The sequence below is a fragment of the Phyllostomus discolor genome, chromosome 5, assembly GCF_004126475.2.
Source record: "Phyllostomus discolor isolate MPI-MPIP mPhyDis1 chromosome 5, mPhyDis1.pri.v3, whole genome shotgun sequence".
NCBI lineage: Eukaryota > Metazoa > Chordata > Mammalia > Chiroptera > Phyllostomidae > Phyllostomus > Phyllostomus discolor.
The window spans coordinates 13961992-14200392 of record NC_040907.2 but is presented as its reverse complement, the minus strand read 5'-3'; the positions used below and the strand labels follow the sequence as shown (position 1 = coordinate 14200392).

General features: G+C 57.2%; 2 protein-coding genes and 1 long non-coding RNA gene across 6 annotated transcripts; 1 reads left to right on the top strand and 2 right to left on the bottom strand.

Annotated features, from left to right (window-relative positions):
- Nucleotides 1-8114: 8114 nt before the first annotated feature.
- On the top strand, nt 8115-27442 carry LACTBL1 (lactamase beta like 1). Of its 2 annotated transcripts, none has more exons than XM_036025509.1 (8): nt 8115-8274; nt 8581-8652; nt 13328-13463; nt 14681-14790; nt 16852-17009; nt 17899-18137; nt 21835-21940; nt 24141-27442. In XM_036025509.1, the coding sequence occupies exons 1-8, from the start codon at nt 8272-8274 to the stop codon at nt 25120-25122; spliced, it is 1806 nt and encodes a 601-aa protein (XP_035881402.1). In that variant the 5' UTR covers nt 8115-8271; the 3' UTR covers nt 25123-27442. The 2 variants fall into 2 exon arrangements, with proteins under 2 accessions (XP_035881402.1, XP_028369883.2); XM_028514082.2 differs by having other exon boundaries at nt 8522-8652.
- A 9126-nt stretch (nt 27443-36568) lies between these two features.
- Nucleotides 36569-210109, bottom strand: EPHB2 (EPH receptor B2). Of its 3 annotated transcripts, none has more exons than XM_028512179.2 (16): nt 209918-210109; nt 148030-148094; nt 144362-145046; nt 75503-75658; nt 74036-74371; nt 62140-62264; nt 54035-54197; nt 51851-51959; nt 50846-50913; nt 45322-45444; nt 44489-44736; nt 43325-43540; nt 42281-42430; nt 40700-40893; nt 38993-39148; nt 36569-38441 (listed from the first exon to the last, which is right to left on the bottom strand). In XM_028512179.2, the coding sequence occupies exons 1-16, from the start codon at nt 209976-209978 to the stop codon at nt 38333-38335; spliced, it is 2964 nt and encodes a 987-aa protein (XP_028367980.1). In that variant the 5' UTR covers nt 209979-210109; the 3' UTR covers nt 36569-38332. The 3 variants fall into 3 exon arrangements, with proteins under 3 accessions (XP_028367980.1, XP_035881400.1, XP_035881399.1); XM_036025507.1 differs by having other exon boundaries at nt 54035-54104; XM_036025506.1 differs by having other exon boundaries at nt 50846-50910; nt 209918-210108.
- A 17354-nt stretch (nt 210110-227463) lies between these two features.
- LOC118500427 lies at nt 227464-227886 on the bottom strand. The gene is made up of 2 exons (XR_004902985.1): nt 227836-227886; nt 227464-227716 (listed from the first exon to the last, which is right to left on the bottom strand). It is a non-coding gene; the product is annotated as an uncharacterized LOC118500427 (long non-coding RNA).
- Between the last annotated feature and the right edge of the window lie 10515 nt (nt 227887-238401).

Sequence of the window (238401 nt, the reverse complement as noted above, 5' to 3'; positions counted from 1 at the left end):
CTCTCCGTGGGTGGCAGAACAAAACCCACACTCCCTGCTCCGTGCTCAGGCCCTCCACAATCGAATGATCAGACCCCCTTTCCAGGCCTTTCCCTCCCACTTCTCTCCCTCACCTGCTTCATACTCTATGTTGGAGCACCCTGAACGTCAGGCATGAGGGTGTCACCTGTGTGATTTTTGCCGTGGTCGTGAACCACCTGCATGTTTAACTCAATGTTGTCCCTTTAAATCGACTCTTTCCCCCTAAATAAACTGCTGTGTAAAGGGCCATGATGATGAAACAAATAATTGATCTGTAAATTCAAAACAGCATCATTTGCCTGAAACAGAACTTAACTGTCAAACTAAAGATGACGGAAACAAAGCGATGTTATTACATCCCAACCAGAGCTGGGTTGTCCTCTGAAGGATCTGAGCTTGCGAATTTTGGGGTAAAAAAAAAGGAGATGAGCAAGTGTTAGCTCTTAAAAGACGTGCTAGCACCAAGCTGAGACTTTTCTCCATAAGAAGAATTGGAAAGAAAATCACTGCCTCACTGTGACTGCATGCCTTGTTGGTGTCCCACTTAAAGTCATCGCCTTCCAGCCCTGGCCGGGTAGCTCAGTTGGTTAAAGCATTGTCCTGATAGGCCAAGGTCTCGGGTTCGATCCTCAGTCAGGGCACATACGAGAATCAACCAATGAATGCACACATAGGTGGAACAACAATTCAATGTTTCTCGCTCTCCCTCCCTCCACATTTGTCTCTCTAAAATCAATAAGAAAAATTAAAAACAGTGTCAAAAAAAGCCATCTCTTTCCCCACAAGTCTCATGGACTCTAACCAAACAGGATGAGATGCATCCACCTCTCTGCTCACATGGTTTCTTCCCCTGGAATCCCTCTTCTCCCCCCTTTCCGTTGTTACAGTTCTCCACTTCTTCCAGAGCTGCCACCCCCAGAAAGCCTCCCTCAACCCGGCCGTAACGAATCTCTTTCCTTGGCACTCTCCCAGCATTTTATCTGCCATTCTACAGCGGAATGTGTCACCATCTGCTGACACTGAGTTTGTACATGTTTCTATATCCCCGCCCCCCAATTAGCGCATGGACTCCTGGGGACAAGCAGAGCATCTCGTTCAGCGGTGTGTCCCCGAGGGCCCCTAACGCAGCGGCTAGTGTGCCGCCCGCGCTCAGCAAATGACACCTGTGGTTGCAGAGCGCAGTCTTCTGTGCCCTGACGTTCCCTCCGCCCTCTCGTTCCCGGTGACTCTCCCGTGTCCTCGTTTGTTTGAGAGCAGGATCTCTGGAGCCTTAAGTCGGGCTTTAAATCCCGACTCTATCCACTCCCAGCTGTGTGATCTCGGACTGCTCGAAGTTGTTTGTTTTTGCTGTACCTCAGTTTTCTCAACCGCAAAACGGGGGGAGGGACACTACCGGCACCATTTATGACTGCGAGGACTAGGGGAGTCACTATACCCCTGCCCCTGCTGAGGTCTTCGCTCCAGTGGTCCCTTCTCGGCGAGGACTCCCGCGGTCACCCTCCTTCAACCTCCAGACCCCCTCCCCGTCCTTCTCCTGCCTTCTCTGCCAGACGCCCAACCTGCATGGTCTGCATCGTCCGATCCCTTCGCCCTGTGGCTTCCGGTTGAGTTTGGGGGACTGGGATCCCTGGCGGAAGATGAGAGGTGAGGGGGAGGCTGAAGCACCCATCCCTTCAGCTTCCTGCTCTGGCGTTCTCTCAGGCCTGCTCAGGGCCGGCCGGGTCCCTCGATAGAGGGTTGCTCCTCTTCTTAGGGATGCTCTCTCTACGAGACCTTCTTACAGGTTCCCTTTGGGCCCAGGGGCACTGCACCACGCTTGTCGGTCCCCCATAGCCTGCTCACGCTTTTGGAAGTACTCCCTTGTACATTGCTTCACGGGCCATTGCTGATGGTCTTGCCGCATGGCCAGGCCACTGGGCCATCAGAACCAGACCATCAGGAGAGAATCCATATGGTAACCCCATGCTGTGGAAACATGCAGCAATTCAGCCATGAACTCGACCTGTATGTGATATATAAACACAATAATGCCCTGTTTCTTGACAAGAACATCTGGAAGGAAAAGCTGCTGAAGACTCAGTGGCCCTGGCCGGGCGGCTCAGTTGGAGTGTCGTCCCGATGCACCAGGGTTCCAGGTTCAATTCCTGGTCAGGGCACATGCAGGAGTCGACCAGTGGGTGCGTGAATGGGTGGAACAACAAACCGATGTCTCTCTCTCTCTCTCTCCCCCTCCCTCTCTCTTTCTGAAATTAATAAATAAATAAAAGAAGGCTGTGTGGCCATCACATCCACTCTGGGGCCCTAGATCCACATCTAGACTCCCACGAGAGTGAAGCCACCATGGAGGTCTGACACAGCCTGATGGAGATCGTCTGACCTGTGGAGTCACTGGTGCTCTCGGGGTACGGATTGCCTGCCAGTGACGAAGGCCTGTGACTCAAGGCAACTCGAGGCGTGGCACAATGGCCTGTGGGTCTGACCAGTTCACAGCAGGCGCATTGGCCGCTGCGGCCAACAGACACTGCAGGCACATCTGACCCCCATGGACCTGGTTTAGGATTTGGGTGGCTATTCTCTGCCACCAGACGGTCACCTTGACTCTTGAGACTCTGCTGAGCCCCTCTGTCCTGTGCTGGAACGTCCCGATGTGACCCACTCTGATGACGGAATTGCCTTCACAGCACTGCCCCCAGCTGTGGGCCCCGTCCACATGGACTGTGCTTGCCCTTCCACACTTGCCTCTTGCGGGAGCCGGGTGCAGTCGAGCCTTGGTGGGGCTGGCCCAAGAAGCTGTTATAGTAGCTGCCTCCTCACGGTCCTCTGCGGGCACCTAGGAGGGGGAGGGGTGCATCAGACACGGCAGGTAGTGTGGTGACTGTTGGGTTTTTGTGGGGGTAGATGCTCTGGGCAAAGGACAGGTCATCTGGCTCCACCCGGGCACATGGTGGCCCCCAGCCGATCCAGCAAGAACATACACAGGCCATCTCGGAAAACAGACAAGGGCAGAGGGGTAAATAACTTCTCCCCTCCTCTTCCAGATCTGGACAGGCAATGCTGGACCACCTCAGGGGCTGCCCAGGCCAGGGCCTGTGGCATGAACCTATCAAAGTACCGCCCCCCCGACCCCCCCCACCATACCCAGCCACGGGCGACCGTGTTGGTGTCTCACGCTGACACTGGTGAGGACATTGCTCCTAGCTGGCCATAGCCACCAACTGCTGTGCCTTGCGCCTCCACGACCACACATCTGTCAGCTGAGTGGATGGTGTTACGGTCCACTGGCTGAATGTCGAGTAGCACCCTGTGCGTGTCCAGGACTGTTCTGTACTCTGGGTACAGGTCCTTCCTTGCTTTCCCCTTGGACGTGATGCCACCTGCAATACAGACCTCTGAGCTCCAGGTTCAAGTGTCCAGCTGCCCCCTCCCACACCTTCACTCGGACACCTCAAAATTAACGTGATGAATCTGAACTCTGTCCCTCTGCTCCAAACCCCCTCCTCATTGGGGAGGGTGCAGGCTTCCCCATCTCACTCACCGTAAAAGTCAGCCCCTGCCTTCCAGCTGCTCGGGCCAAAAGCACGGGCACTGTTCCCAACTCCTCCTTTCATCCGGCTACCAGGCCTCAGCGAGTCCTATCGGCCTGTGAGCACATCCTGAACCTGGGGCCATTCTTCCCGCCTCCAGCGCAGCTCCAAGCCACCACCTCCTCTCACCTGAGTGAGCCTGTGGCCTCCCGCCCCACCCTTGCCCTGTAGTCTGCTCTCAGCACAGAAGCCAAGGTGCTCCTTTAAAAACATGAGTCAGATCATGCCACTCCTCAGCTCCAAACCCTGCGAGGGCTTCTGACTCCCTAGCTCACTCAGAGAACCTAAGCCTCGTGGCCTGTGAGGCTCTCCGTGACCCGGCCCTCCCAGGCCTTTCCACCCTTTCCTACTCCCCTGGCGCTCACTCAGTCTGCTCCCGCTGCCGGCCTCATGGTGCTTTTCCTGTAATGCGCTGGGCACACTCTTACGCTAAGGCCTCTGCGTGGGTGTTCCCCCCACCGTGGACTCTCTTCCTCCGCTGTCTGTCCCTCTAACTCCCTTGTGTCCTTGAGTAGATTTGTTACATGCTCCTTTCTCGATGAGACCACCCTGACTGTCCAGTTTAATATTAGAATCTGCCCCTCTGACCTGGCTCTATTTATTTTCCCACAGCAGGTGGTCACTTCCTAATAGTTCGTTTAGCGTATTTGCTATGCTGACCCTGCTGGAATGTAAGCTCCCAGAGGTCAGGGAGCTCGGTCTGTGCTGTTGACTGAGATGTCTCAAGCACCCAGAACAGGGCTCAGCACTTAGTAGGTGCTCAGTAAATGTGTGTCGACAGTGACTATGTGTTGCTGGGTCTGCTTTGCCGTCATGTCCCCCTCTAGACCCCAGTGCAACCCCTGATGTATGGCAGCCCCCTAGAGTGTCCGGTGAATGACTCCATGGGTTCGGGAGCAAACATGTGAGTTGATAATCCATCAGGGCCTGACTGGGAAAAATCTAAGTATCTTCACAGAGCCTTTCGGAGGGAGAGACACTTGCCCTTTTAAAGTGTAGCTTGTCCTTGATATCTTTTCAGCCACATTCTTCTTTCTGAACCATCCTGGTGCTGGGAAGTGGTGGAGGGAAGTGTTTACTCTCTCTGGAAATGTTCTAGAATGAATTTGGAGACAAAGTGACCTCAACATCCTGTGGGAAGCAGGCCACCTTGAGGGGGTAGACCTTTGAAGAAAAAGTTTCGGGTGAGGGTGAAGAAAGGAACCAAAGAGGAACTTCTGAAGTCTAGCCCACTTGAACTTGGGACCCTTCTAACCCTCTGTGCCGCCGTTAGTGCCAAGGTTCTGCTCCTAGTTCTCAAAACCTGAACGTTTTCCCCAGGGAAGAGAAATCCAGAAACCCCACAGAGAAGGATTGGGGCTGCTGGCTCAAGTCCCGAAAGTGGAAGGAGAAAGGTGGAGATGAGAGAATAGAGTGGGAGTGAGAGGAGGAGGCGAGAGGAAAATGGGAAAGGTGGGGAGAAGGAGGGGAGAAAGGGTGAGGGAGAAGGCGAGATGGACAGAGGGGAGGAGGGGAGGAGATCTGTGGGGACCCTGGGAGGAAGGGGAAACGACACCAGCAGTGGTAACAGGGGCTAATGTTCATTGAGCACTTACTGAGTGCCAGCTGCGGCACGTGTGCTTTAGGGGCCTTGTCTCACGGAATCCTGGCTCCCGCCGCAAGCGGGTAGCTTCCACTTCATCCCCCTATTTTACAGACGAGCACACTGAGGCCCAAGTCAAGTCAGAAACCCCATCAAAGTCCTGTAAGCGGTACGTGGTGCAGCTGGGATCTGAACTCGGGCAGCCTGACTCAACCGTCCCCTGGGTGAGGTTTAGGCTATGCAGATACGGACTGATTTTTTCCGAAGAGCAGGGGGCAGCCACGGAAGGCTATTTAAGCAAAGGACTGATATGATTTCTCAGCTACAAAGAGGAGGAATAACTCCTCTTTCAAGGAAGGGGCTGTTGTGGAGATTATCTTGGTTCCTTGAGGACAGTCCGCAGACCAATGCCTGCAGGAGGGGAAGCACTCAAGGACAGGTGATTCATCAGAGGATTTCACACATGGGCATCTACTGCCACCATGTGGCCACTTCTCTGTATGACAGGCTATGGATTCCAGTTAGCTAAATTTGGGAGGGGTGGGGTTGTTGGAGCAGGCTTGGTCTGGGCGGTCAGAAAAAGCTTCACTGGGGCTTCTGGGGCAAGGGGCAAGGGGCAAAGGGCAAGCTCCCAGAGAGGAGCTGGTGTCCCGGGGGTGAGAGTCGTTGTTAGCAGAGATGCAGAACCCTGTAGCGTATGAACCGATTCAGACATTCAGCCTTAGTTTGGCCACACAAACCAGAATGAGACCTGGTCCTTGCCCCAGAGGACCCCCTCTCTGAAGGGGAGACCACATGGGAGATGCGGTTGTGTTTGGGAATCAGTGAGGATTCCTGGGCCCAAATCCCAGTCCAGCCGCTTCCTGGGGCCTCACTGCTCCGAGCACCTGTTCCCTCATATGTGAAATGGGGGCAGAACAGAGCCTTCCCCGGGGATTGTCGTGAAGACCAGAGGAAGTAACAGAAAGCACTAAGCACCTGTACCTGGCACATGGTCATTGCTCTGTGACCCAGAGGCAGGATGCTCAGCCTGCCCTGAGCCTCAGGACAGGTGAACCAAGCGGCCAGGTAAAACGGAGACAACCTGGACCCCAGCTCCACTGTGGCGCTAAACTAGCAACGAGACCTCCCCTCCCAGAGCCTGTTTCACCAGCCACACAGCGTGGGGTCTGGGTAAAACCACTCGGCTCTCTTCTCACTCTAATTTATCAATCCCTTCTTCTGGGCCAGCCCAGATCTTTGGTCCGGGGTGGGGATATAGAAGAAGAGCTAGAAGGCTTGCCTCCACCCATTCACATACCCAACCCTGGGCATCAGCAAAACAGAGATAATAATGCAAGCCCCGTTCAACCACCGGGTGCCTGGGAGGCGACTGAGATAAGGGGGTGAAAACTGGTGCAATCCTTGAATTGCAAAGCCTTGCTCCTCAAAGTGTGGTCCTCGGACCGGACCAGTGTCGACATCACCCGGGAACCTGTGAGAAACGTAGACTCTCCGGTCCTGCCTGGGCCACTGACTCAGAACCTGCAGTTTACCCCAGTCCTTGGCTATTCCTGCACATGAGTTAGAGACACACTGGTCTGCGCGATGGTTCTCAACGCTGACCACACGGGAGAATTACTGAGGAGTCTTCAAAAGTCACGATGGCCAGCTGGCACCCCGGGGGTCTCTGGGGGTCGGGCCCAGACAGCAGAGGTTTTTAAAAGCTCCCAGACTTATTTCAGGGTCCCTGGGCAGGGAGGTGGGACCCAGACGGCAGCGAGTTTTAAAAGCTCGCCAGTGTAAACAATATTATGAACGGAACCAGAGCTGACGTGCCAGAGGCGCTGCCTCGTACCTCGAACCTTGGAATGTTAAAAGCAGGGCCAGATAACCTTGGGGCGGGGCCTCAGCACCCTCATGCCTTGCAAAAGAGCCATTCTCAAAGACAACAAGAACGCAGGTATTATGACTACTGGATTGATGGCTGGTGGACTGAAAACTAAAAACAGTGTTTAGAGTTAATATCACCCCGTTATTATTTTATCCGCACCCACAGACATGCCTCCTTGTATCGATGAAGTCGTCCCCCTTCCCTTTCTCGCAGGCACCCATGGCCTTCGCCCCCTCATCAGACCGTTATTTGGGCTTCTGCCTGAACAAACGGCCCCCAAACGGCTGTCCTTCCTGATCCCAGCGAGTGCTTGTTTGCCTCTCGCTGTGGGTGGCTTTTTTATGTTTAAGTTGCCACCAGGTAATTCCACCGTGCACTCCTAACTAGTGCCAAGAAGGCAAACATCTTTCCTCCTTTGCGCCAGCGTAGACTCGGTGGGTGGTGACTTTCTAAATGTTCCCTGGGAAAGATCCGACGTCTGCCCGGGGGCTGGGTAGACGCTTTGGACTGCGGCACGCAACAAGAGGCTCGCCTGCAGAGTCTCACTAGACGCAGGTCCTGGGCCAGCTGCTCGGCAGGCGCGTTGCGATTTAATCCTTGCACTAATGGAGATACTATCGTCCTCATTTTACAGGGGAAGAAGCAAAGAGGGCGTGACTTACCCAAGCCTACACAGACAGTGACAGAGCTGGGATTTGAACCGAGTTATCTGAACGTTTAACAAGTAGGCTGGCCCCAGGGGTCTTCAAACTGTGTTCCTTGGAGCCCCAGGCTCCTCAGAGGCAGCGGAGGAGCTGGCGTGGGTGGTGGGTGAGGCTCGGGGGCCTGTGGGTGGGTTGCTCGCTGGCCGTCCCCCCAAGATCTCTTTATATTGGGCTTGGCAAAGACTCTTTTTGGGGAGACTGTTCCTTTGTTCACCAGCCTGGAGCCTCTTGGGTCACGCGGTGCTGTCCAGTCTCCCTGACAGATGTTCCTCCCTCCCCGCTGCCTGGGGACCCCAGGAACTAATCCCCATCCTGTGGTGGACGGCACAGAGGGCTTAGTGCTGGGGGAATCAGGCGCCACATCTGCCAGCCCCTGAGAGCCTGGGAGGAGCCTGCGCCTCAGAGCGCGGGAAGCCAGCCCTGCCCCCTGGAACTCAGGGGTCTGAGAGGCACAGGCCAGCCGCAGCCGGGCCTGCATTGCCCTGTCTCTCCTGAGCCTTCCAGTAGATGGTGAGTTGGGGGGCTAAGCACCCTGGGGGGCCGACAGCGTGACCAGCTCTCTCAGTTGGGAGGCAGAATTTGGGATGTTCAGTGCTTAAGGCAGGACAGACCTGGGCAGACCCAGACAGGTGGACACCCTTGCAGGTTTTCTGAGCCGGCTTCCCCCTGGGCTTCGAGGCGGAGCTCCACGAAGGGGAGGGGGTGCCTCGCCTCCCTCTCCTCCCAGCATTTCCCTGTCCCCTTCCTCTCTTTGCAGAGCGCTGCCCCTGAGATCTCTCTTTGCTTTCGCACCTGTACCTGAATTTCCCACCCCAGCGTCTCCTGGGCTGTGGACTTGGCCGTCAACGAGCTGGAATCCTGCGCACCTCGGAGAGAATGAGGAGCCAGGTGAGGCGCGGTCCCGCACAGTCTGGCTGTGAATGTTTAGCCTAGACCACCCCTTGGCACCCTGCCCCCATCCCATCCTTTCTGGAGTGCGTACCACTGGCCTGGACGGCTCGAGGGTTTTCTGTGCATTAACTCGCTGAACTCTCAGAACCAGCCAGAAACCGCTTCTCTCCCGTTTCACATCTCCAGGCCTCTGACTGGAGCGGCCACGACTCATCCCCAGCTCCCCGCCCTCCCAGCTCTGTGCCCGTGACCTGCTTACCTCTGTCTTCCAGAGAAATTAGTGTCGGCACTGGCTGCCCACTGGTGAGCAGCTTCCTAGGGGCTTCGCATGCGCCACCTCACTTGCCCTTACCTAAATTCTATGGGGTGTAGGGACAAAGGTCATTCGCACTATGCAGGTGAGGAAACCGGGACTCAAAGAAGCGAAGTCATTTGTCCAAAGCTAGTAAGGGCAGAACAAGGAACCGGTCTTGCTTCGCCTGGGACCGGAGACCTGCGTCGGACCGTTCCGCTGTCCTGCGGGCCCCATGGGAGACAGGTGTTGGCCACCGGCACGGAGCCTCAGGGCGTACGTAGCACTGTGCCCAGCACACAGCTTGCCCTTGGGGGTTGCTTCTGAATGTGTGCCTGGCCCAGGAGGGCTGTCCCAGGGTGAGCGGTGAGAAGGAGGGAGGAAGTGGGGGGGGTCTGTGGGCTGGAGAGCAACCCCTGGGAGGAGCTGGGGGAGCTGTGGTCAGGGTGGGCTTTGGGAGAGCCTGGCTCTTCCTGGGGCCCTCCCGCTGCCAGCGTTTTCTAGCTGGAAAGGTAGAGGGGAGAGACTCCTAGTGGCTGTGGTTAAGTCAAAATGTGAGCAGCTGGTGAGCAGCTTAGTGGTTACATACTGGCTGCGCCATAAGGGCTGTTGGAATAAATCCTGAGACTGGAGGTGGATGTGTGAGGTGAGCTGGGCCCCAGAGGGGAGCTAAAAGATGGGGGTGCAGAGACCCCCGCCACACGCAGAGGGCAGGGGGTGCACAGCACGGAGCTCGACCCCCAGCTCCGTCACCTGCTCTCCATGGCCTTGGCAAGTCATTTACTGCCTGCACTTCATTCTTCACCCAGGAAGGCTGTGCCGCAGGTGCCTGGTCAGGGAGATAGGCAGGCTGCGCGCCAGGGCGTCCCCCTGGCCCTGCCCCGGGCCCTGTGCTCACGCTCAAAGGGCAGCACGTTCACACTTCCCTTCTGCACAGACCTGCCGCCATGTGAGAGCCCCACTCACTGCTCCGACACCCAGGGAGAGACATCTGCAGGTTCTTGGGATCTTTAACGGCTTCATTAAAACAAAACAAAACAAAACAAAACAAAACAAAACTGGGGTATAGTTTACATGCAACAAAATCCATTCGTTTTGGTGTACAGCTCTACGCATTTTGACAACTACATACAGTCCTACAACCACCACCATATCAAGATACAGAGCATTGGCCCTGGCTGGTGTGGCTCAGTGGACTGAGTACCAGCCTGTGGACCAAAGGGTCGCCGGTTCGTTTCCCAGTCAGGGCACAGGCCTGGGTTGCAGGCCAGGTCCCCAGTGGGGGGCACGTGAGAAGCAACCACACATCGATGTTTCTCTCCCTCTCTTTCTCCCTTTCTCCCCCTCTTTCTAAAATATAGGTAGATAAATTCTTTAAAAAAGAAACATATAGAACATTTCCATCACCTCCCCACCCCCTTCTGCCTCTTGCAGTCTACCCCATCTCTACTCCGGGCAGCCACTGGGCTGTTTTCTGACCCCACGGTTTTGTCTTTTCCAGAGTGTTATGAAAGTGGAAGGATAACAGTCTGTAGCCTTTTGAGTCTGGCTATTTCACTTAGCACAATGTATCTGCAATCCAGCCACATCACTGCATATACTGGTGGTTTGTTCTTTTACTTTGCCGAGTAGTATTCCATCGTATGGATATACCATAGGTTGTCAATGCATTCACCAGTTGAAAGACATTTGGGTTGTTTCCAGTCTTTGAAAATTATAAATAAAGAATGGCTTCAGTGTAAACCCCAGACTCTACAGCTGGAAGATGCTTACGAGGTCGAATGAGATTTCCAGGTGTAAAAGTAAACTCTTTACAAACAGCCCCGCTCTCTCCAGCAGTTGAAGAAATGGAGTCCCCAAGAGGGGGTGGGGCTCGTCCAGAGGTACAACTGAATCAGGGAGTGGGGCTGAGATTTGAACCCAAGTCTTTCAACTTGCAGGGCAAGTTCAAAATGCACTTCCTGAGCACCTGCCAGTGTCAGGTGGGGTGTCAGGTTTTGTGGGCAGAGAAGCCAAGAAGGCATGACCCTGGCGTTAGGGACACTTGCCACCTGGTTGGGAGCCAGGCAAAGAAGCCAGGAGAAACCAGGGCAGGTTACTATTACAATGCAGTAATGGGGTGTGCACAGAGAGGAGAGGACCTCGGGTCTGCCTGGGGGAGAATGAGAAGTCTTCCCAGTTGCCCGTGGGTTTGGAGGGAGGAACAAGTTTGTTGAGGGGAAAGGCCAGCCAGGGGGAACGGCAGGTGCAGAGGCCCAGAGGAGAACAATGCAGGGCGTGGGAGCTCAGGGACGCAAGGGGGAGGAGCCGGGGCAGGAAGGGGTCCGTGGCACTCACTGGTCAGCATCAGGTCACAGACAGCCTCTCCGGTCAGACGGTTCCCTCTGGGGCGGCATTGGCATGTAGGACAGGAAGGACCCTCATCATGGAAGAGAGTGGAGGACGGGACGGAAACTCAGTGAGGCTGCAGGGAGCGGAGCCTGGGAAGCAGGCGTCAGTGCACGCAGACACTAGCACGTTTCAGAGACGGCCCAGGACCCGGAGGGGGCGGGCTGGGGCGTTTAACCAGTGGTGCCGAAACGACTGATTATCCGTGTGAAAAAAGTGAGATCCCTTCCTCACACCGCAACCAGAAATATTGTTGTGTGAAAGTATAGAAATCTATATTTAAGACCTCTGCAAAAAGGATTTCCGAGGCACACTCAGCAAACACACACACACACAGCAGACAAAAAAGACAGAGCGGATAAATGTGATTGGCAGCAACCAAAGCCCACACCGAAGCCCTCCATTCGACAGTAACGGCTGACAGGGCTCACCACGTGCCAGACGAGATGCCCTCTGTACACATTCACTCGATCCTTGCACATTTGTGAGGCAAACGCTGTTGGTATATCCATTTCACAGGTGAGGACTCAGGAGCAGAGAGGTTAAATCCCTTTCTTAAGGTCACACAGCCAGGAAGGGGCTGAGCTAAGATTCAAAATCAGGCAGCCTGGCCACAGGTTCTCCACGACACTGTTCTGCCTCTCTGTGGACAATGAACAGAAGTCACCACAAACGCACCATGACGAGGCCAGCCGTAAGCAAGGGCACCTAAAACTGACACAGAGCTCCAAGTGAGGAAAATGGAATAGAAAAAAAAACAGGCAATGGATAAAAACAATCCACTCACAGAAAGGCAAACACAAATATCTACAATAAACACATGAAAAGGGGTTTCCACCTTCTGAGCAATCCAGAAAAAGACAAGTTAAAAGTAGCGATGAGAACCACAGGCGGTGGGACTGTGGACTGGAGCACGCCTGGAGGGCACTGGGGAGAATCCGGTTAAGCTGAGGATGGCCACATGTTCCTGCCCAGAAACGCCGCTCCTGGGCACAGTGACGCAGCCTCGAATGAATAAAATACTCACGTTTTTAAGGCAGCCTGGCCCAGCTCCGTGCTCTGTTGCATAATGAAGTATATTCACACAACAGCATACTCCACAGAAACTGAAATGAATAACCCCGAACTACACATATCAAATTGGGCGGGGGGAGCAAGCTGCAGGAGGATAATACAGCAGGGTGTCACTTATATGAGTTTTAAGACGTGCGGAAGGGTACCACGTGCTCTCTGTGGATGCACAAACACAGCCCAGGAATGAAAGTGTGTGTGACGATAAAGCACCAAGATCAGCACGGGGGTTTCGTTTGGGGGGATGGGCAGGAGGGTGAAATCGCAAAGGGTGGCACAGAAGGTTTCAACTCTGCCGAGAATGTTTTATCTTCCTCCACCCACTCACTCAACAAATATTCGCTACGGCCTGTGATGTGCCAGGGAGCGCTCTAGGCGCTGGGAATGCCACCGGGAACAAAACCACCCAGGACAAACCACAGGCCACGGAGGAGAGAAGGACAGCGAGGAAGCAACCCCCCCCCCCACCCTTGGGGAGCGCAGCCTCGGTCAGGTAGACCGGTTGGCAGCCGCTGACCAAACTGTTCTACGACAGAGAGGTGGGATCTGCCCCACAATGGAGGCTTTTCCCGAGGGCCTTGCAGGGGACCTGAGTGAGGAGAGCGGCGGAAGGTTTCACGGAGGGGTGCGTTTCAGGTGGCTGAGACAGATCACCGAGCACGTAGAACAGAGAGAGCCGGCCCTGCAGAAGGAGCAGGCTCTGCGGGGGCCCGGAGGTGCACAGCTACACGCACGGCCCAGCTGTTGAACGGGTCACACTGGGAAGGACCTCGGTTTCGTGGGTGTGAAATCACTCCCAGCTGTGGACTTCCACGATGCCTGGGTGGACCTGAGGCACAGGAGGGCCGGGGTAGGAGTCCCTCTCTCTCTTCCCCCTGGCTGACCCCCGTGGGGCCGGGCCCTGTGTCGTCCTCCTTCCAGGCCCGTTGGCGGCTCGGCCAGCTGAAAGTGAGAAGGAAGTGGCTCCTCCCGGCCTCCTGCAGCTTCTTCTTCCTGCTCTCCGTGCTCATGACGGGCTGCTTCCTGTGGCAGTACCACCTCCCCAAGCTGAAGGCCGGTGAGTGCAGCGACACCCTTGGGTTCCTCCCACCCACGTGGCCCTTGTGGGCTTCGAGCTGCCACTCCTGATCCGGGGTTTAGGGGACTCCCATGATCTCCACCGAGACGGAAACTCTGTGCGTCTGTGGACCAGCCACGGGATCTCTCTCCCTTTATGTCCTTGTGCACAAAATGAGGATCCCAATGCCTCCTCCAGACAAAGTGATTTATTCTTTCCCAGGAGTCTGTGGGCTGGCTGGGAGTTCTGCTGCTGGTCTAACCTGAACTCTCTCCCATGCAGCCGGCAAGTCGGCTGGGAGAGCTGGGTCTGGCCTTCCCTGCGGACTCTGGTTCTCCAGGCTGCTCTTCCAGGCTTGTCCAGGAGAGGGCGATATTCTCAGGGAGCAAAGGACCATTAGGACCTAATTTTGGAAGGCCCAGGATCAATGGTCAATTCCGCCTCATTCTTTTGGCCAAAGCAAGTCACAGAGCCAGCCAGAGTCCAAGTTCGAGGAGCTGAAGGAATTCATGGCCACAGTGAATCTCCAGCCTTGTCTCAGCGCTGGGCAGTCTCAGGAAGGATCTGAAAAGGGTGCAGCCTCCTTAGAGGGTGGGGGGACGCCTGGGGGCCGTGGGGACCATCCCTCAGCCTGAATCCTGCCCTGCCAAGGCCCAAACCTCCTCCCCCAAGGTTCCGAGGCAGCCACACAGTCAGGTCATAGCAGAGTGAGACTCGAGTTCCCCACGCCCAGAGGCATGGCTCTGGTGATGGACTGAAATGCCCCTTGGAGTTCGTGCCTGGAGCCTACGTGGGGCCCCGAGTCCACTTGTCCACCCAAACGCACAGTCAGAACCGGACAAGGGGAGGCAGGCAGACACACGGGTGGAGCCTGCCCCGAGCAGCTGGGACTTGTCTGGGTCTGCTGATCTCGTGGGAGGAGGGAGCTGGTCGTGCCCGAGAGAAGGGCTGCCACTGGGAACTGCGGCCCAATTGGTGTCTCGAAGGTCAGGCAGCCGCTGGCACGTGTGGAGCCACCCCTTCTCTAGGCACGCTCTGCTCTTTGCCCCGTGACGCCCACGGCTGGTCTCTGTCCCCTGGCGTCTCCTGGTGAGGCTGTTGCCAGCTGGGAGGGTGTGGCTCTGGCCTTAGCTGCCACCTTCCCACCTCCACCAGGATGACCGCTGGGCTCCTGTCCTGATCTCTGTCCCCTTTTCACCATGTGATGCCCCTGGCAGGTTCCTTGGGACTAGAAGCGACCTCTGCCCCTGTGAGGATGTGTCCCCAGCACCCTGAGCCTGTGCGCCTGGCCCACCCACTCCCCGTGCTGAAGGAGGCCCTGGAAAAGGTCAGTGATCCTGACCCAGGGGGGTGTGCAAGGCCTGGGCGATAAAGCGGGGGCACCTGCTCTGTGCTGGGAGTGGCGTTCATTCACTCACTCATCATGTAATTTAAAAGAAATTTTTTTTAGATTTTAATTTATTTTTAGAGAGAAGAGAAGGGAAAGAGAAAGAAAGGGAGAGAAACATCATTGTGTGGTTGCCTCTCATGTGGTCCCCACTAGGAACCTGGCCTGCAACCCAGGCATGTACCCTGACTGGGAATCGAACTAGTGACCCTTTGGTTTGCAGCCACACTCAATCCACTGAGCTACACCAGCCAGGGCTCATAATGTAATTTTTGAGCACGCGCTGACTCTAGGCTAGACACCAGGGACGTGACAAGGAGATTCTATCCTGTTCTTAAGAAGAAGCTACCAGTCTGGGAGTGAGGGGACAGTCGAGACACTAAACATTCATAACACAGGGTAAGAGTGAGGACAGAGAAGGCTTGGGGGGCGGTGGGGCACAGAGGAGCTGCCCTTGGGGTCCGGGAAGGCTTCTGGAGGGAGTGGTGTGTAGGCTGAGGTGTGAACAGGAGACACCCAGGGGATGTGCATGTGGACAGTAAGCGAGCTCGGGGAGGGGGGGGGGGGAAGGGCGTGCTCCAGATACAGGGAACAGCACGTGCCCAGACCCAGAGAGGGCAGAGTCAGTACAAGGCACGTAGAGAGAACCACAAGGACATTCAGTCTGGGGGCGGGGCCGTAGGTGGAGTGGGGAGAAGGATGAGATTGGAGAGGATGACAGAGCCCATGTCACAGAGGCCACTGGAAAATAACTAATGCCCCCCTCCCCCGACACACGCACAACCTGACACGTACTGCTGAGGATGGCCCAACAGTAGAGGGCGCTGTCTGCTAGCTCCGGTCTGTGCCAGTCAGGCCCCAGCCACTTGGGGCACTCACCCAAGGAGATGATCCGAAGAGAATGAGCAGCAGTGGGGTGGGGGAACTTGAAACTGTCAACCAGGGAACAGCTGGAGGGAAGGAGGCTAGTGCCTCCACACAAGAGAAGGCGCAGGCCAAGGCAGAGAGACACCGTTGCCGTCTGCAGATGCGTGAACAGCTGTTGTGAAGGGAAGGGCACTGAAGGGTCCCTGGTGGTGGGGTGGTCACAATCAGGAAAGAAAAAGCAACGACAGTAACCGTGGCTGCCTTCTGGTGAGCACCTGGTATGTGCTCACCTGTGTGTGTGAACCCCTCGTGAGTCACTGTGTGTAGAGCCACAGACTGAGATTCAGAGGCACAGCTAGTGCAGGGGTGGAGGCTACGGGTGGGCAGAGCTCCACTCGGGACAGGGAGACCCCTCGGCCGGCCAGTCAGGCCGTCCATTCAGGACTGGGGCTGCAGTTAGCATGGGGCTCTAACTCTGACTCCACCAGCCATTAGTCTCTTGGGCAAGTCACTTCGTATACCTCACAGACTCGGTCTTCTCATCTGTCAAATGGGGAGAAATTAGCACGGACTTATGATGAGGACTGAGACATGAGAATCACTTTATACCGGGCCTGGAACCTTCTAAATGCCGGTACGTGTGAGCTGTTGTCACCACCGATGCACGCCATCGCTGGGAAGAAGGGGGTATTTTCAATCAGTGTTTGGGGAGCACTTAGGGGCCTTCTAGAAGCAGTGACTTCGCCAGCACTGGGGGGTCACACTAGGCCTGTTGGAGGTTTTCTAGGGCACCAGACAAGGAAGGATTTGACCAGATCGGTGCTTTTGTCTGCTCCTTTCTTTCATGTTCTGCCAAGGAAATGTTTCTTTGAACAAAAACCTCACGAGGAAGCCCCACATAGGAAACGCATTCTAGTCATGAAACCTCACGCCTGCAGCCAGGGCGCGGCCCACCGCAGGGGCATGGTTTGGGGACCCCAGGTCTGGAGGCTCACTGGGTGAGGGGAGCATGGAGGGGAGCCAGGCAGGGGTGCTGTGGGCAGGGTGTGGTGCGGGAACGGGCCGGGTGTGCAGACGACAGGCGGGGTGTGTCCCTGCACCCACACTCCGAGCCCCCTGCTCTTCTCCTGCAAGGTGGACGGGACCCTGCGTGGGGCGCTGTCTGCCCCAGGGCTGGCTGCCATGTCGGCAGTTGTCATCCACAGCGACACCGTGCTCTGGACTGGGAACTTTGGGAGGAAGAACGGCTCAGACCCGGCTTCCGGGCCCCCCAATGAGTCCACCATGTACCGGTCAGCTGGGCGACCTCCAGGGTCCTGGGGAGGGGGTGAGGGATGGGAGACCTAGGAGGTAGGGGGACTCAAGAGAGTCATGACTTGGGGGGGTGCCTCCAAGGTGTGGGGGCCCTTTATAAAGTCCTGACGATTTAATAGATGAGGAGACTGAGGTCCAGGGGGGACCCCAGGGACAGCAGGTCAGGAAGGAGTCCCTTCTGGAGAGCGCTGAGTCCCGAACCTCCCTAACTGCAAGGGGCTCCCTTGTGTCCCATCCCCCGCCTCACCTCCACGTGCCACAATGGAGTTGTAACCAGTCCTGGGCCCTTGATTGCACAGTGTTGTTCCATCCTTTCTACCACCTGTGAAGCGGACAAGGACACTGAGTCTCAGAAAGTCTGGTACTGGCCTAAGACCACTCAGCCGGTGAGAGGCGGTGGGAAGGCCTGGGCGAGGGCCTGCCCCAGGGCAGATGCCACAGGGGCGTCCCACCCACAGCCTGTGGGCTGCATGCGGCCCTGCATTGCTATGGATGTGGCCCAACACCAAATCATAAATTTACTTAAAACCTTTCTCTTGCTCATCAGTTTTCATTAATGTTCGTGCACTTAATGTGTGGCCCAAGACACGTATGGCTCTTCTTCCAGTGTGCCCAGAGATGCCAAAAGATTGGACAGTCTAGGCTGGAGTCTCCATCCAGCCTGGCCCAGCCCAGCCCCGCTGCCCCTGGTATATTCTGCAGCATGTCAAAGCCAGCTCTACAGGGGCTGATGAATTTCCAGCTGAGCTGCTGAATAAGGTGGACTCGGTGCTTTCCTAGAAGGCTAGAAAGTTAGGGGCTGGGGTGCAGGGGAGAGATGGGTTGTGGGGCCAACCGGATGTGCCCTGTGCCCCCAACACTGTCCAGGATCTCCAGTGTCTCCAAGATCTTTCCGGTCCTTATGCTGTACCGCCTGTGGGAGGAGGGCATTGTGGCCTCTCTCGATGACCCCCTGGAGCGATATGCCAGCGCCTTCACCATCAACAACCCTCTGGGCGCGGCCTCAGCCCCCCAACAAGGGAGACCGATGGATGGGCTGGAGGAGGGGGGCCCAGCCCCAAGGCCTTCGCCTGTCACCCTCCGAAGGATGGCCAGCCAGCTCTCAGGTGAGTGGTTCTGAACTCACCTTGCTTGGCCCCAAAGATTTCAGGTGGGGGAACTGATGAGCAGATTCTCATGCAGCCAGGCGAGGCCCACTCCCTGCTCTGCTTCCTGCACTGGCCAGAGCTCCCTCTCACCCTCCCTGGGCAGTGGGCTGGGGGTGGGAAGAGCCAGGGAGGCAAAAGCTGACGTGAAGCCTGGGACTTTAGACAAAGCGGACAAACCAAGATCAGTTGGTAGGTCAAAAGCAAGTTGACATGTCAAGATCTAGTTACTAGATCAAGGACAAGTCAACAAGTCAATATTTGTAGACGATTCTCTAATGAAGACCTAATTTCCCTTAATATATAAAGAACACCCACAAATCAATACAGAGACCAACAACCCAATAGAAAAATGGGTAAAGGATGGGAACAGAATAGACAGTTCAGAGAAAAGGGACCACAAACGGCCCTTAAGAATACTAAAAAAATATTAAAAGATGCTCAACCTCATTCATAACAAAATTAATGCACATGAAGACTGCTGAGCGACATCTTCCCCCTTTCAGACTGGCAAAGGCCCAAACGCTGGGCGGGTGGAGTTGGTGGGTTGCGACGAAATACAGTAGTGGTGGGCATTTCAGCTGGCGCAGCCTGTGGGGAGGGCGCTCGGTCACCTCTGTCACAGTTAGAGATGCACATGGCCTTCGACTCGGAAACCACGCTTCTAGGACATTTGCAGATGTGCTCACACATGCAGCGAGGAGGTGTGAGTGTCGCTATTCACTGCAGTGCTGTGACAGTGAAAGAGTGACACAACCTAAAGGTCTATAAACAGGGGAATGAATTAACAAGATATGCCACAGTTACATGCTACAATCAAATACTCTGTAGCTTTAAGAAAAGGTAACCATGCTCTTTATGTGTTGAGATAAGAGTAAGCTATAATGTTAAGTGGGGAAAAAAGCTCATAGCATATGTGGTAGACTATCATGTATATAAATAATATATACATGTATACATACACATGAATGCATATACATAGTGCATGTGTATGTGTGCATGCACACACACACACACACACACGTGTGTGTCTTTGGAAGTGAACTAAAGCAGTTGGTACAATGGGTTGCATCCAGGGAGGGGAGCTGGGTGGCTGGGGACAGGGTAGGAGAGAATTTCTTCATCGTGTATCCTTTGGTGTCTGTTGAAGTTTGGGTAATGTCAATGAATTACTTGTTAAAAGTAAATTCCATGGTGATCGTAATAATAGTGGTGATGCAATAAGCCAAGATGAAGTGATGTAAAAGGAGGGCAGGAGCTGGCCGGGGTACTGGGTAGCACTGGACCAAAACAGGCTAGATGCTGCGGCGTAGCTCCAGAAGCTTCCGAAGCGCCCTCCGCTGGCCCACGTGGCCATCTGCCACCTGTGACTGAGGAGGGTGGGCTTAAAGCAGGGGTGTATGGGGGTGGTCACAAGGCTGAGCTGCACAGTGGATGATCCAGCCAAGGGGGAGAAGGCGGGCACCATGCCCCCCCCAAATACCCCTTATTGCTCATATTCGCAGTCACCAATCTATCACCCCGAAGGGCAGGAGTTCTTCGAGAGTGCCCACCATCCGTCACTTTACAAAGTGAGCTCAGGCCTGCATCTCAGCCGGTGAACGTGGCTGGTGCTCAGTGGGGGGCGGGGGTCCCCTGAGGCAGCCCAGGCAGGACGGGATCAGCCCTTGGAGGAGGCTAGCCTGGTCGTGAAGGGCCCGAGTACTGGAGTTCCTCCTAGCTGTGTGTCCTCGAGCTGGTCACTTAAATTCCCTGAGCCCCGTTTTTGTCCGCTGGGAAATGACGGGAGTTCAGGCTACTCCGGGGGGTTAAATGAGCTAACGAGTGTAGAGCGTTTAGCAGCGTGCCTGGCACACAGCAGGCACTTGTCAATGTAGCTCTGGTTATTGTGGCCAGGGGTAGACCAAGGTTTAGTGGGCCCTGATGTGAATATAATTTTGGGGTCCCCTTTAAGAATACAGTGTTATAAATTCAGAACTAGAGACAGGTCTTGGAAGGGGCCCCACAGGTGAGGGACTCTTAGGTTTCAACTCAGTGAGCCTCCTATTATTAAATCCATCCTATTTTTAATCTGACTCCAGGGCTCCCTCTAGGGGCGTGTTGTGAATTGTTCTTCATATACCCAGGGAACCCAGCCCAGGGCTCCTAAATGTTTGGTCATGTCTCCTCTTAGCCCAAAGGGGCCAGATGAGCATATAGCAGCTGAAGTAACTCCGTTCTAGGCCCCCAGTGTCTTTTACGATTGACCCTTGTCCTAATCTAGAGCTTCTTTTCCATTTTTGGAGCTTTTTATCCATTCTCTGAATTAAGTCTTGCAACACCTCAGAGGAAAACCACTGCAGGTGCTTCAGTCCACTTAAAGATGAGCAAACAGAGGCTCAGAGAGGTAAAGCACATGGTCTGGGGTCACACAGCATGAAATGCCACAGTCAGAACTTAAATCCAGGACTTGGGACTCCACCCCTCAGTTACTCAGACCAAAAGCCTTGGAGTCATCCTGATAGCTCTTACCCCCACACCCCCACACCCTCTCGGGGGGCAAATTCCATTGGACCCACTCTCAGATATGTCCAGAATCCGCCCACTCCTCACCACCTCCACTGCTAGCACCCGAGTCTGAGCCACCACCATCTACACATGGACTTTTCCAATGTGTAGAAGGCTAACAGGTCTTCTGCTAACAGTGTGCTAACAGGCTTCCCTGCTTCTGCCACTGCTGGAGTGACCTTGACAACATATATGTCGGATTACATCATTCCTCTGCCCACACCCCCTGCAGTGGCCCCATCCCACCCAGGGAAGAAGCCAGGTCCTTCCGGTAGCCTGTAGCACCCTGTAGGATCGGGTGCCCACACCCTCAATCTCTCTCACTTCCAAAGTCTCCCCCATCTCACTCCTCTCCAGCCACACCGGCTGTTGCATGCTATTATTCCTCAAACGTGCCAGGACACCCCTGCCTCAGGACCTTTGCACTTGCTATTCTCTCTGCCTTCTCAAGGGTCACCTCTGCAAGGCCTTCCTCTGGGCAAATTATTTTTCTCCACAGCACAACTATTTATCAGTTTGTTGTCCATCCCCTTCACTAGAATGCAAACTCCACATGGGCAGAGACTTGGTTCACTACCAGATCCCGGGTACCCAGGACAGTCCCCGGCACAAAACGCAGGCTTGAAATCAATGTATTGCTGAGTGGATGGATGGAAAGAACCCCGATCCTGTGATCCTTCCAATATTTGTCACATCTAATACGCAGAAAAGCCCAAGTGGTTAGCAGAGCCAGTTCCACAAAGCTGTTTGGCCACTGATCTCAAGAATTGTATGGAATCAAACTTCTGTGGTTGCCGATAATTATTTTTTGAGCAATGACTATGACCGGGTACCATGCTAAGCATTTTATTTCACCTAATCCTCACATCATCCCTGTGTCAGAGAGATTATTTCACTCAAAGTACGGATGGGGGACTGGGGCTTGGGAGGTTCAGTGGCTTGCCCAGTGAACACAAACAGGGTTTGAGTCTGTCCTGGACTATTTTTGTTTTTTAGACGATTTTGTTGTTGTTACTTTTCAACCCATGGGAGGTTGGGGGGGGAGTGCACCCAAAGGCCCATCACCCCACCCTCAGCTGGCCCAGCAGGTCTGACCACTGCTCCTCCCCAGGGCTGCCCAGAAGGCTCCGGGGCACTTCGCTGCTGTGGAGGGGCAGCACCCAGGAGGCCCTGAGCCTGCTCAAGGACGACGTGCTGGTAGCAGACCCGGGAACCAGGTGAGCAGTGCGCCTTGGCACTCTGCAGATGTCAGGGACCTCCCACGGAGACACATCCCACCCATAGAGACTGATCCCCGCATCCTGGATGGTCAGAGCCAGAAGAGACCTCAGGGGTCACTGGATACAGCCCCCTGTGCCACAGCTGGAAAGACTGAGGCCCGGAGAGGGATGGTGCAGCAAGGCGGGCTCTGTTCGAACCTCAAGTTCTTTCCATTCATCAGCTCAACATTTATTTTTTAAATTTTATTTGAATCATTGTTCAAGTACACTTTTCTGTCCTTTACTCCCATCAAAGCCCACCAACCCATCCCTCCCCACCTCCCTCCCATTTCCACCCCCTCCCCCCCGCCTAGTTTTTGTGCATGTGTCCTTTATATTTGTTCCTGTTAATCCTTCCCATTGTCCCCTGAAATTCCCTCCTCTCTCCCCTCTGGTCACTGTCAGCCTGTCCTCTATTTCAGTGTCTTTGACTATATTTTGCTTGTTACTTTATTTTGTTGTTTAGGTTCCTGTTAAAGGTGAGATCATATGGTATTTATCTTTCACTGCCTGGCTTATTTCGCTTAGCATAATGCTTTCCAGCTCCATCCACGCTGTTGCAAAGGGCAGGAGCTCCTTCTTTCTTTCTGCTGCATAGAATTCCATTGTGTAAATGTACTACAATTTTTTGATTTATTCATTTACTGATGGGCACCTAGGTTGCTTCCAGCGCTTGGCTATCATTGTAAATTGTGCTGCTATGAACATTGGGGTGCAAAGGTTCTTTTGTATTGGTGTTTCAGGGTTCTTAGGTTATAGTCCCAGCAGTGGAATTGCTGGGTCAAAAGGCAGATCCATTTTTAGTTTCCTGAGGAAGTTTCACACTGTTTTCCATGGTGGTTGTACAGAGCTCAATATGTACTGAGCACCCACTCTGCCCAGAATGTGCTAAACTGAGACGCAGCAGAGAACCAATCCAACCAGGCCCTCCTCATGGAATTTGCATTCTTGGGAGTCAACAGTGAGCATTCCTATCAGTGAAGAGAGGAACAAGATAAATACAGATTTTGTCAAGTCCATCACGGAAATAAATGGAATATTGATGAGATAGGGAGTGGACAGCTGGGTGGCCACTGAACAGAGAAGCCCAGCTCTGGGCGCAGAGGGGCTGGACGGAGGGCAGCTGGCATGCCCCTGCCTCAGAGGCACCCTTCCAGGCCTGCTGGCCTTTTCTTGGGGAGGGGGTGACGCCCGTTTCCAGACTTGCCCCTCTGCTTCTCCAAATGCTACACCTCAGGCGCCACTTTCTGAGGAAGAAAGGACTCAGGTGTGATTAGACACCTGCAGGCCGGAGTCCGGCTTTTGGCCCTGCCACTGTGACCTTGGAGGAGGCACTTTGCCTCTTGGAAACTCACCTTCCTCGTCTGTTTTTTTGAAATATTTAAAAAAAATTTTTTTAAAGATTTTATTTATTTTTAGAGAGGGAAGGGAGGGAAAAAGAGAGAGAGAGAGAAACATCAATGTGTGGTTGCTGGGGGCCATGGCCTGCAACCCAGGTATGTGGCCTGACTGGGAACCGAACCTGTAACACTTTGGTTCACAGCCCGCACTCAATCCACTGAGCTACGCCAGCCAGGGCTCTCTTCTTAACAGAGAGGCCACATTAATAAGAGAGGTCACATTAGAGTTCGGGAATGTCTAAAGGGATGTGTGGATGCTGGAATTACTCCTTCCCCAGAAAAGAAGAGAGGCATCTTATTGATTATCAGTGTCTGCCATGGCTGGGGAGAAGGGAGGGGTGAATCCTGCCTCTGGTTTCTTATCCTTGAGCTACATGACGGCTAGAATTCTCCCTCTCCCCCAGAACAGTCGAAGACTCTAGTTTTGCATTGCTAATGTAAATCGTACTAAAGTGTAAAGAGCCAGCAAGATTTGTTTTACCAGGGGCATTGCCTAGCCAGGCTGTCCCTCCACCTGCAGTGAGACCCAGGGCAAGTCTCTGCTCGCCTCTGGGCCTTCCTCTTTTGGGTGTAGAATTAGTGACCTCTGTCTCTCTGCTGGGTCTGACCATCTGGGATGCAGTGAGGCAGGTTCCTGACCGATCCAGTCCAAGGACACTCTGGTGGCATTTCAGACTGTTTGAGCAGGTGGGAAGGGGCTAGTTAGGGTCTGGAGATGTTCATCCTGGGCTGCATCCATTCCACCCCTCCCATTCCAGGTGCCATTACAGTACCCTGGCCTTCTCGCTTCTGGCCCACGTCCTGGCAGCCCACACGCTCCAGGGTGACTACCAGCGCTGGGTCTTGGAGAATGTGCTGGAGCCGCTGGGGATGGCAGACACAGGCTTCGACCTCACTCCTCCTATCCGCGCCCGCTTGGCGGTGGGCTTCTACGGCAGCGGGAGGCCGGCACCGCTCTACGACCTGGGTTGGTATCGCCCCTCAGGCCAAATGTACTCCACCCCTGCCGACCTGGCCAAGCTGGCCATGGCGCTCCTGGGCAGCGGGCCCCGGCGGATTCTGGGGCCCGACGCGGCCAAGACACTGCTAGCACCGCTGCTGGCCTGCCCGGGCGCCTACTTCGCCAACGAGACCGGCACCCCTTGGGAGTTCCATATGCAAAGGGGCTACCGCGTGGTCCGCAAGGACGGCGACTTGGACGGCTACGCCGCTACCTTCTCCCTGGTGCCACCGCTGCGCCTGGGCCTGGTGCTGCTGCTGGCCGGCCCGCGGCCATCCGGACCCGATCTGGTGGCGCAGGCCTATGATGTGCTCCTGCCGGCCATGGAGAGGGTCCTCCGGGAGGCGGAGCGCAGCCCGGCCCCACCACCCAGCGCGCGCCCCTTCACCGGCTACTTCACTTTCGCCAACCTGACCTTTTATGAGGTGCGCACCGGGCCGGCGGGCGAGCTGCGCCTGCGCCAGTTCGGGCCCCGCGTCGAGGCCCTGGTGCCCCCAGCGTTCCGTACCTTGGCGCTGCGCCACCTGCGCGGCAGGGTCTTCCAGCTGCACGTGGCCCGCGAGTTCCCGTGCGCGTTGCCGCTTGGCGACACCTGGCTCTCCCTCGAGGCCCAACACGGGCAGCTCGTCCACTTCTACCCGCTGGACCGCCACGGGCTGTCCCCGGGCTTTGACGTGCCGGGCCTTAACACGTACCAGGTGCTGCGGCTGCTGCGCAAGCCCGTGTTCAAGACCCAGTGATTCCCCGGCTTTGTGTGGGGCCTTCCCTGCCTCACCTGCCAGCTTTCCAACCCAGGTTTGGAAAGTGAGGCGATGGGGATGTCTCACAGAGAAACCGGGTAGCTGACAAAGTGGGGCGAGGCAGAGCTACTGCAAGTGTGATCCCCGGACCACAGCTGGTTTGCCAACTGTTTGTTATGCATGGGGTCGCGGGTGAGATGAGTTTTTCTAGCGGTTTCCGACTATCCTTCAGCTATGTGATTTTGTTTCACAATCTACATTTGATCTTTAAGACAGTTGAAAGCAGACTGATTCTGGAGGAGGTGCCACCCTTGGCTCCTGTGGAAGAAGCTCCCCTGGGCACCTCCTTGGGACTCAGGGCGTGCGGAGCAGCGTTTGAAGAAGGCCCAGGGAGTGCTCCCTCCCAGGCTAAGGAGTCCAAGGCTCCTCTGCGTTTGTGTTTCCTCGGACTCGCACATGGCTCCTCCTTCTCATCCCGTAGCCCCCAGCTCCCGTTCCCCTCTCCAGAGAAGCCACCCCTGCCACTCTCTCGGAGCCTGCCGCCCTCCCTGAGGGCACCACGGAAACCCACTGGTTTCTTTCCCAGCGCTGAGGGCGATCTGCTGTTATTTCTTTTATTTGCTTAAATAAGCGCCGCAGAGTTCAAGAAAGCAGGGGCTTCATCTCTCCTGCTCCCAGGTGTAGCCCCAGGGCCTGGCACAGCGCCCGGCATGAGAATGCAGCCAAGAAGTGTCTGCTCGTGGGAGGGACGAGGCTCAGGGAGGGGAAGCAATGTGCCTCCACCACATAGGAGTATAGGGACGGAGCCAGGGTGAAGGTCACGTCCTCTGACAGTTCCACCAGCCAATCCCTGGCCTAGGGTTAGCGGTCACTGTGGGCAGCGGGGAGGGGGCTAGGACAGCTCAGGGACAGGCGCAGGGAGAGCTGTTGCAGTAAACCTCCAGCCTCCCAGAATGACCTAGAGGGCGCTGCAGCTAACGTGGGGAAGCAGGGTGCTGGGATTTCCCTTCCGGGGAGATCAAGACTCCACAAAGGGAAGACCCAGGCCAAGGCCTCCGGCTGTAGACCTCATGCCAGGGTGGTCGGGCCACAGCCCCTTCTGGCCTAGAGGCCGAAGAGAGGGAAGAGGGGACGAGCCCAGCTGGGCCTTGGTCAGGGAGGAAGCCCGCCAGCCTCACGCCTGAGAGCACTCGGGGTTTCTCAGCTATTTCTCCAGGAGTGATGGGATTGAAAACCCAACGTGAGACCCTTGGTGGCAGAATCCCAGGCATTGGGGGCAAGTGAGAGGCACCCCGGCATCCTCCGAATCCCACCATTTAAGGAAATCAGGAGAGAGGTCATGCAGTGTCCAGGCCGCTGTCAGAGTGATCCTGAGAGCAGGGATGACAGCCTCACTTTTCTCCGGCCTGCCCAAGGTCACAAGTTGGTCCGTGAGGTTCTGGCTTGGCCTTGCAGGATTCCGCGGCTCTTTCTACCACTCCTTGTTGCCTCGGGGGGTGGGGCCTACGATGGGCTTACCTGGTAGGTCACCCGGGTGTGTGCTGTGCTGGCGGGGCTGGGATCACTCACTGTCCCCACTACAAGGGGGCTCCTTCCTCAGCCTCAGAGGCTCACTCCAGGGCTCGGTGTCCCTGGAACAGTGCGAGGAAGGGTCCAGCCCCAGGGTTGGTTTTGAAGAAAGAGAGGGAAGAAGAAGGAACCTGTAGATGGTACTGAACTGCTCCAGTGTCACAGGAGAGACAGGGAGAGAAGGTGGCAGAGCTTTCTGAGGTGCAGTTCAAACATCCAGGAAAGAGCCAAAAGAGCTCAGTTTCAGAGTAGAATATACCTGGGCATTCCCCCAGCCAGGCCACATTCAGCTTGACCTTGGGCACTTAAGACACCCGGCCTCTGTGAGCCTCAGCCTCCACCTTTGTGAAATGGGGTAGCAGCCCCCCCTTGTGCTGCGGCCAGTTCACACGGGCTGGCAAGAGCTAGCTACAGTTCCAGGGATTTTGTGAACCAGTTGTTAAATGCCATCATTGAAAATTAAATCGTATACACTTATGAAAGCATACATTGTATTAAAAGCAGACTCAACCTTAGCCAGCCCCTGATTATTTAACTGTTTTGTTATTATCCATGTTTTAAGGTTATTTATCACTTACATCTATCGTATCTGAATTCTGGAAATACTTTGTAATGATGCATTACTGAGCAGCTCTTCCTGAGCTGGTGACTCATGTTGGTGACTCATGTTGGTGGTTTGAAACTGGCCTGGGTGGGAGCATTTACACCAAGGCAAGTGGCAGTGACGGCAAATAAAGGCTTGATTTATTTATCCTTTTGTCGGTTGTCTAGACCTAAGAGAGTGTTGGATAACATGTTAATGTAGATTAAATTTAAAAGTGTGATATGGAGAACAGCACCCAAAATCGAGGACATACTCTTCCAGTATTTGAAACTATTATCTGATTCAGGAAAGAAGTGACTCGTGTCACTGGGGAATGAGTGAAGTTCCAACATACACCTTCACTTCTTCACTTTGATCTCAGTCCTTAACCCAAACGACAATGTCAACCAGCATTCACGAACCACATCTGGGGAGTCGGCCGACAAAATCTCAGCAGCACTTGCACCCCTAGGAGTAACCATCTCTGGGTGACTGTGCTCATTCCGTGGCAAAATGTGTGCGGTGGTGGTGCCCCTTCCCCAGACCACCCCCAACAAACTCCCCCGCTGGTGTGTCATAGTGGACTGAGTGCCGGCCTGTGAACCAAGGGATCGCCTGTTCGATTCCCAGCCAGGGCACATGCCTGGTTTGCGGGCCAGGTCCCCAGCGGGGGGGGATGGGGGAGGCAACCACACACTGGCGTTTCTCTCCCTCTCTTTCCCTCTCCCTTACCCTCTCTAAAAAATAAAAAAAGTAAATAAAATCTTTAAAAAATAGCAAAGACAAGCGCACTGGTTAGGGAACTACAATCTTCAGAAAAATTCCCTAGTCCCTCATTTCAACCAGATCGGCTGTTCCTGAGTTCTCACTATGGGAACATTCTGGGACCAAATGCCTGGCCTGAGACACAGCATTTCCGTATTTCGCTGTGTATAGCACACACTTATTTGCCCAAATTTTTGAGGGAAAAATAAAGATGCACATTATACACAGGTACAATGATTACACACCATTGGTATGATAATCCCACGTGTAATGTGCACAAAAACGTGGGTGTGCAGTATACACAGCAAAATACGGTACTAATGTCAGGAGTGGGAGTTCTGAAGATGGGATAAGCTTTGGTGCAACCTTCTCTGCTTCCCACCCCATCACTGCATCTCTAGGTCCCCACGCTGGCCTGGACCCTGGCGGGGGTGGCGAGCAGGAGGCAGGGAGTCAAATCCTCACCACTCCCCACCAGCCCCCGGGGCACCCAGCTTCCTCCCTGGGGCTCAGCTCTGGCCTGTTACCAGCCCCTGCCTCCAGGGGGCAGAGTGGCTCCATGGATGGGAGCGTTGCTCAACCTTCATCCCTTGCTTCCCACCGGGACAGGGAGGATCCCAGAGCCCTTCTGGCTGCCTGGCTGTCCGCAGGCACTCGTGCCGGCCCCCCCCCCCCCCCCCCCCCCCCCCCGTTCTCTGTTTCACTCTCACGCAGGTCTTGCAGGGTAGGGTCTGTCATGCTCTCTATGCCTGAATCCCGGGCTTTTGGGGGGACCTCCCCCTGCCCTCCTTGTTGCGTCCTCTTCAGACCTCCTCCCTTTAACTCAGGGGCCCCTCCCCCTCTGCCATGACTGTTTTAGCTCCTGGCTTGTTGTCAGGGCCCCCGGCCGCTCCAGCAGGACTCTTGACCTCAGGGAACTACGTGGGGTGATGCCCCTGACACCCTGGCCCTTCTGTTCCTCGACTCCCTCTCTTGCCTGGATCTGGCTGGACGTGCAGAAGACTGGACATTAGAAGTAGCCCCCCTGCCCCAACACAGGCCTGGCCTTTCCCCACACAGAGCGCAGGAAGCTCCGTTTAAAGGATGAAGCAGGACACGGTGCACAGAGCACTCGGAACCACGTCTGACAGAAAGCGAGTGCTGGGCGAGTTATCTGTGGTTGAGATGTGACCCAGGGGTGTGTGTGTGCGTGTGTGTGTAGTTGGATCAGTGTGGGGTGAGCTTGAACATGAGCCTGCACCCACGTGTGCGTGTGTATGTGTGAATATGTGGGCATGTGGGATTTGACGGCTTTGTGCGTGCCTGTGTGTCTGTGTGTGGCCGATGGCACCAATGAGTGTGTGTGGGGTAAAGGGGGCTCTTTATGCACATGCGTGTGTGGACAGGGGTGGGAGCCCGGGGCAGGCACCGCTCATGTCTTGCCGCCTTGGAACCAGCAGCAGCAGCAGCTGTAGAATCTCCAGTTTTACCATTGTGCCATCCAGGGGCCGGAAGGGGAGGAGGTGTCAGCAGTGGGTGCGGGGCGGGGGGTGGCTGGTGGCCCCGGGACTCTGCATGCTGAGCCACCAGGGCGTCTGGGGCAGAGCTGGTCCGGCAGACACTTTGGTTTACAGACAGACAGGTGTTGACAGACAGGTGTTGAGATCCCCTGGTGGGCCCGGCATTGTCCTGCCGGTGGAGAACGCAGCCGAGTGCGTGGCAGACGTGGGCCCCGGCCCTTCCCAGCCAACCCCCAGGAGCCAGCGCTTGTGTGTGCTACGCACTCGATGGGCTTCATTTCCTTTAATCCTCGCCCACGTGCTAGGAGTTAGATGTTATTGCCCCATTTCACAGACACGAACATGAGACCAAGAGCAGTTATGTGACTTCTCCACGGAGACATGGCCAACAAGCGACAGAGTTGGTGTTCACGTCCCAGGACCCCTGACAGCAGAGCTCAGACTCAAACCATTCTGATCACCCTTGGGGCTCCCAAAATCCCTTGGGAGTTACTGCTCCAGCTCAACGCCCCCCCTCAGCCCAGGCCAAATCCCCACCCCAGCCTTACCCCCAACCCCAGTCCCAGCCCTGGCCCTGGCCCTGGCCTCATCCTCAGCCCTGGAACACTCCTGCTCATGCTTCACAGCCGCGCCGGGACCTCCTGGGACCCCATGCATTCCCTGGGGAGCCTCGGCAAAAACGCCAAACCAAACCAGAAAAATCCTTGTGAGTCCACGTGACAATTTTTACAATTCACATTTATTTTGGGAAAAAAAATGGTTCTGCTAAAAATACTCCTACAAAGGCATTGGAGTAACAGGGCCAGGGGCCCGTGGACACAGCTGGTGAGATTTCCTTGGTCACAGCAGTGGGGGTGCAGGTCTGACCCATGGCCAGCGGGACCACGGCTGCATCGCCTCCCCATCCTCCAGCGTTATCAGGAAAACCCATGATTGTGACCGGAGGAAACAGGGGTCTGTGAAACCTGCCAAACGCCACCCCCCCACCCCCCACCAGGTTGAGAGCTCTGGCCTGCATGGCCCAGGCTGGAGCCAACACCTTGGGCTGGGGGTGGGGGCAGCCTGGGACAGAGGCTCACACAGTGGCTCTAGGAGCTTAGGATGTCCAAACACCCCCAAAGAGAGTGCCCCCTGGGGGTCTGGGATTTGACTGGGAAAGTGTCTGACAGCAGAGCGGGGCTGAGTGGGGTCACTGGTAGCAGCTTAGCACAGTGACTGTGCAGGCAGGTGCTGGGGGCGCAGACCACCCGCCGGCTGTGTGGCTGGGAAAGCCCCGCGCCCGCCCCTGGGTTTCCTCGTCTGTGGAGCAGGCACACGAGCTACACCCGCCTCCCAGAGCTGTGCGAGGGTTGAGTGAGACACTGTGTACAGAAAGGTAAGCGTGGCTTCAGGCTTGTCATTGGCACTCAGGCAGGAGCAGCTATGGTTAGGGTTTGGGGCTGAGCCCGGCCAGCCAGTCATCACTCTTCTCTGCACTCCAGAAGACCAGCTGTGAGTGAGGCTCCTGCCCGGCCGACCCACCCTGGGCCGACCTCAGAGGCCCGGCCTCCTGTGCCCTGCCCACCGGAGTTCCTGCCCATGGGAGGGAGAGCAGACTGGCTGATTGGTGAGCCCGGAGCAATCCACAGGCACCTGCTCCGCTGGCCTCCCAGATCCCACAGGCAGCGGCCCGAACTAGGAAGGGTTAAAGTGTCCTTGGAACAGGGCAGTGACGGTACGGTGGGTCCTGACGCTGCACCCTGAGTGCCAGCAGGAAGGCACCTGGCTCTGGGGTTTGCAGCAAGACCCTGTGGTTGCTCGGTGTTAAAATAAAAAAAAAAAAAAAGAAAGAGAGAAAAGAAGACCAGCTCTGCCCTGGAAGGCGGTGCACCTGGGCAGGTTCTTCAGCAAGTCCCTGGCCCGAGGCCTCCTCTTTGGAGGGAGCAGGGGTGGGTCCCACTCCAGATGAGTTCCACCCCAGACCTAGCCAGTGGGGCCCCCACTTGGCTCCTGAGCTGAGCTATTTAGCCCAACAGCCAGTGGGCACCCTGGCCTGCGTGGGGCTTTGCTCCGCTGGGACAGCCAGGTGTGGGCAGTGCAGCTGCTCCATCAGGCAGAGAACTGCAGCACGGCGGGAGGGGGCCCCTGTCAGGGTCCGCCTCTGACTCCGGTTCAATGGGGCCGTTGTCAGTGTTTGTTTTCAGCTTTTTTTAAAAGTCTTTTTAAAAAAGATTTTATCTATTTATTTTTAGAGAGGGAAGGGAGGGAGAGAGAGAGAGAGAGAAACATCAATGTGCGGTTGCTGGGGGTTATGGCCTGCAACCCAGGCATGTGCCCTGACTGGGAATCGAACCTGTGATGCTTTGGTTGGCAGCCTGTGCTCAATCCACTGAGCTACGCCAGCCAGGGCTCTTTTCAGCTTTTGCCCTCACCATCTCTCTCTCCCTCTCTCTCCTCTCTCCCTCTCTCTCCTCTCTCCCTCTCTCTCTCATTCCTGCTCTTTCTTTGTGCCAGGGTCCTCAGGTTTGGGGGCCAACAATGAAGCATGGGACTTGGGGTCTGGAAGCATGGACTCATATGGGGATAGAATGTTAAAAACGCGGAATCCTGCCATAGGAATCTTAGAATTATGGGGTTTTGCAATCTTAGAACCTTGGGATCTTTCACCCAGGCGGCTGGAATTCTGGGACTCTTGCAGTCTCAGCAGGGTCCCCAGTGCATGTGGTGCTGGCCCTGACCTCCCCCCTCCCTGCTCCCGTGTCCCGCCTCTAACTGGGGCTGTTAGACCCGGTAGAGACAAGGACCTTTGTTCCCTCCCCTCCCCTAGGGAGAGCCCCGTGTCTTAGTCTGGGCTGGGGGAAGGGGTGGGTGGGTGGGGGGCATGTGAAGCTCCAGGTCCAGCTGGAAGCCCCAGGCTGCCTTTGCCCGGCCCACCTGGCCAGGTGTGGAGTGAGCAGACCCCGGTGCCCTGGGGTCTCTGTAGGGTGGCCCTGGGTGAGCGGCAGGGCTGCTCTGCAATGTTAGGTTCTTGCCTTTTCTCGCTGTATCAGCTTCCCTGAGGCAGCCTTCATGCTGGGAAGCTAAACTCAGACAGACTCGGGGGCCGGGGGTCTTTCCAATTTTCCTGAAAGCTCAGCTCAGTCTGAACACATTCCTGAGGGTCAGCCCCACCCCCCACTGCACGGGTCCTAATCCATGTCTGAGTTGGGGCGTCTTATCTGACGGAGTCCTGCTTTCTCCTAATCCCCGTCCACGCCAGCCCCTCTCTCTGCAGACGCCAGGGCACAGGTCACCGTGGGGAAAGTGAGGAGAGGATTTCAGTCTGGAGGGATCTCCTGCAAGAGCTTGTTAAGGACAGAGGCTGCGGGGCCTGACCCTGGGGACTCCGACTCAGGGGGTTGGGAAGCAGCCCGTGAGCCTGCAGGCTGGACAAGAACGAGAGATTCTGATACAGGTGGGCGACGGCCACAGCTTTGAGAAATCCCGGGAGGTGGGACTCTGCTCCTCACCCGTGGAGCGGGGAAGGCAGCCCCTGTGAGATCCCTACACTCAGGGCCTCACGCTTGGTACGTGTCCACCAATTAGTGTGATCCCCGCGGCCGCGACCTCCTGCGACTGGCCTCCAGAGAGATGTCCCTGAGCTTTCCTGTGCCACAGAGCAAGGCCAAGCCACTTCCTGGGGCCGACACTGACCTTGGTTTCCGTGAAGGGAAGACCGGCCGGCCAGCTTTGAGGCTACTGGCTGTGCTGTTTTATGGCAGGACCCATTTCCTGGGGGCCTGGGTCAAGGCCAGCAGGCGGTGTGTGTGCGTGCACAGAGTGGCCCCCTAACTTCCCTCTGGGTTTCCCCAGCATAACAGGCTGTCATAAAGGGTGGGACCCCAGACCCTTCCAACCTGGCCCTGGTGATCCCACCAGAGCCAGGGCAGCTGGGGCAGAGGCGGCGTTCTTAAGCCGTGTGTATGCCACCACCCGCCTGCAGCTCCTCCTTGCACCAGGGCTCCGCTCTGTCCCCGCGGGACTCTGCCGTGTCCGCTGCCTGCCCGCCCACCCAGCCCGTGCTGCCGCCCGCATCTACTCAGCTCTGGTCCGGGCCCCGAAGCTCCCAGAGAGGCCTGGAGGCGCGGGGTGGGGATCGGTCAAACGCAGCCGAGTTCGGGATCAGGGAACATGAACTCCAACCCTGCTGTTCTGAGCAGCTGAAATGACTCTTCGGATTATCTGCGTCAGTGAGTGAGGAGGGAGAGCCAAACAGCGGGGCCTGGGGTCTCCTGGAATACATGAGGGTTTCTCCGGGGGGGCTCCTCCTTCCCGGGCAGGGGGCAGCTGCGAGGCATGCTGGCCCCACCCGATGGCCGAGCTGCCTCCTAGGACTGGATACTCGCACTGCTATGCTCCTGCTCAAGCCCCTGCTGTGGCTGGACTGTGTGTGACGTCCCAACGGCCTCACCTCCCACTACTCTCTCTGGCCCGTGCAGGCACAACTCCCCACTTTGGGAGCACTCCAGCCTCTGCATCTTTGGTTTTACTTTGCCTCCCACCTGGGATGACCTTGCTCTCAACTGCTGGCATTTTCAGGACAGCCTCCCCCATGAAGCCCTCCCTGATAACCCCAGCCCTTTTGAGCCTTCCCTTCTCTTACCAGCCAGCATCAGACACCAAGTGCTCTACATCCCGACTGAGTGTGTGGAGTGGGCATTGGGAGCAGATGAACATGACCTCACTCTGGCTGGGTAATCCTGAGCAAGCTACTTCCCGTCTCTGAGCCTCAGTTTCTCTCCCCCCCCCCCAACCTATGGGAGGAAATGATCCCTTTCACAGGACTGTGCTGCATAAAGTATTTTGCATGCCCGGCTCACCCAGTCCAATCCTCTCATTTTGCAGACGGGAGACTGAGGATCAGCGAAGGGAAGTGGCTTGCCCAGATCCATGTCTTCAGTTAGTGACAACAGCAAGGCACCACTCTGGTGGCAGGATGCATTTTCCCTAGCAACATGTGGCATCCTGTCCTTTGAATGCATGTACATTACTTTCCCTGGCAGGAGTCTTCCATCCTGTGGTACCAACTTGGAACTACGGGTGCCCAGGAGAGAGCCGGGAGTGGCCAAGCCCAGCACAGTGGGGCGGGAGGGTTGGGGGGGCAGGGTGGCCTGGGTCCTGGGTCCTTTCTGTGCTTCAGCCAGGTGTGAGGAAGAGCCAGGCAGAGGAGGGAGCTCCCAGTCTTCCAGAGATAAGCCCCTGATTCCAGAGGGTGCAAGGCTAGGGACTGTACACCAGGAGGTGGCAGAGAGCTCCCTGAGCGGTGGCCATGTGGGGACCAACTAGGAAAGTGGGAAAAGTCCAGCTGATGCCATCTGAGCAGGAAGCACCACGGGGCAGTAAACAGCCACTGCCCCGAGTCCCTGAAGTGTCCCCTACGCTGCCATCATCTATTCTTATGGGTCCGCCTACGTCTCACCAGTTGGTAGATAATATCACTCCTCAAGGAGGAGGCTGCTGATTATCAACAGTAACTCATTCTGGGGGGCTTCCGGAGCAGTCAGAGCAGTCAGAGGGGATGGCGCGGCTCTCTGTCACCCAGCCTGGCCCTGTGAAGATCTGCTTGTCACACCCACTTTAGAGCAGCTGGTCCCATTTCCACGGTGCCCTGGCCCGAGTTCACAAGGCAGCTTTCTTTCCTCAAGTACCAACTGTGTGCGGAGCAGCCGGAAACTCCTCTCACACTGCTGGGCAGGTGGGGCTGGCACTTGGGACGGTGGAGCCAGGAAAGGATTAGTAACCAGGCAGCGGGCGGCAGCTCAGAGCCGCCTGGGTGAGCAGCAAGGCCGGCCACTCCCTGCCAGGAAGCAGCAAGAGCTGGTGGGGGAGCTGCTCCGGCGGCAAGAGGCAGACACCCACCTGCACCCCTAACGGCCCCAGTGACATCTGGCGCCCTGAAGGGGAGACGCACAGGGTCGGGGTAGCACCCTTACTGTTGAGAAGCAGGCACGTGGGGGCCCAGGACCACTGAGGCCTTGGGGCCCCGGAGGGTGGAGGGGCAGACATGCTGGCCAGCAGACACCAGCCTAGCGGCTTAGGACTGGAAGCCATCTGACAGGAAGCATTGAGTGCCAGCCCCCCCATGGGGCCCCCAGAACAGTTGTGGGGGGGTGGTGCAGGCTGGAGAGACAGAATTAATCTGAAGAGCATCAGGGCAGCTCCCTCCAGAAGGTGACCTTGTGGACTCGGACAGCTGCCACCCGTGCCAGGCATCTTTGGGGCACAAAGGGCGGCAGGCTGGGCCACGGCTGGCCAGTTCTGGGGAAACCGGCCAAGGCCTTCCCCGTGGCTTGCTCTGCTGCCCCACCCCCTTCCCGGGGAGGCACGCTCTCCTCTAATCCCTTCCCTTTGCATCTCGGGCTCTGGAGAACAAGTGTGTGATGGACGATAGGCTGGTCCATGCTGGCTGCTCTCAGGGACCACTAAGAGCCTGAATCTGTAGCTGGCTACCTGTGACCTGATCTTCCCCACTGGCCGGTCTCCCATGGGCAGAGGGAAAGTTCCTGAGATGAGGCATCCCTGTCCTCCCCTCTTCAGATCCCCTGCCTTCTCCTTCTTCATAGAGGACCCTGGCTGTGTATGGGTAGGAGCCCATGTGCATGGAGGTCAGTTGGCCAGGGTAAGGTAATCATTCCTGAGGCTTTGACTGGGGGTCCGTGAGTACTCCGGCACCCTCACACTCCCACTATCACAGCTCACCTAACACCAGACTCCTGTCCTCGGGCCCCAGTGAGCTGAGGGCACCTGTCAACGCCCGCCTCCTGATGCATCCTGCAGAGGCACCGAACGCCGAGTTCTGAGCCACTTGCAAATCACGTCTTTCGTTGCCTGTGCTTTTGGAGCCAGAGCCAGGAAGGCCACGTAGACTTTACTGTTTTCCATGTGTTTCCCTAGCCCTGGACCTTCTATGACCCTGAGGGTGGAAAGGAGTCCCTTAGAAGAGCATCATGGGTCACTCGACAAGTCCCAAGGGTGCCAGCGTCTCTCTCTTGGAACTTACAGAGAACAAGGGTCATTTTATAGCTAAAGTGTTTATTTCCATTCAACTCACTAACCGATTGGTCCACTCAGGTGCCTGTGTTCGCTCACAGGAGGGAGACTGTGGCCAGACCCCTTGGCGGGTGGGTTTCCCCACGGCCCAGACCTCTCCGATCTGGGCCGAGGTCTGGAGGAGGGGAGGGGCGGGAGAGCAAGCACACACTTTCTCCCAGGGGGGAAAGGAGCATGCCTGGACATCTCCGAGGGTGATGCTCTGGAGGCTGGGGTATCACAGTGAATGAGCTGGGCCGGGCCTCCGCTGCAGCCTGGATTAGGCACCCCGAGGTGAGACTGGGCTCTGGCCATTGGAGGGCACTCAGGAACCTCCGAGGGGCCTACTTGCCTGGAGAGGACTGGATACGCCGGGGCAGGAGGAGAGTGGACAAGTGGGCGGAGATTTCTGGCTCTGCAGCCTCAGAGTCTGTACTTCCTGCTCAATCTGTTGCTTTCAAAAACAGTCCTGGGGGGAGGGGAGGCTGCTCCACCTTGGCCCCCACCTCTGGCCAAATCTCAGTCTATGAATGGCCCAGATGGCCTTGTGGCAGTTGGCTTTGGTGAGGCCTGGCAGCAGGTGGGAACTCTATTCGGGGAGAGGAGGGAAGGGTGTCAATGAAAACCATATAAAAATCCAGAAATGTGCATATAAAATCTCGCCCTTGGTGTATTGCCTAAGTCAGTAAGCAGAAAGCACCTTCTTCCTGGAGAAGGATCAAGTCCTCAAAAGGTAGGAAATGTCAAAGTGTCACTTCATTGTCATTAAAAAAACAAAAACAAAAACAAAAACCCCAACAAACAAACCCCCCCCCCCCAAAACCAAATTTGCCCCTGACCAAACTATCCCCCGTCCACAGACCGCTGTAAACAAACCCAGGCGCAGGACCGACCCTCCTCGGTGGCAGTTGCGGCTGATGGCAGTCACTGCAGCGTCAGCCCTCTGGGCGGGGCTGTCGGGGGCAGCCGCCGGCGTGCCGCGGACCTGGACCTGCAGACCTGGACTGCAGACCCGGGGGGCAGCCAGCCAGCCTCGGGAGGGCCGACCCTTCTGGTGTCCCTGTGTTCTCCGTGACCCAGGAAGACAAGAGTCCCTTTTCAGCCCCGTGAGCCCACAGGAGAAACGAGTCTCTTTCATTGGAGTTTCTGAAATAGTCTCCAAAGACAGAAAGATTCTTCTGTTTGCCCAGCGGCAGCGGGGGTGGGTGTTCCCAGAGTGGCTCCTGGCGGCGGTCCGTCCGTCTGCCGGGCACGCGGCCATCGGGCGAGACCTGGAGGGGCAGCCCCGGGGGTGGGAGGGCCGGGGGGCCCTGGTCTCTTCCCTTCACATTTGTTTTCCTGAAAGTGTGTCTCGGCTCTGGCCAGGTCGCCTTCCCAGAGGGAGTGGGAGAGAAACGGCTTCCGGTCTCCGACTGGACACATCGCACGGATCTCCCAAGCCCTTTCGTTTGCCCCCAAGAACGATGATCCCTTTCCTTGTGAGAATCCTCTTTAAAAAATATTCCTTGTACTTCCCGCCCCCTCCCAGGATCTGTTTTCTTTTGCCCCCCTTTCCCATTTTTTTCCAGCATCTGAGTTGCCCGTGTTCTCGGTGACGCCTGGTGGCTGGTGCGCTGCTTGGTTCTTCCTGTTGCCGTGGCCTCCTGGCAGGCGGCTGGCCCGTCAGTGGACAGAGAACCGGGGGGGCCAGCGTGTGGGGTGCAGGGGGCAGGGCCTGGAGGAAGCGGCGAGCCCGGGTTGCTGAACGTCAAACCTCCACAGACTGGATCTGGTTCATCTGTGCCCGCATCACCTGGATACTGTTCAGGATTTTTTTCTGGTGGCCAGCCAAGGTCACTCCAACCCGGAGAATGTCCCTTTGGGAGAGAAGCACGTGTGTTAGGGAAACGTGGGGGCGGGGGGGGACTTCGGGCCAGGTGGAGAGCTGTCTGGGCTTCTCCCGGGGTTTCCTGCTAAAGAGAGCAAGAGAAGGGGTGAGGGGCGTAGGGGAGTGGGTGGGCGCTGGGCCGAAGGGGGGGCTACAGGAGGTGGAAGGAGCATGTGGCTAGGAGTCCGGGCACCGAGATGCGCTTGTCTCCTCCACCCCGGTGAAGGGGAAGGCGAAGGGGAAGGGGAAGGGGAAGGGAGCCTGCACTTCCTAGGCACCCATTGACTCCCTATACCCTTGGCTCTTCCCATGAAGCCCCAGGTTACAGATGGAAAACTGGGGCTGAGGGAGGCTCTGTGAGTGCCCAGGGTCACGCAGCCAGCAGGTGGGTGGAAGGCAGACCTGGGTGTTGATCGGAAGGTGACTCCAAAGCTGGCCGTCTCACCCCTTGGTCCCCACATGCCTGCCGGGACGGGGTCTGTGTTTCACCCTCCAGAACCTCCCACTTGGTCGGGTGGGTGGGGGCGGCTGGGCACTTACTCCATCATCATCTGAGACACAACATCGAAGGAGGTGAAGCCGGCGTTGGCGAAGCTCTCCTTGTACTGCCCCATCTTGATGGCCTCTAGCCACTCGTCCACCGTGTTAAAGCTGGTGTAGTCGGGGACCGTGCGGTCCAGCAGCGGCAGGTTGATTCTAGGGGCAGGGCGGGTGACAGAGATGGTTGGCCAGGGGCCAGGGCACGCGCTGGCCTGGGGATGAGGGTGAGGGTGAGGACGGGCTGCAGGTGTGCCCTCCCGTGTGCGTCTGTCAGCGTGAGCAGGGTGAGGGTGTGTGTGTGTATGCATGTATTTCTGTGTGGGCAGGCGTGAGTTTGAACCATGCACACGTGCACACATGTGTGTGTGTGAGGAAGATGGGGCAACCTGGAAAGTCTGGGGAAGCCTCCGCAGGGGCTGCTGGGAGGCTGGCCCTTGTGTGAGGCGGGGCACTCTTCCAGTTCCAGCAGGAGGGGTTCAGCTGCGCGAACTGCTGATGATCCCCTGTCTCCGCCCCCAGTGCCACCGTCTGACCTTGTCCACCCTGGTTATGCTGTAGGAAGCTGACCCTGTGAACTGCATCTCCAAAGTCCAGACAAAGCTGCTTCATTAATGGGAACGGCTTCCCGGCTGGCTCTGAGTGAAGCGACCCTCAGGAGGCTAAAAGCTCAGAGTATTTGTATCTGGAGAGTCAGGAGCTGCTGACTCAGGGTCAAGGTGAGAAGCCACAGGTAGAGGCAGACACGAAGATCTGTTGGCCACAAGAACTTGGCAGGTGAAGGGCTTGGGCCCCAAAAGTCTCTGGACACAGCCAGTCCTGGACCCCAAGGACACCTGCCCCTCAGTGTGACTGAAGGTCCCAGAAGGTGCAGGGTCACAAGTGGGGCCCGTGACGGCACCCAAGCAGGGCAGTGATGGCTACTGGCTGATGCATTCCGCTGTGGGGACTCACGTGTGTGTGGTGAGTGTGTACTGCTGAGTGTGTACATGTTTTGGTGCCTATGGATGTATGCAGGTGTGAATCTGAGAATGGGTGTGCATCCATGTGTGAGATTGTGTGTGTGTGTGTGAGAACACAAGCATGAGCATTTGTGCCTATGTTCATGCATATGATTAGAACTATGTTCTTGTGTGTGCATATGGGTAGGATCGTGGTCTCATGTGCACGTGGGTAGGACTGTTCTTGTGTGTACATGTGTGTGTGTAGGACTGTGTTATCATGTGTGCACATGGGCAGGACTGTGTTCTCGTGTGAACATGTGGGTAGGATAGTGGTCTCATGTGTGCATGTGTGTAGGGCTGTGTTCTCATGTGTGCATGTGGGTAGGACTGTATTCTCGTGTGTGCATGTGGGTAGGACTGTGTTCTTGTGTTGGGGGGATTGTGTCAAGGAGGATGCAGAGGCGAGTCCGAGCATACAGGTCTGAGTGTGCGGGTAGTCAGGGAGGAAACTCAGTGATGAGGAAATCTATTCACCAACCAAGCTAACTTTCCATCAATGTTGTCCTACCTGACCATGTTTTACAAGTGCGTCCTCTACCACCCAGCATGCATTGTGTCCTGCACGCCTCTGCACCCCAAGGCAGCGCAAACACCCCACAAGCTATCTTTCCCCATCCCTGTTTAGGCAGAGTGTCTGCCCCAAGCAGGGGGAGGGCATGTGGAGAGGGTAAGGGCCACACAGAGAGGGGGCAGGGCTGGGCCATACCCGGAGGAGAGGGGCGCCATGGCTTTGAGGCTGTTGGGGTTGCGGATCATCTTGTCCAGCGTGTTGACAATCTGACCAAACTTGGGCCGGTGGTTGCGGTCCTTCTGCCAGCAGTCCAGCATGAGCTGGTGCAGGGCGCTTGGGCAGTCCATGGGCGGTGGTAGCCGGTAGTCCTGCTCTATGGCATTGATCACCTGGGGACGACACGGGGGCTGAGCGGGGCTGGCTGGGTGGGTACGAGCACCTGCCCCCTGGCCTGGCCTATCTTGCCCCCAGTGCATCTCAGAACACTCCTCTTGGGTTGCTCGCCACCTCTTCCAGGCAGCCCCAGGGATGGACCTCACCTGGGTTCCCACCAGGTACAGCCTCAGTCAGTCTGACCTGGCAGCTGGGTACTTGCCTCCTCCTGCCCCAGTCTTGGGACAGCAGAACTCCATCCCTGACACAGCCTCTCAGGACCCACCCTCCCTCTCATCTCTGAGCCCCCTTCTGGCTTTGATGGCCCTGAGGGCTCCTCCTTCTGGCCCTTGACCCCCGAGTGGCTGCACTCTTGATTCCAGTGCCATTGATGCTCCACGTGAGACACCTTCCTTGTCAGGCCTCGCAGCACAGCCTTGGACCCCCTTCCCGCCACCCCTGCTGGCTCCTCTGTCGGGGAAGGGAGCGCAGACACCTCTCTCCAGCCTGTCCTGCCAGCAGGGCCAGACTCATCTGCCAGCTTGATGGCAGCAGCAAAGGGTAGGGGTGTCACCCTCCCTGCTCAAGAGGCTTCTTCAAGTCCTCCTTGTTCTGCATGGCTGCAGAGTGGAATCCCTCGAGTTGACTTTCCAACACCCCGTTATTGAACCCCACCGACCTTTCCGACTAGCTTTCCCCTCCACTGCTCCCCAGCACGGCCCCTCATCATCGCACTCTGGCCTCTGCTCACGCTGCTCTTTCCACGGAACCCCTCCCGTCCACAAGTCCCGCTGCTGTGTGCGTGCCCCTGCCCTGAGAACGCTTCCTGGCTGCCCCTGCCCACACTGCTCTTGCCTCTACCGCTGCCTTCTCCCATTTAGCATCCGATGGTAACAGTTCCTGATAACTTTATCTGGGTGAGGGGCAGACACAGTCTCATTCAGGGCTGGACACAAGCTGGATACATCCTAAAGATTTGCTGTTTTGTGCCCCTGGCTGGCATAGCTCAGTGGATTAAGCATGGGCTGGGAACCAAAGTGTCCCAGGTTCGATTCCCAGCCAGGGTACATGCCTGGGTTGCAGGCCATAACCCCCAGCAACCGCACATTGATGTTTCTCTCTCTCTCTCTATCTCCCTCACTTCCATCTCTAAAAATAAATAAATAAAATATAAAAAAAAAAGATTTGCTGCTTTGTAGATGGTGGGCCTTTCCTACTCCTGGCCCCCTGGAGCGTCCAGGGTCCTGGGCAGACATCTGAATCAGCCATTATTGGGCTGGGTGCTGCCCTCGCCTGGGATCTGAGCCCTTGCTCCCACTCTCCCGGAGACCAGCAAAAGGCCAGGATGCTGGATCTTCCCCTCCTTGATTGGCTGGTCAGAGAGGGGCTCTCTCAGAGACTTACGTCCTGGTTGGTCATGTCCCAGTAGGGCCGCTCCCCGTAGGACATCACCTCCCACATGACGATGCCGTAGCTCCACACGTCGCTGGCCGAGGTGAACTTCCGGTACTGGATGGCTTCTGGGGCCGTCCAGCGGATGGGGATCTTCCCCCCCTGGGCAACAGAACGAGGAGGGTTGAGGGGTGGGAGGCTGAGCGGGCTGGCCTCTGCTCTCGGCACGCCCCACCTACGCCCTTTGCGGCAGCAGTCGTGCGGGGCTTCCTACTGCTCCCCCAAGTCACGGCACTGCTGCAGACCGCCGGGGACTGGCACGGGCCGCTCCTCGGCACGAAGTAAGTGCCTTTTCCCACTCTGACACCTGGACGCCTCCTTCTCAACCTTTAAGTCCCTCTGACAGTCTTTTTCCTTCAGTCCCAAAGAGTGGCTCACTCTGTTTAATCCTACAACCGGACCCCACGTTTCTCCATCAAACTGGCACTTCTTACACAGCACAGTCCGTAGGCAGACCATCTGCTCCTCGCCTGGCTCCGACTGTACCACCTCCGAGCTCTCTGAGGGCAGGGACTGTATCCTGTTCCTTTCTGCCTAAAACCCTTCAACAACCCCAACTGCTTTCAGGAGAGACTCGTGAGCACGGGCATCAGGATCTCCAAGATCTGGCCACCCATTCTTGCCCGCCACCTCTCCCCTCACGGCCTGTCCTCCAGGGTCACTTGGCCATGAAAACATGGCGTCTGATGAACTTTTACTGGCCTTTCAGCTTTCAGTTCAGGCATCATCATCCCTTCCAGCAAGCCCTCCTCTGCCTCCCCAGGCTGGTGTCCTGGCCAATCCAGCCCTGTCACTCCACGTTGCTCTGTACATGTGTCCCCACCAGCCTGCGTGCTCCAAGACGGCAGGAACCTGGTGGTTCTGTCCCTGTATCTCCAGGGCCCGGCGCAGAGCCGGCACGAGCAGCTGTCTGTGAACACGCACTGCAGGGAGAGATGGAGGTGTACGCCCTCTCTCCTGACACCGTGTGTCCGGTGTCATCTGCCCCCAGCTTACCAGGGCGCTGGTGTAGGTGGGGTCTGATGTGTCGTCCTCCAGAAAGCGCGAGAGGCCGAAGTCAGACACCTTGCAGACCAGGTTGCTGTTGACGAGGATGTTGCGGGCGGCCAGGTCTCGGTGGACGTAGTTCATGTCCGCCAGGTACTTCATGCCGGCCGCGATGCCCCGCAGCATGCCCACCAGCTGGATGACTGTGAACTGCCCGTCGTTTTGCTTCAGGGGGAGGGGAGAAAATGCAGAGTAAATGGAAGGGTGTGAACTGGACTCTGGGTCATCTTCACAATCAGAAGCCAGGACCCTGCCACCCTGGCCTAGCTCCTTGTGAGAAGGGCTCAGGTGCTTGGGGACCTTAGGCCCAGGAGAGGCCAGTTTCGGGGTGGTGGAGAGAACAGACTGTGCAGCAGACACAGCTGGTTTGAATCTGGCGTTACCCCTCGCTGGCTGTGTGACCTTGGACAAGTGTCCTAACCTCTCTGAGTCTCAGTTTTTTCCTCTGTGTGTTGAATGGGGATGAGTGACATCCACCTCCCAGTGCTGCCTGTGCTAAACGAGAGGGTGCATGGAAGGGGCCTGGCACCCACTGGGTGCTTGAAAGTATCTGCTGGATGGCAGTTGGCCCAATGGCATGCTTCTGACTCCTCACCAGTGCTCTTTGTCTGCCTGGTTGACTGTGACCTTCTCGGGGGCCTGAAACGTTCCTGTTGGCCTTGTGCTCTGAACTCCTCCCCCTGGCCTGCAGTGCTTTGGAGGGATCCAAAATCTGGTGAAAATTCTGGAGAATTCAGGTCAAAAGCCCTAGCTTTCACCTTGACCCTCTGGATGACCCTGGTCAAACGCTACCTTTCTTTGAGCCTCAGTTTTCCCTTACGCATAATGAGAAGGCTGTCTAAGAGCACAGGCGGCAACAGATTTCACATTGTGTGCCAACTCTGATCAACTGGTTGTGGTTTCCTGGAGATTTGCTTTGAGCGTGGCTGGAAAGACTTCTGGGATTGATTAGTGATGCCTGCTGTGGGTAAGGGAATGGAAAGTGGCAACATGCCAGCCATTCCTGATCTAGATGTTTTCCCAGACCCTTCCAGGTTCTGACAGTAGGAAGCTATGTCCCCCACTCCTTTTCCTGCCCCGCTCATGGTCCCTGGCACTCTCGGCTTCCCCTACCCGGAGGAAGGAGTCCAGGGAGCCGTTCTCCATGAACTCGGTGATGATCATCACGGGCGTGCTCTTGGTGACGACACCCTCCAGGTGAATGACGTTGGGGTGGTCGAACTGGCCCATGATGGAGGCCTCGCTCAGGAAGTCCCGGCGCTGCTTCTCGGTGTAGCCCGACTTGAGCGTCTTGATGGCTACGAAGATCTCTCTCTTGCCTGGCAGTTTCAGGTGGCCACTGCACACCTCGCCGAACTCCCCTGGATAGACACACGGAGAGAGGCAAGGTGTCACCTGCCAGGAGGAAGTGCCACCTCCCTGTTCCCTGTAACCTCCACCCCTGTGGCCTCCTCAAAGGCCAACTACATCCTTTCGGGCACAGAAGCCCTTTGTGGTAGAATATGGGGGCCCAAGAAAGCCCCAGCCACCTTTGGGAGTGGGAGTAAAGTCTTCGTGGCTGCCCCGTGATGACTGCATGGGCGTGGGGTGAGGATGGAGGGGAACATGGAGAGAGGGGGGGAGGGACGTGGGATGGACGGTGGGAGGGCAAAGCGCTGGGGACTGAGTCCAGAGCACTGGCTCCAGACCCGGCTCAGCCTCTGATGTGAGGTGCCAGCTCCTCCCCAGACCCGTACCTCACTTCCCCTATATGTTGTGGGGGCACTTTTACTGGGTGACCTCTGAGGGCCTTTTCCACCCTGGGCATTCTCAGCCTTCAGGCCCTGGGGTGTTCTCTGAGGCTCCTGCCCTGCACCCTACCTTCTGTCCCAGCAGCACACACTGCGGTGGCCGCCCCACCTATATCTGAGGCCATAGTACCTTGAGGGGGGGCACCAGCCACCTACCTGCTCCGATCACCTGCTCGATTTTGACACAGGAGATGTCAATTTCCTTGGCAAACTCCCGCACGGCGTCATTGGGGTCCTCGTAGGTGAAAGGGTCGATGTAGATCTTCATGCCTGGGGTCACTGGGGGATAAGACCAGGCTTGGTCACATGCACAGACTCAAGATGGGGACAAGTGGAAAGGCGAGGGCCAGTCCATGCACGGAGGGAAATACACTCCCAGGGCCCCCTGAAGAACTGGGCAACCCCCTGTGGGTCACTTGACCTCTCTGGGCCTCAGTGAGCACATGAGCACTGAGTAGAAGGGGGAGGGGGACAGACTGCTCAGCAGGGGCAGGGAGAGCAAATGAGTTCTAGCTTCTGTTCCAGCTCTTACTGGTGAGGAATGAATTCCTGGAGCTGCTAGAAGACTATCAGGATTGATTAGCAATGTCTGTTACAGGTGTGGGCATAAAAGGAAAAGAAGAGTGGATACATTTGTCACTCTTGAGATAGAGAATCAGGGAGGCCAAAGGAAAGGAAAAGGAAGTCAAGAAGGAAGGGAGAGAATTACAACGAACGTGCAGAGAGAGCAGGCAACAGACCATGTTCTTGGGCTTCTGCCAAGGAGGTCTCCCTATATTTCAAGGCCTAACTCAAGCCTCCTCTCCGCTCAGCAGACTTTGGCTGCCTCAGCCCCCCCAGGCAGCCCCAGAGCCTGGAGGGCTGCCTCACCGGCGTCTGAGTACCCATGGCCCCTGGGACTACCTCCTGGATCCCCCACTAGCCAAGTCTTAAACCTTTCTGGATCTCAGATTCCCTGCTGATCAGCTTTAGGCAGGACATGGATATATTAATTACTGATCTGGTGTGCATTTTTATTTTTTGACACAGGAAGGGAGGAGGTGACCTGGATATGAAAGACCTAATTCTGACCCCAGTGTGGAGTCCACAAAAGCTTTGAAAGAAGGGAAAGATGGTCCATCCCTCATCGCTCCTCTCAGATAACTGGTCTTCTGCCGCCCAGATCACCTGGCCCTCTGCCGGCCCAGGCCCCCCTCTTGCTTCCCCAGCTCCTGGCCCACACTCTCCTGCCACTCCGGGAGCTTTTGGCAGCAGCTGTAGGAGTTGGGAGCTGGGGTCCCTGGACCATAGCCAGGCTTGGCAGGTTGGTAAGTGGGGCCATCCACCCTGCTCAGCTGCGTGACCTTGGACATGTTCGTTGATGACTCTCAGCCTCTGTTTCAGTCATTCCAGGAATGTAGGAGGCGGAACCTCTAAAGAGGGGTTGACAAACTGGCCCACTGTCTGTTTCGTAATCAGGTTTTATAAATAAAGTTTTATTGGAACACAACCACCCACATTCCTTTGCCTGTGGCTGCTTTTATACTACAGTGACTGAGTTAAGTAGTTAAAACAGAGACCATATGGCTCGGAAGCCTCAAGTATTTACTATCTGGCCCTTTATGGAAAAATTTCCCAACTGCTGCTCTTACACACACGAGCTTCACTTCGGATCGTTTGTCTGTCTAGCCCATCAGGTTGGGGTTTCTTCATTGGAGTCTGTGAACCACTGGGCAGTCCCGGGGGTGGTGGTGGGGGTTTGGGGGGACAGACAGGGGTGGAGTCCGGTAACCTCCTCGCATGGGATGCACTTATTATTATTGCCTTTTTGAATTAGAAAAGTACTGAATGTTCCTTTAGCCTGAACATTCTGGAACTATTGCTGAAAAGAAAAGTTTTCCAAAATCTATCCCCGAGAACGGATTTTTCTGGATTCTCCTATCTTGTAATTTTACATGCACACGTATCCAAACTTTTGTTTCTCTGGCCACAGGGTCCCAAACTGTTGGCAGTCTCAGTGAAGCCTAGGACACCCCCCTTCCAGGGAGGTTAACCACTGTCCTAGACTGTGGCAGCCTGCGGGCGGGGGTGGGCACGTGGGCTTTTCTCCTGCCTCCCTCCCCTGGCACGCCGCAGAGAGCTGTGCACACGACACTCGGTGTCGGTGGCGCTGGGCAGACTCCAGAGGACAGGGACAGAGGCACAGCAGCTGCCACCGACTGAGCCCTGTGTCCGTGCCCGATGCCGTGCCAGCCTCTGGATGTGCCTCCTCTCCTCTCCTCCGCCCGACAACTCTGGGAGGAAGGGGTCATTGTTCTCATTTCACACACAAGGAAACCGCAGCTCAGGGGCACGTCGTCCGTCTGCCCGAGGCCACACAGCTAGCAAACGGCACGGCCAGGATTTGAACCCAGTCTGTCAGGCTTGAGCCTAGGGCTTGCACTCTGAATCGGCATGCTCACTGCCTCCTGGACGAAATCCAGCCAGATCTGGCACGTGCGTCTTCCTCCCCCAAGTCAGCCCTCCTTGGAGCAGGGACATGGGCTCTCTGGAGATACTCCCTTTCGTTTGATCAAACTCAGTGACTGGCCTGTGGGTCTTGGGACCGACCTGCAGCCTCCTTCCTAACAGAACTGGGGGAAGCTCTTGCTGCCAGGGCAGCTTGGGCAGCTGAGCAGAAGCACAGGTAGGAGCTCAATCCTGCCTGGGGGCTGCCAACCGATCAGACGCCGCCCCCAGCCTTGGCCAGGAGCGATGACCAGGAGGGCTCTCCAGCGCTCAGGAGGGGCAAGTGCCTTCCCCTGGCGTTCCGAGCTCTCAGGGATGGCCCCACCGACAGCTCCTGGTCCTCTACGTGCCAGCGAAAAGGAAGCATTTACCCAGAGGTCGCGGACACGCCTCATGATTTCTCGTCTCCATGCTTTTGTTCAGGTGGTTCCCTCCACCTGGAATGCCCTTCTCTTCCTCTTTGTATCCAGACCAAATGCCACCTCCTCTGTGAAGTCTGCCCGGATCCCTCCAGTGGAGACCCATGCTTTCTCCTCAGGCCCCCTTAGCCCTGTCTCCACACCCACTCCTACAGCCCTGATGTCTGTGTGTGTATATATATGTATATATGTGTATGTATATATATATATATATATATATATGTTTTACGTCATATTGGGGCTTCCAGACATGCATGCCCAGAGCCCACACCACCCTTTTCTGTTCCAGCGCTTTGGAAAAAACAAAACAAAACAAAACAAAAAAACAGTCCTGCTCAGACCAGGGCGCGAGGCTGAGCTTCAGAACGCGCTGCTCTCTGAACAAATCCCGGAGTCTATTTTTAAAACAAGCCCCTGCTGCCATCTTTCTGCTGGTTACGTACGACTCAAGCTCCAAACAGTGTTGCTCCCAAATGGCTCCAGGTGACGGCTGTGCGCGCCTACCTGACGCTAGCGCCGTGGGTGCAGGCAGCCCCGTTTGGCGCAGCGTGAGCCAGACTCCCCGGGCTCGCACCCGGCTCCCGCCCTGAGCGGCTGTGGGCCCGCTCGGTGCCTGCGACTCCCGCGCACAGTGGGACGGGACGTTGCCGGGATGAAGTGAGGCGACGCCCGAAGAGCATTAAGATAGTTCTTGGCACACGGAACACGGTCCATATGTTTAGCCGCAGCTACGATCACGGTTTCATTGCTTGGGGAACGGGGGGCGCGATGTGATGGATGGCGTTTAAGGTGCAGGTGATTTTTGTAACTGTGTAGTTAACCGCATCTGCCTTTTTATCACGCTGCTCCCATTGCTTTTACGCTTAGAGAGTCCTTTTCCATCCACAATCGGCTTAAATAGTTATCTAAATTGTCTTCCGGAAATTTTAATGGTTTAATCATTTTTACATTTATGTCTACAGCGATAGGGAAGCCCACGAATTTATCTTTGAGCTGAGCTTTACCCAGAGGCTTAATACCTAGAATTCCTTGACTCTGCCCTCTCTTGTACACCCCACTTCCAACCCTGCAGCAAAGTTGGGGGCTCTGCCTTCAGAATAGCTCAGAATCCAACCACCTCCCACATCTCCACGCGGCCATGCTGGTCCAGCTGCCGTCGATCCCTCCCGGGGCCACACTAATGGCCACCTCATGGGTCCCCCGCTTCTGCCCTTGCCCAGTGCACCCCGGCCTCTCCCGAGCATTTTCTACATGGCAGCCAGGGCAGTCCTGTCAGAACTAACTCAGAGCACGGCAGTCTTTTGCTCAGACTCTTCTAGAAGCTCCTCATTTCACTCTGAAATGAAAAAAAAAAAAAACCCCAAAACCCCGAGGCCCTGCTATGAGTGATAAGAATCCGCCTGCTGTGGCCCCTCATACTCCCCCCCGCTGCCCCCTCACTCTGGCCCAGGGACACCGGCCCCTCGGCTGTTCCTGAAACCTTCCAGACACACTCCAGCCTCAGGGCCTTTGCACTGGCTGTTCCCTCTGCCCAGGATGCCCTTCCCTGAGGCGTCGCCGCACGGCTCACTGCCCCAGCTCCTCATGTAGCCCCACCCCACCACTTTCCCTCCGTTACCCTGTTCTACTTGCCCTTTTTTTCAACAGCATTTTCATCTTCTAACGAGTAAAGCGTATACCACATGCTTTACTATTACATACATGGTTTCTTTTAAATTTTCTGTCCCTTCACCAGGATGTAAGTTCCATGAGGGCGGGGCTGTTTGGTCTGCTGCGTGTCCCCAGCACCTATAACGGTGCCTGGCATGCAGAGCCGGCCACAGCACATACGTGACAAACGGATGGATGTGCTGATGGCCCTTCCTACCCCGTGGCCATCTGAGGAACCCTAGGGTCCCCACCGAGTACAGTCTGAGAACCTACATATTAGACCTACTGGAATTCCTGTTCTCTGAGCGAGGCGTTACAATATACCTTCTCCCCACCCCCACGCCACCCCCCACAGACAGTTGGTTCTGCCGGGGTCAAATGGGGAGGAGTCTGCACTCTGCCTGTCTCTCTGCTGGGCACCTTGGCGGGGGGGGGGGGGGGGGGGGGGAGGGGACATCGCTCTGGGAGTGTGTGGCCCATGTGCTCCCAGCCCTGACCTAAGGTGGGGTGGGTTAGGGTTAGGGTTGGGGGGGGGAATGTGAGGCCCTGGGTGGGGGTGAGGAGTCACCAGGAGTGTTACCAGGGAGGAATGAGAGGGGGCCTCCCACCTCCCTTCCCTTTTGTCTCCCGGGCCAGGGCCCAGGGTCCTCATCTTCTCATTCGGGTCACATGCCTGTTCCTCAAACGTGTGTCTGGCGGCTACTCTGTGTGGGAAGCGCGCTGGGGCCGGGGGCCGTGGTGAGTGTCAGACACAATCCCAGGTCCCCAGTGCTCCCATTGTAACGTTGGAGAGACCAGGGGATGGCCGTGACCGTGCAGCCAGGTCAGGGGCGCTGTGCAAACACAGACACTGGCCCCAAGGCCCGGGCGGGTGGGGGTCAGGGAAGCCTTCTCTGAGGGGTTTGCCTGCGATGCGGCCTGAGGGAGAGTAAGAGACGCTCAGGTGAAAAGAAGGGGGGAGAGCGCTCAGGCAGAGGAATAGCACGTGCAAAGGCCGAGAGGGGGCAGCGAGCTTGGCACATTCAGGGAACAGCCTGACGTCCGGTCTGACTGCGGCAAGGAGGAAGGCTGGAGACGCCGCCAGGGAAGGGCCGAGGGGGCCAGCCCTGCTGGGGCATACGTACTGTGGCCGCTGGTGTAGTGCTGCAGCTTGTCCGTGTACTCCGAGTCGGCACGCTCAAACCCCCGTCTTCTGGAACAAGAGCAAAGGGCTGGAGCCACCTGGAGGCGCCCGGGGAGCTGGGAGCCGCAGCAGGTGACAGGAGAGGGTGGGCAGCTCCTCGAAACCACATCCCAGTCAGAGGCCTCCCTGCCTGCCCCTCGCTTAGCAGCCCCCCCCCCCGCCCCCCCTTCCTGGCCCCACCCACCCATTTCTGCCTCTCCCAGCTCAAGTCCAGGTTCACTATTCCCCACCCCCCTTCTCCAGCCAAGCCCCTCTCAAAGCGCAAAGTCATCTCCCCTGGCTGTGGCCCCTGGCCCCGGAAACCCTGGGGCTTTTGTCCATCTGACCTCGTGACCCAGTCTATTCTAAAGTGGGGGGGGGACTCTTTAAGGAAGAAGAGAGTCTCTCTTTGCACATGCCCAGCAGAGGTCAGGGACCCGGGCCCACCTCCTGCCTTTGCATATGCTGTGCTAGCCACTTGGGGTGCCTTCCCTCACCTCCTCCTGTCTGCGTCCTCTCCACCTTTCCAGCCACCTCAGTCAGGGGGCCCCACCTGAGCTCCACAGCCTCCCATCTGACACTCTGCTTATGGCCCCATTCATGAAGGGGCCTCAACTGGTGCCAAAGGGGGGTGCCCTGCATTCCTTCTCCACCATCCCCTTAGCTCCTAGCTCCCTGCAGTCCTCTGGCCCAGTGCTCTGAGACCTTCCCCATGCTGCAGTATTCGTGCCTCAATGTGCCACCTCTTTGAATAGTGGACTTGTCAAGGGCGACGCCTAACCCGAAGGGATGGGCTGCTCCTGGTGGCTGTTTAGGGGGTGTGAGGCCCCTGGAGGGTGCCCAGGCCAGCCTGAGCTTCTCCCTGCCCCTGTGTGGATGGGGATGCCTCCCCCATTCACAAATGCTGTCCAGGAGTGGCTGAACGGACGCACGGCCAGGCCCGGAGGGCGGGGGGACGCCCACCCACCTGTTGCACACGATGGCGATGACAACCACGGCAATGAGGAAGACCAGGGCAGCCGCCGAGGAGCCGATGATGAGTGGCAGCTTCTCCTGGATGCTTGTCTGGTACTCGGCTGGGGAGAGAAAGCACAGCACGGTGTTCTCGCCTGGCTCCGGGAGTCCTGACGTCCCGTCGCCCTACAGGTCCTCCTGGGATCCCGGGCACAGGCTATTCCTGCTCCTCGGAGAGCCCGTCACATGCTCAGGTGGGGAACTGGCTGTCATTTGCTCACAGGTGACCTTGAACAAGCCTGTGGGCTGTTCCGGCCCTTAATTTCTCATCTATCAAATGAGCATACAACCCACATCTCAATGCTGGTATGGAAACCGACAACAACAAACGTGTGGAGAGGCAGCCATAAGCACAGACTCTGAGGCCAGACTCCCTGGGCTTGAGCCCCGACAGTGCCACTTACTATCTGTGATCGCTGGTGAAGGGACTCACTGGTACTCCTCTGTGGCTCAGTTTTCTCATCTGTAAACTGGGGAGAACCATGCTTTCCATTTCATAGGATTGTGGTGTAAAGTACTTCGGACAACATGTGGCGGAAGTAAGCAGTCAGCGCTAAATTATCATCGAGGGTTTTGAGGGTCAGTCACTGTGCTAAGTATGTTATGTATCTCGTTTGATTCTCGGAACAGCCCAGTGACGCACCGCCTGTTACCCCGTTTTATAGACGAGGAAACTGAGACTTCCTGAGGTCATGACTTGCCTGAGGTCACACAGAAAGGGGCCAAAGCCAACCGCTGAGCCCAGGGCTGTCTGACCCAAGGCTGTGGGGCTTAAGGGAGACACTGTGTGGAATGCACTTGGCCTTGGCCTGGCTCTGGGAGACCACTCGGTACATTCTCAGTGCCACCCACAGCATCGCTGTACTTCATTTTGTCGTTATTCTCACTTGTGTTTGTGACCAGACAGGGGACTGGCGACGTCAGGGACAAGGTTGGCTCTGGGTCCCCAGCGCCCGAGCACCCTTGTTGAGTTAATAGAGAAAGGGTGCTGGGACAGTGCCCACGTCACCAACACTCACCCAGCACGAGAGACGGCTTAGCGAGGTGAAAACGCTGGCTGTGGGGGAGGGGCCTTTACAGGGGCAGTGATGCTGGAAGTCGCGGTGGCCACGTGAGGGAGGGTTATGGCGGTCAGGCCCAGGCCTGTCCAACCAGGCCAAAGCCGAGTGCCCTCCCCCGCCCCCCAAGGACTGAAGCGGATGCTGAGAAGGGATGCTGGGGCCTGGTCATAAGCAAAGCTGTCCTGGAGCGTGGCTGGTTGGTGGCAGCGCCCCCAGACTCACAGAAACGACAACTGTAACCTTACCTACTCTTTGGTGAGCGTTATCTATGCGTGAGACCCACGGCCAACCTTGTGCTAGGTCCTATACATTGAGCCCTATCCTGATACTAGTTTGATGATGATGATGATGATGATGATGATGATATAGTTGTTATCATCCCCATTTACAGATGATACAACTGAGGCTCAGGGAGGTAAAGTAAGTTGTTCAGTGAGGGCTGAATCGCCACTGTAATTTCCATCTGCCAGGCATCATACCCTTTAACTACGTTGCCCCTCAAAGACTGTTAGAGCAGGAAGGGTACTTAGAGATCATGTGGCCCCAGACGGGGAGGCACACAACACGTGGGCTGCAACCTCCCCTTCTCCTGCCCAGGGTAGACAGGACTAACCCGCCCCAGCACCCCTAAATTCAGAGGTGCCTTCAGAATTATTCCCCATCCAACTGTAAGTCACTGAAGCGGGGTCTGGATAAAACAGTTGTGCACTCTCAGATTGACTGGGATGCTTTCATTGTATAGATGAGAAAAATCTGGACCAGGGAATGGGTGTGCTTTGCTCAGGTGACTCTGCAAGTTCGGGCTGAGCTCCCAGGAATCGTGGGAAAGGGAGTGGCCTGGCTGACACGATGGTAGTGGTGTACCCTCCCCAGACCCCGGAAACAGTGCCTCTGTACGTGACAGCGCAGTCTGTCCAGTGCACAGAGGGTCCCAGCCAGGGCCGGCAGGAGGGTTGGCATTAAGTAGCAGGGGTGCCTTTTCTAACTTGCACAGAGGCACCTTGTGGGAATGGTGGCCCTAGCGTTTGTGCTCTGTGGAAGCGGCGCCCCCCTTCTGCCCGCTGGGCGCCTCTTACCTTCTGTCATGGTCTGGAAGTACATCTTGCCGCTGTAGCGCCCGTAGCCCGCCACGGTGCGTGCCCGCACCTGGAAGACATAGATGGCGCCGGCTTTGAGGCCCTGCACCGTGACCGTGTTGGTGGGGCTTTTTATGGCTGTGGCGTTGTGCTCACTGAGCTCCTGCCGGGGAACAGAGAAGACAGTTAGCGAGGCTGTTGCCCGCAGTGGGTCCAGAGCCCACTGACCGCTCCTGCCACTTGGGGTGGGTCTGGCCACCCCGACCCTTCGCCCCCTCTCCCAGTGACAGAGTCACACAACCGCAGCTTTTGCGTGCGATTTCGCCACGCTGCCCACAAAAGAAGGCAGAGCGTATTTCTCCTCCTCGTGGGTGCTGAGTTTGTCCACATGACGTGCTTTGGCCTCTGGAATATTCTAGGAGAGATGAGGCAAGCAGGGGCTTTACATGTGCTTTTTGTTTGGCCTTGGTCTCTGGTTATTCTGCCGTCTGCCATGAGGTGGGGCTTAACCTGGGTGACAGCCGGTTCCAGAATGAGAAACGTGGAAAAGGCCTTGACCTAACTCCTAGGATGAAACAGAGCCACCTCAGCCGACCCACACACACAAACCAATGAGCAAGAAAGCCTCTTGTTGTAGGTCACTGGATTTGGGGGGTTGCATCACCTCCACGACAGTGAATACACGTGCACAGAGTGGTCACTGTGCACAGACCCCGGGGTCTAGACTGTAAGCTCTTGCTGGCAGCAGGGAGGAGGCCCCCATTGTTCACGTCCGTGCCCCTCTCCCTCCCGCACACCTTAACGGATTGAGTGGAAGGACCCCCTCCAGCCTTAGCACACTTGAGTCAGGAGAAAAAGCGAAAATTATGCTCAAGGTCAGCTGAGCTGCTTTAGGACTCAAAACCATGCAGGGGCTACCTCTCAGGTTCATGTGTTTGGGCACCCAGGACCTACTGTTCCCTCCTTTCAGAGGTGCAGAACACCATTTCTGGCTTCCTGGGCGCTTCTGGGGTGACCCGAAAAGCCTGGGACAGGACAAAGAGCCAGCTGCTGCAGCTGGGGCGGAGATGTGCTTGAATTGGATGCAAATGAGCACCAGCCTCGTTGATGCTCCTCCTTGCATCTGTCAGCTGCCCAGCTAACCTGCCCCAAATACCCTCTTTGCATTAGGCCCTGGGCTGGGCACCGGGGACCCACAGAGGTTAAGCACAGGCCCTGGCCTCGGAGAGCCCAGTTCAGAAAAGCAAACAGTGTGGAGATGTTAACCCTTTGAGGATCCAGAACCTGTCTGAGATGCTAATGAAACGCTATGAACCTTTAAGCGGAAACATACACATCTGATTGTACATGCCAATCATGTACGTGTCAGGGATGCACAGAGCCCTTGGACACTCTCCCGAAACAATGCAATTCAAGGTGAGTGGTGTGATTACAGACAGTAATTGTAACTACAGAGCTACTGTAGTGCCGAGGCTGAGATCAGGGACTGGAGCCAGACTTCCTGGGTTCAGAGCCTTATTCTACGGCTTATTACCTTTGTGGCCTTGGGTTAAGTTCCTTAATTTCTCTATGCCTCCTTTTCTTCAACTGTGAAATGGGGATAATACTAGCTACCTTAAGAGTTGTTTAGAGGATGCAATGAACTAATGTGTATAAAACGCTTACAGGGGTAGGGTAAGCGCAACGGGGTGTGGGCCGTGTGACCTGGCCTGGGTGTGGGATATCAAGTGAAGTCAGGAGTGTTCCCTGGAGAGTGGGGGCAAATGCAGCGGAATTTTAGGCAACAAACAGAAGGCACCCAGGCAAAGAAGGGGGTGGGCATTCTGGCCAAGGAGCAGCAGGTGCAAAGGTAAGGAGGTGAGAAAGAGCTTGGGATGTGAGGGCTATGGGGTGGGGGTCGGGGGGAAGGACCTCTGAGTGCCCCCTCCTCCCCATACCAGGAGGCAGTGGCAGACTGGGAGCCCCTTTTCCTTTGCCAGATCACCTCCCCCCTCCTCCAGGAAGCCTCCTTGACCCCCAAGCCGGATGTGTCCTCTCCTGTGAGCCCGGGAGCACTCGCCGTGGGTACCAGAGGAAGGGAGCGCTCTGCTACATCCCCTTGTTCCCTCGTCCTGGGCCCAGGCCTGTCTCACTTCCTTGACTGTCAGCTCCTGGGGGAAGGGGGTGCGTTTTGTCCCCCTGCCCCAAGCACGGGGTCTCGCGTGCAGAGGCCTTTCCTAGCACCCTAACTTCAGCCACAGGGTGAAGGCCGTCCCCCTCGGCCTGGCATTCCAGACCCCTCCCGACCCACCCCTTGTCCGTCTCTGCTGCCACGTCCCCCATGTCCTCCAGCTCTGGCCATGTGCAGCTCTTATGTCCCCTCTCCCTGGGTGGGGGGGGGGCCCGCCAGAGCTGGCAAACAAGAGGAGAGGATGCTCAGTTAGATTTGAGTTTCAGAGGAATCATTTTTAGTATAAGTATGCCCCATGCAATCTTTGATGTATATGGATACTGAAACTTATTTTAAAAAATTCAGCCCTGGCTGGTGTGGCTCAGTAGATTGAGCGTGGGCTGCAAACCAAAGGGTCACCGGTTTGATTCCCAGTCAGGGCACATGCCTGGGTTGTGGACCAGGTCCCCAGTAGGGGCCCACGTGAGAGGCAACACCACACTGATGTTTCTCTCCCTCTCTTTCTTCCTCCCTTCCCCTCTCTCTATAAATAAATAAATAAATAAAATCTTTAAAAAAATCAAATGTAACCCTGATGTATTTTATTTCACAGCCCTACCTTCCCTGGACGCTCTGAGCCTTTGCAAGTGCTGCTGCCCCATCTGAAACACCCTTTCCTCCTCCGCCTGGCAGCTCCCTCCTTGTTGGTCCAGGCCTGCCTCTGTTGGGGAGGCTTCCCAGCTACCCCAGCCAGAGGTTGTGGGCTCATCCTCTGCTCTCCTGCCTATTGTTCTGATATACATGCGTCTCTTCTAAGGACTGTGGGTTCCCTGAGGGTAGGGACCTTATCTCATTCCTCTCTGGGACCCCTGGGCCCTGCACACTGTAGGTCGTTGCTCATACAGGTGCTCACTAACTACTGACAGAACGAATGTTAGACCTATTCATAACCTACGAACCCAGGATGCACTACCAGGCTTGGCCACTAGGTGCCGCCGTCTAACATGGGATCTCTCTCCAGCTTGCAGAAAGGGATGGATTCTGCAGACTGGGTGGGTGCCCACTTAGGCTGCAAGTTTTAAGTTCCTTATCATGCGAGGGAGCTGGGAAATAGCCGCCAGCGGCATAGGTGGCTCGGGAGGACGAAGGACCAGTCTGAGTGGGTCCCCTCTCTAAGGTGGGGCCCGGCAGGGGATTGGCAGTCATTTCAAAGGCCAGTTCTTCCACTTGCTTGCGTGGTGACTTTGGGGGAGACCCTTCATTTCCTTGAGCCCTGTTTTCTATTCCAGAAAATGAAACCATAAATTCCAACCACCCAGGGTCGCTGTGAAAATAAAATTTGATCAGTTAGTCCCTGGCACGAAGGAGCTGATCAAGAGCTCCGACAGTTTCCCTCCCTCCCCACTCCCCTCTCCCACCAGGAGTGTCCTTAAGTGAATACGGATGAAACACCAAGGGGCTGGAGGAGGAAACTGAGCATGAAACCCACTAATCCGTAGTTTGAGTCCATACCTAGAGACTAATGGCCAAGGAGACGGTGGGTGCAATTGCTTAGGAGCTATGAGCCTCGGTTTCCACATCTCTAAAATGGGATGATGCCACTACATGCCACACACAGTGGTTGTAGAGACCCAACAGGAGATAACGGGGAAAGCCTTTAGCATAGTCTCTAGCACACAGAGGGACCTAATGAGTGGTGGCTATCCCCGTGGTTGTCGGCTGTCATCACCCATGTCCATCCCGTGGATGAGTGAATGCACAAGTGAACAAATGAGTGAACAAACCTCCCCATGCAGACACTGCTCCACGTACACTGGGCAATACCCGGAACGCAGCCTGGACTTTCACTCACCCCCTCCTGCCCCAGCCTTCGCTCCCTCTGCCTGGAATGTCCTTTCCCTTCACTTCTGCCAAGCAGCAATTTCTGTTGAATATATACATAAGTGGATGTGACCTACAAGGGCCTGTCCGCCATAGGTGGCCTCACAAATGACTCTTCTTCTTGAGCTCTTGGGGAGCCAAAGGGAACATGAATCCATGCTTCGGGGCAGCTGCCAAAAGAGGCCACCTCCTCCGGGGCCGGAACCGGTGGAAAAGGCCAGCCCTGGTCTAGCTGACACCTTTTGTCAGCTGCCTCCAGAAGACTTCCAGCAAAGCGGTTGTCAGCTCCGGGCTCCAGGCAGGCTGGGAAATCCCAGTGAAGCTGGGGAGAGGCCAAATGTCTCCATTTGGGGAGCCCGCTCCGAAAGAGCCCTTTCTAAAGAAGGAAAGGAAAAGCAGGGAAGGCGGTAGGAGTGGGGCCCATGTGGGGCCGCACGGCCAGCATCGAACCTCCCTACTTGGGAAGATCTAGAGCATTAATTAAAGAAATCAATTGTGGGCACCAGGAGGATTCTGAAGTGTTAGGTAAGAGCGGGCTGTGGACTTGTCAGAAATAAATCTCACCGAGTGCAGCCCGGCTGTCCGCCCCTGCAGGTGGGGTTGACCCTGGAAGGCGGAGGTGGTGGTGGCTGGGACGTCACAGCCTCCCTCCCCTGAGGGGCCAGGGACAGGAGCTGCGCCTGGCTCTCCTCCCACCCCTTTCCCGGCATCTCCTCTGACACTTTGACCAACTGCTTTTGCTTTCTCTCCTTAAATCTTGCCATTCTCTGGTCCTTCCACGCTGTCCTTCCTCCGCACACCCTCCTGTCTGTTCTTGGCTACACCTGCCCGCTCCTGGCAAGCATCACACCTCCCCCTGCAAGTCACGATCCCGTAGCTGCCCCAGGAAAAGCCTCACCGTCTACCGGGAGTTGACGATCACCCTTCCCTGATCCTCTGAGTTTCAAACAACTGTCTGGATCTGTTGGTTTCTCACTCTCTGCTGCCAACTCTCCAGCTCCACGCCGCCAGCATTTCTCACTTGGTGTCCCATGAGAGCCCTGTACAGGGTCTACCTGTGTTCCCGGGACCCCTTACAGTCTATTCTCCACAAAGCGAGCCACAGGAATCTTTAAAGTAATCTGAGTCAGAACGCATGATCTGAAACCTTTGATGGCTTCGTGTGGTGCTTTAAATTGAATCCAGCTCCAAAGGCCTAGGGGCCCACCACAGTCGGCCCGGGCTCCCTCTCCGAATCCCGCCCCTACCGATCTCCCCCTGGTTCACGTTGCTCTTGCCACACTTGCCTTCTCTGTTCCCTGAGTGCAGCCAGCTCATTCTTGCCCCAGGGTCTTTGCACATGCTGTTCTCGCCACTTGGAATGACCCTGCTCTCATCGCGTGTCTGTCTGGTGAGCTCCTGGCATTTTTCAAGGCTTAGCTCCAATGTCGTCTGAATGAAGACTCCCTCTCACCTCTGCCAGGATTATGGGCTCCTCCTGAGTGCCCCCACGGAAACTTTGCTGGCCTTTCTGGGGCTTGTATCACATCTTATCTAATGGTTACTTGTATCTGAACCTGACTTTTCCCCTGGACTGTGAAGAGAAGGCCCCCAGGCGTGTCTGTTTACTCCTGGTATTCCTGGCACCCAGTGCAAAGTCGGTGGTGACAGGGAATGTTGACCCAGCCAGTCTCTTCCTCCACCCAGCCCTGGGGGGAGGGGCTGACAGAAGAAAGGCCACACCTCTCATAGCCAGACCTCAGGCCTGTCATTTATGCTGCAACTCCCTCATCGGAGCCTGGTCCTGTCCACCTCTTAAAGGGTATCCAGAAGCATCCCTGGGAGAACACCGGGAGGCAGGAGAGCCAAATGAAGAGTGAGAGCCCAGGTCCAAGCCCCTGCTCTGCCACTGGGCAGGTGGGTGCTCTTGGGTGAGCCACACAACTGCTCTGGGCCTCAGTTCCCCTTCCTGCCCAGCGCGGTGAGTAGCAACGCTAAGAGAACGCATGAGGTGATGGGAGTGATGTGCTCAGCGAAGAGCGAGCGCTCATGAAAAGTGAGCAGGAGATCACTGTGGCTGCTGCAGGGCCCGCTGCTGCAGGGGCCGCTGCTCTTCCGCCTCTGGCGTGGGCCTGGGGATGCCCGGGCCGCGGTGGAAAGTGGGGCAGAGCTGCCTCCTGGTTCACACCTCCGCCAGCCTCCCCACTTCCGCCCGTCTCGGTAGGAAATGGGTCGTGGGCAGGACCTGTGCCGGTATTCCTCATTTCCGATCCTGTCTTTGGGGACAAACACTTTCGGTTTCATTTAATCATAAGGCTTCTTAATTAGGTTTTTTTTTCTTTTTGAATTCTGAGTTGCTAAGTTCTCCCTGCCAGAGGAAGTGGACATGACTGCCCCACAGGGCGTGGGGCGTCCTGGGCCTGGCAGAGGCCGGTTCTGCTGCCTTCGAGGCCCAGCTCCTTCAAGGCCCCGCAGGGCCCCGCAAGGGGTGGAGCTGCATCCCTCCCATCATCCCCTGGGGACACAGTAGAGAAAGGGCAAGGTCTCCACCCCCGAAGAACACGCCATGGAAGGGCCTCATCACTCACTCATTCAACCAACATCTATTAGGTGTCTCCTCGGTGCCGGGCCCAGAGCACCGAGGAGAACGTGGTGAAAGGGACAGATGTGGTCCCTGGCCTCTAGGAATGCATTGCCAAAAGGAGGGGAGGAGCAAGGAAACCATAATAAACCAGTTGTGTGAGGCTGGAGAGGTATGTGATGAACCCCTGAGACTCACCAGGGTTTGGGTGACCCAGCAGCTAGTAGAGGGGAAGGGCCTGGCTGGGTCTCAGGGAGGCAGAACTCCAGCAGGGCTGGCTGGACCTACCTTTACCTTATTTCCTCTTAGCCCTTAGGGAGAGCCTTTCCACCCTTTTCCAGTTCCTGGTAGGCGTGGCCTCAACTAAAGCACTTCCTGTAGTTAGTCATTTACACTGTAGTCTGAAAGGGAGCCCAGTGAAAGCTTTTCCAGGGGCTCCTACAGCCTCTGTGGCTGTTTGGCACCTTAGGGAACAGGTAAGAAAAGTCACGAGTCAGAAGACAGTGTTCTGGGCCTCTGATGTGCCGCTGCTCTGTCCTGGCCCCCGTATTGCACAGGTCTCACATCCAGGGGTGCTTAGCTCACCGGGCGGCCCATTGTGCAAGCCTTTGCCCAGTGTAACGCAGGCAGGGCAGAAGAGGGAGAGAGGGAAAGCACACTCCATTTTGCTGAGGCCCAGGCACCCTGCCGGCAGTACAGCTGCTTTTTCTCTTTGACCTGCACACCCCCCTGTAAGAGCGGTGGTCTCATTTGCCCTTGCCACAGGAGGAAACTGAGGCTCAGAGAGGAAAGATGCCTGCCCAAGGTCACACAGCTGGCTATGGACGGAGCTGGGATTTGAACCTACAGCTTCTCACTTCCAGTCCAGGGCTCCTTCTACTACACCAATGGCTTCCAACCTTGGGTCCCTGGCCCTTAGAGCTTCCCGAAGGGAGTCGCAAAGGTCTGATTTAAAAGCTCAAAGAGAAAGCACTCTGTCTCCATACAAAGGGCACGCAGGCAAACGAAAACAAGTGTTTTAGCCGGAATCAGGGCAACACAGGAGGAAGCTCCACTCTCTGTGCAGAAACTCTCCCGAGCAGTGCCAAACCTCTGCTTTGCAATGGGTGAGCGACCCATTTCATGGGTGAAATGTACCCACGGGTGGGTGCACTACTGCTTAGTAGATGCAGCCTTTTGGAAACGCGCTTCTTTCAGAACCTGAGGACGGCTGAAGTCAAGAGGCGGGGGTCCTGGTGGGGAAAGGGCTGTGAGCGCCGCATTTCACTGAGACGGCTGGCCTGATCCCCCAGTCTGGAAAGGCAAGGCTCAGAGAGGTCAAGGCACCTGCCTGAGGCCTCGCAGCCAGGGAGGAGTGACGCTGGAATTAGGGGGCCTAACTCTGAGGCCAGTGCTCTTTCTGCTTCACCGGTGTGTCTCGTCTTGCAGGACAGTAGGACCCCAGGCCCCGCCCCCCTTCACCTGGGAGGCACCTCAGGGAGCCGGGGGTGGGGAGGGTGCCAGGAGCTCAGGTACCTTCTCATAGTACTGCAGCTCATAGTCTAGGATGACGCCGTTGGGCTGGTCGGGCTGGGACCACGACAGGGTGATGCTGTCCACAGTGCGGCTCACCTGGTGCATGATGGACACAGCCGACGGAGCTGGAAGAGAGGTCAGAGGTCAGGGTTTGGGGTGGGCATGCTGGGGTGCCCAGGGAGAGCTGCGGGACCAGATAGAGGAAACATCTAGTCGGGGTCACACACCCTGAGGAGCTGACAGGGTGCAGGCGGACCCATGTGGGGCCCCAGGTGTCCCCACTGTGGGACTCGGCCAAGGGGATCCAGGCCCAAGAAGGGACACTGCTCCTCCCTTCGCCTCTTTCCCCTTGATTTCTCCTCCCAACGAGGAAGGAAAGCGGTAGACGGTGTCCCCACAGATGACTGCACTTTTCAGACTGAGGGGCACAAGCAGCTTTGTGAAAAGTCGCATTGCTGGGCGCCACCCCCCAGGGGTTCTGACTCTGCAGGTCTGGGGTGGGGCCCGAGAGTCTGCAGCTCCAACGAGCTCCAGGCGCTGCTCATGCTGCTGGCCCGTGGACCCCACTGGAATAGCAGATTCAGGGCTAGGGGAGGGAGGTGACCTGTCCAAGGTCACCTAGCAGGTAGCGATGGGGCGGGGACCGGAGCCCGGACCAGCTAGTCCAGTGTATTTTCTACCCACCGCACTGCGTCTCACAGCCTGGCTTCTGCCCAGGACCGCCCCTCTCACTGCTCAGCCTAGCCCGTCCCTGGGGCCCACAGGCTCAGGGAGTCTTGAAACAGAGGCACAAACAGTCCCAAGAGGCGCAGGGCCAAGGCTGCCAAGCAGGTGGGCCCGACCTCCCGGCCGAGGCGCTTGCCCCATTCAGAGGCGCTGGAGAGGCACAGGAGGATGACCTGCTCCCCCACCAAAACACAGCCTGCCATCAAGCTTGTCGTCCTGACAGTCCCTGTATGTCCAGTGACGCCCAGCACAAAAAAAGAAAAACAGAAGCCCCGCAGCTGACACCTAACACTTCCTGGTTCACTCTCCATTGGGTCCCTTTCCCAATGCTTTGTGTCAGTTAGCTCACTGAACCGTTACGTCAGCCCCACGAGGCTGTTATCATTATTATTATGATGATGCCCATTTTATGGACGAGGAAAGGGAGACACTGAGGTGTGAGGTACTTGGCCCAAAGCCACCCAGTTAGCAGGCAGTGGAGCTGGGGTGAGAGTCCAGGCTCCCCTGGGTCCAACGTCTCCTTTCCCCGCCTGTGGCTGGGGCTGATGCTCGCTGCCCGGGGCGGTCTGCGAAGCAGCGGACCCCAGAGGGCTCTGAGGACACGCTGCTCCAGGCCCCATCCCGTTGCTGCAAGGCTAACCTCACCCGGCTCCTGCTGACTCACCTCGCCCACCACCCACCCGGCCCACCCTGACTCCGGCTCAGCTGTTTGTGGGGGCAGGCCCCCCACGGCCACGGGGGTCTGGGCCTGGAGGGCTTAGCTGGCAGACTTGGGTTACAGGCAGCTAGCCCGGCTCTGATCCTGTAAGCCCCGTGTCCCTGGGTGTGGCAAGGAGGCGGCATTGCTGGGAAGATGATCAAGGCCGGCTAAGGGGGCCCCGGCCGGGCTGGTCTTTCTCCCGGAATCCAGGGGGATTAACGGCGGAGAAAAGGGAACAGCTGGATGTTCTCCCGTCCCTCCTGCCGCCCGCTGCCCACCCTGGGGTGTCGGGTTTCCCTGTAAGTTGGTCTTCGGGGAATTCTGGTATTTTCAATTACCAGCCGGGCATGCCGGCAGGGCAATGGGGTCAGTGATGTCCTGTGACCCCTGCAAGGAGATGGAGCCCCAGGGAGCAAGCACAAAAGAGGCTTGTGGCCGAGAGGGGAAGGGGGAGGCCAGCCAGGCGGGGCCTGCTTGGCTGGAGCAGGTGGTAAGGGGCCCTGCGGCCTCTAGCAAGCCCTGGGGGAGCATCCCATCCCTTCATTAGCTGAGACTTCTGTGTGTGGCTCCCTTTCCCCCTCAGGGCATGGAGGGGCTGGCGAGGTGGGCTCTAGGGCCTTCTGGGACCGGGGTCCTTTGACAGGCAGGAAGTCTGGAGGCCTGTGACCCTGGCCCTGCTCAGCTTTGCCTCTCCAGCCCTGAGCTCTGAGGAATGAAGGAGACCCCTACACTCAGCCTTTACTCTTCCTCCAGTCAGAGGACCCCGTGAGCTCAGAGGGAGTGGGAAGTTGCCACTGGAGACCCCCGCCCCAGACTCTCGGATCCCACAGCCTCTCTCACGTCTTCACTCCCACCGATAGCCCGCAGCGGCTTCCCACCGCCCCCGGATAAAACACAGATGCTCCTCACGGCCCTCAAGGCCCACCGGCCTGGCACCTGCCACCTCCTGCCGCTCACCCCCACGCTTCCCAGCGCTGTCCACACTGGCTGCCTTTCTGTTCCCAGTCGTACCAAGGTCATTCCTTGCCCAGGGTCTTGGCCTCACGGTGTTACTGCTTGGTATCCTTTTCCCTAAAGTCTTCCACGGCCAGCTCCTCCTCTTCATTCTGGTCTCAGCTAAGCTGCTGCCTCCTCCGAGAGGCCCTCCCTGACTTCCCCTCCACCTGCCTTCCCCAGTCGCTCACCACCTCACACCCTCTTTCTTTCCTTTATAGCGTTAACATTTCTGAGAGCAGGGGCCCGGTCTCTTTTATTCAATCCTTTCTTCCTAGTGCCTGGAACAGTGTGTGGCTCAGAGTAGGTACCTGGTTGGTCTTTGCGGAAGGAAGGAAGGAAGGAAGGAAGGAAGGAAGGAAGGAAGGAAGGAAGGGAAGGACAAGCAGGCTCTCACCACTTCTAGCCCCTTGAGGAATCTGGCTGAGTACACTGACCTTGGGGCCACACCCTGGATTCAGGTAGCAGCCAGGGCAAGATGGTGTGGCTGGTATGACAGTCGCTAACAGTTCGCTCTCCCTCAGACTCTCGTGTCCACCTGTGACCTGACCTGCTGCCGTGACACGGGGCTTCCTGCAGGAAAGCCGGCCTGCAACGCCACACCCCTTGTCCGTCCCCGTGCTCACGCCCTCTGGGGTCTGCGGCGGGAACTTGTGGCCCGAGATGGGACTCCGAGAGCTCCTGGCTGGTAGAGGACAGCAGTTCGCAGTGTCTGTCTCTTAGACCTGTAGCAATGCTGTTAACTCCCGGGACCCAGCTGCAGTTCTGGGTAACCCGACCGTAATTCTTACAACAGAATTCGCACAGATACAACTCTTCCCAAAATGGGCCCGGGTTTCTTTCTGGATTGGACCAATGATCCTGGCGAGGTGTGTGGGGCAGGGAAAAGGAAAGGTGAGGATGGGAGCTAGGGTGGCGCTTTTCTACGAAGAAAAGGTATTCTGTGGCCCGGACGCACGGAGCACTGGAGCCTAGCTTGTGAGAGATGCAACGCGTGCACTCCAGTGTACGGGCTCTGGAAGGCCTGCAGGGGGCGCCCCGTCTAACCTGGCAGTGTAAGTGTCATCGGGCTTCCCAGCCCTTTTCTCACGTCACAGTTATTCATGTCATTTGGAGCCTATGATCTGTGGAACGCATTTTGGGACAGAAAACAAACAACAACAACAAAGGGGCCCAGGAGATGTTATATTTTTTCCGGGCCCTGAGAAAAGCGCCTGTCTAGGGCGGCAGTTGGCTTTTCCTCTGCTCATTCCTTCTTCCCTTCACCCAGCATAGATTCACCGGCTGCCACCAGAGCAGGTGGAGGAGGGGCTCATTCCCTCCCTCTACAGAGGAGGCCAGTGAGAGTCAGGTCAAGTCTCTTGCCTGGAGTGCCTCAGCTCACAGGCGGCAGGGCTGGGGTCGGGTCAGGTGGGGACCAGGCTACTTCTTCCCTCCCCCTGATTGCCAGGCCCTGCCTGCAGGCGGGATTTGAGCAGGCGGAGGCCGGGCCCTGGCCTGGGTGCCGTGGGCACATCTCATCGCCCAGCGGGCTGCTGAATGGCCTCGGCCCCACCTGTGGCTGCCGCAGGAGCCCAGTCCTTCCCACCCAGCACCTGGATTGGCAAGATGGCAAGAGCCTGGGCCTCAAATCAGGTAGCCCAGACAACCTACCTCACCCCTTCGTGCCCCGGTTCCTCCTCTGCAGAATGAGGACAATGGCAGGGACGCTGGGAGGTCAAATGAAGACCTGAGTATAAAGGACTGGGCCCACAGTGAGGGGTCAGGGGCCGTCAGCCACGTGTAGCTGTCTGGGCCGCCAGACTCTCAAACAGCCGTGTGAATGCTCAGCAGAGGCTCATGAAAGCGGGTGGTGATGGCGGCTCAGGGGAGAGGACGCAGCGTTCAGGGCTCGGATCTCAGGTCTCTTAAGGACAGGCGACTGTGCGACCTCAGGCAAGTTACTTCTGTCCCTGAGCCCAAGTTCCTCAGCTATGAAATGGGGTGTGGCAGATGCCTACTCACCGCGTGCCAAATATCCTTTCTTTCTTTCTCAAATTAACTGAACTCTGGCTAGGCACCTTGTGCCCAGATAAAAGACTACATTTTCCCCCAAACTCTGGCAGCTAGAAGTGGCTGTATTACAAGCTAGAAGTGCTTGCCTATGATATAAGCAGAAGTGTGTGACTTCTAGAAGTCTCCTTCAAAGGGAGGAGTCTGACCCTTCTCACTCTCCTCTTTCCATCCTGCTGCCTGGGATGTGGAAGTGATAGCTGGAGCTCTTGCAGCCATTTTGGCCCACAAAGATAAAAAGAGCTGTGTGCCGAGAAGCGTGGATCCCTGATGACTCCGTGGAGCTGTCCTAACTCCTATCTTGTGACATCCTTTACATAAGAAAAACAAGCCTCCCTTTTGTCTAAGCCACGAGAGTGGACTGGTTGTGGTAATTGCCTCCCTATGTCTATACCCTTTGTGCTGTAACTCATATAGTCCCTACTGCCTCTGACTCTGGGCTTGGCCATGTGACTTGCTTTGGCCAATGGGATATAAGCAAATATGCTATAAGCAGAGGCTTATGAAACCCCTTGGCATGTATCTGCCCACTCTCTTGGTTCTCTGTGATTGCCCAAGACAGAACATGCCCAGGCTGACCTGCTGGAGGCCCAGACACACGGAGCAGAGTTGTTGTTCCAGTTGCCCCAGCCAGGGCCACTCCTAACCAGCTGACAGCAGTCAACCCCGAACATGCCATAAAGCCCTAACAGAATGCAAACATGTGAATGCTCCCCGCCAGGGCCCATCCAGCCCACCCGGAGACTCTTGAGCTAAATAAGTGCTTCTTGTTTTTCCACCATCGGTTTTATGGTTGATCGTTAAACAGCATTACCGTGGCCGCGGTTACCTGTTACTTTTCCTCCTGTTACATGCAGCCAAACTCAATCTTAACTGACACTCCAGGTCGGCACTGCCTTCCCTGCAGAACGCTTGGGAGGATCAAAGAGGACGATGCCGCCAGAGGGCTCGGCCCAGGGAGGGACGTGCTCTCTCCCTCTCTCTTCCTTTCCCCAGGCACGGGCCTCACCAGGGGCTTTTTTGGCCCCGTTCTCTCTGATCCCCACCACCCCCGGGGAGAGGGGTAAGTGAGTCCATGCTCATGCCAGTTCCAGAGACCAAGCCACGGTGTGCCCGCCCCCCGGGAGGGCGGGAGGATCAGAGGAGAGCGCGGTGGCAGACGGGGCTTTGCAAAGTTGAAAGCCTTTCAGCGAGAAAGCCACATGGAGTGGAGTTACCTGGCCGGGCTGCTGGAGGCCGGCTCTGTCGAGGAGCCGCTGTGTGATCTCGAGCGGCCACTTAGGAACCTCTCTGGGCGTCAGCTTTCCCCTCTATAAAAGGAGGTGTTTACACTGGCTGAGCTGCAAGGCCCCTGCCAGTGCTGATGGGGTAGGCAGAATAATGGCCCCCCGAAGACGCCCACGTCCTACTCCTGGGATCTGTGGACATGTTTGCCTTACATGGCAAAAGGGACTTCGCAGATGTGATTAAGGTGATGGCTCTTGAGACGGGAGATTATCCTGGATTACCCAGGTAGGCCCAATCTAATCACTTGAGCCTTTAAAAGAGGGGAAACTTTCCCAGCAAAGGGTCAGAGAGCAGAGAGCTGGAGTGTGAGGAGCATTCGATGCCCCTTTGCTAACAGGCAGGGGGCCACGGGCAAGGCCCACAGAGAGGTCAGCTTGCAGCCGCCAGCCAGCCAGGCAACGGAGCCCCTGCTCCTCCCACCCTGTGGCACTGAATTCTGCCACCACCCGAACAAGCCAGGAAAGGGGTCATCCCGTGGGGCCTCAGAAGGGAGCATGGCCTACTGCCGCCACCTTGCTTTTAGCCCGATGAGGTCTGGCCTGGACTCCAGACCTACGGAACTCTAAGGTGACAATGGTGTGTCATTCCAAGTTGCGGAGTTTGCAGGATTTTGGTATAGTAGCAACAACAAACAAACACACCATCTGATGTTGTTTTAAGCCTAGCCATCACGTAACTGTTCACCCACCAGGTCCTAGGTGCTCCACGGCATCCTCACTAATCTGAACACCATCTGACAAAGCTGGCATGAGAGAGACGTGCCCATTCTGAAGGCGGGGACACTGAGGCTCAGAGAAGTGAGGTCTCCCGGTAGAGCCTGGCCACACAGCTTGGGAAGGGCCGTGCTGGTTGATGGCCAAGTTTGTCAAGGCAGGAACTGATGCCTCTTCTCCCATGTGACCCACTGGCACGTGACAACAGGGGAGTGTCCTAACTGGTCAACGGTGCACTTGCTCAGTACCAGCAGCCCCAAAGGCTGCACCCACCCCGCCAGGCTGTGGTGGGGACGGGCCCATCCATGCAGCCCGCCTGACCTCCACAGGAGGCTTGCTCTGGCCATTACTGAGCCCTGAATATGCAGCGACATAATTATTTAGGCTCTGCCACTGACTGCCTGGCGACCACGGGCAAGTCCCTGAACTCTCCACGCCTTGCTTCCCTTGCCTAAACGACGGGATAATAATAGGACCTACCTCACAGTGTTGTGAAGATTCATCACTAAGGACTTGGAACGGCGTCTGGCACAGAGTGAGCCCTTGGTAAACGTGAGCTATTATTAAGACGCGAGTGACTGTAGAATGATCTCCGTTTTTTGAGAGCCTGCCTGTGCCCAGCAGCCTGTGAGGCACCTTGAGCACGGAGCTCAAAGCCTCGCAGCAGTGCTGCAAGGCGGGGTGATGAAACCCACGAGGAAGACGCGGGCTAAGTGACTCGTCCACAGCTACGTGCTGGTGGGCAGCCAGGCTTGATCCAAAGCCAGACAGGTTGGTGAGGCGCCAAAGCCCAGCCTCTCCCTGCCCCTTCCCACCTGCTCTGGAACCCGGGCAGAGGTGCGGCTGCTCACAGCTTGCTGGGGGGGAAATCGTGTCCTGTGCCGCCCTGGAGGGCAGCCAAGGACAGGATGCGGCCCTGAGGACGAGCCCCACGTGACTGGCACGGCGCACACAGCCAGGTCTGCACGGCTGTCTCTGCTTTCTCATTCGGCTCTCAGCTCACACGCAGCCTCCTCCTCCTCCTCCTCGGAGAGTCTCTCCCGACACCCACCCTGAGGCTTGGCCTCCCCTCCTTTCTGGTCTTATCTGTGTGTGTGGAGGGCCCGGGCCCCGGACAGCCAGGCTGAATTCCGGGGTCTGCTCCTTCCCAGCTGTGTGAGCCTGGGAGTCCGCTTGACCTCTCCGAGGGCCTGGGATACACAGCCCGGCCTCCTTGCTCGGGCGTGCCTGAGAGGATTCGCACATACGGGGCAGAACAGCGCTCTGGAACGGCAGAGTATGGTTCAGAGACGGTATGACGGCTTCACGGAGTCAGGAGACAGCTCTGACTTCAACCCCAGCTCGGACAGCTCTGGGACTGCAAGCAAGGCCCAGTCATTTGCCCCGAAGAAATACTTTCTCCTTTTAAGGCAACGAGCTAGATATTTATATACTGAAGTTTGGGGTCTGATTTAAAGCCTACCACTGAATGCATTTGTCGGGAAATCAAGTCCCCGGTCTTGCCTTCCAGCCTGGCCGTGCTCCTCCGCACCCCACCTCGCCCCACGCTTCTCGGAGCCCTGCTGCCAAGGGCCCCCGAGCACTCGCTGGGGTGCGCCCCTGTCTGGGTGGGTGCCCGGAAAACCACGGCGAGGAAAAGCAGCCCCACTGTGACCACCGAGTGGCCATGGTCGGGGAGACAGACAGGAAGGAGATGATCTAAGGCATGAGGCGAACACTCAGCCCCCGGAACTCCAGGGCCCTGGTGCTGGGGCATGTGATCAAGTCAGGGAGGTCGATGAAGGTGCGTGAAGGTCTGAAGGAAGGCTCGGGGTGAAGGAGGGGAGCACTCCAGGTGGAGGGTACGGCACGTGCAAAGGCCCTGTGGCACAGGAATCTGATGCTTAGGAGGCATAGGAAGAAAAAAAAAATTTTAAAAAAGGAGAACTCTCCCTCTGGCCTGCCTCCTGTACGTCCCTTTCCCGGGACACCTCCCTCCCTGGGAGGAGGGTGAAGGAAGAGGTTAGAAGCCTCTTCCTTCTTCAAAATCAAGCTCAAATGCCTCCTCTTCCCAGAAGTCTTCCATGGTGCGCCTTTCTCCCATTCCCCAGGAAGAAGGGACTTCTGCTGCCTGTGACCTCCTGCACCTCCCTGACCCCTCCCGGGGCTCTCACTCATGCCATCTTGTATGCAGACTGTCCACGGCTCATCTTCCCAACCAGGACACAGATCTGCAAGGACAGGAACCGTGTCCTCTCCAGTGTGGACTTGGAGTCCCATCACGCTGGGTTCAAATTCTCATTGAGACCACTCAGTGGTGGGACTAAGCTTAAAGGACTCAACTTCTCTGGGCTCCCATGTCCCCACCTGGCAAAGGGGGACCACGCGACGAAGGCATGGTGTGGCTGCACGGGCCCCAGCTGGGCCCTGGGCATCCATGGGAGTGCCACTTGTCCAGGAGCGTGAGGGGCTCACAGGGGCTTAGACTCCCTTAGACCTGGGTTTCCCAAATGTGTCTGAGGGTAAGAACCCCTTGAGCCACTTGATAAAAACCAGATTCTCAGCTTACTGCTGGGGTTCTGGTTCGGCAGGTCTGGGGCAGAGTCCAGAGCTTATATTCTGATGAGCTCTCCCATAGTTCTGATGCACAGTCTGGGGGGGAAGGCAAGGCCCAGGGGGAGGAAGTGATTTCCACGGGTGTGATAAGTCGAATTGGTTATCTGTTCTTCCTCTTGGTGCCGGGGTTACGCACCCACACCCTCTGCTGAGGAACTCCGCAGGGCCCACTCACTGTGGGCAAGACAGGTGTTTGGGTGGCATGGCCCAGCCTGGCCAGGTGTGTTCCCACCATGCACCACAAGAGTAGCACGCCTGGGAGTCTGCTGGTCCGACGAGAGCGAGGAGACACAGGGAACAGACTGAATCCAGTCCATGTCCTGGAGTCCTACCCAGCACAGCCTGTGCAGATTAGCTAAACCCTAGTTGACCCGCAGACGAGTGAGTGAAAAAAATTAACGTTTACTGCTGTAAACCACTGAGTTTGGGGGGCAGTTTTGTTACGCAGCGTTATGGCAGCAAGAACTGACTAATACACTAAAGTCACCCAGCAAATGAATGGCAAAGCTGGGGTTCAGAGTCAGGTCCTGTTCCTAACCCAGGGCTTGCCTGGGACACACTTGACTAGGCACAGCCTCTGTCCCTCAATCCTGAGGGCTCCGCCCCCTGTGCCTCCTCTCTGAAAGCCCCTCCCTTCCACTCAGCACCATTGCTTTTCTCCGGGAGCCTCCAGCTCTAGATGAGAGGGCTCCGTGCCACAGCCCAGGCTCCATCCTCACTGCTACTACTACGCTGAGGCTTCTGGAGCAGGCAGTCCTGCCCCAGGGCTCCCACACGGATGCTGGGAGGGCCCTCCCACCCCCAGCCAGGGAAAGAAATCCAAGGGCTCTGGGGAACTCCAGCGTCTCCCCGTTGAAAAGAGTTCCCACCTCTCCGCTCCCCCTGGGAGCCTGGCTCCCTTGCCTCGGGGCCTCGTCAAGCTGGAGAGGCGCACAGCTGCCGCGTCGCGGTCTGTTCGGTGCCTCTGCCAGCAGCTGCTGTCTTTGGAGGCTCCTCGGGTGGCCCACCTTGAGGCGGCTCCATCCGCACCCCAGGCCGAGGGGGACTTGAGTGCATCCGCGGCATCCTCAAGAATGGCAGGTGCACGCTCAGACGCTTGCCCTCTCGGCCACAGCAATGCTACAGACACTCACACACAGAACCACACTCCTCTCCAGACACAAACACACTGATGGGCAGACCACATTCAGACACACGAGCGCGTGCTCATGGATGCACAGTTTGGTACGAAGCCACACGCCAAGGTCACGTGCAGTCACACACACACAGTCACCCAGACAACAGGACAGGCGCACACGTTCCCCAAACACACTCACTCACACGCACAGTCAGACCCACAGCCGCACCCGAGGTTCCTTGGACGCACCCTGGGTTTAGCCCAAGCACTGGAGTCTGTTAGACCTGGTGAGTCCCTGCCTCTCGTCCTGCCTGCTTTGTGACTGCACTTGTCTGAGCACCGTCTGTAAAATGGGGACACAGATGCCTCCTACTCAAGGAGGCCAGGGGGAGGCAGCGAGGTCAAGCGTGGAAAGCCCCCCTCAACCAGGTTCCCCGGCTGCCCTCTCCCCTTCTGCGCCCTGTGCACGCCCTCCCGACCTCCTGAACTCCATTTCTTTCTATCACCCCCTTCAGATTTCTGCTGGGCCTGTGCACGTGCCTCCTCTAGCAGGCCTTCCCGGACCTGTGTGGGCTGGATAGCCCAGCCCCTGCTTTCCTGGAGCCTGGCCTCCCTCAGCTCCCCCCTCCACGGGCCAGGGCCCAGGTCGCACCCGCCGAGGGGGCTGGGCAAGGCTTGTTGCAGGACTAACTGAGGGGCGTATTCACAGTGCCAACCAGAAGGTTTTCTACCCACAGGCACCAGGCAGTCCTTCAAAACCTCACGTGGCCGTTGGTTGGGGGACGAGGCTGCAGTCGTCTCCTGGACCTGGCCACATGGGGGTCTCAGGTGCCCCTGAGGACAGTGGTCTTGGAGGAGAGAAGGGGCCGGACACCTAAGTGGAATGGACTTAAGAGGGACTCGGGGGAGGAGGTGAGACTCCTGGCCTGGCAGCTTTTGCTGCTGTGAAGGCAGGCAGGGGGGTCCGTGGAGGGCGGCGCGGGGTCACGGGAAGGGTGACTGAAGGTGAACGTGGGGGCGGGGAGTTCTGGTGCAGTTAGGCTGGAGCGGGCTGAACGTTCCAAGAAAGCACCTGTGGGAACCGCTAGACGCCCACTGGAGTCTGCCTGCCCACCGTCCACGGAGACGGAGTTAAGCCAGGCCGGGAGAGATTTCGCTTCCCAGCCTCCTCTGCGGTTCGGCAATGCCACAGCACCAAGCTCCTTCCAGTGGAAGGGGCACAGAAGTGGCAGGTGCCACCTCGGCTTTCCCGGCTTAAAACCTTGTCAATGCCCGGGGTCCTCTCTCTCCCGCCCTTCCTGCGGGCCAGGGCACAGACGCACCCGCCACCGGCTTTGACCACAGAAGGTGCGAGACAGCAAGGTGGAAGGAGCCCTCCTGGAGGGTGGGTCAGAGCCACCCTGCTGACCTGGACGGTGCACCCCTGGACTCCTGCATGGGGGAGCCAGGCACTTCTGTGTTCTCGAAGCCCCCCAGCACCGGGCCCTTTCGTTACAGCAGCTTCACCTTCCCCTTTGATAACACCCGCTCAACAAGGGGTGGCAATGACCATAAACGCCACCACAATGGAGCACGCTCCCCGGTGGCTGGATCACACACACGCACGGCCTTTGAAGAGAGGAAACCGCAGATGTGAGGGCGTCTTTAACGAGGGCTGGCAGGAGACCCATTTGGCACGGCGCTGCCCCTGGAGCCTGCCTGGGAAGCGCTCACCTGCCTGGTTGGTGGTGATGTTCACGGAGGCGAACTGCGGCGAGAAGGGGCTCTGGTCGGTGACGCCGTTCACGGCCTGGATCTCGAAGGTGTACTGGGTGTGGGCCAGCAGGTCGCTGATGTAGACGCGGGGCTCCGTGAGGCCCAGCTGGCGGGGCGCGTACTGCACGTTGTCCCCGCAGCGGGTGCAGGCGCCCCGGCCGGAGCCGCAGCTCTTGCAGATGATGTTGTACACGAGATCCTCGCGGCCCCCCGCGTCCCGGGGCGGGGTCCACTCCAGCATGAGCGAGGTCTCGTTGACGCTGGAGATCACGGCCTGGGGTGCAGAGGGGATGGCTGGGGAGGGGGAGGGGTGTCGATCAGTGGGGGCCGGGGAGCTGTTTCCACCCTGGTTCCAGCCCACGCCCCCCCCCCAAAAGCTTCCCGCACATACTGCCTCCCCTCCACCCACCAGAGAGACGTTTCTAGAAGATAACGCTCATCCTGCTGCACATCTGCTTAAACCTTTCTCCCTGGATGCCAGCCTCCTTGGTGTTTGGAACTAGGGACCGTCTCTTTGTGTTGGGGGTCACACCCACCCAAAAGCTATTTCCCCTCCTTCCTTAGAGCAGAACCCAGTTTTACTCAGGTGGCAATGTGTCCAACTAAAGAGACTCTATTTCCTAGCCCCCTGTGATGAAGTGCTGGCAACTGATGATAGTGGAAGTTACAGGTTAGGATTTTTTCTTAAAAGGAGACAGCTGTAGGACATCCCTTTATCCTTCTCTTTTCTGCTGCCTAGAACATGTGTGATGGCTGGAGCTTCAGCAGCGACGTTGGGCTATGAAGCAACCTGCCAGATGGAAACCACACACCACGATGGCAGAGCAGAGGGAAGCAGCCGGGTCCCAGAGAACTCCATGGATTCACCACACTACCCCTGGACTGCCAATCTGTGGGCTTCTAGTCCATGAGAGCATAAGTCCCTGCGTGCATGCCACTGGGCTCAGCTCTCTGCTACTTGCAGCTGAATGCCCCTCCTGTGTGACACAGTGGTTGTGACCCTGCCCTCGCAGTCACCCTGTCTTAGAGAACCTCAGCCTGGGACTCAGGCAGCCGCTGCCAGGTCAGGACACTGGGCAGCCTCTTCTGCCACCCCCTGCGCTGGTTCTTCCCCTGCCAACCCTGCCATTCTCCGTCCCTCTGTGCACCCAGGCCTTGACCTCATCCTCCATCCATGTGACTTAGCAGAAGGAGGTAAGGAGCCCAATGCCTGCTCCGTGGTACCTGCGCGTTGGCCACATAACCACCCCAGGACACCCCAGGATGGTCCTTTGGCCACCAGTGCTCCACTCCCCTCCCCCAGGTACTGGCCATTCCTCTCTTAGGAAGGACTGGCTATAGCGGGACAGCAGCCCAGCCCTCGCTCTGGGCATTTCTGCAGGTGACTGTGGACTTGGATGTTGCCCTCCAGGGCCCCAGACATACTTGTGCAGGGCATGTCCAGCGGGTCCAGGTCTGCTCGGTAGTAGCCATTGCGGCAGACGCAGTTGGTGGCCCCTTCTGAAGTGGTCCGGCTGTTGATGGGACAGTGGGTGCAGGCCTCGTCCCCTTGGTTAGCCTTGAAGGTTCCAGACGGGCAAGCTAGGAGAGAAGACAGAGGAAGTCACTGAGCAACCCGGGAGCCACAGAGAGGACCATGCAGCCTCACGGGGGCCCTGGAGCCCCAGGGAAGGCCACACCGTGTCATGGAGGGGCCCGCAGCGTCCCTGCTGAGAAACACTTCCTCCTGAGGTTGTCAGGGAGCCTCCACCCTGCAGTGTGGCAGTCCTGGCTGCGCCCAGGACGTCCCAGGCTGCCTGCTTTCTTGTCTCTACAGCGGTCCGTGCATCCGGTGGGGGCCCAGGGTGGGGGGGGGGGGCCTTCCTGACCTACTCCAGACTGGCTGTGCCGCAGCTCCCAGGACCAATCCCGACTCAGTCTGAAGGCGCTGAAGAGGCAGTACCTGTGGCCCAGCTTGCTCACCAACGGCTGGCTGGACCCTGATTCTGGAACAAGAGTGCTGGGTTCCAGACGATTGACATGATGACATTACAGTGGAAAAGTCCTAGCCCAGGGCAGGGCGGGCAGGGAGGCGATGTGGTAGAGCAGGCGAGAACTCTGCCTTTGCAAGCAGACAGACCCGGGCTGGAGCCCCAGCTTGGCTCTGTGCTAGTTGTGTGGCCCTGGACAAGTGGCTTAACCACACTGACACCGTTTCCTTATTTGTAAAATGATGATTCCAAAGCCCATTTCCACAGCCCCTGGTGAGCATGTGGCATAAGTGTGTAAAGCACATGACATGGGGCTTTGCACAATATGGGTGCCCAGTGAATAGTAGCTGTTACAATAGTAGGTGTTCGATCAATTTATTAAAATAAAGGGGTGTGCAGTACTAGGGACAGCCAGACGAGGGCAGTGTTTGTACTCGGTGGGCAGTCAGCCCTCCGGGATCTTGCAGGGTCTTTGCCCTTCTCTCCTCTGGGGGATGCTCAGGACTTGGGTCCAGGCCCCGCAGTTCAGGGCTTAGGCTCTACAAGAGCAGACCACTCCTGTGTGGGCCTGTGTGCCAACCCACCCTACACTTCCCCCTGGTCCCGGGCTGGGAATCAGGAGGCCTGGGCTCTAGGCCCTGCCCCTTTCCCGGCCTGTTTCTTCGTCCGCTCACTTCACCGGCATTCCCAGTCCCAGCTCTGCTGCAGTGCCTGGGGGGAGACCACACCAGGCACACGTGAGAATGTGGACAAGGGAAGAGCTTCGCCAGGGGCAAGTTCCTCTTTGGGACGGAGGGTGGCTCAGCTGCCCCCGGACCAGGGGCTCTCACCCGGATCACACTCCTGCTAGGACACCGTGTGGCCTTCGGTCAGCCGCTCCACCTCTCGGGGTGTCACCTTCCGCACGTACAAATGGCTCATCTAAATTTCCCAAATCAGTTTTCCAGCCCCAGTCTTGGCAAATCTCCTCTCCCCAACCCCTCAACCAGCTCCCGCCTCAGAGACCCCGATCTGCTCGGTGGTGCCAACGGGTTCTGAGGTCAGAGGGCTTTCCTCCCCGCCCCGCCGCAGTTACTCATCAGGTGGTCTTGGGCCATCCTCTCAGCTTCCCGAGGATGGGACCCACAGCCCCTTCCCCGGCGCCCGGCTCCGAACCCGGCCCTCCTCAGACACTCTGGGGGTCGCCTGCTGAAGCAGAAAGGGCTTGGGCCTCGGAGACCACGCAGGGAAGGGAGGTCGGCCCGCAGGCTGCCTGGCAGATGCCGGCGCCACCTGGGTCGGCAGGGTGGCCTTGGGGAAGCCTCTTAAACTGTTCCCTCACCTATAAAACGGGGACAATAATCTCTACCTCCTGAGTCACGGCGAGGATGACATTTGGCTAATTTAGGGAAAAATGCCTAGAACGATTCCTGGCATTATTCAACTATCGGGTTCAACCACCAAATCCGCTGTCGGTGTCCTGCAGCTTCCTCACTGGGGACACAGCATCTGCCCCTTCAAGTGGCCGCGAGAATCTCAACCGCTGAGCAGCCCTGGCCTGCGGTTGGGAGGGGCTGGGGGTCGCAGGTACAGCCGCAGGGCCTGTCACTAGAAAACGGCACCCCCCGCCCCTGGGGCAACCCACGTGGCGGGCCTTGGGAGGAAGCTTCCGGAAAGCGGACACCATCCCAATCGACAGCCACCCCCCAATGCCACGCTGAGCAGGCCAGAGCAACGACACCGGCAAGGACGGCGAGGGGAGCCTGTGGGGAGCTGCCAGGGCACCCACGCACGGATGGGGAGACGGGGAGACGGCACGCCGGAGCGCGCAGAGGAGCCGCCGACACTTCTCGAGGACTGAGGAAATGCCGGCACTGCCCCGAGGACTTAACTCCTCATAACTCACCCAGGGCCGCCCCAGGCCGGGGATGGGTGTGATGTTATCACCCCTGTTTTCAGGTGGGGCGGGGGGCGAAGGCACCGAGGTGAGGAGACTTTTTCCAAGGGTGTGGGCTTGGCAGGGGCAGAGCCAAGGGGATTCGATCCCAGGTGGTCCGACTCAGGGGCCCCTTCCCTAAGCTCCGCCGACATCACCTTTATTTTCGTTGTGTCAACGGCCTGTGAGTGCTGCCCGGGGGGTTGGCAGCTTCTGCTCTGGGCGCCTGTCCAGGGCTCGCTCCACTTTGCTGCGCTGGCTCTGGGGCCCCCGAGCCTCTCGCCCCCCTCCTAGGCACCAGCCTTTCCCTACAGGCTGGGTAAAGGGGCGGCCCCGGCTCCAGTTGAGCCGTTGACCTCCCTGAACCTCAGTTTTCTCTGCTGTAGAATGGGGCCCAGGGCTCGGGTGAGGGTCTAGGACCAGCATGATAGGTGCCAAAGGGTTTTGGCTCCAAGGCCAAGATCCTCCTGGCTCCCCCTCAGGTGAGAGCTCGCCCAGCTTAGCACGCCTCTTCCATCTGCTGGCGATTCCCGGGCCCGGCTGGTGGGTGGCTGCCCACTCCCCGCTCCGCATCGTGCCAGCCCCTCCATCTGGACTGCTTTCCCGGCTGTCCTCCTCCATCACCGTGTCCTGCCCCCTCGGAGACCCCCTGGGCTGCCTCCTAGCAGCCTTCCCTCCTTGGGTGTGCCGCCCTGCCGCCCCTTGGCCCTCCCCGGGCTTTCTGTGGTTTCCGTGTCTACTGGCACTGGGCTTCATGAAACCCTGTCCCCTGTCGTCCCTCCCCCTCCCTCCTGCAGCTAATCAATTACTGCGTCCTCCTCCCCAGCAGTGCCCTGCCCTGGCTCTTCTCTGCCACCCTCTTTACCCACCCACCCACGCCTCAGCTTCTCCTGGCCATCTGGCCTCCTCCTGCCCACCCCCCTGCCCCTGTCCCCGGCCAGCTTTCCAATGTGCAAACCTTTCTGTGTCACGTTAAAAATCCACAGTGGCTCACAGTGGAATATTATTTGGCCGTAAAAAGGAACTCGGAGGGGCTGGTCCCTGCTACAGCTCGACAAACTGGAGAACAGTGTGCTTTGTGAAAGCAGCCAGTCGCAAAAGGCCGCACCCGGACTTGCACGGACACGCCCAGAACAGGCACACTCACAGAGAGAGGGAGCAGACCGGCGGCTGCCAGGAGTGTGGGAGAGCAGAGGGTGGGCAGTGGGTGAGGCAGGGCTTCCTCTTGAGGTGCCCAGAGTGTTCTCAGGTTGACTGAGGCGATGGCTGCACAATTAGGAATACACCCAAAACCCCCGAACTGTACAATTTAAGTAGGGGAGTTGTATGGTATGTGAGTTATATCACAGTAAAACTGCTATTTAAAAAAATCCACAGTAGTCCCCCCGAACCCCTCAAGGCCCCCCAGGACCCCAGGGCTGGCACAGGCCTGTCTCAGCCTTGTGCCGGAGGGTCCACACTGTCACCGGCACACGGCGCCCGCCCCCGGGCCCCTCCACACCTCTGGCCCCTGTCAATGCTGCGCCCATTGCCTGGAGTGCCTCCCTTCACCAGAAGGCGGACCGAGACTCAGCACGGGTGTCGCCTCCTCTGGGAAGTCTTCCCCAAGACCCCGTGCAGGGTCAAGGTGGCTATTTAATTACTTACTTGTGAACCTGTAACTACCTGGTTGGACAGTCGCCTTCCAACACGATGCCAGGTGCTCAGGGGGTGATGGGTGGATGTAGTGAGGAGCTGGAAAAGCACCCAGTCCAACCACCTTGTTTGACCTTGGAGGGAACTAGGTCCCAGAGAGTGGCAGACACACTCGGCTCTTTTCTGGTCTCAGGTCCCATCAGCCACGCCCTCTGCCATGGACAGAGGTCTGGGGCAGCTGCCGTCCTCAGAGCCCAGTGGTCTAGGGGCCATGCTGCTCCCAGCTTCCCAGCTGGGGACGCGCCTGCCCTGCCAACCTGGGAGTCTTGCACAGAAGTGGGGAGAGAACCACGAGACCCGAAGACGCAGTCCTGGGTGGCTGCCCCTCTGCCAGGCGTGTGGGCTTAGGCAGGGCCCCTGCCGTCTCTGGGACGCAGTCTCCTGCAGGAAGGGGGCGGACAGCACCTGGGTGGCAGAGATGCAGTGAGGCCTCCGGTGGGTCTGGCCCTCCGTGGTCTGTCGAGGGCGAGTCAGCCCCACCGCACCCACTCAGCTCAGCAGCGGCTCCCCGAGGGGCAGTGGGATTAATCCACACGCCTTGCCCGGGCCCACGGGACCTGCCAGGCTGGCCCTGCTGTCTTCCTGTCACTTCCCGCCACCCCCTCCCTCACTGCGCTCTGGCCCCACTGGTCGTCAGGAGTGTCCTCACCCTGGGCCTCTGCTCACACCGCACCCTCTGCCGGGACCGCTGCCCCTGCTCCCCCCACGGCTGGTCCCTTCCACCCTCCAGGGCCCAGCTACATGTCAGCTCCGGGAGGGGCCCTCCCCGGCCACCCGGGCTACAGGGACTCTCTCACCACACCGTTTGTCTTTGTTTCCTTCATGGTCCCTCATCACGGTGTTGGTAACAAGAGGTGACTGCTGAGCAACGCGGGTTTGAATTGCGCAGGTCCACTTATGCGTGGGTTTGTGTTTCAGTAAATACGGCAGGCCCTTCATATCCCTGGGTTTCACTCAGATCTGTGAATCCAGCCAGCCACGGATGAAGAGCCGTTTTTCACATGCTCAACACGATCAAAAATACTGTTTTCCAGCCGACGCTGGTTGAATGCACAGATTCGAAGGGCTGACTGTTGGTCGGGTCAGACGGTATAGGAGATTACCCACTGCGCGATGGGCTGGTGCCCCTGGTCCTGCATTGTTCAAGGTCAACTGTGTATCAGGAACCAGCCCGGAAACGTGTGTGCTCCCTTTCCCCCGCACTGGAGGGCCTGGAGAGCGGCCCAGGAACCGGGTCAGTCTGGTCTCGTTGGGTCCCTGGCTTGTGACAGAGTGGTGGGAACACAGTAGGTGCTCATATGCATTTGTTGAGTGAACAAATGCACCCCTTACAGGGTGTTGTGGGCATCAGATGAGAACGTGGGTGCGGAAGTGCTCAGTCGAGTGGGTGCCAGGTTTGGGGCCACCGTTATCGTCGGGACTTCGTCCGGCCCTGTGGACACTCAGACCCCTCTCTCCCCACGGCCCATTTGCTGCCCCCGCCGATCCTCCCAGGGGTCTGCTCACCGGGGCGACCTGCTCATCCTGGTTTTCCTCATCCTGGTTTCCAAACTGCAAGCCCCGTATCCTGGAAACGCCCGAGTCTCAGGCAGCCGCCCTGTATGCTTCCCCAGCCCCATCTCTCCCCCTCTCATCTGCCTGCAGTTCCCTAGATGCTCCCGATGCACACGCACTGGTCCCTTTGCCTGAATGCCCTTCTGCCTGCCCGCCCTGTCCCCTGGGGCCGGTGGGTCTGACACGGGCACCTCTGGGCGGGTGGCCGGCCCCCCCACTGCCCACTCTCTACAGCAGACAGCCCAGACCTCTGCCACAGCACCCCAGACACATGCTCTGTAGCCGGTGGTGTGCTGGCAAATGGCCAACCAGGGGCACGGGGTGGGGGGAGCCCTGATTGGTTGTGTCTGCTGGTTTCTGGGCTATAGATGCTCCCAGCTACCCACCTGAGATAGCTTAGCTGGGAAGATGTGCCCACAGTTGGCTCTTGTACGCCAAGCTGGTGCACACCAGCTCCAGCCCACCCCGGACCTGACCTGGGTGACTTCTCTGTGTCCTGCCCAGTGGTCGGTGAGCCCCAGTTGGGGCCGGGGCTGGGTCTTTAATCTCCACGTGCCTATCACCGCATACAGGATCTGGCACGGAGCAGGTGCTCAGTCAACTCAGTTTTCTGAATGAAGGATGGCCTGTCTCCCCACCTGGACAGTGAGCAACCTGAGGCAGGGCTGTGGGTTGGACAGGTTCACGTACACAAAGCGCTCAGCACACCTAGCTAGCGCTCTATATGTGTTAGCTGAGATGACTCATCCGGCATGCAAGGGCAATAATAATTCCCACTTATCACGTGTTTTCCAGGTGCTGAGCCCAGTACAATTGATTTACATAGATTGTTCTCACTAAATTCACGTGACCGTCCACTGAAGTAGCATTATCACCCCCCGCCCCAGTTTACTGATGAGGAAACTAAGGCTCAGGGTGGGTGAGGGACCACCCCAAGGTCACACAGCTTCTAAAACGGCAGAGCCGAAGTTCGATTGCAAGTCATCGTTGTTCCAAAGACCCTGTGCCTAGGTGCCGCCAGACACAGAAATTATCAAGTGGCTGAGTGTCGGGGCTGGAGGCCACCTTGTCAGGCCTACCGAGAGGATGGGGCTTGAGGGGGCCGCTCACAAAGGGAGGGGCAAAGCCCGGGCCCCAAACAGAGGACTTGAGGCCAGAGCAGCCAGCCAGCACCCGCCTTCCGCTGCTGCTCGGAGCCCTTGGCCAGGCAACCCCAGGCGGGACGGATGGCAGCCGGCCGGGGAGGGGGAGGAGGATTACAGGGAAACAGATTTTCTCCAGCCTGCCCCCTGGGCTCCGGGGGTAGGTGATAATTGACCGAATGAGCCCTGAGTCAGGCCAAGGCAGGGCTCCATCTGGGCCTGGCACGGAGGGGCTGCTAATTGGCACGGGGTGATCCTTGGAGCCTCCCCGGTTGGTTTGCTGCTCGGCTCCCCCCATCCTCTCAGAGATTCTGGCTCGCTCCCCAAAGTGACTGAGGCCACAATGAAGTCAAAAGCTCGCTGGCCCGGAGGGGCAGGCCTCGGGGGCGGGGAAGAGCTTCTCTGTCTTCTGGGTGTCTGGTGGTTCTAGGCAGAGGAGGGCTCACCGCAGTTCAGCTCCAGCTACTGAGAACCTGAGCAGGAGGTCTGCTGGCATTGAACCTGGGCCTGAACTGTGGAGCCGGCTGCCGGGGCTAAGTCCCAGGCCTGTCTCTTGCTAACAGTGTGACCATGGACAAGTTACTTAACGCTGTGCCTCAGTTTCCTTGTCTGTGTAATGGGGATAAGGATAACACTGCCCTTGCATTTGTTGCAAAGATTACATGAAGTAACGTAGTGAACACACTTGTCCCGGTGCCCGACTGGTTCACATTAAACGCTACACACGTGTTTGCTGTTGCTGTCTTCATTCATCCTTGGCCCACCAATGGCGACAGGGACAAAGGTGTAGCCCTCAGGACTGTACGTCCGACTAGGGAGATGGTGAGTGATGAATTTATTCAATAGGCATTTATTAAGCGCCTACTGTGTGCCAGGCACTGGGACACTGTGACAAAAGGCCCAGGCTCTGCCTATAAGAGGGGCTGGAACACCCTCCTTCAACCAGCCTGAGTGCTGGCCGCTGTGGGCAGAGGGGCCAGGGACTGGGTCCTGGGCCCAGCAGTGCCAGGTACGAAGGGCAGATGATACACTTTCCTGCCTCTGGATCTCCTAGAAGTTCTGGGTTTGGGCCAGGGAGAGAAATCTGACCGAACGGCGGAAAGAGCCCTGGCCCTGGAGCAGGGAGGCCCGGGCTCAGTGGCCGCTGCGGCCCCTTGCTCCGTGAGCCCAGTCTGCGCTAGGGAGGACCACCTCTATGGCCCCCACCAGCAGCGGGACTGTGGCTGTGGGCAGGCTCAGAGACTCAGCCCTGGGCCCTGCGCTCTCCTGAACTGTGCAAAAAAAAACCCCAAAAAACTAATCTGTGTATTTTCTGGGGCTTGTGCTGTATGTACGTCAGGGCTGAGCTTGTGTTGTTCTTGTGGTCGAGTGGGCGGGGTTTGGGGTCTCCCTCATGCAAAGTGGGTTTTGCATTTTGCATGCTTCTTGTTTTTGCTGCTGGAGGTTAAGCCAGCGGAGTCAGCCCCCCTGGGCTGGGCTGGGCAGGGTGCCCGGTCCTCTGTGCCCCGGGCAAAGCTGCGCTGGAAGCAGGCGGTGAGCTCCTGGGCTAGAAGGAGCTGCTGATCCCTGGGGCCACCACGCGCCTGCCCCATGCTGGCCCTGGAGCTTCCGTAGCTCGTACCTTGTCCAAACTCACTCAGGGAGTTAGGGGTAGAGCCTGTGCCCCCACAGCCCACGTTCTTTCTAACACCCGCCTCCACAGCCTCTCCAGTGTTCTAGCCTGATGAAAGCACCCCTCCCTGCCACCCCCCACCTCCCCTGAAAAGAGGGGCCCTGCCTGGGCCAATTAAGTCCAGAGAGCACCTCAGGGTCATTCTCCTGGGGTGGTAGTGCCCACTGGGACCACCTAGGGCATGTCAGTCATCTCGCCCCCCCCACCACATGTCCAGGTCTCCCCTGCCTGCCCCAGCCGGGACCCTGGCTCTGTGGTCCCCTGCCAGCGGTTGGCAGGACTACAGAAGTCAGAAGGCAGTGGCGGAACTGTGTCAACATGCCTCCCCTTTGCCTGAAGGGGGAAATCCAGGGCCTCCCCAGACCAGGCTCTTCTACACAGGCTGTCTGCACCGTCCCTCTTCTGCTCAAGAACCTTCAGTGGCTCTCCATGCTGTTGGTGAGTGCAGCCTCAGCTCCTAGCACCCCACAGCCATGCCCTGAGAGCCTGTCACACGTAGGTGGTGTCTAGCTCCCCAGAAAACTGTGCTCCGCCTCACCTCTGGGCCTTTGCTTGGGCAGTGCCCTCTGCCTGACTCACTGCCCCAGCTCCAGCCTGGCTAACTCCTTTTTACCCTTCAGACCTCAGCTCCAGCCCACATCACCTTGCGGTCCGTCTCCTCCTCCTAGGACTCTCTCCTGGGCTCCTGTGGCCGCACAACTTTGCACCCACCACTGCACGATCACACGCCGGTGATTCTCTGCCTCCGGCACTGGGCTGTTGGCCCGGTGACAGCAGGAGCCCACAGTGGCCGAGAGAGGATGGACAGGAGGTCTCCAGGAGTGTTTGTTGACTGGCCGAGGCTCAGAGAGGTGGACTCTTGTGCTTGAGGTCACCCAGCCTGTGTGTGGACTGGAGATGTTGTTCTAGGTTTCTGGAGTCCCTCAGCCCATGTCAGAGCCCCCGGAGCTCCTCCCTGTGCCCCCGGGAATAGCTCTCCATGCATTCCACCCTTGTCCTTCTTGGCATTTGGTTAACACGGGTCTGCCCATGTCCCACCTTCCCACCCGCCCAACCGTGAGCTCCACAAGGACAGCCGCCACGCCTGCCCTGTTCACCGCCTGGCACAGAGAAGACCTCGCAACGCTTTGGCCCAAGACCGTAGTAACTAGAACTTTCACGACCACTGTGTCTCTTGATAGCACCTCCCCTGCTGTAGGCGGGTGTGAGGGGGTGGTAGAGCTTAGCCTCCTGGGGGAGTCAGACCCTGCACCCCACAACATGCAAAGGCAGGTGAGGGTGTTCCACGCCCGGCCCTTCCAGCCCCGGGATCCTATGTCAGGCCCCCGGCCCGGCTCCGGCCTGCCTCCCCTCCTGCTACCCCCACAGAGGGGCTGGGAGCTCCCGCCCGCCCGGCAGGCAGCCCCATTCCTCCAATTTCCTCCCAATTAATCAAGCTCTGAACTTTTTAATTATCTGCCTGCGGGGTGACTCCCCACTCTGGTGAAGCAATTAAGGACATTTCCAAGTGCTGTGTGGCTGCCGGCAGGCAGCTTTGACCAGGCCTTGATGGAAGAGGTGAGCGGAGGGAGGGGTGGGTGACAGGAGGGGTGGACAGGAATCCCCCCGGGCCACGGAACTGCTGGGAGGCTGTCCCCGGGTCCTCACCGGGGCCAGTCCAGTGAGCTGGGCCACGTTATTCACTCAAAGCCCCTTCTCTGCGGCTAGAATCTGGCTCCGAGGATCCCAGAGAGTTAGATACCCAGGCACTGGGTTAGGTGTTTTACAATCTGGCTGCATCCTCACCATGACCCTGGGAGCAGGAAACAATCATTAATCTCTATTTCACAGATGAGGAAACAGGGGCTCAAAAACACCTCCAGAGATGCTGCGGGGATTTGAAGCCAGCTCCGAGCCTCCACATCCGCTCCGTTCTGTTGTCTCTGAAAGGACCCTGGGGCCTGCCGATGCGCCCGGGAGCACTGTGGAGGAGCGTGGGTCGGGGGAAGCCTCCGGAGGAGATGCCACCCAGACCCGGGAAGAGCACCGGCTCTCCACGTGCAGGGCTACAGTTGGGTGAGGGCGTCGCAGGCTGGGGGCTGCCTGTGCAAAGGCGCAGAGGCGTGACACACCACGGCACGGTGTGCACCTGGGGAGCTACAGTGAGTTCAGGGTCACCGAAGCCTGAAGTTCGAGGCTGAAAGAGTAGGAGATGAGGCTAGAGAGGCAGGTGGGGTCTGGATCGTTGGAAGTCGAGAGATTTCATGACCTTCCCGTTCAAGCCTCCCTTTTTATGACTACAGAATAGATGAGCCGGACGTGGACGGAGACTTGCTTAAGGTCACACAGCCAACCAGTAGCTGCCGGAGCCGGGGCTGCAGCCCTGAGTCCCGATGCCCAGACTGGCAGGGAAGGCAGAGAGGAAGAGGGGTGTCAGGCCCTGTCAGGCCCGGCAGCAGCCTCGGGACTCGGGACTGCAGCGTCCGGGCTTTCGCCCTCCCACCTCCCTGCAGTCCTCTGGCGGCAGTCCGCTCTCGACCTACCAGTCACACGGTGCTGCAGGACAGGAGTCGGCTGTGGGCTGCTCCTCTGCTCAAAGCCCTCCGATAGCTCCCGTGTCCCTTGGAGTACAAACGCCCCCTTTACTGCTCTGTTCAATTCCTTGGTAGGTATTTTATTCCTTTTTTTTTTTTTTGTAATTGCATCCCCCTTGCCTCTCGGAACTTACCTGCTACTGCTACCTTCCCTTTTCTCTACTCCACTCCAGCCACACTGGCCTCCTGGCTGTCCTGGAGTGCAGAGGGCCACCTCCAGCCCCAGGGCCTTTGCACAGCAACTTCCTTTGCCTGGTTCAAGCCCCAGCTCAGCTACTTCTTCCCTGTGTCCCCCTCTGAGCCTCACACCTTTCTTCTATAATTGAGGTTAACCCTGCACACTCCAGCTCCCTCCCTGGGCTAACGTGAGATCCTAGCGAGAAAACGGAGAACAGACAGAGAGCTTCATGAAAGCCCTCCTTCCAGTTTGAGGTTATCGCTGCACCCGGGCTTGTAAAAGCCCTTGAGGGGGACCAGCCTCCCAGCCTGTGCTCCTCTGGCCTCACAGATGCTGGGAAAGCGAGTGTTAAATAATAATCACAATGTGCCTGAGGGGAAGCCGGATGTGTTGGGAAAGCTCCACACATCTGGCAGGGCCAGGCCAGGCCCCCAGCACATCTGGCTGCTGTATTGACAGGTGGCGAAGTGGGTCATTGAGGAAGGGCCTGGAGGGCCCAGTCCTGCTGCCACCAGGGGGTGATGGCCGGATGGGGCTGGGCAGCATCTCCCCGAGCTGCTATGGGGCATCGCCCTGCTGTGGGTCCTCCCTGCAGGCCATCCACTGGGCTTTGGTGGCTGTGCTCTAAGAGACCAACATAGGACCCAGAACCTGGGCCGCCAGATTCCCAAATTCCTGCCTTATTTTGTCAGCACCAGCCACCCCTGCTGGGGCGTGGGGAGCCTGGGAAAGTCCCTCCCCCCTCCAGCTGGGGGGGTACATTTTCGGGGTCACCTCATGTAGCACTTCCGCTTCTACGGGATCCAGAGATGTGGTCATCAGCTCCACCTGAGGGAGCCCCGTACGTAGGCTGAGACTGGCCTCCTCCCTCCTCCCACCTGCCCCGAGAAAGCCATGGTCATTAATAAAGGACACAATTAGCTGTCAGCAGAGAACATGTCTGGAATTTTTTACCTGCCCGTGAGCTCGGTTAAGGCAACAAACCCCTGGACCCCCCAGGGAAGCAGCTGCCACACACCTTTCAGGGGCCCCGACGGCCGCCCGGCCCGGGGCAGGCGGGGGCCTGTGACTTTTTCAGTGCGGGGTGTGCAGGCCCAGGCCTGCGCGGGGCAGTTTTTTCCAGCCCAGTGGAGAAAGTGACAGAGCAGGAGAGATTTCCTGGCAGAAGTTGTTTTTCTCAACCCAACAGGCAATACAAACTCAATACAATCTTCTCCCCCTCCCTGTGCCGGCTTGAGAGTCTTTTAGAGCTAGGAGGACTTTCGAGAAGAGTTTGCTCAATCGCTCACTTCACACCTCACTTTGCAGCTGGGAAGCCCGAGGGCCAGGGTGGGGAAGCGGCCTCATTTGTGGCAGACGGAACTCAACAGGCTTCTCCTTCTGCTTCTCTATGGGCCCCTCGCTCGCCTAACACAGACTTTGTAGCTGAAGCCCGAAGGAACTCTTCGGTCCCCACGGTCACTCGGCGCACACCGCTGAGCTCTGACTCTGCGCTGGGGCCGGGATGGGGGGTGGGAGGGGCCGTCGAGAACGAGGCGGCATGGTCCCGGCCTCATGGAGCTGCGGGTCCAGAGAGAGCGACAGAGGGAAAGAAGCGATGGACGGCATGGACACCTCCACACAGCCCGCGCCTGCCTTTAGGGAGTGTGGTCGGGACGGGGAAGGCCTTTCCGCCCGAAAAGGTGGCATTGAAAAGGCAGTCCCTGGAGGGAAGAATGTTCGGCTGCGCAGGAACCATATTTGCAAAGGTGGTACCGGCCTTTGTCCTAACAATGCCGCGAGGTTGGGATTTGCCGCCTCTATTCCGCAGACGAGAGACTGAGGCTCACGGCACTGAAGCGCCTTCCCCAGGGAACATGGACCCCGGGAGCCCGGGCCCCCAGCACCTGCCTGTCTCTCCTTGCCCTTCTGGGTCGTTTCCAGAAGCGCTGCTTCCCCCAGTAACCTGCAAGGTTGGTCTGCTTGAGCCCTGGTAACCTGTGACTTGAATGCTAATGAAAATCCCATTCGAGAGGCGCTGGCACTTGGTGCCTCAAAGAGAAGGGGCCGGGAAACACAAACAGCGAGAAGGGGAGCTTGCTCACATGCACACTGGGGCTTGGGGGCCTGCAATCACTCTTCTTCCTAGGGGCACAGAAACCGCTGCCCTCCTCCGGTCGGCTTCTGGGGAGCAGGCACAGGCCTCGGCGAACCCAAGCCATAAATCAAACGCACAAGATGTGGCTTTGGCAGACGTCCCAAAGAAAAAGATCTAGGGGTTTGAGTTGACCACAAGCCAAAAGCTGCTGAAAAAGCCAATGTGGCCTTAGAGTGTCAGCGTGGAGGGAGAGTGACAGCCCGGTGTCTTCCCTGCTGCTCGGGCAAGGTCAGGTGTGAGCTCCGCACTGACAGGAGGTCCGATGGGCGGGAGCGGACAGCGCGTCTCAGGCCTCCAGCGTGTTTCCCATCTGTGGCCAGCTCTGGGAGGGGCTGCAGGCGCTTGGGGTGCGGTCTCGGGGACGGAGGGTCCCGGGGAGCGTTTTGGGGGCGCACATAGGAGTTCCGGAGCCCCACTTGCCCTGGAGCAGCCTCTTGTCTTGGATGAGTTCTCTCCTTAAAATGTAGCTCAGCTTCTAGACTGGGGGGGGGGGTCTGAGACCATGTGTGTGGTCTCACTAGGACCTGCCTTTGACTCGAGGACAGACTTACTTAAAAACATAAAAGCCCCACGAGGTTTTCCTAAGTGATATGTTTCGCCCAGCTCTGTGCTGGGCACTGGGCACAGAGGAGGTGAGAGCACAGTCCCTGGCCCTGAGGGCTGCTGCAGAGGGGCCCTCAAAGAAGGCTTTCCCGAGCAGGAGCCCTTGGCACTGGGTGTTAAAGGACGAGTAGGAGTGAGTCAGGGCCAGAGGAGATGACGGACATTTCAGGCAGACGATCGGTGAGAGCGGAGGAGGGGGAAGGGCATGGGGCATGGGGCACGGAGCACGGGATATGGCGGGGAGAGCAGGACACGCAGTCAAGAAAGGTGGTCTCAGGCTCTGTCGCAATGGGCTCTGTGTGCTCGGCGATGGGGTCTGGGGTTTTACCCTCTAACAGCAGGGGGGCCAGGGGTGGGCTGATGCTGGTGCTCCAACAGCCACCCTGGTGCCCCCCCACCCCTCTGCTGAGCAGCCCACCCGGGACCTGGCCTTCTCACGCAGCAGACCCCCCTGCTCTGGCCTCTGCTGGCCCGTGAAGCGACCACGGCCAAGGGCTGCACAGGGTGGGGGGGGGGGGAGCGAGGGGCTGGGCCTGGACGCCCAGAGCAGAGACCTTAACATCGCTCTTTCTAGAGTGGGTGACACTTGAGCTGTCTTGACACACAAAGGAGGACCGGACCAAAGAATGAAAGGAGGGGTGTGCCGGGTAGAGGGAGCAGCCTGGGTCAAGGTGCGGCGACTGGAAGCTGCACGGCAAGGCCGAGGACCTGCATTGCAGCGGGGACCCCCACCCCGAGTGAGTGTGGGGGCACAGTACGTGCAGCTGGCCAGGCAGACGGGGGTGGGGGTGGGGGCGGACAGCAGCGAGGTCCCGCCCGGCACTGGACGGTGGGCCGCTGCCCGGGGCCCGCTGCCTGCAGGTCAGGCGGCTCTGCCCGCGGACGACAGCTTGTGAACCTGCAGAGAGCTGGCAGAAGCCTGCTCCGCCCCTGGACGGGGACATTCTTGGGTCGTAAAGAGCCCCGTGGCAGCGCGGGGACCTGAGGAGCCTCGCCTCCTCTGCAGGGCTCTTCTGAGCCTGATCCAGAACGTTCCCAGGGACAGACGGCTTCTTAAAAAGTTCCTTTAAAAATAACTGGATCCCAAAATCGTACAAAAATCCCACACCCTCTCAGTTTTGAAGAGCCGAAAGTTGAAAACAATGAGCTAACAGCAAGACTGGCGGAATGAGGGGTCTTCAGCCAGCAGCTGGGGCACCTCGTGACAAACTGCCCAGACACGGTCACTTTAGAGCGATCGCCTTTAAATGGCACTTCAACCTGGCCCTAAATGTCTCCTTTATTTGGACAGCGTGTTTATGGGGCCCAGGCCTCTGCCGTTCCCAGCTTGTGCACGGGCTCTATAAACAGAGGAGGGAGGTGAGAGAGAGGGAGACAGACTTCAAAGCTGAAGTTGATGACAAACCTCTAGTCTCGTAAACTCTTCTCTTATCTCGGTCTTTATAAAAACGGGGAGGCCTGGCTGTCGCTAAAAGCGGCTCTGAAAGCTCATAAACTTGACAAGCACTTAGCTGCAGCACCCACGGGGAAGGACGCCCCTCCTGGAGGAACACGAAGAAGTGGGGGGGCGGCCCCTGGTGAGGGGCGGCCGGCAGAGACCCTGTCACCCAGGGAGAGCTTGTGGGCACAGCGTCCTGGCTTCCGCTCTCTGACCTCATGGCATCCTTGTGTGTGAGAGAGTCCCTGGTGACGAGAGAGGCCAGAACTAATGTTTTAACACTGGTAATCTTCGGATAAATAACAGCTCACATTTAGAGCTTGCTCTGGGCCAGGTACTATGTTAAGGGCCTTATGTGGATTAATTACTGTAACCTCACATTATGCTGTAATTAATCTCATCGACACAGGATCCAGGCACACAGAGGTAAGTCACTGGCCCGCTGTTGCCAGTGCAGTGAGTGGCGGAGCAGGGATTAAAGCCGAGATGGGAGCCATGTGCTTTCTGTCACCGACTGCTCGCTCGTCCTGCCTGGGCTGGGGCTCCAGGCTCTGGGTTCCGGGCTGTGTGGGGCGTCACTCAGCTCCGACTCCGCCCCTCCTCTCCTCACCACCTCCTGGGGGACTCCTGGCCCTGTTTCAGGGGAGGACACTGAGGGCTCGGAGTGGCCGAGGGGCCTGGCCAAGAGCACGCTGTACGGGGTGGCAGAGCTGGGACCTGCCCCAGCTGCCTGGTGGCACCAGCCTCCAGACCTGACCGCACTGAGAGCCCCGGGGGCTGGGATCAGTTAGGGCCCTGAGGATCAGAGTCTGGTGGCCCCGGGGGGCAGGCTGTGTTTCCTCTGCTGGACTCAGGGTCCCCTCCCGAACCCGAGAGCTCTGGAGCCACGCCCACCGGTGGCCCCTCCGAGAGGCAGCACAGTGCAGTGGTCAGTGCTTGGGCTGCGTCCAGCTTCGCCACTTCCCAGCTGGGTGACCTTGCAGCAGTCACAGGAACTCTCTGTGCCTTAGTTTTGTCATCTGCACAGCTGGGGTAGTGATGCTATCTCCCTCCTGAGGGGGCTGAGAAGACGGTTCATACACATGCAGCACTTGGAACAGCGGTCCCCAGCCTTTTTGGCACCAGTGACAGGTTCCGTGGAAGGCAGTTTTTCCAGGAACAGGGTGGGGGCATGGTTTCGGGATGGCTCAAGCACACTACATTCAAGCTCAGCTCCTGCTGTGCGGCCTGGTTCCTAACAGGCACAGACCCATACCAGTCCTCGGCCTGGGGGTTGGGGGCCCCGGACTCAGAACACTGCCAAATGCGCAGCCACAAGCGTTAGGTGTTAGCATCACCGTGGTCTCCTGTCCTTGCGGGCCTGCCCTGCTCCCTGGACCCTGCTGCCAGACGGGATAGCCGCCTGACCAGCTCTACAGCCCCTCACAGTACGGACGGCGGCCTGGGCCTCTGCCTTCTCATAGACAAAGCAGCACTCTGGTTCAAATCCCAGCCCCAGCCCTTCCTGGCTGAGGCCTTTAGGCCCATGAACACCCCTCTTCAAGACTCTGTTCTCTTGTCTACAAAACAAGGGTGCTAACACCGGTGTTGTTAACACAGTGGTAAGAGTGGGGACTTAGGCTCAGACAGACTGGGTCTCTGCTTCTTGCCCTCTGCATGACCTTGGGACAGTTGCCTGAACCCCTGGGGCCTCAGTTTCCTCAGCTGTAAAATGGGGACACTCCCTTGCAGGGTTTTATGCTGCGAGGACCAGATGAAATTATAGCTCCAGGATGCCATGTCCCACCCTGCTGGGGCTCAGTAAGTGGCTGTTAGGATTACCCATTTCTCCTGGTAGAGATCATTCATTCAACAGACATGAAGCCCTACTATGTGCCAGGCACTGTTCTAGCCGCTGGGGACACAGTAGCAAAGAAGACAAGTGAGGAAGATGAGCAATAAACAGATAGCAAATAAATACAAAGTGATGTGCCAGAGGGGCCTGAGGGCGAGGGGGAGCTACTCTAAATGGGGTGGTTAGGGAGGGCTTCTCTGAGGAGGTGATGCGTGAGCTGAGGCCCGAAGGATGAGAAGGAGCTACCTGTGCGGAGAGCCCGGGAAAGAGGATTCCAGGTGGAGGGAACAGCCTGTGCCAAGTCCCTTCCTCGGGAGGGAGTAAACAAGCTCAGAGTGTCTGAGGAGCAGCAAAGGGGTCTCAGTGGCTGGGAAGGAGTGAACGGGGGCAGGAGAGTGGGGGGCGGGGCAGAACGGGAGGGGAGAGCCCGAGTCCGGCCTCAGCCAGGGTGCAGGGAGGAGCTGCAGACCGACTCTAAGTCTATGGAAACCACTGGAGGATTCTAGGCAGGGCTGAGGAGCGCCCTGGTGTTTGAATAAGTCCCCCTGTCTGCGGAGCGGGGCACGGACTAGTGGGGAGGCTGCGCGCTGCGGTCCAGACAGAGACGACAGCGGACGGATGGACATGGCGGTGACAGTGAGGGTGGAGAGATGCGATCGGATTTAATGAGGACCCACGAGCAGCTTCTTCTGCCCACAGCAGCCCCCCACTCGCATGTGAGGGGTGAGAGGTGAGATGCCATGTTCTGCCTGTGCAAAGGGATAAAAGCGTTTCCTTCGGAGTATTTCGTGACTTCAGCAGCGCCTTTTCCCCAAGGACTCTCAATCAGTGAGCTGACTGCCCACGGAGAGCCGGTAATTAGGCTTCTGGGACAGGTGCCCGGGGGCTGGCGGAGCTTCCCCTCGGGGCCTTGTGCAGTCTGTGGCCACACTGCTGCTCGTTGGCAGAAAGTTCAAAGGGAAGAAAGCTGCTCCAGGCAGCTCTCGGCTCCCTTCTTAGGGTCCTCCTGTTGCTCCTCACCCAATCCCAAGCCTGTAGCCTCCCACGCTGCCCTGAGGCCCCATGGGACCCCTGCTTGAGGTCTTGGCTCTTGCTCAGCTCCTGGTGTCTGCCCTCTGCCCCCAGCCGTGTCTCCTGCCCTCTGAACTGAGCTCATGCTGGGAGAAGCCAAGGACGTGTCTTTGCCAGAGACTCACATGTCACACTGTCTGTGGTTGGTGTGCATTAAAACAGGTTCCTGCCCAAGCCACCAAGCCTTCCTGCCAGGAGTTAATCAAATGGTGGACGTTTCAGGCATTGTGACAGGTAGGGGAGAAGTGACTTGGGGGCTGGCAGGGCACAGGGCTGCCTTTCATATTTCCTATGGCCTCCTGCTGGCCCCACCTTCACGACTGAGCCATCTGCTCCTGAAACCAGCCTGTAAATCGCAACTTTCCAGAAGAACCACACCTCTCGCTTCTGCTCCCTGAGCAGTACGTTTCCCGGCCACAGGTGCACCTCACAACAAGGAAGGTATTACTATTACTGCCCTCGTGCCGACGTGGAAGTGAGGCTCAATGAGGGAAGGGACGGCCCGAGGATGCATGGGCGTTGGTGGCAGGAGCGGGCCACCATCTCCACCTCCGGCTTTGAGTTGAACGCGGTCTCCTTGGCACCAGGTCCGCTTGCTGCCCAGTCCCCTCCTGCTGTCCAAGGACTGGAATGACAGCAGGAGGCTCTGCTTAAGATCAGGGGAATAGCCGACAAGGCCACGTATGGGTAGTGACAGCAGGAATGGGCAGCAAAGCGGGTGTCCTAAGAGAGCTTTCAAACTGATTGTAACCCTCACGGAGATACGACACAGTCATCGTTGATGATTTGGGCACGAGCCCCTGCCCTTTGTCTACTAAGACCATTATCGGAGCCTGTCGCACTGCTCAAAGGGCTGCTCGTGTGCAGGTTCCCTCATTCACGTGTTTGTTCATTCATTCATTCCGCAGATACTGACCGAGAGCCCGCTACGTGGCAGGTACCTCGCTGGGGACAGACAGATGTCAGGCACAACCCCTGCTCTTGGTAGTGCAGCTGTCTCTGGGAGCTTCTCACGTGGCTAAGAGGGTGGCCTTGGGAGTCAGGCCACATCCTGACTGTAAGACCTTGGGCCACTTATGTCACCCCTCTGTGCCTTGGTTTCCCCACGTGAGAAGTGGGGATAATAACAATGCACACCATATCAGGTCACTGCGGGGCCACATGAGCTAACACATGGCAAGTGCTCAGAAGGCCGTGTCTGCACAAAGGAGGTGTTTAGCTCTGTTCTTCCTTGTTCTAGAGGACTTACAGGGTTTCCCAACCAAGGGCTTACTGTCTTCACGGCCACTGCTGGGTTTTATTTCTGACAGCTGTGGCCTAGGCTCCCTCCTCTGCTAAGCATCCTGGCAGAGAGTACGCAAAACTCATTTGTCAGGAGCTATCTATCAAGAGTGTCTTTCCCCCTGTGCTTAAACAGTCATCATTTATCCTTCAGTAAATATTTCCTGAACGCTAGCCACATTCTAGGGGCATTAGCCACACCATTTCATTTCATCCTTACAATGCCCCTGGGAGGCTGTTACTGTTTTCCCCACTTTGCAGAGGAGGATGCGGGCTTAAAGAGGCCATGTAACTGTCCGTCCATCTGTCCATCCATCCATCTATCCATCCATCCAGGATTTACTAAGTACCTGTGTGAGCCAGGAGGCACTGTGCCAGGGCCAGGTTCAAGTCCCAGCTAGTAACCAGGAGACCCAGTACCTGCCTAATCAAGGCTTCCAGTCTAGCCAGGAAAGACCAGCCTACATTTAACGACAAGCGGGATGGCGAGGGCCACCAAGGAGGCGGACAAGATGGGTGATTTCAAGGGCAGTGATAGGTGCAGGGCAGTGTATATCACCAGGCTTCAGCCCGACCAGGAAAGCCAACCTGGAAACTTCCCTTCCACCCCCAAGCCACTACTCCTTTGAAATCCCATCTTTGCTCCTTGTCAACACCGAAAACTTCTGTTCACCAGGGCCGGCCGCCCCCTCCTGTGACATCTCCCATCCTCTCACAGGCTACAGATGTCATCCATCCCCAAAGAAGCCCAGTGTGCCTGCGTCCTGTACAACCCCTCACATCTGATGGTTGTTTGCTGGCTGAGGGCTGCCTGCGATGCTCCCCCGCTTTAGGAAGCCTTCCCTAACTGCCCCAGCCCCCGGCCCCGTGCGTGAACAGCCAGGCCTGAGCTCTCAGCTCCCACACGACCTTGGGTGTGTCTCCAACCAATGCCCGCATCGTGTTCCCTTTGACTTCCTTCCCCACCGACGTGAGCCTGTAAGCAGGTCTTACTCAGCTCTGAGCCTCATTCAAAGCTGAACACGTGGTAGGCGCTCACTACAAGTTAGTTTCAGGAGTAAGTGGAAAGGTAACTGGGAGAGGACACCCAGGTCTGAGGCCCATCATTGACAGTTCTGGCTTAGATGATCTTGGACAAGTCCAAGGTTAGGATTTTGGGTTGGTATGCGAATAGTTTCATCTTGGCAGCCACTTTTACTCCGTTGGCAGCCACCTGGAATGTTGTGTTGAGAAGAGTCCTGAAGTACCATTGGGTTTAGTGAGAAGAGGGTTGTGATTGATTAGTAATGTCTGCCTTGGATTCAGGAGGAGTGGCAACGGGTGCTCCTCATCTCTGATACCCCGAGAAAGTCATTTTCCTCTTTGTTTTTTTTCCCATCTGCAAAACGAGGAAACTAGCCTCAATGATATTGGATACTCTAGGATTCTGAGCCCCACGTGCCAGCCTAGCCCAGGGCCTGGTGTCCAGCAGGTGCTCAGAAGATGCTGGTTGGATGAATACCCTTCCTTGTTCTACAGATGAAACTCTGTAGAAAGAACAGATTTATTACCCCAGTGTAATATGGGGAAACTGGGGCTGAAGAGAAATGAAGATCCGTGCTCATGGGCACACAGAGCCTGCACCAGTCCCAGGTCTTCTGACTCCTCGGCCAGTGCTCCTGCCTTGGTTAGCTGCACGCACGTACCCATCTGAACAGCTGTCTCCTCTTACGTCAATCAAATAACAGTCCCCATCTCCAGCCGTCTGCATTTGACTTCACACAGCATTTTTACATTCATTATTGCACTTGAGTTTCACTAAGGCCAAGAGAGGGGCCATAGAGGGGTGAGCACTACCCTCAGTCAGCAGACTGGCACACCCAGTGCTCAGAGAGGGCAAGTGATTTGCTAGGGCCCCACAGAGCTGGGACTTCCGGTTCCAAACACCGTGCTCCATGCACCTACCTTACTAACAGGCTCCCATGTCCCGTGGCTCTTCCTCTTTCCTATGGCCACTTCTGCCTTTTCAGGGAAGATGAAAGACTGGAGACATAAAGGGGCTGTAACAGGAGCCAACCTCCCCTCTTCGGAGAGGTCAAGCCCCACCTTGGACCACCTCATCGAGGGAGGGGGCTCCGAGGGGAGAGAAGGGGTCATAAGACCTGAGCAGTGGGGCGCCAGCTGGACGACAGGCTTCTGAGGTTTTCCCTGTGACCCTGGCCCGGGCTCACAGCAGCTGGGTAAACAGGAGCCAGCCCCATCCAAGGGGGGGGGGCAGTGTGTGGTGGCATTCCTGCCCCTGTCAGACTCCCTGTCTGTTGCTAAGGATCCTGGGAAAGAGGTGGAAAAGGCAAGGTGAGCAGCTAACCTGAGCAGATCCGCAGAAGAACCGGTCTGGGACTGTGTTCGGGAAGACAAGGGTGACGGGAAACAGATGCACATGTGGCCGGGCCCGGTCTGGCATCCAGCCGTCGCCCTCTCCCCAGCTCCACATGAGCCTGGTTTCGTCTCATTTAAAACATGCTGCAGCCCCGGGCATGTTACTTGGTCACCTGTGTCTCAACTATATCACCCATACAATGAGCCTAGGGACAAATATTCAGGGCTAAAGAAACTCTTTCATCTCCCCTCTGGAGGGACCAGAGACCCTGCCCTCCACAAAGAGCAGCTCCTAAAACCGTGTGACTCAGCAAATGTCACAGCGTGCCCGTGCCACACCGCAGAGCAGGGAAAGCCGGTGTCTGCCTGTGCAGGGAATGGCACCGGCGAGGCTCTCGCCCAACTGCGGAAATGGACCTGGACAGGGATGTGGGGAGTGGGGGCCGCTGTGACAGTGGGAAACCCGCTTCCTCTCTCCGGGCCTTGGTTGCTTTCTTTGTAACACCTGGGAGTTGAGGATAATCCATCCCTTCTGGCGGGGACATCTTTGGAATGCTCCCTTCCCTACCACAGGTGGGGAGGTTCCCTACCTCTGTGCCTTTGCATACCCAATGTCCTCCGTGTCTGCACGTTCAAAGCTCAGAGGAGCGCTCCTTGGAATTCTTCCCTTGGTCTTGCCCCAGCCCTCCAGAACCACAAGGCCTTTCTTCCCGCCTCGTGTACCCCCCACGGGACTTTGTCTGCATCTTTCTGCCTTTCTCATCAGCACCCTGGGTGTCCACCTCCTGGGACTGCTGGCTCTTAAAGGCAGGACCCTGTCTTGTCCTTCTCAGACCCCTCAGTGGCCGGCACAGGGCCCAGAGCACAGCAGGCACCCAATATGGGTGTGTCCCACCCCTCCCTGGCCCTGGGTGCAGACCCCAGAAGGCCAGTGGGCCCTGCAGCTCTGGAACTCGCGCATTTGCTGGATGCACGCAGAAACGGTGAGACAAAGCATGAGCTCAGGCGGAGAGGGCTCAGATTTACGACCGCCCGGTGGGATCTGACGCTGCAGGGCGCACGGGGCCCCTAGAAGGTCATGCTGGATTAACAGCTGGCTACAAGACCCTGGCTGGTTGACCCCTGCCCAGCGGCAGCCATCACGCCTTCCTTCCTGTCCGCAAGGATGAAAACGTGCAGGGCAGAATATTCTATGGATGCATGCACCACGGAGGCACCTCTTGTAAAACCTCAATAGTGCCTTCCCTCCATGGTGTTTTCAAATAAGGGGAAAATGGGGGCGAGCAAGGTCCCCTTGTCAGGGTCATCTCTGCACCCTGAGTGCCGGCTGCCGCGCAGGGCTCGGCCGAGCGTGGGGGGTGAGCACTGACATCGCCCCGGCGTGCGAGCCGAGCTCTCGGCACACCTCCCCTTGGACGCACGTGCTCTGCGGAGTGTAGACATCAGAAGGCTTCGGGGAAATCAAAAGCAACCACTCAGGAAAGGCCGGGGCCCTGCTGCAGAGGCGGCTCCGCGGGGCTGCTGGGCCCCCGGGCCGGTGATTCATGTCTCGCTTGCTCGGGGTGGGAGCTCAGGCCGAGTATGAGCTGAATTCATAAGACCTTCTCTGTTTTATCTCACAGATGTTTCTGGGATGGATGTGTCAAGGGGAAAAAAAAAACGGCTGAAGTTGAAAAATTCCAACTCAACACATGTCCTCCAGCCCTAGCAGACGTGACAAGGGATTAAAACGCCTTTTCTTCTCATTTGCCCGCATCTCGGGGGAAAGCTAAATTGCATCCCTGTCAGGGCGATTCCGGGCACCTGCTGGCTGCGAAGATGACCTCCTCGTTAGCCCGGCTTTCGTGGGAAACACGCTCGCAAAGGTCGCACCGTGGGCCCATGCGTGAATGTGCATGGTGTCACAGACCCCTCGCTGTGTCTCTGGAACCTGTCCTCACCGGTAAGAAAAGCTAACTCCTGAGTGCCTACTGTGTGCCAGGCAGCGCCCCAAGCATCATCGCACTTTATCCTCAGCCCAGCGAGGCCCACGTTCTTCTTATCCCATCTCCTCGGTGATTTGTCTACACGGATGAACACGCACTCATACATGTGCATGCCTCCCTGTGTGCACATTTGCTCATGTGTACACTGCATCTTTCTCTATGCAAACATATGCAAACAGATCTCCATGTCTGGGCATCTCTGTACACACATGTACACACACATGTGTACATGCCCTTCTGCTATGTTCTTATTCACAGTAGGGACCATTTATCAAGCTAATTCTGGGTCACATGCTTTATTTATATTACTACTCTTTATGTTATCACTAATCCTGGCCAGGCAGATAGTACTGTCTACGTCACGGTCGACAAACTACGGTCAATGAGCCAAGTTCAGCCTGCCACCTGTTTCTGAAAACACAGTTTTGCTGGAACACAGCCATGACTGCTTGCTTATGTGTCGTCTATGGGTGCTTCTAGGCTGCGGTGGCAGATTCAGGGGTATAGTAATTCTTTGAATCATCACAGCCTGCTGATGGCGAATCCACATTTTTCTCATGTGGAAACTAAGACTTGGGCAGGGTATGTACCTGCCCAAGGTCGCGGCACACCGGGCGTGTTTAGCTGGCTAACTGATATCCCCGTCTACCCCCCAGACCATCTTGGCACGTTTAAATTCCAATCTGATTCTTCTGATTTTCCACTGTATGGCTATTTTTGTGTATTCTGCCTAGTATTTGAAAAAAAAATCCCCTAAATTAAAAAAGTCACATGCAAAAGAATGGAGCCAGACCACTGCCTTATAGCACACACAGAAATTCACTCAAAGTAGGCCAGATCTGGCCTGCCACCTGTTTCTGTAAGAGACTGTTTTATACAAAGACCCGAATGTCTTATGTAAAGCTGCTAGAAGACAACATTAGTGGTAAGCGCCTTGACATTGGTCTTGGCAATGATTTTTTGGATTTGACACCAAAAGCAAAAACAAACAAGTGGGATTACATCAAACTAGAAAGCTTCCGCACAGCAAAGAAAACCATCAGCAAAATGAAAGGGAAACCCACTGAATGGGAGAGTGTGTTTGCAATTCATATGCCTGGTAAGAGGTTAATGTCCAAAATATATAAAAAACTCATACAACTCAATACAAACAAACAAACAAATATCAGGAAAACATGGGCAGAGGACCTACAGGGATAATTCTCCAAGGAAGACACAAGGTTGTCTACCTTATGAAAACAGATACAGGAGAAGATGCTCAGCATCATTAGCTATAAGGGAAATGCAAACCCAAACCACGATAAGGTGCCACCTCACAGCTGTTGGGGTGGGTATGCCGGAAAGACCAGGAACAACTGTTGGTGGGAACGGACAAAAGGGAGCCCTTGTGCACGGCTGGCGGGGACGCAAATTGGTGCAGCCACGACAGAACGTAGGGCAGAGGCGTCTCAGAAAACTAAACTACCACCTAACCCAGCAATTCTACTTCTGGTACCGGTCCAGAGAAAATGAAAACGCTAACCTGAAAAGATATATGTACCCCCGTCTTCACTGCAGCATTATTTACAAATCCAAGATACGAAGACAATCTAGGTGTCCACCGATGGACGAAGGGATAAAGAAGATGTCTCACACACACACACACACACACACACACACACACACAATGGGATATTATTCAATCATAAAAAGAATAAAACCTTGCCACTTGTGACAACATGGGTGGACTTCAAGGGCATTATGCTACGGAGAGTAAGTCAGCGAAAGACAAATGCTGTGTGATCTCCCTTCTACGTGGAACCTGATAAAAAACAAAAGGCAAAACCCCAAAACCAAGCTCATGCACAGGGAGAGCAGATAGGCGGTTGCCAGAGGCAGGGGGCAGGGGTGGGAGATGGATGGGGGGAGTCCGAAGGCGCAAGCTTGCCGTCGTAAATAACTGAGCCGCGGGGATGCAGCACACAGCACAGCGGCCATAGTTAACAACGCTGCACTGCATTCTGAAAGTTGGCAAGAGAGTAGATTCTAAAATTTCTCATCCCAAGACACACAAAAAATCTTGGTAACCATGTAAGGTGATGGGTGTTAACCGGACCTATCGTGGTAGTCATTTCACACTGTACACAAATACCAGACCACATTGTACACCTGACACTAATATAATGATGTATGTCAAATATACTCCATAAAGAAAATGTCACCCAAAGATTTTCTTTTCTTCTAAGCTGTGTCAGTATCGTCTCCCGTGTGATTGTGTGTTTGTATGGGTGTGGGGGGGCAGGGGCACCCCCGTCAGCTCAGTCTACCCTGCTCCAGAACGCACACCCTCTTATCTGTGCATGTGTACCCACCCACCCACACGTGCATAACCGTGTACAGGCACGACTCACGCACACGGACTCCTACATGAGTGGGTGTGCACCTGCATGCCACCCTGCGTGGGAGCAGCTGCAGCAATGAACACAACATTTATTGTGCTCTCTCCCTTTCTATGGAAAGCATCGGCCGGGCCCTCAGAGTCTGGGGTGGGGATACCTAATAATTGTGACATAAATGCTCTGACCAAGGAAGTTTAGCAGGCTGTGGGACAACAGAGGAGGCCTCTTTTACCAGACCGTATGGTCAAGGAAGGCTTCCTGGAGGAAGGGCACCTGATCTGGCAGAGGAACAGGCTGAAGAGGAGTGGCCTGGCTGGGGCGGCCCACTGTAACAATTCCTGGGCTTGCATCCCAGCCAGAGGATTAGAAGCTGTGGGTTTCTGAGTAAATCCCTTCACCTCTCCAATAAGAACTCTCACACATCTTAAAGAAGTATTGTTGGACTCCAACAAGGAAATGGATGTGGCCCTGGCCAGTGTGACTCAGTTGGTTGTAGCATCATCTCGTGAACTGAAAGGTTGCGGGTTCAGTTCCTCGTCAGGGCACATGCTGGGTCGTGGGTTGGTTTGGTCCTCAGATCAGGGCATGTGCAAGGGGCAACTAGTTGATGCTTCTCTCTCACCTCAATGTTTGTCTCCCCCTCTCTCCTTCCCTTCTTCTCTCTCTCTAAAATCAATAAGTATATCCTTGGGTGAGGGAAGGAAGGAAGGAAGGGAGGGAGGGAGGGAGGGAGGGAGGGAGGGAGGAAGGAAGGAAGGAAGGAAAGAAGGGAGGGAGGGAGGGAGGGAAGGAGGGAGGGAGGGAGGGAGGGAAGGAGGGAGGGAGGAAGGAAGGAAGGAAGGAAAGAAGGGAGGGAGGAAATGCATGTGAACATGTCCAGCAAGCAGAGAAGGGTCGAGATTTTACGATCATGGCCATGGTAAGAGCCTCCAGGTCTTGAGCACCTACTGTGTGTCTGGCACAGTACTGCTAACCTGCCCAGCAACAGGAAGAGGCAGCACTGGTTTGCTCTTCCTCCCGAGGAGGACCCTAAACATCAAAGGTGCTGTGACTTGTCCAAGGTCACACAAGGGTGGGGACAGGCGCAGCGACTCAGGGCTCTGTGCTCTGACGGCTCCCGCCCCAGCACGGATCCTCTCGCTCCAGGCTTCTGGCTCTCCACCCCTCCCTCCACTCCCTGCTTGAGGAGCCAGGGGCCTTGCAAGGAAACTGCACCGCTGACTGCTCCATCTGGGGCCTGGGGAAGTCCAATTCTTCCCTCCCCAGTCCCCCTCCCTCCCGGGGCTCCCTCTGCAGGTTTATGTGGGGCAGATAATCAGGTTAATGGAATCCTGGCCGCCTCTGGCTAGGGGGGCGGGTAGCCCCCCTCTGGAACCCATCATGGTCAGCCTTCTGTCTCCAGTCCAGCCTAACGCGGCTCCTCCTGAGCCAGGGGGGCGGGGGGAGAGTCGGCATTCCTGCCTTCCTGAGGGAGCCCCGGGTCAGCCTCTCCCAGCAATAGCCACTGTGGGATTTGAGTTCAGTATTCATTTTGGACCTTCCCTTTTAAGTATCTCAGTCAGCAATTCCTGCCTGGTGTGGTGTGGGGTTTAGGTTCTGGATCTGGAGGGCCCTGGATTCCTGCCCTGCTGTGGGACCTGAGGCAAAACACTCCCCAAGCCTCAGTTTCATCTGTAAAATGGAAATAACAGTGGACTCGCTCATAAAGGTGGTTGGGTTTAAATGAGATGGTTTATGCAAAGGGTCTCTCGGGCTGCCTGGCACATAGTAGGAACACAGTAAACATTTGTTGAATGGATAAATGTTACTATAAATAGAGGGTGGCTAGTGCCTAGAGCAAAGTTTCTGTGCAAAACGCCATCTCTCTGTGGGAGTGGGTCAGGGGGATGGGTCCTTCCCATCCCGGTTTTGGGTTTGCCTCCAGCGCCCACTTACCCTGACCATAACCCTCTCCGGGCCGAACACCTACTATGTGCAAGACACTCTGCAAGGCACTTTACAGAGGCCTCTCTGAACATCCACTCCCAGCCCTGCAGCCAGTCCTCGCCCTTTCTCTGCCCCCTGACCACGTGGACAGGCTGCCAACGTGGACCTGCACAGTCAGCGCCTGCTGACCTTAACCAGGAGCCCCTGGGTCTGTGGCCTGTCCAGTCACTCCAGGGCCAGATGTGGGGCTTCACCCTCCGGAGTCAGCACTGGGCCCTACCGCTCTTCCCTCGTCCAGCCCCCAGCCTGCAGGCAACCCTGAGGTCGGCCGTCATTTCTCCGAGATGTCTGCTCTCGTTCTCAGGCCTCTGTTCGCCTAGCTCTGCGATGGGGAGGTTAGACCGAACGTTGCTTGTTCCCTCTCCCACTCTTCGCATGAAGGGGTCAAGAGCGACTTGCAAGCCCTCAGGGCCAGGCGTGCACTCCCTCCTGGCAGCCCTGAGAGGGAGGTTCTGCTGCTGGCCCCGTGTTACCGACAGAGAAACTGAGGCTTGGGGACGGAATAATGTCACTTGCTCGACTAACGCGGCAACGCCAGGCCAGTCTGGGGTTTGAGCGAGGGCCTGTCTGGCCCTGTTTCTGGTGTGGATGGCCTCCTGCTCTGGGCACACGACCGCAGAGACTGCGCAGAACTGGAAGGAACCCTGTGGTCTGCTGGGGGCCGGATTGGTGCCTGGGCAGCTCCCCGCCCCTCCCCTCAGAGCGTGGGGTCTGCTGCCAGCCTCCGGGACAAAGGCTAAGCGGCCAGCACCCTTGAGCCCGGCCCTGGAATTCCCGCTAAAGCCCTTTCTCTGAGTTTTTTGGAGCCCAGCCCAGGGTTGGCCCACCAGTCCTGGGAAGGAATTTGCAGTTTCTCGTTTCTGAAAGAAGAAGAAGCAAATTGTAAGCTCCAGTCCTCCCTCCCCACCAGTCACCCTGGGGCATTGTCATGCACTTGCACAGCCATTTACCATTTACAAACCCGGCCGCCTGAGCCTGGCACTCAAACCTACTTCTCCTGCCCCATTTCTATCACTTGGCACCTTTCACGCGGCCCCAGCAGAAGCTCTCTGATGGCTGCTGAACCATCCCACGCACAGCTGTCTCTGGGCCTTTGCTCCTGCTGCTTCCTTTGCCTGGAATGCCCTCACTGCCATCCCTATGTAATACATTCAAATTCTGCCTACTTCTAAGACCTACCCCCTCTTCCAGGAAGGCCTCCATAATGCCCGGGCCATTTCTAAACCCTCTGACCCCTTTCTCTATATCCCCAAATAGCTTCACTGTGTTATTGAGGGCAGGGGACTATCTGGATTTGTATCCATCTCCTCCGTGCCCAGAATAGGGCCTGGCCCTCAGCAGGCGATCTGAAAATGCAGACCGACTGGGTGGATGACTGGCTGATGGGGGAAGGGTGTTCAGGGAAAATCAGTGTGGTCCTTTGTGCACCAGACAGGCAGGTGAGGGTCAGGGCAGGTGGGGGAAGGCCTTCGGGAATCAATCACACACCCTTGGCCCCTCACACCCTGGCTCGGAATCTGGGTGGGACCAGACCCCGTGAGGCTGCAGGTTTCCAGCCCACACACGGGAAGCTGATCCAGCAGCGCACTCCAGCCACAAGTTCACAAGAAGAAAAACACTGCCCCGTGCTTCTCTCCTCTGGGGACGTGTTCGGGTGGGGCAGGGCCGAGGACAGGCCCAGACAACGGCTCCCACCTTCCCTGCCAGGACTTCAGGGCCTGGGGGGTCTTGCGTCCCTGCCCTCCCCAGCCCGCCCTGTGAAGAGCGCTGAGTTCGTCCGAGGACCTGGGATCTGGTACACTCCATGGAAGACGCTCTCCCGGCTCTCTCATTCTCCAATTCTTTTTTTTTTTAATTTTAAAAAGATTTTATTTATTTATTTTTAGAGAGAGAAGCGAGGGAGAAAGAGAGAGAGAGAGAGAGAGAGAGAGAGAGAGAGAGACATCAATATGCGGTTGCTGGGGGCCGTGGCCTGCAACCCAGGCATGTGCCCTGACTGGGAATCGAACCTGCGACACTTTGGCTCACAGCCCGTGCTCAATCCACTGAGCTACGCCAGCCAGGTCATTCTCCGATTCCTGAGGGGGGTGGAACACCTGAAGCCTGAAACACCCTGCTGTCCTTCATGGTGCCATGCCGCTACTAAAGCATTCCAGAGCCCCTACCCCCGAGTCCACCCGTGACTATTCCACGTGCACGTGTGGGTTCGCTGCAGCAAGCGGCTGCTCCACACTGTGACGTTCCCGAGTCCCCGCCGAGAAGGCTAAACTTTTAATATTCTACGGCTGTAGAAGTCTATAATTCTATGATTATGCCCCTTTCATGCCCGCGACATTCTAAAATTCTGTGTCTTAGTCTTCTGTGTGCTTAGCCTCCTTAGTGCTTCCGTGATTACATGATTGCAACATTCTGTAATGCCATGATTATAACCTTTCTGGGCCTGTAACAGTCCAGGGTTCTCGCTTGACTGCGATTTTAACACTGCCCCATCCCACGGCTGTAATGGGGGACAACCATAACCTCCTGGGCTGCCTGACCTCATGCCAGCCCCTGCTGCCAGCGCCTGGATGCTGGCCCTTCGGCAGGGACTCGCAGTTCCCTTGAGAGGTCTCTCCCACGGTCTGGACCCTCTGGCCTTCTCCTGCCAGGGTAAGGATTGGGTCAACTCCATGTCATCGGTGTAGATGCAGAAGGGGCCCCCAGAGCTCCTTGGGCAGGGGTGGGAGGGGCGAGGGGGGCTTCTGGAGGAGGCCTGGACCCCTCGCTGCTGCCCTGTCCCTATTGTTGGGAGGATCTCTCTGTGCCACCAGGGTCCCCGGAGAGACACGTGCACTCCCTCACGAGCCCCACATCAGAAATGGCCGAATCACCATGCAGTCCCTCAAATCTCTGGGCAGCCGAGACCCTGGGGTTCCTGGTGCTGACACAGACCTAAAACAGCCATAACCCCAGGGGGCTGGCTCGGCCCAGGTGGAACTGAGCAGGTGTGGGAACCCACCCGGGAAGGTGGACCGAGAGAAGCGGCAGCCTGGAGTTCTCTGCCCTCCCCGCTCCAGCTCAGAAAGGTCTGCCTTGGGCTGCCCACCACCCACAGTGGCCTCCTCTCCGTATCCTGAGTGCATGTGTGCGGGTACACGCACACACTCAAGTGTGACCATGAGTGCCTGTGTCTGCAGCTCTGGTCTGCCCCTGAGGGTGTAGGTCTCACCACCTTTGGCTGGTGGTTATCTTGCCATTGCCTGAGCCCTGGCCAGCTGTTTGCTGGCAGAGTGAGGAAGGTCAGTAGGTCTCACACGGAACCGGCCCCTCCCCTGAGGAGGAGGCCTCTTTTAAGTCCACTCTGGGTCTGCATGGACCCCCTGCCGCAAGATGTGGGGGTGCTAGGGCGCTGGCTTGGGGCTCTCGCACTTCATCGCCACCATCACTGTCACTGGCTCTTTTTACTGAGCATGTCCTATGCTCCAGGCGCTTTATATGGATTCCCTCCATCAGGTCCTTACAGGCACCCTCCAAGGTAAATGCTGTCATCACCCATTTTCCAGGTGAAAAAACTGGGACTTTAAGGGAGTCAGCCCAAAGTCACCAGCTGACTGGGGTGCAGCTGCAGTTGAGACCCAGGCTTGACACCTGGCAAAGACACTGCTGTGACTATCAGCCAGGCTGGCAGCCACGGGCCCCCACGCCGGGAATGCAGCTCGGAAAGGTGTCCGTCCACCAGCCTGAGGATGGGCGTCAGGCACTTCCACCTGCTTCCGCAGGCCCCTGCTGTGAGCCAGAGCGTGGAGGGGAGTAGGGGACACAGATGCCAGCAACCCCCTGTCGTGAACACAGGTCAAGTGGACTTGGGCCCAGGGAGGGGCTCCAGGGGCTCCAGCGTCCAACTGACACATTCACCTGGGGAAACCCAGGAAGGCTTTCTGGAGGTGGCACAGTCTGAACAGATTGCCATGAGGCATGGGGAGACAGGAAGAGTAGAAAAAGGTGAGGTTTTTTTTTTTCTCTTTTTGTATGAGCTCAGAGGCAGGAGCTCTGAATTCCACACTAATTTACTGAGAATTTCAGGAAAAACTGGTTTGACTCTGCTGGACCGAAAACAAAGATCAACTGGAGGTCAAAGGCAGGGGGAGGGGCCTGTGGGCATCCAGAGAGAGAATCCACCTCAATTCACAAACCCTCCCTGGGTTCAGGCTTGTGTCAGGCCATGGGGACACTGACACGCGCCAGAGATGGATTCAGCGTCAGAAGAGCTCGCCGTCCTGGGGGAAGGCGGGCCTGACAGCGTTTCTCAGCAAGGCTCAGGCCCTTTGGAAGAGGAAACGTCCTTTGGGGACCGCCTCTCCAGACCTCAGACGGCAGGCTGGGGAGCCGGCAGCAGGCCTTGCCGTTGTGAGAGACCACTGTGAAATTGGTGTTGCTTTAGAAGTGGTCAAAACAGCTTTGGGTTGTTGCTTTGGGTCAGCATTAGATCAAAACACTGAAACTTTAAATTCTCTTAGAATTCCCAGGCCCCCGAAAATACACGTAGGATTTCCCCATCTTGGTGTTTGCAGGCTCCGTTGGAAAGGGTGTGAGACACAGCCTGGGAGCCGTTGCCACAGAACAAACGAACGTGTTCATTAAGGCCAAGGCCGTGGGGGAGGGAGGTGCACCCCGTCTTTCTAAGGAGCACTCCCTTTACGAGCATCAGCTCACCGTCTGGAGTCTCCCCGCGCCTGCTCCACCTCCGCAAGGCTTCCCCGCCTTGAGTGAGGCCGCAGCCCTGTCACAGCCAGCCCTGTCTCCTGTCCCCTCCCTCCACCTCACTTGCCCCCTGCCAGTGGCCTATCACCCGACCATGCCACACGCCTGCTCTGAACCCTGCCATGGCTCCCCAGGGCCCTCAGTTCCAGAGAGGGCCTCCTCTGTCCACAAGCCGCAGTCCTTGTCCCCTGCCCTGAACGCCTAGCTCCTAGGCAAAACCAGGTGGACCAGGAGGGTCCTGCCAGGCTACCCTTCTCTGCCCCCCCCACCTTCCCTCACCTGTCAGCCTCCCCTCGGGCGATCCTCATTTGTCTAACTAACTCTCTTGGCAGGTGCGTCTCTGGCTCCTGCCGTGGGGCAAGCATGTAGATTTGTTTTCTACAAGGCCCTACAGCAGAGCCTGGTAATCGAGGCAGCTACCTCCTCCCAGGTGGCGCCTGCTTTGCCTTGCAAAACGCAGAGGCCTCACCTGATCCCCAGGGTGGCCCTGGGGCCCGGTTCCCACTGGACCTCCTGTTCCAGGTCTGGGGTTCCCTGAGGCAGCCACACACTCCTTCTCTAGCTCCAGCTGGAGCACGAAGGGGCATGAACAGCATCCTCCCCACCTCTTCCAGCATGCGGATGGCAGTGGGCAGGAGCCACGGAGGTTGAGAGACTTGGGGCAGTGGCAGAGCTGGACTGGGACCTGGGCAAACCGACTCCCCTGTCCAGGGCTCTTCTCACCCTGAGAGGGGCTCCATCTCAGTCCTCTCCACTCCTGGGAGAGAGGGTGTCCTGGGCTGTGCTCTGCCCGGGCTACGAAGGAGCTGGGTGTGCAGATCACTCCTGAGGAATTGCATCCCTGGTGAGAGCAGGTACCGCACCTCGATGATCCGCCCCTGTGTCACCCACAGGGGCCCAGAAGCCCAGTGCCTTTCCTAAGGACACATAGCTAGAAAGTGCCAGAACTGGGACATGAGTCCAGGTCTCTCAGAACCCAGAGCCCATGTCCAGGAAGTGTGGTCAGTTTATGGGGCCTGCTTGAGACTGAGGCGCGGTCACAGGCTGTGCTCCTGACTGATGGATGGACGTGCTGGGAGCTCCTGGCAACCTGGGAACCGTCCCTTGAGAGAAGGGGGAAAGCGTCCCATCCCAGGGGTTTCTGTCTCCAGGGCCAGGGAGGAGCCAGGTTAGGTTACAAGCTCAGCCCGACGCTGGGATGCCCGACAATACCCCGAGGGACCGTGCTGCGGCCAGCCCACCCTGCCCCGGCCGCCGGCGCCCTGGGACGGAATGCTCAGAGGGCTGCCATCCTGGGCTGGAGCTGAAAATTAAATTAAAACCACGACAGGGACAGTTAATTAAAGCAGATTAGCGCGAGACTAATTAGGGACACTGACACTGGAACCATCGCACTCCAAGATGTTAATTAGCTGTTCATTAATGTCAGCTCCCTGTTCAAGAGAGAAATATGAACAGTCCTTCTCCCGGGCTTCATCCCGGAGCTGGGTGAACAGGGGCGGCTGCCCCGTGGCAGCCCCAGCCCCCACCCACCTTCCCTCCCCCCCTCCCTCCGGCCCTAGTGTCTGCCCACTCCCTTTGTCTTCCTCCTGCATCCCCTTCTGAGTACCGCCACCGCCAGAGAGACCCCGCACTCAGGGGGAGCAAGGGCTCAGCTGGGGCCCAACACGCAGAGACTTTGGGAGAAATGTGCGGCGTCCCTGCCCCGCAGGCCAGCGTGACACACAGGGAGCCCCGCCCCTGCATCGTCAGTCTCCGGTCGGCCAGACGGAGGCCAGTTTTCTTCCCTCCGTTCCTTCCTTCTACTCATCGACCAGCAGATCGATCGACCTATGGATCCATCTTATCTGTCCATCGTATCCCATCCATCCATCCCTCCCTCCCTCCCTCCCTCTTTTAGTCCCTCCATGCAAACATTCTCCACCTCCCATATGCACACACACACACATTTTGTGCACAATTTCTACCTATCCATCCATTAGTCCATCCATCTTCAGTCTATCCATCCACCTGTCCATTGGTTGGTCCGTCCACATATTTCATAATCCCCTATGTGCACATATAAAAATTTGGTGTATAATTTTCATCCACCCGTCTACCCCCACCCCACCCTTCTTCCACCCATCCATCCATCCGTTTACCCAACCATTCACAAATCCATCTGTGGTTAATGGTCATATATCAGTCCTTTTTACCCATCTCCTCCATCTCTTATCAAAAACCTCCCTACTTCTGCACCGCCTCCCAAATACCTATCGTTTCCTTCGCTGATCCATTCATCTAGTCATCCATCCAGACACTCACCCATCTATTCACTCTATTAACCCATCCATCAGCCAGTCTCCCTGTCCACTAATTCATCTGTGTATTCATCACTGGGCACGTACCAGTGAACCCAGTGCCTCTGCTGAATCTTCACGTGCGGCAGCCACTCGCCCGTTCACTCACTCACCAACGCTCATTCATCTAAACACCGATTCTCCCTCCCACCCACCCTCCAAATCACCTGCCCATCCGCTCCTCTCATAAACATCTCCTGAACGTGTGCTGTGGGCCTGGCACTACGCGAGGTGCTAGAGCGGAGGAGGAACACGGAAATGAGGAGAAGCTTAGATGGTGGGGTCCCCCACTTGCCTCCACCTTACAAATGTGAAAACCACGCTCGAAAGAGGTGAGGTTACTTGCCTAAGGTCACCCATCACATGATTCACCCAACATTCATTCAATGAATATTTATTGTGCTGCCTGCCTGTGAGATGTCACTCGAGGGTACGGTGACTGACACGGTTACAACTGTCAGAGCATAGGAGTCTACCGCAGGGGTTCTCAGGAGGGTCTCATGACAGTCGTTGCTGCCGCCTCCCCACGACGCACGTGCGCACACACGGAAGCCACTGTGCAGAGAACTTCAGTGAGCTCACAGACCGCCTTCGAGCCCACCCACACTCCTCCGGTCGAGGTCCATGTGCTGGTTGGGAAGACATGCAAGGACAGAGACCACCAAACCCAGTGTTCTACACATCGTCATACAGAAGTAGGAGGGGTCAGTGAAGGCTTCCTGGTGGAGGTGACACCCAAGTTGAGTTGTGAAGGATGGGACAGATGAGCTGAATAAAGGCTGGCCGACCTCTGCCTGCATGTTCTGTTGTGTGCATAAGGCTTAGAGGAATGAGGCAGCCGAGGGTGCTTTCCGGGAACCGTGTGCGTGTGTGTGCGTCTGCGAGGGGTGGGCAGGGGATCTGCCTGGCTGGGGTGGGACTGGATCCTACTGTGTGCAGAGGATGCGGCAGGGTTAAGACTTGGACCCAGAACCCCTGCCCTGTGCTTCCTAGGAAACAGTGAGGACCTGCTTCTGGCCCCACATCTGCCCCTGCTCTGGGGCCGGCCGGGGCACTCATAGGTCTCCAAGGCTTGCAGCTTGGGACTGGGCCCTGGCCACTGCCAGACTGTCCCCTGGGGGCCTCCAGGCCTGCTGTCCTCTGCCAGGTAGGGGGAGCTCCCTTCCCGGCATGTGCTCAGCCACGGGGCTCACCCTAGCCTCCACCAGAGGGTGGGAACTGGGAGGAGGGGTAGAGGCCTCTGTGGATGCTGGACCCGGAGTTCTGCTGGAACCAGCTGGCCAGAGTGGGGCCCGGCAGGCACTCTGGGAGCCGGTCTGGGTGCTGGCCCAGAGGCTGGTGCATGCCCGGCCCAGTGCTGGTCCTAATGGGTCAGCTCAACCTTCTCTCCACTCTCACCCCCTCTGGCCCTGCTGTGTGATGGCATGCACCTGGCTGCAGATCAGTGCCCCCCTCCCCCCCCTCGCTCAAATCGAGGTTATGACACTGGTCAGCTTTACTGGAAGCAGCTAGGCATCCCCAGAGGAGCCTGAATTCAGGAGACAGGAAGACCTGGGTTCAAATCGCCCCTCTGCCCTGTGGGGGTGAAATGACCTCCAGTCAGTCACCTTGGTGTTCTGAGCCTCCGCTGTGAAACGGGGACAGTCATCACAGTGCCACTGCAGCTTCCTTTACCTGTCTTTATTTCTAAATTTCTTCTCAGCGCTGCTCAGCAGGCCTTGCTCCACCCCTTTACTTCGACTTTATTGTTTTGCTTTAAATGTGTTTTTTGAAAGAGCACATTGTTTTTGAAAGAGCAAAAAACTAGAGTAATTTTATCTTTAACCCTAAGAGCCCCTGTCATTAATGAGGAGGTATGACCTATTCCTATTTACTGTAGTGCTGTACCGGGCACATGGTCAACACCGAACAAAGGTCATTCTTCCCTCCCAGCATCATCCCAGGACCTTACCGTTACCCTCCCCACTAGCCCCAGCTCAGAACCTCGTACGCAGAGGAACACACAGCTCTGTGGGCACCAGGGTCACATTTGCTAAGAAAAAGCTACCCTTAGCTTCGGAGTATCTCGTAAAGAGACTGTCAGAGCAGGGAAGGCCTTCAAGATCCTCGGATGAGAACACCAAGGGCCAAGGTCAGACATCTGTGGATGTACAGACAGACGTACAGATGTCGGGACCAGAGCTGGGTCCTCCATTACTCAATCCAGGGGCTAAAAGAAGCCCCAAAGTGCCACCAGCCTAAGTCCCAGGCAGGGGAGAGGGAAAACGGGAAAGTGAGAGGACAACCCAAGAACCCGAAGGGAGGCCCCAGCGTGTTGGAGGGATAGAGGGTGTTGTGCCAATAGCGTGGGTTTTGTGACGAAGACAGGCTTTTGAACTTGGGTCTGCCCCCATTTTTTTTCAATTCTAGGTAAGTTACTTGCCCTCTCAGGGCCTTGGGTTACTCTTTTGGGGGTACGAGGAGGTTGGGTTTGATGAGTTACTAGGCTACATGGTAAAATTCAGTCTAAACATCGAGGGATGCTAATGGAAGTCACTGATGATTGTCCCAGTATCTGGCCTCCTCTTGTTCCTAAGAGCTGCTGAATTTTAGCTGGGTAGACGGACTCCTGGAATCCACTCCATAGTTTCTGCCTGTCTTGCAGATAGGTGGATAGCATCATGTGATTTAGTTCTGGCCAATGAGAGGCTAGCAAAAATGGCAGGTGTAATTTCCGGGAAGTGTGCTTACAGGAAATGAGCATGCCTGTCTCCATCCCTTTTCTCTTCTTTGCTGGCTGGAATGTGGACGTGATGCCTGGAGCTCCAGCAGCAAACTTTGATTGTGAGACCAGGAAAGGAGGATCCCAGCACCTCTGTGTGCACGGAGCGGCCACACCGGCCTTGAATACTTCTCTGGACTTTATTTAGTTGGGAGAGGAACGAACTCCTGTCTTGTTTAAGTTGATATTATTTGGCTTTCTGTCAGTCGCAATCCAAACGGGAAAAAGCTGGTTAAAAACACATGTGGTGGACTCAAACGTACCTCGTTTGAATCCTACTTCTACCCCTAACAATGAGAATGACCTGACGCCAGTCACTTGACCTCCGAGTCTCAGTCTCCCCGTCTGCAGAATGGTTCTAATAGTGCATACGACCCAGCGCGGTGCTAAGGAGGAAACGAAATATAGACTCTCGTTCACAACTAAAGGCTCAGCGAACACCAGCTGCTATTGTCATTGTTATTATCGTCGCCAGCTAACCCTCTCGCTGGGAGCTGCATGAAGAGTGGGGACTCCTGTAGCTCTCTGGCTCCTAGGGGAATCGTCACCACTTTACTTACACATGACACTTCGGGGAGGCCCCTGTGAGGATGGGAACAGCAAGGCCTGGATGCCAGGAAAATCCAGGTAACGGCAGCCAAGCCTTGCCACCTTTTTGAGCCTGCCTTGTGGTTTGTCTTTTCCTGGGGATGGCGACACAAATCCCACTGTGGTTGTGAGGTTGCAACCTGGCAACCTCGAGAAGCCCCGGGGTGGGGCTACTGCCAGCGAAATGGGAGCGGCGGCTGTGGCTTCGGGAGGCGTCTGCTGAATGGAGGGGACACGTGCGTGGTGTGGGTATGACCAACCTGGTCTCAGGGCTTCTGGAGAGCAAAGTCATGCTATCACTCATCTTTTGGCCTAACTGTCCCTGAGGGGGTAGTTAGGCTGCAAGGAGGAAAACCAAAGCTCCATTTAAAAAAAAAAAAAAACCTCAATCAATTTGCGGCAATCCAAATAAAAGCCATTAGATGTAGCTTCCCCACCGGAGACACCCAAGGGCCTCCTCCCCACCAGGATCCCAGGAAATTGATTGGCAATTACTGACACTAATGGGGGCCAGGGAGGCCTGGTGATTTACCCACCTCTCTCTGGGGACAGTGATGGCATGTCAAGATCTGTCAGGCTGAGTTCATCCTGGGGCAGTCGAGACCCCAGATCTGGCCGGAGACTGGCAGCCAGCTGGGGTCAAGCCCCCTCAGAGCCCTCACCCCTTTACTTATTTATAGCTTTGTTTGACTCCTGGGGAGTTAATGGCCCTACCGGGGCTGTGCAGATGGCGGGTCCCACGGTGGGAGGAAGGGCAGGGCGACCAAGGAGGCTTCCAGGCCTGCCCTTCGACCCGGATCTGGAGATGCATAAAAGAGGCCTCGGTCCTCACGGGAAGTCTGGGGCAGAAAAAGTGCGGCCAGAGAGGCCCACACGGAGGCAGTGAGAGGCGGCGGTTGCAGACGGAGTTTGGAGGTGGAGTGAAAAGGCGCAAAGCCCAGCAGAGAGTGGGACAGCGCTGTGACACCGAGCTGTGGGGCTGTGGAGCCGGTGGGGCCCCGAGAAGTCGTTCGGTTCAGCCTCACCTTCCTGCAGACCCTTGGCAGCTAAGGCAGAGAGGGGAAGGCACTGGCCCGGAGTCTCACAGCACGGCCCTGGGGGAGCTGGGACGAGCTGGCCAGTGAGCTGGGAGGTGAGCTTTACCTGGGACAGAGGGCCTGGGCTGGGCTGGGGGACCCCTTTCTAGTGGGCAGGGAGAGAATGCAAAGAGACACTGACAGTTCAGAGGGACAGCTGTTATGACAGGGGGTGTGAGAGCTCAGGGTGGCCCACTATCCCAGTCTTGGGTTCAGGCAGAGGCTCAGCAAGGATTCCTGGAGGAAGCGATGTCAAAACCACGACCGGACGGATTAACAGGTGTTAGACGAGCGGGGAGGGAGAGGGCAAAAGAAGGGAACCCTAGGCCAAGAGAGCAGCATGGGCAAAGGCTTCGGGTGGACCCAGCTCACCGAGCTACACAGCCTGTCTGGAGGCGGAGCCTGTCTGGAGGCGGAGCCTGTCTGGAGGCGGGGTGGTGGGAAGGGGTGGCTGGGGCCAGGCGGCCAAGGGCCTGCTTGTGGGATGGGAGCGGGCTGCAGACATCCTGTGTGCCATCGGGACGTGTGTCAGGGAGACACAGACCATGACCAGGTTTCTGCTTTAGAGAGATGGCTCTGGAGCTGCCAGAGGACAGTGAACGGATGGGGAAGGGGCAGGCGGGGAGCAGTTAGGAGGCTGCAGCACGAATCCAGGGAAAAGCCAGCAAGGCCTGGGCAGGGGTAGGGAAGAAGGGGAGGCGACCACTCAGAACTTCAGGGGGAAAACGGACAGAATTTGGTGTCTGACTGCAGGACAGACACAAAGGGGAGGGAGGGCTGGAGGGTGACTTGGGGGTGGCACTGAGGGAGGAGGCGGTGAGCGGGGGCTGGACAGGTACAGAGACGGAAAGGTAAGCACAGGGCCCTGAGTGTGGGCAGACAACCTGACTGAGGTAAGGTGAAAGAGAGGTGACAGGCTGAGGCTGAGAGAGGTTACGTGTCTCATCCAGGGTCACACTGCCAGGATAGGCCCAACTGAGTTGAACACCAAAGCCCACACTTTTCCCACCGCGTGAGCTGCCCTTCAGGGAGCAGATCAAAGGGCTGGGCCCTCGCCACTCAGCAGGTCCACGTCTCGGGCCCCGATTGTCCGTCCCACCTTCTGGCCTAACCCCAGGAAGCTTGAGGCTGGGTTTTCCCTGCCTCACCTATGAGGTGTGGGGGTGGCAGAACCTCAGGCCAGCCCCACCGTGGCTATGGGTACGCCGTGGCTTTGGCGGATGGGCAGTGAGACCAAGACCACTCCAGCCCAGGGCGTAGGCCCTTGAGAATCCATGCCAGCCAGGAGGAGTGGGGAGGTCTCCCACGCCCAGAGTGGCCGTGGGGACCAGGCCCCCCTTTGACCTGCCCGCTCTGAGCTGTAGCAGGATGAAGATGAGCAGGGGCATGTGCTGGGGAGGCACCTCCCCATCCTGTCAAGGGACACGTGGCCAAAGCATACTCTGTGCCCTGAAGATGCAGCTCAGGGGCCAAAGCCCGGAGACGCCGGGGATGAGGCCTGGAAGAGGCATTCTGAGCAGGAAGGGGCCCGTGGTTGTGTGTGGGGCGGGGGGGGGGCGCATGGCCACAGAGCTGCAGAATATTCTACAACAGCACCACCGCGGGCTCCGAGCCAGGCAGGCAGGTGTAGGTTCTGGTCCTAGCTGGGTTCTAGCTGTGCAACCCTGGGTGAGTCACTAAACCTCTCTGTGTGACGTTTCATCTGTCAGACGGGGGCTGTGTCAGCAACTGCCTCAAAGGGTGGTTGTGAGGATCCAAGGAGTTAGCACATGTTAGAGACAAGTGAACGGCCAACTGAGAACAGCGCGTGGCACAGCAACATTGCTCGGAACGATGATGATGATGATGACGGTGATGCTACAGGTGGCCACATCAAATCCACATCATTCCAGTCCGGCCCAGACTGACCCTGAGCGGGGGAAGCAGGCCCGCTTGTATTTATTCTTGGCTCATTTGCACCCGTGGGGGCTGGCTGTGCCATGGTATCGAGCGAAGCGGCGCATCCTCCACCGTATCGATCTTCCCGTCTCCTGGGACAGCCTGATGCCTTCAGCGCATCAGTCAGCTGCTCACAGGTCGCCCCAGCTGGGAGCCGGCCCGCCTGCCTGCAGCCCCGCAAGTGGGTCAGGGAGTTGCAGAAAGGTAAAACTTCTTAGAGGCCCCAGGATGCGCTGGGGCTCCACAGGCAGAAGCCTTCACCCATGCCCCGTGGCAGCCCTGGACGGAGGCCCTGATTTGGCACCAACTCCCCTGGACGACCGTAGGCAAACCACTCAGCCACCATCAGCGTCATCACGTCAGAGCTGATACAGCTTGTTCCTGTCCCTCCTCTCACTGGACCCACACAACGACCTGGGAGTTGGGCAGAGCATGACATCATCCCCACTTTGTGGGGGGAGGAACTGAGGCTGGGGGAGCTTCATCATGAGTCTGCTCAAGGTCACACAGCAGTTAAGAGGCCTGGCCAGGCCTTGGGTCTGTCTGACTCCATGCCCAGGCCCCGCCCAACAGCTGCTCTGGAAGTCACTGGGTAGGTAGCAGAGGTTTTACCCCAGCAGCGGGCAGCCCTGGAGAGTGGGCTGGACCTTCCCAGTCGGTGCCATGAGGGAGGCATGGGGGCCAGAGGCGGAGGGCACCCAGGAAGGCCACAGTGTGTGTGTGTGTGTGTGTGTGTGTGTGCGCATGCACACACGCAAGCGCCAGAGCGGGAACAGGCAGATGGAACGGCAAATTCAAGACACGAGGTGCCGGTGGGTGTGGATAGGGTAGTTGGGCCAAGGACACAGTCGGAGGGAGGAACACTGGGGAGGGCAGTGAGGTGCGGAGAGGGCCAAAGGCAGCTCTGGGGCTTGGACCAGAGAGAACCTTCCATGGGGGCAGGGGCAGGTATGGGCCTTCCCGATCCACCAGGGCCTTCGGCCCAGCCCACGGCTCCTCACCCACGACAGGACATGGCCGGGCTGGGCCTCAGGGTCAGGGGAGCCTGGTTTGAAGAGCACTGGTAGGCCAAATACCGCAGGTTGGCTCCCACCCTGGATAGAGACCCCAGAATTCACACCCAGGAGCAGCCGGAAAAGTGATAACCAGCCCTTGGGCTGGGGGGTGGTCTCTGTTTTCTGACTGAGATGAGGTGGGAGGGGGAGAGTCGGATCTGCAGAAAACATGGTATCACCCCACTTTACAGATGGGAGAAGGAGGCCCGAGGCGGTAAGTAACTGGCCTCGGGTCGCACAGCCTGTGAGTGGCGAAGCTGAGTTTTAAAGTCTGTCCTCCTGCTGCCAACGCCCACACGCCGTCTGCTGCGCCGAACAGCAGGTGCCCCGATGGACTCGGCGCTTCACAGGCTGAGCCCGAGCCTGGGAGAGAAAGCGAGAGCTCCCACCGCCAGGAGCGCCACCTCCAGCATTGCCCGGGGCTGTCAGCACACTCCGGCCCCAGAGCCCCACGCCTCCTGCGGGATCTTTGCCCAGGACCTCAGGCCACTCTGGAAGCCACGAACAACGAACAGCCTTTGCAAATGCAACAGATTCTGGGACATTTACATCGTTTTTGGAGCCTCCAAACAGCTTCCAGGACTGACAAATTGCTTCCAAAATGTTCAAATGCCTTTGGAATCTTTGAACAGGCCCTGAGACTTGGACCAAGACTGAGAGCCAAGGAGGGCCGGGGGCCAGCTCGGGGCTCAGGCCGCCTTCCCAGCCAGCAGGCCCTCCCCCATGTGTAGGCTGCTGCCCACGCCCGGCCACGGCCTGAAGCGGGGCCCGGCCACACCTGGGCCCTGACTGAGCAGCTTCAAGGTGACCAGAACAAGCCCCAGACTCAGGCTTTATCTGGCCTCCACCTTGATGGATGACCTTGGGCAAATCACTTCTCTCTCAACCTTGATTTCCCCATTTACAAAATGCAATTTCAGGGCAAGAGTTTTAGGATGGGTGGGTGTGCGGCCAACGTCTGGGATTCAAATCTAGCCCCCCTACCCCACCACGCAGCCTTAGCCTGTCCAGGTCCAAGGGCGGTGGGTGGGGAGGAGACACTGCTGCCGGGGAAGAGGACTCCACCTTTTCACTTTTCATGAAAGCTGGATTTAATCCCTCACCTCCTGGCCCTCAACAAGTGTCTCAGGAAAGGCCTCTATGGGTGCCCCACCCAGCGCGGCGCTGGCCCGGGCACCTGGCAGGCTTCACGCGTGGCCAGAGAGGGCGGTCGGTTTCAGCCACCCAGAGCCATCTCCATGGTGACGGGCATGGAGCCGAGCTAGGCTTTTGAAGAACACTCATAAAGGCGCAAACTCACCCCAGATGAGCCGGCGTGCATTTGTGAAGCAAAACATCTCAGGCCGGCCCCAGGCCTTGTAAACCACAGCTGCCAGCGGCTTCGGCTGGCCTGGCGAGGACTCGCTTTCTGCGCGCTGCTAGGCTTGGCGTGTCTGCCTCCTTCCGCTTTCCTTGGGCTCTACCTCTGCCCCCGCACCCCACCTTGGCCCGCCCACCCCACCTTGGTAGCTTCGAAAGTAGATGCACCTCAACTGGACTTGGTTTCTTGGCTGTGTGACTTTCAGCAAGTTCATTCACCTCTCTGGGACTCAGTGTCCACATCTGTAAAGTGGGCACGAGGCCACAATGACACATTGCAAGAAGAACTGCCCAACGGAGAAATGGACAGGAAGGATAGCATGGTACAAAGGAGGTGCTGGGTCCCCTCCATCCACCCCTCCTTTTCAGCAGCACCCCTGCAGAAGTGCACGGAGCCTCCACCTCCTGGCAGCGTTGGGGGCCCCTTCCTCCTGCTCCCACCGTGCCCTGGCTGTCTACCTGCATTAGAGCACTCAGCACATTGAACTGCAATAGGCTATTTACCTGCTTCCCAGGTTAGCTCGAGTAATCAGCACAGTGCCCAACTATGTTCACTACGCCAAGCTCAAGGTCAGCACTCCACAGGTCCTCAGGAACTAAACCAGAGCAAACACATAAATGTGATGGCTGTTGACGCTGAGCCTCAGATCTAGGGGGAGGGGCGGGCAGGGCCACTGGAACAGACATTGGTAACTGACCAGGAGCCCAGCCACGTGCCTTGAGTGTTTCTGTGCAAAGGGCTCTGGGGGGTGGGGGTGAAGGCTCCTGACTTGTCCTATTGCAGCTTCCATCTTGCAGAGGAAGAAACCGAGTTTCAGAGAGGAGTTGCTTGCTGGGTTCGCACGGCCAGTGGACAGTGAGGCCAGTACCCGTGTCCTTCATCCAGGAACATCTGGGCAGGCCCACCCATTTCCTGAGGCCTGTGGTGCCTGCCGCTGACCCTGCCTTCCAGCCAGCCCTCGCAGCACCAGCCCCCGCCTCAGACGCCAGTCTCGAGGTCAACCTCCTGTGACACAGGCTCCTCGTGCCCCCACAAGGAGCTGGACCGCACCCTTGGATAGGCATTGAGCTGTCCCCATCCTCAGTCTCTGACCCCTGATGCCCGTGTTCCTCGCTCCCACCCCCAATGTCTCCCTCCCTCCCTCTACATCTTCACGTCAGCCCCCACATTTCCTGAAATGTTCCACCCAGAAGGATCCACTCCAGCGGGCCACGCCCCACAAAGACAGGAGACTCAGAGTCTGAACTCTGGCCCTGCCACTCATGAGCTGTGTGACCCTTGACAAGTTGCTGAACCTCTCTGAGCCCGGATTGCCTCACCTGGAAAGTAGGAGGATGAGAGGACCTGCCCGACAAGTTGTGGTGAGGACGAGGCAGGTTGGTGGGTGCGGATAAGCCCCGGAAACAGACAAGTGCTGGGCGGGTGGTGGGCTTTAAAGAACTATTAACAGATACAATATTGAACCATAAGGTAAGTACCTAATAGAGGATAATATGCCTAATTATAATAAATCACAAATAATCAATTACAAAGGGTACTAGATGGCAGCTGCTGGCTTATGGGTAACGGAAGAGAAACGTACAATGCCCACTTAAGCATTTGCGCCCAGGAAGTGTGGTCGGCGGTCATTCATTCATCCCTTGGTCGGTCCCGTCTGTCCATCCGCCTGTGCGTCCATCCAGCAGTCCCTCCACCTGGCCATTCCACCCACACTCACCGACTCCCGCTGGTGCACGCCCGTTTCACCGACGAGGACACCAAGGCACAGAGAGGCTGCAGCCAGGATGCAGAGACCTGGAAGCCCCTTCCTAACGGGCCCCACGTCCCTCTCCCCCGCTGGCTGGTGGCCCCGGAGCCCCCCACTGCCTTGGCAGTCATCTCCCTCCCCACAGCCCCGCTCCCCATTTCCTTCATCCTGAAAGGCCCCCGCCCCCTCCTCCCACTCGATCAGGGGGGTCTGGCACCTCTGAGCACCAAGCCCACCCCGCACCCCCTCGGGTTTCCAAGGGCTCATAATTTCCATCTCAATCCGTTCCTTATTAATTTTCTAACAAAATGTGTTCCATGATTTCTCTGACATCACTGCTGCCCACTATAAATGGAAACCTAGTGGAAAATCCCCAGGTGGCCCCAAGAGGCTCTGGGCACCGCACCTTCCCCCCCCCCCCCCCACCGCCCCAGCAGGACTGCGGATTCCGCAGTCTTCTCTCCTGGGCCAGGCAGGACATCTGGGGCCAGGTGGTGCTGACTGGCGGTGCCTAAACTCCCTATTATTTCATATTCCTCCAATGTCCGGAGAGGTCGGTGCCACACCTGCATTTTATGACAAAGGTCCAGGGCCACTGAGAAGTGGACTGACTTGCCCAGGGCCCCACAGCCAAGCAGGGCTGAGGCTGAGGTTTTAGGTCCGGTTTGCTGAGTAGGCTCATCCCCCTGGACTCCTTCCTGTACATGCTTTGGACCCTCCACTCCCAGCGCCCAGGCAGGGTTGTTTTCAGCCCCTCGTCCCACCCAGGCCACCCACGAGGACAGACCGGCTCAGGGACAGCCACACTGAGAGTGGAAGTGGCAGGGGGAGGGTGGGGATGACATTTCAGTCTGGACATCCCGCGTGCGGCGGGCTGGCGGGGCTGATGCTGAAGGGCTCTGTGGTCCTGGTCATCGGGGCGTGAGGGGTCAAACCCGGGTCAAAGGAGAAGCGGAGTTCACAAGTGATGGAGCTGAACTTGGCCCTCGGGGGCTTCCTAGGTGAGCAGTGCTCGAGCACAGGATGGCCAGGCTTCCTATCAGACCAACAGCACGGGGGCCCGGGGCTTCTCATACACACTCGGAGCCAAGCACCATTCATTTATTCAACCCCCCTCGTTGGACAGATGAGACACATGGAGGCTCAGAGAGGGTAGGGAACTCACCCAGGGTCACACAGCAAGTTGGTTGTCAAGCTGAGACCAGACCCTATTTCTTCTGACAACCCTTCTCACCTCATCCCAAAAGCAGGGACCAGGGCATGTTAATAAGGGGCTGCTCTGAGGCTGCTAGTGGGATGGGGCTGAGGAGGGGGATTTGGGGGGTTCTCTGTACCTTAGCCTGTACAAACACGTGCCCTCTTTGGTGTATCAGGGTGTCTGAAAGTCCCCCATTGAGCTTTCCCAGCCATGGGGTAGGTGACAGGCACTAAGGGACACCTCAGGGGAGATTAGGTGGCAAGGAATACAATGAGGCCTGGACGGGGGTGGGACTAGGAGGCAGAGAGGTTGAAAAATAAACTTCCTGCCTCCACAGCTCTGCTGGAGTTGGCTGTCACGGGATGCCCCCCCTGCCTGGCTCCCCGCCCCCATCCCTGCCCACGGGGGAACTCCCAGGATGCAGAGCTTCCTCACTCATGTTCTCAGAGAACTCTGGGAGGCACAGGTTGGGGACCATCAGAGACCTCTGGCTTAGTTCCTTCCTTGACCTCTGGGGAGACTGAGGGTCAGAGAGAAGTGACTTGCCCCAGGCCACAGAGGGCGTTAGTCATGGCCCATTTGGTTGGGGGAAGACAGGGGGATCTAACACTCCTGGGAGGCAGCCAGGAGGAGGTGGCTCTGTGGCCAAGCAACCAGCTTGTCCCCCTCCTGTCCCTCCTCACTGTGACCAAGAGGCGCCGGGTACAGGAGAAAGGGCCAGAGGCTAGGGAAGCCCAGCTGTGTAACGCTGAGCCTGGGGGCTTCCTGCTGCTGGTGGCCTTGGCAGCACCTGGCGCCCTCTCCCGTCTCCTCCGCCTCTTCTCTCCGGCCAGTGCCCAGGTCTCTGGCATAGGAGCCGCCCGGTCCAACCTGCTTAGCCAGGCCTTCAAGGCCCTTTTCCGTCTGTCCCAACCGTCCGCTCTCTTCTCTCTGCTGCTCCCACCCCGACGATCTCACCAGACGCCACACTAAACGCTGGGCTACTTCCCCAGCCCACAGAGCACTGTAGTGTCCGTGCTGAATTTCCCCCCTGGGATGCTCTTTGGCCCACCTTCACCTGGCAGACTCCTATTCAGCCTTCAAAGCCCCAAACAAGGTTTGTTTCCTCAGCACAGTGTTGCTCCACCTTCAGGGCTAGCCAGACCTTCTTGGGGTCAAGGTATCACACAGCAGATACCTCTCATTCGGCACTTCCCAGGGCAGGGAAGAGGTCTCATTCTCTTACTCTTCTCTGCCTGGCGTAGCATAGGCACACCACCCACACCGGGTCTCCTCTTGCTACTGGCTCATCCTTGGTGCCTAACACAGTGCTCTGTACTCTCAGAGCCCAGGGAGGAAACTTGTTCTATGGCAACAAGCAGACGCTTGGAGTCAGAGAGACCTGCAATCACATCCCGGCTCCCCTGTGCAGTCTGGGAGACGTCTCCTAATCTTGCTGGGCCTCAGTGTCCTCATCTGTAAAGTGGGAACAACTATGTATACCTTGCAGAGAAAAGGTAAGGATTCAATGAGATAACTCGGGTAAGGAGCCTGGCACGTAGTAAATGCTAAATAAATGAATATACATCTGTGTCATGTGTATCAACATGTCATATATTAATAAGAATGAGTAAAGGCCACAGCTCCCTGGAAACTTGTTCGCAGGCCCTGATCCCTTGGAGAAACGTCTCAGGAGGGGCTCCGTCTGACCTGCAGCCGTGTCTGCACCCTAGCCTAAGCTCCGCTTAATTGTCTCGCTCCGAGGGTGCCGAGTAAATACTCCAGGCCAGCTGGTGCCTGGAAACCGCCAATTGCCAGGGAGCAGCTCGTTAATTTTCCCGTCTCTGCACACAGACCCTGCAGCTTCTGCAACTCATCTCGAGAAATTGAGTGGAGCGGGTCAGACCCCGGCCAGGGGTCGCAGGAAGTGGGGCTGGGAGTGCCAGGGGACTTGAAAGGGCCTGCGGAGGCACCACTGGGAAGCTGTCCAGGCTGAAGGAAGTGGGCCTGGAGCTGCCGAAAGGCAGATGGATCCCAGGCCCAGCCTGGCCCTGCTGGCTCTAACTCAGCTCTCGGGTCTTCACTGTGGGGAGGAAGCCCGGGGCCGCATAGCAAGGCTGGACACACGCCAGCCCTTAGGGTGGCCGGTTCTGGGGGCTGGGAGGTCCCACACCGATAGGGGAGAGCCGGTATGGCACCACGGTCAGCAGCATGACTCCGGAGCACGGCTCCTGGGGTTCGAACCCTGGCCCTGCAAGTTAGGGATGTGTGCGCCTCAGCGTACCCTCCTGTAAAACGAGAAGAAGGCACATGTCCCAGCAGTGACAGGGGAATTAAATATACTTAGACGTGTGCCTGGTGTATGGAAATGGCTCAGTCAATGTTCCGCTGTTACTGTAATCCCTTCCTCCTCATTTGGAAGCATCCTGCATGGAAGTCCCCGTCTGCACACTGTGACCCTGGACTCGACTCTGCAGACACACATTTCACCACATCCGCCAGCCCCGCGCAGTCTGCCTGTGGCCCTTATGGACCGGGCGGAAGAGCGTGGTGAAGGATCCTCGCGGTGTCTGTCCGGGCCCAGGAAGGGACAATGGCAGCTGGCAGGCCTATCGCGTGCCCTCACGGGGACACTTCATTCACTCAGCAGATCCTGACTCAGCCCCTGCTCCGTGCCGGAGCGGGGCTAGGCGCTGGGATATGAAGGTGAACCAAACCAGACGCGGTTTCCCTCTGGCGTTGAGAGTCCCGGGGGAAAGGCCCTCATCAACAAATCGCAGGGGATGCCGACCTCGAGCCGTGCTGAGGAGGCGTGGCAGGTGCAGTGTAGCCGACAGAGGGCGGCCCGGCTCCTGCTCCGGGACTGTTTGCTGTGTGACCTTGCACAGTCACCCCGCCCACCAAGCCTCTGTCCCCTCACCCACAGTGGGCACACGGACACCTTTCCTGCCCGAACCGCTCACCTTTCTTGGAATCCGCCTTCCTTTTATGTCCCTGGCCTTTGCCTGGAATGCTCTCTTGCCCTCTTCCTCCTTTTGGAGAGTACCTCATCATCCCTGAGCACTCGCTCAAATGTGCCCGCCTCTCCCTGCACGCACCACCCCTGCCTCTGTGCCACCAGAGAATTCTCCAGAGCACCCCGCTCCTACAGGGCACCCCGTTCCTACAGGGCACCGCCACTGTGCCTGGCTCTGTCCCTTCGGCTAGGAGCTCCTGGGGGGCATGGCTATACCCGTGCCCTGGTCAACACCCAAAGGTGCCAGGCACTGCCTGGCCCATGTCACAGACAGTCCACAGGGGCTGAGGCGGGCAAGGAGCTGGTGCAGATGACCTTCTGACCTCTAAGAGGTTGCGCTCCTACTATGTTTAGCTCCAACTACTAGGCCCGGTCTGAAGGCCTGGCTTTGCATGCCGTTTCTGCTCCTTCCTATGCGTGCTTGACCGAGTCATGAGCCATCCTGAGCCCTGGCGTCTCTGTCCGTGAAACGGGGATGCCTCAGACCCAAGCTGTGCAGAGCCAGGGTCCTAGCATTCAGCAGGTGCTCAATAAAGGCCATTTCTTTCCTCTCCTTCCTTCTTAAGGTGGCACTCGAGGCCAGCATCTGTGCCCTGCACTGCCCAGATCATGTAGAAGGTTCTTGAAGAAAACACATGGGCAGCTCGAACTCTGGGCAGCACCCAGATGATCAAGACTGAGGAGGAAAGGAAGGTGGCAGGTCTCCCTCCAAGCTACCCCAGCGGGACACAGTGCCCACAGGCTGTTCTGTTAAGAGGGGGACCCATGGCTCCCGTGTGTCAGGCCACCCAGGATCCCTAGCTCCTGGGGCTCCCCCGCCTCGCTGGGAAGCGCTCCATCCTCCCTTGAGCCCAGGCGCCCGCCTCTTGGTGCTGCAGCCTGAGCGCTGATAATAAAGGCACCTCTGTGTGTCTCTGGGGAAGCGGGGCTGGGGGCGGCGGTGAGGGGGGGCCCACAAAGCTCCCGCAGCTGTGTGTTTGCAAACAGGAGAGCTGAGCTGTGCAGAGGGGCTGAAAGCACTAATTGTCTTTAATTAAAGGAGGTTGGAGGCAGCGCAGGCTTTGACAAAAGAGATTTCCAGCCTGTTAGCAGCTTCAGCCTGCACTGGAGCTGGGCCGCCCAGGCGCGGCCCTGGCTTTGTCCCTGTGGGGCCTGGCCCCGTGGAGGGCACGGCCAACACCTGCCTGGTGGGGGTGGGGATGGGGGCCAAGCACTAGCGGTAGGACGGTGCTGGGAGAGCCAGACCCCTGGAGCCTGGGAAGACGTCCTCTGGCGAAGCCCCCCTCTCCCCCGTTCATTCCTATGCTCGCTCAGCAAGCACCGCTGAGCACTTGCTATGTGTCCGGCCAGTGCTCAGAACCAGAGGAGCAGAGATGCGGCAGCCCCTGAGTCTCGAGGACTTCTCACTCTGAGCGGCTGCGTGGTTCAGAGGCTGTGAGTGCAGACTAGCACCAGCTGGCCTGGGTTTGAACCCTGCCTCTGCCTCTTCCCAGCTGTGTAATCTTGAGTGAGTTTCTTCACCTCTCCGTGTCTCACTCTTCCCGCCCATACATGGGGGACGACAAAGAGGCACAGGCTTGCAGGCTGCGTGAGGATTACTGAGCTATCACAAAATGTTTGCCTCCAGCCCTTTACAAATATCAACCGGTCATTCCTCCCTTCCTTTACCCAACTCTCCACCTGGCTGGAGGCCCCAGAGGCACTTCAGCGCCGGGAAGGACCCGGGTCTGTGGGGCTGGCTGGGTTCCAGTGCCAGCTCCGCCGCTCACATGCCGGGGGGCTTCCCAGCCTCAGTTTCCCCGCCTGCACAAGTAGGGCTGGGCCGGGTGGTGTGAGGGAGGGCTCTGCAGGCGTGGGCGTCGAGGCGCTCCCTCCAGGGCCCTGGGAATGGAGACGCCTCTGAAGAGCCGCCTTGCTGGGCTCCTGCTCCTGCTGCATACAAATGGGCTCAGCCTCCCAGCCGGCAGCGGCAGCGTCTCCAGCTCCAGCTCGCCCCCGTCTTTTGTCTCTCTCACCAGGCGCACCCTCCCAGAGCCTCAGACACATCTGCAGCCCCCTCGGTGCAGGGACACATGCACCGACGATCTCTCTGTCCCCCTCACACACACGCCTGCCTCGCTCGCACCCACACACCCCCAACGGAATCTCGGTCTCTGTCCCCCTCCCACGCTGGGAGGCTTGCTGACCCCCGGGTCCCCGGTGGGCGGGAGGGAGGCTGCTGCTCACAGCTGGCTGGGCTGGGTGGTCGCAGGACGGCAGAGGGAGGGGGCAGAGGGAGAAAGCGTCCTGGGGCCAAACTTCTTGGGCCACAGGAGGGGAGGTCGGCTCCTGAAATGGAGGGCCCGAGCCGGGCTGCGAGGAGCGGGCAGGCCTGGGATCTCCACTGTGGGGGGCATCGTGGGATGTTTACCCAATGCCCACTCTGGGCTGCAGCCCCTCGGGTAATCTATTCAAAGGCCCTGACGAGGAAACCGAGGCTCGGAGACATGGGTGTGGCTCAAGGACCCTGAAACGGGTCATGCCAAACCAGGGTGCCACCGTGGCCCTTCAGAACCCATATTCTGAAGTCCCGTCAGAATGACAGGCTGGGCCCCCTGTGGCCAGCACAGGACAGAGAGGACAGACAGGTGGATGATGTGGACTCTGGGGTCGCTCCTCCTATACCTGCAGGGGGCGCTGATCCAAACCTGCGTGCTTCTAGCCTTGGCGGAAAGGAGCAGGGCGACCGTGAATGCTCGAGACCCCCTGCACTGACAAACTCTAAACCATAAACCTGCCAGGCCCTGGGCCTGATCCCCAGCTAGGGCTCCTGCTGAGGCCCAGCCCCAGCAGCGCTGGAGGACTGAGGCCCTCCAAAGCCCCCCTAGGCCAACCTCTTCCCCATGACCCCTGACCCTCAGCCCCTTCATCCGCCCTCACGCACAGACCTCAGTGGTAAAGGTGCTCTGATCGTGGCTCTGCCAGCTCCCCAGAGGCCAAGGGGGTGAGTCCCCCCCACTGATCTGCCTTCCACTGGGCTGTGGGTCCTCTGAGGGCAGGGCCCCGTCTCCCGTCTCCCACGGCCACCCACGGGCACCGCACCTACGGTGAGTCAGGCAGAACACCGGGTGCTCTTCCCGCTTTAGATCATCTGAGCCTCACTCAGCCCTTCCAAGCTAATGCTCCTGTCCCCAGGTCACCACTGAGGAAACGGAGACCCCGAGGTGGAGGCACCCGAGCAGGGCATGGCAGGAATCGAACCAGGGCTCTGGGAACCCGGAGCCGCTGCTGGCCTTGAGCCAGGCCTCCGCGGGCTGGGCGTGGGGGCGGGGCTGCTCAGTAAAGGGGACAGCTAAGGAAACCGCCTCAGCCCGGCGGATGATGCTGCCGGCTAGATGGCGAGGAGACCGAGGCAGCTGCCCCGGTATGCGTGCACCCCCACTCCCCACACCCCAAGGAGACGTGGGGGGGCTGCTTTCAAACTGGCCGAAACCTCTGCTGCAGTCTAGCTCTGGGCCCTGACCCTCCAAGCCTCCAATGGGGAACCCCTGGGTGTCTGGGTGGAGGGGCCCACAGCTCACCCAGGGCCGCTGATGTGTCCAGGCCCCAGACGGTTGCCCCTTAGGGCCTGAGGGAAGAAGGCGGTGGGGAAGGGGCAGGGAAGGGGTCAGAGGGGAGATAAACACAGAGGGGACTCAAGATGGAGAGACAGAGAGTCAGCCGGTGGGTGCGGCACAGAGGGCTGTAGAGCCCTCGCTGGAAGGGCCTAGAGCCAGACTGGAAGCCGATGGTGGCAGAGACACTGAGAGAACACAGGAGGGGGAGGGGAGGGAGAGACAAAAGGAAGGAGGAGGGAAGAGGAAGGCGGGAAGGTGAGGAGGAGTCAAGTTCAGGGGGAGTAGCGGGGCAGGAAGGGGTGTGCACGCAGTGGTGGGGGAGCTGGCAGGGCCAGGGCTGAGCCCAGAGAAGCCTCCACCTAAAGGAGCCCCGGCTGGGAGTGGGGCGCCAAGGTGGGGGGGTGGGAAGGTGGGGGTGAGGACCCCAGAGAGGGCCATCGTGTGAGCTCTGGCCGAGCTGGGGCACCAGCTGTGAGGGAGGGTGTGAGCGTGAGTGGGTCTGTGACTGTGTGTATGTGTGTGTGTGTCAGAGTGTGAGTACGCGTGTTCGGGCCCAGGCAGGTGTGGGAAGCAAACTGGGGTGTCTTTTCTTGCTCTCTCGGGTTCACACGCCCCTCCCACTTGTGCGTCTGAGGACTGAGCTGCAAGATTAATTCACATTTCACATGGCCTTCACTGGCAGGATGGGGGTTGGCGGTGACTTGTTTTCCTTTTTAAATATTTGTTTGTTTTTAGAGAGAGGGGAAGGAAGGGAGAAAGGAGGCAGAGACACCTCAACATGAGAGACAAACATCGATCGGCTGCCTCTTGTACGCACCCCGACCAGGGACAGAACCCACAGCCCAGGTGTGTGTCCTGACCAGGAATCGAACCAGTGACCCCTCGCTTATGTCCAACAAACTAGGCCACAGCGGTCAGAGCAGTTCTTTGTTTTCAAAGGCACCATGTAAGGAAGAATAAGTCAATTGGTTGGTTTTCTCCCTGCATCCACCCACCCACCCACCACTCACCCACTAAGCGCCTACTGTGTGCCAGGCAGCATGCTGGGATGGGAGGACCAAACACACACACGTCAGGCACTGGCTGTGGCAGCCTGGAGTGGTGGCAAAGGTCTCGGGGCTCCTGGGTTTGGATGCCGGCTCCACAAACGAACACGCTCTGTGGGTCTGGGCGAGCCCCTCTGCCCCTCTGAGCCATTTCTCACTTGTGAAGCCAGGGTGGCAGGGCCTGTTCCCCGGGCTTGATGTGGGATTGGAGGAGCCCGAGTAGGTGCTGGAGAGATGCTGGGTCTCTGAGGTGCATTCGCAGCCGCTGCGGCTTCCTCATCACTACGACGGGACAGGCACAGCCAGGGGACTCCCTGGGCTCTCCAATCCCAGCCCTGTGGTGCTTATTACTAAAGATGCCGAGCCTCTAATGGCTGTCAACTCCCCCAGGCTGGGGAGGCGGCCAGCCCAGGCAGCTGTGGAATGAGGATGGGAGGGGGGTGGGTAGGCACCCCACCCCTAGAAGCCCCACACTAACTACCCTGAATATCTGCGGCCTCCTCAAGTTATTTCTGCTTGTCCTCTGGGTCTCAACTTGGGTGCCCCTTCCCCCAGGAAGTCCTCCAGGACTCCCAGTCTGGGTGTGGTGCAGTCCCCATCTCCCAGTCCCTTTGTGGGCCCCCATAGTCAGTCCTCAGCTCCCCGATTCACACACTGCACCCTGCCCCAACGCATCAGGGTCTCCTTGTCTCTCTCACCGTGAGCTGCCAGACACAGAGGCCACTGCAGACCCCCTCTGTGCTCAGACCCAGCGAGGGGCTAGCCAGGGTCTAGCAGCAGGCTCCAGCTACTTCCCGAGGGGCTGGGGTATTTATTTGCTGGGCCGTGGGCTGAGAGTCAGACCCTGCTCTGCCCTGGGCTCCTGGGAACGGGAAGAGGCTGCTGCCTTTTCCCGAGGGTCCCAAATCCACTTCCTCACATGCTACACCCCATCTTGGGGAGGGGGCTTCGGGCACTCTCCTCAGTCGGGAGGTGGGGAGTGGGTGATCGGGGGGTAGGGCAAAGTGACAAATTATCCCCAGGTCTGCTGGAAACCAGCCTTACGTTTCTGGGAGCCTCAGTCTCCTTAGCTGTAAAGCAAGAGGGAGACTTTGCGGTGGTGAGTGAGGAAGGGCGTGGTCTCGGCCTTGGTCTGATGGCCATGCCAGGGAGTGGCTGGTTCTTCAGACACTATTTCTTGGGGGCTGCCCCCTCCCCATTCCTCAGTGTCCCCAGCCCATCATATGTAAAGCATTTTGCAAAAGAAGTTTCAACACAGCAGCCCAAGCCTGCAATCAGTTCGACCCCTCAGAACCCCTGCTGGGTGGACACTCTGGCACTCTCCCCGCAGTAGGCGGGCAGTAGTCTGGCTGTGACCTCTGCGGCAGTCTAGCTTTGGGCCTTGACCCTCCAAGCCTCCAATGGGGAACCAAACGATACGACTGGCCTGTCACTTCCCAAGCCCTCCTATACACCAGGGTGTGGCCCAGTATTTGCCAAGGCCAGCCTGCCTCCCTCCCCGCTTCCCGTGGCCCCAAGCTGGATTCTGCGGGGCACAGGGTTCTACTGTCCCCTGGGACGTGACATTCGCCAGCATCACTTCTGGTCCCATCTGCAGTGTGCCTCCCCACCCCCCGCTCCCAGGCGGCTAATCCCCATAAAGCCCAGCGCAGGGCCCGGCGTGACAAGCAGGCCCGCGCGGCCTGCAGCTCCACCAGGCGTGCTCCGAGGGGCCGGGGCGGGATTCGGAGCGGCTGTCATTCTCCCCGTCCGCTCCTCTAATTGGATTCCCAACACGCAGGGGTCAGCCAAAACGCTGGGGAGAGGAGAATCAAAGGGAAGGGCCATCCAGCAGATAAAGAGAGGCATTCTTCCTGGGCCACAAAGACAGCAACGTGAGGGGTGGGAGGGGACCCCGTCCAGGAGCTGCCCATCTGGAGGGGGAAGAGGCAGGGAGAGCCCAAGCGGGCGGCAGAGGCTGGAGGGCCCGCTTTCTTCCAGCCTGGTGCATCCCTACCTCTGCTCACACGGTGCCTTGGGCTTGGATGCCCTCCTGCCCCCTGTGGGGGGTCCGGGCACCCCTCACGGCCTGGCCTCTCATTCCTGCCTGCTCCAGGAAGCATTCCTGGAATGGAGCAGGAAGGCTCAGGACTCAGACGGACCTGGGTCTGGGTCCTGGCCTGCCCTCTGCCGCCCCTGCGAGGTTCGGGCAAGTCCCCCGCAGTACTCTGGCCTCAGTTTCCTCCTCCGCGGGCTGAGGATAATACCAGCCACCACAGAGGGCAGGGGCTGGGATGAAAAGAGGTAACATTAGCCAAGTGCTTAGAGGACAGGTCCAGGGCTCAGTAGGGTTGCCCAGTCCACGCATATCCCTCCCCCCCCCTCCCAGAAGCACCACCGCCCCTCTGGGGGCCTGACCACGCCCCCTGTGCTCTGGGGCACTAGGCGGACACAGCCTCTCTCCTGGGGAAGAAGGCAAAAGTGTTACGCTATGTAAGCGTAACACCTGGGCAGATGTGGGAGTTGGCCATCCCCAGCGTGGGCGGGGCTTCACCATCACACCTTCACCACCCCGTGCTCTTCGGCAGACAAGAAACAAGGGGTTGGGGAGTGAAGGGAAATGCCCAAAGCCACACGAAGAGAAAACAGTGGAGCCTGAATGAAGAACTTGACCAGAGCCCGGCGCCCCACCGCACCCCACTGGGGCCCCCCACGCGTTCCTGTGAAGGTTAATCAGATTCTGTGTGTTCTGCACACAACCAGCAGGGGAGGTGGGCGGGCCAGGGCCAGGCCTGGCAGTACACGGGGCCCGGTTTGCCTGAAGAGCAGTGGGCCCGCTGACTCTGGTTCATGAAAGAGACATGAAGCGGACCTCAAAAGGAATTTCTAAGAGACAGAAAATCAATGGCCCTGACATCCTGCCCCCCGGAAAGTGTGTGTGTGCATATATGTTTATCTCACACACATACACACTGCACAGTTGATCCAGGGCATGCACCTGCACACACACACACGCTTGTGAATACCCACTTTCAAGGGCATATAAGCACGGCTTGATACGATATACAAACGTACTAGTGAACGCATACACTCTGGCTTGATCTCCTTGTGGGTGGGTGTGCACGCAAGCACACACACACAGCCACGGGACCCAGCACACGTGCGTCCCAGGCAGGGAGCCCCACCCCCAGGGTAGAAGCGTTTGTTTGGTGTGGGGCACGTGCTCCTTTACAGGCGCGGGTTCGACCGATCCACCATCCACATTAGTTGCTCCTCCCTGTGCACGCGGCGCTGGGGCACGTCAGGGAAAGACAGGAGCACACAAATACAGGGACAGCACTGACTCGCAGCGGCTGCAGGGTGACCCCACGGGCGAGGGCACGTGCACGGCCAACCCTTGCAGTGCATACTCATGCTCACACATCTAGAGCTCTCTCAACTGCACTCTCAATGCGGGTCAGTGGGCAGCCTGTGCACACACAGGCACACAGACACACTCCCAGCAGGCCCAGTTCACACTCTCACACTCCTTATGGGGCCAGTGCACACGCACGCACATGCGTGCTGGGGATGCTCTGCATCGAACCGGCATACGCGTGCATGCACATCCCTCCCGGGCCCCCAGGGAGCTCCCACAGTCAGACAGCTCCGACAGCAGGGTGTGGGGGGAGGGCAGCCCAGGGCCCGGTTGCCAGGGATACGGATGTGGGGCTCCCAAAGCTGCACAGCCCGCCCAGGCAGCGCAAAAAGGCCAGCGACCACTCTTGGGTCTTTAAAATGTTGCTAATCAGATGGTGAAGCCTTGAAGGGAGGAAACTTGAGTCTGGTTTCCTGGAAAGAGCCAGGGTAATGTGAGGCCCTGGGCCCAGAATTTGCGGGGGACATAGGGACAGAGGAGGGAAACAGCTCTAACTGGCTTCCAAGCCCAAGCCAGCCCCTGCTCATGCTCTACCAGACGACAGGGGTTACGTGGCCCTACTTGCTGTGCAGCCTGGAGCAAGTCACTTGCTCTCTCTGAACCTCTGTTTCCTCACCTGCAAAAGGGGAAGGTAACAGCCCTGAGCCTCTAACCTCCACGGGGCTCTGTGGAAAGACTGGGGAGGCCTGGAGAAGGAGCAAAGGTCCTGAGATACCAGAGAGGGTGGGGGACCCGAGGCCAGCCCACTCCTCAGGGGAGCCCTGCCCCACCCCCACCCCCAGCCAGTTCATCCGTAGGGCTGTTAGGGGCTGGTTCACCTCCCACCAAACCCACCCACACATCATTGCTTCTCACACAAACCATTCATTCTCTGGGCCACGAAGAACTCTTCCTTGAGGGAGCCCACCCCTTCCCACCCAGGATGGAGACTCAAGGGGTCCCTGGAGTCTCAACCTTGCAGAGGTGGAAGCCAAGAGGGCGTGGGGAGCTGTCATCTTCAAGATGAGAAGCAGTTCCAGAGAAAACCCACGCCTCAGAGACCGGAGCACTGGGTTCCAGTCCCAGCTCTGTCCCCGAAGTCCATGTGACCCCAGGAAAACCAGGTCCTCTCTCAGCTTCAGTTTCCCTGGCCTCTCAAGTGGCGATAATAACCCCTGCCTCGCTTCTCCCGTGTGGGTATCCTTCAGATCAAAGTATCTCACGGGGTGCGCCCAAAGCTACATAAATGCAGCCTCTAAGCTCTTCTGGAACGAGGCAGGGTGTAAGTAAATAAATACTGTACATATGTAAGACATTATAATTACAAATGGCATTTCCACCCCGAGCTATGAAAACACACGGAACAAAACAGTTCGGGGTGGTGTGATGCATTCTCATGAGAACCTCGGGAGGCCTGAGGCCTCTGAGGTCGGCTCCGTACCTGACAAGGTGCGTGAAGCCGGGCACGTCGCCCCGCCCTGCCCTGCCCCACAGCCCTCGCAGGGATCAGAGGTTGGTTTTAGAGAGGCTTTGTACGTTCTGCCAGTGAAACATTAACAACGTAACGCCCTTCCTCCCTCCCCCCAAGGAAGGCAGCCTGGGTGGGAGACGCAGGCTTGGCCAGGCAGGCTCGGCACGATCCCCTTGCCTGCTGTGTGGCCACGGGCAAGTCCCTTCCCGCTCTAGGTCTCGGTTCCTCCTCTTCCTCCTCTTAGGTTAAAGTTCATACCTGGAGGTTTGAGTAGGGGGCAGGGAGAGAAGCAGCTGGATGGGGGCAGAGGACAAAGGGTCCCCGGGAAGGAGGCGCTCCAGCAGAGTGGGGGGGCATGGGGGGGCGTGGAGGCCAGAGTGGGGCCTGTGAGGACCGAGCCAGCTGCCGCGGAGCAATGAAAATCTCTTAACCACACAGAATTGTTAACGGCTCCCAAATCCTGTTGTACCACAGGCTTAGAAAGGCTTAAACTGTTAAATGCATAAACTTCCTCATTAAACGGGCCTCTCTGCCAGATCCCGAAGCCCAGCCAGATGAAAAGGCAGCAGCTGGAGGGAGGGGAACTTCCCCAGCTGTTTATGGTCCTGCCGGAGTGTTCTGGAGCCAACCTGCGACCCTCGGCCTGGTGCGTTCCGGGGTCTGAGGCCGGCCTGGCGCTGAGAGAGGACAGCGCAGGCGCTGCAAAGCTGATGGTCTCAGTTCAAATTCTGCCCTTCTTGTGTCGCCTTGGACAAAACTGCTTACCCTGTCCGAGCCTCAGTGTCCTCTTCTGTAAAACGGGGATGACACTGAACCCTGACCCGAGGCTGGCTGAGAGTCGCTGAGACCCGGGGACGAGAAGCTGCCCGTGAGAGCACGCACCGGCCTCTGACACCAACAAGGGGCGTCACCGTTGTCCCCAGCCTGTCTCCTAATCCGATGCGGGGGTCAGCAAGGTTACTCTGCAGAGAGGGAGCGTGAGCTGAGCACTCAGTAAACGCTGTGTGGGGGATGAGGGACCTCCCCTCTGGCCAGAGGTTAGCCGGGGTTGCTCGGGCCTCCTTCCCGGAGGCCTTATGTCCCCTCAGCACAAGCAGGGACTTCCCCACAGCTGGGCCTTTGCTCGGGGACCCTGCTCCATCCCGCCTAACCTCCCTCGATGTGAAAACAACTCTCTCCTCAAGGCTCAGCCCAGGCGGCTCTCCTCTCCCGGGAAACCCCTGTGGTTGTCCCACTGGGGCGGCCCCCTCCCGCTCCCCCACAGTCCTGCTGGTGAGCCCCTCGCTGGTGCTTTGTCGGACTCTCGCTGGCTCTGGGCTGCCTTGGCAGTCCAGGCAGTGGGCGGGGCAGAGTCCATGCAGGCTTTGGCCCACGCCTGCGTAGTCAGTTGTCTCAGCCAGCTGGAGAAAGCCAGGTTCACATTCTGCCTCGGCTGCTTACTAGCTGTGTGGCCTTGGGCAACTTGCTGACTGTCTCTGGACCTCGGTCTCATCACGTGTCAAATGCAGCTAATCCGATCAGCAGAAGACTCCACGAGCAAAGGAAGCAAACCTAGCAGAACACAGGGGTGGGCCCACGGGAGGCCCCTTCCCCCCAGCCCTGGCCCTCTCCAAGCCTCTCAGGATTCCTGCTGGCCTCGGCCTCACTCGGCCCCTGGCAGCACGGAACTGAACCCCAGCGGCCCCTCTGTCCTCCCCCCTCGGCCAAGAACTCCTCTCCTCCACCCACTGCTCCCATTTTGTCTGAGGGTCAGCGAGAGGCCAGAGTTAAAAAAAAAAAATCAGTATCATGTGTGACCATCCTTTGCTGAACTGATTCCTGCTCTCGGTTTCTCCCGTCCTCTGGAGTCCCGGGACCACGGCCCGAGGCTGTAGCTGTGGAGAGAGCTGCCTCCCGGCTCGGGCTGGGAGCTCCTTAAGGGCAAGAAGGGTCTTCCTGGACTCTGTGGACCCCGCACCAGGCCCGGGGACTGGTGTGCAGTAGTGCCCGGGAGTGTGGTTTGAGTGAAAAGTGCCTGGAGCCCAAATTACCCAGGCTCTCCTGCCCAGACCCCTGAGGGTGTGCGCAGACCAGAGAGGAAGAATCCGCCCACGTCCTAATATCCAGATCTTTCCGATCGGCTGACTCTGAGAAGAGAGAGGGGTAAAGCCATCCTCTCACCCTTCCCAGGAGCGCCCGCTCTGGCTGCTCTGGGCCTCTGCACCTTCTCCTCTCCTGGCTGACTCCCCACTCAGCCTCCACTCGAACAGCCCCTTTCCCTGGGAGCCTACAGGTGACCCCTGTGGCCCTGGCTGGCACGCCCCTGGAGGGACCGCGTGCCTTTGTCCACCTTCACTGTCTGCAGAGACATCTGTCAACATCTCTAGGCGGGGTCGTCCGCCCTTCAGGGCAGGGGCCGTGACTGACATTTCCAAGGACCTGATCGCTGGCAGAGGACAGGCACTCAATGTGTGTTAGCTTCCTAGTCCTCCTTGAAGACGTCACCAGCCACTCCAAGGAACCAAAAATGTCAGAAGCTGCTGTTCAGTGGATGTCTGACGGCTTGGATGGCGGGGTGGACAGACAGAATGCCCAATGGATGGAAGAACAGATAGATAGAGAGTTGTGAACAAGAACAGATTCTTTGAGAGAACGTAGGAAAAGGGGAAGAGGGGATGGGGTACTTCCAGTTTTTAAGAGCGAAGACTGGAATAGCCTGAGTGCACTGGCCAGGGCCCTCCTCCTCTAGCCCCCTTCCCCAAAGGCTGGCCTGGGTGGTCTCAGCCCTGGCCTGAGCCTGCTGGGGGTCTGGAGGGGGAGTCTATCACTCCTTCTCCCACCCCAGCCTGGACTGTCTACGCAGCCTTTGAAGAGAAGCTGCAGAACTTTCTATGGAGGGTGTGTGGGGCGGGCCTGGGCCTCTCCTCCCATCCAGCATTCCAATATTCACACCCTCCCCCCAGCCAGTACAGGCCCTGCCAGCTGGCGGGCTCCTTCCTCCTCACCCCCGAGGCTGGCCGCACCCCACCCCCGCAGACACATCTGGGCCCCTGGTCCAGCCTCCGTGGGAAGGGCTGAAAATGAGAACAGGGTGGGAAGAAGGCTGCCCGGGGGGCCCAGAGTGCACTCCTTACCCTTTCCTCCCTTGGCTGGGGAAGCACAGGATTCTGGGAGAAAACAAAGCCACCAGCATAACAACCTATGCTGGTGAGTGTACAGGGAGACAGGCACACTGGAAGTCTGCTGCGAGGGGGGTAACACAGCCGGCCTTTCTGGAGGCTGATGTGTGTCAAGAGCTCTAAAACAGGTGCCCTTTGACCCCATAGTTCCACACCTGGAGATGCGTCCTACGCAAACACCAGCAGCAGCACAAAGAGACAGAGGGACAATGACATCCATCCCAGAGAGTACAGGTGGAAAAAAATGCAAGCAACGTGTGTGTAGATCACAGAGGACGGGCGGATAAATTACGGCGCACTACGCTGTGGAATTTTAAGAGCCTCCCCAAACAATACTGTAGATGTAACATGACATGGAAAAATGTCCATAAAATATTAATAAGTCGAAAATCCTTGTGTATTTTTAGCAGGAACCCATTTTCCTTGTTACAAAGAGCTCAATATGTAGAAATGCACCTAGAAGGATCCATACCCGCCCATTAACAGTCGTTATCCAACTTTAATGTTAATGCCATTTTAACTTTCTCCTTTTTGCTTACCGGTAATTTCTAAAGATTCAACAAATAACCTGTATCACTTTTGCGATAAGGAAAAGTTCTTTTTTTCCTCAAAATAAAAAGCTCACCAGGAAAGAAAAAAAGCACTCACAGGCAAAAGACAGTGTCCATAAAAATCCTTATTCTTGCTTTTCTAACACCCCTCCAGGTATTTTCTCGTGTGCCCTGCTCCGCAGCCCCTGTTCACCCTGTTTAACAGATGAGAAAGCAAAGGCTGCCAGAGGGTCAGTGCTTGCCCCAGGTCACACAGCTGGTAAAAGGCAGAGCTGGGAGGGGGGGCTCTGAAACCAGGCCTGCAAGGCCAAGGTCAAGGAGAGGCCATGGGTGGGAGAGAGAGTAAGGCTGGGGGCTGCCAGGAAGGGCAGGGAGGAGGAGAGGGAGAGGCTGGGAGGAGAAGCCCAGCAGCTGGGAGCTGGGAAGCCCGAGCTGGAGCCAGAAGACGGGTATGTGCCTTCACCTTCCCCCCGCACCCCCCCCCCCCAGCTCTCAGCCCCTCTCCCAGCCCAGCTAACCATTACGAACCCCTCGCCCCCCACAGTGTCACAGCCGTCGTGCTCACAGTGGAACTGCTTCTAGATCCCTTATAGATGTGAGTCTGCCATGGGAGAGAGGAGGGCAGGGCCCCCAACAGTGGCTGGGCTGGGGCTCCCGACCGGCAGGGGTGAGGATACGGAGAGAAACTGGGAGGAACGGAGGCAGGGGCGCACTCACAACCAAACCTACAAGTATCTGGGAAGAGGGCAACAGGTTTGTGTGGGAGCAGGTGCTGCAGAGAGGAATTTGAGGGCTGCGCTCCCGCCACCCCCAGCACATCTACTGGTGGTGGCAAGCCCCATTGGGGACAGTGATCCTGAGGAGACTGGGAGCTGGAGTTGGGGCAGGGGGCGGAGTTCTTCGGAAGGAAGTCCCAGGACCCCCCACCTGGCAGGCAGCTGTACAGCCAGCGCAGGCCCAGACTGAACACTCACAGGCAGTGAACAGACGGATGAATAAGGGGGAGCCATGCCCTGGCCCCTGCACCCAGGAAGCCACCCGACACCCAGCAAAGGCGCTCTGTGCTCTCACACCGCAGGGCCTTCATCCACTCGGTTCCTCGACCAACAGTTCTCTCCCTCCACTCACCCATCCCACTCCTACTTACTCTTTCAGCTCCAATCCCAATGCCACCTCCTGATCCCCTGCCGGAAACGGCGCCTCCTTCCTCCTGTTCTCAAAGAGCCTGGGTGGATGGAGCTCACTTCTGGAAGGGCCCTGTGCTGCCTCGTGCCCCGTGCGCCTGAGTCCCCTGCCCGTCCAGCAGTCACTGGAGGCCGAACCCAGAGTCTCAGCTGCCCCGCTCCCGTTTCCCCGGGAAGGCCCGTCAGCTCAGTGACGTGACCCCCCAGAAGCCTTCCTGAACCACCTGGCTGAAGCAATCTTCCTTCGGATCTCCACTGCTGCACGCTACGTGTTCCCTGTCTCCTGCATCGCAGTCTGTAACTATTTTACTCGTTCATGAACATTTTCCCTCTCTATCTCCGCCCCCACCCAGACTGGAAACCCTGGGAGGGCAGCGGATGGGCCCGTCTGGGTCACGTCTGTGTTTGGCGGTGCTGGCACGCACCTGGCTCACAGGAGGTACACCTGTGAGAGGTGTACTCGGTACAAGCTTGTGGGACGGCTGACTGGCGCCTCCAGGCCCCTCTCCTTCCCTCCCACCGGGCCCTGAACGCGGCAGCCCCCGAGGAAGCTGGGCGACTGTCTCGGTCTGACCGATAGTTCTGTCAACCACTCGGTCCACCCACCGGGAACTCCCACCTGTCATTGGCCACCACTGCCCACCCCTGGGACGGTGGCTGCTCCCCAGGAGGACTCGTTCCCCCCCCCATCTTGCCAAGACTTCATTCACCCTGCCTTATTTTCTCTAATTCACATGAACAAAGCAATGCAGTTTTTCCTATCAAATTATGTTCCAATAGTAAATGGACCTTTCCAAACCACACCCTCCTGGAGATTCTGCTCATGTCCTTTCTCAGCCTTTAGGGTGGACACCCCCTGGGGTGGTTGGGGGGGGGCTGGGCCTGTGGTCATCATCTGGCCGAGGACGTGTTATCACATCGTGTGTCGGAGCTAATGGTCCTGTTCCAGAAGCAGCAGGGCTGCTTGTTTTAAAATGCTGGTTCTTGGCCCTACCTCGGGGCCACAGAACCAGACCTGGGGGAGAAGTTTGCACCAGACCCAGGCATCTGCATTTGAACAAGCTTCCTAACGAATTCTGAAGCAGAGTGAAGGCCAAGAATCCCTGAGCTAGAGGATGAGAAAGCTCTTTGCCAGCATCTCGGATGTGAGCCGTGACCACCATTCCTCCACGTCCCGGGCCGGCAGGGCGCACGCCTGTGGGACTGGGGCTGCAGCAGCCGCACATCTGGGTGGCTGCAGCGCAGGCCACGGCGGCAGCTGGTGTCCTTCTGGCTCCCGGAGCTCATTAATCATGCTCTGACTGGCCTCTGCTTGCACCCCGAGGTTGGCGGGGCCCGGGCCTTGGCCAGGCTGTAGGTCCAGAGGAAAGGGGCGGGTAAAGGGGAACCGGGGCCGGGTGCACATCCCGCCCCAGCGGGGTTACCTCGAACCCCTGCCACTTGCAAGAAGCCCGGGCTGTAACAGGCGGCCTGTAGGATGGCCCCGGCGAGTGGCCACACCTCCTGACACTCACGCCCAGTGTGATTCAGTTCCCTGGAGTGTGAGCTGAATTTGGTGACTCGCTTTGAACGAGGTTACGAAAGGACTGTCACTTCTGTCTTGGGCACTCTCACACTCTCTCGGACTCCTCATTCTGGGGTACGCCATTGCACATAACACCCAAGGACACGGGGTGGCCAACTGCGGCCGGTACACAACCACGTGCGTGAACACGGGAGCAGCCCCCCGACCCCATCCAGCCTTCAGATGAACCTGCAGCCCCAACCGTCAGCCTGGGCACAACCCCAGGAGCGGCTGAGCCAGAGGCAGCCACCTAAGTCTTGCGTGGATGCCTGACCTTAGAAACTGTGAAATGACACATATTTATTATTTTAAGCTGCCACATTTGGGGGGGGGGGACTTGCTATGTGCAATAGAGAACTCACACACCTTCCTCTGGGCACCCTTCCAGTGAGTAACAGTTCTTCCTGCCTCCTGGCTTGAATCCTCAGCCGCAGTCATACCAGCAAACAGTTTACCTGTCCCCCTCATGGCCCATGCTGATTCATGTCCCCAGGTCTTTTGTCATGCAGGTCCGTCCTGCAGAGGGCCTGGGACACCCAGTCAACATCTCTCTCTCCCCAGATTCCCAGCTCCAACGTCACCTCGTCTGTGAAGCCTTCCCTCTTTTTCATTCCCATTGCAGCCGGAGCAGTTCCTACTAAAGCGAGTCTAGCACGTCACCTGCCTTGTTCATTTACAGTCTGTCTCGACTGGGAGGTCCTGGAGGACAGGGCCACCGTCAGACTCTTCCCCGTCATGCCTGGTGCTTAGCGCACGGTCGGACACAGAGCAGGTGCAAGGGATCTTTGAGGAGGGAGTGAACAACAAGCAGTGAGTGACCAATCCCATCCACCCCCCACCCCGCCCCCCAGGTCTCGCTGTCTCCCGAGGCGGCGCAATTTCACACTCAGGTATAGAAACCCGCCCCGAGAAACCAGCCTTTCTCCCAACGTCCCCATTTCTTTTCTAGGACCACCACCTCCCTGCACGCTGGAACCCCCTGTTCCCTGTGATTCCTCCCCCTCCCTCTGTCCTGCCTGTGTCCGCCTGCCATCCTGATTCAGGGTTAAACATCCCTTGTCCTGACTTCTCCTCCTCCCCAGCACGGCAGATGCCCAGTCACTGTGGCGGCTTCCCCACAGGCCACTGCCTCTGCCTCCTGCACCTCCATTCACCCTCCCAGGGGCCTTCGAAATGCCCAGAGGGTGGGAGTGGGGGAACTGTGGGGAGGGTGGATGTGACAGTATTTTATAAAGACGAGAATCATTGCAACCAGCCCTGCCTACACTTTCACGGGCTCTTCAGGGCCCCCGGAATGGGGGTCCAGACTCGTAGGCTGACACCTGGCGCACTCTGGGGTCTGATTCCAACGGGCAGTCAGGCGGAAGAGGCACGAGTAGACTTCCGATCTGCGTCACCGGCATCACCATCACAGCCCACCCCGTGGAGCACCTGTGCCAGGCTGGGTTTTGTACACATCACCTCATTTATCTAACACTTACTAAGCCCTTTCTTCCAGTGAACTAGAGGCCATGATAAGTGCCTTACAGGGGTTAAGTTGTTGCATCCTCACCACCCTCCACCAAAAAGGCTTTCATGCTCAACCCAGGACAAACAGCTAGTGCCTGGCAGAGCCGGGCTTTGAACCCAAGGCTGCCTACCTTCACAGCCTTCTCATTACCACGCAGGACCTCTTACAAACTTCTTCTGTTTACAGCCTGCCTTTGTGATTCTTTGCCGTCATCAAACACCACCTGGGCTATTGTTTATTTAACGATTCTCCTTAAATTAATTGAAGCGGCACAGCAGGCCGGGGGAGGGGGGTTTGGAATCCCGCTACCTGGGTGCAAGACTCCTAGTCCCTCCGCTTCCATGAGAGTAAGGCTCTCTGAGCCTCAAGTTCTTTTTGGTTCTTTTTATATTTTTAAATTTTATTTATTTGATTTATCAATTTCTTAAAATGGCATTTTCCCTCCCAGGGTTCTTTGAGGACTGAGTTAGACGTGTCGGGGGTGCCCAGCACCCAGTAAAAGTGGTGCCCGGGAGGCCGGGTTCACAGCGGGATGGTCCTCGTCCATCTCTTTACGATGGAAGTAACCACGTGACTCGGTCTGCGGCCGTTGAAATGTGCGCGGAGTGATGTGGGGGCTGTTCCAGGCAGAAGCGTTCGAGCCAGTGCACAGCCTGCCGCACCCACTCCCTCCTTCTGCTTAGTGACCGTGACATTCCCGACACTGCCTCCTCTGTCCGGTCGGCTCCCAGAGGGAGCAGTCATCCCCAGCTGACCCCCGATGGACATGTGGCCATGAGAAATAAACTATCATTTTGTCATTTCAGCATAGCCTGGCCTATACTGACTGTTAGAAACAGCGAAATAAATGTCAACTTATCGGTGTGATGGCCTATACATTTTCTGAAGAAGGGAACTGTATCACTTTTGTACACAAAGAAACAGAGCACCACTTAGCATTGGATAATATTCATATAATAACGAAAACGAGAAACATTCATCCTCATACGACTAGAATCACCCTGCAGCCCCCTGCAGTACCTACAGGGACCACCCTTGCAGGACCATCCTACAGGGACCACCATCAAGAAGTGCTGTCCAAACGCCTCCCTCTGAGAAGCCGAACCACGTCCGTGGTTGGGGAAGTCTTGCCAGGGCACCTCATGGTCAGCCCCAGGCCACCACCCTTGCCAGCCTGGCCTCCCAGCTGCCAGGCCCAGTACCCACTCCAGGCATTCGCAGGGACGCCTGCCCCCCCGCCCCCGGCCCCCGAGGCCCTTACCTCGGCAGACGGTGCCGTTCTCCACAGCCTCGAAGCCCGCTTTGCACATGCAGCGCCCGATGGGTACCAGCCACTCGCCGTCCCCGTTACAGTACAGCTTGATGGGCACGTCCACCTCCTCGGCGTTGGCGATGCAGCTGCCCCGCGCGGCCACCAGCGACGTGCTCTCAGCCCCCGACAAGGTCTCCTGGAAGACGGCGCCGTTCTGGATGACGCGGGGGCACTTGCGGTAGAAGACGCGCACGGCGATGAGGGACATGCAGCCGCCGTAGTCCTGGAAGGCCAGGTAGAAGCCGCTGCGGGACACGGGCCCAAAGCTCCTCACCTCCGTGTTGATCTTCATGACCCGGCCACCCAGGTCCACCTGGGAGAAGCTCTCGTCCGCGGCGATGGTGTCCACCTTCACCCACGGGTTCTCCATCCAGTTGGGGAAGGTCTTGGTGGCCACGTCGGAGTCAGCCTCGTAGTAGTAGAGGTTGAAGGTCTCCTTGCAGGAGCCGGGCACGCTGGGGATGCTGCTGCAGTCGCGCACCGAGAACTTCATCTCCACGTGGATGCGGTGGGCGCCGCGGCGCCGGATGAACTTGGTCCGTAGCCAGTTGTTCTGGCTCGATTCAAACACATTGCATACCTGGTACGTGCGGATCGTGTTCATGTTCTCGTCGTAGCCACTCACCTCTTCCCACTGTGGGCGAAATGCTGGTCAGGTGGGGCAGGCAGGGGCTCGGCCCCGGGGGGCGCCCAACGAGGAAGGACAGGGACCCCACCTTGGGGAGTCCTCCAGGCTGACTGGGGGTGCACAGGACTCCTAGCATCTGGGGCCTCCCAGTCTGATGGAGGAGGCACAGACTCTACCTTAGGGACCATCCACTTTGACAATGGAGACACCATCCCCCCCATGACAGAGCTCCCCAGCGGAGGCGGAGATGTGGCCTTGGCCTTGAGGAATTCCTCTGTCTGCAAGGGAAACACGCCCATCTGACGGAAGGGCACATACTCTGCCCCTGGTATTCCCCTGGTCAGTGTGGCAAAGGCGATCCCTCCCCCCAGGGGTTCACGGAGAGCAGACAGAGCTTCGTGCTGGGGGACCCACCAGTCTGATGGGACAGACGGAACTTCTGCCTGATGGAATTCCCTGCCTGATGGGGACACACGGTCTGTGCCCTCGGGGACTCCCGTCTAATGGGAGAAGAGCCCTTGCACCACTGTGACTGGGAAGACAGGGCTGGGAAGACAGGACCCTTCCCCAAGACAGCAACCCTGCTCTGGGGCAGCGAACGGCTATGACGGTTGCCTGGAGGGAGGCCTCCCACCCTCCCCGCCCCTGCTGGAGCGTCGGCACCCCCTCCGGCCCCAGTGGGGCTCCCACACAGCCAGCCGAGAGTTCCCAAGCCTCATGGCTGGCGGGGGCCAAGCTGAACCATGGACAGTTGGGACCGGAAGGGCACAGGACCCTTATTCTCTCCTCACAGACCCTTGGAGGCCAAGTCCCCTTGCACCGCTGGGCCTTTATTCAGCTTCGCGCCCTCCTCAAGCACCCTCTCATCTTTGTCCGTCCTTCTGGAGCCTCTCGCAGCCGGCTCTCCCCCGGCTGCGCGTCTGCCTTCACCGGGACCATCTGCCTGGGTGAGCGCCCTCTGGGTCTGCTCCCCCCATGGAGCTGAGGGCTTGCTGAGGGTAGCTACTGTTCCCCTCCTTCTCTCGTGTCCCCTTTGGTGGTGGCTGGCTTCTCCCGGGAGCAGACAGACTCCGAGAGGGGGTAGGCCCGAAAGAATTCAACAGCAGAATCCACCACCCGTGTCGGCCCAGGGGCTGGGGGGCTGACAGGATGTCATTTATTGTATCATGTTTATCACACGTGGTGCTATGGTTATCCCCACTTTACAGGCAAGGGGGCAGAGACCAGAGAAGGAAGACGACCTGACCCAGGTCTCACAGACCCCAACCAGTTCCGGTGGCGGCCCGCACGGCCTCAAAACACGAGGACCCAACAGCGCCCCCGGAGGCCTTCCTGGGTTTTGTCCTGGCTCTGCAAATCGATGTGTGGCCTTGGGCAAGTCACGTTCCCTCTCCGGGCTCTATTTCCCCAGCTGCCCCATCTGACTAAGGTGGGCGGGGGAGAAGTGTCACCCTCAAGTGGGCATTCTTTGTCCCTCCATCTCCCTCCAATTCTCTGGGCCAAGTCTGCGCTGGGCGGAGCGGTAGCAGCTGGGAAGGGTGAGTGTGCGTGGGGAAAGCCGAGCCGGAGCCTGCTGGCCCAGTCTCTACTTCAATGGCGGCTCTGAAGCGCCTTACATTGCATTTAATTTTTTTATGGTACCATGTGACAAAGTCAGCCCCTTGTTACAACCACTGCTCTTCTTCAGAACTTAATTAGAGCACTTAATTAGAGCACTCTGCCTTTCTCCCCTCTCTCTAATTAACATGCGGAGGCCCTGCAGCCTAAACACCCCAAATAATTGCGTCCGGGGGCCCTGCAGCCCAGCCTGGCCTCATTACTGGCAGGGTGGGGCTGTGGGCCCTGCCGCCTTCACAGATGGAAAATTGGTGACAAGAAAGAGCTACAGAAAGAAGCCTGACCCTGGGCCCTGCCTATTGAGAGCGCAGGCCTTGGGGGGTGGGGGGGGGTTATGCAGCTCCATGGGGCAGCAGCTGAGTCCTAGCACAGATGCTGGGATGGGGGGAGGGGAAGGGACAGGCTGTGGGAGCCCCGTACCCTCCCCAGAGACCAGGGGGATGAGGAGGGAATGATATGAAAATGGATGACGGGGACAGTGACGATGGTGACAGTTATTGCAGCTCCTCGTTACTGGGAGCCCGCTCCACGCCAGCCGCCGTGCTGGGTGCTCTGCAGGAAAACCTCACAAGAGTCCTGTGAGGAGGCGTCATCCACACTGTGTTATAAATGAGGCAGCCGAAGCTCGGAGGGGTTAGAGAACTGGCCCCAAATCGCACAACTGGCGAGCGGCTGAACTTGGAGAGGGTTTCAGGAGTCTGACCCCACAGCCTGGGTGCAAGTGCTGGGCTTGCTGGGGCAGGGAGAAAGAGGGACCTGAGACTTGGCCTGACGTTGCCCTTGGGGAGCCCACAGACTGCATGGGCTCAGAACTCTGCATGCACGGAGGTGTGAAGAGCTCAGGGAGGGGGAGCCTTGTGTCACAGGGACCCAGAAAGGGGGCCCGGAGGACACAGTCACAGCCCTGCGTACAAACCTGAGCCCTGTCCCTTGCTGGCTGCAGGGCCCCTGGTGAGTGGCTACAACTCTCTGAGCCTCAGTTTCCTCACCTGTACCATGGAGGTGATTCCTCCTCTTGGGAGTGGAGGTGATGATCGGAAGGGTGCTTGATGTGGTCTCAGACATACCCTGGGTACTCAGGAAATGACAGCCCACTTTCCTCATGTCTAAAAGCGGACAGTGCAAGTACCTACTTCTGAGCCTCACCCTGAGGATTCCATGGGACAGCTGAATGCATCCAGCATGTTGTCACGGTAACTGGCACTCCACCAATGGCAGGGGGCCAGATGGGTGGGGCAATGAGAGGCTCAGCCCTGGGCTCTGAAGGAGAGAAAGGGGCTGGAATGTGAGGGGGCATCCAGGCCCTGCAGCAGAATCCAAGGTCCCCGAGGAACCCTGGGAACCAGGCAGGGTTTGGGGACCACTGACTCACCCCTGATGGAGGATGCACGGTCCAGCCGAGCTCTGCTGTTGCTGTGGTTGAGTCCATCAGTGTTTCTGTGGGGAGAGCAAAGAGTCACCACCCAATGCACTGAGCAGATTTAAACAGGCCCCTTTCAAGCACTCACTCAACAAATATTGATATATCCTGATGCCTAGTCTGTACCCGGTCCCTGTGCTGCGTGTCCTGAAGAGAAAACAATGAATAGGAAGACCCTACTGTGAAACAGATCAGCCCGATAGTGCAGAGGAGGTGTGAATGCAGCTAGCTATGAGAGAGTAAGTGGAGAGACCTAGACGGTCACAGCAGGCCCTTCCACGCCCCCTAGCTCCGTGACAGTGGGCGAGAGGCATGTTTGCTGCCATCGTCCCCTCCTGTGCCCCGGGCAGGCACCACCAGCTGATCCCCACGCACTGTGGCTGCATGGCGTGTCTCCCCACAGTGCTCTGGGAAACCAACACCCAGCACTTCAGATCCTATCCCTGGGGCAGCCCAACCACCCGGTTCTGTACGCAGGGCAACTGAGGTACAGAGAAGGGGAAGAGACTTCCATAGGATCACATAGGAGCTGGTGGCTGTCCCCATCTCCTACCCTGTAAACTTCTAGCTACGTAGTCTGAGGGTCTGGAAGATCTACAGAGAGGAGTGTGGGGGCAGGGTGCTCTGTGCCCAGGATGCTCTGAAGATCGAAATGGGAGAAACAAAGTCTTGAACCAGGGCTGGGGCGGTGGGGAAGGACGGTGGTCAGGGGAGGCAGCACGTAGCCAGAGGTGACCCCAGTCAAGACCAGCAAACTGACAAGAAAGGATGCAGCAGTGTCCCCATGACCACCAGTGGCTTGTGTTTCTGGTCATTGTGTCCCTCCGCGCTGGGGGGTGGCGATGGGGGAGGGAAGGTGCCAGGGACGGTGGAGTCCAGTGCCAAGGGCATCTTTTTGATGGCAAATTGGAGGGAAGCTCTATTGTGCTGCTTTAGGGCTGAAAAAAAAGGGTTCCTTTTCACACTCCGAATGCTACAGATTTTTCTTCCTGGAGAGAACAAGGGCTGAACTTTTAACCTGTTTTCTCTCATCGGCTTCAGCCAGAGACGCGCCAAGCCGGGCTCTCTGCCTGGGCCGGAGGAACAGCTGCTAGGAGCTGTGCGGAACAAGGGAGAGGAGAGACTCTGCTCGGGACGAGAAAGGGGTCGGGTGCAAGCCCGCCAAGCAGGTGGCCCCACCCCTTGGCTGGATTCCTGGGCTGACCAGGAGGCCAGACCCTAGAGGATTCCACAGCTCAGAGGAGGGACTGTGAGCCGACACCCTCACTGTATGGGTGGAAACTCGGGCCCAGGGAGCACGAATGACTTGCCAAAAGTCATATACTAAAAAGCTGGCCCTCAAACCTTGGACTTCTAGGGAGCTCAGGCCAGGGGCCCCCACTGCTCCCTCTGCACCCCACATCCGGAACAAGCAAAGGGAGGATCTCGGAGGCACCGGAAGTCAAGGGCTGCCTGATTCACGGGCGGGAATGGACAAAGGAGCGTGAAACTTGCAGCCTCTTGGACGATGCGACAGGCAGGCGCCTCCTAGTCCCCCTTCCCACCAGGCCGGTGCTGGGCTCTGCCTGGAAACCCACCTCCGTGGAAGCTGTTCCCCGTGGGGCTGCGGCAGGAAAGGGCACACGGATGTGCTCCCTGCAACTTTGCTTGGCCTTTTGCTTGTTGGTGCTAACACCTCCCTCCCTCCGCCCTCGGAAAACAAGGCAGGTAAGCAGAGCGGATACACTAGGGGCCCGGAGGTCGGAGACACTTTGATTCCAATGAACCTGCTTGGCCACCTTCTTGCTTTGTAACCTTCGACCTGTGACCTTTGCAAGCCTCTGTTTCCTCACCTGGAGAACAGCCATGGTACCTTCCAAATGCAGACAGGAGGACTAACTGTGATGGGAAGTGTGTGCGCTCGGAGCCCAGCACAGAGCGGGTCCCCAGTGAGCGGCGGCAGGCTATTCTTCCGCAGACCGAGTGTGGTGCTTTCTGGCTGACCCAGGGCCTGCACACACACCATTTCCTTTGAGCTCATTAGGTGGCCCCGAAAGTGAAGGCGGGTCCAAAAGGCTCTGGCTTAGGCCATCCTCCCCCAGCCGCACCCCAGGCTGCGCTTGCCAACATCTGACAAACATCAGCCTCTTGCCTGATGGCCACAGCCTCTGGGGAGCCCTTCCTGGCCTGTCTGATGCTGCTTTCCCGGGATGTCAGGCATTTCCTTTGTTCCCCTCAAACCAGGCACAGAAGTCAAACTTGGTTCCCCAGGGAATGGAATTAGCAGTTCTTGTCTCGGGGACCCGGTGGGTCCAGGAAGTCAAACCCTGTTTTCCCCACCAGCACTTCTTCCCAGAACACCCCAACCCTCTCCCCTTTAATCTCCAAAATCTACAAAGGGAGAAAACTCATGTCCTCAGAGATTGTATTAGGAGCCAGGGACTCTCACCAATCTTCTCACTACCTTGCAAAGAGAGAGTTGATACTGTCCCATTTCACAGGTGGAAAAACTGAGGCTTCCCAAGGTGCAGGATTTGCCCAAGGTTACACATCTGTTCCATTCATGAGCTGCGCTCCAGTGTCACAGAACGGGTGGTGCTCTCTCCCACCCCGATCCGTTCCTTCTGATCTCCCCCCCGCCCACCTTCTTTGTCCGCTCCCATGCTCCTCTGCCCTGAAGTCTCAACTCAGGTCACCTCCTCTGGGAAGTCCTTCTGAATCCATAACACCTCACGGCTGTGCCCCAGCACTTGCAAGCAGATATTCTGGGTGGGAACCACTCCTGTCTGCTAGGTTTTTCCAATGGTCTATGGTTCTCCAAAGGGTGGGTGCTAGGTCCTGGTTCTGGGGTCCCTGAGACCCAGCACAGGGCCTGGCGCACAGCAGCTCTTCCCTTGCTTCGTGGGAAACCCACACGCCCGGCCCCGCCCTGCCCCAGCTCCGCCCCCCCCCCCCCTCAAGCCGCAGGATTTGAACACAGGCTAGTGGAGTTCTGCTTCTTCGGGACAACATCCATGGCTTCAGCTCTCTCTACCCACAACCTGTGTTTATTTACTGTTTTTCTTCCAGTTGCCTCTTTTTCCTTGCGTGCATTTTAAAGAGGAAAAAGCAATCATTATTATAAATGGAAAACCAGTATCGCTTGCCATAAAAAAGACAGTAAACACCAGATTATAATAATTAAAAATGCCTGCAAACCACCTCACATCATTTCACTCCCCAGCCTTTGGGGACCACTAGGCTCCATCAAACTGCCTCCGAAGTGTTGGAAATGTCCCCAACCCCATCCCCACTGTGACAATGCAATCCCTCATGCCAGGGACGCTGTTTTCACTGTACACAGATAATTAATCACCGCACTACGTGACAAAGACGGCAATGTGGACGTGCAGGGGGTACTGTGGGTTATAGGAACTGGGGGTGGAAGGCAAGGAAGAACATGCCCCACTTAGGGACAGCTTCCTGGAGGAAGTGACTCGGAGTGGAGGCTTGAAGACTGGGTTAGAAGGAAGTCAGGAGAGGCCGCGTGGGCAAGGCGCGGAGGGCAGAGAGGACAGCAGAGGCGAAGGCGAGGTGAGTGGTAGTGTGGTTTCCGGGCATTGATGGTGGGTGAGGAGCGGGGTGCGGTGTGCTAAGAGCTGAGGTTGAAGCCCGGAGAGGTGGAGCTGGGGCTGCCCAGGACAGGTCAGCAGCTCTCCAAGACCCCCTTGTTGGACCACGTCCACCTGCCCACATCCTTCCCAGGCTCCTGGTCCCGTCCCATCCTGCCTGACTCTGCCCTTTTGCTTGCCTCTGGGCACTCCCACCTTGGCTAGCCCTACGGAGAGGCCCAGTTTCCAAGCCCTGGAGGCTCTAATGCACAGATGAGAACACTGAGGCTGTGGGCACAGATTCTCAGCATCCAGCTGAGGGCCGGAACCGGGGCCTCTAGCCACCAACCCAGAATGCTTTCCTCGGTGGGAAGCAGGGTTCGGGCCATGGGAGCTGCCTTGGCCCTGGCCCCACTGCACCCGCACCCCCTCTCCTTCCTGGAGGCTGCACAGAAGAAAGCAATCAGGAGGCCCTGATTGCACAGGCTGGGGAGGCCCCCAGGCCCCTCCGGCTATGTGTGAAGGAGCAGTGTGCATTTCAGAAATATTTGAGCTAAAAGGGGAGACACACTGAAGTCGTTAGCGTTGGGCCCAACAGGAGGGTGGCTGCGCGGGGCCCTGGCGGGCGCTGCCACAACCCTGCTTTCAGGCTGGGGGGTGGGGCTGGTTGCCCTCTGCTCCCTGGTCCACCCCTGGTCAGCTCTGTCTGACCCCCTCTTGGACCATAATTCCCCAGGGCCACCGACGCTGTTTGTCTGCACTAAGGACAGTGTGTCAGAGTTGCAAAGGAGTGAGGAAGAGCTTTTATTAAGCACCTATTGTGTGCCAGGCATTGAGGTGAGCAGTCTAAATACCATTTCAGGCTTACGACAAACTGGAGGGGGGTATATACTAACAACCCCAGTTTACAAATGGGGAAACTGAGGCCAGAGAGGTGAAGAGCCTGCACAAAGGCACACAGGCAGGGCTAGGATTTGAACCCACATCTGTCTCATCCCACATCTGTGTTATTTTTAAGCGGCTGTAGCTACAGCCTTAAAAACACACACACACACACAAAACAAACAAACCAAGAATCACCGGGGCCTTTTGTTTGTGTTTACTCTCTCCCTGGGTGGCCTGTGCGAGGACAGGAAGGGAAAGCGGGAAGGCCAGCAGGGCACAGACTGGCCAGGCCAGAACCTTGGCTCTGACGCTCCCTCGTGTGTGACTGTGGGCAAAACTGTGTGCTTCTCTGGGCCTCAGTCTCCCCATCTGTAAAGTGGGCCGTGTAAGAATGAAGGGACATCCTGCGGATGCTACGCCCCCCAGGCCCCTCCCTGGGGGTGGCAGGCAGGAGGCTCCATGTCTGACTCCTTCCCCACTGCGTCCGTCCCCAGCACGGGCTCAGTGCACAGCAGGGGTGTCGGACCCCGCACGGCTGCACGGCCACCGGGGGATGTTTCGAAAGCCCACGTCTGATCATGACTTCACTGAGCTTGATGCCCTTCACAGCTTCCCTGCCACCAGGATAAAGTCCTAGGGCCTCAACAACACACTCCAGGCCGCTGCTGCCCGGGCCAGCTAGCGACATCTCAGCCGCACTTTTGCCTGCGTCCCTGCTGTCCAGACATCCTGCATCTCCTTCTGCTCGCAGAAGGCGCTACGTTTCCTCGGGCGCTGGCGACTTGACCATTCCAGATTTTTCTCTGTGGAATGCCTGGCCCTTCCAGCTTTGTCAGCCTGGCTGACTTCTCTTCCAAAACTTTGCTCAAAGGCTCCTTCTAAAGTTGGCAGCTGGCCCTGAATTCTCCTGGGCTGAGTAACAAGACCATGGTCATTCTCGGAGTATCTGCTCTGCCTGATGAGTGCCAAGCCCGGTGCTGGGCACTGGGGACACGGACACAGATCAGCAGGTCTTTCCCCGGGGACCTTCCAAGTGAGCGCCTCCCACGTGAACTTTCTACGGGGAGCGGCAAAGGGAAAGGCAGGTCTGGTCTGGGAGCCAGGAAACCCTGAGAAAGGAGAGATCGGCGTTGACCAGGGAATTAGCAAAGGCGCCTCAGAGGAGGTGGCGTTTGAGCTGAGAGAAGGGGAGAAGGGGGCACCACGTAGGAGCAGCCGAATCAAGGAGCAGAGGGATGAACTGCCGGGGCAGTTTGGGTAATGGTGCAAGCCTGATGCCTGGGGGAAGCAGCTCTGAGCGGAGAGGCTGAGTGGGAAAGGCACGGTGGGCAGAGGGGACAGCAGAGGGGTCTCGGGGGTGGGCTCTGGGCGAGGGGTTAGCGTTCCTTATCCCATTTCACTGAAATGATCTGTAAACTAGGTGTTTTATTATCTCCCTGTACAGATGGGAAACTAAAGTTAGGAGAGGTTGCCCCAGGTTTCCATGGCCAGGAGGTGGTGGAGTTGCATCTGCCCCACCCCAAAGCCCACGCTCGTAACCACTGCGCCGCGCTGGAATTCCTGCCCCAGGAGGAGGGAGCAAAGGGCTCCTGAAAGTATCTGGTAGCCCAGGAGGGGCCAGAACACGTAGGACCTTGGATGCGGGGCCGAGGAGTTTGGGCCTTGTCCCAAGGCCATGCGGAGCCACAGAGGATCCCTAAAGGGTGTAGTGATGCGGCCTCTCCTGAGAACATGGACATGAGAACACTGTCCGTCCGGAGCTGTCCCCCTGTGTCTTTGCTCAAGACTGGCCAGCAGCCCACAGTCCAGGCAGCAAACCAGCCTGGCGTGTAACCCAAGCAGATGTCACTCTGGAGCCTTCCCAGCAGCTCCAGTTGCTCCCTGTCTGGGGCTAAAGAGGCTGAGGTGGCTCACATACAGGCCTGTCCAGAGAACCATGGCCTGGTAAGAAGCCAGCCGCAGCCTGGAGGCCAGACCCCGGCTACCAACGGCTGGGAGCTGGGGCACGCATTCCAAGGTTCAACTTGGAAATTCCAAGAGGAGGCAACAGTCAGGAATCAGGAGATGAAGTTCAGGGCTATCAGCAAGCGAGGTGACTTGAAAAAGTCACCTCTCTGAGGCTCAGTTTCCTCATCTGTAAAAGGGTGCATCACACGGTCACCTGAGGATCCACAGAGGCGCTGGACACAAGGGGTTGTTGTAATATGCACAAGGTTGAAGATAACAGAGAAAATCGCTAACACTCGTGGGGGCCAATGGTGGGCAAGTGCTTCATCAGCCCTGTCTCATGGACACCCCAGAGCAACCGCACAAGGAAGCCAAGGCTCAGAGTGATCAAGGACTTCTCCAAGGCCACAGGGCCAGTCCCGGGCAGGGCAGGATCTGACCTCTTTGGTCTGACCCCAGGAACCTCCCCCCCACCCCCCGGGGCTATGCGGCCTCCCAAAAGGAAGGGGGAAACACCGCAGCTTTCTCGGACCTTGCCCTGGTGCGGGCCCTGAGCTAACCCCTCCGCACACTCTGCAAGGCTGGCACCGTTATCCCCGCCGCACAGACGCGGAGAGCGAGACCAGGAAGGCTCCGAGGCCTGCCCAGAGTCCCACAGCCATACAGAAGCAGAGCTGATATCTGAACCCGTCTCAGCCTGACTGGCTTCGGGGAGGCGTCTCTTCCAAAAACCAGATGAGGATCAGTGCCTGAGAGGGCCTCGGGGTCACTGGCCCCGAAGTGGGGGGCGGCAGTGCCAGAGAAGCCCGGGGCAGCTCTGGGAAGGCTGCGGCTCTTCTAAGGTAACAGGCAGCACGTTGTTTTTCCAGCTCGGCCCCCTGCTCCGTCCTCGGGCTCACGGGAAGGGGACCCAGCTAATGTAAAATCCTTCTGCCCAGAACTCTCGCACACATACCCCTCCTTGTCCTCCCGCCGCAGGCCCTTTTCGGCCTCGGTTGCCTGCCTGGAGCCGGCTCTTGTTTTCTCAGGCCGGGGCGGAGGAGTCCCGCGACGCCGGCTCCTCCGCTCTGTCCCCCGCCTGCCCGCCGCTGGCCTGGGCATCCGCCAGCGCCGACCGCCTGGCTGAAACCCAATCCTCCGGGCCAGCCGGGCTGCTTGCTAACAGCGGGCCGCATTGTGAGGCCAGGACTTCGGGAGAGTTTGGATTCGCTGCTTGGGGACCCACTTAACCTCCGCAAAGGACAGGATGATGGATGGGGGTCTGGGAAGGGGTTGCTGGGGGTGGGGGGTGGGCGGTAAATGAACACCAGGGCTTCCTGGGGAAGGAAAGGAAGGGAGGCAGGGCCGGGAACAGCCCTCTATACATAAGGACTCCGTCAGTCCTCAGGACATCCCCTAGGGACGCCTGTTACTGGTCCCATTTTGTACATAAACAAACTGAAGCTCCGAGAGGTTAGGTGACTCGGCCAAGGTCACACAGCCAGTCAGAGACTGAACCCAGGCCTAATGCCCTCGAGCCTTCCCGACACATGAAACTGCCTCTTGCAGCCAGCAGCTGCCTGGTGATTTTTAATCTTTAAAGTCCTTTTATTTCAACGAATCTGCCACAGACCAGCATCACGGAGCCCCTACTAAGTGCCAGGCGCTGCGCGGAGCCCTTTTTGACTTCATCTCGCGAGATCCTCCCGGTGACCCAGCGGCGGGAACACCAGGCGGAACTCAGGCGGTCACTGTTGAGAGGTGGCAGAGCCGGGAACCGCTCGGGCTGGCTAATGGAGGCAGGAGGCCTGGCACCCCCTGTTTCACAGCCGGTACCCCTTCTGAGCGGTTCCTAAATATTCTGCACCTCCTCTCTGCCTGCTGGACAGGGCTCCCACTCAGCAGCCCCGCCCTCCAGGGGTGGTTTCTTCTCCCTGCAACGCTGCTCGCCCTCCTGACCTGCCTGGGACGCTCACCCACGTCCTTCGAGACCCATCTCAAATGGCAGCTCCTCTGAGAAGCCTTTCCTGATGACCCCAGCACCCCGGCTTCCACAGTCCTATGTCCGTCATCACCCTTGCCACCCTGCCCTGGGACTTGTTTGGACCCTCAGCCCTTCGACTGGAATGTGCGTGCGGAGCGGGCAGGCTGAGTCTGGTTCACTGTGCTGACCCTCAGCCTCTGTTAAAGCCACCTCACTCCCCCCTGTGCCCCCCCCACCCACAGCCTGCTCAGACAGTGAAAGCTCCTTCCTGCTTATCCCGTCAGCCACGTCGGGAGGGCTGCATACACTGTATAATTCAAAGCACTTAGTGCCAGTCGCTGTGCTGAGCTGTCACGTACATCATACCATTTGATGCTCACAACACCCTGTGAGCTAGAGCTATTATTGTGCACATTTACCCACCCACCCATCATCCATGCACCACTCCACTCACCCAGTAACGCACCACCCCGCCACCCACCTACCCAGACACCTAACGTCCCACTTTGGTATCGAGTCATCTTTCACACGTATCACAGCAAACCAGCTTCTCCTCCTTCCTTCATCTCTCTCTCCCTTTCTGTCTATAGATGGGGGAAATGCGCCTCAGAGAAGTTAAGCAACCTGCCCATATCACACAGCTAGTAAGCGGCAGATCCAGGTGAACCAGGTACCCTTTTCACCCCTCTGCCATGTGGCCTCTTGCTTTGTCACTTTCCTTTTCACTGCCCGGTGGTATGTGGGTTTAATATGATAAGTCACCGCAAATCCTTTTGGATCTGCGTGGGTGTGAGTTACAAATCGATAAGGCACAGGCCGCTGGAAGTCTGAGCCGGGGTCTGCCAGGTTGCAGTCAATTAGCCAGCCTGCTGCAGGACCTGCTGGGGCTGGATCTATTTGCCTAATTGGCACTGGTATCTCTGGTGAAGGACAATTAACTCAAATCCCAGAATCCAGACCACCCCTCTGCTTCTGGGCAAGGTGTCAGGCATTTAGCCACATGAGATTTCACTGTTCATCCATTCCCCACTGACCCACAGACACACTCGTCTATCTACCTTTCCAATGACCCAAATCCTTGCAATCACCCATAAACTATCCTGCGTCTACTCACGCAGCCACTTACCTATTTGCCCACCTGCACACCTGTCCTTCCTCCCTCCCTTCCACCCATCCACCTATCTACCTGCCCATTCTCACACTCATTCAACTACTGAACCACCCAATCCAAGTAACTATTTATAAAATTGCTCTGCCTTCTTGCCATACATTCGCCCGTTTGTCCACCCGCCCACCTCTCTCCCCGTCCATCCACCCTGCCAGTTATCCCGTCCATCGGTCATCCCACTCACCAGCCCACACACCTAGCGTCCCACTTAGGTGTCCACTCGTCTACCCATCTTCCCACCGAAACAACCTCCCTCCCCCTTTTTAATTTGCACTTGTCTACCCACCTGGCCATTCATCTACCTGCCCATCCATTTACACCACTCACTTACACGTCTAAAAAATCTGTTGTCTGTCTACCTACCCCTCCCGTCCGGTCGGCCTGCATTTATTGAACACCTACTATATGCTAGGCCCACGCTAGGTACCAGAGAATCAAAACAGACATGGTCACGGGCCTAAAATAAAAATGTGCTGATCTGGGGCAAAATCTAAATCCTTAATTTCTCTCATCCCCAGTTCCCAAGGACTTTACCCTTGGATTTGGCCCCTTGCTCAGGCTGGCACCCTGGGGTCTCTCTCTCTGTCTCTAGGTAACTTGTTTCACGGGGTTCCCCTTGGCCTGCAGACCTGGCTTCCCCATCGCGTCAGGCGTGGATGCGACTGAGGCCCATTACGTCCCACAAAGGGCCCAGTGAATGGACACGTGAGCCCAGATTCAGCCTCGCCTCCGCTGTGATCCCCTGTTGCACGGTCCGAAAGGGGGTCTCAGGCATACCCAGACGTGACTCCCCTCGGCAGCGTGGGTGTGGCGACAGAACCACCAGGGCACGTCTGTGCTCAGCCTGCCTCCTCCCGCTCCCTCTTGCTCCCCGGGCGCGCTTGCCAGCCCTGCCTGGCGTCTCAGGCGGCTAGGCAGACGCGGCTCTGCTGGGGTGCGTTCTCACGTGTTGATGTTTCACAAGAGTTGCCCAGCAATTTCCCATCATCGTTTGCATGATCAGAGAACCTCTACGTCTTCATCCTTAGGGACTGTTCGCTCATCCTTAGGGACTGTTCGCTCCCCACTGTCCCTGAGACCCAGAGAGCCGACGCCAGACACAGCCAGGCCCGAGAGCTGCCGACGTGAGCTGCTGGGGCTCGCGATGCGGCTGAGAAGACACAGGACACACATGTGGGGCCCTTAGGGTGGCAAAGACACTGGGGGGAAGGGCCCCCTGAGCCAGACGCAGGCAGGAGGAGGCCGGCCAGGAGGTGAGGGAACACCTCCCACTACTACTGCAACCCCACCATCATGGGGACCGTCTGTCGAGCACCTCCTCTGTGCCGGGCCCTGTGCCAGGCAACGGGCTTCTAGGGTCACATCTAAGTTCATCTAAGCCTCCCAAAACCCTTCAGGGGATGTATCGCTGCTCCCACTTTGCAGATAAGTGAACTGAGGCTCAGTGAGGACACGTTAGTGGGCCAAGATCCCCTGCAAGTTAGTGGGGAAGGCAGACTCTGATTCCTGGGCCGTGTGACCCAAATTCCTTGGTGACCCCGAGGAGATTTTTGGGAGTTCACAATCTCAGGTGAGGGCTCGGGCCGGTGGTGGGGTCAGGACGGGTGGAGGGGCTTCCAGGCCCGAGGGTGGCAGCACAGCATCAGGGAGTAGGCGTGATGTGACCCCAGAGGTGGCAGGTGGTCAGCAGGAGGAATGGGCAGGGAACGAGGCCACCGGACACCCCGTCCGGTGCTCCTCCACCACAGCCTGTGGGTGCCTGTGCAGCCGGCAAAGTGTCTGGGGAGGACGCCGCCTGCTACAGAAGGTGCTTGAGGTGAGCCGTGACAGCCACTTCACCTGCAACGGGCTTTCCTGGGCCTCAGGTGGGAGATGGTGCAGAGGAGGCCGTTCCATGAGGTCACGGAAGGCTCCCCAGGGAGGTCAGCCACTGTCCTCAGAGGGCGCGGCCCCTCTTGCTCACCTGGGATTTGACAGGCCCCAGGCCAGCGCTGCCCAGGAAACCGACCAGGTGCGGGTGGGTCAGGCAGAGATGCGTCCATCACCATCCAGACCAGTCTGGCTTTCAAGGCCTTTCGTGGGCTGCCCCCGAACTCTGACCCCGACTGTACCTCCCTCTACCCCGTGGGGCCAGTCTGCTCACTGTCAACCCACACCTTCTTGTCTGCCGCTGCCGGGCCTTTGCTCTTGGCCATCCCCCTGCTTGAAACACTCTCTCTGAAAAGATGGGAGTGCGGCGGGCAGGCAGGGGCTCAGCCCGGGCAGGGAAGAGGAGTTCCTTAAATCTGCCGGACTCCCCTGTTGCCTCCCTCACCCCCTACCCAAGCCGCTTCCTCTGCCCAGGGTGCCCACCTTCTTCACCCAGAAAACTCCTCTTTACCCTTTAAGATTTAGCTCAGGCACCTCTTCTTCCAGGAAGCCTTCCCTGACCACCAGCTCCCTTGTCCAGTTTGGGTTAGATGCCCCTTGACTGGGCCACTCCTCTCCAGAGTGTGTCTGACGCCCTTTTCTAGACTGGCATTTGGATGGGGGCAGGGGTCCTACAATACTGGCTGCTGAGTAGAATGTGGTGGCCCCTGGTGTCCAGTGTGACCAGGAGACAGCTCCCCCAAGGCACAAGGATAGTGAGCAGGTGGCCCGTGCTAAGTCCACAAACACCCCAGCTGGGTCTGCCTTAGAGCTCAGCTAAGAGCAGCCTTCCCAAGCAGCTGGCTGTACCACTAGGCTGGTCCACCTAGGAGACCACAGGACCGCTGGCCACAGTCAGGCCCTGACCAGCCCTTAGCCGCCCAGGACGACACTGGAGCGCCTCCTTACCAGGAATTCTGTGGGAGTGGGGGCGGCGGCGGCAGCGGCAGCAGCTGGGGGTGGCCCCAGCAGACCCGCTGACGCTGGGAACAGGCTCAGGAATTCCTGCTCTAATGGAGAAATTGGATCTGGAACCTCAAGCGTCTCACCATGCTGATGTGCACCCCCCTGGGGTGGGCTGCGTCTTTGAGGGAGTACGAGTGTTCCGTGGGGGGTCCTGCCCCCTCGTGCTGACTGCTGTTCCTGACCTCGTCCCTGCTGGCCCTCTCCTCCCCACACCCACCCCGGGCCTGCAGCCTCGGCGACCTCATCTCGGGACCGGGAGCACCAAACAGGCCTTCCTCCAGGGGCGGATGTGAGGCTCTTCGCACAACACCTTGCATGGTCGGCTTAGCTCAGGCGAGGTTAGTGCCACCATTTTTACCCAACCGCGTCACCCGAGACCGACGGCTCTGAGAGTCGGGATGGGCAGCGGCATTTGAATGGGGACGGTGATCCTAACCCTGCCTCCCAGCGACTGAGCACTTGCTGTGTGCCAGGAACTGTGCCAGCCACTCTCACAGGTGCTACCGTTTGGTCCTCTTCCCACAGACGAGGACAAGGCGGCTCAGGGAAGGGCAGTGACTTGCCCGGGGTCACCAGGGAGTTGGCGGCAGCACTGGGATTCTGAGCGCCGTCTGGGGCTTCCCGCTGCCTCCCACTGACGCTCAGCAAGTCCCTGGTGCTGGGCCTGGCAGGGAGCATTAACTTGGCCTTATTTAAAGTTGCAATTATCTGTCCCATTTCCCGTTGGTTACAACTGAGCTCTCTGGGGAGGCGGGAAGACCCTGACGGAGGCTGCCAGGAACAGGGAGTTGCTAAGGAAGGAATTGTCCCTGAGCCAGGGACTGAATGAACGTGGCGGACGTGTGCTCCCTCCCGTCCCTGGGCCTGTCGCCCCTCTGCCCCTGCCCCAGGGGGCTGACCAGGCTAGCTGGGGGGCCAGGAGGGGCTTCCCCCAGGTGGGCAGGCTCCTGGTCAGTCCTGCAGAAGCTGTGAAGGCGTCACACCAGGGACAAAGGCATAAAGATAGCCCCCAGTGTAGACATGGGAAGACTGAGGCAGCCTAGGGGTCGGTCCAAGACCCCATGGCGAGGCAGCCGTGTGTGGGGCCTAAAAGTCAGCAACACGGACCTAGAGAAGGGCCCCAGGAAGCTCTTGGAGGTGGAAAGATGGAGCTGGGGAAGGGCCCCGGGGATGGAGCAGAGAGTGACAGTGTCCACGGGCGCTGACGCAGGGTCTCTGTGGGCCAGTGCCTCCCGAAGACCCTGAGAGGGGACAGCACGAACAGGAGCCCTGTTCCACAGACAGGAAACAACTCTGAAAGAGAGGCTTGCACCAAGGCTGTGTGTTGGCTACTCAGTGGCGATTACCTGGCTCCCAGTCCCGCACTTCCCCTGGGGACAGAGAATTCTTCAGGCGTGCGTGCATCCACTCCCCTCTCCCCCACGCCTCCCCTCTCCTCTCCTCCGATTCCAACACCCTCCCTCACTGAGTACCTACTGTGTGCCCAGCACGGCCCCAGCCCCTGCCCAGAGGAACCACAGACTGGCAAGGGCAACACCGGATCCAGGATCCAGCAACTCTGGCTCTCGCCGCCAGAGCGAGGGGCAGGGGTGGACGGTGGGACCAGAGGGGCAGGACAGCAGGAGCCTGGCGGCGGAACCCAGGGGTAGGGCCCAAACGCCAGGGAAGCAGAATATCCCGTGGTGTACCCCAGGGAGCCGGGAGTGTGGGCTCTCGGCAGTCAGATCTGCATTTGCACCCCACTTCCTAGTCCAGCGACCTCAGGCAAGCCACCTCCTCCCCTTCCCGAGCTCGGAATGGGAACAGCATCACCAGCACTCACCTGGCAGGCGGCTGTGACCATGAGGTCATGCCCGGGGAGTGCTTAGCCCAGGGCCTGGCTCTAGGGCGTGCTCGGTAAAACTCTGGCTGTCGTTACAGTAACTCGCATTCCTACACAACCGGGCACAGAGCGGTCCCTCGGTGGAGTGGAAATCACGGTGTTGTTGTTATCATCCGCATCGGCCAGGCCCCGCTGGTCCAGGAGAAGGCCGACGCCAGCTTCCCTGTCTGTGGTAGACGGAACAGTGCCCCCTACCCACTCCGCCCTGTCCCCAAAGATGTCTGCATCCTAATCCCCAGAACCTGGGACTAGTAGCTCACCCAGCAAAAGGGACTGCAAATGAGATTAAGTAAAGGATTCGGAGATGGGAAGGTTAGCCAGGGTTATCCAAGTGGGTCGAGGCAATTACAGGGATCCTTAGGGGAGAGAGGCAGGAGGGGAGTCAGCGAGAAGCGAGGGTGAGAGCACAGGGGCCGTGGTGGGTTCTGACGACCGAGGGGGTGGGGCTGCAAGCCCCCAAATGCAGGCAGCCCCCAGAAGCTGGGGAAGGCAAGGACCGGACACTTCCCTAGAGCGTCCCTCTGCAGAGCACGCAGCCCTCCGACACCTGGACTTCAGCCCAGGGAAACCCGTCTCGGACTTCTGACCCCCAGGACTGTAACAGAATGAAAGAGTGTTGTTTTAAGCCACTAAGATGTGGTAGTTTGTTACAGCAGCAATAAGACACTAACATATCGTCCTTAGCAGAGAAGGTGGGCATCTCCGGCGCACCAGCGACTGCCCTGTCCTCAAGAGCCCCACCCGCTCACTTCCACTGCTGAGGGCAAGCCCAGCCCTCTGCTGACAGAGGGCAGCAGTGTGGGGTGAGGGGTTGAGGGTTTGAAGCTGTGGCTGAGGAGAGCCCTCCCCGCATTTCTAGTCCTGCTTGCCCCTGTGTGTGTCCCAAAGAGGCTCGGGACTGTCAAGGCGGATCCTGAGTCTGTGTGATGGGCACTGGGGGGCCCAGCAACGGTCTCTGTCTCTATGCTGGAGGGCGGGAGAGCAGGCTGGGGGTGGGCTCCTCTTGGGGCTACTCCATTCTCTACTGTCTTGTCTAGTGTTTAGCACGGGCCGAGCCTGGCCCAGGACCCCAATCTCCCCAAGGCCTGGGAACTATTATCAGCCCCATCTTACAGGTAAAGAAATTGGGGCTCAGAGAAGTGACGTGACTTGCCCAAGGCCATCTGGCAGGGTGTGGTCTGGCTTCTGCTGGTTCAGGCCCAGACATGGGGAGCTCTGGCCCTCCCTGGGTGCCAGGCGGACCTCTGCTGCAGGCCAGGCCCTGGGCTCTCTGGGGCTCTGATACGAACCATGCTCCCCCATCCACCTCACAGAGGTCCACATGGTAGCTGAAGTCACAGGTGCAGGGGGCCCCTGCAGAGGGCGGCACCCCTGCTGGAGGAAGGGACCCTCTGAGAATCACAGCACCAGCACCCCTAGTGATGCCAGCCCATCCTCACAGTGAGTGGCGGCGGCCTGTGCAAAGCGGTCCCCAGCACAGCCTCAGGCAGGCTCGCCGTCACACTCCCATTTCCCAGAAAATAACCGTGATGAGAACAAGTGTGACCGCGGCCATCCTCGGAGCCCCTACCCACGCCAGGCACCCCGCTGAGCGCTCGCTGCTGTCCTCTCACTCTGCCGTCCCTCACGCCCCCTCAGGGGAAACGCTGGGATCGGCCTCCTTCCCACTAGCACACTGGGGCTCGGAAGCCCTCTTAATATGTGGCATCCTCGGGAGGCGGGGCTCTAGCTGAAGGCCCTGGGGACCCGGGGGCAGGTGAGTCCAGAGTCCACCCAGTGGGGCGGTATATGGCTCCAAGTCGATCATCCTGTGCCTCTCATGAACCCCAAGACACTGGACACCAGCACCTGGAGCTCCCCAGTGCACCCCCCCCCCCCGGTGTTAGCACGAACACCGCGCCTGCGCCCAGCCCCTCCCGAGAGACGCTGGCCTCAGATGACTTCCCGGTGGTGCCGGTGCCAGGCGGGGAGGAGGGGGGAGGCAGGCTGGGCGTCTCTGTCACAGCCGGCTTCAGAGCCTGCGAGGAATCCCAATTGAGCTATTTTTAATGTGCTTCAATTTTCATTTTCTTTTATTGGAAAACACAGATGGTGACTCACTGCCCCTCACACACACTGAGCGAGGCGCCGACAGGGAGAGCGGTGCGCAGCCAGCACGTGTCCGCCCCTCCGGGGCCTGGGGAGCCGGAGCCCGCAGCCCAGTCCTGCGGCTGCCCGGGGCCTCAGTTTCCCCAGCTGTGAGTGGAGGTGGCCCCGAAAGCCCCCACTGGCTCCAGAGTCCACAAGGGTCTGGGCTGGAACAGGGGAGGAAGCTCCAACTGGACAGTGGCCGCAAAGGGTGTCCTGTGTAGTGGACACTGGGACTGGTGAAAGAGAGGTACAGGCAGGGGAGGGACCACTGTTGGCCATGGGGAAGGGGATTATCTTAGTGACACCTCCAGCCACACTTTGAGGCTTTTGCATTTTACAGATGAGGAAACTGAGGCTCAGCAGATGGGGTGCCCTGCCCAAGAGCCCAGTGGCTGCGAGGGGTGGCGTGGGCGGGGCAGAGCTGGGTGCTGACCCGGGTGGCTTCAGCACGTCCCCGATCCTCATTCTCACCCCCCTCCACATTGTGCCTGTCCAGTCCTCTGCTAGTTATCGCTCTCATTATAACAGCAATACGTGCTCATTAAAGACAATTTGGAAAATGTACAGAAGTCAGAAGGAAATAAGATAATAATCATCTGCCCCCTATTGGCCCTCCACCCCTACGGGACCACTGCCAACAACTTGGCGTGTTCTTTCCACTCTTTGTTTTTTCCCCTCACATAATTGGTGATGCTTTTAACATCACTTGGCGGTGGTTCCGGGTGGCAGCTGGCTGCGCATCACGAGGGACTCGGGTGCCTTTTGAAAACAGTGGTCCTGGCTGTCCCTTAGCCCATAAGATGCAAAGACTTAGAATCTTTGGAGCAAGCTGGCCATGGCGGCTGGGCATCTGTGTTTTCAACAGGCATCCCAGGAGATGCTCAGGCAGCCAGCCTGGATCAGCCCACGGACCTGCGCTTGGCAAGACCACCGGTTCCAGAGACAGCCGAAGCCACCTGGCCGGGTCTGTGGTCTGCACTGGGCGCCCTGGGTGAGCCAATGCACCTCTCGGAGCTGCAGTTTCCTCACCTGGAAAGCTGGGACCTGCCTGTGCAGGGCTGTGGAGAGGATGAGAGGAAAAGGCTGGACAGGATCTTATACCCACTCAAGACACTGCCACCCTCCCAAGGCTGTCATCATAACTGTCCCGAGGCCACCATCGTGAGGGTGCCAAGGCCACTTTGCTAAGGTGTGGCTGGTGCGGCGGAAAGGCCTCAGGAGGGGAGAGAAGTGGGTGGTAGTGGGGGAAGTGACCACACAGGCCCTGGGTGTGCTCGGCTGGCCGGGACCCCCTCTGTCTCACCTCCCCCGGCTGCACCAGCCCTCTCGAACATGGGGCCTGTGTGAGCCACACGCACACACGTGCCGCCCCTCCTGTGGCCAGGGACAGGAGGCAGATTTTTGAGAGCTCGAGCTTTGGGAAAGGTGGGAAGCTGCTACCTGAGGATGGGGGTGGAGCCATCTGGAGCTAGAGAGGGGGGCACAGGTGGGGCAGGAGGAGCTGTGGGAAGCGAAAGCGTAACAGATGTGGATGAGGACCCCGCTGGAGCCTCCCCAGTGTCCCTTCCCAGCTCACAACTCAGACCCCGTCACTCAGGGACTGGTGGTGGCTCCCCCATCCCCACAGGTGAAGGTCCAAATGAGGCCGGCGGTCATTTCCACCAACACATGCTGAGAACCTACTATGTGCCACGCTTCCAGAGTGCATCTCCAGCCACCCCCATCCCCTCTCCTGCCTGCCCCTCCTACTCCACTCTCCAGCCACTCCTGTCAGTAAAAAGCAGGCCCCCCACTGGGGAGCCTGGAATTGATCTCAGCCAAAAAATCTCCTCCAGCCCACCCCACCCACCAAAATTCTGCTCAGCCCTCAGGGCATGGCTCCAAGGTCACCTGCTGGGCTCCCTCCTCCCGCCTTTCTAGGCGTGCCCACCCCTCCACTCACACTGGGATGTAATTGTTTCTTAGTACCACAACCCTACCAGACAGTGGGGTCCAACGGGGTGGGACTAAGTCAGATTGTGCTGAATAAACCAAAGCCTCAGTTTTCCTGGCTGTAAAATGGGTGGGCGGTGTTATCTGACTCTCTGTGGTTTGGCATCTCTAGCACTTTAGAGGCTGTGGATGCATTTTGAAAACTGAAGCGTGTAAGCCTTAAGTTGATGGGCAGAGAGTGTTGCATGGGTGGGATCCGGGGCAGGCCCTTGAGGGTCGTCCTGTGCCCCCAACACCCAAGCCTGCTGTCAGCTGGGCCCACAGCCTGGCTCTGCAGCCTTGGCGGTGAGCTACAGGAGCCACCAGGTAAGCATGGTTGTGGAGAGCAGGCCCCCACAGCAGTGGCACTGTCATCGGGGTGCTGTGGCGCTAACTGCCCTGGTGAGGACGCGGCCCGCACCTCCTCCAAAGTGTGTCACAAAACACAGTAGGGACATGGGGGGTATGGTGTGGTGGTGAAACCTGCTAGAACTCTCTGCCCAAAGGCTCAGGGACACAGAGCAGGGTGGCTCAGAGGCATGGGGGATGTGGTTGGCGTGGCCATGGGCCAAGACCCCTTAAAGATGCCGGAGCAGCGCTTCAGTTTGCAAGGAACTGTTCCCCTTCACCGGCTCACGCTTTTCTCACACCGGTCCTGCCAGGTGGACTTTTATTCACTCACCAGACCTTCACTGAGCCTCTCTATGCCGCCTCCTGCTGGAGGGGGAGGAACCAGCCCCGGGGCAACAGATGACGGGGTGGGGGGACAGGAAAGGCAGGGGGCAGACAGACCCCCCTCACGTGCAATAAAGGGTAACGGCCCCCACCACCGAGGGCACATGAGGCGCACGAAGACACAGGCAAGCCTCCCAGTCCTCACATCACAGGTGATTTACCTGTGTGGTTCAGGGAGACAGGGTTTTGCCCAAGGCTCCGGGGTCAGGTGGTTAGTGGCTGTGCGGGCTTTCAGAACGCCTCAGGGCAGGGAGGAAGCGAGCCAGGGAAATAGCTGGGGGAAAGCTGTTGCAAGCAGAAGAAAGGCAAGTGCAAAGCCCCTGAGGAGGAAATGGCCCTGATCTGGTTCCATTTCCCGGGGTGCTCATCAGCTAACCACTGGATGGGCACCTCAGTGTCCGGTACTGTGGATGTCCCAGAGCCCCACTCGAGAGGCGGCGCCCACGTGAATGAGTGCTGGTCTCCAGGCCTCGATGCAAGGACTGCTGGTGCCCTTACCAGGTGCCCTTGCCAGTCTTCCTGTCCTTGTTCAGCCGCCTAGGAAGCCCCCACCTAGTGTGAACTGCCACCTAGGAACTGCCCCACCCCCCGTGGCCTCACACAATCCTCCCTGACCCTCTGCCTCTCCAGGTTGGGGGCCTGGACATCTGGCGGGGTGCTGTACTGCTCTCTGGGGCCGTCTCCTAGCCTTTGGGATCCTCACACCTAAAAATTAACAGCCTGCACATAATGATCACAGTCTGATTCTTATTAATCTCAGGATCTCCATTACTCGGATGGGAAAACTGAGGCTCAGAGACACATGTGCTCAGGTCCCCACAGCTGGAAGTAAAAGAGCAAAGATTTGGGCCCACACGGAATCAAGTTTGCTCACAGCTTCGCTTCAGCCCCTAGAGCCCGTCTGCTAGTGGATCAGCGGGGTCTCCCCAGCAGGCCGGGCTCTCCTGGGGGGCGGGGCTCTGGGCAGAGGGAGAATGACTCAAGCCCTGAGCATCCTCAGGGCCCACACCAGCAGCCCGCCCACCACCCACTGGCATGGAGACAGCCTTCCCTTCTCCCTGTACCATCACCCCCTTGCCATTACTCTGAATTCTAAAAACATAGTTTTTAAAGTGGAAAAAGTATATGCTTCTTACAAGGCATTATAGAAGAGTAAAAAGTGAAAAGTCGAAGCTCTTCTTCCAGAAGTAGTCACAATTAGACATCATTTAGCATTTCACTGTGCAGAAAATGCATATAAGGAGGCACACATGCATATTTATTCCTTCGAAAGCCACACAAGGAATCACACTCCACGTCCTGTTTGCAACCTGCTCCTGACGTCTCCCAGGCATCTCTGACCCTGGTACAGAAGGTTCCGGCGCACTCTCTCTCCTCGTGTCTCAGATTCTTGTATGTGGCCCCTCTCTGCTCACCGCTCAGGGTGTCTGTGGGGAGAAACTGAGGCAACAGGTGCCGGGTTCCTGGCCCCACCCACCGCAGGCTCTCAGGAATGGTGAGTGCTGGTCCGGGGTCGTGCCATCACGGGGCCAGCTGGGTTCCCAGGTGGAAGTGGGGTCAGAGCGTGTCCGTGGGCTGGGGAACATCCTCCCACTCCCCCTCTTCTTACAGGCATGTCTCCTGGGCCCACCACCCCGCCTGTCTGCCCGGCCGATTCCCCCACACCTCATAAATCTGCAGGCGGCCAGCCTGACACCCTTCCGGAGACTCCCAGATAAAGCCGAAAACTGGCAAAGGGAAGGAGGCTTGGGGTCTCTGGAGCCCATTCAGCACTTCAGGCCCTGGGACCGGACCCTCCTGGGCCTTGCCCCGGGGTCCTGGGAGGTCAGTGTGATCGCAGGCTCCCCGTGCCTGTCTCAGAGGACCCTTCCCGTCCAGCTGCTCAGCTGAGCTTCCTGCCTTCCCTGCGGACCCCTCCGCTGCCCATCCATCCCCAAACCGCAGCCGCGCAGACCCTTCCCGAACACCCCTTTTATCATGTCACTCCCCGCTTGTGGCCTGCTGGTGGCTCCCCAGCGCCTGTGGGAGAAAGTGCAAACTCCTTCCCCCGGAATTCCTGCGCCAGCCCCAGCTGCCCCTTGCAGCGCGATGTCTCCCTCCCCCGCCCCAGAGCCCTCTGCGGCGCTGGTTCGGATCCTTCCGCCGCACACCCCCACCTCCCACCTCGCCTGAGTCCGCGTGGTGGGCAGACGTATGCCCAGCATGAGGGCTGCACCCCGACAGTGGTGCGACCCTGGCACGTCACGTGTGCTCTTGAAACGCTACCTTCTTCTCTGCTAAAGAAGCAGCTTTCTAGGGTTGTGCTGAGGATCGCACGGGACGAGCTCTGCGAGGCGCAGGGACAGCACCTGGCCCTTCCCGAGAACCCAGCACCGCGTTTTGCCGTGTGTGAGGCGCTCCTGTGTGTAGTGCCTGCCCACGTTTGTGGCCCAAACTTTCAGGGAAAAAAAACCTTCCGTTTTACATTTTTAACTCAATTATTTATGCATTTATATTTAGAAACAAACCCGATCATCATATTCCAGGATATTATTTTGCATACAGATATCGTTATTGCTTTCCTCAGTTACACTTTTAAAGCAAAAGCACATATAAAAGAATTAAAAACATTTACATAGGTATGGAATTAGTACTATCCATGTATATATAATGAGCGCCCTTATTTTTCCCTCAAAAATGTCGGCAAAAAAAGTGTGCGTTATACACAGCAAAAATACGATAGGTGTGAGTCTCCCTCCTCCCCTCCCCGAGTAGAGTGCTAATAATAGCAGCAAACAGCCCTTGTGCCAGGCTTGCATGGAAGCATTTACACATACTACCTTATTTAATCTTCCCAATGCTCCTATGAGAGAGGCATGCTTTACCCCCATTTTACAGACCAGGAAACTGAGGCCCAGCAGTGAAGTCATTGTCCTAGGTCATGTGACCAGCAGGGGGCAGCAAGATTGGAACTCAATGTATCCAGCTTCCCCAGGAAGCCTTCTCGAAGCCACTGAGATGGCCTTTCTCTCTGCCCTGCGTCATTCCTCTGAGAATAACAAGGACCTGGGGACTCACCCTGAGGGTCCCGTACTGGGGATGGGCGGAGGGTAGGAGACCTCCGGGACAGGGAGGTTCCTTTCTGAGGCTCTGGCTCTTCCCACTGACAAGAGCTTGGCTGAGGGTAGCCTCCTGCCCATTCAGCTTGGGGTTCCCCTCTCCTGCATCCATCCACAAATATTAAAAACTGTGAAAGTGAGTGAAATGAATTTGGGGACAGCAGGTCAATGCAATGAAGGGACAACTGTGCTTTGCAGTTGCCACATGCCTTGGACGAGTCCCTTCCCTGAAAGTTTGGGCCACGAGGGGCGGCACTGGACCTGGTTTCTCACAGGGATTTCGAGAGGATTTAGTGGGAACTGCATTCTAGAACACTATACAGTGAGAGTGTTCCCCGCTTTTTCATTCTCTTCAGCCCCCAGACCCCTCCGAGAGAAATCCCTCACCGGAGACTTTAGCACCTCTGTGAAACACCACGCAGCTGCAGCCACCGCAGCGGCCACAACAGCCGCAGCGGAGCCTCGGGCTCAGGGCTCGTGCAGAGCCGCCCCTGGCGCTGCCTCCTCACCTCGTCTGCCCCTCATCCCAGCTCCTTAGCGCCTGCACAGCCGCTATGCTATCACAAACAGCAACCAGGGCAGTACAAGGGAAGTGACTCCCCATGAGCAACCGTGGCTGGTGAGGACAGAGGCGGTGCTGAGGTCCGTCTCCAGGGTCCCCCACGGGGTCCTGGTTCCACTGAGCCCCAGCTACCACAGCAGAAACTAGCTCCGTAACCTGTCCTTGCATCACCTCTGCCTGCTTCCCCTGCCCCTCTGGTCCCCTGCACCCCGTCACAGGACCCCCCCCTTCTTTCTGCGGGTGCCCGGCTGAGAGAGCAAGCCTCAGTCTCTAGGTGGACCATCCCACCCTGTCCCGTTTCTGCTGCATTTATAGTTACAGGCACCTTCTGTTTGTGTCCAGAGATACTGGTGTTTTATTTACGGCAAGGATATGGGTTTCCCTTAATGCATTTACCGACATCCTTCTTAAATTGTCGGCTGTGCTTTCTGCAGTTTCAGTTACCTGCGGTCGACCACGGCCCGAAAATTTTACACGGGAAATTCCAGAAGTAAACAGTAAATAAGTTTCAAACCACGCCCCATTCTGTGTGGAGTGACGAACTCTCAGCTCCGTCCCAGCCGGGATGTGAATCATCCCTCTGTCCAGCGTATCCGCTACCTGCCCAGGAAGCCCCTCGGTGGCCACCTGGTTAACAGATCGACTGTGGAAGTACCACAGTGCTTGGGTTCCAGTGCCCCTTATTTTACTTCCCAGTGGCCCCAGAGCCATTCCCATAACATTTGCTATAGCACATTGTTATAACCATTCCGTTTTACTATTAGTGCTTGTTGATCGCTCACTGCCCCTAGCTTATAAATTAAACGTCATCATAGGTACGCAGGCCCAGGAACAAATAGTCCATGTAGGGCTGGTGACTGTCCACGGTCTCTGCACCCACTGTGGGTCTTGGAACACGTCCCCCAAAGCTAAGGAGGGACGACTGTACTCCAGGAAATGGAAAAGTGCGCCATTTCAAGAACAACAGTGAGAAATGGCTGGAGACAATAGAAATTGAATCTGACAACTGGAAACCACAGGACAAAAGGTTTCTGAGCCGCCTCAAGCCCTAACATTCTGGTGTGGTTGGGGGATATTTCTCCTGTCTTTGTAGGTTGAAAGGCCTTCCTGGCTGGCCCGCCTCTCTCCTGGGGTGACCACAGTGGACTCAGAATCTGTGGGGTACCCCTTGAGGAGCCCACCAAAGTCCTGGCCTACAGAGTGCTTGGGCTCAGGGTTAGGGTCTGGCAGTGCCCTGGGGCCCCCAGAGACGCAGCGCCCACCCTAATCTGGGTCTTGGGCCCGCGTAAGGGGGAAGCCAGGGTTGGGGAGCAGGCTCTCAGTCTCTCCCTTCATCCCCCCAATCCCAGCACCCTCTGGGCTGCAGGCAGAGGTTTTGGGAAGGCCCCCTCAGCACATCTGGAGCTCATTACGCCGAGAAGCTGGAGAGGCTGAGGATATAAATGGGTCCAGCAAGGGTTTAGATAAATACAGGGATGATAGATCCACGCCAGGTTATTGAGGGGAAGTGAAAGGATGTTCGGGGAAGATCCTTAACCTTGTCAAGCTGCTCCGACAAACGGTCCCCGGGGGGCCTGTCTACTCGGCAGCCTCTTCCCCTGCCTCTCCCCCACACACCGCCCACGTGAAGCCAAAGGCAGAGACGGTTCCCTCTCAGGACGCTGAGCCTGTGCCTGAGCCGATCCCTCTGCCAGGCATGCCATTTGCTTCCCTTGCTCTCGGCTCGGGGAAGCCTCCCCGAACCACCCAAACTGGTGTGGCACCGGGGCTCCAGCACCAGGATGTGGGACTAACTGATCTGTATGTTCGCCGAGCCTGCCTGAATCAGCCACGAGAGCCTAGGGGAGCGCCCAGGGGCTGGTGTGAGACCACAAAGTGCCGACCAGGCTGTGCGCCAGGCAGTTCACAGGCACCGACTCATTTAATCCCCACAGCGCCCTGGTGAGGCGGGTCCTCTGATCACCCCTGTTCTAGAGACGAGGAAGCTGGAGCTCAGAGAGGTGAAGCAACTTGCCCAAGATCACACAGCCAGAAGGTGGGGGAAGCCGGGATGCAAATCCAGGGTGGCCAGACTTTGGAGCTAATGTTCTCTCTTACACACCACGATGCCTCATCTAGTAGTGGGTGAAAACAAGACTGTTGACTGGAAGAATGAGTGAGAAGCAAAATATCAGCCTGGCTCCAACTCCATCAGGCCCTTTCCAGAGGCTCTGGCTGGAGAGGGGGTTTGAGCCCCGCCGTGCGCCCCATCTCCGTGGTGGGAGTGCTGCAGGGTGATTTTTCTGTCTGCAGGAGGCACACAGACAGCCATAAATAACCTCTGCAGCGTGCTGCAGACATGACGAAGGACATTCATCAAGCGTAAGCCTCGAGGTAATCCTGCCTGTAGGTTTCATTTGACAGATGAGGAAACTGAGGCCAAGACGGGAGAAACAACCCGCCCGCAGCCAGGGAGCCAGGGATCGGCCAGGACCCAGAGCCTGTGAGAGGAATTCCAAACCAAGGCCTGATGTGAGGAGAAGCCGGCCTTGATTTTCTCATCTCTGTGATGGGGACAATGACCCCGATTTATTCTCCTCTTCACCGGAGCCTTCTGTCCCTCCAGGACGAGGAGGTGGCCCTGAAGATCTATCTGTGACTCAGAAAGGAGCTGGGCAGTGACGTGTGCTCCCCACTTTCTGGGCAGCAGGCGTACCCCACTCACTTCGTGTCCCTCCAGCTAGCTGTCCCTGGCCTTGCTCCTTACTTTACACACGGGGACAGCAGAGCTCAGTGGGGCTAAGCGACCTGCTGAAGGTAAGGACATGGCAGAGAATCAGGATGCAAGCCCAGCTCATGTCTCTCTGCAAGGCAGAGAGGGGGAACCTTCTAGAAAGGCATGAAGGTAGGCACTGTTAAGCAACTGAGGACAACTCCCTGCTCGGGCTGCACCTGGGAGAGCTGGGGGAGAATGGAGAGAATGCGGGGAAAGTCAGTGCAGCTGGTGGCCGAAACGCTGCTGTGGGCTCGGGCCCGGGCCGAGGGCCTGCCCGTGCAGGGAGCAGCAGAGATAACGGGATCGCATTACACACACGGGCACTTCCAGGCAGGTGAGCACACCTCAGCACCCCTCCTTCTGGGTGCCCCATCAGCCCGGAGTGCAGGAAGCAGACAGGGTGTGGCCGCAGGTGAGATCGCAGCCCCATCCGCCCCGGCAGATTACAGGTTCACTTGCTGTGTGACCTTAGGCAGACCCCATGCCCTCTCTGAGCTTCAGCCTCTCCACTGGCAAATGAAGGGCTTGGACTAGACCAGAGTTCCTCAAACTTCAGTTCTTCCCGGACTATTTCTAGGACTGGAACATGTCACCACTGGAATTACACTCTTAAAGTGACTCACCCGTTTTTTTTTTTCTGAAGTAAATTCATTAGTAACGGGAAAATCGGGTTACTTCTATAACTGTAAGAAAGCCAGTACTGATTCCTATAACCAGAAGTAGTTTGGCAGGATGGTTAAGAACATGGTCTGTGGAGCCAGCTGCCTGGGTTCATCATCCTGGCTCGGACACTCACTGTGTGACCCTAGGCAAGTGACTCAACCTCTCTGTGCCCCAGCGTACTCATCTGTGAGATGAAAATCATAATAGAGCCTAGATCATACACTGGTGGTGGGGATAAAAAGGAGCTAATATTTGCAAAGTAGTGGCACTTACCAAGCGCTGTCTCTGTGTTTGTTCAATAAAAATAAAAATATATAAATTATGCACAATGAAAGCAAGATGGTGCTCTGGCATCCCAGCTCCCTAGCAGGGTCTGAGCCTGAGGCCTGCTTTTCCTTATTGAAAGGGGAGATTAGGGGCTGTCGGCAAGGTGTCGGAGACATGTTGGCAGGAAACAGAGACTTTCTCCGTGAGTAATCAGCAGGGGTGGAGGAGAAGGCGAGGGGAACTTTCTTACCGTGTGATTCAGTGTCACTGAATGCATTTCCGTGTTCCTCCCCGAGTCTGCTCTGCTGGGTGCCTTGGTAGACACGGGACTAGCTCCCATCTAAAGTCTGGCTCCGGTGGCCCGGGACTCCGGGAAGAGACGAGAGCAAATCTTTGGTGCCACGGAAGGCTCCTGCTCCCCCCCTGTGTCCCTTCCTTCTGCTGCCCCTGGCCTCGCGAAAACCCGGTGCTGCAGCAGCCCCCCCGGCCCCCGCTGCCCTGGATTTTCTTGGTCAGCCCTGATATACATTCTCCCATCTCTTCTCCCGCTCCATTCTCCATCTCTTCTCACAGGGAGGTGGACTTTAAATGCCATTTCTGACCTGCTTTGGGCGCAAGTCACATCCTTGCTCTGTCCCATGTCCTCGCCTGCCAGTGAAGGGCGACGGTAACCTGCCCAGCTCAGAGGGCGGCTGGGTGGCAGGGGTGCCAACACCACCATACGTGCGAACAAGGGCTTGGCGAGGCTCTGGGCACGGAGCTAGCACTCGGTGCACGATGGCTGCTACAAATAAATCCGATCCGAGGAAAACATCCTTTGTCAAACCGCATGTCTCGATGACAGTAATTGTAGCGCGTCATGCGCTCTTCCTCTCGCACATCCTCCCGTCTGCCTTTCTGATGTCCCCTCACCTCACTCGGCCCAGGGCGGGGAGCCGGTGGAGGCCCAGCTGGGTCTGCGGGATGCGCGGGTGCAGGAATGGGCTCAGGCGGGCCCCAGCTACCCGGGGACGGGGGTGGTGGGAAGGGGGGAGCAGTGCCCTGGGCTCCTGTTTCTCCCCCCTCCCAAAGGAACAGGGTGAGACAACTTTCCGTGGGGGGAACTGGCGTTGTGCTGAGATGTGTGACGTCAGACAACCAAAAGCACTTCCTGCCGCAACTGTGGAATCAACGCCTTGATCTGAACGGCTCGGTTCAATCCTGGGTCTCCGCGGGGTGCATATGGGGTGCCCATCGCTGCGCTGGGCAGGAGAGAGGACAGCACCCCACGGCCCATGCGCATCCCCATCCCTGCCCCCACTCCCGTTCCCAGGGCACCGGCGTGTGCTGGGATCCACTGAAGCCACAGCTACGACGGGATGGGACGGCCCCTGGTGACAAGGAGCCCATGGACAAAAGGCTCCTCGACTTGTGTCGCTCACCCTGTTGGTTTTCATAAAATACTATGTCCTCTGTTCTTTCTAGAAAGAATTGGAGAGCTCATTATCTAAATATACGAGATATTTAAATTCCATTTACATTTACAAAGCACCCAGCAAGCCCTCAGAGGTAAGGGAAAGAGAACTGTTCTACGAATCTGGGATGAGAGAGAGACTCTCATCAGGAGACGGTGTCTGCTCTGAATTTCCCGGCAGCCACAGTGAGACCAGGAGCAGGGTGAGCGGGGACGGTGAATGGGAAGAAGAACAGCAGTCAAAACTTATGGGGCACTTACTCTGTGCCAGGCATTGAGAGCTTAACGGGTAAAAAACACGTTGAATGTTCACAGTAACCAGCGAAACAGAGAAGACTTATTTTCCCATTTTACAGACGGGGAAACCGAGGCAAGAGCGGATAAGTAGCTTGACCAAGTGGTTAGCAGGGTTTTCACCGGGAAATGTGGCTCTGGAGTTGCACGCTCACCCTCTGTGCCGTTCTGCCAGCCCCTCTGCCTGTGCTTTGTCATCGGCCTTGCACAACGCTCCCGGGTGGGCGTCATTGTCTTCAGGGGCCACATGATGTAACAGAGGCACCGCGAGGCAACGCGGCTTGCCCGCGGGCTCCCAGCACGTCCGTGGCAGAGCGGGGCCCGCCAACATCCTGGTCCTGCCCCTCTACAGACCAGCTCGGCTCGGCGGCACTGACACAAGGAAACAAGTTCATCCCAGGTGACGAGACAGGTCACGCCCGGGTGGCAGCGGAATCCGGACAGCTCCCCCACAGGCTGCCCTTGCTGACAAAGGTCCCGATGACTGGGGGTCTGGCGATGCCAGCTCACAGGCCGCAGGCGCTCCGAGGTGTTTGCTTTGCCCCTCCGGCTGGGTGAGTCATCTCAGAGCGCTGCCCCTGCCCCTGGCCCCCCGCAGGTGGGGTTTGGGGGAGCTGCCAGCACGACAAAGGGCCCCCGGAAGAGCCTGGCAGTCCTGCGCAGGCCTCGTCGGAGCTGGACATCAGGCAGGTCCCTTCATTGCAAGGGGAACAGTGTCAAGGACTAAATAATTTAATTCAGCAAAAGCACTTAGCACAGAGTCTGGCACATAGAAAGGACTTAATGCGTTTTAGCTGTTTATTAATTCGATTGGCCTGGCCTGGGCCTGTCTGTGATCCACCACCGCTCTGCCCAGGATGGACAGAGGTGGGCCTGCCGCACTGGGGCCCGGCTGCACTGGGGCCCGGCCCAGTGCCCAAGGCTGGAGCAGAAGGCGGTCAGTTCTGCCCCGTCCACTGCTCTACCCACGTTTCTGGCCTGAAGCGGCCGGTGCAGAGGCCCGAGCTTCAGTCCAAGCTATGCCTCTACCTGGCTGTGTGATCTGGGGCCGGCCAGTCCTCGTCTCTGCGCCTCAGTTTCCCCTTCTATAAACTAAGAGGCTTGGACGGAGGGGCTCAGCCACTCTGACTGGCTGTCACATCACCCTTTTCTCATCTTACTTGGCAACATCCCCTAGGAGGGCGGGGGGACGGCCCTAACCCACTTCCAGAAAGGAGGAAGGCGGTGCTGGGAAGGCAAGGGATCTGCAGCCCGAGGCTGTCGCAGACCAGGAGGCGCAGCGGGACGTGTGTGGACGTGGCCTCAGACAGAGCTGGGTTTGGATCCCAGCTCCTCCACTCCCTCGCTGGGAGGCCATGAAGAAAGCACTTAACACCTTCCTGACCCGACTTCTCTGTCTTGAAAAGCGGCAGTGAGACCCCCTTGCGGGGAGGAGGGCTTGGCCAGAAGCCCACAGGTCTCTCAGCCTCACCCCACTCCCTCCCAGCCTCCGCGTTCCAGCCTCTCCAGGTCCTTTCAGCCACCAGGAATCCACACTCTTGCTGAGTTTTGGCCCAAGCTATTCCCCCCTTGTTGGCGCACACTCCCTTCCCTTTGAGCCCAGTCAACTCCCAACTCATCTTTCAGGCTGCACATGTGTGCCACTTCCTCCAGGAAGCCTTCCTTGGCCTCCCTACCAGATCCCACCATCCCTTGTCACCTTCTGAAGAAGTTGTCTTAAGACGCGGTTGTCTCATATCTGCAAGGTTCTTTGATGACTGTCTGTCCTGCTGCCAGCCTCTAAGTTCCCCGAGGGCAGGCACCTAGTGCAGCCCTCCCACCGCCCCACCCTGGCCCAGGGCCCGGTGCACAGCAGGGACCGGGTCCTTACTGGATTTCGATCAGAACCGAGGTGACCACTAAGGGGTGGCAGGTCTTCCTCACCAAGCCTCATGTCACACAGAGAAGTTAAACCAATCCTGCTGTCACCCCACTTTGCCAGCTGGTTGTGGGGTATGGAGGGGCACAGGGGCAAGCTTTGGAAAACAGGCTGGAGACTGTCACGGAAACCAGAGGAACGCCAGCTAGACGCACCGGTCACACCTGTGGGCGGACACCAGGCCCCTCCTGTGCTGCTGATCTGTCCGAGGCCCAGCCTGGGCCCAGCCTGGGCCCCACCGGGCAACACCGACACGGGTCCCCGCCGACTGTGCCAGGCTCCAGCAACAACTATGATTACCTCGCAAGATTCTCACAGCCCCATGCTGTAGGGCTTGGCCCGCAGATGAAGGCAGCTGAGACTCAGAGAGGTGAAGCCACTGGCCCAAAGTCACACTGTGAGAGAGCAGGCAGGGTGTGGTCCGAACCCTTTGCTTCTCACCTGAGCTACGACACACAGATAGTGGAGGACACCGAGCTTCAGCGTCCAGCTCGGTGAACTTCCCAAATGAACACCCGCCTAGAAACTAACCCCCCAGGAAGTTCCTCGCCTCCTTCCCCGCCTTCCCGTGCCCGCCCCGTCCTGACGTCCATCCCTGCGGGTTAGTTCCACCTGCCTTCGAAGTTCCCAGAAATGGAATCGTTCAGGGATCTTTGGTGTCTGGTCTCTAGCCCCCAGCGTGATGAATTCGGGAGGTACCCATGATGCTTTGTGTTGCCAGCAGTTTGTTCCTTTTTACCGCCCAGTGGTCCTGCCCAGTGGCACTGTTCGAACCCGCCAGGTTAGTTACTTTACCGATGGGCATTGGGTGTTCTCCAGTTTGGGGCCACTGTGAGCAAGGCTTATTCCGTTCTAGTCTGGTACCTGCCTCGGTGAGCGGGCGCGCTCGTGCGTTTAAGGAAATACTAGCCAGGGAGTGGAACCGCTGGGCCGTGGGGCAGGCACACATTTCACTTTGTTAGAAATTGCAAAACGGTTTTCCAAAGGAGTTACACGACTGATTTTATTCACATTATCGCCCCAATCTGTTTCTCAGGGAAATCATGATGTGAAGTGATTTTATTATTCTGGATCAAAGTGATTTATTGTGTTAGTAATAAAATGTGATTTCAATCTTTTTAATACCGTCGGGTGATTTCCATCAGAAAAAGAGTCACAGGTCAGTGATGGACCCTTTGTCAGACCCCCTGTGTGCCATTTGGGGGTTCAGAGAAGCGTGGCTCCGGGAATGGCTGCCCTGGACACCAGGCCGGGCTTCCGGACTCAGAATCCGCTGACCCCGGTCCAGAAGCAGGCGGAATTACCACTGGTGGGCGTGCAGGAAGAGGCCTACTGCGTGCCAGGCGCTGTACCGAGAGCTCATCTTCATCTCCTTTAACAGTCCCAAATGTACAATGAAGAAGCTGCAATGACCATCCCACTATACAGAAGAGGAAACTGAGGCTCGGAGAAAAGTGCTTTGGTCTGGGTCTCATGGGAAGCAAGTGTATGGGAACCGTGCCTCCTGGTATTGGAGGTCAGCAGCCCTCCGGACATCGGGGAGGGCCTGGGCCTTGCTCAGCCCGGCATTGATGTGGTGATTGATGGCCAATGTGTCCCCAAGAGTCCGATGCCCAGCACAGAGGGTGGCTCAACAAAGGCGCGGTGGCACCTGAGTGACCAAGGGAGAGCAGCTAACATTGACATGCAAGTGAAATGGGGCTCCTGGGCACATCTGGGGGTTGGACTTCTCTGCCCCGAAAAGCGACATCAAAGCACAGGGGAGAGAGTGGGTGAAGCCCATTCTCCTTGCGACCTAGGTGAGGCCGAGGAGCTGGGAGCCCTGCACGGAGCTCCAGCTCCCAGCTGAAGCCCCAGCCCTGTCCACCGACATTCCCTCCACCACCCCTGGCTGGTCCTACGCCCGCCCTGCGCGCAGGAAGTGCTGTCTGCCTCCAGCCTGTCTAGATCTGGGCGCCCTCCTGCATCACAGCTGGGCAGTCCTGATGTTAGCGGCTCTGTGCCTTGACCGGACCACGAGCCAAGCTTTCAAACGCATAACAGCCCCTGGCTCTCACGGGCCACAAGGGTGATGCATATGAACCCACAAGCAGGGGGCCAGGGTCTGGCCCTGGTGTGGCCCCCCCCACCCTCTCACCTACTCATCCAGGGGCGTTGGGCAAGCCCTTCTCTCTGAGCCTCAGCTTTCCATCTGCACTAGGACACGTTTGCAAGGAAAATAGAATGGTGCAGAGGTGTGGGGTGGCGATGATATGCATGGCCTTGGAGGCCCGGACCAGGCTCATAGCCCAGCTCTACCACTTCCCTGCTGCGGGCAGCGGCCGCGACCACACGGAGCTTCAGCTTTCTCATCTCCGAACTGGGGAGAACACCGGAGCCCGCCGCAGAGACGGGTGAAGAAGGCGTGGCAGGCTTACACTCCTGTGCGGGTCAACTACTCTTATTGTCCTTGTTGGGACTATGGTCACACTGAGCCAGAGCTGGAGCGAGAAGCCGATAGTTTTCTCGCTGGGAAAAAAAACCAGGCTGTCCGAGCAAATGCGTCCTGCCTTCCCTGAGGCTTTCCACTCCAGTCTCCACTCGGGAGGCACAGACTCGCCCCAGTGCACTCGCTCCCTCAAGGGGTATTTAAGTGCCTACTAAGTGCCAGGAGTTATCCTCAGTGTCAGGCAATGGGCGCCTAATGAGTAACTATGGTATCTGCTGGGGGCACGGGGCGGGGAGGGGGGGGGGGACCGGGAATCCCCTTATCTCCCAAGGAGAGACAAGACGCCTTGGGATTTAGATAAGAGGGAGACTGGGGGGCAGGGGGCTGGGGGGAGAGCAGCCAGGTGTCAGCAGGGGAGGGAAAACAGACAGCTCCAGGAACGCGGTTTTAAGAAGTTTTACTTAAAAGGAGGATAAAGTGGAGGGGACGGACTCTTGAGATGTCAGGTTAGAGAGACAAGTCCCAGCAGCCCCAGGGTGAGAAAGGAGATGTCTCCCAAGGCTGCTGCTGGAGGGAGAGCCTCAGGAGGCAATCAGATGGAATGACAGGACAGGGGGTGGGGGAGGGCAGGTCACCAAAGCCAGCCCCACCCCCACTGTCCACCTTTAGCTTGCACCCACCGGGCCACATGGCACCCTCCTTGCCAACGTAGCTGGGCTAGTGTTTAGTGTTGCCGGGTAGGAGGAGACCATTGAGAGTGGGATTGTCCCTTCCACCACTGCAGGGGAGGCCAAGGGCATGGGGAGCAGAGGTGGGAGCAGGGGAGCAGGGTGGACCTGCCGGGGTGCCAATCTCCCCCAAGGTGGGGGCGCCTTGTACTGACAAGGCATTCACTCCACTGGCACCAAGTTCAGAGGTTTACACGTACAGCTCACGACAGGGGAGGAAGGCTCTGTTCGGCTCCCCGTCTTACCGATGAGGAACAAGGGGCTCACAGGGTGGAGGGACCGAGTCCAGACCACTCATCGGTGACAGTGGAGGAGCCGGCAGAGCGCTGCTGTGCCCTAAACAGAGGGCCTCCTGGGCTGAGAAGGGTGGGGCTGGGGCAGCAAATGGAGGCCAAGGGAATGGCAGGAGCAAAGGCAGGGTGGTATGAAAGGGTGGGGAGTGCGCAAGGAGTGGCAAGGTGTCAAGGGTCGTGGGACACCAGGCTGAGGTGGGATCAGGGGGTCTCCAGGCACAGTGCCCCCCGCCCCACCATGGGCGTTTATAGGAGTATGGAGGCAGTTTGGTCACTGTGACGACAACCCAGACTCACGACCACGCTTGTTCAACACGGATGCCAAAGCAGGGCCATCTGCGACCTGCTAGGCTGCAGGACCCCAGGGCCACGGGTCTGACCTTCGGAGGACTGTCACGAGGCGCTGCTGGCATCTCACAGCCTGGAGCCTGGCATGCGAAACACCCTGCCATGGGCAGGCTGACGATGCCACAGAAGGAAGAACTGCCCTGACCAAAATATGAACATTGACCTTGTCTTTTAAATACAGTATATTAGGCTAATCGTAACACCTACTCCCCAGAAGAAGAAGCCTACGCCAGTCACTTCCAGCGAGACCACAGGATGGGACGTCCCCCGGTGGGAGAGGGCCTGGCTGCACCGGCACCACTGAAAAAGCTCTCGGGGTCACGGGGGACCTCAAGCTGAGTACGAGGAAGCAACAAAAGGCTCAGGCAAATCGTTTGGACCTGAAGCTTCAAAAATGGGTTTATTTAGATAATCCCTCCCCAGGCCTCCCTGCCTCAGCGCCTGGTTTCTCTAAGGATTTATTTTGTGAAAATGTCTCTCTCAACAAGTAAGTTATCCTACCCTGAGCCGACGGGGGAATTCTTCTCCGCGTTCAAAACCACAAACCCTGGGCAGCCCTTCGGCGGCCCGGCCCCGCTTTCTGCAGCGTCAGGTTATGAATCACTCATCAAATCCGAGTCTGACTCCAGGCCAGGCTGGGTGCGAGGGGGAGGGGCCCGCCTTCCCCTCCCCGCTCAGGGGCTGCTGGGCCGAGCCGTGAGGGCTCGGGTTCGGACCGGTTTCTCCCGACTCTGACTGCCCAAGGGTCATCTCTCCATGGGAAGCCAGAAATGCCCAGACTGGGTTAGGTCTGGTCTACCATGCCAGGCCCTCCGCCCAGATGAGCTCTTCGAGGCCTCAGAACAGCCAGGTAAGCTAAGTCTGGTGAGCCCGTTTCAGGCATGAGGCTCGGGCAGGGGGTGACATGGTGAAAAATAGGAGTGGAAGGACTGAGCGAGGCTGCAGGGGGTCGGCTCCTGAACCTTGAGCGTGCCTCGGTGTGCCCACCCAGGATCCTGAGCGCGCTGCTCGCTGCTGATGCCCCCGTGGTTGCCGTTCCCCCCTGCCAGGCTGCAGGACCCCGAGGTCTGACCTTCTGGGGAATGTGGGGGCATCTGGGCCCTAGGGGGTCCTCCATCACGGCTTGAGAACACCTCTCTTCCTCTCTGCCAACGTCCAGGCCCAGCGCACACTTCATCGCCACTGGAAACCTCTACAGCAGCGCCCTGGCACATAGTAGGTCCTCAGTAGATTCATTGAGTGCAAGGAATGAATAAATGATCAAACTGACGAAGTACAACGGGCACTCTGTAAATGGCGACTGAGAGAGTAAACGAACAGACTGATGGGCTGGTGTCGTCCTAGAACAGGAAGGGGCCGGGAACTCACATGTAGATTTGAATCCTGGCTCTGCCACTGACTGGCTGGGTGACTGCAGGGAAATTACTGTGCTCCTGTGAGCCTCGGTTTTCTCATCTGCCACGCGAGGATAGTGGTAGCACCCACCCCAGGAGCTGCTAGGAAGATGCAATGGAATAAGGAACCGGCAGAGCCTGGCCCAGCACCTGGCCCCTGGGCACGCTCCGAGATGAGAAGTGTTACTCTCACGACCAGCATTATTGTTTATAACCGATGCCTCAGGGCTTGGGACCAAGAACCTTTGAGGTTTCCTTGCTTCGAAAAGATCAACACCAACACGGACAGAGCAGGCATATTTAGAAATGAGAAAATGACACAGGAAAGAGAGGAAGGGAAGCTAAGACCAGACTCCTGAGTGAACAAAACCATTTGTGCTTCTCTGTAAAGCATTCCCGAAGTGGGGTCAGGGCCCAGCTGAGTCCCCCCAAGAATCCTTCAGCCCCAAAGTGGGGAGTTCTCGTCTCCGAGATGACTTGGTGTTTTTCCCTTTAAATGGCCTCCTTAGGTTCTGCCTCAAGAAAGGAGTGAGCTCACTCAGAGGCCTTTCCAAGGCTGTCTGATGAAAGAGCCTCCCTGTCCCGGTCCAAACCCATCCTGGGTCCGCCTAGTTTTAGATGCATCGGAAAGCCTGTGTGTGTTGTCGTCACTTCCTCCCACTTCCAAAGCCTTGCGGGGGCATCATGCTGAGTTACAGAAGCTTCTAGGACCGAGGAGGAAAGTTATTTTTATAGGCAATGTACTCATTCATGAAACATTAGTTTGAGAGCATGCTGGTAACGAACTCCGTGCTAGGCACTAGGGGCCCAATGACAAGTAAGATAAGAAAGTCTTGCCCTGGCTGGCGTAGCTCAGTGGATTGAGCGAGGGCTGCGAACCAAAGTGTTGCAGGTTTGATTCCCAGTCAGGGCACATGCCTGGGTTGCAGGCCACAGCCCCCAGCAACTGCACATTGATGTTTCTCTCTCTCTCTCTCTTTCTCCCTCCCTTCCCTCTCTAAAAATAAATAAATAAGTCTTAAAACAAATAAAAAAATAAAGAAAGTCTCCAGACTTCCCGTCAAGATAAAGGTGTAGGTAAACATGCTTTGCATCCTCACACAACCACAGAAAGGATTACAACTAGGCCTCAAAATGAGTAACACCCAGAACTGTCAGAAAATGGAACTGTGTGGAAGTGCAGCAACAAGGACTTAAAGAAGCCACACTCATCCAGATTGTAGGAGGGGCGGAGGCCTGGAGACCGGAGGAGAAGCACAGAACAGGTGGTCCTGCATTCACGGCTGGTGAATAAAAACCAGGAGGGATATCCTGAGAGTGAGTGATCCCAGCCCCAGGCCAGACCAAGCAGCCCAGGGTTCCAGCACCAGGAAGATAAATCCCTATAAATTCTGGCTGTAAAAACCAGTGGGTATTGGGGCAGCAGAAGAAACTGCTAGATTTTCAGGAGACCCCACTTACAGGGCCCTCACAGACTTAGAACGTACGCAGACCCAGCCCCTCTGGAATGCAGCACCAGGGCAGCATCTGGAAGGGCACCAGTCACACATGGGGAGTAAGTGAAGTGAGTGGAAACTGGGTGAGTACCAGACAAACCCCCAGAAGTCAGGCAGCGGCACTGTCCCCTCTTCCAGCTCTCCCCCCACACAGAGCCACGAAGCAGTGAAGCAGGTTGCCCCACCCTGGTGATTACCTAAGGCTTCGTCCCACATGATTTACAGCTGCCTTCTCTACAATAGGCCCTGATACTAAGACAGGGAGTCAATACACAGAAACAAACCCAGGGAGGCTGCCAAATTGAGGAGACAAAGCAACATGGCCCAAACGAAAGAACAGAACAAAACTCCAGAAAAAGGGCTAAATGAAACGTAGATAGGCAGCCTATCAGATGCACAGTTCAAAACAATGGTGATCAGGATGCTCAAAGAACTCCTTGAGTATGGCAACAACATAAAAAAGACTTAGGAAGAAATGAAGGTTACACAAGTGAAGTAAAGAAAAATCTACAGGGAATCAAGAGTGGAGGGGATGAAGCTGAGATTCAAATCAACGAGTTGGAACATAAGGAAGAAATAAGCATTCAACCAGAACAGAAAGAAGAAAAAAGAATTAAAAAAATGAGGATAATATAAGGAGCCTCTGGGACATCTCCAAATGTGCCAACATCTGAATCATAGGGGTGCCAGAAGGAGAAGAGGACGAGCAAGAGATTGAAAACTTGTTGAAAAAATAATGAAAGAAAACTTTCCTAATTTAGTGAAGGAAAGAGACATACAAGTCCAGGAAGCAAAGACAGTCCCAAAGAAGTTGGATGCAAAGAGAACCACACTGAGACACATCATAATTAAAATGCCAAAGGTTAAAGATAAAGAGAGAATCTTAAAAGCAGCAAGAGAAAAGCAGAGAGTTATCTATAAAGGAGTTCCCATAAGACCATCAGCTGATTTCTCAAAAGAAACTTTGCAGGCTAGAAGGGACTGGCAAGAAGTATTCGAAGTGATGAAAAGCAAGGACCTACAACCTGGATCACTCTATCCAGCAAAGCTATCATTCAGAATGGAAGGGCAGATAAAGTGTTTCCCAGACAAGATAAAACTAGAGGAGGTCATCATCACCAAGCCATCATTACGTGAAATGTTAAAAGGACTTATTTAAGAAAAAGATCAAGACTATGAACATTAAAATGGCAACAAATTCACAACTATCAACAACGGAATCTAAAAAAAAAACAAACTTAGCAAATCATCAGAACAGAAACAGAATCATAGACACGGAGATCATTTGGAGGGTTATCAGCTGGGAGGGGGGAGGGGGAGAAGGGGGGGGAAGGTACAGGGAATAAGCAACATAATCGGTAGGTGCAAAACAGACAGGGGGGTGTCAAGAGCAGTATAGGAAATGTGAAGCCAAAGAACTCACAGGCACAACCCATGGACACGAATTGAGGAGGTGGGGGCTGCTAGAGGAAATGGGGGTGCCAGGTGGAGCAGGGCAAAGGGGAAAAATTTGGGACAACTGTAATAGCATAAGCAATAAAATATGTTTTTAAAAAAGAAAGTTTCAGCCCTGGCTGGCGTAGCTCAGTGGATTGAGCGCGGGCTGAGAACCAAAGTGTCCCAGGTTCGATTCCCAGCCAGGGTACATGCCTGGGTTGCAGGCCATAACCCCCAGCAACCGCACATTGATGTTTCTCTCTCTCTCTCTCTCTCTCTCTCTCTCTCCCTCCCTTCCCTTCCCTCTCTAAAAATAAATAAATAAAATCTAAAAAAAAAAAAAAAAAGAAAGAAAGTTTCTACATCCCAGTCTAGTGGGGGAGGCCAATGTGGACGAAATTGGCCCTACCTTCGAGTTGTAAGGGCATCTACCCGGAGTTGTGGGTGAAGGGCTGAGGGGTGGGCGTGGAGCGGGATGCACTGGGTTGGCCAGAAAGCTCGTTTGGTTTTCTCTATAAAACGGCTCTAGTAGCACTTAGCTGTCTTTAACTTTGTTTGAAACAATTTTGTCAGATTGTACTGTCACAGCTGTCATATCAGCATGCAATAACGCAAAAAATTGATCAAAATTGGTGAATTTTTGTGCAGCCGTTTTAATACTGAAGATGGAAGAAAATATACATTTTCTGCATATTATGCTTTGTCATTCCAAGAAAGGTAAAAACGCAACTGAAATGCAAAAAAAGATGTGTGCAGTGTAGGGAAAGGGTACTGTGACGGACCGAATGTGTCAAAAGTGATTTGCGAAGTTTCGTGCTGGAGATTTCTCGCGGGATCATGCTCCGCTATTGGGCAGACCAGTTGAAGTTGATAGTGATCAAATTGAGACATGCATGGAGAACAATCAATTAATTGACACGTGAATTGAGAATATACCACGCAGGAGATAGCCGACATGCTCAAAGTATTCAAATCAATAAAGTTATTGATGAAAACGAAAAATCTGTCCTTTATTTTACGGATAAACTAAACAGACTTTTTGACCAACCCAGTACTAAGGAGGGAACATCTGAAGTGGGCCTTGGAGGATGCCTAGGAGTTTACCAGACAGAGAAGCGAGAGAGGGGCAATCATTCCAGGCAGCGGCTAAGGCCTGAACAAAGGCCTGGGGAACAGGAGTTGATGACGTGTAGGTATAAAACCCAGAGCGTATGGATGAGAATGACAAGAAAGGGCAAGGATGTCAGGGGAGACCAGGTCACCAGACAGCCGGGTTAATAAACTAGAGGAAGGGGTTTGACTTTGACTTCTTAGACAGCAAGGAGCCTGCGGTCCGAGCGGGGCAGTACCACGGGCTGAGCTGCAGTGCTGAGGGCTCAGGGCTGATGCTCCGTGGGGTCCCGAGGGACTGAGATGGTGCAGAAGAGGAAAGTGAGGCCTGGCGACTGTCGGGCTGGACAGGCAGAGAGTAGCTGGAGGGGCCAGGGAGAAAGGGAGGCATGGACGACAGGGCCGTGCTGGCTTGGGCCCGGGTACAGTCTCCCGAGATCCACGAAGCAGCCAGATTAGGAAACTGAGGCCCTGGATGGCTGCCCAAGATTCCCAGGCAGCCCAATGGTTGGGTTCAGATACCCAGAGGCCTCTCGGGGGAGTCCGAAGTTCTTGGTTGTGCTGCCCCTTCAGACAGCACTCAGAGCCATTGCCAAGGTGGCAGCAGACATTTCTGAGCCAACCAGCAGCCCCCAGCCTCCCCCTTCCCCCAGCTCTGACGGGGGGTGGAGGGGGGACAGGCTCGTTTCTGTGTCTGCGTCAGTGAAGTTCCATTATCCTCCGAGGCCGGGTGACCCCCTGCCGCCGCCCCACAGTGCACTGGGAAGAAAAGCTCCTCTCTGACAAGAAAGCCCCATTCCCGGCTGGGCCCGGGGTCTGGGCAGCGCCTTTATCCACAGTGACCCTGCCACAGCGTCAGCGGCACAAACGTGTCGGGCTGCAGCGGCTGCCCCCACCCTCAAAGGGCCTTGTGCTGGAGTGGCGAAGGGGCCTCCTCCTGGGGCCTCTGGGAACCAGACTGCGCGGCCTGCAGGCCCCATTGATGCTCCCAGGCCCCTTCCCACCACCCCCCGAGGAATCACGCTCTGGCCGGCACGGTGACCAGGGAGGGTTTGTAAGGGAGGGGGACAGCTAAGCGGAGCCCCTGCTCATGCACTGGGGAAAGGGGGCCCGAAGAACTCTTTGTCCAGCCTCCAGAATTATTTGGGAGGAAAAATGGAAGAAGGGTGGAGGCGTTTGTGCTCCTGGGCCCAGCTCCCAGGCCTCACTCCCCACACCAACCAAGCAAGAGGGGCCTCCTTGTCCCCAGCCTTCCCCTAGACCTGCCTGCTCGCTCCTCACCTGGTCCCCCTCCACGTACAGTCACGCCACGGAGGAAAGAAAGGCCTAGCCCTGACCGGCCTCCTGCAGACGCCCCTCCGCACGCACTTTTGGAGGCTAGGCGATGCGCTTCCTTTCCGCCCCCGCTGACAGCAACAACAACGACGGCCAACTGTTATCATCTATCTTTACTGCGTACTGCCTCTGTGCCAGGCGTGGTGCTAGGTGCCTCTTTGTATGCTAGACCATTGTCATTTGACCGACGGAGAACTGAGGCTCAGAGAGGGGAGGTGGCCTACCTGAGGCCACAGAGCACAGAAGTGGCTGAAGCAGGATTTGAACTCAGGTCCATCAGACTTCAGAACCCACACTCTGGACCCCCACACAAGACCCCAGAGGCTACCAACGAGGGACGAACAGGCAGAGGCTAGCTCTAGGCCTTGTGCTAAAGCCGTGAGGGGCCTCCTCCCGGGGCCTATGGGAACCAGACTATGTACAGCCTGCATGTCCCGCTGATGCCCCCAGACCAAAGCCCAGCTCCGGGCCTGTCAACCCTCCAGTCCCAGCAGCAGACTGGTTTCCAAAGAGCTCTGCGTGTCCTCCTAGGGTGGGAGAATTATGAGGCTATCCTAGGGTGGAAGGCAATTTCGGGGAAGGTAACCTCCCATCATTTAAGCCAAACAGACCAGCTTAAATGGTAGATTTCCTAGTCATACAGGACTTTCTAGGCAAATGCCTTGGAGAGAGGGGCTCTGTTCAAGGCCCTGAAATCAGACCCCGAGGAAGTGGAAGAAGGGCCGCTGTGCTGGGGGTCCCTGGGGGCCAGACGAGCCCGGTGTTCGGTGCTCTCCCTGCTCCGGCCCTGCAGGGAGGAAGTCAGCACAGGTCTCCTCTCCCACAGGCGGGAACTAACAAAGCACTCAGAACTTGCTCAGAGCCTCTGGCTCTCCAGGACCACCTCTGAGTATGCTGCCACACTGTGCGTCCTCCCCAGGACGGGGGCCAAAGAGCACAGCCTTCAGAGTCGGGCAGAGCTGGTTTGAATCTCTGCTATGCAAGCCTGGTGAGTGCTTGCCTCTCTGAGCCTCACTATTATGAGGATTAAAGGAAATAAGGTACATCAAGCATCCAACACCCCGCCTGCCACAAAGTAGGTGCTCAATGAAATGATGCTGGCATCAGCAGCAGCAGTACGACAGAGCAGGAAAACACAAGGGTTTAATTTGTGAGTCCCCTGAAATTGTATACAAAAGCACGTGTGCCCGTGTCTTTTTTTTGTGGGAGGCGAGGAGTTCGTAGCATTTGTCAGCTTCTCATGACTCAGAAGAACCACAGCCACAGCCGACGGATAGTGACATTCCCGGAGCGCTCTTTGGGGGAGTGCACACCTTCTCCAAGCTTCGGTTTCCCCGTCTGCAGACTGGAGACCCTGGCTGTGCCGGTCTCACAAGGGTGTTTCAAGGCCCATGTGAGACTGGAGGTGAAAGGACCCTGTAAGCCGTACAGGAGTGCGCGGGGGGAGGGTCATTTTATCCTGGAGAGCCAGCAGGGCCAGCTGCCTACAGGCAGGGCTCCAGAGCCCCCACGCAGAGGGCCTGGCAGAGACGCCAGCCCTCCACCGCACCCAAGCGGGTCTCCCAGTGGGGGCCCTCCCCGACTCGGGGGCTCTGATGAGGGCAGCTTCTTGCCTGCGCTTTTGTTTTTGGAAACTAGGAGGCCAAACATCGGAGTCCTGATTCAACTCCTGGCTCTGTCCCCACTGGCTCCAGCCAGCCTGACGTCAGAGCCATGAGCATGGCCTTTGGAGCTAAAAGATCATGGGTTCAAACCCCAGCTCTGGCATTCACTGTGTGTGTGGCCTTGGGCAAGTTCCTGAACCTCTCGGATTCCGTTTTTTTTATTTATTTTCTAGAACAAAGATAACAGTCCTGCCTCACAGGGATAGACTCAACAAGGCAGCATGGCCAGAGCAAGGCTGCGGCACATGCCAAGCACTATCAGCGTGAACCCACTTCGTAAAGCCCACGTCGCACGAATAATTTTTGTCACTCTGTATCACTCATCGCTCTGTAACCTTGCACGAGTCCTTTGTCCTCTTCGGGCCGCGCTCTCCCACCGGAAGGGGCGAGCTGGAGAGGAGAAGGAGCCGCACAGCGAGTCTGGAGAGACCTGGGTTTGAGTCCAAGAGAAAGAAAACTTGGGCAAACCCTTCCACCTCTGGGAGCCTCAGTTTCCTCCTTCGTATGACGGGCCGCGTTCTTCACCTGTATTCGACGGACACTGGGTTTGAACCTGTAGCGGGCCAGGTCCTGGGCCCGATGCTGCCGGTAAAAAGGGGGAGGCGGCGTGGCCCTCCCTCCAGGGTGAACCACGGCGACCCAGCGCCCCCGCACCTGCAGAGAGCAGCCCCGTCTAGTGCTGTGAATGCGCCTCATGACCCGCAGGGAGCTGCGGGGTCAGCTGTTGCTACAGGCCCCCAAAGGGCCTCCAGCTGCAAGTCAGAAAGCAAAGGGGAAACCCCTAAATATTTACCTGCTGTGCAGAATAAAAATTTAAAAAATCCCAAAACCAACACCCACCCCCACATACAACCCTCTAGCAGAAGCACAAAAGGCAGCTTTAAAATCTAGTCTCTGTGTGTGTGTGTGTGTGTGTGTATGTGTGTGTGTGTTGGGGGTGTTGAATGAAATGAGGTCATATGAAAATGGACTATTTTTGTTTCAACACAGCATTTAAAAACATAATCTTAATTATATGAATGGGGGGAAAGATGGTTTCAGAAATTAAAGAGAACTGCGAGAGCCACCCTCGGTTCCCCTTCCCCCAAGCCCAGCCCCGAATCCCCCCGCCTCCCACCTCCAGGCAGCGGCCCCCCACCCTCTCCACGTCCCCCTCACCTCTCCCAGGCCCCTGCAGCACATAGCTCCCATCCCCGGGGGGCAGCTGGCCCACACATCTGGACGGAAGGGAGCCAGGATTCGCTGAGCCCCACCCTCTGAGACCTTTCCAGATGGGTTCTTATTTCACCCCTACAGCAACCCTGAGAGGCAGGGCCTCTTATCATCCCCTCAGCAGGAATGGGGAAGGGAGCTCATCACCCCTAGGGCTCAGAGAGGCTGTGTCCCCAGTCTGAGGTCACACAGCCTAAAACATGATCTATCAGAGGAGGAAGCAGAGTCCTTTCCTCTAGAGGGCGCTGCCTCCCGGGGCCACTGCTGCTGGGCTGTGCCTGAGATCCCACAGGGAGACCTAGGACGGCCGGAACCAGGGGTCAGGCAAGTTCTGACTCAGTGTGGTGGGAGCAAAGGCTGGACACAGGCGTTCCCAGGCTGGCTTCTGTGCCCTGCTTTCTACACCAGGATGCTGACCATTTGTTAAGCACTTACTACGTGTCACAGCCTAACAAGGTGGGGATTATTATTATCGCCATTTTACCGATAAGGAAACTGGGACTCCAAGAGGTGAAGCAACTTGCCCACGGGCCCACTTGGGAAGAGCTGGCACCAGGACGTGAACCCATCTGGTGTGGGTGTGAAGCCCCTTGGTCAGCGGGCCCGCACGGTGGCCCCAGCCCTGCTGTATTGATTCATTGTGAGCCCGACATCTGTCTTTTGTTTAACCTGGTGTTCCTACTGAGACTCTGACAAAAAGGCTCAGTCCTCTCCATACCAGTCTAAATAATTCAGCATACAGCTGGTGCTTAATGGATGCAGGTCCAAAGACGCTGGCCATGAGGCTGTGCAGATGAGGGCAGAAGTCTCACCCTCTAATTCTGCAGACAGATGACCCCTGGCCCACAGAGCAGAAGACGCCTGTTCAAAGCCACCCAGCAAGTCCCGGCCAAGTGAGTGGGACCTGGACCCCCAGCAGGCTCGCCCCTGCTGCTCTGCCCTCCGGCCCCCAGGACGCTCCAGCACACACTGGCGTCGCCAGCGCAGCTGCCGGGAGATCAGGTTATTAATAAATTATTAATTCATGTTAGAAACCAAAAGATAGATGCTTCCACATCCCAAACCCCAACAGAGCCTCCTGGGGTGGGAGGAGGGGTGAAGGGCCAGAAGAAACGCAGGGCGCTCCCCTCCCCCCCTCCAACTGAATGAAGGAGATCAGGGCGCAAAACCAGGGCCACCCATCAACGGGTCTGCCCCCTCAACATCCCTCATCCCCCCACCCCCTCCCCTCGCTGCCACCCCAGTTCCACTACTACCCTCTCCCACCTGGACTCGGCAGGATTCTTTCTTGTCCCCCGCTTTGCCCGCGTCCCCAGAGTAGTCAGAATAGTGCTTTCTAAACACAACTCAGACCTTGTCGCCTCCTGGAAACCCTCCACCGCTCCCACCGTGCTCAAGGTAGGAAACAAGTCCTGACCACAGTCCCCTCCCCTCTGAGGCCATTTTCCACGCTCTCCTCACCCTCTGCCCCACTGGCCTCAGGGTCTTCGTCCTTGTCTGTTGCCTCTGCCTGGAACATTTGCCCTCAGGGCTCCCTCTCTTGCTTCGTCCAGGCCTCTGCACAAAGGTCCCCTCTGCTGAAATGACCGTCCCGATCAGCCCTGACCGCTCGCCTCCAGCTGGCCCCCCCAGCCCCTCTTTCTCTGTCCTAGTTTGTTTCTGGGCACTAGGACCACCTAACCAGTGAACTAGATAGTGTCATCAGTCTTGCCCACTAGAAGGACAGCTCCACGGAGCAGGACAGTCCACCTTGCCCACTGTAGTTTGCCCACAGTCGCATCGGTAAGAGGCTTGGATATCGAGGCACCGGGATGCAGACCCCCAGAGGACAGGGTTTCCGCGCCCCCCCCCCGCCGCCACATCATCCATCTGAGTGCCAGAGAAAAGCAGGAGAAGGGTCAGCAGACCTGGTGTCCACTGGATCTGCGTGTACATCCATCCACCCTTAGCCACTATGTGGCCCCACCAAGCCACTTCCTCTGAGTGTCAACAGTGTCAGAGTCCTCACCGGCCCGCCTAGAGAGCAAGCCCTGGGGGCTGCCTGCACCGTCTAGTGTGTGAGCTCCCAAAGGCAAGGCCTGTGATGCCTGACTCACTTCGGATCCCCCACCCCCACCCTGGGGCCTGGCCCGGTGCCAAGCCCCTGCAGACTTCAATACTAGTCTGTTCAATTAAAGGGAAATGACGGATGTCACAGCACTCTGCCAACTGTCACGAAAAAGAACAAACAGAAGCGTATCCCCCTTTTGCTTATCCCAAGAGCCGTTCACTCAGTCGTTCATTTCTTCTTCCAACCGATACACATTTACTGAGCACCTACTATGGGCCGGGCGCTATGCTGGGCCCAGGGAACCTAGTGATGGAGCAATTCAATCATGGTCCCTGCTCTTGTGAAGTTTATTCACAAGAGAAAGAGAAGCTTATTCACAAGGGAGGAGAGTGAGAGAGAAATAATCAAGGAAACGCTAATTATTTTCAAATTATGACTTTGACAAATGTTGCGAAAGACGGGCCTGTGGAGCTCTTGGCAGCTCAGGGAAAACATCCCTGAAGAACTGGAGAACGAGTGAGAGGTAACGGGGGGAGGGGGGTGAGTGCGGAGGGGCCAGCCCGTGCAAAGTCCCTGTGGTGGGCAGAAGCCCAGGGGGTGTGCGGGACTGAAAGGCCACGGTGGCTGGAGCTGCTGGGCCTGGCGGGCTATGGGGATGAGCCGCAGCAGGGGCCGCAGCCAGACCAAGCAGGGCTTTGGGGCCGCAGGAAGGGTGGGTCTTTATCCTGAAAGCAATGGGAAATCATGGAAACGATTTAGAAAAAACAACATGATCGTATTCAAAATCCAATCCCAGATCAAGTTCTCCTAATATAGGATTTCGTTGTCTCTGTGGTCCTAGCGTGGCCAGGGCTGGGGACTGTCGGGCTCAAAATCTCCCCGTCTGGCAATTTCAGGCGAAAGTCCCCTCTCCTCCCAGCATCTCACGCCCAGTGGGATGACCAAACCGCTCTGAGAAACTCGGCATCTGCAGAGGTCCAGGTGCCCGCTGCCTGAGGTCTACTCGCCGGCCAGGTCTGCTCCACAGCACCCTCGGCACAGAGGATGAAAATCCACCCAGAAACTCAGGGAACTCAGTGTGGCTCCCCCTGTGATCCTAACTGGGGGCATATACCCCGAGTGAGCAGATTATCGGGATGTGTGATTTCTGGAATAAACACAAGCTGTGTTTGTTCTCCACGCAGTGCTCCAGACAGCGCGGCAGCCCGGCCCGCCGCGTGCAGCTGGAGCCTTCGCCCTTGGGACCCGCGCCATCGGGGCGCGGAGAAAAACACCCTCCAACAAGCCCCGCCGGGTGCTGCCATCCGGCAGATCTGTCTGGGGCCAACTTGGGGCCCCTCGGGAAGCTGGCGGGGAGACCACGGAGGGAGAAGGTGTCCCAGTCCCAGGAGGGGAAGCGAGTGCCCAGAAACCCGCAGGCCTCTTCCCTGTGGAACGGGGTTGGTCACAGCTGGCAGGACCATGTAGAGGTTGTCAGCCCTGGGAAGTCCGGGTGCCAGCAGGACGCGGATGAGGTCAGAGGCCAGCCCTGGAGCTTTCCTCCCGGGGGGGGAAACGAGGGTGCAGGAAAGGGGGAGGAAGAGAGTATGGGCAGCCGACAGGGTCAACAGCAGAGTGGGGTTTCAATCCCAGCTCCGCTGTCCAGGAACCCTTCGGTCACGGGCACATCACGTGTCGCCTCTCTGAGCCTCGGTTGCCTCGTCTGTAAAGCAGGGACCATCCTGTCTGTTCCACAGGGCCGTTCTGATGATTGAGCAGGACTTTACAGGTAAAGGGCTTCGTGCAGTGCCCGGCACGTTGTAAGAAGACGACTTCAATGTGGGCTACTCCTCATCCATCATTCATTCATTCATTCATTCATTCTCTCTCTGAGTACCAAGCACCTGCTACAATCCCAGGCACCACGCGCTGGATGCTTGCAAACAACCACCTTACGAAGCATCATTCTCACAGGGGAGAAAAACAGTGACTAGATGTTTTCATTTTACCATTATGATTCCCGTTTTACAGAAGGGTAACTGAAATTCAGAATGGTTAAGTCATTTTGTAAATGCCCATCGTTTATTTTTATCCCACCTTCTTCTCAAAAGGGCCAGAGGCAGAAGTTAAACTCTTTGCCCAAGTCTCTAAAGCTAGAGAGAGGAGTTTTAAAGATTTTTATCTCCCGTGGGGGAAAAAGTGTTAGTAGCTATGACCCTAGCCCCAGGCCTGCAACTGCTTTTGTGCAGACCTCAGACTGTGGCTGGGCCCGTTTCTCCACATTTCCGGCTCTGGTATTTTCCTGTTCAAGGGTGACCCCAGTGCGCTGCTTGGGCTGTTCAGGCTCTATGGGGGAGCTGAGCCCAGAAGAGCACCCACGACCCTCTCCCTGGCACCAAGGGGTGAAGTGGGTGGGGTGGGACAGGATCCCAAGGAGCTCTCTGGGAGCCAGAAGGCTTCGGCCAGGGGAGAAGGGGTCCAGGCAGTTGCCCTTTCCCTGACGTGCTCGCTGTGCCATGGTCCCCCACCACTGTGACCCACACTCCCAGCACCATTGCTACATCCTGGCCCCTCCCGCGGCCAGAGTAGCTAGCTGGGTAGACCAGCTTGTACGCTGGGGTCTGGCTGAATCAAGGCCAGACTCATGCGGCCCACCCAACCTCCAGCTGCCTCTCTCTCTTCTCAACTCTCCCCCCGATGCCCGTCCATGGCCATCTTCCTAAACACTCCTTGCTTTTGGTTTCTGTTCAGAGGCTCCTGACTACTTTCGGCATCCAGTCCAACATGGAGCTTGCCCTCAAAGCCTCTCGCTCCCGGGTCCAACCTCCTCTGTCAGCCTCTTCTCCCACTTCCCTCTTTCGTTCACTGTGGCTCCTGCACTCCTACCCCTTCCCAGCGCCCACGCCCTCGCTCAGGCTGCTCCCTCTGCTCAGAGGGCCCTTCATTCCGTCCGCTTGTGCGCCAAAAGACACCTCCCGGCCAGCGTGCCTTCCCCACCGGCCCTTTGCAGCAGCAGATCCCCATCTCATACACAATTGTGTATTCATCACGTCACCAAACATTTCTGAAGCCTGCTGCTTTTAAAAATCCACCAAACAAGTGTTAATAACTATGATACAGGGTTGTTGAGGGGAATAAATGAGGGAATAAATGAGGACACGTTAGGAAAGCAGCTAGCATGGTGCCCAGCACTCCATAGGAACTCGTGGTGCAGGGCTGCTGTGATGATGTTGACGATGTTATGATAGAAGAGGAAAGAAAAGAAAGAGAAAAGGAGGAGAAGAGAACGAAGAGCTGGAGGAGGAGAAGGGGGGAGAGAACCTGCCTGTCCCTCTGCTGATATATAATGTTGTCACATCCGGATGTCAGTTCGGTCGGACTCCTCTCTAGTCCCGCAGCATCCTGGATGCTGTCATAAACTATGATCAGGTGGTTGGGTTGCATGGATGGGAGGAGGAGAGAGTGGGACCATGGGAAGGAAGGAAGGATGTATGGGCAAATGAATGGAACAGATACGTCTGAGGAGACTGAGCGTGCTCTCCCGGAAGCCTAGCAGCATAGCAGCCCACTGGCAGCTGAGGCTTCTGGGACCAGATGCCAAATCTGTTTCCCTTGGCTCCAAGCTCCCGTGTTTGGCCAGCACCAGCCCGCTCTCAAGGTTGAGTGAGTGGAGGCTCAGGGCAGCTGATGCCCGGGGGAGTTGCAGCTCTTCCCCCACCTGTCACCCGCCTCCGAGAGCACCGGCCCCTGACAGCAGGAGCGTATCTCCCGAGTGTAAGCCAAGTCAATGGAAAATAGGATTTACTTCACAGAAATTCACTTTGGGGGCCAACTTCTCCAGCACGCCCCCATGCAGAATCTTTGGCAGATCCACAGTCATGGCTCAGAAAGTTTCTCCAAACCTGGGGAGCGTGCTGCTGGCTACCCCTTTCTAAGTCCAGAAACTGGAGAAATAGGAAATAACCACAGTTTAGGTAGCGAAGGGACTCGTTCTGATTTTTGGTGTTTGTTTATTCTGCCATCCATTATATCCACTCAGCTGCCTAACAACAGGCAACCATCTTGCCATCAGCCATCAATCCACCCACCCAGCCACCAATCCACCAGCCACCACGAAACCATCCTATCCATCTACCCATCGCCCGCCCACCCACCCACTCATCAGTCCGACCAGCAGCCTCTCAAACCACGCAAGTACACAGCTGCCACCCACCTATCTAACAGCATCGCCCAGCACGGTTGCAGGGGAACCAGACGTGTTGACACAGTGCACGGCAGGGTCTAACCTGGGAAACATAAAACAAATAAATACAAGGTGCCACCAAGAACAGTGAGGCCACCAGGACAGAGGTTCAACTGCACACACAAGGGGCAGGACCGGACACGAGGCCAGGGCAGGATTCAGGCTGGAGGAGATCCTCAAGCTCAGTCTCAGGAAGCAGCAGCGGGAACCAGCCAGAGAGAGGAAGCGAGACGGGCACGCAGGCAAGGGGCGACAGGAAACGGCCGGATGGGTTCGAGAAATCCAGCGACCCCCCGGTGAGCTGAGGACCCTGGGCCAGTCCCCAGTTTTTACACATCTACCAACCTCTAGAGCTGCCCCCTGATTTACAGAGAGAAAGGGCCCTGTCCAACTGCCGCTGGGGGTGAAGGGGCCGTCTGCTGCCCTGGTGGCTGCAGTACAGGTAAACCCGGAGGGGCGAGAAGCGGGTCCCCCAGGTTTTGGAGGAGACCTCTGCTGTCAAGCAGACACACGTGGAAGTCCCAAGTTCACGCTTTGCTGCAAGTCACTCAACCTCTCAGTCTTTCTTCCCTCTTCTGAAAATGAAGACGCCATGAACAGTCCCCTCCTCGGCCACAGCGGGGACTGAGTGAGGTAACGGGGGAGTGCTTGGTGGGCTGTGGGTGCTAGCTGCTGTTCTTCCTAATGGCTGCCAATATTCAAGCCCTACTGTGTGCCAGGCAGAATGGTGTGAAATAGTGCTCAGGAAAGTGGGCCTCAGACACACATGGATCTCAGTTAACATTCATTCTTTGTCCGTGTCTATAGCCTATGTTCAAATGGTTTAGAAAAATATATGTATATATGTCTACACACGTGCATACACCATACAAAGAGAGAACAAATGTGGCAAAAATGTTCATAATGGTTGAATCTGGGTGAAGGGTATGTGGGTATTTATCTTAACATGCTTGCAAACTTGCTGTATGTTTGAAGTATTTTTTAAAGAAGGAACAAAGATACCAGCTCTTTGTGGACCCATCTTGAAGTTAGGCTGCCTGAGTTTTGGATCCAGCTCCACCATTGTGAGCTGAACGATTGTGGGCAAATTATTTCACTTCTCTAAGCCTTAATTTTTATCCAGAGGAAGCAGGTAAATTACCCCTACGGGGAGTTCCTGGTCTCCAGCAAGCCCTCAATAATAAATGCTGGTTGCTGCTGCTGTTACTATACTACTATTACGATTCTCATAGAAAAGCTAAGAGACAGGACAGGAGAGGTTCCGTCCACACCTGCTTTGCATACATGGTCTCTTTTAATTCCCTGAACAACAAATCAGGGGACATAGTCCTCACTTGACAGATGAGGAGCCAGGGCTCAGGAGGGTGAAATGACTTACCCACGGCAGCGCGGCTGGCCAGTGGGGAAGTCGGGGTTTTAAGAGTTTGCCCGTCTCCACAGTCCAGGATCTTCTCCCAGGGTCTCCTGCCTTTTCTACGCCCCAGGGCCCAGGCCGAGGGACACTGGAACCTTTCAACTCCAGAAGGGGCCGGTCAGGAGGGAGTCCTGAGCTTTGCTGGCATGGCTGGGCTTCTGGGCCGGCTCGGGGACACCCAGCATCAGGGCCTCCTTGGCAGCTCAGAAGCCCTTTCGACTATTCTCCCGAGAGCTGCAGGAGCTGCCATCTGGGGCCACGGGGAGTGACAGCTGACACTGATGGGGACAGGCAAGAGGACACACAGGCTGGGGCCCTGACTTGAACAGACTCCCTGGGCCACAGGCTTTCGTGGGCTCCAGAGAGGCCCCGCGGGCTCTGGCCGGGGCCGTTCCCAGGCTTCGCCTCCCCGCGAGAGGCGGAGAAGCCCCATTCAGGCGGGACGCATCCCACTGTGCGCTAAGCCGCTTTCCCCACTTACACGTTTCAGATGCTTTTTGTCCTTCCGGCTTCCCATGGACTCGGGCCAAGTGACAAGTTGGTGCTGTGGACATATGTCGTCGCCATAATGGGAATGTTGACCCCACGCTCTCTCCCCGCTGGGGCCAGGCAGCTTGCACCCCGCCCCAGTGCTTGGCACGCCTTGTTCTCAGCCACACAGGGCCCTTCCCAGCGCCCCAAACACGCTGTACCCGCCCGGGCCTCCCATTTGGTTAGGTCTTTGCAGATGCTGCCCTGTTGCCTGGAACGCCAACCCAGCGGCTTCTCCTCTGGCTACTCCTTAACGTTCACCTGAGAAGTCGCCTCTTCCCGGAAGCCTTTCCTAACCCCATTTCACAGCGCGAGAATTGGAGGTGCAAAGCGGCAAGCTGGAAGGGCCCAGGTCACACTGTGCGTAAGCGTCAGAGCCAGAGGCCCACCCCGGTGGGGTTCGAGCCCAGGAACCCTGTGCTTTCCCATCCCTCCAGCTCGGCCCTCGCAGCAGACACTTGAGGAGAGGGGCTTATCTGCCTGCAGATGTGACAGATGCCTAGCAAGAAGGAGCTTCTGTTCCTGGATTGTTCTGGAAGGTGGGAAACAGAAAGTGTGGAGGGAAGTTCCAGAAAAAGACTCTCCCCAATTCCAGGTTGGGAGGCATGCCTAACCCCTCCCCGCCTGCCAGCTGTGTGACCTTGGGTAAGTCCCTTCAGCTCTCCGAACAGCAACTTCCCATCTGTGAAACGGAGAGAGCGGTGCCTTCGCTACCTGTCTCCCCCGAATACCTACGCTAGAGCCTGCGGGCTGCTAGCCCGTGAGCCAAAATCCAGCTGGCAACCAGGGTTTGGCGTGGCCAGATTGTATTTTAGAATAAGTTGAATAAAAAATGTAAAAGCTAGCTTTTCCATAAATATCAGAACTTTGCAAAGCAGAGGATCTGGCAAAACTGAACCCAGATACGATCAGGAGTGGGTAGCACCTGCTTCTTCAGGCAGGACGTGTGCTCTCGGGGAGGGGGGCGGTGTGGCTGTCCAACACCCTGCTCCTTCCCTCGCCCCCAGTCCAGGCACGTGCAGGGGTCTGGGTCTCCAGCCAGGACTCTTGTGACTTCTCACCTGTACTGGGGCTGGCAGGGAGAAGCCCCGTGTCTTGCTCACTGGTTTAACACGTACAAGGTGACGGTATGTTGCCCCTAGTCCCCACCATGTCTTTGAAGGTGATCTTCTACCTGCCCCCTTCACCATTTGCTCAAATTTCCACACACTCTGAACCAACCTATAGTCGAAAGTTAGATATGATGGCAACTGGCCAATGCTTTTGGACTTTTAGATTTCCTCCATTGTTTTCCTCCTCCTTCCACAGTGGCCCTCGGCCAAGGCGGGAGAGACAAACCCCAGGCACACCTTCACAGGTTCTCTTCTAACTGAGCGAGGAAACACAGGTGCTCCCCTGTGGCACAGCCTTCCTCGGTGGCTGAAATCATGGCCCCCACTGCTGATGAGAAAACCGAGGCCCAAAGGGGTGAGGGGAAACCTCCTCCTCCTCCAAATTCAACCCTGCCCACCCGGGGCCTCCTCCTCTGGCCTCCAGCCTCATGCCAGGTCCTAAATATCTATGGTCCGGGCTACGGTTTTAAATAATTTGTAGCTTCCTTCATTGCGCAAACATCTATTTAGTGCCTTTCATGAGCCAGGCCTGGTGCCAGGCATGGGATCAGGGGAGAGGAAGGGTCCCCGCTCTCTCGGAGGAGGAAGGTCACACGGGGAGCTGACGCTGGGGTGCAGTGGGAGGGAACAGGAGGTAGGGAGTGAGGGTTCTGGCTCACCCGTTACCCCCACCCCAGGAGACCATCAACCCCCTGGGGCAGAAAAGCCTCCCACCACAAAGCCACTCCTCCCACTGAACAGGGGGAGGGGCCCAGTCTGGTTTGGACCCCAGTGGGCCCAGAGCACGTGGAGACGTGTGCACACGGTGAGGGGGCAGGTGGGGGCAGGGAGCTCTGGGCGCCACCTGGAGACTCCGGGCACTCCGAAGTCAGACGCTGCACGCTAAACCACCGGGCAGGAGGGGAGGCCTTGCCTTTCACGACAGAAAGAGAACATCAAGCCCAGTGTGTTTCTCCCTCTCCCCGAACCCGGCGAGCAGCCTGGGCTGAATCTGGGACGGCTCCGTGACACGCTTCACTGCAGGGGCGACGTTGTGTGGCCTTGCAGTCTAGACCTCAAGAGCTCTGGCAGTTTCCGCTCTACCCTCTCGGGAGACAGCGGCCAGGGAAGACAGTTCAGTCTAGACTCCCGACAGGTAAGGGCTGTGCGGAATGAGAGAGGGGCATCGGCCTTTTGGCTGGGCCCACCAGGGCCTCAGCGTTGCAGGTGGGACCGTGACAGGCCTCCCAGCCAGCCTCGCTGAGGGCAGTCTCACGAGTGAGCCCGGCTGACACCCTGGAGCAGCAGCATGATGAACCCAGGCAATCCACTGAGTCACTGAGGTTCTAAGCCAATGCATTTTGGGTCGGCCTATTATGCAGCCATAGATAACCGATACGCTTTCCAGGGACAGAACCCCGTGCTTTTTATAGCTCTCCCCTCCCTGCGTGGAGCCCGGCGCTGGGCACTGATGCCAGAGCTGAAGAGGTGCCCAAAACTCCTGAGTCCCACCCCCTCATTTCAGAGAAGAGGCAGCTGGGGTGCAGGAGGAGCAGTGATTACTCCAGATCACGCAGAGACAGGGCAGATCCAGAAGCACACTCGAACCCTGCAGGGGCCAGACAAGTAACACCAACATGTAGCGCGAGTTGGGGGCGAATCCCCCTAGCGCTCCCAAGTTCTGTCTGAAGAGCCAGCCACCCATTCAGCTCCAGCCAACTGTGGCCATGTGGGAATGTGGGCCCAGGGAAGCCAGATTGTCTGACTTTTCAGAGAAGCCAGGAACAGAATTTCTCTGTGAACGCTCTTGATTTTAAATGGTGGCTACGAATTCAACCTGGATTGGTGATCTCTGAGGCCATCGAGACTGGCCTCAGGCTTCAAGCCAGGTCTGGCCATGACCTTGGGTGAATCATGTTACCTACCCTCCCAGGCCTCAGTTTCCGCATCTCTAAAATGGGCCCCATGGCTCCTGCCCCCTTACTGATGAGCTAATGGATTTGGAAGGAGACGCTACGGAGGGCCCCGTGACTGACTTTTCCACAGTCTCAGCTCTCTGCGGAGGTGCCCCTTACAATGAAATGAGTTAACACCACGATTTGTCTAAGTTAGAACAACATTATTCTGGCCATTATGACAGAGATTGCATTTTTATGGCAGGTTTGCGAGTTCCAGAGCCCTCCCGCTCGCATTATCTCAGGATGCTGATGGAGTCAGAGGCTGGACGGCTGCCTTGGAGACCCTGGCCAGAGCCAAGCCCTTTCTTGGAGGCAGGAGGCATGTTCCAGAAGCTGCCTGAGTGGCAATGGAAGGGAATGAGTTTTGAAGTCACCCAGACCAGGGTTCAAACGCCTGCCTCCCCCTCCCCGGTTAGGCGTCCTTGGGCCACTCACTCTCTGAGCCTTGGTTTCCCAATCTGTAAAATGGATGCGATAATAAAACCACCTGGTGGGGCTGTTGGGGCCATCTCGTGAGGACCGCAAGGCCCCCAGCAGAGTGTCTGGCGCCGGCACTGACGGCGGGTTTGAGCACCACGGTGTGGAGGCTGGCACGGGCTGGCACTCAGCCGGGAGGAAAGGCACGGCTGAGGAGGACCCGAGGATCAGGGAGGACGCACTGGGGCCTTAGAGAAAACCTGGATGAAGCCCAGAGAGGCGGCCAGAGGGGCCTGTCCACCACCCATGAGTCAGAGAGACTCAGAACTCAACTCTGTGTCTTTGGTTTTCCCGCAATTGAGAGGAGAGGAGGTGAGTGAGAGCTGAAGACAGAGCCCCCGGGTGCAGTGGTGCCCACGCTCCCCAACTCTGGATCCAGCTTCCTGCTGGTATCAGGCCACGCCAGCAACGGTTAACATTTCTTGCGTGCCCACAGCACTCGGAGCATGCACCCAACTTAGTCTTCGGTGGGTTAACACGTTCATTCCGCATGACCGTCTCAAGAGCAAGGAATGATTATTGAGCCTTATGAGCCAAGGCTCAGAGAGGGTAAGAAATTGGCCAGAGGACACACAGTAAAGGATGGTCTGACTCCAAACACCCCTCTTTACAAGCCCCAGGCTGTGCTGCTTATTGAAAGAGTGGAAGAGGCCAGGGCTGTGGGGTTTCAGAGAAAGGACCAAGGACGGACAGTGCTGGCATTGCATACTGATGACAAGGAATGAATCCTGGCTACAGCCACGTTCTGTTAGTTGCTGTATCCGGGATCGCATTTAACCCTCACCCTGAGCCTCTGACAGGCCAGTTTACAGATGAGGAAACTGAGAATAAGAGAGCACGTGGCTTGTTCCAGGCCACAGAGCAAGCACGGTCTCCCTGGGACACCTCCACCCGCATGGGGCTGCAGCGGGGCAACAGATGGCTCCTCGAAGCTCACCTAGCAAGGCCCAGGGTACGGCGACCTAGGTAAGCCCCCAGGTGACACAGGGGCGCCAGGAAGACAGGTTGCCTGTCTTCCACCTTTCGGAAGGCACCCGCTTTAAAAGGCCCTAAAACGCTTTCAAGGCAGCTTATCAGGCTGAGCCGACCCCAATCAGGAAGCTGCCAGGTGCTGTCACCATCAACGGCCGCCCCACCCCGAGAGCTGTGCAAACATTCTTCCCGCCCTGCCCTCCCCCAGCCCAGCCTCTCTGTGTACACCAGCCGGCAGGCAGCCCAGGCCAGTGGGCGCTAACTGACTGAGTCCATTTCAGTCTTTTCCAGTTTCCTGCTGAGGTTTCTCGTTCTCTTCCCCAGGAGTCCAGTATTCTATCTTAGGCCCCTGGGGAGCAAATTTGCTTGCCCGATGGAAAAACCTGGGGAGTGTGTTAACAATACAGACACCCAACCTCCCCAACCCTGGCCTCATTACTGATCTACCAAATCTCCAGCTAGGCCAGGCAAGCAAGCCAGGCCACGAGATGGGACAGGGTCGTGGTCAGAGGTGTGGGCCAGGCCCGCCTCTGCCAGGAGGCCATCCTGATCTCCCCTCTCCACTCTCCGAGGGAGCACAGCTCCCCTCCCTTGCCCAGCCCAGGCCTCCTGTTACCAGCCAGCTCCATCTGCCCCTTCCTGCAGGGACCTCTCTGTGCGCAGGGACCCGACCTTCGACCTAAACGAATAGGTGAGCTCTGGCAGGCAGGGGTGCTCGGCACAGCTGCCTCCACCCCACCCCCACCGAGGCTGATGCAAAACCTTGATGGAGGGGGGACCCAGTGTGCCAAGAAGGACAATCTCCCGGGACAGCCTGGGCGAGACACGCAGGGCTGATCTGTTGCCTGGACAACCCAAATGCCAAAGAGGAGGCCAGACCAGAACACAGCCATCACTGACCACACCCAGGGGTGCTGTAAGGGAGGGGACCTCAAGGGGCCGAGGACAGCCTCTAATGTACACGCTCCTGTGCCTAACACTCCATGTGGCGTCCACAGGAATCCCGAGGAAATGGGAGTGCAGGGACTCCGACCCTCCTTGTCCAGGGCACACAGTGACCAGGGCTGGGATTTGAACCCAGGTCTGATTGCCCCCGATGGCTGTGCCTTTCCTACCCTAGCGGTCTGGGGGAGTCAGCTGGGCCTGCTCCCCACCAGAGCCGGAAACCCCTTCTCCGGCCGGCACCTGACAAACAGGTGCCCAGTGGCTCTTTGAAAATATATGGCTGGGTGGAGGAATGAAGGAACACATTGACTTGCCTTTAAATACTGCAGCACTTGGGTTTTAAATCTAAGCCCTGATTTCCTGGTTAAGATGAATATAGGAAAGCAGCCTCCTTTAAAATGAGAAGCAGAAGAAACAAACATGAAAGGAAAGCCAGTTCCAAATTAATCCCACTGAAGGTCACTGGGCCTTAGATAAAGGTGGGCCCAGCAGAGGGCTGGGATGGGCCTAAGAGGAGGGGTGGGGGGCAGGCAGGCCCCCTGAACCCCCATAAGGGAGGGGCTCGCCCAGCACATAGCTGCTGCTGCTGGTCCATTTGAATCCTTAATGCTGGCTGGACCGGTCTACCCATCGGTTTTTCCTGCAAACCAGCCCCTCGGCTGCTCCCTCCAGGAACACTTCCTCATCTCCATCTCTGGGCGGTTCGTTCCCCTGACCCTGCATAACACAGTGCAGTACAGGCCCTCGTTCGCTCCCTCAACATCCATTCACCTCGCAGTTCCTCGGCTGCCCGCGCCGCTCGGCTACTGCGCACCCGCGCGGCGGCATGCGGTTCTGGGTGCTGGGGATGCCATAACCAGCATGGCAGCTACAGCCCTCCGCCCTCCGGGAGCGCGCCGTCCGCGGGCGAGACCGACGCAGAACGAGGAGAGAGCAAACCGTGGGTCCGGTTCAGGTGGTGGTGGGTGTCAGGAAGCAAAACAAAGCCGGTCGGAGAAAAAGTGGCAGAACTGGGTCTGTTTTGGATAAGGCATCAGGGGAAGGCCTCTGGGGAGGGGCATTCGAACTGAGCTCTTTCACCATGCGGTGGACACGGGTCGGGGGCGGGGCTCGCAGTCTAGCCGGGGAGGAGGAGCCGGCCTTTCCTGGGGAGCGCAGGAGCTAGTCTGGCCCCTCTGAAAGCCCCCCACACTGAGAGTCCCGTGATCTTTTCAAACGCCAACCTGGCCAGGCCCCGCAGTGACTCCAGAAGCCTCAAAGGCCCCCCACGACCCTCAACATCCAGTCCAAGCGCCGCAGCCTTCCACCCCAGCCCTCAGCACCTGCCCTGCCCTCCACTCTCAGCCTCCTCCCCCATGCGGCCTCCCTCACACCTGTCAGATACACCCAAGTGCCTATCTGATTAGGGTGCCTCCACGTCTTTACACACGCTGATTTTTTTTTCCTAGGCAGAATTCTCCTCCTCCTGTAAGCCCCAAAGTCAACCTCCCTAACTGGGAGAAGGCCGCGCGTCAGGGTGACAGGTGGCCGGGACGGCTTCCCTGCAGGAAGAATGGGCAGCGGGAACACGAGGGAAGAGGGGAGAGGCACGAACGCCAAACACCGCTCTTCCCTCCCAAACCGCCTCCGCGGCCCCAGGTGGTTCCCAACTTCCTCCTGGTGGCACTCCAGGACACACTTATCACATCACGTCTTGCCAACTGCTTTCCCTATCTGCTTTCCCCCCCACCTCCCTGCCCGCCCCAGGGTCCAGCGCCCCACCAGCCTGAGAGGAAGCCCCAGGAATATTTGGAGATCAAATGAGCAAATGGGCAGAGGAAACCCGATTTCCTCTAAATTTCAACCTTTGGATTCCATCTAGTGGCTGGTTTGTCCCTGGCCTCCTCTCTCTCGTTGGGCATGTCCCCAGGGCACTGCCAGCCCCCTCCAAGCCCTCACTTCAGGTGCTGCAGACTTGTGCTTCCCATGGGGGTCTCACGGTTTTGGGGAGACACTAAGCTCACCGTCCTGACCCAGGAGTCCTCCCCCGCCCCCACCCCGCCACACACGCTCTCTCCTCTCACATTCAGCAGGCTGGGGATTTCCTAGGACCTTGGCGCTCGGAACAGCCTCGTTACTCCAGGGTATGAGGAGGGAGAAGGGCAGAGGAGCGGAGGCTGCATGTCTCTGGGCGCCAGGAGCCCCAGGCGCTGCCCCCCCCCCCACCCCGAGCTTCAGTCCCGCTCCACAGACTGTGCTGCTCCCTGGAGGCCCCTGGTGTCTTTGGGGATGTGCCACAGGCAGCGCTGTCCATCCCCGTCTTCCATCCCCCGCAGCCTCACGCGGCTCTTCAGGGCGGACTTCTCCCACTCACGGTCCGGTCTGAATCCCACAGGCACCCCAGTGAGACAGGCAGGATGGCCCTCATTGGACAGATGAGGAAACTGAGGCTCAGAGAGGGGAAGCAGGGTGCTGGCCATCTCTGCATCCACTCGGTCAGCTCCCTGTGAACCCCTAATGCACTAGACTCCTTAGTGTCCAGGGGGGCAAGGGAGGAGTCTGAGATGAGGTCCGGGGTACCCCCTGTAGCCCTCCTCCCACCCTGTCCCCTAGTGGCAGCTTGAGCAACCAACCCTCCTGTTACGTCAGCAGCCGACCAGCCCCGTATCCAGGGCCCAGGGTCCAGCCTGGGCGCAGCCTACCAGATACCAACGCCCCCTACCGCAGCCAAGGCCGGACAGACGTGGCCCTTCCTTCTGGCCCACGGTAATTAAAAACACGCCCAGGCTTCTTCCAGTGAAAGAGGGGCCAATTTTCTTCCCCTCCAGCACCGCTGACTGCAACCTACATAGCAATATTTATGCCAAGCTCCCCATAATACTGTAAACATCCCAATGTACAGTGGCCAACACATGAGTCATTTCCCCAAAGCCAGAGTTAATAAGTGGTACCTCAACCATATTCCAGGGAGCTCCCACCCGCAACCAGGCCCAGGGCTGCCCTCCACACCCTCAGCCTCGTGGCTCCCTCAGAGGCCCAGTGGCCCAGCACTGGGACACCACTGCGGGCAGCCTCCGAAACCTCCAGGGGCCAGGAGCTTGGGTGCCAGAAACCGTGGCTGCCATCCAGGGTCACCCCTTTCACCCCCTGGACTATGGTCCCTAACGCACTCATCGCTGAGAGAGAAACTCAAGTCCCAGCAGAGCATGACCCCCACTGTGCCCTTCCCAGAGGCTGCAGCCCCCAGGCCCGGTGGGATCTGTTCCGGGCTTCTTTATGTTTGTTTCTGATTGGCAAGAGGGGAAGGGAGCTTCGCACCACCCCGGAGTGGACGGTGAGCAGGGTACGTGTCTCACCCCTCCGCCCGTGGTGGCGGAATCCTGGAAGAGGTCTAGGAACAGGAAGACCCAGCAAAGTGAAGAGAGCCCAGGCTTCGGAGCGCTCAGAGCTGGGCTCTGCTTGTATCACCCACTGACTCCTTAGCCTTGGTGTCCCCATCTACTCAAAGGGAGCAAGAATCATACTCACCTGGCTTCTGGGGAAAACTTATCTTGGGAAACCCAAGAACACTGTGGGTGGGAAAGCACTTTGCGAATCTAAAGTACCTCGTCAACTGTGCAGCACGTTGTAAACCACAGAGAGTGTAAAATACTTCATAGACTGTAAAGCGGTTTGAAAACTGTAAAGTGCGGCACACACGAGAACCATTATTCCTGTTCATTCCTTGCCCTACAAGCTCGGCCATTTCTGGTGGGCACACCCAGACCCCATAACTTTCCCTCCGGAGGAAGCTGGCTCGGGGAAACCTGGCAGCCCGCCTGTCCCTTTGGGGGTCAGTGGTACCATGGGGAGCCGGCCCAGCGACCCCGGCCAAGGCCAACACATGGCAAGAGCATCTGGTCCGGCCCTGACGGCAGCTGGAAAGTTCCCGGGGCTCCAGCGGCCACCGCTGAGCTCTGCCGCCAGCGGGGCGGTGGCCGGCAGGGGTGCTCGGAGACCCCGCGCAGCGGAGAGATGCCCACGAACCCATCCCCCCGTAGTCCTTTCGGGGAGGGGACCCCATTGTACGCCGCGGGCGATGGGCAGGCACGGACGCGAGGGGCTGGCGCGCTCACTTCCACTGTCAGTCCCAGCTCTTTGGGGCGCCGACCCCATCCCGGGGGCGCGGACCCGGAGCCCCCACCCTGGCCAATCGCGGTGCCTCCCTCCTACTGCTCCCTGCCAAACTTTCCAGCCCCGACCGCGCGTCGGGTCCCCCGGCCGGCGCCCCTCAACCTGGTGCCGAGCAAGGCCAGGCCAGCGCGAAGGGGGTGCCCGGGCCAGGGGCGGCGAGCGCGCGTGGGCAGCCCCCGGCCCTGGGCGGCGCTTGCCCGGCTGGCTACAAAGCCTCGGCAAGATGGTCCCTTCGCCTCCTCCTGGCACAGTCAATCAGAGCCCGCCGCTCCCCGGGCGCCCGCGGGGCCCGCACCTCCAGGCGCGGCCGGACACACCTCCTCGCGGCCACCTGCGCCCTGTGCGAGCCCTGGGGCAAACTTTGCGGGTCGCTGGGTGGAGATGGGCGCCGGCGGCCGCCCGTGCCCGGCCGCTCCCCACCCCCATCGCCCGCCCGCCCGCCCGCTCACCTTCCACGGCGGCGAGCAGCGGCAGCAGCAGCAGCGCGGCCCCCAGCCTCCGCAGGGCCATGGCTGCGCTTCCCGGGGCCTCGGGCCGCGGCTCCGCGGGGCCCGGGCGGCCCGGGCGAGAGCGCGCGCCCCGGGCTCGCGGGGCCGGGGGGAGCGGCGAGGCGCGGCGCACACACAGCCGCCGCCACCGCGCAGCCAGCAGAATGAGCCATCCAGCCCGGGCAGAACGGGGACCCGGGCTCCGCCAGCGCTGGGCGCAGCCCACCTGAGCCGCGGGCGCGGGGGGAGCCCGGCTGGGCCGCCGTCTCCCCACGCTCGCCCTGGACCCCAGCCGGTCGCGTAGGCCCTCCAATCCCCGGTCTCCGCAGCCCGCCGGGTCACCTGCGGGTAGCGCGGGCGCTGAAGCGCGGAAACCTTTCGCGCTCGAGCGACATAGACACCGGGCTCCCCCCGCGCAGCAGTGGTCTCTCCCGGCGCTGTGGCTCCTCCAGATAAAGCAGCGATTTCAGCCCAAATGTTTCTGAATTTTTATTGAATGCTGCAAAGCCGGAGAGCGTCTGGCGCGGCTGACAGGGGCAGGGAGAGGGGACCCAGGGGGAGGGCGGAAGAAGGGGCTGCCCAAAGCAGGTTCTAGCCCTACCTGTCAGGGCCGGGAGTGCCACCCTCTCGCCTCAGCCCTGCCACCCAGTCCCTGCGGCTCCGAAGGGGACCGAACTGCAATGAATGAGAGAGAAAGGGGGGTGGTGGGTGGGGGGAATGGGAACAAAACAGGCGGCTTTCCCAGGCGCTGGGACTGGGCTGGGGCCTCCGCCTGGGAGAGTGGGCCTTGGCTCTTACAGAGGGGCCTGGGGGGTCACTCCTGCAGTGGCGGGCCGGGCGCTGGCAGGCACACCCCAGTCCTACCCTCCCCGCCTTGTTCTGAGCCAGAGCAGGAGCCCCTCCCTGCAGACCCATCTATTCTGTACATTGGATTTCTCCTCTGTTCATCTTTTCCCAATGCAGTTTGGGGGTGAAGGATGCCGACTGGGGGGCACCTGGGGGAGCTCCCTCTTCCCCTCCCCCCACATGTGGAATGGACCTGTCGGTGCGGCCACTGTTTTGTGCATCGCTGTGCCTTCAGGGAGGACACAACCCCTTGTTCCCGCCCTGTGGGCCCAGCCCTGCTCTGACAGCCTTCATCACCATCATCATTAACAGGCTTTGCCGAGGCCGGATGGTGGGCGGGCTGCAGAGGGCCTTCGGGAATCTTCCAGGCAGGGCCCCTGGCCTTTGGGAGAATCACTCCTGACAAACAAGGCTTAACCAGGAACTGCCCCCTCGGTGGTGTGGGTGTGAGAGCCCAGTGGAGGTACAGACCATTTAAATTTAGTCTATGCCACCAAGACCTCTCCTGTCCCTTTGTCCCACAAAGTATCGAAATATCCCTGCGGTCCCCTCCCTTCAGGGCCCACCCTAGAATTCATACCAAGAAAAGGGCACCACGGCCTTTGAGACCCCATCTAAGGTTTGGAAAATTGAGTCATCTTTTGAGGCTTCAAGAGTCCAGCTGAAATGGTCCTCATCCTGGAAGGCCACCAGGAAGAAGTGAGGCTCAAAGGCTGGGAGAGACTGCCTGGGAAGGGGACAGAGCAGCAGTGAGCAGCGAGAAGGGAAATGGGGTGTGTGGGAATTCCCCCCACCACCCTTAAGCCTGCAGACTCCTCTTTGACCAAGGTCAAGATCCACGGGGGTGGGACCGCCTTTATTTTTAGTTCCTGCTTCTCAGACTTTCCAGGGGACCCAAAGTTTTAGAGACCCCGAGCTTGGCCCATCCTGGGGCAAGACCCCCTCTCCTGGGCAGAGCGTCTCCAAGCTATTCCGCTCCCTGTACCAACATGCAGTGCCTGGCCACTTCCCAATGCAAGAACGATTTCTTGAGCACCTATTATGTGCTAGGTGGATTCAGCGTTTCTTCTGTTTCTACTCCCCATGCCCTTGGGACCACCCACCCATCCCTAATGGTTCTACCCTCCTTGGCTCAAAATAGGAATGGCAGTGGCTTTCATTCAGGATCTGGTACGTGGCACTTGGCTAAGCTCTGTTTATACGTTGTCCCCTTTAACGTTCAACCCTGTGAGGTAGGTGCTGACCTTTTCAGACAATGAAACTGAGGACCAGATAAGTCACTTGTCCAAGGTCACACAGCAAGTCGGAGCTAGAATTCACACCAGGCCTGTGCTACCCCAGTGCGGATGCCCTGAGCCTTTCATGAACGAATGGAGAGAACTCAGGGAGTCATTTTACCCACTTCCAGCACCCCCATGTCACAGATAAGAAAACTGAGGCCTGAAGAGGGAAGTCACTCACTCAGCATTATATAACCCAACAGACTTCAGTCCAGGGCCTTCAACTGACTAAAAAGGAAAAAGGTGATACATTCCCCTTCAGTGGAGCCTGGGTTTTGCAGTCTGGCCAGACCCCTCCTCACCAATCTCTGTGACAACTTCCTGCAGCTCTGCCTTTGTCCAGGCTGAGCCCTCTCCACTCTCAGGCCCCACCCTACCCCCTACCGAGAGCTTTAATTGACATGGGACTCACCCCCTCTCAGACCGTTTGCACTTACTATCTGTTTCCTGAAGGATGGGCCATTGCTGGTGTCTCCGTTGTTTATTTCGGTTTGCGTCTTGTCTCTATCCCCCCTGCAGACTGTGAGCTACCTGCAGGCAGAGCCCAGCTCAGAACAATACTCTCCCAGGGTGGGAGGCCCCCCGTAGCGCCTCTGACCCCATCCCCTCCTCTGCAGAGGAAGAGGCGGCTTGAGCTTCATTTGTCTAATGACAACAGCTACTCACATTTGCAATCACACTTTAACAGTTTACAAAGCAGTGTTCACACCCATCAACCAGACTGATGCTAATTCAAACAGCCTACCCTGCCAGCCAGCCTGGCAGTAGTAGGAGTTCCATTTCTCAGAAGGGGAAACTGGGGCCCAGAGAGGGGAAAAGATACTTGCCTAAGGACACAGCAGATTGTGGAGTGGGGGGTGGGGAGTAGGGGGCTGGAACTAGGCTTCAGTGACCGGATTTGTCCACTTCTCTTTCAATCAAATTTGATTTGACAAACGTGAATTGGGTAGTTCCTACATGCTGGATACTGGGGAGGCTGGGACACAGCCGTGAATCTGCCTGACGAGGCCCTGCTCTTCTAGAACCTACATTCTGTTGTGGGAAGACCTATACATAGACCTATATAGGAAGACCTTAAATGCTCCTTGGCTGGGCAGCTCAGAAGGTTGTGGGTTCGATCCCCGGTCAGGGCACATAGAAGAAGCAACCAATGAATGCATAAATAAGTGGAATGACAAATTGATGTGTGTCTCTCTCTCACTCCCTTCCTCTCTCTCTAAAAATCAGTAAATAAAATTTTTTGAAAAGATAATGATAAATGCTAGCAAGACAATAGAACAGGGTGATGGGATTATGGGACAGAGAGTAAGGGAAGGGGCCACTCTGGCAGGGCAGGGGGAGAGAAGGGCGGGGGTCATCAAAAACCTCTTTGAAGAGGAAACCTGGCAGATGGAAGCTGGAGATGCGAGCCCACCTTTCGAAAGTATGGAGAAAGAGTTCCTGGGGGAGGGACTGCGCCCGCAAAGGCCCCGAGGTGGGAATATGCTGGGCACAGTCTAGGAAAAGCAGCTGAAGTACCGTAAGGAACTGGAGCGTGGAGGAGATAAGGTCATGGAGGAGGAGTATGCGCCGTACTTTCAGCATGGTGGGAAGCCCTTGATGGAGAATGAACTGATCTGAGATAGGGGAAGCAGCATGAGCTTGGTTTAGCAGGGTCTGGGAGCAGCCTGGGTACCAACTGGTGCCACCGTCCTCCTTGACTATGGGCCTGGCCTGGTCCCTGTAGCCCTGGCCTGAGATTCCAGGGTATGTCCCAGCCCTCCCTAACTTGCTGTGTGCCCTTGGGCAGGACACTCACCCTTTCTGGGCCCCACTTGCCACAGATGCAAAAGGAGGGTGTTGGCCAAGCTGATGCATCTGAGGCCACTTTTATCCATGACTTTCTTGGTGTTGTGAATTCACTGGGGACGGCGGGGCCTGTGGCCTCATCTCAGCCATAGCAGGAGATGCTAATGAGCTCTCTGCCCTCTGCAGGCCTTATCCCTGAAGGAAAGGTGGAGAGGGTTCTGACAGGGACCTGTGTTATGCAGACGGACGGAGTCTAGAGAACCCTCTCAGCGCACCTGGGTCTCTGCCTCCCACCCTAGTGCCCTCTCTCTGCCCAGATGCGGAGCTGACGGGGGGCATGGTCAGTTATGGGTCAGGCCACACCTGGAGCCAGTGCCAAGTCGGGAGGAGCTTCTTAGTAGACACGTGGCTCACGTGCTAGTTCTGCCACTCGTTCGCTGTGTGTCCTCACACAGGCCCCTTTCCCTCTCTGAGCCTGAGCTGGCAGTCACAGATCCACCTCAGGAAGCTCGTGGACCAGCGCCGTAGACAAGCCCCACGTGTGAGTTTTTACTTTCTCATAATACAAGCCTCATCTGTAATTTTTGATTTCCTAGTAGCCACATTAAAAAGGAACAGGTAAAGTGAATTTGAATATACTTAACTCAAGACTCAAGATATCCAAAATATTGTTTTGACGCATTATTAATAAACTATGTTATGTTCTTTTTTTCATATTAAGTACTAGAAACCTGGTGTGTATTTTATATTTCTGCTCCTGTAAGTTCCCTCTAGTCAAGTTTCAAGTGCTCAGTAGCCACACGTGGCTAGTAACTTGTGGTTACCAGGTTGAATGGCATAGATTTAGACACTGACAGCTGTAACTACCACACGGAGTAAAAACTGCTCTTTAATTGAGGCTGCCCACACCCTCTCGGGACACAGAGGAGAAGGAGGGAAGGCTTCCTGGAGGAGTTGGAAAAAGCATTTTAACAGCTAATAGTCTTACTTCCTCTTTTAAGAAAATCCTGATACAAGTAGCACACACTCATGGTTAAAAATAACGAAGATACAGAAGAATTGAGAAGGAAAACAAAAACCACCCCTGACTTCCCCAGCCCGAGAGCCACAGCTGATGCTTGGATCCACTTCTCCTGGGCATGTTTCTAGGCACACGTGTTTTGCACACAGCTGTAATCTTGCTGCACGCACAGTGCTGTGTCCTCTGTCCCCCCACCCCCACCCCTTGCTCTGTGGCGTGAGCATTTCCCTGGGCTGTTAAGAACTCTCCGGTAACAGCATTGCTATGGGCTGGGTGCCACCCCAGAGAAGGATGGCCACAAAGCCGGCGATTCTCTCCTGTCTTCCTGCTTCACCTGAAGGTACCTGCGAACAAGGCTCTGCTTTGGACGCCCCTCTGAGCACAGAGGCTGCGGGGGTTGTGGAGGGGAGCAACCAGGAGGGGAGGGTCCCTTGAAAGCCACCCTGTTCCTCACTCTTCGAAGCTGGCCCTGGGCCTTTGTGACTTGGAGCTGGAGGAGGCTGGGCTGGGCCGCGGCTCCGAGGGACCAGTCTCCCCACCGCCACCTGGCGGCCTTACAAGTGAATGCACCCTTAAGAGCATCAGACGAGTGGTGGTCGTCTCCGCAGGAGGGGCTGGGGTCCTGGGTTTCCATTCTTGACTGCTGGTCTGCACCCCGTTTTAGGACGACTAGCTTTCGGGGGTGACGGTCATTTGAGTTTTTATTCCGTAAAAGGCCCTCAGTCCGGCTCTCACTCTGAAGGGCTGTAGCGTCGGGAGAGGGAAAGCCTGCATCCGCATCCAGCTCCTCCCCGCGGAGAGCGCTGTGACCTTGGGGTAGCCACTCCCACTTTCTGTGCCTCAGTGTCCTCCTCCAAGGGGCTAATGGTAGTGTTTATCTCCTGGAGTTTTGAGGCTGAACCAGGATAACACGTGAAATGCTTGGCACGGAGCCTGGTCCACAGTCAGTGCTCGATGTTTAATTATTTGACATCAGAGGGAAACCGAATGCAAAGTATAGGGGACGGATCTTACTTAGTCTCATCTGCTTTCTCTAACTCTCCACTCCTAACCGTCCAGCCCCTGCAAGGTTTTCCTGACACTCTCCACCTCCAGCTGAGCCGCCTTCTTGCGCAGAAGTCTTCAGTGGCTCCTCAGTGCGCCCCATAATGAATACAAACTGACTCGCTTTTGGCACATAAGGCCCCTCAGGAACGGAACCCAGCCCACCTTCCCAGGCTCGTCTCCCACTCTCCTCCTGCTCCTCCAGGTCTCCCCTGCTCCAGCCAAACTCCTGTCCCCAGAGCCTCAGCAGCCTCCCCCACTCCCACCTCCAAGCCTATCCCATACTCAGCTTCACTGTGGCCTGTGTTCTCCCTATCCTGTCTTCCAGAATATTCCTCAGCCGCTGCATACCCTGCCACATACCACCTCCTCTAGGAATCCTGCTGGAGGTCAACCACTGATCTCCAGACTCCCCAGCAGGCTGACGTCACACACCTCAATTTCCTTCATGTGGGTTCTTGCACAGCAGCCTCCGAGGGCGGCAGGAGCCTGGGCTTTGCAGGTAAGGGAGGTATGTGTTCAAGTCCTGTGTGATCTCAAGCCTCAGTTTCTTTATTTGTACAGTGGGCTTCATGCTTACAGGCATGCTATGCTTATAGAATGAGAGGACACAGGCAAAACACCTGCTGCTAGCAGATACCTGTGAGATGTCGGTTCCCTTTCCCTGCCAGTCCATGGCCCCTCCCAGCTGGAAGCCCCGCAGGCAGACTGCAGCCTGCTCACCTTTGAATCCCAGAGGGCCTGGCACATGGGTACTGAGCAATTGCCCGCTGTAGTGAATCTAACCTCCTCTCCCACCACCACAAAGAACCTTCACAGCATTTGAGACAGGGGTGAAGTCCTGCCCAGTGTCCCGGAGCCATGGAAACTGCCACTTAGAGCTGGAGAGTCACATCCTTCTGGGAGTCAGAAGCGCCTGGATTGTGGAGCTTCTACCCGAGGGGCCTGACAGAGGTGGCTGGGTGTCTGGCTTGTGACGGGCAGCCTGTCCCCACAGCCTGTTCCCACGTGTCAACGGCTTCGCTCCTCACAACAGTCTCATGAGCTGGGCAGCCCTCACAGAGGAAACAGCAGCCAGGAGAGGAAGTGACTTCGCCAAGGTCACTCAACAGACTCGTGAATGCTGGGCTGGGAGCCAGGGCCTCCAAACCCCAGGTTAAAGCCTTTCGGAGGCTGTAATGTGGTTGAAAAGGCACTGGATGAAATATTAAGAGACATGAGTTCAAATCCTGATGCCACCATTTACTTTTTGTGTGGCTGTGGGTGATCGTATCCCTCCCTGAGCCTCAGTTTCCTGGTGGCAGAGGGCCTGCTGGGAGATGAAAGGAGCCAGGCGCTGGGACGCGCCTCTGTACACGGCGGAGTGCCACATCCAGGTAAAAGGTTGTTATCGTTGCCCACAGTGCTGATACACGGCGCTTTGATCTTTGCGTCACATGGGGATAAACAGGATTTTTATGGCCACCTGTTTCCCAGTGTGCCTCTCTTCTGGAGTTTGAAAGAGCTGCTTGGATGGCTGCCTGGTAGCAGAGGGGCAGGGTGGGGTTGCTGGGCTAGTGAGCCAGGCGTGGAGGCACTGAAGGCCAGGAGAGCTGCCCCCATCTAGGTGCAACTGGAGAAGACCCAGCCTGGGGTGGGCCCTGGGGCTGTGGAAGCAGGGAAGGAGAAAGTCATAGAACCAGGTGTAGCTGAGCGCTCCAGAAAGGTCCCAGGGTCAGAGTGAGCTCCAATAGCCAAAGATTATAGCTGGGTCACATTGGAACAAGACTGGGCACAAGTCGGTGTTCTGAAAGTATCTACCAAATAGGCGAGTGAATGAATGGATGGCAGAGGATGGATGAAGAGAAGGGAGAATGACAGACAGGCAGGCTTCCAGGAGGTGGTGGCATAGGAGCTGTGACAATTCTCTGGGTTGTAGGGAATTGACTCGGGAGTTTTGGGAAGGACGCATTTGGCATTTAAACACCAGGAATCCCTACTCTGTGATCAGGACTTCATGCAACCCAGCAAAAGCCTTGGAGGGCCTGACCACGATTTCTGAGTATTTGGAATCTAGGGAGTCTCTAACCATTGAGTTCATCATAGCAACAGCTGCCAGGGACTGGGCTGAGCAGTTAGTTGACACATGTTCTCTCCTTCACCCCTCAGAATATTCTCAGGTTGACTGCTGGAGGCCTCTGAGACTTCCCTGTGGGGACTTTCCCCCTTTCTCAGCCCCCTCGAGCGCCTGACCCTGTGCCTCTCCGGAGAGACACCGAGACTGGCCCCGCCAGGATGCCAGCCCCGTGAGGGCAGAGCATCCACACCACCACATGGGCCGCTGGCCAGTCCAGAGTCCCGCTGCCCGGAGCCTCATGGGGAAGGGAATGGCCTTGCCCAGGGTCAGGACTAGAACTCAGCTCTCCTGGTGCTTTCCCACCGCAGCTCTGTGATCAGATGGGAACGAGCGTCAGATGGGAACGAGCGTCCGGGAAGCAGGAGAGGTTCCAAGAAGAGGGAAGGGGAACGGCTTCGAGGTGGTGGGCCCATACTCCCCCAGCCTGGCCAGCGCTCCCTGGGGCAGCTCTGCCCTTGAGACGTGGGCCCCGAGAGGCCAAGCCTCATGTTATGTGTTTGATATCGAGGATGGCAGAAGCTTAACATTTTTAAATTTGGAAAAAACCCCTGTCAGCTTCCCTACCCCTCTCATTTTGTAAATGAAAAAACTGAGTGTCAGAGAAGGAGAGCGACGGGCTCCAGGTCACAAAGAGAGCTGGTGGGCGACAGCGGCGAGGTGGTCTCCGGGTTCTCAGGCAGGACTGGCGATGGGCCTCAGACGCCCCCCTCCCGGGCTGGGACAGGGAGCTCCAGGGGAGCCCACGGAAACCGGGTGGGTGGTGCTCGTCGCCCTGGGACCATCCTGACGGCGGGGCAGAGTTCAGCCCAGCAACTGCCTGAGATGACCTTGGAAAGCAGCCAGCGTGTCTCTTCCACCTGTTAACTACGTGTCTATTACTTTCCTGTGGGATTAATTTTTCAGTGTGAACAGTGAGTTGTATCACACATTTGAACATTTAACCTTCACCATGGCTGATCTCTGAGCAGGAGCCAGGCCTCCCTTCCCGCCGAGGTCCAAGGGGCCCAGGCCGCCCCGGGGGAACACAAGAATGGGAGACCCATGGGGCCGGTTCAAACCTTTTGTTCCCGAAGTCCACTTGGGCACCACAGCCAGGGTATGTGTGGGAGGGGCCAGCAGTAGGAGGGGCGTAAGGGAACAATGACTGACAATCAGGAGCCTGTTCTCCTTCCCCAGGACGTTTTCCTCCGCTTAATTAATATCACAAAGGAAAGCTGAGTCTGCTTTGGATTGTGGGGATTATGCAAATGAGGCCATGGAAAGGGAGATTTCTGAGCTCCTGGTTGTTCTGGCTGCAGCAAAGGCCTGTCCAGAAAACACCCACCCAGGCCAGTGCTGGGACTAAGACTTTGGCGGGAGCCCGCTGTGGGGATCCTGACTTAAAAGGGCCCAACATGGGGCCAGAACTTCCAGAGGGAGCCTGGAGGGTAGGTTTTCCCAGCAGAAAGGAGCTTGGACAGGCTGCTGTTACAGAAACTCAGCCCTAACACCCAGAGTTTAGTTCCTCTCCAAGAAGCCACAGAGAGAGGAGAAAGGGGGAAGCCTGTGGAGTCAGAACTGTGTTCGAATCTCTGCTCTGTCTCCGGCTGTGTGCGTGAGCCTGCCTGAGTGGTCTCACTCCTCTAGGCCCCAGTCTCCTTGTGTGTGTGATGGGGTCAGGGATAGCCCCGCACTCTGCAGGTGCGAGGGCAGAACAAGGTGAAGTCCACCAAATGCCTGGGATGCACCAAATGCCTGGGATGCATCTATCGTGCCGCTGCTCCCTCCTTTTCCGTCTGCGTCACGTGAAGTCCATGTAACAATTCACGCGATGTCACAGAACTAGTACTGTCAATAATGTAATAATATAACGTCGAGCTGTATGTACACACACGTAACAGTGACAAGTGAACGGCACCTGTGAGCACTAAAGACTGTTCTGAGCACTTCGCCGACATTCACTCATTTAGGGCTCACCCAGCCCTACGAGGTAAGTGCTAATACACCCATTTTATGGATGAGGAAACTGAGGTAAGTTAAGATGCTAAAGGTCACATAGCTTGTGAGTGGCTGAGCAGAGATGACAAACTGGTTTCTCTCACCCTCCTCAGGGGAGGGAAGGGGGTGGCAGGTACTTTGGGGTCAGAAGACCTGGGGTTCAGGCCTGGCTGTCCCTCAGCGTGCAGGGACAGGGTGTTCTAATAGGGCGCCCTGGAACCGTGTGTGTGAGGAGGGACACATCTCTCGAGTTCCCTCCTCTGAGTGAAGTCTGGCCGGCCGGAGGCCTCATTACCAGCCGTGCAGGTGCTGCCAGAGGGCCTGGATCTGCCCATTTCCGGCAAAGGGAGGCCCGCGGAGGGACAGCAGCCCCCCCAAGGCAGCAGGTGGAGTCATCAGCAGGTCTCCTGTCTCCCAGGGGAGCTTTCTTCCCTCCTGGCCCCCACTCCCCACAGGGGCATCGATTTCTGAACCAGCAGCCTCATGGGCTAAAAATGTTTGCTGAGCTGAGTCATGAGCTCCTCGCTAGACACCGGGGTGGGGACAGGCACGGAGGCTGAGCAGCCTTCACACCTGTCTGACCACAGAGAAAGTCCCAGACAGACGGGCGGGGGTGGTGGTGGTTCTGGGTCAGGGGCGGGGGGACAGAGATAAACAGATCCTGGTCCTTGTCACCTCCAGGAGCCCAGCCTGATGGGTGACCTGCAGTTGTGACAGCCACCCCCACAAGCGGCACTTGTTAAGAGCTCACTGTGTAGCCTGCAAGGTGCTACAGGTGGGACATTCATTCTTGTCATTAATCTTTGTAACAATCCCTGCCTGGTATAATAACATGTAAGTTAATGATAGGACAGTAATATAATGATAGCACATGTGGAATACAATGGTGTCACCTATATAATAATCTCACATGTAGAATATCACAGCCAGTTTACAGAGACGGGCTCAGAGGGAATAACTTCCCAAAGTTGCACAGCACCGCAGCAGGCGAAGAGGGAGAATTCACACCCAGCCCTGCAGGTCCCGAGGCCTGGGCTGGGCCACCACTCTGCTCGGTCCCACAGCCACGGCCAGCCACGTGTGGCTACTGGGCACTCGAAAGGTGGCTGGTGAGACTCAAGATACACCGTAAAGGTAAACCACGTGCCAGATTTCAGAGGCTTAGTAACAAAAAAGTCAGATGTCTCACTGACAGTTTTGAAAAAGCAAATCAGTGAGTAAACCTGAAACTAGTATAGTTTTGTATCCCCACTATACCTACATTAGAACACACACAAATATTGGCGACATGGTGAAATGATAATTGGGGATGTATTGGGTTAAATAAAATGGTATTAGGATTAATCTCACCTGTTTATCTTTACTTTTTCCCACTGGCTACTAGGACACTCGACGGTACGCGTGTGGCTCGCGTTGCCTCTGATGGGCAGCGCCGCTGCGCACCCGCCCTGCCCCACAGAACACTCCGCGTCGACGGAAGTGCTCCTCGCTGAATGGTCCGACTGGGGTAGCCCCTGAGTTGCACGTGGCTATCGAAGGTGTGCAATATGACTCGCAGCTGAGAAATGAATCTCTATGATACTTCATGTTCATTAAGTTACATTTGGATCTAAGTAGCCCCAGGCGGCTGGTGGCTGTGGCTCCAGACACCGCGGCTGCGGACCTTTGCGCCTCCTGCCCCGTGAGGGCGCATGAGCGGCATGCACGTGACGGGCTTCCCGATAGGTGTGTCTGTTCTGGGCAAAAGGAGCACAAAGACCGGTTCAGTGGCTATTACTGTGTCCACTGTCATTGCAGAAACGTGACTCAGAGAGGTTTAGAGATTGTCTAAGGGCACACAGCTTGGAGGTGGTGGAGTCAGGGTTTGATGCCAGGGGAGCTTGGCTCCAGACCCCAGGTATGTCTCCCAGGTTTGCCTTCTCCTCTGCTGCAGCGACTGTCTCCAAGGAGCCCCTCCAAGGCTCATACTGGCCTGCACCACCCCACCCCAGAGCCCACCCAACCTTCCAGCACCCTGCTGCAGACCCTCAGATGTATGTGGTCACTTGCGTCATCAGTCTGTCCTTGGATACTGCTGGCACTTGCCCCTGGTCTCTCTCCATCACCCCTTCCCTGCTTGGGTCCCTCAGCACTTCAAGCTCAAATGGCATCTTCTCGGTTCCAGCCACGCCCTGTGTCCCACCCTGTCTTAGCCTGTCCTGCCTACACACTCCTTCCACCCTGCCCCACCCTCTGCTCCTGGGAGAGTAGCTGCCCTTGCCCGAGGCTTGTTGGATTTCTGTGCTTCTCCTACTTCCCCAGGTACTTTAGAAGGCGATCCCAGAAGCAGCCTGGCTTACTGCTATGCTACAAGGCTGACCGTGGCTAAGGTTCCAGCCCCAGCTCTGCCGTCAATGCGTCTGTGACCCTAGGTAAGTCACTTCTCTCTGAGCCTCAGTTTCCTCATCTGTAAAATGGAAGTAATACAGTTTCCTCATCTGTAAAATGGAAGTAATACCACTGATGGATTCTCATGAACATTAAATGTAGCAAGGGATGCAAAGAAGCCTGTTAACTGTCCAATGAAATACCAACGTGGGGAATAATTATGGCACTCGCCGTGAGCACTTACTTACCAGATGCTCTGCTAAGCATTTCCATGCTGTGGTGGTTTTAAAATATGTCCCCCAATTCTTTGATCCTCCTCCCTATAGGAGGTGGAGCCTAATCCCCACCCCTGAAGGGTGGTCTGGACTTAGTGACTTGCTTCTAGACTAATAGGATAAAGCAGAAATGATGGTGTTGACTTTGAAGAGTAGGTCATAAAAAGGTACTGTGGCTGCCTCCTCATGCCTGGATTGCTCATTTGGGGGGAAGTTAGCTGCTACGTCTTGAGGGCACTCGGGCGCATATTGTGAAGCCCAGGTGAGGGGTGGAGTCCTCCTGCAAGAAGCCGCTGAGGAGCTGGGCCCCCCGGGAGGGGGCCACAGGAGGAAGCCACGTGGGGCTGGGATCCTCCAGCCTCGCCAAATGTGTGCATGACACAGCCCCCGCCGACATTCTGACTACAACCTGGTCAACCTGGTGAGGAGCCCGGAGCCCAAGCACCCAGCGCAGCCACCCCCGAACCCCTGCCCCAGAGAAACTGTGAAACAGTAACTGCTGGTTGTTTTAAGCCGTGAAGTTGGGCGGATAATTTGTTATCCCGTAGTAGATAATGAAAATACACTGTTAATCTTATTTAACTGTCATAACATGATGATGTTGGTATTATCCCCATTTTACAGATGACAAAACTGAGGCTCAGAGAGAAGGAGACACTTGCCTCAGGCCACTCAGTGAGAACCTGGGGGACGCAAGACCTCGGTGCTGGTCTATCTGAATTAAAAGCTGATACGTGTGTGGAGCCACAGGCTGCACGCCTCCTAGAGGTGCGTGATGGCTGGACACAGGCCTGTCTGGCCTCCACTATGAGTGGGCACCCTCCCAAGAACAGGGACTGTGAACTACACCTCTTGGCCTAATTCCCATGCTTTGCAACCAGTAGGTGCTCATTAAATACACATCCAATTGAGGGCCAAGGTGTTCTTGTCACGCAAAGCCCCAGGGAGGGTCCCTCGGCCAAGCCCATCCAAACATCAGCGGTCCCAGGGCAACATGCAAATGGAATTGCATGTGCCATGGACCCAAATATTTAAAAAGCATAAATCAGATTAATCAGCAGTGGAAGAGTGAGGACAAAGATACGCTCATTATAACAAAATAGCAAAAACATGTAAAGCTCTGGTTGTTATGTGACTGAAAGTCAGCAGGGGGTCAAAGATGGCCGAATCCCACCATCTCTGCACATGCCGGGTTGTCTCTTGTGGGGCCCACGCTGTTTGAGCCAGAGATAAAAGAAAAACGTTCCTGACTCGTAAATTACTGTGCAGTTACTCCACCAGTTTTGTTTTTCTTGCCTTTATTTCAGCAGAATCAGTAATTGGGGTGTTATAATCAAGACTTTCCCGTAATTGCTGTTCCGCGGAGAGCAGTGTGAGATTAGACCACCTTTCTCCAAACATTGTATTTCTCAGATAGTTTTTAATTAATTTCAATTGGGAAACACTTGCTCTGTTGAGGATGCAGCAAGACATTGTCAATAATATTCTGAAAGGAATCAATTTAGAGGAGGAAATGAGGCATGGATTTTACACAGCAAGCGTCAATGTTGTTATGGGGGTGGTGTGTGATAAATTATGTTCATTGTGCAAAATGTTACAAACTGTTTAATTCTTCCCATAAGTCCTGGCAATGGATGCCTTGAGTTTTACCGTCTCCGGATCCAACACTCATGTGTCTGGTGTCATGCTGGAAGCATGTTCCACCTGGACCGACACATAAACAAACGTTAAGAGTGCTGTGAATTATTTAACCTCGCGGAGGTTCCTCCGCCGCCCCCTGCGCGACTCACACGGGCCCAGGCGCTTTCGGGTACCTCCGGAACCCCAGGTGGGAACGTGCAGAGGAGCAAGGCCACGGACGCTCGGCACTGCTGCGGGCTCACTGGTCTGGGCTCACTAAGAGGAAGGAATTCACAAGTTAATTTGTCTCTTCTCTTACCAGGGAGCAAAGGCTTTTTGTACGTGGTTCAGAGCCTGTCTGTGCGCCAAACCTGCATCCGCCTGCAATGGCGGCCGCCACGCAGCCCGCATGCGCAGTGGCTTGGGAACCAGCCGTCCCTCACCTGGAGGGCGCAGAGCTGGAGATGAGCCGCGGTGTTTCCCTCCCCTTCCCTGGGGCCTGAACGGTGTCCGTCAGGACAGCAGACGGTGATGGCGATGGCGTGTGCTGTGCCAGGTGACCAAGGCTCCATGCATCCCTATTAAAGAGTTTGCGTTAGTGACATGTGGGTCTCTGTGTTCCTCACGTGTGGTCTGGTGGGATATGGTTGGTGCATGAGCTGTGCAGAAACTGTTTAAAAACTTCCCTAGCATGCCCTGCCTGGGTAGCTCAGTTGTTAGAGCATTGTCCTGATACGCCAAGGTTGTGGGTTCCATCCCCGGTCAGGGCACATACAAGAATCAACCAATGAAAGTCTCAATAAGTGGAGCAACAAATTGATGTCTCTTTCTCTCTCTCCCCCTTTTTCTCTCTAAAATAAATAAATTAATTAATGATTAAAAATAATAAAAACTTTCATAGCAAAGCAGCATTGCTGCTGCATGCAAGCTTATTTTTTCTGGTAATTCATCTTTTTATAATTATTTTATAAAATGTCCCAAGACAAATATAATATGTTTCATTTCCTGCATAATTTTCCTACCAATGTTTGATGAAGCATTGACTGTCATTTCAAAATAGCATTTTATACATTTTTATATAATTATGATTACAAAAGTATCAGTCTGTAGCAAATTGGTAATTTAAAAAGCAAAACAGTCCTTTGCAATAGATAGGTTGAGAAACACGGCTCCCGAAGTTCAGGGCCTAGGACAGGGCCCCCCTCGCCCAGGAAGGTCCAAAGGCACTTGTGCGTTGCTTTGCCAGCCCTGCAGGCTCCCTGACCGTAAGAAGGGGTGACCGAGCAGCAGTGCTCTGCAGGCTGTGCAGGCCGGTCACCCCAGGATGCTCCGGCCGTTGGAATCCCCTGAGTCAGGACTGCCTGTCTGGCTGGGCAGACCTGCTCTGTCCCCTCCCAGCGGGCCCTGCGCCAAGTCCCATTTCACGCGCCAAGGACTCCTTTGTTTCCCCGGCACCTGGTTTCCTGCCTGTGCAGTCACCGATGGGCCTTCTCCTGGGTGACACACTCAGGCGACTTCCGCTGCTCATGTCCTGGCCCAAGGTCCACGGTGTTTGCCCACCGAACCCCCACTCCTCTTCGGCCGACCGTTTCCATGAGTCATGCTACAGCTGACGGGGCGGACAAGGTGGGGTCCACCTTCTAGGATTTCAGAGTTACAAGGGACTTGGTTCTGGACTTCCTTCTCTTCATAAGTCAGACACAATCACTGCAAAACCACCCAAAAAGACAATATGCTTACATATTTTTAAAAGTCACCCATAAAGACTATACTTCCAGGGATCATTTCTATAGTTTGTTAAAAATCGCCCGTAATCCCAACACCTAGTGGTAACCACCTTTAATATTTTGGTAAATACACCACCTGTTTTCTTACATGCATTTTTAAGCAATAACAACATTAATAAGAATATCCTACTTGAACCTGCTTTTTCCATTCAATAATTTTCCTACTTCTGTAAATGCTGCATCCTCAGTTTGGGCGGTTCCAGATTATCCTATCGTGTGTGCTTGGCAACGGACAGGACCAAGGTCCACTTATTCTCTCTCTATCTCGTTCCCTTGCTATTGCAAACAAAACAACATTCCTGTAGTCAAATTTTTCCATGATTTCCTCAGCATGAACTCCCAGAAGTGGAGTTTCTAGGCCAAAGGACATACACACTATGTTTAAAAGACCTTGACTACAGGGTCTGACAGCACTGATGCTGCCATCACCGGTACTGAGTGCCAATTTCAGCTCATGCCGGCCAACACTGGCTATTACTACTTTTTACTTCATTGTTTTTGTTTTTTTATCCTCACCAGAGGACATTTTTCCTTGCTTTTAGAGAGAGAAAAATCAGGGGGAGAGAAAGAGAGAGAGAGAGAGAGGGAGAGGGAGAGGGAGAGGGAGAGAGAGAGAAACATCAATGAGAGAAATACCGATCGGTTGCCTTCTCATACATGCCCTGACTAGGGATTGAACCAGCCACCCAGGCACGTGCCCTGACCAGGAATCGAACTTTGGTGGATGACGCTCCAACTAACAGAGCCACACCGGCCGGGGCTCACTGTTGTTTTAGTTTATATTTCTTTATAGGATGTTGGGCGTGTCTTCCTTATGCTCTCACTTGCCAATTATATTGAAACAGATTTTTGAGCTTATCCATCTGAGGCAGAACAGTAAGAGGCTGGGAAACTCCTGGGCCAGTGGAATGGGGAAACTGAGACAAGATAACCAAACAAGGTCGGGCAATTTGACCAATTCACAGCCAGTGAATCACAAGACCTTATCTTTCTTAACCAAGGACCCTTGAGAACAAATGGTTTAAACCTGTCCTCCTTAACCAGGGTGAATAAATAGCTTAAATCACCCTGGTCAGAGAGCTAGAGGACAAAGACCCAGTCAATGCCATGTGCGCCAGCCAGACCCAAGGACCGATGGAGCAGGGGAACAAACGACAAAAACCCGATTAGAGCCAGGCAGGCCCAAGATAAAAGTACAGCAGCAAAGCCACCCAAAGGATAATCCCACACTCTCCTGTACACTCACTTTGATGCATCAGCATATTACAAATGTGCCTGGAAAGCTGATGAATATTCTGCTGAAACCCTTCCCCGGGACACCAGCGTGAGCTCTCTCAGGAGCATGCCCATGCCCCTTCCGGAGCATGAAGTTCAACACCCTGTGTCCTAAACTCTGAGGGTCTCCAGGAGACTTGCAGCCAGAGGAGCAAAGGGCCGCAGCAGCTCGTCCTGGGCTCACCCCTGATCCCGTCTCCAAGGCAGACCTGCTCCGGGCCCAGTCCCCCTCCACGACGCGTCCAGTTGTGAAAACAGGCACAGAGGGGACGGGCTTCTTTCCCCAGCCATGTTGGGACAGGCCAGAATAGGAACCAGGTTTTCTGAGGTCCGGCGTGGAGGTTTCCCCGTGGTTCTGGGGCCCCTGGAGTGGACGGGGGAGTCACAGGGATGCATCGAGAATGGGAAACGCCCCTCCCATGTTCCATGTCACCGGGCGACATCAACTGGGCAGTTCCTCCTGCAAGAGCCTCCGTGTCTCACCCGCCAGATGAAGAGGCTGGATGAGTCCATCGCTCAGACCTTTCTCAGCACTAATGCTCAGCACTTCCAAGTTTCCTCCCAGTTCTGACAGTTATAATAAAAACCTTGCACGTGCTCAGCCCTTCATGGTTTACAAAACACTTCCGTGAAGTAGAGAGGAGAGGCGTTGTCATCAGCGCCATCTCCCAGACAGGCAAGTGGAGGCCTTCACCTGTGTGAACCTCCACAACCTCAGGCAAATCCCCAACCATCCTCTCAAACACCTGCTACCGAGATGGCTGCCCGGAAGGCCCTCCTGCATGGAAACCTTGGGCCCATCAACGTGTATCCCCCGGGCGCAGGCTACTCTTTCAGCTACAAAATTCCCTGAGCGCCTACTCTGTGCCAGACTCTGTGCCAGGGGTGGGACATGCAGGGCTGAGCTCGGAGCTTGCAGTCTGGCGGGGAGACACCAAAACAGACCATTGCAATAGTGGGTGAGAGGTACTTGGAAAGGGGGCAGTGTCAGAGTGGTTTTAGCAAGGGGGTGGCGTCAGGCCAGATGAGAGGAATCAGGGCAGGCTTCCTGGAGGAAGTGGGACCTGTGGGACCTGACTCTCATCTTGAGGAAGGATTAAAGGATAGCCAGATGAAGAAGGACAAAGGGGTTTTGTGGGGCAGAGGAAATAGCCTGGACAGAGACCTGGAGAACAAAAAAAAAAAAAAAAAAGGAATGGCACCTTCAGAGTACTTTCAAAGAGGCCACAGGGCTTGGATGCAATCTAACATAGGAAGAAAATGTAAACATATTTATTTATTAGTTCATTTCTAAATAACAACAATAAACCCACTTTTTTAAATGAAAGATAATTATTTTCCAAAATAAAAGTATTTTGTAGGGAAGTGGAATCGTTTTACATTTTTTGCTGATCTCTTTTTTACGTTTGGCCTATTATCTAGCACAAACAAATTTTGTCCTTGGGGGGGTCTTGGGTATCTCTGGAGCACACGCTGAAGAGGGTGAACTGGCTGAGGGGGTCCTGGAAGCAGAGAGGCCGGGGAGGAGGCAGCTCTTGCCTCCCATGGCCTCCTGGGAGCAGGGTGAGGGAGGGCCTGGAGGGGAGGGTCCGGGCTAAGAGAGGTCGATGGGGTGGGCGGTGGAGCCTGGGGCAGGGTTTTGGCTGCAGGACTGGGAAGCAGGCCCAGGGCACCAGTGTAGGTCTTTGCTGGCTGCTGAGCCAGGGCTCTGGTTGGGGAGCAGGTTTGGGAAAGATCTGCCTTGATTCCTGTCATCTGGCCTGACGCTAAATCATGCTTAGAACTTGCTGGGTTTAAAGTGCCTGTGGACCCCCATGCAAAGTTCCCAGAGACCAGCACGGGGGCCGTGAGGAGGTGAATTGGTGCTGGACAGGGAGTGTCGCTGAGGACAGAGCTTCCAGGGTGGGGTGCACTCTCCACTGTTGTGAGACCATCAGGGGCATGGTGAGGGGGGTGGGGCCTGGATGCTGCATGCCAGCCTGGCAGGGCGAGGACCTGAGGGTCTGTCCCCTCCCAGACTTGCTGAGCAAGCACTGAGTGATCCGTGCCAGCTCCTAGGTGGAGGCTCAGCAAGTGCTCAGCCCGGAGGAGAGTGGGGGCCGTGGGGGAGCTGCGGCTGGAGGCCCAGGATCTGGGTGAAGGTTCTGGGGGTAGACCAGGTAGGTGCCCAGCCAGGGGTGGGGGAATTCAGGGGAATAGCATGTCCAGAGGCTGCAGTGAGAAGGGACCAGAGGGGGTTCTCCTTATCTTTGCATCCCTGCTGTGTTTTGAAACTGTGGACATCTTGCCAGTTTCTGGGTTGGATGACTGCACCGTGGGCCCTTGCAGCATCCAGCTAGAGGCCTGACCTCAGCCCTCTGCTCTCATACTGTTCAGTGCGGTCTCCTGGGGTTGATTAGGGCTGTAAAAATGCCAATCCCAGGCTGCCCTGGGCCTTCTCAGGCAACTGGATGAGCTCTGCTCATGTTCAACCCCACGCCAGCATGGCTGGACCTGGGCCCTCAAATGATGTCATCGGTCACCCACCTCTTCCCTCCATTCTCCTCCCCAAGGGCTCTGTTCCTAAGCATTCTCTCCCCATATGTTGGCACGATGGCTCCCTGCATAGCAAATCCAGTAAAGAGAGGGCTCTCTTTTCTCGAGATTCACCCACAAAATTCCTGGATGGACTCTCAACGTGAGTCACATGCCCATTTTTGAACCAGTCACCATGGCCAGAGGAGAATGGGCTATGCCAGTTGGCCTGGCCTGGGACACGTGCCCACTCTTGAAGCTGGAGGTGGGATGGGTGGGGCCGGCAGCAACAGCAACCTCCCCAAATTGCGTAGACAGCAAGTGAGGACAGGGGGTCCCCAAAGGAAAACCAGGAGGCTGCCATCAGGGGAAAGGAATGGTCCTCAGGTACCATAGGTCACAGCCCTTCCCTCCAGGCCAATACCTTCAGGGCTGAGGGTCTATCCTGCCTGGAAGTACCAACCGCCCAGCCCCACCCTCCCTTACAGGTAGGATAGAGCCGGGGAGCACACACCCTCATGGCACTCGGACATCAGTCAGGCTTGGCTCCCCCCCGCCCGCTGTGTGACTTTGCGTGAATCATTTTTCCTCTATGAGCCTCAGTTTCCTCCTCTGCAAAATGGAGTGAGTCTCAGTAGGAAGAGGAGAGGACACAGAGGAGAGGCCGTATGCAGACGGAGGCAGGGATCAGAGAGACGTCGCCACTGGCCAGGAAACGCCGGGAGCCGCTGGGAGCGGGGAGAAGCGAACCCTTCCAGCATGGCTCTGCCGCACTTGGATCTCAGGCTTCTGGCCTCCAGAGCTGCGAGACGACAAATTTCTGTCGTGTTAAGTCAGCCAGTTTGTGGTGTTTGGTTGCAGCAGCCCTGGGAGGCAAATATACCAACAGAAATGGTTGTATGGATTTATGTGTTTGTTCTCCGTCCTTCTCCCCAAAGGATCAATGCCATGAGGCCAGGCACCATCTGTTTTGGTCACTGCTGTGTCCTTACTGTCTGGAACAGTGCCTGTGGCGTAGTAGATGCTCATGAAATATCTGGTCCCTTGAAGAGTGAGCGCATGCACGGACCTCTCAGCCCAGCACGCTTGCAGGGCCTCCTCTGACGGTCCTTCTCAGCCTGTGGTTCAGGCCAGGCCCGTCCACACCACTCCTCAGCCGCCTGGATTTTGACAAATTGCTCTGGGGACAGAGCATTTTGTCCTCTTACTCTTAGAGACACATGCTCTCCCTACAGAGGCAGCGCAGCCAGGTGGTGACACACTTAGAGTGGTGACCCCAGACCTGGTTTCCGTTCTGGCTCTGGTGTGTCCTATGGCATTGCTCAGTCAAGTCCCTCATTTCTTAGTGTCCTCCTATGAGAAATGGCGACAGGGTCCCCATCTTTCAGTGCCTGAGACACAGCAGGCTCTCAATAAATGGTGGCTGATGTCAACTTTCCTCAAAAGTCTTATTTTCCCCAAGAGGCTTGCCTGCACCCCTTCCTCCTACAGGAAGCCCTCCCAGACCACCCGTGCCCCGGCCCTGCTCACCTCAGTTCAGACCCACTGAGGGTCTCCCTTGCCATGCGGCACAGTCTGCCTGGGATTGTTAATTCCCCTCTGCGCAGCCGCGGCCCGTCGCCCCGTCTGCCTCAGCCGTTGGCCATGTTTTAATGAGGGTTTCTCTTTGTGAATACAGAAGCAGGCCTTTGATCTCCCTTCTGGAATTGGCTGTCTTTGATAGTGGGCACTGAGTAACTGCTGAGAGCCAGGCCAGGATTCGAGCCTGGGCGCTGCTACTGCTCACTGTTGGACCCCTGACGGGTGGCCCCTCCTCTTCCAGCCTCAGTTTCCCTGACGTCTAAAGAGCCCGTGCAGAGCAGGCATTCTGTTGCATGTAAAAGAGCCAATCCGTGAACTCAGCAAAATGTCACCTGAGCCCCGGTTTCTTTATAAAACACTATAAATGTTTCCTTCTTAAATTTCAACCACAAACCAGCAATTGTCCCCAGCTCTCTGATGAGGAGCGACGAGGCCAGGAGGTGGAAAGTTGCTTGTCCGAGGTACGAGTCAGAGGCAGGATTTGAACCCTGGTTGCCCGGCTCCTGGTCTTGCTTATTCTCGTGACCGTCAAGGCCAAGGTTAACTGGGAATGCTCTGGTCAGCTGATGACGCCTCGGGGTGAATCAGAGTCAGGGGGCACAGGCCCACTGTGCTCTGGGAGGGGGCGGTTTGAGAGCTTTGGGCGACTGAGATGGGGGTCCCCGGGGGGCACAGGGTGTGGGAGGTTTGTCAGGGAAGGAGTGGAAGAGACCCTAGGGTTTGGAGGAGGGACCACTTCCAAAGCTGAACAGGTTCTTACGTAATTCCTCAAATCACTCACAGCCCTGGTTCTTGGGGACGGGAACATCTGGGGGGTCATACCCTTTGTGCGCCCCGGCCATGGGCACGGAGGAAGAGGGAGGCTAGATGGGGGAGGTGAGGGGGAAGGGTGGCCCTGGGGCTGGTGACAGCGCTGGGACAGTCCCAAACTGTGACCTTGCTCCCCCGTATCCCAGAGGGACATGATTGGCAGGGGAAACTCCCAGGGGAGGCCCCGGTGCCTGGTGTAGGGGGGACATACAGCCAGGCTCCCTGGGGACAGCGTGTCATCATGTGCAGGGGTGGGGTGGGGGGAGAGTGTGAGAGAGCTAGAGAGAGACACGAGGGGAGATACAGAGACAGAGAAGCAGAGAGAGCAGGGAAAGAAGAGCGGGAAGAGGGAGGAGGGAGGGGCAGGAGGGAGAGGAAGAGAGGAGGGAATCAGGGACTCAGTTCCCTTTTCTGAACCCAGCCGTCCAGGGGGAAGGAGGAGCAGATGGCTTCCTCAGCCAGTTTTGACAAGGCCATAAAAACGTGGGCCACCTTGCCCCCTGCCTGTCTCCTTGGTGAGCAAGACATGGGGGTGGGGGGGCTGGTGGGATTCATGGCCAGATCCTCTCAAGGGACAGGAGCGGGGGTGGGGGTGGGGGACACCGCAGGCCTGGGCTGTGCTCAGCAGCTGGTGGTCTGCAGGCAGTCACAGTCCCCTTCCTGAGCTTCGGTTCAGGAATCTGTGAAATGGTTGGAGTTGACGCCATGGCTCCCGCTCCCACCCCCACCGTCTCTGTGTGTGTGTGTGTGTGTGTGTGTGTGTGTGTGCGTGTATGTGTGTAGGAGTCAGCATCTGGGCTCCGATATCCTGGATTCCACTACTTCAGGGCTCTGGGCCTCACCCAGGTGGGGGTTGGAGCAGCTGGGCCCAAGTCCCCTCCCTGGAAGGGGTTCAGCCTGGGCCCCAGTTTCTGCCTCTCCCTGTTCATCCCAGCGCCTCCCTCCCCTTCCCACCCCAGCTCCTTCCTCACTTGGCCAGGCAAGCCCGAGCCACGGAAAGAATGAGTGTCTGAGGCCAGCTGTTCATGGACGGAAAATCATTGTTCTCTTCTCTTCCTGTTCTGGGATTCACCCTGCTCCGGGCCGTTAATACCGAGAGTGGAGCACCTACTGTGTGCTGGGTCTGGAGCTAAAGTCTTTAATAGATCATTGATCGCATCAAGGCCTCTTCACTGACACCCCCTTTACATCTGAGAAAAGTGAGGCCAACCTGCATAGGAACCAGAAGACGGGAGGGCTGGGCCTGGGACCCAAGTCCCGGGGGTACTGGGCAAGCAGTCAGAGGGGTGAACTCAGGTCCTGGTTCCCCTGCTACCTTTAATAAGTCACCTCCCCACGCTGAACCTCAGTTTTTTGGTCAACGAAATCCGTCCACTCCCCCAAACTGCTGTGGATGGTTCCACAACTGATAGTAGCTAACATCTGGGGGCTTTTAAACATGACCTGGGCACCAATTTCAGTGACCTCGACCTACGACTTACTGAATTTATTGCTTGCAGCAACCCCTCGGGGTGGTCCATCTCACCCTCCTTTTCCAGGCGAGGCCCCTGAGGCCCCCAGATGCTAACTTGCCCAGGGCTCCACCGGGAGATGTGGGGGCTGGACCAGAATGCAGGGTCGAACCAGGGCTTTACCAGCTCAGTGACCTCGGGCAAATCACCTTCTCAAATTCCTCATCTGTCGAAGCTTTTGCAGGAGGAGACAGAGAGGGCAGAATCCTGGTTCAGTGGACCCCAGTTACACGGGTGACCATGGGCAAGAGACTTAGCCATGCTAAGCCCACTTGTAAAATGGGGTGCCGCTAGGAAAAGACAGGGGATGCGTATAAAGGGCCCACTGAGACGTCTGAGGGAGGACCTTGGACCCAGCCTCTCCCTCACCACGCCCCACCCTCCAGCCCCAGCCGGGCCCAGGGGTGTGGGAAGGGAAGGCGAGGGGCAGGCGGGATTAGCCCCGGGTCCCCCTCCTGGCGCGGTGCTTTTAACCACAGGCTCCCTGGGAGCAGCCCTGCCCCCTCCCAGGCCCCGGGCCAGGCCCGTGTTTGCCGTGGGGATCTGGGCTGGCCTGGCTGCCTTTCATTCGGGGGCAGCTTTGCTTGCTTTCCCGCCGCCTTGAAGCCGGGCGGCCGCTCCGCCGGGCTCCCCGCTCCCAGGGAGCAGATGGGCCGCAGTGGGAAAGCGGCGGCCGGCCCTAAGAGGATTGGCGCCTTTCTTCCCACCCTTTGTGCCGCTCCCTGGGGCCGCTTGTGCCCAGACCACAAAGGCCACTTGTTTGGCTGCCTCTGGGGGCGCAGAGGTCACAGCCGACAGCGGCACCCTTGGAGACCGCCGCACCCTGCGAGAGCAGGAGAGCCCAGAGCACCCAGGCTCCGGAGAGCCCCGGGCAACACCCCGGGGGGTTCGCTGGGAGCGCTCTCTCCTGTGGGACTTGGATACAAACACAGGAGAGACATCTAGGGTTGCCGTCTATTGGGGGGGCAGGCTCAGATAGGGTCTGTACCCCCTCCTGCCTGTCACCTTGCTCAGAGCCTGAGGCCTAGAGAGAGGCAGGACCCGGCTGAGTCGGACAGCAAGTTAGTGGTCCGCCCGGACGTGGTCCCGACACCCAGCAAAGGGCCCTGACTCCCCGCAGGGCTCCCCGAGGCCTTGGAAGTGTGCTCGCCCTTCCCTCGGCTTCTTCCTCCTGACTGTGGGGACCTGGAGGATCTGAGCGAAAGAAGGTGGCGGGGGAGTGGGGGCAGCAGGACCCGGAGGGGCTTGGCGGGCTGGAGCCTGGAGACCCAGGAATAGCCCCAGAAGGAGCGTCTGACGACACCGTTGGAGGCCACGCTCCAAGTGAGAGGAGGCAGCTGGGAGAGGGAAAGGACAGGAATTATCTCACCAGTGAGTTTATTTTTAAAAATTGCTGATTGAGTGCCTGCTCTCCAGTGGGTGCCAAGGAAACAGAGATGTGAGATCAGGTTCCAGCCTCGAGGGTCCTCACTGTGTCCTGGGGGGCAGATTTATGTGTGACGAGCTCTAGACCAGGGTTCCTCGGCCTCCTGTCTATTGACATTTGGGGCCCAGCGGTTCCCGTCGTGAGGCCCCGTACATTGTACGATGCCTGACAGCACCCTCGGCCTCCCCCGCTGGGTCTTGGCATCACACCCCCACCCCCAGCTGTGACGAATGAAAATGTCTCCAGACATTCCCAAATGTCTGGAGGCGAGGGGAGGGCAGCATCGCCTCGGCTGAGAACCACCGACCTGGACTGCAACCCTGGTCACTCGTCTGTTTGTTCACTGGACACGTGTACCTTGAGCTCGGAGTGTTCGCTGGGCTCTGTTCAGGGCCGGCCGGGGGGTGCAGCTGCAGCGTTACAGGTGCTGAGTTCATGCCCACTGAGTGAGTTCGCACCTGGAGCAGAAGGAGAGTTATTCCATGCAGGGATGAGGTGGGGGCCAGGGTTCCCAAAAGGCTCCTGAAGGAGGTGACACTTAGCTCAGCCTGGGAGGATGAGTAGGTACTGGGACCAAGAAAGTGAGTGAGAGAATATTCCAGGCTGAACAGGGCAGAACGGCCATCCTGGGCTTGTTCCCCAGAGGTTCTCAAGGGGCCCGCTGCACGCTGGGGGCATCTCTGGGGATCCAGATGGCCTCAGACAGGCCCCTGCCAGCCCACAGAGTTTGAGGCATGCAACGAAAGGGCCCCACCCTCTCTGGAGGTTGCAGAGGGATCAGCAAGGGCTTCCCAGAGAAGGGGAGACAGGAGTCAAATCCTGAGGCTGAGCAGGCAGGAGCCAGGCAGGCAAGGGAAGGAGGCTGGAGGTGCAGGCCGAGGGAACAGCCCCTGCACAAGCCACAGAGCAGGAGAGAGGGCCCGAGGCTCTGGAGGAAGCCAGAGAGGCTGCTGGGGCAGGGCCACAGCTCTCTGGCAGCAGAGGGGAGGGGATGAGGCTGGAGAGGCAGCTGGGGGAGAGGCGCTCAGCTGAAGAGGCTGGGTTTGATCTGGGGGTGCTGGCAGCCATGGCGGGCATTTAAACAGGGGAGTATTTGTATTTTAGAAAAATTGCTGCAGCTAGACTGAAGGGATGATGTCCAGAGGGACAAGACACCCCAAGACAAGAGGCAAGACATGAGGTTCAGGGGTGAGTGCACGGTGGCCGTGAGCCTGGAGTGGAAGGGACGGATCCCACAGACACTTGGGAGGTAGAAGCGTGGGGTGGCTCCTGGGCAGAGAATGGGCGTCTGGCAGTGCAGCCCTGAAACGAATCACCAGATTAGAGACACCAGATAAAAGATGGAGCAGGGGAGGACAGGCCTGTGGACCTCAGAATACAAATTATGTTTGCAACTTTGCTTTCATGCATTATCTTTAAATATTAATAACCAGCAGTTTTTAAGAGCTTAATGCCGTGCGAGGCCCTCTTCTAAGCACTTCATGCTCATTAACTCGTTAAGTCCTCCCGAGAACCCGGTGAGGGAGATACTTTTTATAAACTCCATTTCACAGAGAAAGAAACAAAAGAGCAGAGTTAGTAACTTGCCAAACTTGCACAGCTAGCAAGTGGCTGGGCCGGGATTTGAACTCGGGCAATCTGGTTCCAGAGACTGTGCTACCTGCTGTTATACTGACAAACTGTACAGTTTGTTCAAAGCCTGTTCGATATCTTTTATTCATAAAGTCCTGTGAAAATGTAGCAGCAGAAAAGTAAAGGCATTGTATTTTATAGATGGTGGTAGAAGGACGTAAACGGAAAAATCGTCTTCTGGACCCTCAGAGAAACCCTCTACGGCCACCTGGGGGCAGTGTGCCCCACGTGGAGGAAACCAGGGGCCAAGGCAAGCCCAGTTCCTTCGGGTGTTGAATTATGAGCCCGCAGGCGGGATGGTGAGCACTTGCTCCCACGGGCACTGCTGTTAAGAAAGAGAGTCCTCGTGGGACGGGAAGAAGCAGGCGAGGCTGTCAGTTCCCCGGGGGCCGCAGGGCACCAGCAGCTCGGAGGGTCCGTGACTGTGGGTGGGCCTCGGGAGGGGTGGCCGGGCCCCATCCACACTCCTTTCCCAGTTCCCTAGACAACCAGCATCCGGCATTTCTGAAACAGCTGGTGGGAGCCAGGGTTAGGGTGGGGTGCTGCTCTGCAAACATGGCTATACCCATGACCCCGACCTTCTAATCCCGGGGCTTAGCTGACTTCATTAACTCCAGGGGGCTCAGGAGAGACCCTCCCAAACCATTCTCTGTCAGACCACATTCATGAACGTCCCATTCCTGAGACTGGTACACGAAACCTCCCCGCCAGGAGGCAGGAGGAGGCTGGAGGTGGTGGCTCTTGGGTGTGAACTCTCTGGCCGGTGACAGGGCAGGATCAGCCCCACCCCCCTGCCTGCCCAAAGGGTAGTGAGGGAGAAACTGGGTGAAAGCAGAGCATGCTGGGTAGCCTGGCCAGGAGCTGATAGGTCCAGCCTCCTACCCCCCACTGTGGTTGCCATGACAACTGAGTGGGGAGAAGGAGGAGGAGAGGGGATACCACTTGCCCCTCAGACAATGGGGACTTATTCCAGGTCACCCTTGGCCTTGTCCTGAGGGACTTGGTGGGGTCAGGAGTGCTGGGTTCCCCATATCCTGCAGCATAGAGACCTGGGGAGCAGCCCTCCCTCCGTTTAGGCCAGGCCTGGGGACCCCAGAATGGGGGTCACAGATGGAATCCCCTCCGCTGGAAAATCTCAATCCTACCAGAGCCTCCTCTTTTCTATGCTCCCTGCTCCCCCAGAGCAGGCTCGTTCCAGATGAAGTTCGGTTCATATTCTGAGCTCACCCCTCCACTGAAGAACTTGACCTTGTAGTGGGAGGTGAGCAGTGGGTGCGGGGAGGAGGCAGCAGCCACTTTGGGGACGAGCCAAATATTTTATGAGTAATTTAATATGTGGAGCGCGAACCACTGAGCAGAGAACCCGTCAGCTGCCCGGAGCAAGAAGCCGGTCTGGTCCTCATAATGCAGGGGAGAGGACGGGGGGCTGACAGGGACGAGAGGGGCCACAGGGAAGTTAACTCTTTCAGGGCCCTGGGAGGGGGCTAGGCGGGGACAGGGCAGGCGTCCAGTGATGTGCTCTGCACCAGATTCCATGCTGTGCTCGTTAGATGGGTTGAGCACCTGAACTTGGGA

Coding starts and splice junctions, on each gene's coding strand:
- LACTBL1 (XM_036025509.1), top strand. Junction 13,464..14,680: donor CCTCCCCAAGCTGAAGGCCG/GTGAGTGCAGCG, acceptor TGCCCCTGGCAG/GTTCCTTGGGACTAGAAGCG. Junction 21,941..24,140: donor GTAGCAGACCCGGGAACCAG/GTGAGCAGTGCG, acceptor CTCCCATTCCAG/GTGCCATTACAGTACCCTGG.
- EPHB2 (XM_028512179.2), bottom strand. CDS start 209,978: ATGGCCCTGCGGAGGCTGGGGGCCGCGCTGCTGCTGCTGCCGCTGCTC. Junction 145,047..148,029: donor CCGTGCATCCTCCATCAGGG/GTGAGTCAGTGG, acceptor TTTCGCCCACAG/TGGGAAGAGGTGAGTGGCTA. Junction 43,541..44,488: donor CCCTGGACTCCTTCCTCCGG/GTAGGGGAAGCC, acceptor CTCCCCCTGAAG/CAAAACGACGGGCAGTTCAC.